Source organism: Homo sapiens, chromosome 11, assembly GCF_000001405.40.
Source record: "Homo sapiens chromosome 11, GRCh38.p14 Primary Assembly".
In the NCBI taxonomy this organism is placed as follows: domain Eukaryota; kingdom Metazoa; phylum Chordata; class Mammalia; order Primates; family Hominidae; genus Homo; species Homo sapiens.
Window position 1 is genome coordinate 128,404,142 of NC_000011.10, and position 272,808 is coordinate 128,676,949.

The following is a 272,808-nucleotide window of genomic DNA, read 5'->3' on the forward strand; positions in this document are numbered from 1 at the left end:
AATGGGTTAAATACAACCACAAAAATTCACTGTGAGAACCAACATTTCTTTCTACTTGAAAATTCCTTCAATTTAGGTGGTAAAAAATTATCTGGATATCTAGAAAGGTACAACTTTAAGTCACCTTTCAGAGTACTAATCCCAGAGTAGTATTTTATTTTAAGGGAAAGAACCTCACAGGGGACAAGAACGCCACAGGGAATTCACTGCAGACTCCAAAATCTGCCAGTTCCTGGAAGGATGGGTTAGTCCCAGCAGTACTGCAGATGATCTAAGAGCATCCCCGCCTTAGGGGAGCTGAGAGGGTGGCATTGACAGCTTCAGTGGAGTCAAGATGGTCCACAAAGGTACAGTCAATGGTGACAGCAGTGAAGAGTGGTTCAGTTGAGCCATTCACATGTAGCTTTTCAGTCTGAATGTAGACAGCTTTTGACTCTTAACCCATGGGATGCAAGTTCCCTGCAGGATGAGGATGAAAAGATACTGGGGAAATAAAAGGCCATGTGATAAGCATCATGAGAAAGGACAAAGCATGTGCTGAAAGGCTTTCAAAGCCACTTCTGATGAAAGTGATCGGGAAGAAGTAGCATTGGAAATGGATGTTGAAAGATAGGTTTGATTTCAACATAGGGTATGGGGGAGGGGGTCACTCTATACAGAAAGTGAGTAAAGTTGGGGAGTGCAAGAATGTTCACAGCACCTACAATTTGTCCAAATGGTTGAAAAACATGCAGAGAATGAGTTGATGTAAGAAAATGACCAGACCAAGGAAAGAATCACTTGGCATATAATGTTAATTTTTTGAAATTTTATTTAATATATAGGATTTGTAAAGATCTTTCTGTAGCAATTTTTTAAGGTCTTCCTTCCTTCCCCCTTTTATACCTCCCTTTAGGCTATAAGTTGCTGAAATAAAGGGAAATATGTTTTTATCTTTTATACCTTCCTAAGCCTCTAGAATAAAGTTTGGTTTGAAAAAGTCAGTAAAATCCAGCAAGCACAGGTACCAACATTATAAAGATGATTCATACATGGTTCCAGGCTTCCCAACTAGTGGAAGAGGCAGAGCTAGAAACAGATGAGTTCAATGTCATCTTTTAAAATGATGGTTATTCATAGGATGCTTGGAAATGCAGAGGGGCACTAAATATTTATGCTCAATAAATAGTTGTGGCCTCGCTGTGTGGGAGTGTTTGGAGATCTAAAGGTAGCATGAGATGTACAAATGTGGAGTTTAGTTTTAAAGAGACCACCAAGAATTGCTTCATTTATGAGTGGCCCTGGCCCTGCCACTGATTAGCTCCATGAACTTGAGCAAGTAATCCTTCTCAGAATGTTTCTTTTGTTGATAAAGTTAGGAGTTGCATGATAATGATGTCTAAGTTTAAATTTTGAAAAGCTTGAATTTTATGCCAGATGGCTTTATTATTTCCCTGGTTCCAGATCCCTTTCCCTCTTGCCTTTCACGCCCTGTGCCCTAGGGCTGTATGGTGTGTACCCCTATAATTCTCCCAGCCTGCAGGGCAAAATGTAAAAACTTCAAGCCTCTTTTTCAGCAGACAGAAGGGAGGGTCAGGGCAGGATCTCGGTAGGTTTTGTCCAAGCAGTCGGCTCACTCTTAAGCTGGCCTGAGGCAGCAGCACCTCCTTACGCTCATGTGCAGAGATCCAGCCCTCCCAGTGCCCCGCTTTGAGTCCCAGGGCTTTTCTCAGCCCTTGCAGCCAGCTGAGCCACTTCTACCACTCCCACCAGCTTATAAGAGAAAGAGACTTCTTCTGTGCTATGTCTAATATTATCAGGTCCATTTTGAAAATGAGACTAACATAGCCACAGCTCCTCCCTCCAAGGGAGACTCTCATAGCACTATTCAAATTGCATGATGAATCAAGCCCTGCTGAACTGCATTCGTAAATCAACCGGACAATGCTTAGAACTTCAGGAGGAAATATGGAATTAGATGTGGGAGCTCTAAAAATCACCTCACAAGACAGAAAGGGAAAGAGAAGAACCAGAAGGAAGACTCAGAAAAGAGTTAGACTTGAGCTGGCAAGAGAAGCACAGAAACGCTTCTTCTCAGAGCCTAGTTATTGTTGGCAAGCACCAGAGCTCTGCTGCAAGGACCTCCCATGGTGTCCAGCAGAAAGAAAAAATCAAAAAAGATGGGAGCACTCGGGTGTTTTCATTTTAATTAGGGTTATTTATAGGGTAAAGATTGCTGTGTTTACATGGGTGCATTTTCTTTCTCAATGGTCATAGTCAGCTTTTTTTTTTGTTTTCTCATTATAGAAACAGAGAAGCAACCTAGCTGCTTCTGGTTAGGACCCATCTGAGATTCCAGAAACCTCTGCTGAGTCAGGTGGAGATTGAGCTGAGTCTTAAGAAGCAAGAGTTCTGAGACTCTGCCACTTCTGCCCCAGGGAAGATGCAAACTGCTGACCTGCCCAGGATGGATGTCCCTGGGAAGGAAGTCTCTGGTGTCAGTCTGGAATGCCAGCCAGGAATTTGGGCAACAAGGAGAAGCAATTGCAAATAGTCTCTCAATGTGGAAGCTGAGAAGTCTGAGTCTGAAACAACACGAGGAGTAAAGCCCCCATGTCTCCCCCTCAGCTCCTCCAGGGTTTGGAAAGAGGAAGGAAGGACCCCTGAGTGTTTCGCTGTTTATTACGAAGAGGACTAAGTAAAGGATAAGGAGATGTAAATGCCAGTCCCAACTCTACTGTAAGCAGGAGCCCTGGGCAAGTCACTTTCCTTCTCATTCTATAAAAAAATGGGCTTCTATGGACCTCAGTTTCTCTTCTATAAAATGAAGAGGCTTGGACTCAGTGGTCTCTAGGAGTCTTTGCTGTTTGATTTTATGAATCAGGGAGTTCTATAAGAAGAGGTCAGAGCTGCCTCACTTACTATTTCTTCAAAGCATCTTTGGCCAAGGCATTGGATTTCTCAGCAGGCTTTTGCCCAACAGCCAGTGGACTGGTGCCTACTTCTGAGCAAAGGGCTAGGGAAAGCAATGGTAGCTGCTCAAATCTACAGGAGTATTTTCCATACATTAATATGGAAAAGCATGTGTCATGGACTGGGCCCTGAGGAACACCTCAGCCTGGTAATTGACAGGAATAATTATTTTTTTCCACTGCAGAGAGAAGTTCATGTGCCTTGAAAGTTAAGGAAGGTAAAAAACACACTTACCCAATAAGCAGACACTCAAATATATGAGCATAATCAGCAAGGTTTGATGTAGACGGGCAAAAAAACAAAAGAAAAGAATGAGCAGTTGGGGCCCTCCACTCCACAAAAGAAAGCCCCTGAGGGTCCCCCATTTTCTCACCAAGTCCCTTATCCTCTCCACACCCCAACTCTGACTGCCTTGTCCATTAAACAGCCTCGAAATACTCCTTGTGTTTGCCTTGGGTAGTGGCGGAAAAAATAAAGAAGAGAGATAAGGGATCAGAAGGAACAGATCTTGAGAAATTTATGAATAATTAATAAGAATTGAGAGAAGAAAGAGAGTGAAAAAAAATTTCCATGGGAAGAATTCCTCTACCTGGACAGGACAGGAAAGGTAATCTTGTGCCTTACCGAGAACCCCAAAGTAGACTGAGCTTGTCCGTAGCCCTTGCCCCCTCTCACCATGTCTTACCCCAGCCATTCTTCCTTCTCCCATAACCTTTCATTCACATCTCCCCATTCCATTTCTTAGCAACCATGTTAGCAAGTGACTAGTGTCCTCCCCATATCCTTACACAGATGTGAGCAGTTCATACTGTCACACTAACTGCAGACTTCATTCTGCCTGTCTCTTTCAATCTATTTAGAAGGGAAAGACAAAAAGAATGGTGAGAAACTACTATTCTGTGACCCAGCAACTGGCCAGAAGTTTCAGATTTGGAGCAAGGCTGAGAAGAGGTTGAAGAAAGATTAGCAACGCTATAATTAGCTGATGGGTACTGTTGTATACACCCTTACTTATAGCAAAGAGAGCTCTCCATGATTCATTGTGTTATTTCTAGGCATTTGGCTCATACCAGCCAGTTTGCTTCAAGATTTTCTCAAATCTTTTGTGGTTCCCATATGCTGAGAAAGCCATTCTTTAGGAGCAGAGATGTTATCTATTCCTCAAGTTGTGCAATCATCAGTTTGCAAAGCCAAAGCCCATTGCTGCCTTGCCAGATTTCATCTGACCCCAAACAATTAAGGGACTAGTATTGGTCATTTGCATGGCATTTTGAATCCCAAAAGAAATATGAAAAAAATCATTTATCCTTGAAAGGTTGACTGAAACAATCTTGCAGCAATTTTTCAGCTCAGCCCACAGAATGTTTACAAATCTCTTCTGACACTAGGCATAGTCCAGCAATGATATATCTGATAGAAATTGCCCAAAGGAGTTCAATACTAAAGCTCTGAAATTGAACCCAAATTTAAAAACACCACAGCCTGATTTCCTTTCAGTCCAGCCTAATATTTTTCTAGCTTTTCTTCTACTAACCAACTTTGAAACAGCTGGCCTGATGCTAGAATAGGTCCTGTATTTAGTTCACAAGTTGGAGGAGGGGTAGTGTTACCCCAAGAAGCAAAGAGACTCCTGTTTTTAAGGCAAGGCCCTCCTTGCACACAACACTAAATCTGGCCCACTGACCATCTAGATTTCCCTTTTAGAAATATTCTGAACTGGAGACCCTTGCAGACACAAGCCCAAGGACCAAGGGTCATCTTTACCTTTTTTTCTGTGTGGATCAGTACTAAGAAAGCTCTCAAGTGTGCCTTGCTACATTTTTGTTCTTAAGACTTCTACTTATATTTTATACACTTTTTATTGTCAGGAAGCTAGGGGCTTCATTCAACATCTCCCTATTCCTAAGATGGAGGTCTATCTATTAATATACATTCTTCCTCTTTTTTTCTTAGTCCAAGACTTTGTATATTTCTGAATCAGCAGTTGTACACATCTGGCACAAACAAGACAATTTTTTAATTTGTCACTTCCTAGTTTTCTGAAAGATGACAGATTCTGTCAATTTCAGCAATCCCCCTCCTAATTTTTTCTGCCATTGTTCCAGAAAAGAAAAGCTTAGAAAAATATTGTCAAATCACTTTTGCTAATCCTCCTGTAGTAAGAGGATTCACTCCATGATTTAATATCTTCTCAGCTTGGCTCTGTAACACTTCTTTCGGATTCTTCTGCTTCTGTTAGAAAGGAGGCTTTGATTTCATCTCAATGTTGCTAGGATGAAGACGTTTGCTAGCCATTAGCTTTCTCATTGCAGCATCAGTAGCACACATTCTTGATTTGTCCCCTGACGTCCATAGTAGCTTTTGATCTCTTAATAATCTAGAGAGTGGTGAAGTGAAGGTGGCAGCAATTGGAAGAGAACTTCCAGCTGATATTTCTGTTGCCCTTCTGCTCTTTCAGATTTTTCTGTCTTCTGGAATATCTTGATCTCCAGGAAGAATGGAGCCAAACACTCACCTTATGATTCAGCCCTCACGCCTCATGTTTTGTGAAATTATATCTGTGCTGAGACATTGCACACTCATTCCGTTTTCCTTAGCATTGATATTATAATACTATTGCTTCAATCTTGGCCTCCTTCCAACCACTGGGAGACAGAGAAGTTGCATGAAGGATATGTGAGGCTATGTTAAACCAGAATGATGATAACACTGCTTCTCCACACATAAGTCATACCCATTCCCACTACCACTAACTCAAATATCTCTGGTGAGCAGGATAATTTCTAATGCTCAGCTAAATGGCCCTTTATTTCAAGAAGTAGAGAGATCTACATTCAAGGACACTTTTTTAAATGGGCAGATCTTGAGATTGTAATGGAATATTTTCTGTGGATATTATTGTCACCCAGGTGAACTTCCTTCAATTTTTATTTTTACATAATCCCTTCTCTACCATCCCTTGATCCTTTTGGCTAGATTTAAATGAAGAATAAAGGCTGTACTAGAACCTACAAGTCCAGATATATAACCTGGCACCTGTCTATATCTCCAATCTCCTCTTCTATCCGTCTCCCTCTCTTAATCAGTTTTTGATAATGGTGGCCTGATGTTCTTTCCTACCACAGTCCCCAGCAATCTTCACACACACACTGTTTCTTCAGCCTGGGATTCTCTTCACCATCTCTAAAATGTAAGCAGCTCCTACACATCCTTCACTTACAGAGACACCGTATCTTCCACACAGACACTCCTCGGTCATCTCCAGACTAACTCGCTGCTAGTGAGCAACTGCAACTTATGTTCCCATGTATCCATTCAATCTTCTCTTAATAAGCATATTCCCTCATTTCTGGGGGACTCTCTGTCCCTCGCTCTTGAACCACATCTCATTTTGGTGAGGCTCCACATGGCACAGGCTTATGCCAAATGGTGGTTGGTATGAAGATGGGTTCATTACACAATCATACTTTTTCTGAGGATGTTGGAATCAACATCTCACTTTTTCCTACTGTCTTGGAGCTGGGATGTGAGCTGTAATGCCGCTGTAGCTGGAACCCTCTCAAAATGGCATTAACACAGTAGACGCAGAGCTTTGAAATGGAGAAAGAGAAACCAGATATAAATGGCTATGGAATTACTGTTGCCAGGGAAGCCTGAAGGCTTCAACTTATAAAATTCCTCTTCTTCTTCTTCTTCTTTGTTTTTATTTTCGATTAAAGCAGCTTGACTTGAGTTTTCTCTCATTTTTAAAAGAAAAATTCTCCGTTGCACACTTTGAGCACCCTGAGTCTTCTCACATTTTGGCATTCACGACAAGGGTAAGCATTTGTTCAATTTCTATCTCTTTCATACTAGATTGGAAATTCCATGGAAGTTGGAATCCTATGAGTCTTATATATCACTATTTCTCTCGTTTCTAGTACAATGTGGAGCACATAATGAAATATCAATAAAATATTTCTGAATTTAATGAATGAATGAATGGGAGATTCTGAGATCCCAACCCCTATCAGGCCTTTTGTTCCATGATCCTGATCTGAAAAAAGTGAATCTAGTTCCCAGTGCCTAGACTTGCTGTTCTGTTATGGAAAGATCTCTATTAGGGAGCATTCCCACAGTGTTTTCAGTCCCTCACTCCCTTGAAGAGTAACTTATCTTATGCCTTGGCTCTGTAGCTTGGCAAACTCTTCATGCACCCTAACTCCACCACTGCACAACTCCTATAAAGTCTGAACTTTGATTGGAGGTGATGAGGAGAGGAAGTGTTCATGCAATGTAGAGAATCTCTTGAAAGCCCACATGACCTTTGTAAAGCCTTATTTTTCAAGAGCTTCAGTGGCAATAAAGGCAATTGTTTAATCTTCAACCTGTGGAATCCATTGGCTATCCCTTAGCTGGTTATAAACAAAGGTAGGAAAAAAATGGGATACTACTTATTTTCCTTGTGAAGCCCAACATATGGTTGGAAACATTTAGAAATAGAAAAGGATTGGAATTTGGTAAATTAAATGGCATTTTTACCTCAAGGCTTCCTGTGGGGCCTTGATTATAGGCATGAGGCTATAGATTTTAGCAACTAGGTATTGTGGGATTTTGACCCTATGTCACGGGGTTGGTTCCTATATCTGTGTGGCTGGTTTTTAACTAGTGCACTTGTAAAGGCCTTAGCCTTTAGAAGTAAATCATATGGCATTTTGACTTTTATAAGTCACTAGAGTTAACGGCAACTTTGTTTGCAAATGATAACTTTTTGTAACATTCAGAAATCTAAGCAAATGCCAACTAAATGGGGTGAGGGGCTTAGTAAACCTGTGCAAGCCATGTTATTTCTGGCAAGGATCTGATCAAAGGAAAAGAGTCTTCCTGTTACACACATTTAGGCACTGTGGCAGAACAGGGAGGAGCCGAGGGATATCCAGGAAGGGGTGCCGCAGAAGAGTCGTTTGCTGTTTGAACTGTGTTTCTCAGTCAAGAAAGGAGTTCTCTATTTTAAACTTCAAAGGTAGCTACTTTGCGTTTGTGCTACAGAGCACTGTTATATGTGAGATGCTAGCTTTACACTTTTAAACCAAGAATAGTTAGTCCTTGATTAAGTACCCATAATTTTGTTCATTGTTGATATTATTTTGAACCTCTTTTAGAGCCTGGAGAGGAGGTAGGGAAGAAATAACTTTGAATTCAAGTGGTTTATCCACAGATCCAAGAGTCACCACAGAGTAAATTGCTTTAGTTAATTACGTAAGTTTAGAAAAGGGCCTTGGACTTTAGAGTTCCAAGCTACAGTTTTTCCCATGGAAAAGCAGGAGATTGTTTTAGTAAACGAAGAAGAAAAACTGAGGGTCCTTATTTTAAACATACCATTATCTTAGAATGTTACAGAGAAAAAAAATTGATGAAATTATTATTAACCTGAAGGCCAGAGGCAAAATTTAAATCCTAAAATACTTGCTGTCTAGGAATCAAGGCTGCTCAGAGAAATCTAAGAATGGAGTAGTTTGAGAACAAAGAAACAAACATGTTTCACTCACACAAACAGAACAAGAAGAGCAATAAAGTATTAAGAAAAATTATCCAAAAATAGGGGGAAAAAATCAAAGAAGGGTGGGTGGTGTTTCCTTTCGATATCATGCTGGAGCATTGCTTAATAGGCCCACCCAAGGATTCTTTCATTTTCCTGGGGAATTTGCTTATGTTTGTCATTCCTTTTATAATTTTATTAGAGTGCAGACATTGTAAAGTTTCAGGTTAACTTGCATATTTCAGTCCAGTAGAGAAGATAATCCAAAAGGTTATAGTTTTATTCCCCTGTAGAACATTAACCAATTTAATACCTATTTTACTTATTTTACTTAAATGCCTGTAAAATGTCCAGTTCCTCAAAACTTCCCCCTTTGAGTAGCTTTACCATCTTACTGATTCCCTTATTAACAAATGAATGTATATTTGAGAACTAGTCCATCCATATTTGCATGAGAGTACTGTTTTTAACTTTCTGAAAATTAATCTTTAACTGTTTTGAAGGTCCCACTGACCTACCCGTGGAACTCATCTTCCAGAGCCAGTTCAACTGTGTTGCCTAAAAGTACATCTCACAAATTGTTAAAGTCCTGAAATGTCTTTTTTGGGTTCCTGGAGTGATTCCCAAGTGGCACCTACAACTTCACCTGTCTTGACTTTTTCTGGTCTTTTTCTCCTGATTTTGTATTTTCACTTTTGTTTCTTTACTTGACCAAGTTTGGCTCTGGGTATGATTTATCTGTGGCTGATGTGGTATTCCCCATAGACGGCAACAATGATTGAGAATCTGGTTTTGTCATCTGTCCATTTGGTGATCTCTTGGATAACAAGAATCTAGTCTCTCTAAGGTGAGAAACAGTAGATAATGTGGTTAATTAATTTTTGTTTGTCTTTTTGTCTACCCATGAGCTCAAATAAATATTGTATGTCTTCCAAAAAGGATAACAAATCTTTGAGATCCAGCCCGGTGAGTGTGTTTTTGTGTTTACTTTGACTCATGTCTGAAGTTATAGAACTGAAGCCATGGGCTCTCTGTATATCTGTAAGTGAAGAAAGCCTTTACCTCTCAGTACATAAATGTGAAATATTCTTCTACCTCTGGAGTGTATTAAGAAATTATGTCACAAAGTATTTTAAATTATGTTCTATGTTGTAATTAGCTTAGAGAGAATACGTGCTTAAATGAATCTATTATTTTCCCAGAATTCAGAATATTTTCCTAGAAAATAAACTAAAATTTTAATATTTTAAATATATTTTAAAGACTATACTTTAAGTATTTTTTAAAAGTATAAAAAGCCCTTTTTATAAAAATAATTAGCCCAAAAGCATTTTTATGTAAAAATCCAAGTTTACTGAATCAAGGTGAAATTTTTGTTAGGTCAAACTGGTTTGTTTGGCCATTTTGTTTCAAAATAGCCATATATATAGTTCCCCTGATCTTATTAGTGTATTAAGCGTAAGTATATATTTTAGTTTTATAAGATTTGAGGTGTTTCCTGATAAAGTGACTAGTTATTCTGAACTTCCTAAATTTCTTATATTGACTTACTGATCAAATTAGCTAATATGACTTCTACATAATCATGATTGTGAAAATTGTAAAATTATGTTTTCAACCAAATTGAAATACAATTTTAACAAAGTTTTAACACATTCTATAATGTTTCTGCTTAAAAATAACTTCCAAGATCCTTAGTTAATTTTAAGATGGACTAACATTACACCTAGTTAATTAATGGCTAATTGTTGGATGCCTAGATAATTTCCAAGTAAGATAGAATACTCCAAAATTGATCACCATATACATAGTATATATATATATATATATAGAGAGAGAGAGAGAGAGAGAGAGAGAGAGAGAAAGAGAGAGAGAGAGAAAGAGAGAGAGAGAGAGAGAGAGATTGAGAGAGAGTAAGAAACTATATGTACATAGTTTTTTACTTTTATATGTCATGGAGTGGCTACACCTTTCAGTCATGTTAATGAATATGCTCTTTTTTGCCACTTTAGAAAGGATTTGTGTGGCTATAGGGGATTGTATTGTGTATGTCATATCCTTGCAAGTCTGCTAAAATGCTTGTGTATGAACAGACAATTATCAATCACCTACCTCCCAGGTTTTTCCCGTGAAAGTTGAAGATAGCCAATTTAGTTACAAGTTATAGTAATATGGGTGATTAATACTATGCTAGCAGAGATACTAGTGGGAAGATAAGATTATGTTTGCAAAGTGTACTTTAGTTTATCAAGGAAAACATGATAGTGGTTTTATTCTAAACTGAAGTATCTGATGTTTTCAGAATACAACAAAGGATAGTAAAAGAAAAACTTGGATGACCTGAATGTATTTTTAAAAATTGAATGCATTTATAAACTTGTAAAAGTTTTCCAGAAATTCAGTTTTGAGTCTTGTCTAAAATAATTGCAAAATTCCATCTAATAACTGCAATAAAATGTGTTAAATTTTTGACAAAGTTTGTTATTTGTTATTCATAAGGTAACTTTTAAAGAGAGCTTGTGCATCTTTATTGCTCACTATTGTATTAATGAAAAACTAGAATTAGGCTTTCATTCTGTTAAAATTATAATTGATCTTTGTACATTTAGTTTTCTCTCAACAAGAGGTAGAAAATAGTCTTCTTTACTACCTATGTACCCTGTCCAGATACCTATGTGGGAAGAGTTGTTAGATCAAAGAATAATTTTATGTTAGTAAAATGTCATTAATATAAATGTTCACAAATTGTTTGCTTTATGGATTGGAAGTACCTGGAGATTTATAATGTCTTCAGTCTTCATGGTATTTTCTTATCCTCAGGAGAAACATTGATCAAACCTTATGAAATAGTTATGTATTGCCCCCCAGTAGAGAATTTTACATTCCTCCGTTTCGATATTATTGATGACTACAATAAATTAACAACACAGCATGTGGTTAATTTAATCTCACCCACAAATATTTTCTACTTTCCTCTGATGCTGGCTACCTGTTCTGTCTTCAGCAAAGGACAATCTTACAGCCTCATACGAAGACCATGCCATGTACTTTTAATAATTGATATTTCAGGGTGAAGAAATTCCTAAGCATGGGCTTCAGAACTTCAGGTTTACAGAGCTTGGGCAATTGTCAGACTGTACCACTGGCCCGAGTGGGGATTTCCAGGAATGGTTTTAGTTCAAAAGCAGATGATGTCATCAACACAGACTGCTACCCCATATATAGCAGCACAAGAATTAATTACAGGGCAGGATGAATGGATAAAGAAGATTTAGTTACGGTGATTTGGCATATTATTTACTTTTCAATATTCAATACTCTGATAAAAATATGGAAAGACCTTTCTTTTCCCTTTAAAATGTATCTCAAACTTTCAATTTAACCAACTCTGGTTTTGCAAACTAAAATTAAACATTTGTGAATGGTAGCTGATTCTCAATGACCACTCAGAATTTAGAAATGATTTTGATGCTTCATAGGCCATATGGTCTCTGTTGCATCTAGTCAATTCTTATGAATATATCTAAATTTTCAACATACTGGAGAGTATATCTAAATACTAAAGTAGCCATAAATTATATGCAAACGAATGAGCATGATTATGTTTCAATAATACTTTATTTATGAAAACAGGTGATGGGCCTGATTTGACCCAGTGGGCCACAGTTTGTCAACATGTGATCTAAAGCATCCTAAAATTTTTCTATTTGCTACCCTGGGACCTTGATTATTTCAGGGCCAACCTAATTTCCAAGTCCAAGGTATATGAAGCATAAGCTTTCTTTGGAGGACTTTTTAATGGGCCTTTGGATTGGTGAAACCATTTTCTTTTACCTCTGTCTAATTGGATATTTTATCTTCTATGTGGTAGAGGCTAACAGGCACCAGTCATCTTCTACCCAAGTTGGAATTAAGAGAGAAACACCTAAGTTAGACAAGTAGGGATTAAAATGTCAGTTTTATTATAGATAAAATCCATTTCAGAGAATCCAGCTGAGGTTTACAGCTAGTGACTATGCAAGTAATTTATTCTGAATTAAACAGACCTGCTCACCCAATCACAAGCACATCTGGACACAGGCCTCTCCACATGGACCTATGTCGGTAAAAGCTAGAGTGCAAAGCAACAAGGATGTGTTCGCTCTGCAGCAATATCTCAGGAGATGAGGAAGGAAGGTGCTGAATTATGCATCCCCAAGTTTATCTCCCAAATTCTCAATTGGAAAATATTATTCCTTCTTCCCTGGAGAGGTTTGAGTTGGGAGACTAAAAAGCCAGGAGTATTTCTCTGCTACAGACTTATCCATAATGAAATACAAACACAGGGTGGAAAGAAAGGTTTCCCTCCAACACCTAAATAACTTCTTACTCTTTTACTCCCTTGATTAAAATGTTAAATGACCCCTCTTTCCTCAAAAGAAAAAAAAAATCAGTTCTGATATCTTATCCTGGTATTAAACATGCTTCACTCTCTGGCACTAGACTACTACTACCTAGTATGACTCTCCTCTCTGGCCAGGTAAGTCTGTTTATAACCTCTGTAAGATGACACTTAAATTTTGCCTCCTTGCCTTTGCCAAGGCCATTGCTTCCACCTGGAATGCACTCTTTAATTGTTTTACTTGATTCATATCTATCTTTCAGCGCCCAGCTCTAGCCTCTGTGAAGCCTTCCTGGATCACTCTAGTTCTCAAAGCCCTCTCTGCCCTTGAACTACTAAAGTCCTTACTGTCTGTATCTTAGGCATTTGCAGTTGGTGTTGTTAATTTTGCATAATTATATCCTATCTCCAAATTGAGATGTTCAGTTCTTTGAGGATCAGAAACATTTGTTAGGCATCTTTATACCCTCAAAGCAACTAGCACAGTGATTTCACATAATGTAAGGGTTCATATGTTTGCTCATGTGTTATATACCCTTTAAAATAATTTATTAAATAATTATTTAATTACTTATGTTATGTTATAAATATATAACAACAACGACTTCTCACTAATCCAGACTAGCTCCATTAGTAAAAGTTAATGAGGATGTGCTCTATTCAGAATACGTTTCATGTGTTTTTGTGCTGCTGTTGCCTAGAACCATGAAACAGATTTGTAGTTGGTTGTTTCCAGTCCTGAGGAAATGTGGGCTTGCTGAGCTTCTGAACTACATCCTTCTTGTGAGCAGCTTAGATTTCAAGGTTACGTGCTTCCAGAAATAGAAAGGGAGTATTTAGATTCTTTCCTTCCCTGTCAAGAAACTCTGTTGAATCATCTTTTGGCAATAATGCCAAAGTAATTTGTAAGCGTTAGAACATTTGTGCAGACAGCATAAGTTCCTTCAAATAATGCAGTTGCATAAAGCAGTAATGTTAATTAGTCAAAGCAACTTTTTTAAAATCAGTAGTTCTATGCACATGTGACACCACCTTGGTAAAAAGAGCTTTAGAAATTTGAAGAAAATTTTGAGTTGTCCCAATATCGAGAGGGGATGCCACTGTCACTTATTGTGAAATAGCTAGGGATGCTAGATGTCCTGCAACGTGTAAGGCATTCTCATGCAGTGAAAAATTGCCCCACATTCTAACTGGTCTTCAAATGTCCCTCCATACATTTATGTGGATGAAAACTATTTAAACTTATCTGAGCCTAACACTTAATGCCATTTACATATAAACACCTAGGATCTAGTTTTTGTACAGTTTAAATACATGATTTTGTACAGTTTGAATTTTTGCAACTGTTATGTAAATCAAAGAAAGATTACGTTTTGTCTCATATGGAAATTTAACAAGCTTCATTTATCATTGTGAAAAATCATGTTACCAGTGGAAGTACCACTTTTGGTATTTGAATACCCATTGCAATACACCCATCAGATGTGGGACTATCATCTCAAATATTTCCTCCGTAACGGATTTTCCAGAAAAACCTTTTCTCCAGATGTGTTCAAACCCTAGTCTATCCTGCTTCCATAAACACTAAATACAACCTCAATTACACTTATCAACTTGGTTTATAATTTTTGTTTATATATTCATGTCTCAGCTTTTAAACTGAGAACAACTTAAGAGCAAGGACTATGCCCTATTTATTCTTATATCTTTAGAATCTTAGACAGTACCCAATATATAGAAGGTATTTTATAAGTGTTTAGTGAATCCATTCATTCATTCTTGCTTTCATTTTATAAAAAATATTTATTTTGCACTTACTATGTACAAAACACAGTGCTAGATGATAAAAATATTGCAGTGAGCAAATCAGATATGGATATTAATCTTATGGAGCTTAAACTTTAATCAGGAAGAAAAAAAGCATCAGTTACCAATTTTTAGCTTCTATAGAATTATCCTAAATGCCACAATTAATAAGTACAAGATGTCCTTTTCGGGTATGAATGAAGAAATGAGGCCTAGGCTGGAAGAGAAATAGAAAGCGATATTTAAGTGTATCAGGTATCTATTGCTTCATAGTAAGTAGACCTCAAAGTGGCTTAAAATAACAACGATTTAATTATCATTTACAAGTCTGTGGATCAATTAAGAGGTTCTGCTGATCCAACCCCAGCTCTAATCTCAGCTGTGCTTCCTTATGAGTTTATGGTCAGCTGGGAGTTGGCTGGTCTGGGACAGCCTCAGTCAGGATCCTCCAGCAGACTAGCCTGGGCTTTCTGGGTAATGGTGGGGTTCAAAGAGAGTAAGCCCAGGCCTGCAAAGCCTTCTGAGACTCAGAATTGGCACAGTCACCACTCTGCAGCATTTCATTGACCAAGGCAAGTCACAAGGCCAGCCCAGATTCACAGGGTAGGAAAAGAGACTTCACCCCTCGGCCATGGAAGGAGCTGCAAAGTCACATTTTAAAGAGGGTAAGAGTGTAGACACAGGAAGGGGTGGCCATTGTTGTAATCAGCAGCACCAAGTTAAGGCGTAAAGAAGGGATAGGAGTCAACCAAACAGTTAGCTGAAGAGAACTGTGGTCAGCATGTCAAGGCCCTGAGGCAAGAAATAGCATGCAGTCGTCCAGAAGGCTAAGAAAGCCAGAGCGGCAGCATGCTGAGAGTGAGGGGTGAGTTGTACAAAATGAGGCTGGTAAGAAGGAAAGGGTCAGATGTTGCAGAGCCATGTAGTGTGGGCCTTGTTGCGATTTTCATCCTTTATCTGAAGAAATGTTTTAAGCAGGAGAGGGAGATGATTAGTTATTTAAATTTTCTCCAGTGATACCAATGTGCAACCAAGGTTGAAACTCTCTGTGTAAAAGAAAGGCACAACTTAGGAAGTTGTTATTACTTGTTATCCAGGTGAAAGACGACAGTAGCTTGAATGAGTGTAGTTACTTAGTGAATGAATGAATAAATAAAATTAAACTCCAAGGGAGAGATTTAGGATCCACAGGAAGACTGCCTTGTTTCAAATCACAGCTCCAGCACCCACTAGCTGTACTTGCTGGGGAAACCTCAGTACATTCTTTCATCCCTTTGTGCCACAGAGCCTTCTTTCCCAAAACGGAGATAGCAATAATACCTACCTTAGCAGTGCATTATAAAAACTAATGCATTAATGCTCATAGAGCAGTTATCATCATGCCAGGCAAATGATAGGCACTCCATAAACGTTAACTACTGTGATTGTTGTTAAAAGGATGATGTCTGAGGCAGTACAGTATCTCATGCAGAAAAGCTCTCATCCCAAAATGAATCTCTATTCTAATCCCAACTATACCCTGTAGCTCTGACTGTGCTCATGTGGTTGCAATTAAGCCAAAGCCCAAGGTGGGACCAGATACTGTCCATTTCATCTCGGCTTGTCATCCATCCTCCTCAGGTCTGCCTGGTGCTCTGACATCTGGCTTCCACTCATCTGGGGGAGGACAGGGAGAAGCCAGACAGCCATGAATCCTGCTGTCTGCTCACAAATTCGCAGTCTAGGGAGGGCTAGGGGGAGTTGCTGTCAGGGGATATGTGTAGCTCAGTAGCAGAGGCTGATGCCCTTGGGCTGTGCCAGGACTGGGGGTCAACTAAAATCCTTCCGGAGACTGCAGAACCCAGTCGTGGCCTGGCTTTCCCTAAAAACTCCCCAGCGACTAAAGGTGAAACACCTTAGAAGCAAGGAGGGCCATCGGAGCCTGAACCTGAGCTGTTTCCATGTGTGCGTACAGCCTTGTGGGAACAGAGGGAGAGCTCCGTTCTCAAGAAAGGCCATCATACGTAATGAACTGTTTTGACCAAATTACATACTTAAAATATGGCCTAGAACAAAGGCAGAACACTAATGAATCAGAGTGGTGAGGGTCTTTGAGTGGTAGAATTAGAAATGCTTTTACTTTTTTCTTTTTTGCCTTTTTGATAATAAGCATACCATTTTAACAATCAAAACAGTGGAAATTTACAAATGAAACTCTAAGTATGTCAGGGAGTTCCCCTCATTCTTAGCCCGTGAGTTGCTTCTTATAACCCTATAGTTTAATTCCAGAGAAAAAAGGTTTCAAGTAGAGCCAATCTCAGTTTACTTCACTTAGGGAGATTAGACACATACGTGACCCCAGCCAAGCCACCACAAAAACGCCCCCAGCTCTTGCCCCATATCTCCTACACGTCAGCTCTGGCCACTTAAAATTTCTCTTGCCTATTGCTTAGGACAATTGGCCAAGATCTCACTGGTGATGTAAAAGTTGAGTTGAATCTTAGATGAGACACAGAGTGCTACTTACTACATATAAAGTACTTAGCATAGTTCCTGACTAAAGAGAGATTTGAAGAAATGTTATTAGCAGGATTTCAGTCTTTCTCGCCAGAACACACTTGATGTTGACTGAGATCCCTGAGCTCTGGTCCTCTGCCTGATGTGAAACATAAACAAAATTAAAAGGAAGTCAGATAATAAAAACAGACCCTTGCTAGAATGTCCCTTGTTGAAGTCACCTAGGTGCTATTGGTAGATACAAAGTGTTTTATGAGCGATGCTGGTAAGAGCTCTTTTCCAAGTTATCTCCCCAGGCACCTCTGCCTGAAATTGGTGGTGGTTACAAGCAGAGTTTTGAAGAAAGACCTGGGTCTGGACCCTCTCTCCCCTGCTTACAGTTGTGGGATTCCAAAAAAGCTACTGTCTCTGTTTCTTATCTGGCGCTGGGGCAATGACTCCTGCCTTACACAGCCATTGTGTGAATACTAATCCATGATGTCATACCGCACATGCCCAAGAGCAGGCAGGAGGCCCTCTCCCTCACTTCTTCCAGGCTCTGATGGAATGGCAGCTTAGTAACAGCCTTGCTGTAGTCACCCCGTATTCAGCAGAGGCTCTCCTCCAGCCCAACACATATGCACAAAGGCTCTCCCCAGCCTCCTGCCCTGCTTCACCATTCCCCAGTGTCTTTATCTCCACCTGAAGTTTCACATGTACTTGTCTGTCTCTCCGAAGAATTTAAGTGCCACGAGGGCACGGTGGTTTATTCACCTCTTTAATAGTAGCTGGCATGCAGTAGGCACTCTGTAGGCATTTGGAATTAATGAATAAGTAAATACCTGGATTAATTAACTAGTATTTCAAGGGAGAGTGGGATCCTTGGGAAAGAAGGATAGATTACACCACAGTTTGCTATAGAAGGATGCCTAAGATTGGTCTTTGTCAGTTAATTACTCACTGATATAACATTGGCTAGTCAGTTGCTCTTGAGCCTCAGTTTTCCATATCTAAAAAAGAGACAATGTCACTTACCATACTTACCTCAAACAGCTAGATGGAGGATAAATCTCAAACATGGGAATAAGTCTGCTTTGAACACTGTAACTCACCATGTAAAAATGAGAATTTGGATTTTTTTAAGAAACTTAGCAGTTAATTTCCTGGGTAATATCCTAATAGAGAAATGTCCCACGTGGTATGGGACAAAGGAGAATGCCTCATTTGGATCCACATCTGATTTTAAACCTTGCTGCATCAACCTGACCCACCCAACACAACTTCACTCCCTTGGTCCCAGATTGGCAGGCACACAAGCCCTGAGGACAGTATGGCTTCAGGTCTCCCATCCGCCCTGTCAAGCAAGACGCGCAGCTTGGCACAGCCAGCCCTGTAGCCAGCCCAGGCCTCGTAATGGGATACAGAGCTCGTCGCTAGGTGCAGCAGAGTTTGCATCAGGCGTTGTCACTGTCTGGTGGTTGCCTGGTGACCCTAATGGAAAATGAGTGGAGGCAGCCCCTACCACAGAAACCACTCCCTCAGCTGGCAGGCTTGTCGGAAAGCCCAGTGCCATGGGAGGGGGAGGGGCTGCCACAGAGGAGCTGTCACCCAGGCGCCCTGTGTAGGTGGTGGCAGGGACGGGGAGAGAAGGGCGCAGAGCCACAGGAGGGCTCAGCAGTGGTGTCTGCTCTCCCTTCTGCATGAATTGTTGCTCATAAAAGATGGGTGAGCCCAGCACAGTAACTAATGCTTATCCCCAGGCCCAAATTTAGGTAAAAGCACACAAAAAGTCTCATCAGTGGTCAATGCTCCACAGCTCCAAACACAGGAAGGTGCATTCTCAAGCTGTTATGAGAAGCTCACTCAAGCTGATGGTATTGACAGCCACAGCCCCCATGCAGGGAAGGCTGGACCCGACACCTGCCCACGAGAAGCAGCATACCTGGGACTGGAGGGACTTCCTGGCCTATAAGAAGAACACTAAGAGGGGAGGAGGACTCGGGCTGATTGGGAAAACAGATGGTGAGCTCCATCCGTGGGAAAATAAATGACAGCGTGCATTTAAGAGGTTGAGCCCCAGAGCCAAGCCTGCTGAAATGCCAGCTTATCAAAAGCACAGGAGCACTGTGTGCTAGACGCTCTATCATACTCTCTTCCATCCTGGTTTCTCTTAATCCCAAGATAATGTCTGTAGGCATTGGAAAGTCTTGCTTGAGAGACGAAGAAATGTAGGCTCAGAGAGGTTGAACAGTTTGTCTGAGGTCACACAGCTACTCAATCACAGGATTTAACACAGGCTTTTCTGCTTTCAAGTCTAACATTCCTTCTCCTAACATCGTGGGAGAAAGTGATTTTCCACCAGCATACCAACTGTCTTTCTCTCCTCTATTCCCTTTCCCGAATATCTGGCAAGTAACATTCCCCAATTCAATATTATCTTTTTATGATCTTGAGAAATCAAGAATTAAGTTCATTGATTTATTTGTTTGTTTATTCATTTATCCATCCAAAAACCTATTTATTGAGTAGCTACCAATTCCAGGCACCAAGCTAGGTGCTAGGGAGTCCACAGTGAACAGATGTGGTCCCAGTCCTCAAGGAAATTGGAAGATATTTATTTAGCCCTCTAAAAGATAGTTTACAGAATTGTGAAGCAGCTTAGCACAAAAGATATACCAATTACCCACCTTTGTACTGTGTCTCCCCATCACTATTCCTCCTGTGTTTAGAAAGAAACACGATCTCCATTTTATTCCATTCTCCTCTATTCAAATCACTTCCTAAGCAGCATGTCAGTGACATTTCCAATCCTGCTAGTGATTAGTGTCTGTCCAATGAAATGGTGATGAGGTTATAAAAAGTAACAAATAACTAATATTGTGTAAATACTGTGTGTGTCTATATATATATAGACACACATATATATATACATATATATACATATATATATATAGACACACACACATATATATATATATGCCGAAGGTCATTCAATGAATTTGTTACCGTCACTACATAATGGGTTGAGTGCAACGAAGAATGGCTGAGGCTGCAGCTGAGCTCAGTCTCATTCATGAGAGCCTGAGTCCTGGAGGCCCTGCCAGGAGTTGGGCCCTCCCTGTCTGCCTCCAGGCCTCAGTTTGGAGCGGTCCTCAGGTTTCTGGGTGCTTCACTTCATTTGTACTTGGCCGAAGACAGTTTCCTGTTTCTAAGAAAAGACTGCTTGGATGTCTTTTGAGGGCCTTTGGACAGCAAATCCTGCTGGCCTGGGAGGGGCCGAGGGGCAGCACCAGGGGGAAGGGAAGCCACCAGGGAGGGCTTGTTCTCATTAACCCCTTCCAGCCCGAAGGTGTCCTGGAACTCACAGAGTGAGGCGATTGCAAACGTTTGTCAGATTGGATGAAAAATGAAGACAAGTTTATGCTTGGGCCAAATATGCCTGAATTATTTGAAGAACATCTGGATTTGCTTAGCCTAAATGAAAAGATCTTACATGACAAGGACTACAGAAAGGGACCTGTGCGTCCAGCACCTTGGAGCATCCGGAGAGACCCTGCCCTTTCTCTGTCTCCCGCTACAGCTCTCTCCAACTCTGCCTTTTCCTTCCAGCTTGGAGTCCCACAAATGGCTTTTCCAGTGATATCACACGCTGTTGCCATGGAGGCAGCTGTTATGGCCAAACAAAACTGTGTGACCTTCACCCTATGGCTTGCAACCTGTGGCAGAACATGGAAGGGAGTCACTCTGTGACCACAGGCCTCAGTGGAGCTCTCTGGGTACAAATACAAATGGAACTGCTGGGACACACTGTGGTGGGAACGGAGACCCTGTGACGGAGCTGGGAAACGCTTGGGAGGGTGGAGCAGCGCAGCCTCCTGCGGCGACAAGGCCATCCAGACCCTGATGTGAACAGCAGCTGCCTCTCCTCTGCCACTGCCAGTCCAGCCCCACCCACGCTGGACTCTGCTCCCCTCTCATCCAGCTCTCTCCAAGCCTTGGTGAGCCACAATTAACAGCAATGCTGGCAGTGGCTTACACAAGCTTTTGATGGGAGAAACGCTATGCTGAAGGTTATGAAAGCAGGTTCTGGAACCCTAGCCACCTGGGTTCTAATCTGGGTTCCACGACTCAACAGCAGTGTGGCTTTACAAAAGCCACTCGGGATCCCTAAAGCCTCAGTGTCCCAATGTAAGACACGTCAGCCCTTGCAGGGTTATGATCATCCATTGAGATCATGTAGGTGGAATCCTCCTAACAGATCTTTCTGTGTTCACTCTTGCCAAAAAATGAATCTGATCATGTTGCTGCCCCATTGAAACCCTCCAACAGTTTCCCACCACCAGGAATAAGATCCTAACCATGGTCCACAAGCCACACCCGCTGGCGGCCCATAAAACTCAACTCATGGCTGGGCGGGGTGGCTCATGCCTGTAATCCCAGCACTTTGAAAGGCCAGGGCGGGCAGATCACAAGGTCAGGAGATCAAGGCCATCCTAGCTAACATGGTGAAACTCTGTCTCTACTAAAAATACAAAAAATTAGCCAGGAGTGGTGGCGCACGCCTGTAGTCTCAGCTACTCAGGAGGCTGAGGCAGGAGAATCGCTTGAACTCAGGAGGCAGAGGTTGCAGTGAACTGAGATCACGCCATTGCACTCCAGCCTGGGCGACAGAGCAAGACTCCGTCTCAAAAACAAACAAACAAACAAACAAAAACAAAAACTCAACTCATGCCCTGGTCCACTGGTGGATCTGCTCTGACCACCCACCCTGCCAGGCCCTCTCTCTGCCTTCCAGTGTGCTCTGTGCAGGAGTGTCAGCCTGCTCTTCTCTTCTCAGGGAGACCCCCACCCCCTATTGTCAAGTCTTCTGTCTCAGCACAAGTCACCTCCTCAGCAGGGAACCATGAATCTAAAGCTGCTGTGTTCCCCACCCCGGGACTCTCTAGCCCATTTTCTGTGTAGTATTCTTTTTTCCTTTCTTTCTTTTTTATTATACTTTAAGTTCTAGGGTACATGTGCACAACATGCAGGTTTCTTACATATGTATACATGTGCCATATTGGTTTGCTGCACCCATGAACTCGTCATTTACATTAGGTATTTCTCCTAATGCTATCCCTCCCCCAGCTCACCACCCCACGACAGGCCCCAGTGTGTGATGTTCCCCACCCTGTGTCCAAGCGTTCTCATTGTTGAGTTCCTACCTGTGAGTGAGAACATGCGGTGTTTGGTTTTCTGTCCTTGTGATAGTTTGCTGAGATTGATGGTTTCCAGCTTCATCCATGTCCCTGCAAAGGACATGAACTCATCATTTTTTATGGCTGCATAGTATTCTATGGTGTATATGTGCCACATTTTCTTAATTCCGTCTATCATTGATGGACATTTGGGTTGGTTCCAAGTCTTTGCTATTGTGAACAGTGCTGCAATAAACATACATGTGCATGTGTCTTTATAGTAGCATGATTTATGATCTTTGGGATCACTGGGTCAAATGGTATTTCTAGTTCTAGATCCTTGAGGAATTGCCACACTGTCTTCCACAATGGTTGAAATAATTTACACTCCCACCAACAGCATAAAAGCGTTCCTATTTCTCTACATCCTCTCAAGCGTCTGTTGTTTCCTGACTTTTTAATGATCGCCATTCTAACTGGCATGAGATGGTATCTCATTGTGGTTTTGATTTGCATTTCTCTGATGACCAGTGATGGTGAGCATTTTTTCTTGTGTCTGTTGGCTGCATAAATGTCTTCTTTTGAGAAGCATCTGTTCATATCCTTCGCCCACTTTTTGATGGGGTTGTTCGTTTTTTTCTTGTAAATTTGTTTGAGTTCATTGTAGATTCTGGATATTAGCCCTTTGTCAGATGAGTAGACTGCAAAATTTTCTCCCATTCTGTAGATTGCCTGTTCACTCTGATGGTAGTTTCTTTTGCTGTGCAGAAGTGCTTTAGTTTAATTAGATCCCATTTGTCTATTTTGGCTTTTGTCATCATTGCTTTTTGTATTAGTCATGAAGTCCTTGCCCGTGCCTATGTCCTGAATGGTATTGCCTAGGTTTTCTTCTAGGGTTTTTATGGTTTTAGGTCTAACATTTAAGTCTTTAATCCATCTTGAATTAATGTTTGTATCAGGTGTAAGGAAGGGATCCAGTTTCATCTTTCTACATATGGCTAGCCAGTTTTCCCAGCACCATTTATTAAATAAGTGCTTATTATTTGAGACAGAGTCTCGCTCTCTTGTCCAGGTTGGCGTGCAGTGGCACGATCTCCATTTCCTCACTGCAAGCTCCACTTCCCCAGTTCAAGCAATTCTCCTGCCTCAGCCTCTCGAGTAGCTGGGATTACAGGCACCCACCATCACACCGAGATAATTTTTTGTATTTTTAGTAGAGCCAGGGTTTTACTATGTTGGCCAGGCTGGTCTCAAACTCCTGACCTCAAATGATCCACCTGCCTGGGCCTCCCAAAGTGCTGGGATTACAGGTGTGAGCCACCAAACCCAGCCAATTTGCTCTGCAATATTCATTAATGTCTAAAATTATCTTAATTATTTTTGTGATTTTTTTGTCTGTCTCTCCCAGGAGTAAGTAGGTCCCAGGAGAGCAAAAATCTTGTTTCTTTCAGTTTCTAGAACAGTGTCTTGCACACAGTAGGCACCATATGTATATATATGTTTTATTAAAGTATTTAATGTGGTATCTAGTAAATATTAGCTGCTTATGTTATTAAGTAATAACAATTAACGTATATTATTATTTAAAAACATACTACTATGGTTTTTTGTTTGTTTGCTTTTTTTTTTTTAAGTTCTGGGATACATGTGCCGTACGTGCAGGTTTGTTACACAGGTATACATGTATCATGGTGGTTTGCTGCACCTATTAACCCATCCTCTAGGTTTGAAGCCCCACGTGCATTAGATATTTGGCCTAATGCTCTTGCTCCCCTTTCCCCTCACCCCCCGACAGGCCTGGTGTGTGATGTTCCCCTCCCTGTGTCCATGTGTTCTCATCGTTCAACTCCCACTTATGAGTGATAATGTGCAGTGTTTGGTTTTCTGTTCCTATGTTAGTTTGCTGAGGATGATGGTTTCCAGCTTCATCCATGTCCCTGCAAATAATATGAACTCATTCTTTTTTATGGCTGCATAATATTCCACAGTGTGTATGTGCACATTTTCTTTATCCAGTCTATCATTGATGGGCATTTGGGTTGGTTCCAAGTCTTTACAACTTTGTTTTAGTAATAATAGTCACCTCTTACATGAGAATAATTCCTTACCATTTACAGGACATTTTGAATCAAGTGAGATCATGATTCATGATATTACACTAGCCTATGAAATGGCCAGCATTATGATTTTTGCTTGGTAGATGGAGCTAGGGGAGACATGGCAGTATGCTGGACTGGAAACCAGGCCTCCAAGTGACCAGACCAGACTGGAGCTCTTTGAACCATCCATATTCTCTGCCTTCAATTCACATCATGTTTCAAACCAGGAAAAAAATATGCCCACCTCTTTAGGAGCCCCCTGGAGAATGATGGGAAATGGGGATTCCAGCCCCGTAGCAGGCTGTGGTGGGAGAGCCTGGTCATCTTCAAGCTTGAGTTCCTGACTGGTGTCATCTTGGCTGACACAGATTCCCTCCACTTCAGCTGCTTCATCTTCTGAAGATTCCTCCTCCCCGGGCCTCATTCAGTTTAAGGAGGTGGAAAAGATATGCAAATCAGACATGCTCCCAGAGAGCCCACTGTGAGCTCTGAGCCCTGAGAAAGAAAAGCTTGCCTAAAGGTCACAGCTGCAGAAAGAGGCTTTGGAGCCTACTCACCCACTCGTTTCCTTCTCCTCCCTCCAAAATGTCAACAGAGCTTTCCCCATCCACTTGGACTTACACAGCATTGGGGACAAAGGAAGAGAGGAAACCACAGATCTAAAGCCCATGTGTGGGTTGAGGGAATGGGACATCCCTCCTCCAAAGCACAGGATTTGTTAATAAGCACAGTCCAAATAAGGAGAATGGCAGGCCCTGCACAGGGATAGCTGACTATGAGCGGCCCCACTGGGCTCTCAAGGTACCATGAAGGATCCAGTTCCCCTCTGGCTGAGCTGTTTGATCCTAAGACATCCCTGTTGGTTGGCAGGGACCATTTTGTCACTGTTTTCTGTCATGCCTTGTTTTCTCATTCTTTCTGTCACATATTTCTAAGTGAGAGGGAAAGTTAAAGCCACGGAATCGCTTATCATCTCCTCCCTCTGCCTTTGGGTTTACTCAGAGAAAGTCATATCTTGACATTCCCAGGAGTATTACTATGCCTTTACCCATTTTCAGTAGTAATAATAACCAAGTTCCCTTTCCCATTTCCACCTACATCCAGCCACTGAAATGGAATTAACAAGAGTACCAGAACTACATATATTGCCAGCAGTTATTCCTGGGAAGATGGAAGAAGAAAAGTCCTAAACATCCAACTCCTGGGTACCTGCTTGCTTGAAACTCTAAACATCAGTCTTATTCGCTAGTTATGGAAGTAAAGATATGTTAGGTGATACTCTGAGAAAGCTGTGAGCTAAAAGTTGCCTTACATTGCAGAACTCTCAGTTTCCAGAGAAGCAGCAGACAACACAGATTATAGACTCTGCAGTCAACCAACCAGTCCTGTTAAGAACAAACTCAGCCACTTAGTTACGTGAATTTGGACACGTTGTTTAATCACTCCCCATACTTGCCTCAGTTTTCTCATAAGCAAAATAGGCATATTGAGAGTACATTGCTCTTAACATTGTTGTGACAATGAAATGATATAATTTATGCAGAGTGAACAACACTATGCCTGACACATAGCAAGGGCTCTACAAATGTTAGATGTTGTTGTTGTTACTATTATTCGGTATACTGGATAATACTGCCAGATTCAACATGTTTGTGCATTTCTCTCAAATTCGCGGTTGAAAGTATACAAAAAACAAAATCAAAAAAATGTCTATTTCTCTTAGCCCTGTGGTGTCTCTGGCACAACTCGTTCTAAGAAAAGTTAGAGCTAGGTATGGTGAATTGTCCCAACAACAAAGCTTTCATCAAACAAAGCAGCAGGGAGATTCTCAAGTCTCCTTTTATTATTATTATTGTACTTTAAGTTTTAGGGTACATGTGCACAACGTGCAGGTTGGTTACATATGTATACATGTGCCATGTTGGTGTGCTGCACCCATTAACTCATCATTTACATTAGGTATATCTCCTAATGCTATCCCTCCCCCCGCCCCACACCCCACGACAGGCCCCGGTGTGTGATGTTCCCCACTCTGTACCCAAGCATTCTCATTGTTCAATTCTCATGTGAGTGAGAACATGCGGTGTTTTTTAATGGGCTTTCCACCTTTGTCTGTAGCGGGGGCAATGTTATCTATTCAGTTCAGTTCAGACACACAAGTGGGCTCCCAACTTCCCTCAGGCTCCAATATTAGCCATTTTCCTCTTAGTGTGAATTCCACCAGAATATTATCATTCCCCCACTGTAGTAGTGTGGAAACACTTATACTCAGTGTCAAATGGAAATTTGGGAGCAGATGTGCAAGCACGAAGTTCTTCCAGGGAATTCTAAAAGACAAACAGGGAAGGCACTTGTATATGGGAACCTCAAGTGCTCGGTTGTCAAGTAGAGCCTCAATTCAAATCATCTCATTTGTTATTTTCATAAACCCTCAATGTTTTCTGGAAACTATATTTTCCAGGATGTTTCTCACACTTGGATGTAGCAAGGAAATCATTTTTTATATCATGTGAGTCTCAAATTTAGTCCATGAAATTGAGCAAATTCATTAATGGAAAGACCCTTGGACTGAGAATTTATTCTACTGTCACTAGAGGACTTTAATGGGCTAAGAAAGAGAAGAAATTACAGATAATATCCAAAGCCCAGCACGATACCATAAAGGCCCCTCCCAGATGAGTCCAAGACCTCCAGAAAGAACTACCAATGCCTGAAGTTCCAGTAAAAACCTCCCTCAAGAATGATCACATTCATAACAGAAAGTTATTACTACCATCATCCCTGGAGAATCTCAAAGCAAAATCTATTATCCTAATACAGCATCACTTGAATTATAAAGTCTGATGAAACCAGACTTGGAGGCTAAATGATGTACACAGAGTTGCGGCATCTATCAGGGAGCTCATCCTAGAACTTGATTGTCATAACAGGTTCATTGCAATTTTCGCTGCCTGTGGAACTTTGTGCCATAACCTGACTCTCCAACCAAATGTGAATGTAGCTTAATTAAATAGAAAGCAGCTTAAACTTAAAAGGCAATATTGGTATACAGAAGTGAAGTTTTACCATCTGTGCTGCAGAAGCTGTCTAGTAGATGACATTTCCTATTACCTGGTTCTTAGGATCTCACAGCCTCCTCTGCCTGGTGCAGCTCCCACTACAGCCAAGTCATTTAGGCATCCTCTCCCAGCCCCTGTTTCCTTTCCTGTGAAGTCTGTGGGTGGCAAGCGCAGAGCCCCGAGGCAGATATGGCATTTACGGAGACTTTATCATGGAAGCACAACAGCTTGTCCTCAGTGGAATACAGCAGGAGATCCCTCGAAGATCTGTCAGGCTTGGCCATTTAGAGGCTTGGACCCCTGACTCCTGCCAAGAGCAGTAAGGAAGCGTGGGGGCCAACACCTGTGCACATACTCTCATGCCCTCACTCTCCACTCATTGTGCAGAGCAGAAACCAGACTCAGAAGTGCTCCAGGCCAGGCTTTCTTCACCAACCTTCACCAGCCTCTGCTGGATTTGGCCGTTTGCAGTGAAAAATGAGCCTGAAAGCCCTGGAGGCTTCCTGGTGATTTACCGAGAATTTTACTTCCACATGGGCTTTCCAGCTGCAGCCAACCCCAAGAGGCAGAGGTAGGAAGAGGAAGAAAATCATAAATGGATAGTAAGATGAGAAACAGATGTTTGGAGGCTTCACTGGAAGGGAATTCTCCACCTCTACTCCCTTTCTTCATGAGATGAGAAGGCTCGGGCCCTAATGAGCAGTTTCTCACTATACCTGCAATTCATCTCCTTCCCCCACCACCAGCTCTCTCAAGTGTCACTTTTCAAGGGTCTTCCTGGTCCTGCCACATGGGCATCAACTTTGTTGGGTGATTTGTTTCTGGTTTTAGCCAAAATAAATGAATGCTAGGTGCTCTGACCATAGACACATGTTAGACAATCTCCTGCCCTCAGGGTGCTCACCAGCCGGAATGAATAAGCAGGTGCAAGCGTCTGCCCCCTGACAGAGGCAAGGACTGGACCCTGAAAACCCACAGGAGGGGCAGCAAACCCAGCCTTGGCTCAAGGAGGCACTGGAGGGTCAAAGGAAAGCTCAGCTGAGTTGTAAAGATGTTAATCAATTGAAAATGGATAGAAGTCACTTTGGAGGTATTAACCTAGCAGGCTTCAAGAGAGTTGTATATTTATTCAGTGTAACACAAGGGTTGAGAGCAACATCCCCAAAGCTAGGCTGCATGAGCTTGACACCCAGCTCTGCCACTTATTTTGGTATCACCTCAAGCAAAGTACTTCAGCTCTGTGCCTCAGTTTCCTAATTTGCAAAGGGAGGATATGAATGCTTATCCCATAGGATTGTTACAAAGAGCATGTGAAATAATACTTGTAAAGAACTTAGAATAGTATCTGGCACATAGTAAGTACTATATGTGTTTTTCAGAAAACATGAAAAATGAAAGAAGTATTTTGAGCCCACAATATATCAGGCAATATGCTAGGCCATGTGGATACTCAATTGAAAGCCATCATTACTCTTTTTGAAGAGGTCATGACCAAGTGTGATTGAATTATCAATGAATTATGATGCAACATCTTAGATGGTAAGATTAAAGATTAGAGACACCCCCTCCTTTCCACTTGTAGATGCCCAATCCTAAAATCTAGGAGCAAGCATGGGCCTTCCCAGCTCCCCTATCTCCCACATTTAGTCACTGTATCCCAGCCTCTACCTCTCCAAGATCTCCTGAGCCCCTTCCTTTTGCTCCTCTCCTGTTGTCACTGCTTGCTCGGGTCCCTTGTCAGCTCCCACATGGACTGGTGCACAACCCATCTCTAGCCCCCAGCTCTCTCTCACCCCCGCTGAGTCAGGTTCTCACTGCTGTTCACATCATATTTTTGACGCCCAAATTTTCTCATAGCATTCCTCAATTTAAGATTCTTTTGTGGTCCCCCATTGGCTATTGAAAAGTAACGGAATTCCTTAATGTGACAGATCCCTTTGTGAATCGATTCTTATTTTCCTATCCAGTCCCAGCTCTGGACACCCTCAGTGCCTCCACCCAGTGGATGTATTCTTCCGTGAAACCACTGTGCTCCTGCTGTGGACACGTTGTCTCCCATAACAGGAACAGTGTCTCTGTCCTGTCCACCAAACACTCCGACTTTTTCCCTAAGAATTTTCACATTGCTTCGTCTGTGACAACGTCTGTGATTCCTTTGGGTCCCCCTTTCTCAAGTTCCTTGTGCTCTGCACCTGTCTACATGAATGATGGGGAGGGTTGGAAGGAGCAGAACATATTAATAGCACTCTCCTTTTCTACCCAAGCTCTGCAAAAATTAAGAAATAAAAATAAAAACAAAAAACAGCATATGAGACAGGATACCAAAATATGACCCTTATTACTGATGAAGCTGATGTAACAGCGATGAGTTTACACCTAAGGGCAATTGGACAAGGGAGCTTCCTAATGATATTTCCAGATTAGGCTAACTTACACTCCCAAATGCAGGCTCAGATGAACAGGTCACCTTTCCCCACTCGGGGGCCTATACCAGTATGAGAATTATGGCATGGCCTAACAAAAACAAATATAAATCCCTCACGGGCAGGACTAATTTCTTCTTTCAAAACCCACCCATTAAACATAGTATTCCTGGGAGGGGAGCAAGCAAGGAGCAGAGAAAAGCTGGGAGTGTCACACTAATGGAGCTCCTTCCACATTAAAGGAAACACCAGGAGTAAAGAAGAAAAGTGCCAACATGTTATATAGTATTTTCATTTTTGTGTCTCTTGATGAAACTAAAAGCTATTTGTAGGCGAGAATAATGCTTTTTCATCTAATATTTTCATCCTATACAAGTCAACTACTTATACTTGACACAAAGTACGTGTTCAACCTATTTGTTAAATACTAAAGAGTGAGGAGTCAAAGTGTGATGGGTTCACATAGAAAGGAACTGCTGTACCAGTAGAAGTGGAAGAGGAGGAAAGATTTGACGAAAGCCTGCGTAGAAGAAGAGGTATTTGATCCAGATGTTGGGGAAGCAGTAGACTCTTGCCACATGACCCTTAGTACACAGAAGAAATCGACTCTTGCTACACAGAAAAGACAAAGGCAACAATAGTTGCTTAAGCCCAGAGGCATGAAATTGTACAGCAAACCCTGGGTGAAAAAATTCTGCATGAAAAAAGTATAGAATATGAGAGATGAGGCAGGAAAAGCTTGATGTACTTCTTTACCTTGGAATACTTAATAGGGATGCCTGAAAATGTAAAAGTCAAAAGAGTGACTGTCTCCTTGAGTTTCATTGTTTTCTTTGAGCTTAATTTTGGTTGTTAATGTAGTAAGAGTAATATTTTAAACTGTGGGGAAGCCTCTTCTAGACCTGTCTGCTTACCATTCCTGATCCTAATTCAACTCATATTAAGATCCTTTCACAACTGGGAACACCCAGAGTGCTAATGTCCCTCCAGCAGCATGAAACAACAGGGAGGTGAAGGCCATAAACCTTTGCAGCAGACGAGTCACAAGCTACGTGTCCATGTGAAGAAAATGTGGGTCTGCAAAGGCTGCTGGTCGCTGGTGGTGTGATTTTCTGTCTAAACCAAAGACAGGAAGATAGAATGATGTATCCTTTTCCATTTGTATTATTTTCACTTTCAAAAAAAATTATCTTGTTATTTTTTAAAAATATTGTTATCATTTTTATTATTTTTTCATCAAATAATTATATAAAAATTTCCAGCATAAAATTAAGCTTTATTTACTCAGGAAATCTATATTTGAACTGAAAGCTCATCAAAAAGATACTGAATATTTCCCAAATTCTGGTAACTGATAACATTTGAATTTCTTTCTCTGATGTTTCAATGATTCAGCTAATGGCCTCCTATGGAGTTTTCCTCTCAGACCCTCTGTTTTGGAAACAACACATCCCACCTATAGGGACCAACAGCCATTCATATTTCTGCTATGTGACCCTCACCCTTGGCCATACCTAACTGATCTAGAAATAGGTACATGACCCACTCAGAGAATTTGGAATTGGGGCTAAAAGAGTCAGTTATCGAATATGACTCAAATGTAAAATCTAAACTTGGGATCTGAGGATCTAACATTTGTTGCTTGCCTGTAGACTGAATTACAGAGAGAGGTGGCAGGCAAAAAAGAAACAAAGACACCCGGCCGGGCACGGTGGCTCACGCCTGTAATCCCAGCACTTTGGGAGACCGAGGCGGGCAGATCACGAGGTCAGGAGATGGAGACCATCCTGGCTAACACGGTGAAACCCCATCTCTACTAAAAATACAAAAACTTAGCCGGGCGTGGTGGCGGGCACCTGTAGTCCCAGCTACTCGGGAGGCTGAGGCAGGAGAATGCTGTGAACCCGGGAGGCAGAGCTTGCAGTGAGCCAAGATCGCACCACTGCACTCCAGCCTGGGCGACAGAGCAAGACTCCATTTCAAAAAAATAAAAATAAAGAAAAAAAAAGAAACAAAGACACCTATGTATATGACCAAAAAATCTTGGTAAGAGATTGGATATAGCCAAGGAGGGAAAAGGAGAAGTCGAAGTCGATGTCTCAGTTTCTGACCATAAATATTAAAAGAATGTGTTATTAATGACATAAGAGAAGAGCAGTTAGATTTTGAAGATCATTATTACAAAAGTGCTAAATGAAATTATGAGAGCTGGTAAACCTCTTGGGAGAGTGGCTGGGGCTGAGGGATGAGCCTAGCTCCTTTGAGGCTGCCCAAAAGTAGGGGCAAAAGGGAAGGAGATGTTAAGAAAGGAGTTTAGGCAGGAGTTTAAGATGTAGAAGAGATGTTTTGCCTTAGGAAAAAGACATAACATTAGATTCTCCCTCTCTAATATATTATTTACCTTCATTGATGATTACAGTTGAAAGACTTGAATGTAATAGAGCAGACTGGAGAGATGTTATAGAACAGACTGGAGAGATGTTATAGAACAGACTGGAGAGATGTTATTTTTATTTAGAAACAGCTGCTCACATATACCATTAGTAGAAATATAAAGATAAATCATTTTGGAGAGAAATCTGGGAATATACATTAAAAGTGTGGCTCATGCCTGTAATCCCAGTACTTTGGGAGGCCGAGGTGAGTGGATCATAAAGTCAGGAGTTCAAGACCAGCTTGGCCAAGATGGTGAAACCCCGTCTCTACTAAAAATACAAAAAAAAAAATTAACTGGATGTGGTGGTGGGCGCCTGTAATCCCAGCTACTCCAGAGGCTGAAGCAGGAGAATCACTTGAACCCAGGAGGTGGAGGTTGCAGTGAGCCGAGATCATGCCACTGCACTCCAGCCTGGGCAACAGAGGGAGAGTCTGTCTCAAAAAAAAAAAAAAGAAGAAAGAAAGAAGAAAGAAAGAAAGAAAGAAAGAAAGAAAGAAAGAAAGAAAGAAAGAAAGAAAGAAAGAAAGAGAAAGAAAGAAGAAAGAAAGAAAGAAAGAAAGAAAGAAAGAAAGAAAGAAAGAAAGAAAAGAAAAAAGAAAAGAAAAGAAAAGAAAAAAAAAGTATTATGTGCATGGACTTTGACCCAGTAGAGTGGAAACAGAGTTGCTTGCCAGGCACTCTGTTCTGGACCCTGTCTGCCCACCCTCAAGAGAAGCCCCCAGTGATGGGTGTCTTTCCCCACAGCCACAGCTACATAGGCAGGAGTAAGCACTGAGCCCCGTCCTCTGGATTTTTAAATTGTAACAGAGAAAGAGAGAGATTTGGCCTCTTGTTATGTAGCTGGACCGATGATGCATAAATTCTGGAATTGCTGCAAGGTCATGCTTCCTATCATGTGGAACAAGAAAAACAGTGGAAACTTGCCTACCAAGAGAGAGAAGAATGCCACAGATGCACAGACAGGAGAAACAAGAGATGGAGAGGAAGTTCTGACAGTTTTTCAGTTCCTGGCTCTGGAACCTGCACAGTTCCAGCTGCCTTCCTGACAATCACAGAGGCCCATCACTCACCTCTGAATCTAGAAATTTTTTTTTTTTCCCAAGGAGAGCTCAAGATGCTTCCTATTACTTGCAACTAAATGAGTCTCAACAGTAATTCCATTCCTAAGAGTTTTAGCCTTAAGAAACAGTTTCAGACACACAGTTGCATATGTAAAGATAAATACCATAGTATTGCATGTAATTTTGATAAAATGATCGATTTGGATATTAATGTGACTCTTGTCAAACAAACCATCTTAATAGTAGAAACATATTAATATCATTAATTAATGCTTAAGCCTTACTTCATATTCATTTTGTCTCAGGGGTTGGATTTTGTGCTTCACATACATCTATTTTAATCCTCACAGCAGCCCTAGAAGATGGGTACTATTACCTTAAGATAAACATGTAAAGTGTTTAGCATATTGTTTTGCATATAGCAGGACTTGCAAAATAGCTAACTACTATTATTCCAATTTCTACAGATGAGAAAATTAGAACTTTTTTAGCTTTATAGCCAGAAATTCCAAAGGTGCTCAGATAAATGTAGTGGGAAAATGTAATGATGTGTGGGAAAGTGAGACAGGCAGAGCACCTAAAAGGTACCCCCTCCTACCTATTGATCTTGACAGCAAGTATCAGATGGCTGTACTTAGATTGAGTGTTAGAGGCTAATACAGTAATTCAAGATGTGTAAAAGTCAACAAAAAGAATTAGTTATCAAACAAGTTACATTCAAGGTATGGAATGAACTATACACAAACGGTCAACAGACATGCAAACACACATGCACTTTTCTACCAATAACAGCAGATATAGCCACACGTTGGGCAGTTAATACCAAGTTTTGCTTGTTGGCTAAGGGAACTTTCAGTATCCTAATTCTGATTCCATTTTTTTTTTCACTGCCACTAAGCTTCTTCTGTGTCTCATAATGATCATCACTAATGCTTGTCAAGATGGTCATTTCTTTGAATAAGGCCGTACTAACTGCAAAAACTTTTTGGCAAGTGCTCAAAACGAAGACTGATTTTTCTATTCTTATAAGCCACTACAGAAATATGAGCAAGTTCTAGAAAGGTAACTCTTCTCTGAGAACTCTTGAGTATGCCCACTGTGATTGCTTGTTTCTTTTATTAATGCTGCAACTCAGAGCTGGAGGTTTTTAGTTTTGGGTGAATATGTTATACTGAGTTAGACCGTAGGATCTTCCTTATTTCACCAAATATCATCACTTAATGGTTATTTCCCATGACTTGTTATGAAAAAAATCTACACTGCCACCAGAAGCTGGATTTTTAAAACATCAAACTGGCTACATCCCTGGAATTTTGTGTTTACTATTTTATGTACACTTATGTGTAAGATACAAAAGTATCTTCAAATTCATGAAATAACATGCAAATAGTAGGTATTAACATATCACATGCTACATACTCCATTATTGTATTCTTGGCACAACAAAAATATTTGTCCATCTTTGCACTAAATCTGTTCGTGTTCTTACATTTGTAAGTATAAGAGACTAATTTTTAATCAGTGCTTTTAATCTATTTGGTAGTATTTTGAGTAAAAGTCAGAGGATGAAGGGAGTTCAAAAGGCCACTGGGAGTGCACTTCATTTTTCATCATACAAATGATATCCAAAAATTATCAATGGCCCTAGACATTGCAATAAAGGCCAAAAAATGAAAAAGAAGATGTAATAATTGAAAAGGAAGAAGCAAACATGTTCCTGTTTGTGGATGATATGACTTTTTATGTCAGTAAAAGCGGAGGAATTTTAAAACTAATGAATAAATTTAGCATGATTGTAGGATATAGGGTTAACATACAAAAATCAATGTTATTCTTATACAATAACAGCAAACAATAGAAAGTATATATTTTTAAATTACATTTACAGTGTTGCCAGAAGATATGTCTAATAATAAATCTAACAAAAGATTCCCAGGAGCTCTACACTGAAAAGACTAAAATGTTCCTGAGAGAAATTAAAGACTAAAATACATAGTAAGGTGTACCACACTTATAGATAGGAAGACCAAATGTTGTTAAAATTGAAATTCTTTGCAAAGTGATCTATAGGTTAAATGTAATATCAATCAAAATTTTATCAGGCTCCTTTGTAGAAATGGACAAGTGGATTCTAAAGTTTGTATGGAAATGCAGAGGGTCAAATCAATTTTCATTAAAACAAAAGAAAATACATACACACAAAGTTGGAGGATTTACCCTACTGAATACAAAAGTTTACTATAAAATGACATTACCCAAGATAGTTTGGAATTGGTGAACAAAATAGACAGATCAGTCAGAGGACTATATAGACATATAGATCAGAAGAGCATAAAAGCTTCAGAAATAGACTAATGCATATTTATTCAATTGATTTTTGAAAAACATAATAAAATCTTTTCAACAAATGGTAGTAAACCAATTAAATATCTGCATGCAAAAAATTAAATTTGATCTGTACTCAACCATACACAAAAATTAATTCAAATGAATCATAGACCTAAATGTAAAACCTAACTCTTTTGTAAGTAAACATAGTAAAACTTTTATAAGTAAACATAGTAGAAAAAATTTGCATTAAGCAAGATATTTCTAGATATAATACCAAAAACCTGAACCACAGAAGAGAAAACTAATAAATTGAACTTCATTAAAATGAAAAGAAATTTGTTCTTCAAAAGATACCATTAAGAAAATTAAAAGGCAAGTCACAGACTGTGAGAACATATTTATGCACATATATTTGACAAAAATAAAATAAAAATATATTCAAAAATATATCAAGGAGAAGACAATGGCAAAAGGTTGGAACACTATACAGAAGATATAAGAATCTCCAATCAGCATATGAAAAAGTGCCAAACATCATTGTAATTAGGAAAATGCAACTTAAAACCACAATGATATCATATTCATTACAAGATCTAAATGTAAAAATGTTGACCATGTCAAGTGTTGACCAGGATGAAGAGCAACTGGAACTCTTGAACATTGCTAGTGAGAATGTAACATGGTACTACTACCATGGAAAATGGCATACAAGTTTCTAAAAATTTGAACGTATATTCTAAAAAACTGTATAACCACAATTTAATCATAAGAAAAATATCAGACAAATCTCAATTGAGAAACATTCTACAAAATATCTAATCAGTACCCCTCAAAATAGTCAAGGGGATCAAAAACAAGAAGAGTCTGAGAAATTATCACAGCCAAAAGGAGCTAGAGACACATGTAATGAAGAATCCTGGATTGGACTCTAGAACAGAAAGAAGATACTGAGTAAAAACTAAGGATATCAGTTGCGTATGGATTTCAGTGAATAATAATGTATCAAGATTGGTTCGTTACTTGTGAAAAACGTACCATTCTCATGTAATACCTTCACAGCAAGAAAAACTGGCTGTGGGAGTATATGTACTAACTTTCAATTTTTTTGTAAACTCAAATTTATTCTAAAATGAAAAATTAATGTCACAAGAAAAATTAAACACACATCATCAAGCAATTCCACTAAGTATTTATCCAAGAGAAACAAACACATGTCTGTGCTGAGACTTTTACGTGATTGTTCATAGCCAAAAATTGAAAACAATTCAAATATATATCAACAGATAAATGTGTTGGGAGGGGCGGGGGGTATCTATTCTTGGTAATAAAAAGGAACAAATCATTTATAAAGGCACTTAATGAATCTCTAAATTATTATGCTCAGGAAAAGAAGCCAGACAAAAAAGAATAAATCGTGTATTATTTCACTTATACAAAATTCTAGAAAATGAAAACTCATTGATATGGTTTGATTTTGTGTCCCTACTCAAGTCTCATGTTGAATTGTAATCCCCAATGTTAGGGGAGGAACCTGGTGGGACGACATGGATCATGAAGGTGGATTTCCCCCTTGCTTTTCTCATGATAGTGAGTGAGTTCTCACAAGATCTGATGGTTTAAAAATGTGTGGCACTTCCTCCTTTGCTGTCTCTCTCTCTTACTCTCTCTCTCTCTCTCTCTCTCTTCTGCTCCTGCCACCACGTGAAGAAGGTGCTTGCTTCCACTTCACCTTCTATTGTGATTGTAAGTTTCCTGAGGCCTCCCAGTCTGCTGTACAGGTTGTTTCCTGTACAGCCTGCGGAACTGTGAATCAATTAAACCTCTTTTCTTCATAAATTACCCAGTCTCAAGTAGTTCTTTATAGCAGTGCAAAAACAGACTAATACACCAATCTATGGTGACAGAATTCAGATCAGTTGTCTGAGGACAGGAGATGGAGATGGGGGGCTGTGTGGGAGGAAGGGATTACACAAGGCTAGAGGGAACTTTGGGTGATGTGTTCATTAGCGTTAATGCGGTAATAGTTTCACAGTGTACAATAAGTTAAACCCTATCAAATTATGCGTTTTAATTTGCACAGCTTATGATGTATCAATTATACCGCAGTGAAACTATTTAAATTTTATTTAAAAGAAGGAAAAGGAAGAACAGATATTTAGATGCCAAGAAATGACATGAAAATATTTATATGTACTTATGTAAGTAATAGTTACTCTTAATGTGTCGATTAATTTGGTCTTTAATGTTAAGAGATAAAGTGAAATACAGAATTAAGTGGGATTAGTTAGAAACCATTTTAGAGAAAACAAGAAACAGTGCTCACCATTGTAAACCAAGAATCTGGTAAGATCCATCATCTGTAAACAATTTACTCCGAGAAATTATTTTTTCCTTGTAGTGGTTATGGGTTTCCCTGAGCCATTCACACTCTAACCCAATGACCTTAAATTTTAGGAAAATAGAGGTGCATTTTGTTGCTACTGGGAATAGAAAAGCTAACTGGGCTATGAATGACTTGAGCTTGTGGTCTTGGCCTCATTAACACTGGACAACAACCAACTGAGCTAATCAGCCACTGCTGACATTACAGAGAAACTTTATTGAGGTATAATTAAAGTACATTAAACCATACATGTATAAAATGTACAATTTGATCAGCTTTTGAATACGTATATACTCATGAAACCATCACCACAATCAAAATAACAAACATTTAATCAACTCCAGAAGTTTCTTTGTGTCCCTTTATAATCCATTATTCCTGCACCTCCATCCTCAGCAACTGCTGATCTGTTTTCTCTCAGGACAGAATAATTTGCTTTTTTCTAGAATTTTATATAACTGCAATAATACAGTTTGTACTATTTGGCTTGTTATATTTTAATATCTTTAGAAACTAGATATGCCCCCTCTCTCATTTTTGATATTGGTAGTTTGTCTTTTCTCTTTTTGTGCTAATAAGTCTAGCTAGAAGATTATTGATCTTTATGAGTTTTGCAAGGAACCATCTCCTGATTTCATTGATTTTTTTTCAATTGTTTTTCTGTTTTCCAGTGCATTTATTTTGGCTCTGATCATTTCATGTCTTTTCCTTTCTTTGGGTTTTATTTGCTTTTATTCTTCTAGTTTCTTAAGGCAGAAGCTGAGTTCATTGATTTGAAGATGTTTTTCTTTTTTAATATGAAACCTTTTTGTTCTATAAATGTTCCCCTAAGTGCTGCCTGAGCTACATCTCACATATTTTTTGTATTTTGTTTTCATTTTCATCGAGTTCCAAATACTTTCCAGTTTCTCTTTTGATTTTGTCAATGATCCATGAGTTATTTTAAATATTATCTTGAGACTACTTGGGATATCCCAGATATCTTTCTGATACACTCATTTCTGATTTAATTCAATTGTGGTTACTGTAGGACAGATTTTCTATTACTTGACTCCTTTTAAATTTACTGGGATTTGTTTTCTCATTCAACATATGGTCTCTCTTGGGAAATGTTTCATTAATACTTAAATAAAAAGTATATTCGGTGGTTGTTGTTGTTGGGTGCAATGTTCCGTAATTGTCAGTTAGGTCAATTTAGTTAATAGTGTTATTCAAATCTTCTAAATACTTATGGACTTTCTGTCTATATGTTCTATCAATTACTGAAATCTCTGACTATAACTGTGAATATGTTTGTTTTTCCTTAAGTTTTGCTCCATGTATTTTGATGCTCAGTTATTATATGTGTAAATATTTAGGATTGTTATATCATCTTGATGAGGCGACTACTTTATCATTATTAAATGGCCCTCTTTATCCCTGGTAATCTTTGCTTTAAAACCTACTTTTTAATATGAATATAGCCTCATTAGCTTTATTTTGATGAGTATTAACATTGTATATAACTTTTCATCTTTTTATTTTAATATGTTTGTATATTTAAAGTGCATTCCTTATAGGTAACATATAGTTGAGTCTTTCTTTTTATCCAATATGACACCTCTGACTTGACTTTGAAGTGTTTAAACTTTTTGTATTTAATGTGAATATGTATATGATCGGTTTTAAATTTACCAGCTGGCTAGTTTTTTCTGTTTATTCCATCTATTATTCTTTGTTCCCTTTTTCCTCTATGCTTTCTTTTGGGTTAATTATACTTTTAAAAATATTTCGTATATCCTTTGTTGTATTATTTTAGTGGTTGATATAGTGTCATTGATTACGTCTTTAACTTATCACAGTTATCTTTCAAGTAACATTATACCACTTTGTACATGCGTATTAGAAAACCTTGCAACAATGTACTTCCATTCTCTGTCTCCTGAATTTTATACTACTGTTGTCGTCATACATATTATTTTTATTTCTACATATGTAATAAGACCTATATTACATTGTTTCTGTGTTTGCTTTAAAAAACCAAGTTTTCAATGAAATGTTTAAAATGAGAAAATATATTTGTCTACATAATTTTTTTTCAAGGCTCTTAATTCTATCCAGTATATCAGACTTCTATCTGGTATCATTTTTCTTCTGCTTGAAAGATGTCTTTTATCAGGGATGCCCTCTCTTACCACTCCTATTCAACATAGTGTTGGAAGTTCTGGCCAGGGCAATCAGGCAAGAGAAAGAAATAATGGGTATTCAATTAAGAAAAGAGGAAGTCAGATTGGCCCTGTTTGCAGATGGCATGATTGTATATTTAGAAAACCCCATCATCTCAGCCCAAAATCTCCATAAGCTAATCAGTAACTTCAGCAAAGTCTCAGGATACAAAATCAATGTGCAAAAATCACAAGCATTCCTATACACCAATAACAGAAAAACAGAGATCCAAATCATGAGTGAACTCCCATTTACAATTGCTACAAAGAGATTAAAATACCTAGGAATCCAACTTACAAGGGATGTGAAGGACATCTTCAAGGAGAACTACAAACCACTGCGCAACGAAATAAAAAAGGACATAAACAAATGGAAGAACAATCCATGCTCATGGATAGGAAGAATCAATATCGTGAAAATGGCCATACTGCCCAAGGTAAATTTATAGATTCAATGCCACCCCACCAAGCTACCAATGACTTTCTTCACAGAATTGGAAAAAACTACTTTAAATTTCATATGGAACAAAGAAAAACCTGCATTGCCAAGTCAATCCTAAGCAAAAAAAAAAAAAAAGCTGGAGGCATCACGCTACCTGACTTCAAACTATACTACAAGGCTACAGTAACCAGAACAGCATGGTACTGGTACAAAAACAGAGATATAGACCAATGGAACAGAACATAGGTCTCAGGTATAACACCACACATCTACAACCATCTGATCTTTGACAAACCTGACAAAAACAAGAAATGGGGAAAGGATTCCCTTTTTAATAAATAGTTCTGGGAAAACTGGCTAGCCATATGTAGAAAGATGAAACTGGATCCCTTCCTTACACCTTATACAAAAATTAATTCAAGATGGATTAAAGGCTTAAATGTTAGACCTAAAACCATAAAAACCCTAGAAGAAAACCTAGGCAATACCATTCAGGACATAGGCACGGGCAAGGACTTCATGACTAAAACACCAAAAGCAATGGCAACAAAAGCCAAAATAGACAAATGGGATCTAATTAAACTAAAGCACTTCTGCACAGCAAAAGAAACTACCATCAGAGTGAACAGGCAACCTACCGAATGGGAGGAAAATGTGGCAATCTACCCACCTGACAAAGGGCTAATATCCAGAATCTACAAAGAACTTAAACAAATTTACAAGAAAAAACAACCCCATCAAAAAGTGGGCAAAGGAAATGAACAAACACTTCTCAAAAGAAGACATTTATGCAGCCAACAGACACATGAAAAAATGCTCATCATCACCGGTCATCAGAGAAATGCAAATCAAAACCACAATGAGATACCATCTCACGCCAGTTAGAATGGTGATCATTAAAAAGTCAGGAAACAACAGATGCTGGAGAGGATGTAGAGAAATAGAAACACTTTTACACTGTTGGTGGGAGTTTAAACTAGTTCAACCATTGTGGAAGACAGTGTGGCAATTCCTCAAGGATCTAGAACTAGAAATACCATTTGACCCAGTGATCCCATTACTGGGTATATACCCAAAGATCATAAATCATGCTACTATAAAGACACATGCACACGTATGTTTATTGCAACACTGTTCACAATAGCAAAGACTTGCATCCAACCCAAATGTCCATCAATGATAGACTGAATTAAGAAAATGTGGCACATACACACCATGGAATACTATGCAGCCATAAAAAAGGATGAGTTCATGTCCTATGTAGGGACATGGATGAAGCTGGAAACCATCAATCTCAGCAAACTATCACAAGGACAGAAAACCAAACACTGCATGTTCTCATTCCTAGGTGGGAACTGAACAATGAGAACACTTGGACACAGGGCAGGGAACATCACACATGGGGGCCTGTCATGGGGTGGGGGCCAGGGGGAGGGATAGCATTAGGAGAAATACCTAATGTAAATGACGAGTTAATGGGTGCAGCAAACCAGCATGGCACATGTATACCTATGTAAGAAACCTGCATGTTGTGCACATGTACCCTAGAACTTAAAGTATAATAAAAATAAAAACAAATAAAAAAGTAAAAAAAAAAAAAAAAAAAGAAAAAGGTTCTCCAAAAAAACATGGGACCATGCAAAAAAAAAAAAAAAAAAAAAGAAAGAAAGAAAGAAAGAAAAAAAAAGATGTCTTTTATAATCTTTTTGTATATTTCTGCTGGTGATAAAAGCTTTTAATATTTTGTGTCAGAAAAAGTCTTTGTTTCAAAAGATTATTTTCCCTTGGTATAGAACTCTAGGTTGCCTGTTTTTTTACTTTCACTGCTTTAAAGATGTTATGCACTGTTTTCCTCCTTGAATTGTTTTTGACAAGGAATCTGTTATTTTTTCTTTTGATCTTCTGTATGTAAAATATCTTATCTTTCAAGACATTTAAGAGTTCTTTTAAGAGTTCTTTTTTATCACTGGCTTTAAGCAACTTGATGTACTTAGCATATTTTTTTTCATGTTTCTTGTGCTTGGGGTTTGTGGGGCTTCTTAGATCAGTGAGTTTATAGTTTCAATCAAATTCTGAATAGTTTCAGCCATTAATAATGCTTCCATTTTTTTTTTTTTCTATCACACACCCTGCCTCTCTGGGGACTCCAACTGGATGTTTATTCAGAGACTTAAAGCTGTCCCACAGCTCACTGGCACTCTGCTCATTTTTCTTTGCACCCTTTATTTTATATGTGCTTTATTATGGGTCGTTTCTATGCTGGGACTTCACAGTGTTGAATCTGCCATTAATCCCACCCAATGTATCTTTCATGTCATATGTTATATAGCTCTCAACTGCAGAATTTTGACTTAGGTCTTTTGTATCGCATTTGGCATGTTTGGTCTTTTCTCTAGCTTCTTCAACATGTGAAATTGTTACTCTCTTTTAATGTCCTTGGGTACTAATTCTATCGTCTGTGTCATTTCTTGGAAATTTTCAACTGGCTGATTTTTTTCTTCATTATGGGTCATATTTTCCTGCTTCTTAGTATGCCTGGTAATTCTTTATTGGATGCCAGACATTGTGGACTGGGTGGATATTTTTGTATTCCTAAAAATACTCTTGAGTTAAGTTACTTGGAAATAGTTTGACCCTTTCGAGTCTTGCCTTTAAGCTTTATTTGGCAGGAACAGAACAGCATTTACTCTCGGGCTAATTTTGCTTTACTATTGAGGCAAAACCTTTCAGTACTATACCCAATGCCCATAAATTATAAAGTTCAAGAACAGGCAAAACTATGCCAATAGAAATCAGAATAGTGATTGACGGTAGGGTGTGGATATTGGAATTTTCTGGGGTATTGCTTACACAAATGTACCTATTAAAATTCATCAAACTGCTCAAAATCTGTGCATATCACTGTATATCAATTTTACCTCTATAAAAATCATGTTTGGTATCAAATATATGTGTACATAATTAAATGCTGAAAAGATTTATACTAAAATTTCAATAGTGAAGAATATCAGGTAGTTTTCTAATTGGCTTCTGAATATTTTCATGTTATCTAAATTTTCAATATATATAACCTTTTAAAAATACATAAAACTAATATTTAATGAAACAATTTAAGGGGGACTCTCTACCTTGTAGAATGGATAAAGGAGAGGAAACAAATATTTATTGGGCATTTGCCATGTATCAGGTCCTTTAAAAGTCACTTTATTACATGATTCTATTTAAACAATATAACAACTCTATCAAGTAGGTATTATCCCATTTGCAAAAGAGAAAACAGTGATTCAGACTTATGGTTATGTGTCCAAGGACCCTCAACTTGATCTTAGGTCTGCCTGCTTCTGAAGTCGGTATTTTGATTCTAAGAGAATTAAGCCCTCAAGACGGATTTCTGAAATTCAGAGAGTAAAGAATGCTTGGTAGGATAGAAGAATCCCAGAAATACATTACTGTCTACGAGCATAGGAATTGGCACATTGGACTCTGGGAGTTAACTATTAAAATGGGAAAGTGAATTATCCAAATGTCAGAGTCACAAATCAAGCACAGTTAATCTGAAACCCAAGAAAGTCTGACCTGAGACAAGGAAAGAGGTGGGTGGCTCAGAGGAAAAAAAAAAAAAAAAAAAACAAACCTAAGACCAAGTATGGCAGCCGGTGGGAGAGGGAAGAAAAGTGTTCCTTCCTTATAACCTGTAGGCAAGTTATAAAAACAAGGGTTGTTTTGTCCCCTGTCGGAGTGAAACCTCAGAGACCAAAGTTCAACGCTTTCAGGTTACGGGAATGGAAATGGTGAATTCCCTGTATCAGCTGCCTCCAGCCCAGGCAAGCCTGACTCACAGGTTGGTCACCTGTTTGGAATGGGCTGTGGGAGAGCACACCCATGAGGTTGCTCAGGGAGCAATGGGCCACAGCAGTTTTCCCTGTGAATTGTGTTCAGGTAAGACCCTGCAGTCAGACCAGCTCACTCCTCCTTTGCTATTTCTTTATATATAGTCTCTTTCCATTCCGAAAATGTACTCTGAGCCCTGGCCTTTAACAGCTTCATTTGTTTTCCTTCATCTCCCAGTTTACAACTGTGAAGGAAACATTCATTGATCAAGTTCTTTCAGCTTGGAATGGAGTCTCTGACTCCCAAAAATCTCTCCCAGGACCAACTGCAAGGGGGTAGTGGATCTAGGATTAAGGCTGGAGCCTGAAGCACTGCTGAGAATGGGGAGTCTGACACGTAATGACCTCCATATATACAAGCTGGTCAGTGCTCTCTCAGAGCCTGCATGTGGCTTTGTCCAGAGAATATGAATCCCAGTTTGAGCAGCAATATGGATCAGAGTTGGTAGAGAGGAAGATTGAGGCTCTCACACTAGGATGTCTTCAGCATCCTTCTTGTATCCTTGTGTGCAAAATGGGAGCCTGGGAAAGGAACTAGAAGAACTGAACCCCATCCCTCTGATACATACACATTGCTTTTTTCCTTCTTTATAGCATAGCTTGGCTGTCCAAATGTTCTGGCAGAGACCAAGCTCCAGGCTCAGTGGGGGGTTCTAATTTTCCATGGCTCATTCACTTCTGAGAACTTTGGCTCAGTTGCATAATGGGGGGCTACTTCCTGCCAGTTGTGGCCCTGTTGTGTGATACCTTCTGACACATACGTTTTTTTGAAAAAAGATTGTCTGCTGGGAACTGGACTGAAACCAACATATAACCGTTTGTTTCATACTGGTTAGGAAGCCACCAGGAAGGCCTACCCAAAGTGGTTTTAAATACATACACACACAGTCCTCTCCTCTTAGAGCCAAGAACAGGCCATTAGTGATGTGTTAGAAAATCCAGGCTGACCTTCTCAGTCATGAGGGAAGCTCCCTGGGCCCACCAGCAGGCTTTTGCCAAGAATGGGCTCCATCTTGAGCCCACAGCTCTTCCCTAGCTTCCCAGCAGAAGCAAGGGGAGAGTGGAGAAGTCAAACACTTCTTGAGCATTGCTTACTATATGTCAAGTTCTACCCTGGACCCTCAATAGAAAGTATTTCACTGATCCTCACAATAGATCTGTGGGGTAAGTGTCACTATTGTTATTTTGAGGAAACTGAGGCTCAGAAAAGTTACATGTATTCCCAAAGTCACATAGTAAACTGAGTGTGTAAACTTGAGTGGTAGAGTCAGAATTTAAACACTGATTTTTATCTGTTGCAAATGTTGGGCTTTTCCCACCACCAGCAGAAATCTTGCTGGCCCTCAGCAAATATTCCTTTACAGCAGTCATTTCAAAACTTTTCTGACCCTATACTCCCATCAGTAAACATTTTTAAGAACCACCTTCAATACAGACATATTTATTTATTTATAAACTCCACGCACTAGCTAATATCTGTTAGCATTGCCTGGTAATATAATACCCCAGAGCACTAATCATCATTAATGACAATAAATATATATCCATGTTTAATGTAGTCTTCATGACTTGGAAAACTTTTTGGCCAGATCTTGTGAAATCTAATTAAATTGCTTTTGTTTTAGCTTCAATACATGGCTGGCAAATAATTTGTTCCAGGAGTAGAAGAAATGATATGGCATTCTTCTTACCTTCTTGGGCATGAGTTGCTCCTGCTGTCAACAATCTCCAGTTTCCTTACAGAAGAATTTTTAAGACACTTTTCCATTTTTTAAAAGTGATTCGGTTAAAATGGGATAATATGGTTTGTAAATCGACTCACTGTGTTTATGCAAGACCATGGAATACTATGCACCCATATAAAGGGATGAGTTCATGTCCTTTGCAGGGACATGGATGAAGCTGGAAACCATCATTCTCAGCAAACTAACACAAGAACAGAAAACCAAACACCACATGTTCTCACTCATAGGTGGGAGTTGAACAATGAGAACACATGGACACAGGAGGGGAACGTTACACACCGGGGCCTACCAGGGGGTGGTGGGCTAGGGGAGGGCTAGCATTAGGAGAAACATCTAATGTAGATGATGGGCTGATGGGTGCAGCAAACCACCATGGCACCTGTATACCTATGTAACAAACCTGCACGTTCTGCACATGTATCACAGAACTTGAAGTATATATATATATATATATATAAAACACCATAATATGCTAAAAGAGAAATCAGGGCACCAGTAGGACCTCCCCCACCCACCTTGCAGAATTTCACTTTCCTCACAGTGCTTCGCACGGATGCAAATGACTCGTGGGAGTCTGAGGGTACCGGGGTCCATATATACATTCAATATTAGTACATAGAAAAGTAGTTCCCATTTTTAGATTGAAAGTACCTATGAATAGAAGCTCTAATGGTTTCTTCCCTTATCTCGTGTTCTATTCTGCGCAATTCCTGGAGCGGGCAGTCCCCGCCTTGGAGACTCCTGCCTTACAGGAAGGGGTCACATATTCCTGAATTGGACCCCACTCAGATGCAGAAGGCTAAGAGTTTGGATGAGAAAAGCGGGCCAGTGAACAGGAGAGCCGGTGGGTGGGGTGGATGGAAGGAGGTGCCCACTCTGGAGGGCAAGAGAAAGGCACGAAAGCATGGGGCCACATGAGCGCGGCGTTCTGGGCCATCCCCGGTGGACTCCTGCCTAGGGGAGGGGTGCGTCGGCGGCGGCAGCCCAGTTTTCTGGATTTCTTTATTTCTGAGTCCAGGTCTTTCAGAAGCCTCTCTCCTAAATGCTCAAATACCAGAGTAAATGAAAACACTCTGCGGCACAATGATCCCTTAAGGTTTGTTTTCCAAGATGGAAAAGAAAGGCATTTCAGCCTTTTCACGGATAAAAATAACTTGCTGTTGATTTTGAAATCCCTTTCATTTGTCTCCCACAGACCAGCCCCATACAATGGTACTTTGTGCAAGAGCTCTCTGCATGGGCCGGCCGGGCCCCCTTCCCTCCGCCTGCCAACGGGAGGAGACGCGAGGCGCTGGGAGCTCCAGAGTGGGCGAGGACTTCGGGCAGACCCGGCGTTGCTGTTGGACATCATTCAGAAGTCCCCGCTCAGCGGGGGCAGCCCGAAGAGCAAAACAAACAGAGCGAGGAGTAGTGGAAAATGCTGAGTCCTGGAGCTGGCCGGAACGGCCTTCGCCTTTCCACGCCCAAAGCCAGCCGCTCTGCCCACCTGCAGCTGCAATAGCAAGCAGGGCCGCAGCAGGCAGGGAGGCCTTGGCACCAGAGCCCGTCCAGGGCTGGGAAGGCGGGGAACAGACACTCCTCTCTCTTCAGACAGGCCCTCCAGAGTCCTCACCCTGAAGGCTGAGGTCTTTTTCTTGTTCCAGGAGTCCAGTGAAAAAATAGTTCTCAAAAACGGAGAAAAAGACTTTCTTGAACTGCAGTTTCAGATTTACTAATAGAGTCCATTTACATAGCACTTACTAAATGTCAAGCACCAACACAGATGAATTGGCAATCACCATGTCAGTCCTGCAAGGTTGGTACTTTTATCCCCATTTCACAGATGAAAAAAGCCAGGCACAGAGAAGTCAAATAACTTAACCCAAGTTCACAATGCTCAACAATGGCAGGGCCAGGATTTACCACCTGGTTTAAAATTTAAAACGTAGGATTTAAAACCTACTTTACAGTCTTAAAGGTGACTGCCTTTTCTCTTCAGCTTATTAGATTTCCTCTCTAGGAATACAAGATGTGCAACACAAAGAGAGGAAACTCAAGATGGAGAGTAAAGGGAATGAATGAGAGACAGGAGAATCACCAAGGACTAGAATAATACAAAAGATTTATTTAAAAAGCAGGTGGCCATCGGCCCAGGAGAAGGAGTGTGAGACCAAGGTACAGAAGTGGCAAGAAATGCTGAGCTGGGGCTGGAAGGTATGACAGTACTAGTCAGACAGGCACCTGTTCTGTCCAAAACAGGATTCCAGAAGTAATGTGAAGAGGTCACTTGGCAAAGGGGGCTCACACAGCTCTAGGGGGAAACTGAGGATCAGCAGCTGGAGCAGAGAAATAGAGAAATGAACACCTTCTTTCTTTCCAATTACAGCCGCAGTGGAGGCAGATGCCCAGGGCTCCTAGGAGAGACAGATCGCGATTAGAAGAGAGGGCCTATGGCTGTCATGCAGGGAGGTCTGTCCATTCCTCTAAGCCAAGAGCTCTTGTCCCCAGAGGAAAGAGGAGAAGGAAGAAAGGAACAAACAAATGAACAGAGGAAGGAATGAAGAGAGAGAGAGAGAAGGAGGGAGGAAGGGCTGGAAGGAAGAAAGGAAGGGGCTGTTTTTTTTCTTGTGTTTGGAAGAACAAGCTGCCAACCCTCATTAAATGCATAGGATTGGCTTTAGAGTTACTACACCTAAATTCTAATTCTGTCTCTGTCACCGGTTAGTAATGTGATCTCATGGAAATCACTGAAACTCCCTTAACCTGAAACCCCATGTCTATACAATGAGGACACTGGAATTCACCTCTAAGGTTCTCTCTGGATCTAAAATCTACACTCTGATGATACTGAGACCAAGGACAGGGACTTTGATTGTTGCCTTTTCATGCCACCCAAGGTCTACATCCTAGCACAGTGCCCACCACCCATCCACACCGACCAGACACCCAGGGCTAGTGATTCTGTGTTCTCAACACCTCTCTGATGTGCCATAGCTGCTTCTCTTGCATGCAACTCTTCTGAGCATGAAACAGTTTTCCAACTGGTCTCCCTGCCTCCACCCTTGTCTGGCTCTGATTCATGTTCTGCTCCACAGTCAGAATGATTTTCCTAAGCACAGGTCGGATCATGTGACTTAGCCTGCTGGAAGAGCCTCAGGACTCCACGTCACTCTTCACACAGCCCACAGGGCCCTGGATCATCTCCACACATTCTTGCTGTCCTCTCCTCACACCCACACTCTTTTGCACTCTGTGCTCTAGATCCATAAAACTACTTCCAGTTTCTCCATCAGTGTACACACTTTCTCACCTCTCAGCCTCTGGACATGCATTCCCCACCACTGGAACCTCTTTCCCTCCCCACTTAACTAACTGCTACTCACCTGCAGGCCACACATTCCTTCAGGTTAGGTTCCTCCTATGTGTCAAATCATATTGTTACTTCACTGGATGGTGTTCCCCTTTATTTGTCTATAAATTGTAATTTACTGGAAGTAGACGGAAGGAAAAAAAAGTGTGTTTACCTTCTTCCTTATGGTTTCCCTTGTACTGAACCCAATGCCAACCACACGGCAGGTGCTCAAGGGATGTTTGTTATCTGAATAAATTTGCTTGGTGGCGTCACTATGTAGGGCACCTTCTAGATATAACATCCTATAGTTCTGTAAAGTGAGATGTCAGTGACTCTGCATTTTCAGTTTCTAAAAACTGAGAGAGATAAGGCCTTCCACCACCCAGTGATCCAACTTTCTTAGTCTCCTGTTCCCAGCCTAAGCACCATTATTTAGCAGATTCTTGTGTCCATCAGAACTAATAGAAATGATTATCATGATCAATACTGAATCAACTGAAATCGGCTTTAAATCAGGATGCATTCCCTAGAAATCGGATGAAATTTAGTACAGTGTGGGACTAGAGACAGGGCTAAGGGTATCTGGGAAGAGAGAGATCTGCATTCTAGTACCAGTTCTGTCATTAATGAGGTGACATTGGGCAAGTCCTCTGGCCTCTCTAAACCTTGAATTCATGAATGCCTAATTGAAGAGGTTGCACCAGATAATCTTTAAGGTCTCTTTTGACTCTAAAATGTAGAATTTTAGAATTCTGGCATTTGCTCTTCTTCTCATCATCCTCTAGGCCATTACTGGGTTTAATGAGGAGACTGTATAAAGTATCGTACGACCAACAGGAACTGCTCTGAGTAATTATGCCAGGACAAGGGATGGACTCTGAGACTATTCCAGGTACACCAGAATGTGTGCTCACTCTTATTTTAATTGTCTTTCTTGACTGGGCTTCAGGTTTGGGGCTGTTACTTGTAGTTGCAGAGAGAAGGCTATTTGGAATTTATGATCAGGGCTCTGATCTGAGATTTCACAGAGGCCACACTCATGGGTTCCTAGAGCAGCTAACACATGCCACCATCATGCACATGGCACACCTGGTCCCTTCCTGCTCTAAATGGGAAATCTGTGCCCAGAGTTAGCACCGCCTTCCATCCATACCCTGCTGAGTTCATACACTCACCTCAGCCCACCCGTGTTCCATGATTAGCCAGTGAAGCAAATAAATCCGCTTGGGCTCTCGTGCACAGCTCTGTGCTATCATGATGAAAACGTGGCCATGGAGAAAACAGATATTTGAATGAAATATCTGTTACCCCTAAACACTGGTCACACTAGTCATTGTTTTCACCGTCATTCTTACCTTGCCTCAAATATGGATAAGCCTCTCACATTACAGGTGCACTGGCTGCACTGTATTTGCAAACTTCCTTATTCCCATGGAAGGCAGAACAAATGGAACAAAGTTGGTCTACCTGAGAAGTAGATTGGCAGAGGGAGTCCCCCAGTTCAATCACACTTGGAGTTTTGAACTTGCCTTCCCCTGAGATCTGTAAGAACAATGACTATTTCTGATGAACACAACACAGTTCCAAAACCATCTGGAAGCTCCCAGTCCCATCTCTTCTTCTAAAGTTAGGAATATCCTTGTTTCACAGAGGCAATCCCAGACCAAACCCAGTACTCATCATTAGCTTTTCAGGTTTGCAAAGACAGTTGCCACTTCTTTGAGTATACCTGTACATGTGCTATTTCTAGGTACATTTGGGGGACAGCCTTTGACAAGGTACAAGGAGAGTCACAGCTTAAATTACAGGTTTGCCTATAAAAAGGTTAAAAAGAGCCTGTTACTGCCCAGGGCCAGTGGCTCAGGCTGACCATGTGGAGTGGAGAGAGAGAAGGTAGTGACTCTATCTTGACCCTCACTAATTCCCACAAGAGGCTGCTGAAAACATCCTTGTGCCGCTAAATTGTATCACATGGAATGACCAGGGCTGACCTGACATCAAAGCTCTGTAGAAATGCTGTCGTCCAGAGAGCACGAGAGTCTGAGTGGCAGGGCAGAGAGATTAGAGATAGGACTGTAAACTCAAACGGGCTTTGGGGATTTTGCAGCCTGCCACAAGCCTGGCCTTTGTTGATTCCCTAGGTTGCTGTGGGCAGATGATCATCGCCATCATTACTTTGGATGTCAGGACATTGAGATACACCAGGCAATCTGATGCAACTGGCTTTCCCAGGGCAGAAGCATTTGCCAGGAAAGTGGAAACAGGGAAAGGGACTGGAACATTGAGTAAATCAGGAAATAGCACTGACCAAGGGACAGAGAGGCCAGAGCCACTTTACCCCCTCATTTGGGGTTCTAAATTCTTATCAAATTTTTTTTCCTCAAGTTCAAACCTTGTGGCATTTTCACCAATTGATCAACAACTGCCTTTATCAGACTCCTTGAATCTCTGCCTCACTGCAAAAAGTGCCAGGGGAATGCTTTTCTCTTCTATTATTTAGGTGAGGATTCTCACGGCATGGAGGGATCTCACAGAGTAGTGAGATGCCAGCAGCATGCCGAGCCAATATGCCCATAAATGCAAGGGCCAGGTCCTTAATCCAGCCATGAGGATGGTCAAGGATCCCTGTATACAAGCCAGAGAAGGGACTTTGTACAACTAGAACTGAGTCGCAAACCATCTTCCAGAGCAGCCCCTGGGGAAAAGCAGAGGCCAAACAGCAGTATGGAAGTGAAAAGGCTCACGTACTGAAAGAAGACTTTGTCCTTGTCCCATATTTGATGTGTGAAACGTACCCCTTAGTAACCAGGCCTGTGGCTCCCAGAGCTGGTGAGCCATCAGCCAGCATCATCAAAAGAGACTTTTCAGCGTTCTATGCCAGCAATACGGCATCATGGAAAGAACAGGGCTTAGAAGTCAGATGGTTCTCTGATGAACCTGATGACCTCTTGTACTCTCTTCCACCGTAGGCTCTAGAATAAAATGAGCTTCATGCCAAGTAAACATGGAATGTGGATAGATATCTACACAGGGGTCACAAAATTAAATTCTACAGGGACAAGGCAGGAATGTCAATGTGTGGGCCTGACCTATGAGAGTTAAAATAGGGGACTGATATGCACCTAAAGGAGGCAGCTTCAGTTCAGTGCCCATGGTGGTTGCTATGAAGGAATATGCTAGAATCCAAAGACATCCCATTAACCTACTACGGTACATTCTTCTTTTGGGTTGCGTGGGGCAAGGGGTTCCTACACTGTGAAGGCAAAAGTGCACATCTCTATGGCATGGAACCAGCCTGAGTGTGACCTCTAGTTCACATTGTTTGCCTCATTGTACCCAAAGCACAAATCACAATCCTTTTCCTTTTTAGGTTTAAATAGTTACATTTCATTCATACACCTCTGCCGATCCATTTGTTTTTCTTTTCTTTTTGTCTTGGGTGCTGCAGCTTGCTCCAAAGTTATAGCAGTCGAGTCAGAGTAGACTTGGTTAATTTTCTTATCCCATCACCTTCTGAAAGCTGTTCAAATCTACAGAGTGTGACCATCACCTCCTCTTTCCCTTGTGTCTCCTTCTATCCTCACCTTACCCGATCCTCCCAAATTCTGCAACTGCTTTTGAAGATACTGTCTCCTCTACAGACCCCCATCACTGCAGCTTCAACTGTGGTCTCAGCAGTATTGTTAAGAGGAATCACCAAAGCCCGGTTGCCTGAGGGCTCCTCATCTGAACTCTGGCTCCTAGTGGGAGAAGCGTAAGCCTAAGCTGAATTATTCAAGTACGTCTTGTATCTTTGACCCTGGTGAGCACTGAGTCGGGTACTTGGAGGGATAACTGCAACTTGGCACTGAAGAAAAGCTCTCTGGTTGAATCCTTGACTGAAGCAGAAACCTATTCTCTGTGTGCTGTTTATTCGGGAGAAGAGTTCAAATGTGGCCTCAGGTTGGCTCAGGAGTTGTGGCTTTTCCCAGGTTTGCAGCTGAAAACTAAAAACAAAATATAAGGACCTGAAGCCATTTTTCCCAAAGTCTCCCAGTGAGTGGTGGTGGCTTGACCAGGATTGAGGGGCTGAAGCCTTCTTCGCGGCCAGTCCTGCTCCCTGACCACCAGACCACACAGTCCGTGCTTAACATGTACTCAGCAAACCTCAAGCTCCAGGCCTGAAGAAACAGATTTTCCAAAAACAGAGCTCTCTTTGTGAACAATTCAGCAAAAATTCTCTTTCCAGCTGTGAGCTGGGATTCATGTTGCAAATGTTGGTGTTAATTAAAAACATCCACCTTCTACAGTTTCAGCAACAAGGAAAAAGCACCATGCATGAGGTGTTCCTAAGCACTCCCCTCCAAAGCACTTATAAACATGATTTTATTTATGGCATGTGTTGCTAGGGGTTCTGACAGATATTATTATTCCCAATCTTCAGCCCCAGTGAAAGAGTTGGGGCCAAGGAGATGGATGTGAAGGGCCCAAATTGCCATAGAGCAAAATTAGTATCAGTGGTGGACACAAGAATACTGTTCATTTCCCACAGGATCCACTAAAGATGTTCAACTTTCTGTATTCATATCAGGAACGGTACGTAGCTGAAATCAAATGTTTATCTGTTGAGTCATTAAACGTTTCCTTCACATGGCTCTTAGTCCTTCGGACATGAAGAAGTGAGGTCTGACAAGGCCAGGGACATTCCACAAAGGATGACACAATATATTCAAAGATTGGGATGTTCGATGACTTCCCTATATTCCTGTTATATTTCTCACCTTATTAGGAAATCTTTATCTCCAATGGTCCTGAGCTAGTGAGATCAGAAAGACTAAACTGCATCCCTCTGTGCTTGCCTCTGGTTGGTTGATTTGTCCTGCTTTAATACATGATCCAGACAAGAAAGAATCAAGCCAAAGCCACAGCATTATGAATGAAATTCTTTGTTTTTAATTTCACACAGTTTAAAATACAATATGAAATCAGGCTACAGTATATAAAAAACTCTCCAGCAAAATGATGTGCCAGCATCAGCTACTAAAATAAACAAACAAAAAACTCCGCCATAAGAATTTTTTTGCATTTTTTTTTAAAAAAACATCGACACTTACATCGCTACATCTCTAAGCTACCTCAGTTCTGATTTTTAAAAAGCACCTGCTTTTCCTTTTTTTCATCTTGCTTCTAAATTTTCAGCTTTTAAAAAATATAAATTATATGAAAATACAAGTTGGAAAATAGTCAAACACAATATAACATCTTTTTCATCCCTATACTTCTCAGCTTAAAAAAAAAGTATTCTTAAAAAAAAAAGTTCAATAACTGAGGCAGTATTCCTGATAATTTTATTTTAATATATATATTTTATATATGTATATGTATACATATATTTATGGTTCCTTGAAACTTCTTTGGAATGTAGGTAAGAGTTCAACAAATTTATATAGACCCCAACAGAGTAAGCGGCATGCACAGCATGACTAGAAGAGAGATGGTGTATTTCTCACCATGAAGGTTAGGCAGGTTAATGCTGTAAAACCCAGAGTGTTCATCTCCAAAGTGAGGAAAAGCACATCTGATCTTTGAATGCTACCTCCAATCCCCACAGCCACAAAAATCAGGGCTCTATGTAGGGGAAGTCCCTCTCCAGAATGGAGAAGGGAACAAAAGTGACTCTGAACCCTAAAGCCAAAACCAACAAAGGTTAAGGCATCTCTGGGAAAATAAGGGTTTCACCCAGCTAGACCAGATTTGCCCATCCTTCCTCTGAAGTTAACGTGTGTTTTTAAAAAGCATAAACGCAACATTTCCAGTGTATAAACCACCCACCACTCTTCCTGGGATGGTCTCTGGCCTTTGGACAAAGGAGAAAAAACATCTGGCCAGATCGACAAAGCTGTCTTAACTAATACACTATCTACAAATCTTGAAAATGGTGGACTTAGAGAGAAAGGGAATTTTAGCAAACAAGCGGGCGGAGGAGCACTAGGAGGCACTTTCTTATATCTTATCTGCTATAGGAACTGCAGGAGTTATACTCACAGAAGGAGAGTTTCCGGCATAAATTTAATAGGAACGGTGGATGATTTGAGAAAGTGATTTTATGCCTGGTTGCAAACAGCAAGCAATAATTGATACCCGGCCCTGGTTCTACTCTTACCCATTATTGAAATGTGGAAAGACTTACCTAGAAATCTAAGGTATTATTTCAGCTGCAGTTTTGCATGTCTGCAAACACACACACACACACACACACACACACACACACACACACACACAACATTCACACACATGCACACATTCACACACACACCTTTTGCCAGTGCCCAACAAAAATCACATAATCTAAGAGAAAACAATGTAGTCCAAACAGTTCCACCCAACACTCCCTGAGCAGCTCCTAAAATATTTTGAGAGCTTCATTAAGGCACCTGCATCCAAAAGATCAAAATAATACAGCTGGGATAATTCTGCCTTTGCTTTCCATATGGATGCTCCAATTCATCAGTATGGGGACACTCATGAATCACAGAGCTATGTTCCTGATAATTCTGGGTCTGCAAGAGGATCTGGGAGTAAATAACAATCAATTTTCTTAAAGATATGCTAGAAAGTAGTTAGTACTTCCAATTTCTCATCCAAATCCCAAAAAGGGCCAGCCCTGAGAAGCTTACCTGAAATATTTCTTTCCTTCTCTCATGGAAGTCCATAAAAGCCACCCCTCCTCCTTATCCTTTCAACTGGGCAACTATAGAGTGAGGGAGATTCTAATTGTATTAGGCACTTTTCCTCACTAGTTAGATGTTGACTTTTCCTCTAAAACTCCATTTTCAGATTCCCCCTCACAACCAGCAGAAAGATGACTACCTTGCTTGACTATGTTTGTATTTAAACCTTGGGGGAACTAAAAATCTATTCAAATCTCATGGACAACCTTATTTTCCTCACTGAACCTCCTTCCTTAGTTTCCTTTGCCTTCAAGTCATTCCTCTCTTCTGGAATTAACCTTCACTTACCCTGTGCCAAGACATCAGACCCAAGCAAGAGGCCCTGGCATCACCTGTGCCATTCATTTTGCATACACAGTCTCACCTGACATCCTACCGGACTAATTTAAATTCTTCAAAGGAAAGCCTTGCACTTCTCTTCCAAAGACAGCCAAGTCACATTTTATTGAAATGCTCTCTTAATTTCCATCACTTCTAAAACTCAGCAAGTCTAAACTCTTCAACTTAGGTCGTGTCTCAAGTTACTTTTTCACTCACCAATCAGAAAGCCGTACACTTCTCTCTACTGAATAACAGAGTTGGCGGTGAGGGGGTGCAAAAAATGGAGGACTCTTGGAAAATAAGACATAAAAGAAAAATTACAGAGTGTTAGTTTGGAACGACATGCATTCAGGACTTATTTCTTAGGACCTGAGGGGTAATGCCCATGCATACAGCTTTTATTCCAAGTCATCTATGCTACAGATATAGGACTAAGAAAGAACCAAGTCAATCTTCCTCCTTCGATCTCCCTTCCAGGACTTCAACAGTGCTCCTACGTTTACTGTCGTCCAAAACCAGGGATGCAAAATACATTCAGTTCAAAGACTTAATGCTTCTTAGCTCAACATTAAGTCCAAACCCCGAGAATCCACTGATAACAAGTAAGTAAAGGGATGTGCTAATTTTTTTTAATTGTAGATGACATTCACACACATAATTCCCCTGTACCCAAATCAGCATTAATTGTCCTTCTTATATAAGTCCCATGAATTTGGGATCCCTGATCTCAGTGAGAGCGTTTTGCTTTTCCAATGGGGTCTATATAAACAGTTTTCTTTCATTGTGACAGAATCCTCAGCCGGCAAATAAAAACAAACTTACATGATATTGCAATACTGAGACCACCTTAGAGCTTAAGACGATTTTTAAGAAAAAAAATACTGGCACAAAATTTAATAAAATAAATTTTAACACAACAACGGTTTTGGCCCCTCCCCACTGAAGTCCATCTTTGCTTCAAAACTAGAGTGATAGGTAAATAGTTCTCAGATTTTCAGTGCATCCCCCCCCAAAACATGTTTCATCCCACCCACCTCTTTTTTGCCCTCCCAGACCTAAAAACAGAAGCAAATTAATTGCCTTACATCAGTTTCATGAGTTCTGATGTGACAATGTCACTTGCTAATGGGTCCACAACTCAAGACACTTTTTCATGGATGATTTTTAAAAATGATTGGACACATTAGTCTCTTTCTCTGTTAAGCCAGAGCCTTCAAGCTTCTGAGAAGGCCCTTCTCCCTCTCCTGAAAATTTGCTCAAGAATTTCTGGTCCCACCCACCCCACAAGTCCTGGCTTTCCTTTCCCAACTGCGCACAATTGATTACAGCTGCAACTGACTTAGCTCCCACCCCTGAAGGTAAAAAATGAGTTCTGGAAAATAAAAAATAGAATAACAATTCAAAATTCAGAGTCCAACCAACACGGCTGTCCTTGGAAGGTCTCAGCAGGGTTTCCCCAGCCCCTTCAGTGCCATCACTCGTCGGCATCTGGCTTGACGTCCAGCATGGCGTGCAGCTCCTCAGGGGTGTACCCCAGCAGGCTCTGCAGGTCACACACAAAGCGGTACACGTAGCGTTTCCCCGCTGTCTTGTGGATGATGTTTTTGTCGTAATAGTAGCGTAGGCCACGGCTCAGTTTCTCATAATTCATCTTAGGTTTGTTTTTCCTCTTTCCCCATCTCCTGGCCACCTGAAATTTAAAAAGAAAAATAAAGGAGGAGTAGGCAAAAATCTACAAGACAGGCCAAATATATATGTTTCTATGCCTATGCTATACCCATTCATGGTGACCCATGATGCTCAAGTAAGATGATTTGAGATTCATGTAGATATAGAAAATATTTTTCGGGCCTATCTCCTGAATTCCATTTTTCATGGGTTGGGCAAGGATGGGAGTCACAATGATTCTTTAAGTTGATGAAAACACAGTGACCCTGAACTAGGATTAAATATGTGACTTTAAAAAACAAACAAAAAGCCACACTATACATTCTCCTCTTTCCGCATATTATTAGTAAAATCTCCTTGCTTTGCAAGCATGAAATCTAACAGGGAAGTGTGAAGCGGAGGAGCTGAGCTGCAATCATACCTGCCTTTCATCAACAGGAAGTGTTTTTTTTCCATACCAGGGCACAAATATTTTCTCATGTCTGCCAGAACAAAGATGTTGTCTCTCCTGTTCATTGTTTTTTATCCTCAGAATTGGGCATGGCACGGAACCACTACTCCATAAACATGTGTGTAATGAAATAAGAAACTAATGAGCCAATCTCCCAAGGCCTCTTGAACTGTCTGGCCCCTTTCACACTCACAGAGCCACCGGGCTAGGAAGAGGCTAAGTCACAGGAGGCAGCTCTATGGGTGATAACTGACCTACTGCCAGGCACGTTAATGCCTTCTATCAGCTAATCCTGTAAGACAAATGGGGTAACATAGATCTTTTCTCTATTTTCCAAATAATGAACCTGGAGCTCAGACAGGCTACCTAGCTTGCTCCGGGTGGCAAGTGGCAGAGCTGGGAATCCCAATCCTGGAACACGTCATTCAGGCCCACGCCACCCCTTCCAGGAGTTTTCTCTCATCCTTCCTCAACACAGTACTCGCAAGCCCCTCCTTCCTTACCTCATCTGGGTCAGAAAGTTTGAATTCCCAGCCATCTCCTGTCCAGCTGATAAAAGACTGACAGGATTTATCAGTGAGTAATTCCAGAAGAAACTGCCATAGCTGGATTGGTCCACTGCCTAGAAACACAAGCCATTGTGAATCATTACACCAGATATTCAGCACTCTACGCAGCTAATCCCCACACACGGCACTCCCACATCCCTCTTCTCTCAGCCCATCCAGCCAGGAGAAAATGAAGGCAACAGACAGTGCACATGTCGGAGGAAGTGTTATGAGCTCGAACAGATAGAAAAGACAAAGGCCTCCCTATAAAACAAAAGCATGGAAGAAAATGTGTCAAGTGCTTTATTTTGATTAACTTAAGGATCGGTTCATTTTTATTGCTAAACAAATTCTAGAAAGAGAACACTGTGCCTATCCTCTGGGATATTCTAAGGCAGCATAATCTTTTACACCTGCAAAAACTAAGTCATTATTTTTGCCTTCAGAAGTAAGAAACATATTAACGAAGGAATGAATGTCTTTGCCAGTTCCAAACACAAGTTATGGCTCATAAGCACTGCTCTGTAGTAGGGAGCCTGTGGCCCCTGATTTGTGAGTAAGAAGGATCACTATCCTCCGGCCCTCTTACAAGGAAATAGATGTTAAATATCTGTTCAGTCATAATATTTCTCTCCACTGCCACCACCCTGCCCTTCCAGTCCACTTACAGGAAAGCACCCAAAGGAAAAAAAAAAAAAAGCATCATTACTATTTGAGGAATTAACGTGCCACCCAGAAAATCCTCAGGGGTCAGATGAGGACTGTCAGAAATTCTGCATAGGTTCAGTATATTCTAAATTAGACACACACACACACACACACACACACACACACACACACACACTTCTCTGTCTTAGCCATCAACACTCTGACAGTCAATTTATTCTATGCTAAAAGGTTTATATCACACCGATTTCCTTTGAGGATACTTTTCTCATCTGAAATGACAATGCCACCAGTGATTCTTAATTTATAGGTGTCGGTGGAGAGACAAATAGGGGTTCAAAAGTCCATGCTTCTTGTTACACTGCCCCTTATAACATAAACAAACTGGGCAGAGCGGGACTGGGAAAGACCCAGTCCATGTCTCTGGATACAGCCCAGGAAGCACCAGCTCCTACAGGAAAGCTTTGCTCACTAAGGCTCTAATTTTTCACCGGAGTTGCAAATTTGTCTGATCCAAAGTAAACTGAGATTTAACAGGAAACAAACTTTAAGTTCCCTCTCAATCTAAAAAAGAAATTGCCTTCATAATCCATAAGGGTAATGTCTTGTTGTATCTCATATTTCTACAAGACATTTTCACATGCATCGTTGTGCTTGCTCCTAAAATCCACACCCAACCCTCTGCTGTAAGGAGAGGCACAAGTGGTCTTACGGCTTCCTTTCTAATGGTGCAGAAAAAGTGCTCAGCAAAGTACTGTGACTTTGCTCTGAGCCACGGTTAGCGAAATGGTGGTTCTGGGTCTAGTACCCAGGCCTTTAGACTCAAAGGACCAGGGCAACCTCCAATGAAGTAAAGAAACAGCTACTGACACGAGCTATCATCCCACAGCCAAAGGAAGTCCTCCTCCAGTAACAACTTCCTAATGGTGGTTTCCAAGGCTCCTCTCAGCACTTGCCACGCTAAATATGAAAACATGAAATAGCTCTACCTCCTCTTTCTGAGAATGGACCATTAGCTCTTTAAAACTATCTTGCAAGAAATACCTTACATGTATTCCACAATAAAATGGCTCAGTGAATGCCTATAAAATAAAGTAACATTCGAACAACAGCCCAGAGGGCCGCACTGGTAAAGCCGTAGCTTCCTCTGTTTCTACTTTCATTCAATAAAAACCGTTTCGTATTCAACTCAGGGACATTTGCAGGTTTCTTGGGAGTTGCCTAAAGTCATGAGCTACTTGTTTTCTGCCTGGGCTCACAAAACTAACCGTGACATTCTCAGAGGAATCCACTGAGAAGCCATCCTAACAGGCACAAAGAAGTAAAACAGCAAATCGCTCTCAAGAAATGCAGCTGCCAGAGCCCTGGTCACAGAATAGGTTTCTTGGAGAAACTCACGATAACTATAGAGACTGAAGAGAGACATGAAGAAAACCATTCTATCCCAAAGCTATGTAAAAGAAGCCTCGGAGGAGAGGGGGTTGCCTTAGACCCTGACAGAGAAAAACTAATGAGTGCTATGCTTGACGGTGCACCTACTACGCCGCAGACACTGTGAGTGACGCTCTACACTCGTTTCCTTCATTCCTCCCAATAATTCTGTGGGGTGGATGCAACTGTTGTGCTATTTGTTTCTACCACTTCACAGCAGAGAAAACTGACACACTGCAAGGCCATTTAGATCAGCAGTGGAGTAGCCGGGACTGGAACCCATGCAGCCCATCCCCAGGTTCTTCATCTCAATGCTACGTTGCCCCTGGACAGGACCAGGCCAAAGGCCTGGCATCTAAACTGCCTGACTGAGTGCAATGTTCCAAGGGATAAGGGGACCTGACTTGAAAAACTCTCTCCCCTACTTCTCACAGCAGTTGCAGGACACGGGATAGCCAGTGGTTCTCCCAGTCATCCGACCACCAGTGGCCGTGCCAGGCCCCGCCATGGCATCCACCTCCACAGGAGATATTTCCAGCATCCTCTTGTGGTAGCCATTATGTTACATTACTTCATTGTTTCTCCTTCCCAATGTTCACCTTTGAACCTCTCTCCCACTATCTGAAAATCTCTTTGGGGCACGGGGTCTCATGACACCAAGCCGAGGAAAGGGATGGGAAGATCGAGATCCTTCCCCCGGATGAGTCTTTGGCAGGGAGCTGTCAGCACATCTGCTGGTGCTGGAGAACAGGGCCCAGGAGCACACTGCAGTCTCCTGCCCTTGGGACTTGGCAGCCACAATGCAGAGAAGGGACCTTCAATTCCCGTGGTTTGCACCAGCTCCCAGAGGACGAACCCTCTGACGGAATGGTTAGTTTTCCTTTTCTACCAGTGCATTTTCCAAACTGAAATGTCAAGCAGTCATAGGCTGTAGATGCCCTGCCCTGCCCTTTCTCTGTGATGTCAGCATACGGGACCCGGTGAGTCTGGGACAGGGTGAGTACTCGTCAGAGGACTTTTGTCCTCATTGTGACTTTTCCTTTGTTCAAAAGGAATGAAAGAAAAAAAAATTAAATTCAGGCCCTAGAAGCCCAAGTCCTAGGTGCAGAGCTCTCTAACTCTTTTTTTTTTCTGTTTACACCCAAGGAAAGAGGGAGGATAGATAGGAAAAGCAGATACCTAAAGAAATAATGGGAATATGAATGGGAAGAAATCTCTCCCGTTGGCTTCATAATAGGACAGTCAACATAACAGAGATGTCAGTTCCTGGCTCCCTCCCCCGATTCCTGTAGAGAAACCCCACAGGCGCACTCCAGCCTAACTGGTGCACACAGGGCTCACCCTTCAGAAAGCCCACATTTTTGTACCAAGTGAGAGGAGTTCATGATGGCCGCTGAAGCGTCCCCTCTAGCACCTTTTTGCTGACTCCTAAACTGCCTTTTTGTTGTGGGGAGCAAGAGAACTAGGAAAGACATGGAAATGTTCTTCCAGCCAGAAACACTGGGCCAGGGTGGGCGCAGTTCCTGGCTGGGCCCGTGGATGGTCTAATACAGGAGCCTGTCTCCACAGCAATGCATCACCCTCACTTCAGGTCTGGGAGGGGACTTCAGGGCCACTTGGAAACCCAAAGCTTAGAGGCAGCTCTGGGGTTGGAAGGCACACTGGCTACACAGATCCACCAGCGACACCCACATCCAGGCCCATCAGAAGTTCTCACACCCAAGATTGGTGCAGACAATGAATGAGTCCAGCACTCCCAGTTACGACTCTTCTAGAGGGTGTTTCTGTGTGCTTAGCGGAGGTCTGCCCAAATCCACAGGGCTCCAGGACCCCATCCCTTGCCCTTGCTCCAACATATCCTAAACTTGTAAAGCCTCTTCCTCCATTCCCCCTGCAACTCCCCCTTATCCCTGTGCCCAGCCTCTTCCACCTACCCAAATGGACTGTGGTCTCAGTGACCTTTGTCCCCTAGAGCAGAAAACGGTACTAATAATAGCGCCAGTCATGGGAAGGGGAGCTCACATGTTCAATGTGACTCATAATGGTGTCCCTGTCTGGGATCTCCAAGGCAGTCAACAGCACCCTTCACGATGCTGCCCGGGAGTGTCACACATCAGGAATCCAGTGGCATCACTGGGAAAGTATGCTTCTCAAGTCGAAGCTCTGAGCCACAACAACAGAGGGGTCCCTGTTAGAAGGAGGTCTCTTTCCAGAGCCATGCGGGCGGGAGAGCACCACACACACACTCCACACACCCATCTCCCATGGCACGGAGCCTCCACACCCCCTGCTGTCTGCTCCCTCTCCACCCTCCCTCTCAGGCGGCTGCAGGGGAATTTCCTTCTACTGCTTTGTTCTTCTCAGCCTCTGGAGAAGAGGACAGTTCTTACTACACACTGACAGGTCTGATTTGAAGAACGTGCTACAAGCTCTGAAGAAGAAATACCAGGTAGGAACTTGGAGAGCTCCCAAGCCTACAAAGCAAATCACACCAAGGATGTTCACCCCCTAAGGGGACCCCCAAGGCTCCTCAAATCTAAGGCAACAATCTCACTTTTTAAAAAAAGTAAAGCTTCAAGTAAATTACTGCTCATTTGGGTCATATTTCCTTGTCTGGGAGCTGCAAGGCCCACTATCTGTCTCAATGAGGAGCTGGTTATTAAAAATCCCCTGCTATTCTGGTCCCTTGCCCTGAGGCTGAGAACTGAGCAGCATAAATACATATATAGCAATGGGCTAGGACAAGGTGTTAGTAACATGCTCTTGATGGAAATCCCTTCCATTTCCCGATTTGTCAGTATCATTCTTCTCATTTTCCAGATCTGGGAGTTGCCTGCCTGTGACAAGGACATCCTCACAGCAAGTGAACAGGGTCAGGTTGAACTTCACTTTTTCCTTCTACTCCTTCCTCATTTCCATTTCAACCACAAGTTCTCACTCTTGTCACCTGTGCTCTGCTGAGAGGAGAACACAGGAGTTTTCTTCCAAACAGAAGGAGGTCAACGCTGGGCAGGCACCTTCCCAGGCAGTCTCCTCATATTTCCATAGTACATGGCTTACACCAAGACCACCCCATTGGTTTGGTCTCTGTCCATTTCTCCCATCACTAGAATATATGCTGTAAGGACAAGGACTTTGTTTTTTCACTGCTTCAACCCAAAGCCTAGCACAGTGCCTCACCAACAAACACCAACAAACAAAAAATTCTTTGCTGTTGAATGACTGTGTCATTTGACATGTTCTCCCTGAGAACACAGACTATATCTTACTGAGCCATATATCCTCAATGCCAGGTATGATAGCTTGTCTTCAGCAGGTACTCATTAAATATTTTCTAAATTACATTACTGAAACAAACCTCCTCTGAAGAAAGGCATATGGATTAGAAAGTCCGCTCAAATGGCTTCTCTCTATTAAACAATATTTGGGGCCAAACAATATGGGTGACCCTCAGGCTGCATTTCATCAACGTGTTCCCAAAAATGAAAATGACTACCTGTCCTTTGGGAGTTAATTTGCTACTTTAAGAAGCTAATCCCTTTAGCTCTATTCTAAAAGTCAAATCAAATACCTCGGTGTGGGCAGGACACCACATTTATTTTAACCTATGAAACTCTCATGGTTGGTCACCCTTGCAATAGGGCTGACTCTGCCCTGATAGCACACATCTGGCAGGTGGCCCTAAAACAGAGGAACAGGCCTGCTGGCCCCTCCCTTCCAGCCAGGTGTCTCTACCCACAGCCAAACGATGATGGCAAAAACAGAACATTCGAATCCAGAAATGACCCATCTGTTCACAAGTGTATCAATCTGCCTTTCATGCTACCACAGGAGGACGCACCTCTGAGGGTGGGGTGGGTGACTCCCCAGTCCAAGCATCACCCCTTTCTGTCAACCCTCTTCTAAATCACCATTCACAAAGGCCCCTAAATCTCCTGATTTCCATTAAGTTTAAGGACAAAACAGAAAACATCCTGACAGTTTCTTGGCCTCTGGACCAAGCTCAACCTGAAGCTGCACAAAGTCTTGTTGCCTGAGGATGAATAACTCAAGAAACTGTATTGCTGGACTGACTGGCAATCAAGACCCTGAGAAAATTATTTTAAGAAGATTAAGGGCCAGGAGTGCTTGATATTTTGGCTGAGTTCTATGTCTCTCATTTCTTCTGAGTTGTATATTTTCTTTGCCCCACCCTGACCCAATCTTATCTCATCTCTAACACACTCCATGTATAACATTCTATAACTGGCCAATACGGCCGTGGTTTAAAGACTCACTCTGTGTCAGTATATTCTATAAACGTGTTCCTGTATCAGTGGCTAATAACTCAAGGGCAGTGATTGGGAATATAACTTCCAATAATTCAACTCAAACAACAAAGAACATTCTGACAGGTGTTTGGAAAGCATACTTGCTGAACACGATGATGAACAAACAACAACTTTATAAACTTGTATTTGTTGCTGAGATAGCCAGTATCTAACCATGAAAAAGAGTGAGAAAACAGCTCTCAAATCAGTTAAAACCAGTCTTTGACTGCCGAGTTCATGTCTCTTGCATGTTAGATCAAAAACGAAAGGAGGAGGAGTGTCAAAAAATTTAAAAATAAAAGCCATTTTACATGTCAGGCAGTGGAGTACTGAGTGATGACGGCATCCTATAAAATTAAAATATATGATGCCTGTGGGAAAGCCCCGGGTAGGGAGTTGAGGGTACGAGGCTTTGATATCAGTTCTTACCTGAATCACCATATGCAATCTTATGCAACTCATTTAATCTCTCTGGGCTTTACTTTTTCCTTTCCTAAAATGGAAATAGTAATCTCTGCTTCTCTTTAGTTTATAAAAATGTAAATTAAGTCCTTATTACAAAAATCTGCATATATACATATATATAGACAGAGAGAGAGAAAGACACTTAAAGAGGTGAACAATTTAGGAGCAACTGAATATACAATAATGGAATTACAAAGAAGAATGAAACAACAGAAAATATATTTTTAAAAACAATTTTCAGTAAAAAACAAGAAAAAAGATGCATTTAAAAAAAATTGTAAAAGCACTAGAAAAAATCTAATTAGACTTCCAAGGATTAAATTGGCCTTCGTATGGCAACTTTGAAAAAGTAGAAAGTTGGAGGTTAAGGAAAAAAAAGTTACAGTATACGAATGTAAAAATTTTTAATATTTTCAATGAGAATAAGCATTTAGGACTTTTTTAAGTTAGGGAAGACTCTGAAATCCTTGTTCCCATGTTAAAAGTGCACACGCACCAAAAGAGACAGCAGATGCAAACTGCTTTGCAAGTGAAAGTATCACAGGCATATATGGTTTAGGGAAATCTTGGCCACAGATGGACTTAGATCCTCTTTTCCCGATGCACCTTTTTCCTTAGTTATTCATGTCCCTCACCAAGTATTCTTCACCTAAGTATTGTATAGAGCTCACCTAGAGCAAGTTCAACACCGTTCCCCACAAATGCCAATAGTTTGGGCCCAAAGAGACGGGTCCCACCAGCATTAACTGGGGTTCAAGCAGAACCTCTTGTCCAGCCATCAGGGCCCAAGACAGGCTTGACAGCAAGACCAGGTGGCTGGCAACTGGCCAGTGGAGTCCTCCCACCTGGAACAGGGTTAAGTGAGGCTTATTTGGCCAGTCTGACTTGGGTCTGAGAACAAGACAGTTACACATTTTTAGGGTATGAGGGAAAGACCTTTGTTTTTGCTCTGGCTCTGCACACCTGCAAGTGCTCAAGTACACATGTGTGGGGGCGGCAGCAGGAGAAAGGGGACTGTTCCTCTCTTAAAGGGGCAGTCTCTATTCAAATGCAACCACCTCTTTCTTCTAAACCCATCAGTAACTCTGTCTAACACATTCAAGCTAACACTCAGACACAAACTTGGACAGTGAGCCAGTGAAGCTCAAGTCAGGAAGTGGGTTTCTTTATAGCTCTTTCCTCCTGATGTCTTCTAGGTAACCGGTTCTTTTAAGAAGTCACCAGAGATGGGTTAGGTTTGGATTTGGGGGAAGGGGATAAGAATTTTGTTATAAACCAAAGAAAAGGTTTTTCCAGCCACTATAAATGTACAAAGAAAAATCTTCCTAAGTGTGTAGGTAATGAGAAGAAAGAAAGATATGTTCACTGATCAGGGTTAGAAAACAGGACTTTAGAAGTCTGAAGATTATAGTCTTTTCTCAGTAGGATTCTCAACTTGCTCTCTGGAATTTATTTTATCCTAGGGGTTAAGTTTTCCCTGCATGTCAACAATGAGAGAAATCACTAGTTAGGTATAATAGAATCCTTGGAAGGTAGTTGAACTAGATCCTAAGTGATCATTTGCACACCGAATTTTGTAAGCATTTATCCAGCATATAATCTCTGAACACTCCTCAAACGTAGCCAGAGTGTGTTGAATAGCAAAACACAATATTAACAACTGCATGGAGGTAGCGGAACAAGTACTTTTTGTTTCACCATAACGTGATAAGCTGAAAGTGTCCTACCTACGCCTTTAAAGAAAAAAAGAACAGAGAACCTAGCCTTGAGAGGCCTCCATAAGAAACTCCACCGCCTCAGCTCTGAATGTCAAACACCTCCACAGACCTGTGCCCTGTGAGCATCTCCAACAAAGCAAGTCCCATCCTTGTTTCAGAGTTTAAACTTTCACATTCAATCACTCTAGGAGAACTTTCACTCTCATTATCTCTCAGGGAGAGGTGAGTCATACAAAAGACAATAAAGTTTGGGGAGTTACAGTCAACAACATGCATTGAACTCAGAAGCCCATCACGGACTACTGAGAGTGTCGGGACACATGGTCTTGAGTCCTGCCACATGGAAAAGCTGTGCTGGTCTCAACAAGCCATGTTTACAGCTCAGGTCCCTGCAGCTGTCACACTACCTGTTCTACTCAGTTCTCCTGCTTCAGGGAACATAATTGACTGGCTCTACCATGTCCACACCAGCACCCCTCATCCTGGGGACTGCTCCAGCCAGGGACTGAGCACAGTGAGGGCATGCAGGTCCACCCCTGTGAGACACAGAGCTCCTCCAGCAGACGACCTTGACCCAAAGATCCCCTGGGCCCAGCCAAAGTTTTCTTAGAATGGAGCTGCAGTTGAGGGCTCTTTCTACCCAAATCTCCTCCTTCCAGACCTGCAGCATGGTCTGAAGGTTCCGCTGCCTTCTCTTCGCTGCCTTTTTTTCCTTCATAGATGCTCCTTCCGTAAACATCTTGCACATCTAATCATGTCTTGGCACCTGCTTTCCGGCACACTCAAACTAACACAGTATTTTGAATATTTTCTGACATGTGAAAACCCTGAAAGTCATCTTATTTGTTGTTTGCTGTGTAACATTGGGCTAGACCTCCTCCTCTAAAAAGAAAAAAAAAAGTCTCGATTCCCTCATTTATACAATGGGCATAACAGAAACTTCCTCATGTGATATTTGGTGAAGGATTTAAAAAGTCAGTGTATATGAAGGAGTCTAAGCACACAGTAGGAACTTAATACATCTGGGATTGAGCTAAATAATTGAAAAGACCTAATTATTATTAAATGCCTGCTACGCCCCATGACACTGCCAGCAATTACTGCAATTCTATAAGTAAAATGCGTTGTTCCCTGGCCTCAAGGAACTTAGAATTATACTGGAAAAATAAAAGGTTTGGAGAATACTATGGAATGTAGGTGACAGCTAGCACTTAGAGCCTAGCTTCCTGTATACCCAGCACTGCTCCAAGTGCTCTCCATAAACTAATTCATTAGTTCTCACAACAAGCCTATGGTATAGAAACTATTATTACTGCCATTTGCAGATGAGAAAACAGATACAGAGATGTTAGCTTGCCAAAGGTTACACAGCTGCTCACTGGCAGGGCCTGACTCCATGCTCTCAATTCTACAGGGATGGCCCCTGAATGTTGCCCTTGGTAAAACTGCATGGGATGACCACTCTTTCTTGTGTTTAACTTGGACTTCTCTACCTGCAGGCATCCCCAAGTGACTGATGGGGTGCTGATGAGTGCTCCAACCTGCAGGCATCACATGCAAGTCACCTTAGGGAGACAGGAAGGGCAGCGCTTCTCTTGAATGAGCCTCTACAAAGAGCAGCAGCTGCTCACTCTCTGCAGCAGGGGAGGCCGTCCAGAGAAAAGAAAGAAGTGCCAAGGGGGCAAAGGCAGGGTCATCTGGGACACCTGGCAGGGCCTTTCCCAACAGAGGTGATGGGGAGTTTCCGAGGCCTGTTGTTTAAAGGCAATAAAGACTGGTGTGGATGTCTCAGCAGCACGCTGGCTGCATTCTGCTCAGTGGAAACATTTTGCTTCCTCCAAAGGTGGAGCTTCAAACTGGAGACAGAGTGGAATTCCAGAACAGTCACCACCCAATTCCATTATTTGTAGTGAGACTTTATTAAAGAAACAGTGACCCCAAAAATCTAAGACTCAGAGACTCTTCCTCTAAAACAGGCAGTGGGCTATACCCAGAATAGAGGGGTCAACCCGTGAGTCTCCTGGTATCCAAAATCCAGGCACCCTCAAGACCTCAGAGAGTTGTAAACAGCACCAGGGTGCAGGATGTATTGTACAGTATGAATAGATCCCTTCTGTCCAAAGACTGCTTGCAAGGTATTACCGCAGCTGAATCAAGACACTAAGATGCTTCAGCCAGTTGTGGTCTTTGAAAGCCATGACAGAAATAGGCAATCACCACTTTCCACGTTTTTTAAAAGACATTTAGAAAAAAAAAAGTTCATAGTGAGGACGAATCTTTTTACCATGTGATCTTTTTCTACTGGTAGCAGATGATTAAGAAAAATTCATACAAAACTAATTAGATAGGAGGCAGAAACAGTGGAATTACTCACAGGCAATAGAAAAGAGCTTTGCCTCCCAACCAGTTCAAATCTTCCCGGGAATTTTCCTCCTCAGTGCTCCAAAGTATTTTCCCGTCAATCACATAACTGAGCAGCATGTGAGTCTATTACTCCACTGAGATCCCCAGGTCCACGCCAGGCACCCCTTTAGGATCCACTGCTAAACCCAGCACCGTGAATGGAATCCCTGCCAGCATCTCAGCTGCTGGCTGACAGGAAGGCTCTATTTAAGCTGAGGGGGCTGCCAGCTTCCTGCAACTAGTTAATCACAACAGCCTCTGAGCAAGAAAGGGAAGACACTCTGTTTCTGCCCTTCTCATTCCCAAGCTCTTTTCCTCTTATCCAATCAGGTACTGCCCAAGGATGGTCTACATTGAGACTGTGATGGCTTCAGCAAGCCTGGAAGCCAGCCCCAGCTTTGCCTGGCCTGCAGACCTCAGTGAAATGCCCTAACTTCTCTGGGCCTGACTTTAGCCAATTCACACTGTCTTACACAACAGCATTTACATGGAGAGACTTTAGATTCCAGAGCTTCGCTCCTGTTATCTCCCCAAATTAAAAGGCTCTACGCTGTTCCTAATCACATGCCCACAGCACAAATTCACACTGCACTAGTAACCTGCTTTTACTCTTTCCTTATCACTAACTTAGGCTCATACCAAAAGTTTCCTCAGTTGTTGTTTGTACCTGAATACATTGAGATTATTTTGCAATCGAGCCTTCCTTCAGAAAACTGTGATTTCAGCTAATGCTGCCAAATCTCAGGTTTCATTCTGAACTGAAGGGCTTTGAAGCACTTCCTTTTGCAGTAAAGTTGTTTATTTTCAAAAACATGTTTTAGCAGTAGTTTTGGGTTACTGATCCCTAAAACTCAACTACGAGCCAGAACTCTAAGGTTCTGGACTTGGCCCTGGGACTTTCTTATTGTGTGACTTTAGACTGGCTCTAGAGTCATCTATGAAATGACAAGAAGAGGATTTATTTCAGGGCAGAATCAACTTGAGAGGACCTAGAGGAGAATGCACAGGGCTTTTTTTTTTTTTTTTTTTGAGACGGAGTCTCGCTCTGTCACCCAGGCTGGAGTGTGCGATCTCGGCTCACTGCAAGCTCCGCCTCCTGGGTTCACAGCATTCTCCTGCCTCAGCCTACCAAGTGGCTGGGACTACAGGCGCCCACCACCACGCCCAGCTAGTTTTTTGTATTTTTAGTAGAGACGGGGTTTCACTGTGTTAGCCAGGATGGTCTCGATCTCCTGACCTCATGATCTGCCTGCCTCTGCCTCCCAAAGTGCTGGGATTACAGGCGTGAGCCACCGCACCCGGCCCGGGGCTTCTTTTCCTGCAAGACTAGTACCTTTGTGTGTGTGTGTGTGTGTGTGATGTCTCACACACACAAAAAAATTTGGAAGTTGAATTCCAGATAGTCCCAAATTTAGCCTTAAGGAAACTGAAGGACTGCCTACTTATAAATCTGCATAACACCATAAAACATAATTTCATTACAGTTAGTGAATGGCTTTGGGTTTAGCCTTTTTCAGGCTCCTAGAAAACAAGAAAATCACTTCATTCATAAATGCAAATCAAAGAGTGAGAACACACCTAGACATTGATAAGGGCATTACCACCAGACCTGCTCAACAACAGCTGCAGAAGTGATAGGACTCCTTATCTGTGGCTATGTCTGACAATCTGGAATGAAGTTCAATAAAGGTGATTTATAGGTCAATAATTCTGGACGGAAGCCAAGGCCAGCTCTCTTCCCTCCCACATACCCCTAACCCACATGCATATAGTGTTCATTAGTGACAAGAGGGAGATAAGGTCCTAATCAGTCTAGGCAGGCAACTGCAATAACCAAGGAGTACTCTCATTATCTAATATGAAGAAAAGATTTTCTATTCAGGTGAGACATTTGGTGCTTAAGATTCAATTCAGAAGCTACCTCTGTGCAGAATGCAATTACATACATGGCCTTGAATAAGTCATTTTTTTGTGCCTCAGTTTCATCATCTATGAAATGGGACTAGAGGGGTTGAGAGGAAGAGAGACTACTATGTGACAACCCATTATATTATTCTATACCTACTGAAATGGAGAAGCAAGAGGAAGAAGAGATGCCTATGTTTTTCAAGGACTTGGAAAGCGTTTTGCTTAGGTCTATAAAATGTATATAGAAAGCATTGGGCTACTTCTCTAGGACTGTGTTGTAATTAGAAGGGGTTCATAATGTATCTTCGAACAAAAGAAAATGGAGCTTTCTGATGGTATCAGTTTGATAACCGTAAACAGTTCACAGTAAGGTAAGAAGGTACATTTTGGCGGAAGCCAACATTGCATTTGATGTATTCTTAACTCAGCTAACAGGCAGGCTTTCAAGCCACGTTATCTGCCCCCGCATCTTGACCTCATTTAACAAGTTGCTATGGGAGCCCAGTGAAGGTTGATGCAATTTTCTTATCTTTGGAGGAAGAATGTAACTGTGCAGGAGAATGTGAAAATTCAGTTTCTAACTGGCTTCCGCACTTACAGTGCAGTAAGAAAGACATCCTATCAAGAAGTAAAATGTATTCCTTTGGACGTGATAGGGACAAAGACCCAGACTCCTGGTGAAATGGCAGGGAGATGGATTCTCTTCCCAGCTTGGAGAATCTAAGCATGCACCCTTTAGTTCAGGCCAAGTAATAGTGACATAGAGCTATGTGTACCCCTACTGTGTGGCCAAACATACTCTGGAGCAATCAAATTTTAAGGGAACAGACAGAAAAGTTGAGCAGAACCTGAGAAGGTGAGTGTGACTTTTACAAGCAATAAAATGTATTGCCAACAAGTCTATACAATGATTTCTGCTTTCCAAAGTACTTTTGCAAATTTCAGCTCATCTTAACATGTCTGCATAAAGCTAGACAGCCATTTATAGGCACTCTAGTGACTGCCTCAGGTGGTGGGTGAGGCTGTATGGGCACATTTCATCCGCTTCCCTATTCCCTAGGACGCATCTTAAATGAGGTTGGCGGGGGCACCATGAGGGTGTGAGATCACCCTCAGAGGGTGAGTCTGCAGTACAGGCAGGAGGTGTTCACCAGGTATCAATTACAGGGAAAAAATAAATACTAAAATGTGGGCTGCTCCTCACATACCTAACAAATCCCAACTTTCATTCAGACCACAACAATAGGAGAATCCAGTTCAAGTCTAAGGATATTTAAAATATCTTGAATCCAAGGAGACAGTGAGCCCACATACTCGCTTTTCTGCACTCAATATGCGCTCAAACATTTGCTGAAATAATTGAATTGTTATAATTGAGGGTTTTTTTCTCTATGTCTAGCACAATGTCTAGCATTCATTTATTTAATTAGTTGATTTAATTCAATTACACTTTCACAGATTTCCTGCCACCAAGATAAGAATGAACACTTCTACTTCACTAAAAGTAGAAAAGGGTACAAGGTAAATTTGCCTAAAACCACACAGTGTGTTAGAGTTGGGAGGAAACACAGAGGACTTCTGTTTTCTGGACTATTATTCTCGCCATCACATGAGATAGTATGAAAAGTGAAATTGCAATTGTCAAGGAGAAAGAATTAAATGGTAAGAGGCTTCAAAAATGTTTTTTCATTAAAATGATTACTTCAGACTTTGAGACTTTTAAGAGATAATCACCACCCCTTCTCTTCTACTCACTAAATGTTTTACTCCCTTATCCCATTTCTGAAGAAAGAGAGAGAGAAAAGAAGGAAAGGAGGGAGGAAGGGAGGAAGGAGGGAGGGAGAGAGGGAGGGAAGGAGGGAAGGAAAGAAGGAAGGAAGGAAGGAGGAAGGAAGGAGGAAGGAAGGAGGAAGGAAGGGAGGGAGGGAGGAAGGGAGGGAGGGAGGAAGGGAGGGAGGGGAAGGAAAGAAGGAAAGGAGGTAGGGAGGGAGAGAGGGAGGGAGGAAGGAAGGAAGGAAGGAAGGAAGGAAGGGCAGAAGAGAGGGTGGGCAGGCAACTATCAATCTATCCAAACATAACTCAGACCTAGAGCATAGTTTTCTCTGCACCACAAAAACAGAAGCAAGCACTGCCAATTAGAGATAATGTCTACCTCCCAAGGCCACAAAGTCATTTTAGAGCTACCTCTGCCTTTCCTTTCTCTTCCCAATTAAGCAGCACATCTCCCTTCCTTTATCACTATATTCAACTGCAGTCTAGTTCTTTAACCCCTAACAGGTATAACTGCATGAGCTGGCACTCTTGTACTTCCTGAGAGTGACTTAATACACTTTTCCTCATCCCAGACGTTTTTAATGGAAATGGATATACTTCCTAATAATCTCCTTTCAAAGATGGGAAAGGACTCCCTTGAAAAGTACTAAGTTCCTACATGCTAGCCATGTTCAAGCAAAGACCACCAGGGTATTGTAGAAAGAATAAAGTAAGGACCTTTAAGTTCCATTCCTGGCCTTGACCTTGTTGCTACTCCAACATGTAGACATAATTCCTGAGCACTACTCATGCAATGAACTGCACTAGGAGCTACATGGAATGCAATATAAGAGAGATACTCCTGATCTTTGAAGGAGGAGTAAGTTTTCAAGCATTTGAGTTGTTCTCAAAGGTCACTGGTTTTCTTCATAAAAGACCTAAGGCTTCCCTGAATGCAAAAATAAGGATTCAGCATACTCTAAGGATCAGAGAGACACCTCAATAGAAACACAGATCTTGCTGTTTGTCATCATCCACACAAAGGGTCCCTACATGAAAACATATCCAGGGTGGAGAGAATTATAAGAGAATAAAGGCCTAGACCACATCTGAGTAATCAAAGCTACTTTAAAATAAGCTCTACTCACAACACACTTTCTAATTTTTAGAAAACACTACAATCTTACAGAGAGATCTGATGATTAACACATTAATGCTCCTTGGCTATTTCTCAGATATACTCTCCACATGTTTTTCTGGTTAAGTAGCATGATATGCTACAACCCATTTGAAGAAAGCATTGTTTTGCTCTACTACCAGAGTCTCAATCAAAGTTCAAGCTCTCAACCTACATCTTCCTTTCTCTATGGCCTTTCTTCACCCATCACTATCATAACTATAGCTTTCGCTCCTGGAAGAAAACTGATAATAAAGCCGAGTAAGAGAAGGGGCATTCTCTATAGGCCAGGATGGATCTGGACAGGGCGTAGTGCCACTGAGGATACTGTTCCCACATTTGAACAGCTGGCCTAAGGAGAACCGTGCTGCAGAAGAGTCCAGTGCGGAGGCCATTCAGTTGTGCCTTTGAGAGATGCTGCTGCTGATTTTGTATTTAGAAAGACCTCCCAAGAGCAGACCAGGAAAAATCCCCTGATGCCAGGCCACTAGATAGAGTTTCCAGGAACACCAGATCATTATAGTTCCCTTCCCCCAGACATGGAAAAACACCCAAAATGTAAGTTTCCTACCATTCTTGGAAATGATCCCTTTGAAGAGAATGATACTATTTGCTTCCAAAAATCAATGGCTATTCACAAGCAGAGTGGCTGGAGAGAGACTAAAGAATTCTTAGAGAGACTTCTCCCCCGTGCCCTGCAAAAGGGAGTCTCTCGTCGTCTCTGGTCAGAGGTGCAGAGTGCCTTCCAGGACCCCACCCACAGAAACGTGCAGATGGAGTTGGCCTAAGCAGCGGGAGGGCGCCTACCTGTGTAGCCAGCTAGGGCAGCAGCAGGAATGACAGGCTTGTCCTTATTGAGGTCAGCACGGTCCCGCACATAGTCCTTGAAGGTGCCCTTGGGCTTGTGGTTGGGCAGGGCAGCCGGATAGTCCTCTGAGTCGAAGCTGTCATAGGAGGGAACACGCTGCAGGCTGTTGAAAGATGACTGGCTGCTCCAGGACTGGGTGAGGCGATCACAACTATCGTAGCTCTCTATGCTTTCAAAAGAGTCCTGGCCCCCGAGTTTACCTGGAGGTAAAGGAGGAGGTAGGAAGAGGACAGGGGGAGGAGGGAGTGGGAAAAAAAAAAAACTGTAAAAACCCTCTTATGGAGGACAGATTGCTAATCAGATCTGCAGGAAGGACGGAAGAAGGGAGAGGCGAGTGGGAACAGAAGCTTCAGGGGTCATGGGTTTACTCTGAGGAAAGGGGCTGCACTAGGCCACCATCCGAGGGTCCACGGCCACTCTGCTGCCTGGTTTGAGAACTCCAAGTACAGAGATTCAGAGTCAAACGTTGCTCACATCTGTCGGAGTAGCGTTTGGGTCCTCAAGAGTTCTAAAGCCAGAAATCTAGAAGCTGAGGATCACACATGTTATGATATGATTTCTGGCTGATGTCGTAGGCCCAATGAATAAATGAAGAAATCAGAGCAATGTCAGGCTGAATTCCCCACTCCAGCTCAAGCCAATGAGATGACTTCAAAAGGCCCAGTTTGGAAAACATTTTGGTCATAAGAAAAAAGAATCCCATTAGACTAAGAGCAGATTAGCCTGTTTTGACCTTGGAACTAAGTGCTATTTTTTAGCATTTTTCCCAAATACTATTTTAATATGAAATACATGTACTGACCCTATGCCTTTTCAAATAGAGTAAGATGGTGTAAGATGCTTTTCCCAAGAGATTTTTTAAAATCACACACACTATCACTCTTCTAAACAGAAAACCATATTCTTTATCCTCTCCAAGTAAAATTATGTACTTGAAATTTAAACTTCATTGGAAAAGTGTAGGCAATATTTAAAAGGTTTATTAAAGAGTTAAGGTCCACAGCAGTGTCAGAAATCCTTTACTGTGTGAGTTGCTTAAGGCATTCTTAACTGACCACAAGATCATGCAAGTTCATTAATTTCCCAAACCAGGTTATAAACAGCTGCTATGATTGCACAATAGCTCCTGGAGAAATTTCCATTGGCAAAAATGCCACTAAAAAGGAGGCTAGCAAAAAAAAAAAAAAAATAGTTTTGGAGGAAAACAAATGAATCTAAGAGCGAAAAAGGCTCGCAGGAATGGTTTTTATATGCAACTTTCAGATACTTTTCAAGTAACCTAAGTTAAATCATAGGAGACTAGATGGTCACCTCAATTCAGCACAGGCCAAAAGGCAAAGGGATGTGACAAATGTTTACGGAGAAATATCCGTAAGTCAACTCTTAATTGTTCAGGGGTGGTTGATCTATAAATTTCAAATCCCAGAATAAGGCTGACTTATACAACTTCATATTAGTGTGCCTCCAGTGTATTTTTCCCTCCATGACAGCGGAGATTGGTTAAAACAATAAACATCAAACATGAACAGATGCCCAAACCTAAATTAAATATATAGGAAAATATGTTGCTCCCAACATTGTTTAAAGATCCGGATAAAATGTATTCGGTTGAGTGTGTACTTTTTGTAAAATCCACTGCTGTGGGTTTTCTCTACATCCTGACCCCCTCTGGAACTGCTTTAAACAGAAAGGTGGTGTCATCCGTTTCATCTCATTCCTTCCTCCACTCATCCATTCAGAGGAGGGTAATCTCTGGAAAGCAAACTGAAGAGCTTCATGGAGTTATCAGCCCTGCCCACCCAGTCCACTAGCAAAAGGGCACCTCTTCATTCTTACTAAAAATGAATATATATTTCTTTATAATTCTTAAAAATTCTTTCCCATTTACCCACCAGAAAAGTCATCTTTTTCACCTTTTTAGAGATCATTTAATTTTCTTTCAAGAAATTCACACTAAATGATTTAAGAAAACAGCCTACAACCAGAATGTCAAAGCCTTGTTTTAGCAGAACAGGAAATTCTGTGGCGTCTCATAAAAAGGTATTTGTTCATACCAGCTACTGATCTTCATGGTCACTTATTTTCTCTTTGAGACAAACATACCAAAAGCCTAAGAAGGAGAATTTATATTTTCATCAACACCGCACCAAGTCGATAGTATTTATGCTAAAGTCTCTCTGAAATGATTCCATTTCTATCAGCCAATTTTATACTTGGAGAAAAAGGACATCAGAATTTTCACAAGCAAGATAGTAGAGTTTCCAAGGAGTCCCACTAAGCAAGGGGACTAAACCAAGCCAGAACCAGTCTCTGGCAACCCCCCAAACATGAGGCAAATGCAACCCTGTTGAGAGTTGTGGTTTACAGCGGTAGGCAGCTTTCATTTTAGCTCGATTTCACAACCCTGGTGCTGGGAACCTTCATTTACGGGTATTTTCTCCAAAAATGGGTAGAATCCAACTGGATTAGATACTCAGTTATGCTGCTGCGCTCATGTAGGGAAACCTGTGTTCTCTAAACTGTCCACTAGCCAGCCTTTCTGAGAAGGGCCTCGGCGAGCTCCTTCCAAAGCTATCTGAGTCCACCAAACAGACCTCAGAGCACTCAAAACAGAAGATGCGGCAGCACCCAGCCACCCACTGAGTAGACTCGTACAAAGACAGTCCTTAGGGCCCAAATAAGTGGGGCATAGAAGCACTCTGTACGCTGTAATGCAGCCCGTGAATACTGTACTATGGTTAGTATAAATAACAATCAGCTAACAGTAATGCTTTCGGTCTAGACCAATCACAGCATCTCAGAATCAATTGGCCCTTTGCATAGGCCCTGTTTGCAGCACTTCTAACATGCAGAAAACAGCCCTGCACAAAATGGTCTTCCCCTCAAGTTTCTGTGGCCTGAACTTGGAGGGAGGGAAGAAGAGTGGAGCCAGAAAGAAATACCTCATGTCTCCTTGTAAGGGTCACTTTTGGTCCACAGTCATTAGTTTGGGGTTGGAGGGGTGGTAGGGACCAAAACCAAGAATGAAGAAAAGGAGAGGGAAAGAGACAATTACACAAATGCAAAGCCAGATGCAATTTCAAAACAATGTGACAGGAGATCGACCCAAAGTTACAACATGGCTGAGCCCAAACCCACAGGCTTGGCCTCACTGTGTAGATGTACAGAAAGTCCCACAAGGAAGAAAGTCGTTTTAATGCTTTGACTCGCCTGATAAAAAAGAAACACATGTACACACACTTGTGTGTATGTATTTAAATAGACATGCACCCAAAAATAAAAAAGAGCCAGAAAGGGGAAGGCCGACTGGTCCCACCCATCCCCTTCGGTCTGAAACACTAACACCCTGGGGCCTTAAGAAGGAAGATTAGGGGTTCTGATTTTGCAGGGACTTTCCCTCTGCAGGGCTTGTTGGTGATCCCTAGGCCTGCTAGGAGGAAGTGTGAGTCTGAATACTCGAAGAAGACGACAATGGGCATGACCCATGATTCTTCAAAGTAAAGGTACCATTGGGCTCTCCTCCAAGAGCCTCACAATAGGCACCGCATATGGTCAGTCATTGAGCAGAAATCACTAATAGGCCAGCCCCAGCCTGACATCTGACCCAAGCCCCGCTTGATCAGCTTTCTCCTGTTCCTCTTCCCATTTATAATTCTTTCCCATTTACCCACCAGAAAAGTCAGGTTTTTCACCTTTTTAGAAATCATCTAGCTCTTGCTAAATAGACAAACCCTTTCTTACAATAGATTGCATTTTTCTCAGAAACAAAACAATCTGGACACTTTACTAGGTAGGCTGTACCTCTGAGTGTTTATGTCCTGTTCCTAAAAATTGGGTGCATTTTACCTTTTTTGCTTTATGTCACCCAGCTCTATTTTTAAACACTTTCTTCCCTGACAGTGAATATTTTATCACTATTATAATAGTCACGTTAACAAAACTACCTTCTTTTGGAAACCCCTGGCCACCTCCGTCCCTGGTCCTCTAGCTAAATACACACTTCACCACACTGCTGATGACTGGTTCCAAATAAACCGTTGGTTAACCATCTTGTATCTTCCCAAACCGAAAAAGTCACAGGAGGCTAAAGATCCCAGGCTGGCCAGCAGAGGTCATTCCAGGTACCCAGCTAGGATCTACAGTCAGACCCAGGAGTCCTCTGGGAGGAGCACCAGGACACATGCTAAGCTTAAGGGTTTTCCAGGGTGGCCACTTGAACCATTTTTACTTGATTATGTCCTCCTCAAGGAAAATAGAGCATACCTTTCAAAATGACCAAATTCAACTAGAGTTATTGAGTAAAACATTTTGCCCAAGTAAGATATTTAATTTCTTAGATTGCCTGATTTTGATTTCACTGTGGACCCCATGGCCTTTGTCATAATAATGGACTTGGCTAAAACACCACGATGGAAAGTTCTTAGTATCTGGACACTCTAAGATGGGAAGGCTGAAACTGAGGAATCTACAGGTCTAATAAATAAGAAAAAAAAAATGGAACCTGAAAAAAACTCACAAAGTCAGGTAATTCTTGTAAACCCAAGAGCTTTTAGAGAAGAAATATGACCTACCACGACTGGTCCTCCCCATGCACATGTTGTCTGGGGTGACGACTTCTTGTTTGATAGCAAAGTAGTCATTCTGCAAGGTGTCTGTCTGGAGAGGGTCTCGGAGAATGACCGAGGGGTAGTCATTCTCATACTTGAGGGAGAGGAGCTCTTCCGAGCTGATGGGATGGAGCGTCTGATAGGACTCTGTGATGAAGCTGGGCTCTGAGAACTCCGATGGTGGAACACACTGGGCATGCTCAATACCATAGCCTGGAAACAAAGGGTTTGCAAGTAAAGAGAGGAGAGATTTGTACCTAAAATAAGCAGTTTTCACCATCTACAGGGCCCTATGATGTGGGACAAGCTCCTTAGAGAATAAGGGAAAATACTTTAAATCAGAAAAGCTTGCATTTTTAACCTTGTCCACTACTAAACAGCTTTAGCCCTTGACAAGGTAATTGATTTCCTGACTTCATATCCTCATCTCTAAAATGGGGGTGATTGCGATTTTTCCCGGAGCACTGTGATGAAGATGAAATGAGGATAGAGGTCAAATGCCCACCAACATTCCCCACACAATAAGCTCTTGACACAGAGTAGTTAATATCATTGTGTCACTGGAATAAAAATTGTAATAACGTAAAAAGATAAAACGAAAAAAATAAAACCTGTTTCATATTCCCTGTAAAAGCACAGCCATCAGATAAGATGGTCCTATATCTCAGAGCTTACATTAGTGCAACAGGCCTACATTCATTGTTTCCCTCAGGCCATCTCTTCAGTATGGTTGGGTATCTTACACGAAAAAGGAGAAGACTGTATTTCCTATAATAGAATTTGAAGCTGCATAGCACACTCTTAAAGAAGGATTTTGGAGGAAATGCTGTTATCTCCACTAGTAAAAAGGAAAGAACAAAGACCAAGATCAAATCCCTAACCCAACCCTCTTTTGGCCATCGTAGTGCACAGTATCAAATAGGAACAAAAGTTTAGGGGTCTAGTTGCAGTCTCTCTGCATGACTTTCAGGTGAAGACATCAGAGAAGGATCCTAGTGTGTAGGAACTTGGTAGGTTAATGAAACATATATATAGGTTGAAACTTTGTGCTTTGTGGAAAATAATAAAATAAAGTAACAAAGAAGAGTCTACATCTAAGAAGATATTATTTTTGATAGAATTACCATGAAGGAGCCTGAGATTCACTGAGATAGGGGTCTTTTCCTAGTTTGCTATTATCATGAGAGAAGAGGGGTAGAAATGAACTTACTAATGAAGTAATCCGAGGTATAGCGGGATTCTGGATAGGCTGGGTTGACTCCATTAACTTGATATGGTTTCACATCCTCTGTAATGAACAGATAGGGAAGGAACAAAGAGGTCAATATTCAAGTCATGCTTGGCCTAAAAGGATCTTGGATGCAAAGACCACAATGATCTCAACCCCTTTTCTAAGAAATCTGCATACTCATTAACTGGGTTGGTATCTGAGTCTGTCCTGACTGTGGCCTTGTCTAAAGATGAGATCAAAAAAATATGACTAAGGTTATTATTTCAGTAGCTGCAAAATGGGATTTAGTATCTTGGAAAGAGAATCCATGAGTAATCTCTAAGGGCTCAGAAGGCATTCAGCATTCATTCTCAATGCATTCGTGCTGCGTGTATGTCGACCACACTATAGCCAAAGGCTTGAGTACATCCCAGGTTAGCAGGATCAATCCCCAACCCCCAAACTAATCAATTTCAAAATTTCTCAAAAATATATTGCAGTCTTTAGGCCATAGATTTTACGTTCTCCATTTCCTCTAACAGATGTCTGGTTTTTGTTTTGTATTTTTCCCATTGCCCTCAGGTTTCAAGTTCAGGCCCAGACAAGAAGCAGGACACTGGTAAGGTGACTCCATTTGGTGAAATGCGACTGCGCTTGTGTCAAGGGAGAGAAGAGCAACCCAGTCAAGCTCCTGCCCAGATGCCAACTCCCCTAGGAAAAGGAGAGGAAGGGAGACGAAGTGCACCTGCGGACAGAAAGCTCTGAACGACCCTGCAGTAAGCCTGGGATCCTCTAATTACCCTGGAACAAATGCCATGGCTCCGATTCTTGTATGGAGTAGTCTGATTATATTTCACCATAAGAATCTGACATAGAGTATGGGTTTGGGTTTTTCCTCAGGTATTTGATAGCTTGTTAGGAGCAAAGTCTGATGGGAAAACAAGTTTATGCCTGCACAGAAAAACAGTTCCCAGTTGAGATAAAATGATTAAACTTTGCTTTAGCAGTTTATCAGATTGAAACATCCCCGTACCTTTCACCTTCCACCCCACCCCAAACAGCTATGTTCTTTTGCTGCTGTGTTGCTTTAATTACAGAACAAAAGCTGTAGCCTCAGCACAAACATCATGCTCATCTCTTCAAGTAACTGAACCTGAAGAGGGAGAATTCTTTCTGCCTCTCTCAACAGAATATTGGGTGGGAAGATATGACTTTTGCTCTCAAACATACTGACTTATATCCTAATTCTCTTAAATTTTCTTACATTATTCCTTTACCCTAAGTGAGGCCAAACCAGTCTTAGCGGCCAGAAGGCCCCTGTGAATCCACATTATTATACAAAAAGCACAGGATGGGATGTTAAATTTTAAGTTAAATAAAAATATATTGAGGGCAGGCGCGGTGGCTCACGCCTGTAATCCCAGTGTTTTGGGAGGCCAAGGTGGGCAGATCACGAGGTCAAGGGATCAAGACCATCCTGGCCAACACGGTGAAGCCCTGACTCTACTAAAAATACAAAAATTAGCTAGGCATGGTGGCATGCGCCTGTAGTCCCAGCTACTCAGGAGGGTGAGGCAGGAGAATCGCTTGAACCTAGGAGGCGAAGGTTGCAGTGAGCCGACATCGCGCGACTGCACTCCAGCCTGGGTGACAGAGCAAGACTCTGTCTCAAAAAATAAATAAAATAAAATAAAATAAAAATATACTGAAAGTTGAAATAAAATGAAGAAAAGGAGATGAGTGATACTGAAGAAATCGCCTACCCTGAGCTTCATTTTACAGACAAGGACAATAATAGGACTTGTCCTTACTATCTCACAGTTATTTTGATAATCCAAAGAGAAAATGTATTTGAAAGCACTTTGGAAACAGGGAGACATGATAGAGATATTAATTGTAACTACAATCAGAGATGGGCTTAGATAGCCCAAAACACCTAGCAGCTCCATTTTGATAAATGGAGGAAAACAGCCTCTTAGTAGAATATACTGGGTTACACAGTCTGATTGAATCTGCTATTGTGTTTAGAAGTCAACAGTCAAATCAGATCTGTTAGGAGCCTGCCGTATCGTTTCCCTCTATAAACAGGTCGCTCATGTCAACACCTATGAGTGGGTGTCTGTGCATGGAGAACATGCCGGTGCTTTGCAACTGCCTGCCATCCTCGGTAAAAGCAGCCACAGAAAGACTCACCTAGTTCTTTCCTGTATTCCTTTATGTCTTATTTTTCAACAGAAAGTGAAAAGAAGGAATAAAGATAACATTTTTGAGCACAGAGAAATCTAGTTTGGGTCTCTCTTGAGCACTGCAGAATGGAATATATTCTTAACCAAAGGAAGGTATAATGCGGGGTAAAAGTGCTAATCCTGAGTTTTGCTCCCCTCCCCCAGCGTCTGTGCCAAGGGTTAGAGCTGATGACCACAGGGAAAGGATGGGCCTGGGTTAGAGAGGGCAATGGGCTTCTAGGCTTACAGTCAGCTGAAGGGCACTGCTGACTGCTGGTAACTGCAATTTATTTTAAGAAAAAATTCAAAAAAATAAGCACAAAAACACCCAAGTTTGCCGCCTGCTGCTGTTTCTATACTCAGCCAGGACTGTGGTACATGAGTCACTTGGTCCAAAAAGGTTGGAAGAGGCTGTTAGGGGAGGCCATGTCATTATAAGGTTGCAACATAGCGTCCTGATATAACCCCAGTTCCTGCTCCAGATGTAAAAGGTATGATGCACTACTGCAATTCCAATTCAGTTAGTGGGCAGAGAAATCTGTCTTATTAATACGGTCTCAGACGCTAAGCTTTCCCGGGATGTGATGAGGTATTATGGGGCATGCATCAAGGCAGTGTGTATTAAGATTGCAGAAAACAAAAACAAAAACAAAAACAAAAACTATTCTTGGGTTGGCTGTGGGCACTGCTTGTTCAACCAGGGCATGGGTTTGAGATAAGGACCTGGATTAGAATGTTGCAATCCAAGAAGCTTCAGTGGTACAATCTTGCTGAAGATTAATATCTGAACCCCCAATATGTAGAAGAAAAAGAAATTACACTCATCTAAGAGTACCTGCTGTATGCTGAGCAGTGTACTAGGCACATTCCCACATACGTCCTACAGTAGGACACCCACAGATAAAGGCATTGACGTCCCACCATTGGGTGAGCCCCCTACCTACTCTCACAGCAACCCCACATAACCTCCACCTCTCTCTGTTTCCACATATTTACCTTTCTGCAGGATCTCTAGATGTTCCCATAAGATGTCCCCAACAAAGTCTGGGGCCAGCTCGAGAAAGCAGTCTTTACCCAGGGCGCAGAGGGCTGCTCCATTCATACAGAACTTCTGGAAGTCTACACCTTTCAGGCTGAATTCATTCACAGCCCACATCACCCAGTCCCGAACATGGGTTTCTGTCCACTGCCGGGGGTCTGAGGAAAGAGATCAGATGAAGATCCAGCAGGTCGGGCTTTTAACTCCTATCCAAGCCTCAGAGAGGACACTGAAGGAGCTGAATTTAGCTGAGAATGCTATCTTTATTCATCGAATGAGGAAGCATCAGCCTAGCCTGCACATCATTGAGTGCCTTCCATAACCCTCCCCTCCATATTCAACATCTCCGCCTTCTCTATTTCACCAGCTAGGAGGTCACTACTGCCAGCCAAAAAGTACCACATGAGTATTCTCTGTCCTTGCAGGCAAAGATTTCCATGAATCTCCTCTCTCACTGCCTTATTCCCATTGGACTTTTTTAAAGCCCTGAACAGAACAAATGGCTTCTTTAATAGCAATAATAACAAGAGATTGCTCATGCCTCTCCCTGCTCTTAACTATAATATACTTGAGACTATTATTCTCGATTATTTTTTATCTTAGCCAATTATAGTGGTAACAATTGTAGCAATTAGTAGTAGTCATTCATTCAAATGGCACTTGGTAATAACATTATTAGGTGCCTGTATTATACCAGATACTCTGCAAAGTCTGTACTTATCATAAGCTATAGCTTGAGTAGCACTGTAGTATTGATAACATGCAATCTTCATACATGACCTGAGGTTTAACCTGGCTACACCCACCAATGACACTTAGAAGTTCAGATGACAGCAGGTGTAATGCCCAACATCAGAGCTGTTCCAAGAGATCCAGAAGTGATTCTAGTGTGCAGGCAAGTTTGAGGACCACTGTCTTCATACCAAGATGGCAAGAACAAGCCCAGGAGACGGGGCAGCCTCAGTATGTGTGTCATGATTGTCCTAACAGATGGCAGCCATGGCCCATAGCTGCTGACTCCAATGTGGTTAGTGTAACGTCTGCCTCACACACTCCAGGTGAGAAAATGTGTCTTCCCAAAGGGTCTGACCCCAACCACTCTTTTTCCAACTACAAAACCATACCTTTTGGGATCCCCAGTCGTTGCTGTTCTTTAGTGAAACCACTGAAAGTAGCTTTTAATGCTTGAGACATCATTTCTTTGCTGCTTGGAGTTAATAGTGGGACATCTGCACATTCCATATCTGCATGAAAAAATTGCATATGAATAACAAAAATTACATAGGTAATGAACCAATCATAAAACATTACAAATGGGCTGTAAGAAGGCAAGCTGAGAAACAACTGTGCTAGCATCCTCACCAGAGCACCAGAGCAGGCAATTTTTTTTTTTTTTTTTTTTTTGAGACGGAGTCTTGCTCTGTCACCCAGGCTGGAGTGCAGTGGCGTGATCTCAGCTCACTACAACCTCTGCCTCCTGGGTTCAAGCGATTCTCCTGCCTCAGCCTCCTGAGTAGCTAGGATTATAGGCATGTGCCACCATGCCCAGCTAGTTTTTTTTATTTTTAGGAGAGACAGGGTTTCACCATGTTGGCCAGGCTGGTCTCGAGCTCCTGACCTCAAGTGATCCACCTGCCTCGGCCTCCCAAAGTGCTGGGATCATAGGCATGAGCCACTGTGCCAGCATGAGCAGGCAACATTTAAGGGGCTTTCCACATTGTGCTAGGTCTAAAATGTCCTGCATCCCTGACAAACAAATATGTTTACTCTTCCTGAACACCTCTACTAGTTTATACACAGTCCCTGCTTATCTTTCACATTTACCGAGAATATTAATGTTACTACATACTTTCAGTTACCTATGAAAATGAAATAACAATATTCATTCATTCAACAAATGATTATCTAGCACTTGCTTTGTGCAAGGAATTAAAGAAACAACAGTGAGCAACACAGAAATAGTCTCCACAGGAGCTAGCTATCTGATTCTTGCAGTAGATTCAGCCACTAAAAATCTATCTACACAGTTAAATGTTCAAATGCAATGTCAATAAGGGCTTCAAAGGAGAAGTACATGATGCAACGTTAATGTGCAACAGGAATTCCTGGAAGTCTGAAGGAAACAGGAAAGGCCTCCCTTAGAAGATGAGAGATGTTTGACCTGAATTGTGAAGGATGCATGAGAATTTAGGAAGAAAAGAATACTCCAGATCAGTGGTTCTCAAAGTGTAGTCCTCAGAGCAGGGACATCAGCATCAACTACAAAAAGATCATTTTGTTTTAAGATCACCTTATCCGTTCTGTAAAGAGTGATTTAGGGGTGAGTATGAATGGATGAGCAAGACATTTTAGAAAGTTATTGCATCAGTCCTGGTGAGAGAGGATGGTGGCTTTGACTACAAAAGTGGCAAGGCAGATAACATAAGTGAACATGACTTCAAGTCAACTTGAAGTGCATACAGGACGAAAAATCTATAAAGCTTGGTTAGTGTCAGTAGTGAAGAAGAGTGAGGCATTACAGCCTGCAGATTTGCAAATGTATCATCATTTGCCACACCCACATGCACCTTAATCTCTGCTATGTCCATCCAGATCCTCCTGTATTTGCAGACCATGTTCACGATGTTGGTACATAAATACAGCTGAACGTAAACATCTTCTGAATTAACCTCAGGCACAGTTTCCCACAAAAAGTGAATAAGCAAAGAAATGAGCTGAGAATCCCTACTAGCTTTCCTGTTACCTTTTGACAGTGATACACTTTACCAAAGTGATTTCTAGAAACCTGAATCTTCAGTGTATCCCATGAAACTGACTTATAAAATGACTAAGTTCCAGGCAAGGCTACTACAGAAATTCTTCAACTGGCCATTTCTAAACTTTGCTTCGTTAAAAAATATTCCCCGGACACAAACAATGTGTTATGGGCTGAATGAAATTAAGCATAGGATAAACCTCTGAAGAAAGGAGCAAATATATTGCCTCTGAATGTCGAACTAAGTGGAGATTACACTGCATAAAAGAAGGACAGGTGGCACTTTCTCTCTTGTTTGCTTTTAGTGATGCTGTCAGGAAACTGCTAGAGTCCAGGCTGTGCCCTGGAAGAACAGAAGGGCTCCCTAGCTGCTCTTCCAGGCCTTGCCAATGACGAGGAATCTGAAGTTCCAGGGAGTGGTAAGTTTGGGTTGCCCTGGGACATGCCCAAAAAAATCTAGTGGAAAAAATCAACATGTCTCCAGGAAGGTTAACAAAATGATGGAAAATCCCAGATTGTTAGGGGGAAGTAATTGGGGGAGGGGATAGAATGTTGATTACATAACATCCAGCCCTTCAAACAATGGAGTAATCATCAAATGAGTCACTAAGAAACACATGGCTGCTCCCCATCCATCCCCACTCTACACCTCCAAGAACAGCTAAGCGGCAGGTCCAGAAATGTCTTCCCTTAGAGTAGAAATCAGTTTTACTTTAGAGAAAAGGGCTCTCTAGTTAACCAGAGAGTATTGCTTCTGAGAGAAGAAACAACTGTAGCAGCCCCAGCTCCCAGCACATGGCTAAACACACAAGTCAATCAACAAATGTTGAGTGAATTAAATTTTTCCAAATTTGAAGCAACTTTCCTCCCTTCACCCCCATCCAACACAAATTCATTAACTTGAACTGTGTGGGTTTTGTTGTGTGTGTTTGTTCCCTCCATTAGATTTATGACTTGATGAAAAGGACCTTACTGATGGCGGAAATTGGCCAGGACAACACATGTGGAAAACACAGGCCAGGCCAAATGGACAAGCAGTGGTTCTGCTGTAGCGGGAACTGAAGAATGAGACTGACTAGGAGGCCCCCAGAATCTTCTCAACATGAAAGCTGGGACAGTGGGATGCCAGTGTGAGGTGACAGCCAAGGACGACAGCAGAAAGCCTGAAAAAGAAGTTCCTTGAGTCTGCCTCCCATAACTACACAAGCCCTGGCAGTGTGGTCTGGACAGGACTGCTGAGCTGACAATTCTCCACGTAGGTTTCTGCTTCCTGTCAGGGGGCAGGCACTTCTGGGTTCTCACTTGTTCTCTCCCAGGAAAGCAGCTAGAATTACTTTTGCCTTTCCACCTCAATGCCATCTCCACAAGCCCAGTCCACGTGCTGTTGGGGCCCCATCAGAGGTGCCTGGCTCTGCCCCTCTGGCTGTGAGACTCAAGTGCTAGATCTCTTTAAAAAAAGGGTTCACATCCCAGCTGGGGGAAACCATCCCTGTCCACTTAGGACACTTGCATTTGGACTTGATCAGCTCCAGAGAAGGCACAGCATTGTCTTTGGAGCCAAAGGATTCAGATGTAAAAGTCAGAACTTTATCCTATAAAGTGTGGAATTGTAGTTTAAAAAGAAAAAAAAAGTCAAACTCCCTTCTATAACTAAGTGAACAGTTGGCAAAGATTGTCTTTTTCGGTTGTGTGAGCATTGCTCTTAAGTGATGACTAATCATGCTCAAAAATGTATATTAAATAGAAAATAAACTCACCATATAAAATACTAATTCAAAAATTCTCTTCATGTTGTTTGCAGATTGTAGCAGTTCTGTTCAATATACTCATCAAAAACAATGACAAAATCATTACACGGGTGAAAAATCTGACATGACTTAGCCTAAGCAGATATCGCTTTACTCTTAAAATACTTTACTTCATCACCTATTATAATATTTTTACATTAGGTACAAAATATTTCTAATTTTAGAATCAGTGTCTGAAAGTTAATCACTACCTCCATAGACATTAACTAATTATATTTTATGGAAAAATACTGAAATCTCCTTTGTGCTAATAATTACAATATCTTAAATTCAAATAACGTATTTGTTTCAAAATGCTGAGAATCCGGCCTGGAGAAACACTACGCCAACACAGTGGAGATTCTAAACACAACGCACTGGAAAATGAGGACATAAATATATTGCAATTATATTAGATTTCCTGCCCACTGATTATTCCTTGGGACCCCAAATTTCAGTTAATATTTATAGGAATTCCCCTAGACCTCTGAAAGGACAGTTGTGCAGAAGCTGGTGATTAAATAACCATTGCAGGAGATTGCACAGTATTTAGACAGAAGTGAGCAGGTAGCTTTCTCTGAATCTACAGAAGAATAAGCTAGTGGCATTTTGAATGCAGGGAAACATCTGCTCATTTTTCATTGTGGCCTAACCCTGAACCACCTCATAGATGTTTCAAGTGAAATGTAAAACAAGGGTTTCCATTCACTTACATGTAACTCAAAGTTAAGGGCTGTTCAGTTTCCAAGAACCTTCCAGGGTGTTTCATGTGTCTTTTCATACCACTCTTTTCAGTTCTTTGAAACCGAATGGCTCTTACCAACAATGGTACACAGAATCTAAACACTAGGTGGCTTTTGTTTGGCAAGAAGTTCAAGACATCTGGCCTTACTGACCTCACGAGTTTATGCTCTCACTATTCTCAATCAATGATCATGTGAAGACTGGAGCGTCTGGGATCCTAGGGTTAGGAGATGAGGGATACAGCCAAGGACAAGAAATCCAAGGTGCATGTCCCAGTTTTGCATGACCATTGAACTGGGCCCAACCCCATCAGATTATGATACCAGTCATGTGTGTTGGGTATGGTCACACTCAATAGCAGCATGAAAGAAATACTAAGAGTGAGTAATATGCCTTATACCTGAGAAATGCTTTACAGTTTGCCAAGACTCTTCACATACACTATTCCAAAATATCCTCTAAACATAAAACTGGAGGGGCCTGGAAAGGTATCACAAGGTCCCCATTTCACAGATGAGGAAATCAAGGCCCTGGGAGATCAAGAGCTTGACCTAAAGTCACAAGGCCAAGAGGGACCAGCTGGGGCTAGAAGCCAGTCTTCTAACTCTTAAAGTTCAGGGTCTTTCTCTCTATTCCACTGCAAACAGAAATGGATCAGATATCCAGGAAAACTAACATTTTTCAGAGCTGAGAAAAAAAAAATGGGACTTTTCCTTTCTTATTTTGAAAGATTTTAGGAGTGATTAAAAACTTAAAACTATTCCAAGAAACCCAGGGTTTCATACAGCTAGCCCCGTAAGAACATAATTAAGAGCCATTTACAGAATCAACTATAATCTTTTCTTTTCCTGGCACTCAGGCAACTGAGGCTTCCTTCCATATGAAGCAAATGAGTTAAGTGAAAACCTGGCTTCCTTCTCTGTCCAACCCTGACTCAACCTAATGGGTAACTTTGCATATAACAGAAGTTTAATTTGTTACATAAAGGCTTACTGAAATATATTTTTTAAAGTAAAAGTAAACCAAGAATAAACCTTCTGGTCCACATGGAGAGGATAAAAGAACAGTTCTCCAAACTGAAAGATAGGATTCTAAAGACAAAGAAAAAAGAGAGAGAGGGGCGTGCATTGTTGATAACTTGTTGATCAAAATCCATAGGTTCTGATTTCACATACGCCATTAGTGTAGACACACTGGATAAGTCACTTACTCAATTCACTTTGAAAAGAGGTCTGTTCATAGGTGGTGTCTATATCCCTCATAGAGTTTTACATTTTTTATTTGGCAATTTTCAAACATACATAAAAGTAGAGAGAAACTCTACTCAAAATTTATCAATACTACCCGTTTTTATTTCATCTTCCACACACATGCACACCCATACACACACGCAGAAGAATTATACACCTAATCCCAGAAAACAAGTCATTTCACCCACAAATATTTCATTGTCACAAGGATATTTTTTAGATAAAGGGAGATCATAGAGTTAAAGTTCAATAAGAGGCAAATAAACTCAAGGAAAAAGAAAAAAAGCCTTCAAGTTACTTTCTCTCATGCTTAAATCTAGGTCTATATTTCATGCATTGGCCCACTTGAACCACAGAACTTCTTTCAAAGCAACACTGTCATGATCTGGAAAGTGCCAATGTTGGATCACAGAGATGATTTCAAATCAAGATGGTAAGCCAGTTCCAGGGACTTCCATTTCCTACAAGCAGAAGGCTGCAGTGATATTTCCTCTTAATGGTCAACATCCTCATGAACTTACAACTGTAACTAAAGTGTACAAAACAAATAAAAAGGCTCGGAGTTCTGGCCAGCACAGAAGGGCAGTGTGAAAGGTAATATCATTGCCAAACTGCCGACAACAAGTCCCAGTTTAGGAGATAAGGTGCCTTTACCCCTTCAGACCAACACAAATAGAGAAATGGCTGCAGCCACACTGACGGCTCTGCTTCTGAAGTTGATGACCCCTGGAGGGTGGTCACTGGTCTACAAGAGGATTCTCCTGATAAAAAAGCTAATGATCTCAGAAGAATGTGCAAAGGAATCTCAAAGAAAGACAGTCTCTATTGCCCTCTCTCATTCATATAAAGGCAGGGTTGAAGTAGAGTAGAAGGGAGTGGTAAGTGATTCCTGTGATAGGCACTAGAAACCGGGCAGGCAGGACTTCCAGCTTAGGGAGGTACTATAATCCACAAAGCTTCTGGCTAAGGTTAATGCAAAGAAGGGAGGGAAGTGTCCCTCCTCAGCCCCTCGGCTGTATTTTCATAAACCCAATGATGTGACAACACAATGGGGGACACGCAGGACTCTTGGCTCCAGCAAGAGTGAAGCAATAAATGACTCAGTGCCCATGCTGAGGCCACCCATCCCAACCAAACCGTCTATTATTGTCCCAAACAACAGGACACTATGAGACCTGGAAGAGACTCATATGAGTTAGGAAACATACAACTGGGTTTCTGAACTTCTTTTAATACCTAACCCTTTCGAAGTCACCAGCCAGTAAAAACCACTGCAAAGAAGGGAGAAGAAGCTGCAGAGAAAATCCCCAATTCACCCTCCAGTGACCTGACTGACCAAAAATGCAAGCCAGTCTCAAGTTACAGTATCTCGGTTTGCTGCCAATGCACACAGTCACTAGGGAAAGCACGCTCTTTGGGTACAATGTGCCAACTCAGAGGAGATGCCTCTCCCCAGAGGGAAGCTGCCCTAAGACAAAAGAGATGGTCTCCTGCAAGGCAGCTCCAAATTGCATGGAGAAGCTGGTTTCAGGTCCTGCAGCCAGGCCTGAGAAAGAAGCCTGTAGAGAGGGCTCAGCACACTGAACATCTGTAGGAAGTGACCTCAGACTTCTCCCTCTTCCCTTCATCCACCTCCTGCCCCATCCCCCAAAAGGAGTTTTAACACATTATTACCACTGAAGTCCTGAGGATTTGGTGACTCACCAGGCTCACACATGGTTCCAATGAGCCCTTGACCATTACATGGTAGGGAAGCAGGAAAAACAAATGAAAGCAGTTGTAATTCGGCAGCGCCGGAGTTCAGACCTGCCAGACAAAAGGGATTGCAGGCATGTTCCCAAATTCGTTCAGGCACCTGACATGCACAAGCTATTTTTAATCACTGGATTTATTTCTTTCCTACCTCCTCCACCATCCTCCACCTCAGCAAATGTTTCGAAGTCAGAGCAAAACCCAAATCAATTCCAGGTGTTCAGGGAAACCCAGAGAGGCTCTTCCGTTCCAGGATCCCAGCCAGAAAGCAGAACTGCCCCCTTGGTCCTGTAGCTAAATTTTCTCGCTCATTCCTTAGACTAGTTCAAATCTCCCACCCTAAACATTGGGCAAATGGCCTAAAATAGGAAATACATGAATGAATGTGTCCTGCTGGAAAGGCTTTTAAATATGTGTTTTTCTCTAGCAGCCTGGCAAGTGAAGGTACATAAACCAGGTCTCAAAGCCCCTCAGATGAAGCTCGCTTTCATTCTCTAGGATGCTCTACCCACCATGCTGTGAGGATTAAGTGGACTATGTGTGACAATGCCAAAGCTTAAGACATAGTAGGTGCTCAACAAATCATTGGCTACTTGATTATACTGAAAAGCATCTTATAAAATATAAAGACTTAAAAAAAAAGATTTTATTTCCCAATGCTTACAGAAACATCAAGAAGGAATCTGGCAATTTCTCCAGGTACAAATAAGCGACTGAGAAAATAAGAAAAACAAACGCAAAAATCAGATTCTGAGATATAAATGGAAATTGACATCCCCTGAAACTGGCATTTTTTTCTAACAGAATAGACTAATTTCTTACCTATTCTGCATCCTCCAATCTGCTAACGGGAAATACTTTTTGCAGCAATAAGCATCTAAAATATGTTTGCCGTGACACTTCAGAACTACATGAATCCAATGCACCTAAGATGCCTTTTGGTTGCAAAAACGTCCTAAGAGTTCCACTTTAGAATCAATATGGCACAAAGCAAAAGTATAATTTTATGCTAAGAACTCTTTTCTATGTGTTTGGAATCTGCCAAAACCCAAGCTGCGTTTTAATTGTCATTTATGGGCCTCTAAATTAACGACACTCAAGCAATTTAAAAGGAAGTTTTAGCTATTGAGATTATGATTCCTGTGTGCAAGGACCACCTCCATAGGGTACATTAAAGAATCATTTAAGCTTCTTAAATGATCATTTCAAGCCATTTACAAAGTACTTCACATGTTTCAAAGCATTTCCTGCATAGATAATTACACCTGACTCCCACCACATGACATACTTTATAGTTCCTAAATGTCCCAGAACAGTGTGACTTCTTTATCTGAAAAACACAGAGCCATGGTCTCTACATTACTCAGGAGGAAAGAATGAGTTGGGCTCTTTCGTCTCCATGGCTTTGCAGAGAACCACATTGCATCCTATTGGTTCTTCCCACATCTTACACTTCTGAATGAGGAAAACTCCTGCCCTGCCTTCACTAAAATTCTCATGACAGGATCATACGGCTTTTGGTACCAACATGACATAGGATAACCCCATCCAGGAAGACAATGGAGAATATCTGACAACTACATCTTGCTATAATCCCAGCTTCCACTAATTCTGGTTTACATAATAGCCTTTGAGGCCTCATCCTCTGAGATCTTGCAGATGCTGATGAATTGGGCTAACCAATTTATTTTAATTTCACTTAACTCCCACCTATAATTATCATTCCTGCTATTTGACTAGAACTGTATCTTTTAGAAAGCATTTTCTTGAATATTCTCATATGATTTTTCAAAACAAGCACTTGTAGTTATTATCTTTATCATGTAGGTGAGGAAACTGAGGCTCACAAATGTTTCTTAAGTGACTTAACTAAGATTATCAAACCAGTAAAGTGATATAACAAGGATTCAATCCCACATCTTCAGACACGCAAGCCACGTGTTTTCTCCCTGCACCTATTCACAGAATTAAAAGCAAATGAGGCAAAAATGATGGGGCATGATAACATTTCTTTTTTCATTTTCTCCAACATTTTCATTCTAGAAAAAGCTCTTTCTGTAGCAGGGAAGAACCTCAATCCCCGAGACTCTCTACCGACAGCAGGCTCCATTGCACGTCCTACCCAGAACTGGCCTGGTCAAACCTCGGCTCGGGGCCCACTTGGCACTTGGTCGGGGGGTAAAACAGGCATCGGGAGAGTGGTGCTGAGAATCACCAAGAAGGCCAGGCTGGGCAAGGTGTACGATGAGGAGTTTTCTCCATGGGCAAATGAAAAATCTGGGCAAACAAATGGAGTAGAGCCCGTTTATTTAGGCTGGAAGAGGTAAAGTTTTTCTGCACTTTTGAACTGTTTTCTCAAGGCCTGCCTCTCCCTCCCACGCAGGAAACAAACACAGAGACAGGCCTCTTCCAGTGAGGGCTTCAGTTGTTCAAAGTTAGCCCGGGAAGGGCAGAAGGAAGAAAGGCTTAGAGAAAGGAAGGAGGAACGGGGGCTAGGAAGGTGGTGCAGTGGCCATGGGGGTAGCCGCCAAGGGAGAAGGCTGGAGCTGGGATCAGACAGAGGAGGAGAGCTGGCCAAGAAGGGAGGAGAGAGGGAAGAAAGCAGGAAGCAGAGAAAGGGAATATTGGAAAATTGTAAACCAGAACAAAGAAACAGAATGCAGAGTGGCAATGGCCTGGGAAGAGGCAACAACCGACTCCCAATTAATGATGTTCAGAAAGCAACATTTTTTCATCAATTTTGAAAGGAAATTCTCTCTCAACTTTCTTATTTATTTATACATTATATAAATACATTTTTAAACCAAAAAAGGACCGTTTTTCCAATGGGAAAAAGTCTTGTTTGAGATGAAAGCCAGTCTTCAAAAACTTCTTAGAGGAAGCTGAAACCCCACATGTCTCGGTGCTACAGAAAGAAAAACAAAGTGGACATTCTTCCTGCGTTCTAAGGCTTTTTTATGCAGATGTGTTTTTCTTTTAATAAATAAATCTGGACTGAGAAGGAAAAAGCATACTCATACACATTCACACAGTGCAACTGTCTGTTTTCAACCCAGGGAAACCACAATGAAAAATAAGAATACGCAAGTCCATTTTCCCAGTACATCAGACAAGGATTCTCAATATTGGCAGCCACAGGCACTGAAGCAACACAGTATGCGTGCACACCCTGCTCCAGCTTCCAGATCCACAGAGGAGTACTTGATGATGAGTGGTCATGAGGGGCAGGGCAGGACCTGAAGAACGACCACCATACTTCCCCAGAAGTCTTCTCACTTAAGACATTTGGTTGCCCCATCCTTTTTGAGCTACACAATTTCACTTATAAGCCAAAATGATTATTTAAAAATGATTAGACACAACGAGTTTAAATCTGCCTTCTTATGAATTCTATCAATAGGCCCTTGCTTTGCTTGTTGAGAGATCAGCAGCACAAAGCAAATTTGTCCTTATCTGGCAGCTTTTCCCCTGCTTTCTTCCTCCTATCATCACTTCCGTCCAGGTTTCCAAACTCCGTGGTTCCTTCAACCATTCATGTTGGCATGGTTTTTGGCCACTCCCCTCGCTCCACCTAGAAGCATTCCTCTAAGCCTATGTTCCTGAAGAGCATCACAAGCATTCATAGGTGAACATCGTGCTTCTCAGAAGTTAAATGGGAACAATGAGATGATCATCTTACTCCATAAGCTTTGACTGGTGCAGACTAAGACAACACTGATCTAACAGCCTAACTACAAAAGCCACTCAAAGGACATTGCCAGGACCTCTCCATAGAAAGTGATACTGAACCAGTTCTGTACCTATTGACTGAATTTTATTAACTTCACAACAGGGCTTCACATTTATCCATATTAACTTCACTTTGTTTCGATCCATGTTTCTAAGAACTTTTTTATACCTTGAATCTGTGCTCATCCTATTAGCCATCATTCTCAGCTTTGCACCATCTGCAATGCACTAAGTGTGCTTTCTGTGTCTTTCTCTATTCTAAGCCCCTAATAAAAATGTTGAAAAGGCAACCAGCAAGTACTGATCCCCATAACATAACATCAGAGACCATGCATTACTCTGACACTGACACATTAATCAAGACCCGTTGGGTATAGTTGCTCAACCAGTTACAAATCCTCCTGACTTTACTATCATTAGATCCACATATCTTTGTCTTGACCACAAATATATCATGGAAAGACTCAGACAAAAGCATTACTGGAATCAAAATATGAGGTTACAATATTCAGTTGGTCTCCCACTTGTGGAGCCAGTTCTCCCCTCGAGTTTCTAAGCATCTGGCAAGTGAAAGGTGGCTGATAGTACAAATGGTTGAGCTGGAATTCAGACCCCTGTACAGTGAAATAAAGAAAGACAGAGAAAGGGGGTGGGGTGGAGAGAGAGAGAGAGAGAGAAAGAGAGCTGCAGCCACAGCATTGCTTTGCTTCTAGAAACAATGGGCAGTTAGAGAACAATGGCTACAGACAAAGTCTTGGTCTATTTATATCTGCCACTGTTAGTCCCAGACAGGAGGAACTGGAAGTCTGCCCTGTATGCACAGCTCCAACTGGACCCAAGTTGGGAGGAAGATGAGGTCACCAAGAAGGCTGCCTGCTTAGAAATGGGCTTCTTTTTTCTTCGTATAGTTGCTTCTTAGCCTAGAGGTTCTCTTAAGCTTGCTTGCCTTCTGCTAAAATACAGCCACTGCTGAGAAGGGAGAGATGAGAAAAGTAACTGCTGCTCTGCCCAGCCCAAAGCAATTAAGGCCTCTCTGTACAGAGGTTGCAGGAAGGTGGGAACGCCAAGGAAAAAATAACCAATCGATGGAGGTCAACTCTATGGTTTCTGAAACAACAGTCTTATTAGGTCTGTTAATTATACATGTTTAGGAGCACTATAAAGGAGCTTTTCCCTGGGAAAGTTCCCTCCTCATTTCTTTGGAGACAAATAAAGAGGCCAAGAGCTGAAATTCACAGATATGTATGCATTACATCTCAGGGACAATCTCTTCTTCCCTTTATTTCAGCCCCTTTTTGATGGTATCTCTATTTTCTGGAATTTCATCTTTTGCTCTAACATGGCTTTGGAGAGATACTCAATTTTAATCCTTCCCAAACTGTGTTACTTGTATCCTTAATCCTCCTACAGCCTTACTAAAAAGAGCCACCAGTAGATTAGCCTGTGACAGACACCAAACTGAACATGAGGAGAGCCTGGGCTGGGGAGGAAGGAACAGGGAGGGAGGCACAGGCCGTGAGCCCCTGCAGGCATCTCCTCCTGCATGCCTTCATTGTGAGTTTCCACCGACAGCCCTTAGCATTAATGCGCAACCAACAGTAAGCAACTGCACCCTCTGGATCCAGTCCAACCTTATAGCCTTAAGAATCCCACGTGCAAAGCTGGAATCTCCCAGAGGCAAGAAATTCAGGGCTCAACAAAGAGATCCCCTGAGCAGTAACTTCAGATTTCCACTCATGCCTCAAGTTCCTGTCACTAACTTCCCACCTTGTTCCTGGAAAACCAACATGTAAGGAGATATACAAATCTAAATAAGATTTTTTTTCTCTTTTTCCTTTAAATAGCTTAAAATATTTTACAGACAACATCCCAGATAATGTCAACCCATTGGGAGGGAACTAGTAGCAAACAGTTAAATGTTTTATAACTTAAAATTTTAAGCACAGAGCAGGCACATGCTGGATACTGCTAGGGCCAACGAACCCTAGGAGCCAAGAAATGGTTAAAAGGGATGCATCACGTTCCTTCCCCAGCCCCACATGCTCTTCATCAACTTCATAAGTGTGTCAAGATGCTCAGGGTCCAGACCATCTGGAGGGTGCGCTCATAAACTTGAACTACCAGGACAACAGATAATGTGCACAAGCCCATAACAAGCAAACATACTAGTACATCTTTCATGCTATGCAAATGGTGGAGACTGAAATTCAGATGAAACATTGGACCACCTAAAATAGACCAAACTGTGAAGATCTAAGTGAGTGATCTATAGGTCACCTGACCTGGTACGGTACTTCATTCAAACACTGCTTCCTTGACTCCTCCCCTATCCCCTGCTCCCAACAGACTAATTATTCCCTTCTCTAAGGGCCCTGCTGAATCATCCCAGTGTAATTCACAAGAGCCACATGGGAACCACATGGTAGGAGTCAGGAGAAGGCAGAGAGACACACATTCTTACCCTAAAGCAAGGCTGACATCAGAGAAGATGCAGAAATCCCCACCCTGAGCATGTTGGTAAGCACATGAGATGGCCGTCCCTCTGCCTATCACAGGCTCCAAAAAATACCAGCACGCCAGCTAAACACACCAAAAACCGATGGTGCCGCCCCAACATGGCACATCTAATGGAATTCAGGCCCCACACAGTGCAGTAAATCTAAATATATGTCCCTAATGAGGAGTCAGAAATCCTGAGACTTCGGGGATTTAGGCAATAATTGTGGGGACCCAGCTCAAGTTTCCTGCACTAAAAAGGAGGGGCCTAGAGAGATAAGCTTTGAAGGGAGCATGCTTATGCTCCCTAAACCATTACGCTCACTGCTAAACCTATCATACGAGCCTACTCCAAGGTTTGTGTAGACCTACCTAATCTATAATTTTGGCCTCTATATCTCTTTGGCTTTGGCCTTTTTTATGGCCTGGAGCAATAACTATCAGCCCGAGTCCTCTCCTGGTGTGTTCACACATTTCCCTGCCTCTGTCCCTCTATCCCGCCCTCACTATAGCTATAGGATGCATAAAGCCTTATCCAGGACCAAAAAGCAGAAAAGAGGAATTTACAGAATTTGCTATAAAACTTTAACAACTCCTTGGAGGGATGTTCTCTTTCCTTGCAACCAGACATAGTTATAAAATGGATGAAAAGTGGAGAGAAGGAGGAGCCAAGCTCTGCCACTGGTCAGGGGTCTTACACTATTCCTGGAATACAGAATTAGAAGACGCTTTCGATGTCATCTAGTTCAAACCTTTTCTTTTACTGGTGGGTAAAATGAAGCTCAAGGTGACATCAACTTGCCTTAAGTCACTGGTTACTAATTCTAGAACTCTGGCTCCCTCTCAGGATTTTTTTTTCCTCTACATCATTGCTGTTTACTTACAACAGTGGACTGGGAGGGAGAGGCTTTCTCCTATATCTTCACTACTATCAAGTCCTGGTTCATCATTCTGGATAAACACTACTCCTCCCCAAGTTATTAAGAATCACAGAGGAATGAGCCATCCAAAGATCTAATAAATATGATGGGATTTTACAGATTCATGATGCTATCCACTCCTATTTCAGGTTATAAGTCTGGAATACCAATGGTCAGACTCTAAGGTGGAAAAGCTTCCTCCTAGCAAAGATCCTTGTTGCATACCAGGGATATTAAGCAACTTTCAACAGTCAACTCCGATAGCATGATACCATGGTGTCTGATGGCTCTGAAATTTGAGGGTGCTATTCCTGTCAATCCAGAAAGAGTGAAGACTGCAGTTAACTTCAGTGATCTATGAACCTTTATCTAAAAAGCACTGAAAGGCAGAGTGCCTCATATCATTTAAAGGTTTTACACCACTACCCTTCTAGTCCTGCTGGTATTCCAAATAGGGTCACTGAGCCATGGTGATAGGGTTGAGGGAATACAACAAACCCCACTGACAAAGCCAGAACTTAATATCAGGGGCACTGGCCAGTAAGTTGAATCTGATCTATCTAATTAATGAAGCTATCTGTTGACCCCCAGAAAGGCCATGGCCTGAAGTAACACAAGCAGCTCTAGTTGTGAAGGCAAATGCAGTCGGAATGCAGAGACCTAAGGGTTCCAGGAAAGATCCACCTCATTGTGATCTCTTCTAGACCCCACAGATTTTTTTCTTCTCCTTCCCAATGGGCTTCTCTTTAATGGCCCCAAACACCCAATCTTCAGCATTCTATTGTTCCTGCTGCTGCCCCAGAGTCTCGCCCACACGGACCCAGGGCAGACAGCCTCAGACGCCTCTCCCAGTAGCAAGCCCAAGAGGGTGGTAAGTCGCCAGGCAGACCCAATCTCCAGATCAATGGGCGAGACCAACCAATGGGTGGCGAGCAGACAAAAAGTGATCAATGCAAAAGGCGGAGGGAGCTTAAGCCACTCTCCATCTGCCTGGGTAGGTGAGAAAGGGAGAGACTGGGATGTGCAGCCCTCATCCGCTGCTAATAAATGGCTCTGCCTCATCAGGAAGCCATTAGGAAATTGCAGCCACCACAGCCCCAAGCTCCCCGGACTGAACTGTCTGCATGCAGCTGGTGAAAGCGCTCATTATCTCTGTCCAGACGACACTAGCTCACTACACAGTGGAGCCTAACCAATGAGCCCTCAGAATAAACCCTGGGCTTGAGTGGTGAGGAAGGAGGGACTGAAAAAGTCCCTTGAGATTGGGGAGATGCAGCGCTCCCCCAGGTGTGTGCTCCAAGCTCCAGATCAGGAATACGAGCCCTTCTCCTCACATCCCAGCTGGACAGCATTCTTTTTTTCAGAAAGAGCTACTGACTGCTCATGAGCATGGGGCTTCTTTTGGGAGTGATGAAAACATTCTGGAATTAGACGTTGATGATGATGGCACAACTCTGTGAATGTACTGGAATGCACTGACATGTACACTTTAAGATGGTAAATTTTATGTTATATCAATTATATCTCAATTTAAAAAAAAGTAAATGTTAGAGAGAGAAAGAGCTACTGGCCCACTGCTATGAGCCCAACAATGAATACCTTGGTGATAGATCCCTCAGGCAGAGTTTCCCTCTAGTGGGAGAAGCAAACACCGCCTAAGTACAGAAGCAATAGCTATATGCTCACAACAGACGATGAGTGCTGGGATCACGGCTGAAGCGGAAGGTTTTGCAATGCAGAGTGAGTGAACTAGCGGGGTCCAGAAGCACTAGGGGAGGGGGTAGGAAGGAGTGCACGTAAGATGTCCTGGGTGTAGGGCGTGAGGGACAGAAGGCGGGCAAGGTGTCCAGGATGGCGCCCCTGGCAGTTGGTGGCATTACTGAAAGGGAAGACGAGAGGATGAGATCTCCCACAGCCACCTCCGCCACCTGGAAATCCTTGTGAGATGGAAGCCCCGCGATGCTCACTGGGAGACCGACCGTGGGAGAGGCTGGGCACGGGCCATTTCCAGAGGCAGACACCTGGTAACTGCAATTTCTGGGACCACTTATGTGAGGACTAAAGAGGAAGGGCCACAGGTTCTAGGAGACGAACAAAATCCCTCAAGTTCCCTACCCTAAAGATGCTCCCAGAAAAGGCTGCCGAGTGCTCTTTTAAAGTGATATGTGCATCTTTATACTTACATACAAAAGATTCTCAAGGGGAAGAAGTCTCCATCAGACAGGGCTCTTTCGCCCTCCAGTCCCTGGTGGGGGAGACAGAGGAAAAGCTGATAGGGCGGTGGGGTGTGGGGGCGGTGAAGGCTCACTGCACAGGAACTGAGGAAGGTGCAGTCACAACACTGTGATGCCAGGGATCTTTTTGGGAAATTCTTTTCCAAAAGGGATCATGAATTTTGGCCCCTGGAATGCCCCAGAGCACCTCTGATTGGTTCCCTGGCCCTGACTCAGATCGAGCCGGGCTCCACCCTCCATGAGTAAATAAAGGCAGGGACGGAGGGAGGGAGAGGGAAGGAGAGGGAGCGGAGTGGGCAGACAGGAACCAGAAGGCCAGCGCTGGTTCAGGGAACACACCAGATGAGATTTCAGCGACGGGTGGTGTGGCAGAATTCAAGACATAATTCTCTGAGCCTTACACACCACTCCAGTTGGGATTCAGCCCTGCCTTGGCAGCCGGCTCAGTGCTGCTTTATAATATACTGAATTAGTCACTGGATTAGCAAGCACATTTACACACAGTGGCGCACAGCTGTTTAAAGACGCAGGATCCCCTTTTCTAGGTGCCAGATTCTGGCTATAAATCAACCATTGCAATCAGCAACCAGCAAACCCCAGAGGTGCATGGTTCCTGCAGACATCTTCCTTAGGGGAAGCCTGCTAGAACTGCGATGGCCATTTTCTGGGGACAGGAGGGACATCTGTGGCAAAGAAGGAAAGGTCGGTGGGCTTTTTCTGTCTTGAATCTTATTATCTTCAGGGGGCTGCCAGGTCTTCACTGACCTGGACCTTCCCGGCAGCAGCCTAGCTCAGGAAATGACGCCTGGGAGAACAGGAGTTCTAATCCTGCCTGGCTGTATTATCAAGTACAGAGTTTTTCTCCTAAACCTTGAATGGCTGGGTCACCTCCCAGAAAAGAAAAGACTCCAGGGCAAAGAGGACAGTACTTCAGCAATTAAAATAATTTTAAATCCTGATAACATCAATTCCAAAAAACTGCCTTGTTGAAGTGGCAAGGGCAATGTCTAAAAATAATGCTTTAGAGTTGGAATCATAACTCAAGCCCTAACTCACGTTCGGTAAGAATGCGTGAGAGGCATTTGAAAATAATTGAACTGGCCACAGGGACGGCTCTGGCCCACTTGGTTATGGAGGTGTCAAGTGGAAAATTTTCTGTAACCAGGTTAATAGTAACCACAGTTTTAACAACCGCTGAAGTAATAACAGCGACAGCAGCAATGAACTTTTGTACAGAATTTAGTGACCTACAAGATAATGGTTTATTGAGCTCCTGTGGCAATGAAAAAGTATAAAAGTTTTCACAGGAATTATCTCTAATCCTAACAGCCCTGAAAGCTCTTTATTATTACCTCCTTTGTAAGGATCAGAAAAGAAAGGTTTACAGAAGTTAAATAATTTGTCTAAGGAAAAATTAGTAAAGATCAAGCCTGAATTCAAACCCAGGGCTGTCTTACCTCAAAACTCTGCTCTTTCAAGACATGGTGCTGCCTCCAGTGAGGAATATCATTATAACCAACATAATGAAAGGGACGCTGTGTGATTCAGGGACTCAATTACTTACTATCAAGCACCCTAAATGTAAATCCCTCTCCTTTGTCTTAGAGGGCTTAGGTACCCAAAGAGAAATAGGGTTTATCTAAACTCTGTATCGTAAGATCATGGTAAAAAGCCTGTGGCATAAATAAATCCACCTGACAAATATAAGAACCAAGAACCAATTACTAAATAAGGCGAATTTCATTTAGGCTCCTCTAGAACAGGAATTTAGAGAAGATTCGTAAAGAGATTTGTGACTAGCTCGTGTAGGCAGAGCCTAGTGTGTATTCTGCACCAGCTTTTGGAAATTCAAGTATTACTTCCTTAGAACTTGTTTGCCCATAAAAACACTGAAAATATTTTCTTACGAACCAAGGCAGTCGGGGGCAACTGAAGACTTGCATCATCTTTGCTCATCACTCTCTGCCTGCACCATGCCACTAGGCAGATATTTTGATCAAAGCCAGGAGAAACCAGCGGCAAGTCACCCAGGGCCCAATCTCATTAAAAAAACTAAATCGCTGTTCGGTTCACCCAGCACCCCAGATCCTTTGGAGACTTTGCAGTCAGCCTGAAATTTCAAAGTTCTTTCATCAGATCATCCATTACAGAAGAGGATGGGTGGAAGGCATGGAAAAGCCACAAAGCTCCCTGCAAGAGAGACCTTCAGAAATCCAGAAATAGATTCTTTATTTTTAAAAATCTCCAATTGAATCAGAGGTTAACATTATGTCCACCGTGGAGATGCTGATTCATTCTGTGTGTGTGTTTACTTTTCTACAAATGTCCCTCTTGCATCAAGTAGCTTCAAGCCCTAGGCTTGTGCCTCTGAACATCCCCTCCCTGGAGAACTCTCAAGCTGGGGTGGAGCTCTCACTTCATTCCTCAATTGTCTAATCTGGAGAGTGGGGGCCAAAGCACCAATTCTGTACACAAGTTTAGTAAATTTGGCTAGCCACCTTTCATGTGTCTACTTTGGATTTGAAAATGCACCATGGAAATCAGGTGAAAATTTTTTTTTTTTTTTTTTTTTTTTTTACTTTCCCACTACTAACACATCCCAATGGTAGATATGTATAAGTGAAATGAGTGCGTTCTTCCTGCCCCTATAATGACAAGCCTGACAGAGAACACATCACACAGAAGAATGTGCCAAGAATCAAGACCTCTTAGAAGAATGTTAGAAAGTTTTCTCTCCAAATGGATTCTGTCTAAGTAGGAAGGCCTTGGCAACTAGAAAGGTCTAAGATCAAATTTATGACTTGAAAACTCTATGGCTTTGGGCAAATTATCTGAACTTAATTCTGGACTCAATTTCTTATCTACAAAATGGGAATTAAGGCATCAACCTCAAAGGGTTGTTTAAAGAATGTGATTATGTATTTCTGTAAAGCACATTGCAAAGTATCTGACACATAGTAGGTACTCTCTGTAAATATTAGCTTCACTTCTCTCACTCCTCCAACTGAACTGCAGTTATGTAAAGAAAAGCAAGCATCCAGCAGTTTTGAAGAATGTTTGGTTTCCATTAGGAGGCAAGGGAGGTGTAAGATTGAACTCTTGATCTTATATGAAATAAGGATGCATTTCCTGTACACATACACATGACTCACCCTTGGGGAGCTCATATGTATTTAGCATCCCCACTCCGTATCATATCTCCCACTAATTTAATAACACTCCTTGAATCACCAAAGACTCCAGAGTACTTTCTAAATGTGAACTCATTAACTTTCCCACTCTCTCTCAAAGAAAGGCAGCTCACTCACTAGGAGCATCCTTCTTGGAGAAGAATACAAAGATAATGCAGACATGTGTCCATATCTGGTGGCTTAAGGTAAAGCCAGACTTGGGTATCCTGATTCTCACATCAGGCAACAGAAGGTAATAAGATGACCACCTATGCCACCCTGCCCAGTTAACAGCAGAGAAAATATTCAAACCGGGCAAAGCTAAGACCAAGGACCCCTTAGGCCTGACCCAAAACTATTGGTACATGGAGGGCACCAAGCCATAGTGCTGAACCCCAATTGGAGGAGGAGACACACTTCGTGACCTCACTAGGATTTGCTTTACAAGATAAGATTTTCCTGGCAAGCATTGAAGTTAGTGCCCAGATTCAAAACAGCAAACTTAAAACTATTATCTTCATGCTTGCTATAATCAGGTGTACCGCCCAACTTCCCATCCCTACCTCCCCTTCCCTAGTAATCCAGAGGTACTCAAGGTCACTACTGGCTACTTAAGGTTTACATCCACTCCCAAGGAAACACCAGCAACCAAAAGAATACTTCCCAGATGGAAAACCCGTCATTTGACCTTGGAATGCTCTGCCTCCCATAATGACCAAAATAAGGTCCGGCCAGAGGGGCTTACGTTTTTTGGTAAGGAACAACACATTGTTTTAGAGAGATAATCTGACATAACTCTGCTAAGCTCTGAGTGTCTATGCATGGTACCACAGCAAACACCCTATGTCCCAAATGGAAACTAGCAGGGTGAAAAAATTGTTCATCTAAGATGACATTAATCTCTGTATGCCTCCTTGGTACAGTTCTTTTCCACAACATGCAGCTTAAGATTCAACAATTTTTTCATTGTGTTTTGTGTTTCCTGAAGCATTCCTCCAGCTACCTGAAGCTCTCACTGATTAAAATAGACCTCCTTTACTAAAAGGGGTAAACTGAGGCACAGAAGAACAAAGCAATGTGCCTTATAGTTCAGAATAGGTAAACAAAAATTGGACATCTATTATTTTCAAATCTCTTTAGATTAAAAGAAAAAAAAATGTATTTCTCAAAGTCCAAAGTCAACCTTCTCCAAAGGGAAACTGCATGTCTGTCTAGTAACCTATAGGATCATTCACACTTTTTTTTCCTTGAGAAGGAACTAACTTGCCAGCCTACCAACAATTTTGCCAGTGCCTTGGCATCAGGCATATCTGCACAACCTTTCCAGAGCCTATATCATAGTGATCTGTTCAAGCTGCTCAAAGCTCAGTAATCATACTAATCTGTGCATAGTGACCAGTGCTACCTGCTCAAAGCTCAGTAATCAGCCAGCTATGTGGGACTTGTTATAGATGCATAAAATATGTGGGTGAAATCTACCTCCACCAAAAGAGAAAAGAATGCCTTGTTGACACTTTGATCTCAAGCTAACGTTTATTAATAACATCATTATTATATTTAAGTGAATGTACTAGATACTCATCGAATCAAAGAAATGTTTAAAATCCATGTGGCTGAACTCAAATGTCAGGGGATTTGGAGAAACTGACTGGAGCTTCATGTTCTAACTCTCCGCTTATTTGCCCTGGAACCTTGGGAGGGTAACTTGGCATCGGTGCACTGCACTTTCCTTATTTGTAAAATATTGGTAACTCTAAGGATTACCATGAGCTCAAATGTGGTGAAGTCACATGGCAAACTGTAAAATGCTACCAGATATAGCCAAGTATTAAGATGAACTAGCAAACAATATGCACAAACGGACCTTAGTATTTCCCCCAAATTCCACAAACACCCAAATATTTCTGAGAATTCTGAAAACAACAGACATGGAATTTTCAAGTTAGCTACAGCTGGGTTTGAATCTGAACTCCTCCACTCAGCAGCTTTGCAACCTTGGGCAAGTCGTTTAATCTCAGTTTCTTCATCTATGAAATGGCAATAATAATGCTTCACTATTGGGGCGAAATAATGAGGATACTGGCACAAAGTTTGCGCCCAATAACTATCAGAAAATAAACAGAACATGAGGAAAAAAGAAAAGATGGATGGAGATGAGAAGTGCTTACACAAGCACCAGTAGATAAACTCTACACTGTCATCAATGATCGTTTTCCTTGTTTTTCCCCCAAAAACTGGCATGCTGAACTTAGGTCCCTGCTTTGGAAAGAGAAGGGTAACTGCGACAGACCTTTCTCAAAATGCAGAAATAACATCAATCAGATGAGACTTCAGATAACCCCCATGTGCGGGCACCGCTCTTCCACCGCCGCCACAGCCCAGTACATTTGTAGCTTCCGGGGTGGCTGGGGAAGCCAAGGCAGGTGGTTTCTTGTCCGGCTCCAACTCTGCTAAGCAGCGTGTGTCCAGTGAAGGATCAGCCGGTGGCCACCTAGACACCATTCTGTGGGCACCCAAAGCACGCAGGCCTGGCCTTTCCCTCTGTGCAAACAGCAGGCCAGGGCCCTGACTTACTGGGCCTGTCAGGAAGAGGCACTGCCGTGGCTAACAGCAGATTGCATTCTCAAGGCAGGAGGGACTGTTTCTGACCAGAGCAGCCTATCAAGAAGAGGCAGATTGGATGAAATAAGCTCATCACTCAGCCCACAGACTCGGCCTGCGGAAGCAGCTGGACTAGCTGCTTCACCTACTGAATGCTTGACTTACATCTCCCTCCTCCAGGTGAGAACCTGCACTGGAGCTGCCTTCCGCTGCAACTGCAGCAACGGCTCATGGAAAAGGGAAGCTGAAAGGAAGACCATGAGGAAGGTATGACTCTTGGTTCAGTGCTACCCAAGACAACATGCCTCCATTTCCCCAATGGTGAGCTAGGCTGGCAACAATTTCTAACATCTCTGTTTCTCTGTGGAAGTAGCCCTTTACCAAAGCACCCAAAATTCCTCAATGATTAAGTTGTTATTAACAGAATTTGGGGATTAGGATGCAAATCCCCATGTTGCCTACCTCTTGAATGGCAGTCTACACTCTCTCCAAGCCTTGGCTGTTTTAAATGTTACCTAAAGTCATAAGATGTCACTGTTAGGAGAAATCTGACAGGTCGTCATTCCAATGAATTTATTTGACTGATGAAGAAAATGAGGTGCATAAAAATGCAATGACTTGCCTAAGGTCACACAGACAGATACTGATGCAGAGCTGTGGCTGGAGACCAACACTCCCGACTCTCCAGCCCACATTCTCCTCACAGAGTGGATGCTGTTTATTTCATACACAATATTTATTCCTACTGGTAAGGAACAAATACGGTAAGGTCTTCCTTATCATCTGTGATTCTTCATTGCATTCTGTGCATTTATTTCGTGTCTTAATGATGTGAGACAACTGATGCATAAGGTATGGAATTAACTTAAATTTTTGGCAAAAGATATCAAATAGGAGAAATGTGTAGGTACTAGAAGTACAAAAGTCGGTTACATGGAAACTCTTTCACTGAAAATTTCCTGTGATAAATTTCTTAAAGGGTATTTCAAAATCAGACTTGGGCAGGGGCAGTGGCTCATGCCCGTAATCCCAACATTTTAGGAGGCCAAGGTGGAAAGATTGTTTGAAGCCAAGAGTTTAAGACCAGCCTGGGCAACATAGCGAGACCTCATTTCTACAAAAAAGAAAAAGAAAATCAGACTCAACAACACATTTTTATTCTGAACATGAATGATACTAATGCATCACACAACTCTAAACGCATCACACAACTCTAATTGCACACAAAAAAAGTAATTAATTGAGAACAGGTATAACACCTGGCACATAGTGGGAGACCCTAGATACTTCAAAAAACCCGTATCTACAAACACTCACCAGGCTTAGCAGATTCCTGTGCCTGACCGAGGTTATTTTCCATTTGTACCTTGAAAATATGTACCTGATTGATTTTGTCATCTTCTCTGAGGTTTAACGCTTATTCTGATAAACTGATACAGAGGTTTTAACAACAGTATGAGTAGGAGGAAAAGTAACCAAAAAAAAAAAGTTACCTATCTCATAAGCTTACTCAATAACTCTGCTCTACCCTTAAATATTCCTACTTTCAAAGGCAAAATTCATCCTGAGGTTCAAAACGCTCTTTGGGTCCTGGCCTCCTACTTCCTTCCTTCATCCCTTTCTACAAGTAAGTTTTTTTTCCTTCATGTTTATCTAAGCATCTCTTTCATTCCAAACTTGCAGCATTCTTCCCACGCTGCTCTCTATATGGAAAATAATCCTTTCCCTGTTCTTACACCTCCTTCAAATGCTTCAGAAGTGCCCCTGTTTCCCATGAAGCTGACCTATGAAACTAACTTAACACTGTTGCAAGAGAGAGCTTCACAGACACAGAAAATACCAACAGTCATTGATCCACACATATTTTCATAAATGTAAACACTGGTCCTCCTGCATTTTTTGCCATGGAAGCACCTGGAACCCAGGGAAGACTTCATCTGAGTTGTCCTGACCACCCATCTACCCATGAGGGATTTAAAGTATTCAGAAATGACCACAGGCAAGGAGTAGAAACAACAGACCCAAAACTGCCCATGGGGCCACCTGAGCCTGGAATTCCTAACCAGGTGTAATGCTTGGCCCAGATGAAAGCTTTTCCAAGAATCTATGTAATATCACTTAAATTCGTTCATCTTTAGTTTTACAATTTCCTTTCATTCATTCTTTCATACTTTCTTACTCTTCCTGTCCTCATTCTTATTCTTGTCTTTTTTTAATTCAAAAAGAATTTTGCAATTGAATCCACCATTCCTTTCCTCCCCTTCTAAAGAATTGAGGGCTTGTTTTTTATTTTTGCTTTTGTTTTTGCCCACTTTAATGGTACAAAAAGAAAACACAACATTTTTTTTGCCCCTTTTCAGCCCAAAGTAAAATTTCTTATCTTCGATAAACATTTAAACAAAACAAAACAAAAATTGCAATTGTCTTCACTTGTGTAATGAAGACACGTCCCTCTACTTCAAAGTTCATTTTATCTCTCTGTCACACACACACACACACACACGCGCGCGTGCACACTACATGCAGAGTTTACAGTTTCTCCACAGAACCTTGCAAAGCAAAAATAAATGGCTTATCACAGCTACCCAAAGCTACCAAGAGGTTTCAAATGCTTGAAGTGAACTTGTCTGAGGTTGATTTGGGTTTCTCAGACACTGAGAAACAAATTTAAAATATAATCCATGTTTGGGGGAAAACCATACTAAACTTAAAGGGCTTCAAACTCTTAATCGTGCCTTATTAGCTTACTTAGATGGTCTAAACCCTGAAATTGGCAATTGAGAGAAGATATTCTAGAAAGTACGATTGACCAAATTTAGTGTCTAACTCGGGTGGCCCTCATCTGTGGGGAGAGCCCCAGTTAATGTCTGTCATTCTGATGCAATTATTAATAGTGCCCCTTTACACTCTCAAAGGTATCCCAGTTTGGGTGGTAAATTATACGATTTTCTATCTCTACACCATTATGATCTGAAGTCCAACAGCCTTAAAATTTCTAATATTACTTTGGGTCTAAAAGCACTATCTGGGTCAATATTCCACAACTCTTAGAGACAGTACTAAATGCTACAAGAAAGAACAATTGAGAAAAGTGGAAGGGGCAGTAATAAGCCACATTTGAAGTGTCAAGTGACAGGCTTGCACCCAAGCAGTAGACACTGGAAAGCACCTGGGAAATATGACAGCGTTGGCCAAGTGATCAATAAAATATTTACGGCTTGAATAGCAATATTTTGAGCGTGTCTGTTAAGCATGGCTCTCTGCCAATGAAACCAGACCTACCACAATCCACCCTGCAGACCTATGTCTTTCTGTATCTGCATGGAGATTATACATTATACAATCAGAAGGAAAAGGGGGTGCAGATAGGCGAAGGCTTCAGAAAAGCAGCCAAGTAGAAATAGCCTGTTTATGCAATTTGGAAAACATCCACTGAAGTTTTGAAAAAGATATCATCAACCCGACAGAAAAAATAAAGCAGAAAGTAGCTAGAGACACATGACAAGTAAAAATGATAGATTTGGGAATAGCCTTGACATTCCTAACCCTGAGTTAAGAACAGCTTAACAGCTGTGAGCGAAGGGTAGACCTAGAATACTGCAAACATAGAGGCAAATGCTATCAGAGGTTCCTTGTGAGCAGGAAAATGGAGCCAAGGTTTTCATTAAGGAGCAGCTAAATAAAAACACGGAGATGATGTTGTTCATATACAAATTCCTCTCTGCGGTGACAGTGTGGGCCCAAGCATACTAACTCTTCGGGAAAATGCTCCCCATAATGCAGTAATAAAGAAACCAATGCCTTAACCTTAAACAAGTGGCAGGGGAGTGTGCCTGTGTGTGAGCCATGGGCTGGGACAGCTGGCAGGTCTGCAGGTAGACACCTGGGGCTGTCTTGTGCCAGGACAACTCCAGACCATGTGCCCTGACACATGGAATGGACTTTTTTAAAAAAAACTAAATTTTAGGGGAAAAAACGAAATTTATATGAGGCATAGGCAGCAAATGCAACTCAACTATCTATGGCCTCTCTGCAAGCAGGATAATTAAATTTTAACTGCCTTAAGAAAATGAACTAGTTTGCCAAGCTATGTCTCATCATCCTGATTATGAGAGATTCAATGCACAGCAACATCAGTGATGAAGGGGAAGAAATGGGCAGAATCTGGAGGCTCAGCGAAGGACTGACCTTGGAGGTGAACATAATCACCTTCCTACCTGTGAGAGAGCCAAGGCCATATGGAAGACGTTGCAAAAACAAGAATCCTGGTTCTCTGCCTTTCATTCTGAGGTAAGCATTGCTGGAACTTTCAAACATCTTTCTAAAGCAACACATCTGGACTGCCAGGCCTGGGGACAACCCACAGGATGGACCCTTTCCCCAAGCCGTATGAAGCACTGAGCTAACAATGAGGCCACCTGATTCAGCTCAGGGGGCTCTTGCAGAGATAGCAGGGAGCCACTGTACCTCCTGAACCCCCAAAGCACCGACCAGCATTGCCTTCTCACCTGCCTGTGTTCTAATTTCCAGAGTTTTTGAGAATAACTCAAAATTTTAGGTATAAAATGCCTACAACATCTCATCAGTTTCTAAATTTCTAGAGTGTGGCCTTAGGCCAAGTATGCATCTCTCAGAAACTCATTTTCCTCATCTGAAAAATGGAGAAAATAATACTTCCACCACACCTCAGAGTAAGTGTGAAGCATAAAAGTGCTCTTTTATCTGGCTGTGCCCAGCACACAATGCAGGCTCGATGTGTGCTTCAGAAATATCCCAACAACTTTTGAATGACAAGAACCTACCACCTTCAATGCAAGCTCATGGAATTCCACCACAGCCATGGATTATTCATTACACAAACCAGAGAGACATCTGTAATTACACTGTCACTGTAACCATTGCAGAGTTATCTGCTGTATTCTGAAACAGGGAGACTCTCCTGAAAAATCCTGACCTACACTAACCAGCTCTCAGTTTGCAGAGATTTGATGGAGCCCAGAGAGACCTGGGCTCCGGGAGGTTGACCACGAGCTGGTTTGTCTCCTGGAGGGAGGCGATGCTCCTACAGGGTGGTCTGGCCTCTTTAAGAGAAAAAAAAAGTTACACAGACAAAAAAACAGCAACACAAACCAACCAAAAATGCCAGGAATGCAAGCTCTGCCAACCAAATAAATAAATAAAATAGGAGATGCTTTATAATAACTGGACATGATGCATTTCTCAGCCCTGCATAATTGAAAACTTGACTTTTCCATCAACCCTGCAAATGTTCCCCTTGCCTCTAGACTTGGTAGCCTTCCTGCTCTGAGGTAACAATGACAATCTCCATCACCCAAAGTAACTGGCAACCCCCTCCCTGTGCCTCCAACAGTGAGAGCTGGACTTCAAGACACTCTCTGAAAGTTACCTCTCACTATTTGCTCCCTGGAGAACAGAATGAAGTTTCACGGGCATGGGATCTCAGCTAAGCAGGTGAAAAGGTCCTCCTTAACTTTACTCTTCTTTCCCTCTAAAATAATAGATTATCAGGAGGTACATAACACAGCCACCTTATCTTCTAACAAACATTCAAGGGCCTCTGAAAATTCTACACTGATCAGGATCATTTTTTGTTGACTTGCTCTGTAGTTAACTGCTAAATAGTATTTATTATGGATCAGGCACTGTTTTAAGATTTTGCACATATTCATAGATTTAATCCTGATATTCATCCTATGAAGTAGAATGATTGTACTCATTTTATAGATGCAGAAGCTGGAGCACAGAGAGATTAAGTCATTTGTCCAAAGTCACACAGCTGCTAAGTGGCCGAGCTGAGATTCAAATCCAGACAGGCTGGCTCCAGAGTCTCTGCTCTGAACCATAGAGCTCTTTAGTCTCTAATGGAGTATGGTCGGCGGGGATCTGGGAGCACAGTGAGCAAGTGATCTAATAGACTGGGCAGCTCTGCCCTTCTTTCTTGTCTACACTGATGAAGAAACAAAGACTGACCAAGCTGAGCAAGGACAAAGCTTCTTCCTATCTCTAAGTATAACGCATGTTCCCGATGGATGTACACCCTCTGCTGAGGGCGGGTGGGGTGAGAGGCTGATCCTTTTATTCTTATAGAACAGCAAGTATCCAGGATTAGAGCTCCTGCTCTTATCTGGACATTAAGCTCACCTCACCAAGAAGGTAGAGCAGAGTGTTGAAGGAAAGGAAAAATTAAGTGGCTTGGGAATGTGTTGGCTTTGGCACCTGGCCCCTTCACAGCAGGCTCCACCAGGAGAGAACCAGGAGTGAACCCAATGGCTATATTTGTTTTTAAGCTATTTAAGATCCTTGCAATCACACTGTTGCAATCAAATAGCATATCCCACCTTACTCTTACACTTGCAAGGAAAAGTCAATTCTACTGTTATTTCAGAGTATATGTTAATTTAGCACTTAACGCTGTCAAACTCCTGTGAAGTCTCAAAATAGAATAAAAGTGCATAAAGGTTCTTGGTCAGGTCCTAGCCAGGAAAACAAATAATCCAGGTCTTGCGGCTCCTGTTTGGACACCCCACTTTCTTACTGCCTCTCTTTGGCACTCATGAATTTGGGAGGGGGTGGGGAGAAAATTCTGGTTTAATCATTTAAGCCAGATAAGATCCCACACTAGCTGTCTCCACACATAAGAAACTAAGCAACCCAAAGAAATCATTCTGACAAATATTTAAGTCACAGCTGTGGATAAAAAGCTACGCTGTGAGAAGTTAAACTTTAAACACATGTCCTATATGGTCTGATGGGCAAGGCAAATCCGCACTTAGCCAATGTCTTGTCCTTCCACTAACAAAAGCAGACAGCCCTGGCCAGAAACACCGTTTCTCCCATCCTTGCTTTGCACCTGCAAGTTAAGTCTCAGCTGAGGTTTCTTTGCTGAGCTTTTGGAAGGTATCTTGCAACATTACTCAAAGCAATATACATTGCGAAGTTAGAAACAGGAATTGATTGTACTTCAGCCACTGGCTCACTACATATTTTTATGTCAATTATTTACCTTTCCTGTGACTCTATTTTCCTCTCTGAGGTATGGGCATAATGTTCGCATATAAGCAACTAAAGGTCCAGAAAAAAAAAAGTTGATTATAGTCTATATATTTTTTCAAGTTTTTGTCTTTATTTTTTCCAAGATAATAAATAATGGTGCTAGAAATCAAACCTCTTTACAATGAATGGCAGAAGACTGCCCAATTTCTTTGGCCAGTTGAAATTTTGTTGTATCGAAGTTCACATACAAAAGATGACCAATGGCTTGGAAATCTTTTTTGAAAAAGAAAGCCATTGCAAATATGCTTATTATAATGGACGCTGACTGTAGCGTTAGGCCTTATTGTTCCCATTTTACAGAATAGAAAGCTAAAGAAAGTTACTTGCCCAGAGCTTATTTTTAATCAGTAACTGAAATGACGGCACCATATACATTGTCTCTAATATTTAATATTAAATTACCAAAAAAATTGCCTCAGCTGTTCACTGTGATCTGAAACATGTGTTGCCAGGGCTCTTTTTCATTCCCAGGATGAAAGATCCCTTGTAGGTATGTGGACTGACATATCGACACGATATTTCCCAGATGACCAAATCTGTCTCTTCCCCCATAAACACCCATAACAACACATATAAACAAGCTGTTCTTAAGGAAAGGACCTATTAGTTGAGTTTATATCTTTGATGTGAACTATCTTTTCACTTCTATATATGGTTTCAATCAACTGACAAACAGAACTCATTCTAGCTTCCTCGAACCCCCAAACACAACCATCATAGAAACAGCATTTCTGAATTGTAGGCCTAAGTGCCTTAAATGTCTCCATGGTTCCAGCTGCGCTCTCAGCATTGCTCCCACCACCATCATCCTTGCGAGGAGACAAAATCTCAGCCTTCTGTGCACAGCAGCCCTGGAGCTGAATGTCAGGGGACCCAGAGGGAGGGGACGTGACCTACATGTCTTTATTAATATTTCTGAAGGACCTCAGAATGACAAAACATCAGTATGGTTGTGCTGAAAGTTTAAGCAGCGTAAGAAAGGGTTAAAGTAAGCAATAAATTATGGCAGAGGCAAAGAAGTGTTAACCACAGGGGGCAGCAACTAAACTTATTGATAATCAGATACAACAGAGGAGCCTGTTCTTGAAATTAATTATTTTCCAGGGTGCACTGCCTTCTCCCTAGATCTTTCTATATACTTTCACCTCCAAAATCACTCATCTCTAAGGATAGCTGGCAGTGCCTTATCCTAAAAGAAAGCATCTTTCCCTCTCAAACTACATTTGTTTCAGAAATTCTGTAAGGCCAGACTCTCTTAAGTTGCTTAGCACCAATATTTGTGTCAAAGACAAAAAAAAAAAAAATTACTTCCTATCCTTCTCTTCTTCAAATGCATATAAATGAAAGAGTTGGACAACACCATGTACCAAAGACACAAAGTCACATTTGGGTGTTTGATGCTTTCCTTCCAACGGACCTTTGGTACCAGAAGAAAAATTTATGGCAGATTAGAAACATGGGTAAAGTAAGTAACCTACATGAATAGGGTCGGACGTTTCTCAAAGTTAAGAGGATAATTTCAATTCTCCTCCGATCTCCTTACCCTCAACCCAGAAAAGAGGGGCAAGGCATGTGACAGGGACGCTTGGGGAGGCAAGACCTTATTTGAAAATCTGCCTGAAGGCCAACCCGTTAGACTGCCCGGGGCCCTCCACCCAGCCTCAGTTCTATGGGGGACGTGGAGTCAGGCGATGATGTCCTCTGAGGCAGCGTCCATCTCCCCTTAACATTAAGGAATAAGGCCAGAGGGTTCTCGCTCATTTGGGAAAATAAAAAAAGCAGGAATGGGGCGCTGGAAATTCTATAAGCTTTTCCCCACCACTCACAAAAACACAGCTGTGAAAATAAATACCACCCCCCAAACCAAGGGTCTAGGGCCACCAACAGTCCTCCTCCTCCTCCTCCTCCTCCTTCTCCTCCTCGTCCTCCAGATCCAGCTGCCAACAGCATCCCCCGCTCCTGAAGAAATGCACCGCCCAGAAGGGAACGGCGAAAGGGGGAAGAAGTCCAGGGGACCCCCGGCCTCTGGCCGAGAGCTTGGGTGGGGGCCTCGGCCGTCGCCACTCACCCGGGGAGGGGAAAAGCTCCAGATCGACTTTTTCCGTCTTGATGATGGTGAGAGTCGGCTTGAGATCGACGGCCGCCTTCATGGTGCCAGGAGTGGGGGACGTACGGGATGGTAGCAAGTTTGCAGTTACTGTTGTTTTTCTTTTTAATGAGGATTAGTAACAGGGGGAAGGGGACGGGGGAAATCCGACTTTCTTCCCAAAAATCTCAAATTCCCGCTGCCTTTCTTTCCCCCGCGCCCGGACGGTGCGCGCCCGGCACTCCAGGGGAAGTTGGCACTTTGCGGCGAAGTGAGCGCGCTCGGGTCCCAGCCTCGCCCGCGCCGCGCCCGCTCCTCCTGCCCGGCCCTCGCCCGCTCCCTCCTCTCCGCCGGCGGCTGCCTCGTTCGCTCTCGATCTCCCGGCCGCTCTCCCTCCCTCTCGCCCTCCCGCGCTCTCCCCTCCTCTTTAGGGCGTTTCTCGCGGCGCCGCGTCTCGGCCGCTGGGTCCGCGCGCCCTGGGCCGGGCGATGTCCGCTTGGGGGAGCGAGGGGCGGGGCGTCGGGGCAGGGCGGGGAGCCGGGGGCGGGGCCGAGCACCGCGGCCAATCTCCGCCCGCGGCCCAAAGCGAAAGGAAGGGCTGGCGAGCGCGGGGCCGGGCCGCGACCGCGGAGGAGCAGTGCGTGGAGCCCCGGGCCTCGGAGCCCAGGCAGGGGCGGGAAGGGCCGGGAGCGGGTGTGCAGGCTGGGTGCACAGGCCGCCTCCACCGTTTCGGGAAAGTCCGTCTGATTCTCCACGCATTCTTGAGGGCTTGGTCACCCGCTCTCGCCCCCTCCCAGTAGCAGCATAGTTTTCCAAGTGCGTGTACATCATTCATTCACAAAGACTGACACACAGGACGTGAGGCATGTGGATGAAGGCGAGCGTGCAGGCAGGCGCAGGGGATTCGTGAGCCCGTGTCCTCAAAGGGCTTTAGGAGTATTGGACTCCAGCCGGATCTTGAGTCAGGGCGTGTGTTTCTGAAGGAGGCTTCAGTTTTTCAGAGCCCACCCATGTAATGCTCCTGCGTTGGCAGGGGAGTCCAGAACGGGACCCCAAACTAGAACCCAGCCATGAGCTTCCGTAAGCTTCCAATTTACCTCCAGCAGTGGTTGGGTTGAAGGGGAAGTTATGATTTATTTCTAATTATTCTGTTCCTCTAATTATGTCACCATTGGCCAAAGCTTTGTCTTTCCTTTCACAGACTCTCCTCTTTTAGATAAAACTAACAACCCTCCCACGACCGCCACCAAAAAAGTGATGCAGAGGCTCTGTGGTTTTGAATTTCTGGAGTACATCATTGGCAGCCATGACAGAATCACAATGCACAGTTTCTGTTCCATTTGGGAACCCCCAACACTAGAGATAAAACAAAATGAACCCGAATAATTCATGGTTTGCCACTAATACATTGGTTGTAATAGAGATAGTTTGTCCTAATTAACAAATCAACCAGTACATGTATATATCTAAATACATAGCTAGAACCAGGCACTGAGCTCCATCTTTGATTAACAGAAAGATTAAACATAAATCTTCCTGAGCAATCTCAGAGAAAGCTATTTTTAATGTTTCCTGATTTCTAAGCACATTTGAACTCCCAGCATTTGACTGTAACTGTAACCTCTGCCTCTGGTAAGTTTTGACACACAGGCTTACCTTCATCTAATCCCAGTTTTGTGCCCTTGAAGCCTTAGTAATTTGCAGATTTCCCACAGCAAATCGGGGAGGAAGCCAGGAACAGAAAAATCTGTGGCTCCTGGTCTAAACTCCAGATTAAATCCCTCCTTAGTGACCAGAGGAAAATATTTGTATGTGATAGTCCTAATTTTTGAAAGAACAAAGACTGTTGCAATCCAGCTGTGTTTCCACAAGGTATGAGAAAACAATGCTGGCCTCCAGATGACAAGAACAGACCCTTCTGGTCCTGGGAAAAGCCTAGAGAAACAGCTGATGAATGAATTGTACATTTACACGTCCAAATGAACCACAAAAAAAAAAAGGTTCTTGAATCAATTCTGCCTTACTCACTATGAATTCATCAGGAGAAGAAGTGAACAAATCTAGAGTTGCTTTGGGGAATTTTGTTTTGTTGATGTTGTATTGAGAAAATGTTGGCATTTTTTAATCCAAGTGTGAGTACTTCTCTATTTTCAAATGCAGATTCCTCAGAGCAACTCCTTTCTCTCTTCCCCAGTTTGCTCCTCAACTTTCTTCCCCAGACTAGCCTAAACACTGCTGCTAACATCCACCCAAATTAGATACTAAAAAAGCCCACCATGATTAAACTGTAAACACTTTCCACTCTAGCAATGAGGAAAATTATTCTTTCTAATTCTTCCATAGTGACAACTCAGATAGTCAATCATCCGTTTCCTAATCCAGTCCTGAAGCACAGAAACAAAATGAGTGAATGTCCAAATCAAGGAATAGGGTTGCGTAAAGCAGCAGTTTGGAGAGATAGCCAGGCGCCACCACAGGCTGCCAGGAAAGTTACCTCCAGATGATATTAATTATGAATATTTATGCCATCAGAAGTTATGCATCGAACCCTGGATTTGGATGAAGAGCACTAATAAGGTCATGTTAAAATATTTTTTACATATTTAAGATATAATAATCTGATCAGGTCTGCCAGGGTCATGTTTCATTAATCTAATCAATGTTGATAAATGAAATTTTTATTCATTCTCTTTAGGACACAAGTAGATTTTTCTAAATGTTCATATGGACTTTAAATGATATTTCTATGTTATCATACGCTAAAACATTGATGCCTAGCCTAGTGCCTAAGACATTACAGAGCTCAATAAATATGTGTTGAATGATGAACTATCAACTTTTTGGTCACTATGGGCTTCCTAATTCAATGATTAAGTGAGTTTGATATGCTCTGGCTTGTGAAGATGAACTAAAAAGTGTCAGAGGCTGTGCCCTTTTCCCTTCATAGTAGAGCAGAACCTCTATCCCCAGCACTCACGTCCACTCGGTTACATGTATGCCTCAGTGTCCCCACCAGCCAAACAACAGCAGCCAAGCGTTGCCTTTCATCCACTTGGGCAAGATACTTCAATACCATATCTGGTTTTTAAGGCACTCAGGAAAAAAAAAAATCAATCAAATAAATACTTCTGTGCTTGTGCTTGTACTGCAGCAGTCTGTTCCTCCTGCATTTGGGAAAAAACAGAATTGTATTTTTAAGCATTCCTTAGACTTCGGCTAATTATATCCTACCAAGTGCTGAATTGCCTTACACTAGGAACGTGAAGTCAATAAGGGCCAAGAAAAGTCCGCAGGAGTTGGGGAACAGAAGAGTGGAGCTAGACAATAATATTAAGAAAATAGTCACCTTCATACAGGAATTCCTCAAGCACATGGAGTATGTAAAAAGCATACTTTCTTTTTTATTTATACTCCTCCCTCAACTCCACCCCAACTTCAATAAAAAAGAAATATAAATATACACTTAATGTTGAACAATCATGGAAGACAGACTTTCCCTCTCCAGAAGTGTCCTAGCATGTTATCTACTCCTGAGTCTTGAACTTCAACAAAACAAAGAATCTCTGAGTTTTGAGCTAAAATATGCTTTACTGAAGGTAGGTACAAAAACATTCAGACCACTAACGGCTGATCCAGAACCAGTTTATGACTCACAGATGTTGATTTACTGGTATAAATGTAAGATTTAGAAAAAAAAAAAAAAAAAAAAAAGCCCTCAATTAACAACAACCTGTCTGAGCTGCATTTGTGGTCTCATTTTTCTCTGAGAAAAGGCAACAGTCTCTGTCATACACAGAAACAAGCTTTGAAAGCTTACTTCTAAGGCAAGTGGTTTCTATGTGAGAAGTTTAGTCATTAAAAGTCACACTAGGGAAGAAAAATGCCTGGCACTTCAATATCTACATTATCAAGCAGCAATAAAATGGAAAATTAGAGATAGGAAGGAAAATTAAAATAACTCTCTTAATTAAACTTGGATGCCAAAAAGCCTTAGGGTCAGTTAAGGGACCCAAGCCAGGGGACTCAGATGGTACTGTTGCTGACTGCAGGCTGGCTCTGTGACCTCACCAAAGCCACTTAACCTTTTTGTGTCACAACCTCATCTCTGTTTCAGGGAATAAAATCAGCCCTAGCTCTCCCTAGAATGGAACACAGACTCATTGGCTATTGTTTAGAAGGCACAATAAACAATGAGGGTAGGAGGAGCTGCAGTCAGGAGGGAAGAAGGGAGGGTGGGGTGGGGTTGGGGGAGAGGGGAGGACTTGGGAGCCTGTTTGCCCTGGAAAGCTCAATATAAGAAAACAAAGAGGATAGTAGTGTGGGCTTTGGAATAAGACTCAGGTTCAAATTCTTACTCTACCAACTAGCCAGCTGAATTGCCACAGGTAAGTCATTTAAACAATCCCGAACCTCAGTTCCTCCATGTTTCAACTAGGGATAATAGCAGCACACACCTTTTAAGGCTATTTGAATGATTAAATGAGATAATGTATGCAAAGAATTTAGCACAGTGTCTAGGTGAGAATTAGTATTTGATTATTGTTATTAAGATCTAGTATACGGTAGAATATGTGGGAAATCACATTAAATGTCTGTCTACAGCCATCTCTTTGCAGAATAGCTTGGATGCTCAATTTTCCTGAACGATCTCCAGCGAGAGATAGAACAACTATCACCACATTTCATTTAAAAATCTCTTCAAGACCCTTCCTCAGTTCTTAAACTGGCAACCTGCCCAGCATCAGCCTCACTTGAGAAATTCGAGAACTACCTGATTGGAGAAGAGAACTAGATTTATATTTGTTTTGAGTCACAGAAAAGTGACAGTTTAAATTCTGAAAGAAGATCACATTTGTAGTGCCTCTTTGGAGACAAAACCTTAGGTCTTGGATTTGTCACATGTTAGAGCTCAATGGGAGTTTATCAGTGCTCTCCAAGTCCAGCACTCCTATTTACCAGAGGTGAAAAATGAGTGTGAGTGAGGAAATTATTATTTCCAGGGCCACACAATCTAAAAAAGTCAGTGTCAGTACTAGAACCAGATGCCCTGATAGCAGTTCTCTCCCTGGCATCTCCTTGCATTTACTTTGCATTTCACTTTGGCAGGAGAAGTACCAGACACCCTTGAGACACAAGACAGGATACAATGGACATGGGAGTAGATAGATGAGCAGACTCAATTTCTAGAAATCCAACTTCTCTACACTGGATGTATTGTCTTTGGGCAAATACATTGCAGGATAACCACACTATGGTTCCCTGTGGGAGACAGCTTGGCATGGGCTGTCAGGAGAGAAAGGGCCTGGGTTGGCTCTATTGCTGTCTGCAGTTTCTTTAGACTATAATTATGAACCATTCAACTGCATCTGCAGCCCCAACAATGTGGGGTGGATTGGCCTAATCCACAGACCAAGCGACATTTTAAAATCCAGCAGTTTAGACACGTATTCCTCTTGCAGCAAATCAAACATGGCTCAGACAGGAAGAGGTAAGGAGCTGCCCAAGGTTAGAGGGTTCTGAGGTCTCATCCACACTCAGTGTTGTGTGCTTCCCTGAAGCAGGCTGAGCATGTTGCCTGGAATTGCTGCAAATGCAGAATGCAGGCTACTCTGTGAGCCTTTGGGGATCATGTAATTGGGATTCCAATTTAAATTGTCCTGAATTGGACTCTTGAGGAGGTAGAGGGATAATGGCAATAGCACAGATGGCAAGAGAACCAACATCCTTTAATAATATGAGAGAAGAGGACAGCCAGTCTCCTAGAAGCTCTGCATCCCAGGGCTACAGGATTTCACCCACTGTCCAAGGCTGCAGGTGGTTTCATCCTGGTGGAAGGCTAAGGCCTTCCTCTGATCTTACTCTGCTTTTCTCTTGGGTTACAAAGACAACATCAAACTTCAAAACAGATGTTCTCTGCAGTTGTGGTTTGAATCTTACATTAAGACAATTTCACTGTGGAATCTTTTCCCCTCTCCCCACTACTTTCATTTAAAATGCCAAATCAATTGCCCCAAAAGACTAACATTTACCACCCCAGAGATCAAGAAGCAGAGATAAGTGGAGCACAAAAAGGAGAAATAGCCCTGAAAGGAAAAGGGACGGTGGTACAGGAGGAAGTAGTGGAAGGGAAGTCCTCTGAGAACAATGGAAGTGTAAGTCGAGGACAGAGAAGGGGAGGAGATGAGGAGGTAGAGTCACAGTGATTTTATGTTCTTGTCGTTCTGGGACTTCAGTCCCCAAGATTTCAAAATGCAGTTAAGACCTAGTAAAGTATCCCATACTTTAATTAATTGTCTTGCATGGCCAACAGTCATGGAACTACAGAAAACAGATCAATGGGAGGTCCTCATGCTGGAAGAGATGCAAAGGATCCAGGATAGAATGGAGGTGAAAGGATCTCAGGAGGTCACAGAAGACACAAGGGAAGGTCAAGCTGACAATCTAGGCAGAATATAGAGTGTGTTTCTCAGTCTTTTCCTCACATGGACATTTGCAGTACACAAAGAATTTCCCTCACAGAAGCTGTCACCCCACCCCTGCAAGTTGCCACTTTTCTGCTCAGCTCAAGAGCACACTCCTAGTACATATTTGAATATGCGTGTCAGTCTCCTACACTCTTTAAAGGCAGCAACTGAGGTTCAGTCATTATTACACTCCATGGTGTTTAGCTCAAGGTAGTAAGAGCCCCATAAATTATGTTCATTATTTAATTAATGAACAGTTAACTTCCTAACATCCCCGTAACATTTTTACAGAAAAATGAAGCTCAGATACCAGTTTTGTTTTGCCTAGTTCGGTCTGAAGTGAGACTCAAATTTGCCCAAAGTTTAAGATTAAAGATCCAACCAACTGACTCATTTCTAACTAAAAAGGTCTTCGTAAAGTTTTATTCTGTTCCTCCCATTCCTCCCATCCCCTTAAAGGAGAATGTTGCTAAGATCACAATATTCATTTTACTTTTTATCTAATTTTTTATTCTGAGACTTCATGTAAAAAATGACATTTGGCTCACCACGAAGTAAATCAGTTGTTTGATTGTCAGCCTGGACGTTTTATACATCACGCTATTCATATTCTCAGATGGCTGCTCAGAAGCAGTCTTCAGGAATTTCCGAACTTCGAGTTGAATCTTTTATTTCACTGGCTTCCACAAAGGTAAGATGTACAACTGCTATATACATTATTTGTAAGATAAGGGAAATACATGAAATGAACTCAATTTCCTCCATCTTTATGAGAAAGAATAGACTGTTACATGCTTTATGGTGAGCCAGGGTGCTTACTACAAATCCCTTTCACCTTCTCAAGTTTAATCTGTCAGGACTCCAGAAGCACTGTATTTTGAAATATATCTTCTGGCTATACAGGTGATTCTATATTGAGGAAGGGTATGGGTTGGAAGTAGAAATGGGGGGACATGGGGATGGGCTGAGAGTGAAGATGGGAATGAAAAGGACAGGGAGGATCAAATGGAGCTGCTACAATCTAGCAGGTGGCACAGAAATATAGAAAGCAGCCCTAACCACTTTTGTCGAAGTAGAGTATTGCTCTCTGCACTTTGTTGTTTGTATCTACTAATGGGTAATCAAGATGTTGGAACAGAAAAGGCAGCTGATCTTAAAGCCTAAAAACCAAGGAAATATTGGATTTGGTGAGGGCTCATGATTTCTCCTGAGTTCTGAGGGGGAATCATGAACACACATTATTTTACATCACTTCTTCCAGAACCAGTTCCGTATAAGAGCCCCAAGAAAACATTGATGTGTCACACTAAGAACAGCCTGCTTAGCCAGTAAATATAACATTCTTTGAGTATGTCACTGCAGTCATCCACAAACATTTTACTCAAGAATCTATGCCTATCTTACCTTAGGCATCCTTCAATGAGCAGCATTATAGTGTCATAATGAATTAATATGAATCCTAGCTTCACCAATGCTAACTCTACCAACAGAGGAAGTAAAATGCATAGCACTTTTTAAGTTCCCATGCTGCTTTAAACCTCTTTTCTGGTATGTACTCTCCTGAAAAGGGTGCACAGAATCTGAGTTTCATAAATATGCAGGAACATAAATTCATTAAAACAACTTTAGGGTGTCCAGTGTAATTATTCATATTTAGAATTTACTGAGCATCAAGCATGCCAATGATGTAAAGTTGACAGATTTGAATAAGAAGCTCAAAAAGGGACATGTCAATTTCTCCAGCGTTACAGCTCACATTTGATTCTCAGCTCTTAAGGACCAAAAAGAAATGAAGTCTTCTTTAATTTGCAAGCAGCCAGCTGTGCTCACTCCACATCTTGCATCAGCCCTGTGAAGGAGTCAGAATGTAGTGGATGGTCCTGCCCATGACTCATGAGGTGGAACAGACCCAGCTCACATCTCATCTATCTGGATTGGCTCCCATACAATAAAAATCTTTCTTCCGTTGAGTTGGTGAAAAGAAGAGAAGCAAAATGGGCATGTGTGACGTGTAAGAGGGCGCCATTTAATCAGACAGGCCTGTGAAACACTTTCAAGAGTCCAGGGCTGGCAGTGAGAGGTAATGACAGGTAACGTGCAGAATGAAGAAAGCAGAAAGCATATAGAAGTTGCTTCTTAATGGAAACGTGTTTCATCAGAATGATCAGAAACATGTGTTCTCCCCAGATTGGGAAACCATCTTGAAAGACTTCATCACAAAAAGGCCTTGGGTGGGAAGTACCACAAGGGACCCATCCAGGAGGGGTGGGAGGAGGTGCAGCTGGGTGGGAAGCTGGCAATGGACTGTGAGAGGAAAAAACAAAGGGCAGTCAGCGCTCTCATGGCAGATTCCCAAGAGAGAACCCTTTCCAGGAATTTAAAATTCTGAATAATTGTTGAGAATTTCTAAAAATCAAGAAGATTATAAACTTTTCTTTCAGGGGATTCCACAGCATTGAGAGAGACCAGATGGCTGGCAACAAAATTCCAGATCCAGGAAAGGTCCAGCATCTACATATCCATCCACTTTTAGTGAGCTAATGCTTTCTCCTACAGAGTGTATTTGTCTAATTGAATTGAATTGAATTGAACTGAGGTGTGGAGGTAAAAAGGCTATTGCAAATAAGTGTTCCTGTTTCCAAATAGTCCATACAAAAACCTGCAGTTTCTTGCCAAGCAGAAACTACCAGGCTTTGGTTTCCTCACTATAGAATAAATTTAAACTCTAAAATAACCAGGGAGGCAACATAGTAGAGTGGGTTAAGAGCACAAGCTTGGCAGTAAATAGACGAGAGTTTGAATTTTAGCTTGGCTGCTCTCCAGATGTCAGTCTTTGACCTCAGAAAGCCTCAGTTTCTTCATCTACAGAATGGAGATGCGGAAAGTGCCTAGTTCACAGAGTTGAACTGAGATGAGATGAGATGAATGGGTGCCAAGTGCTTTGCACTGTGCATGATGCAGAATGAAGACTCAGTAACCCTTCACTGCTATTATTGATTTTAAAAATCAGAATTGTGACTTCGGATTTAGTGAGCATAAAATTTTCATGAATGTTAATCCAAACTGTAGTATATAGTATTCTTATGAAGAAATGAGGACACAGTGTCCTATCTTCATGTGCGCTGTTAAAATCATGACATAGTGACAAAGATAAGTTTTGGTCTAGGTATGCAAATCATGCAAATCCTTGACACCATCCCTCTTGGATGAAAGGGGATTAATTCCCACTATATAGATGTGAGATACAATTATGAAAGTTCTAATCATATACTCACAGCTACATTACAAATTAGCAGCAAAGAGAATATGTACCCTCTTGAATTTCTTCCAGTATTGGGTTCTCCACTCTCTGGATTGCACGTTTGATAGCCAATGATTTTTGCAACCTAAACAAAATAAGACCTTCTTAAGCAACTGGCCTCAGCATTTGACTTTCAATCTGGGAAGAATCCCACATGCTATTCAATATGCCCCCATAGCACTCTGCCTAGGTACTTCCCAAACTAGCACCCATTAGGCAGCACCTTACTGCACTCACTTCACAGAAGTCTTTTTCTATGTTATTGCATCTTACATTTTCCTCGGCTGTCTCTTTTCCTGCCAGCCAACAGTTCTTGTTGTTTTTGTTATTTTGTTTTTTGAGACAGGGTCTCGCTCTATCACCCAGGCTGGAGTGTGGTGGCATGAACGGTTTAACTTGTGCTATAAACCTAAACCTCTATCTATCTCTAATTGTGCCATACACATACATTTTAGCTACAGAATTCTGGACCTAGATAGCACTCCCTGCAAGCTTGGACTTGCCACCTGGAATTCAGAAAAAGTATTCTGCTCCCTGGTGTTAACTACCTATGCTGACCAGTTGCCCAAAAGAACCTTAGGGAAAGGTTTCTCTTATTGCCCCTTGGGCCACCAGTCAAACCATCGGTGCTCTTAGGACTGCCCTCTAAAAACACAGAATTTGCCATTTACATCAGCTATGTAATCTGCATTCTGGCACTACCATTGCCTGGCACCCAGCCATTAAGCCTGGCAGCAGAGAACAGTCATAGTCTTCTCGCTAGTTGCCCGCTCCATTTTGGCAAGATGAATGCTGTATCATTGGGAAAGCAGACTTAATTGGTTTTCTGGGGGTGTTTAGTTAAGTCACCCCACCTCAGCTCCAAGTTGATGGAAGTGTCACTTTGCCCTTTCCAACAACCAGAGCAAATAAATGATGGGGACATACTCCAAAATGTACATGGCTGAGTCCTCTTGCTCTCCTTTTTTTTTTTCCCCAGTGACTTTGGGGAGGTTTGGGCAGTGATCCTGCATACACAATACTGTTCTTGTTCTTCTTTTCTCTTACAGAGCAGCCTTGAATAGCTCTGTCTAAAATTATTAGCAGGGGCAGCCCTAGGCTCCAAGAGATCACAGCCCTCATGCTGGGCCTGAACAAAGACCCTGCTTTTTCCCAACAATTAGCCCTGCAAAAAAGGACATCTATCTCCCTCTATTAAAACCACCACGTGCCTTCAAGTCAGCCCATTGTAAAGCTAATTAAATAACACGCCTCTCTCCCCATGCAGGTCTCCTGATTAGCTTTCCTCTGTCAGAAACCTCTGCAAAGAGCCTAGTGATAGACAAGCCAATGTTCCACTTCTCCTTAGCCCCGCTCCCATCGCCAATTAGCCGTCGCCTTTGAAAAGCCATCCTTATCAATGTTGGTGAGTTTGTTCACGCTCCATATCCATCCAAAGCCCAGACGCTAGTCACCTCCACCTTAAAGGAATGGATAAGGTTCATACTGCTTTTAAAATAAATTATTTGGAAAGGCAAAAGTTTTCATCACAGTGTAAAATCTTTGGCCAGCATTCCCCACATCGCAATACACAAGGGCTGCCGCCGCCATTGCAGGAGAGTGTCAGAGAAGGACTTTTCTGAAAGTCAGAGAGCCTGGGCAAGATGCAGCCAAGGTGGCCATTTCTACCAGATTTCTAAAAACAGGATGCAGAAGACCACCCTTTAGGTTAAACTCCCTTAGATACTCCTCACCGCCAAACAGATAAAATCCAAGCACAGTCCAAAAGGCCAAAATTGGTCCTCTTTACCTTTTGACCACACCTCACCTTCTCCCCCACATAGGGACCCTGCTCTCTGACAATCCTGGACTTGTGGCAATCCCTTGAACACACTCTAGTTCTTCACTCTTTTATGCATTTTTACAGGCTTTTTTCCCTTCTGGAAAGCCCTGTTCTACCTGCCCAGCACCTCTGTCAAGACTCAGCAGTAAATCACCTCCCCCATGGTTTCCAAGGCCTTGCTAGATAAAATCAGGCACTTCCTACTCTGTGCTCTCAGCAGCACATATAGGTTTCCAATGGGGCGCTTACGTTACCAAAAATAATCTGAGCCCCTCAAGAACAGCAATCATATTCTACTTAAATTTGAATTTCCAGTTTAAACACAAGGACTTAGTGAATGCTTAATAAGTGTTGGAAGAATAGATAACTGAGTAACTGAGTAAATGAAATGAGTAAGTAAAAGAATGACTAAATGAATGAATAAAATAACCACTTTATACCAAATGTGATCTAAGATGGTACATTCAGGCCTACTTCCAGCTTCGCTACAGATGGTCTTTGTGCATAGTAAAGGGCGTTATTATTTTATGACATGGTTTTCTTTGTTTGAAATTGTCAGATCTCCTACACATGCACACATGTTTACACATGCACTTTTTAAATACAATTTTTTAAATGATAAAAATGGAGGGAGAACAGGCCAGCTATTTTCTAACTCTGCTTAATAGTTCTAGAGCTTAACTTTTCAAACTAGTCTTTGAGGTTTCTAGCTGATTTAATCTTTAGACCATAAAAAATTTCCTTCCAAGTGTTTTTAGGAAGACTCACCAGTCTTCTTGGATGTCCCATACAGATGAGTAGATGACTAGACTATAAAGAAATCCCATATACAATTTAAGTTTTCCATGAAATGCTCATAGACCTCAAAATTAGCAATGAAAACAAGAAAATTTTTTCCTTTTTTAAGAATATTTTATTTTAAGGTTCAGATACACGTGCAAGACATGCAGGTTTGTTACACAGATAAACATATGCCATGGGTGGTTTGCTGCACCTGTCAGCCCATCACCTAGGTATTAAGCCCTGCACATATTAGCTATTTATCCTGATTTTCTCTTTCCCCGTACCCCTCCAACAGGCCCCAGTGTGTGTTGTTCCTCTCCCTGTGTCCACGTGTTCTCATTGTTCAACTCCCACTGATAAGTAAGAACAGACAGTGTTTGGTTTTCTGTTCCTGTGTTAGTTTGCTGAGGAGAATGGCTTCCAGGTCCATCCATGTCCCTACAAAGGACATGATCTTGTTCTTTTTTATAGCTGCATAGTATTCCATGGTGTGTGTGTACCATATTTTCTTTATCCAGTCTATCATTGATGGGCATTTGAGTTGATTTCCTGTCTTTGCTATTGTGAATATTGCTGCAATGAACATACGCGTGCATGTTATCTTTATAATAGAATGACTTATATTTCTTTGGGTATATACCCAGTAATGGGACTGCTGGGTCAAATGGTATTTCTGGTTCTTGATCTTTGAGGAATTGCCACATTGTCTTCCACAATGGTTGAACAAATTCACATTTCCACCAGTAGTGTGAAAGCATTCCTATTTCTCCACAGCCTTGCCAGTATCTGTTGTTTCTTGACTTTTTAATAATCGTCATTCTGACTGGCATGAGATGGTATCTCATTGTGGTTTTGATTTGCATTTATCTAATGATCAGTGATGTTGAGCTTTATGTCATATGTTTGTTGGACACATAAATGTCTTCTTTTGAGAAGTGTCTATTCATGTTCTTTGCCCACTTTTTAATGGGGTTGTTTTGTTTTTCTTGTAAATTCGTTTAAGTTCCTTGTAGATTCTGGATATTAGACCTTTGTCAAATGGATAGAGTGCAAAAATTTTCTCCCATTCTGTAGGTTGTCTGTTCACTCTGATGCTAGTTTCTTTTGCTGTCCAGAAGCTCTTTCATTTAATTAGATTCCATTTGTCAATTTCTGCTTTTGTTGAATTGCTTTTGATGTTTTTGTCATGAAATCTTTGCCCGTGCCTGAATGGTATTGCCTAGATTTTCTTCTAGGGTTTTTATTGGAAAACAAGAAAAATTAAAGGACTTGGCAAAATAGATTTTGAACTCTGCCAAATCCCAAACATTTAAAAACAACCAAAGTCAATGAGTGGGTCTCATCCCTGACACATCAAGTCTTATGGCAAAAATCACTCACTGCCTGATGAATCCTGTGTACCTTCATGTCTATGCATGATGACATTTAGGGCCAGCTCTTTCCTTGCTATTTTACCACCACAATCTCAACTTTTGAAAAGTTGTGTCTTTCTAATATTCATGGGCACCTTCCAGATAGAAAGAGAAATTAAGACACAAAGCAACAGGAAGATTCCATGATCTTGTAGTTAATCAGTAATTGTATCAGTAAGAGTTTGCAACCTCCAACCTGAGATGAAGCAAGCAAACATTGTCATTCATTTGGCAGTCACTTTGTTCTGGCAAGGTTCCTACTTGTTAAAGTGGAATGCTCACTTTATAATGATCATAATGGATTAAAAGCTGTAAAATTAGACTCTGGCTGGCAGTAAGTTCTTTATTACTCTCCCTTACCACAGTGTGCCTCCATTCTCAGATGTTTCCTTAAAGAAGAGTAATCTAAGACCTCTAAATACATAAAAAATAGGATAATAAGTAAAGACAAAGAGACCCTCATTTTTATATAGATTTGTCTCCTCCAGATGCAGCTTGGCATGTATACATGTATACAAAGCAGCCATTGAGAATTAAGCATGTGAAAATCACACCTGTTAATTTGTCAAGGACAGACCAAGTAAACTATAAGGCAGAAATAAAACTGTTTCAACAAAGATAAATGGAAAACATGGTTGAAAAAGAAGAATGATTTGGAATGAATGTCATAGTATTAATCAAATAAAAATATAAGATGCATATAGTCAATATAATTTATTCAAATAGTAAGAAGAGAAGAAATATGTATCATAAATGAACATTATCATGAGATATTGGGTACAAGAATTCAATACATTGGGTAAACAGACTGTAGAGATCTTAAGAGCTTAAGATTTCAGAGAATAGCATACATTCTGTGGTCTAGAAAAAGCTGTTTTCTGATCCAATTGAGACTGTGAGCAATGTTAAGAGGCATAACAGCCAAATCAAGACACACAAGAAGCCTCTCATTAGGAGGAGAAAGAGCTTGGAATTGGTTGAAGGGAGCAGCCGTGTTGACAGTTCATGTCAATACATTCCAGTTAGCAGGTTATTTAAGCAATGACTTCAGGCTAAGCTGGCCTTGTAATTCTGCAAATCAGATCCCATAGAAGAGCAATTAGCAGACATTCATTTCATACTCTCTTCATAAAGTTTGGGTCATTTTAAATTTTTTATGTGTCAAACTTCAGAAGTAAATATGAATACACATCACCTCTTTCCTTTGATTAAAACAATAGGGATGCTTTACCTTATTTAGCATGAAAGATCACAAAATAATTCCAACATCACCTCACAGCACCTCTGAGAAATGCCTAAGAGGTGGGAAAGGATCCCAGCCTCACTGTATGCAGTATCTGTCCAGGGTACAGAGACTCTCTCCAATGTTTTGCACAACTTTGATCCAAGTCAGCTGTGCAAAATACTGAAGATGCATATTAGCTCAACTCTTTCAAATCATTCATGTGTCCAAAATCACTTTCACCTACCAAAGTCCTTAAAATGTGATTTTCTCCTGCCAAGTCTTTAGTCGTCATTTGTTGGTTTTTTTAATTAGACCTTTTATCACTATGTACCATAATTTACCTGAGACATTATTTTCCCACTAACACAGAGTGTGTAGGGGGAGAGGGAGGGAAAGCATGGCATGGTGAATAAAGAGACTATTAATCCACTAATTCCTACTTGTCTCCACTCAGAGTCGGAATAAGCAAAGCTGTCATTGGGAGGTGGATACAGTAGGATCCCAAGTGATGTATCTGCCTGAGTTCAAGTATGAACTGGAGGAGGAATTAAATCGCAGTTGGGAATTAGGGGAAAGGAAAGGAAAGCAAGGGCTCAGCTCCCTACCCCTGGGAACTAAGGAGCAAGGGAAACTGACATGAAATAAACTCCTGCACCCAAAACATTCAAAGTCGGGTGCACACCTTCCTAGCAGCTGCAGCAGGAAAACACTGGGAAACCTACTAAATAAGAGCAGCTGGTCACGGAACATATATTTCTAATTGTGCTTTTTTTTTACCACTTATACGTGTATATTGGAATTCTGTAATAACATGTTCCAATAGAGACTTCAAGACAAATAGGACATAGCATTACAAACACAAAAACAATACATTCTGGGAAATATTCCATTGTTTTAAAGCTATATATCCCAAATTCTTCACCAAAGGCCAAATAAGCACCTACAAGAAGGGAGAAGAAGTAATGAGATGGGGAAGAGGACTTAGAAGATGACTTCAGGAATAATATGTATTGACACCTTCAATATAAGAGGTATTTCCACTTTCCTTGGATTCACAGTATTTATTCCCTCAAATTGAATATATTCATTTTCTTAAAAGTCTTGTATATGGTAAATTCAGTAGATTTGGGATGTTTGCCACACAACTATTAGTGACTTTCTTTGAAACTTACCGAAGAAAATACAAGAAAAGTGAAAAAAAAATTAATGTCTTAAGCAGAAACACTCGCATTAAATGAGATTTAAACAACTGATTAATAAAAGTATGATGAAATTATCCTAGAAAAGTCTACTGACTTATTTTTCCTTCTTAGAGTTCAAACACACAGAAGTAACTTGAAAATTAAATACTTTGATTGTAATTCAGGAGGTAAGGGGGGGCGTTAACCTTCCTATTTAGAGATGAGGAAATTGATAGCCATTTAGCATAACTAGATTTTCAGATCTGCATTCTTCACAAATTGCGCACATAGTGGCTGCTTTATGTTGCTTTTCCTGGTTACTATTATTTCACATAACATGCCCAAGGACCGGTACAGTGTTTCATACCAGGCTACAGAGTCAGGCTGACCTGAGCTCAAATCTGGGGTCTGTCACTCACAAAGAGTGTAACTTTTGGCAAGTTATTTCAACTACATAAATCTCCCTGCCTGAAAAATTTACTTGTCTGTAAAATGGAGTTAATAATTCACAGAATCTTTGGTAAGATTTAAACAGGGTAATGTATGTAAAATATATGGCAGTGCCTGGCTAAAAGTGAAGAATGAATACTGGTAGTTTTATTCAGGTGAAAACACACACACACACACATACACACATACACACACACACACACACACACACACACACACACACCAAACCAGGTTTGAACTCAGGTATCCTCAAAATACTCATGCACTGTAGTGAGCAGTATTGAGGAACCACTTAATACAAATAATTATTTTGCCATAGATTAAGGAGGTAGTTCGTAGGTGACATATGTATTTAAAAATCTCTATCCACGACAGTGGACAGACAATGGAGAAAGAATACTCTTTTAACAAATAATAGGGGAGAACCAGATACACATACGAAAAAGAAAGAAACTAGACCTTTGTGCATAAAAGTTAACTCTAAGTGGATCAGAGACATAAATGTAAGAGCTAAAGCTATAAAGCTCATATAAGAAAAAACAGGATTAAATCTTCATAACCTTGTGTTGGGCAATAATTTCTTAGGTACAATGCTAAAAGCACTAGAAAAACAAAGAAAAAATAGATAAATTGGGCTATATCAAATCTAAAACCTATGGTGCTGCAAATTCTAAACATCCAGAAAGTAAAAAGACAACTCACTTTATGGGAGAAATATTTGTAAATTATATGCCCGATAAGGGCTTGTATTCAGAATATGTAAAGAACTCTTACAACTCAACAATAAAAAGACAACCCAATTTAAAAACGGGCCAAGGATTTTAATAGACATTTCTCCAAAGAAGGTATAAGAATGACTGGTAAACACGTGAGAAAAGCTCAATATCATTAATTATTAAAGAAATGCAAATCAAAACGACAATGAAATACTACTGCTCATTCACCATGAGGATAAATTGGAACCCTCTTACATTGCTAGTAGGAATGTAAAATGAAGCAGCCACTTTCAAAAACAGTTGGGCAGTTCCACAAATAGAGTTACCATACGACCCAGAAATTCTACCCCTGGAGAAATGAAAACATATTCACACAAAAAACTTGTACATTAATGTTAATAGCAGCCTTATTTATAATAACCACAAAGTGAAAAGCACCTAAATGGCCATCAAATTATGGATAAATAAAATGTGCCATGGCCATATAATGGAATATTATTTTGATGATAAAAGGATATACTGATGCCTGCTACAACATGGGTGAAACTTGAAAACATTATGCTTAGTGGCCAGTCACAAAGGTCACATATTATATAACTCTACTTATGAGAATTCCAGAATAGGCAAATTTATAAAGATAGAAATTAGACCAGTAGCTGTTGAGGTGTGGAGACAGGAAGAATGAGAAAGAATGAAGATCGACTGCTAATGGATATAAGATTTCTGTTAAGAAGAATAAAAATGTTGCTGGGCGCAGTGGATCATGCCTGTAATCCCAGCACTTTGGGAGGCCAAGGCGGGCGGATCACCTGAGGTCAGGAGTTGGAGACCAGTCTGACCAACATGGTGAAACCTTGTCTCTATTAAAAACACAAAACATTAGCCAGGTGTGGTGGCAGGCGCCTGTTATCCCAGCTACTCAGGAGTCTGAGACTGGAGAATCACTTCAACCCAGGAGGCGGACGGAGGATGCAGTGAGCGGAGATTGTGCCATTGTACTACTCCAGCCTGGGCAACAAGAGAGAAATTCCATCTCAAAAAAAAAAAAAAAAAAGAAGAAGAAGAAAAATGTTCTAAAATTAAATTGCAATGATAGCTGCACAATACTGTAAATACACTAAACAGAACTGTACACTTTAAATAGGTGAATTGTATAGTATGTGAATTATATCTCAATAAAGCTCACCTCAATAAACCGTTTAAAAAAAAAAGTTGGTTTTCTGGAGGTGAAGGCAAGACAAAAAAAGAGGGAGAATTTCCTATCATCCAGGAAAGCCTGCCCAGTGGGGTCTATGAACATCATCTTAAGACCATATGCTTCACCAAAGTTCAGTGGAAAAATGTCTAACATTTCCATGACCTTCTTTTCTAAACTTCCTAAGTGGCTTAGAGAGAGGCTGCCCGGGAAACTCCAAATGGAATTTAAAAATATTATCTCCTGGCTTTATAAACAGCAAGGAGCACTAATGAAGTGAGGGAGCAGCGGTCCCAGGAATGGGATATTTCATTCAGATTGGGAGCCCCGTGTGGAGTCTAAGCTCATCTCTGAAAGCGGCAGGAAGGCCACGGAGAGGCCAGACCAGGGTGAGGGAGGTGAAAATCAACACAGGAGAGAGAAGAAAGAATAACAACGCTCAAGGATACATAAAGCAGAGCCGGAGTGGCCACTCTTCCAAACACCAGTAAAACAACCCCTTTCCAAATCGAGCTCTGTCCTCATTCTGCCAACTAAGTTTGGATGAATGAGTGCTCCTCAAGGCAAACCCCCTCACCCTCAGTTTCACGTGACTGGGAGGCCTCAGGAGGGTCTCTCCATAATTCTAGTCTCAACAGGACCATCCCTCTCATCATTCCCAGTCCCCTGGTGCTCACCAGCTCTGCAGCTTGGCTGTGTCCGTCTCAGCACGGCAGCCAGGTTGCGTGATGTTCCTTGAGGATGAGACTGAACCACACTTCATAGCCCCAACGCCTCATGAAGAACAAGGGCTTAATAAATATGTGTTGATTAATAGGGGACAAAGTAAAGATGCTCTAATGTCACTGACACCCTAAACCAGTCAGTAACTTGGAATTACCCATGATCTAACTGAGGACCAAGACACCAACCATCCCTCCACTAGCTAGGACAAGTTTGGACAACCAGGATACAAATATTTATCAAATCCTCTGCTCTGTGGCAAGTATTAGGCTAGGCATTGAGGATACAGAAATAAATGGTGAAGTCCTTTTGCCTTAGAATGAGAGGAACCATAACACAAAAAGTCTTCTGAGCTGATCTTTGGGTTTTATTCCAAATTACTGCAAAGTTTGTGTTGTTTTCTTTTGTTTTGTTTTAATTTTTGTTACTTCTTAACCAATCCTTATAATCTTGGGTAGTACCCACAATGATCCTGACAGATTAATTTAATAACCTGGTTTGATTCTCCACAGACCTTAACTGAGTGTCCGTGGCAATTTAGGCACTCTGCTAGGTACTAGAAACATGACAAGGACAAAGCCCCTGACCTCAAGCTGTATATAGTCTCAGAGGAAAGACAAAACAATGATTGCAATATGGTGCAATGATCTCTACAATACAGGTATTCACCAGTATCATGGGAACACAATTGGGGTCTCAACACAGGTATTGATTATAATAAGGGCTCCACACGAGAACAATGTGGAAGATAAAGTCAATGGGACTTGTGACTGAATATGAAAATAGAGTGGCCATCTGCTGCTTTTCTATCTGTAGTCTTTTCCTTCTTTTTCCAGTACAGGACCCCCCATTTTCCTTTAGGAAACTGTCTCTTTTTTACACAGTATAGTTCTGGTGGAACTGCTGATCACAGTACCCCCTACACCTTCTATTCACAGAGGTGGTACATGTCTCACATGGTGAATTAGAATGCCCCAGCCCCATTATTTCATTCATTGCCTTGGGGATGGGCACACAGACCAGGAATTTTATATATAACCATTATGAACAAGGCATTCTTTGATGAGGTCTATGACTATGGACTTCTCTTCTTCCACCAAAGCAGATGTGAGCTAGAATGACAGAAAAGGAAAAGGGGAAGAGGGAGGAGGAAGAGCAGGAAGAGAAGAGGGAGGAAGAGGAGGGTAAAAGAGAGACTTTAGAAGATTATTGGATTCCCTGGAATCACCAGGCTGACTCTTCTACTGGACTTCCCATCTGTTAAGTCAGGAATTTCTTTCTTACACTGAAGCTAGTTTGATTCAGGTTTCTGCCACTTAAAAACAAAAAGATCCTTCCTTAACCAACACAAGTGTTAAGGTATTAAAAAAAAAACAAAACAAAACGGGAGAGGGAGTCAATAACTACCAATTCCTTAGCCTGGTGATTGGTAGCTGATAGTGACCTTCATCAAAACAAGAGAGAAGATAAAGACAGCAACAACCCCTCCACTAGCTACAGAGTTACAGGTTACAGAGTCAAGAGAAAGCAGTGAGCTCAGTTTTAAGTCTGAGGTATCTGTGTGTGACTCAGGTGAACACTTGTCACAAAAAATACCCATGGAACACACCCTCCATGTATTAACCCTTAAGTGATGACACCAAAATGCCTTTCCTCCCTATTATTCTTTGATTTATAAATTTTCTTTAGGCCCAGCGTGGTGGCTCACACCTGTAATCCCAGCACTTTGGGAGGCCGAGATGGGTGGATTACCTGAGGTCAGGAGTTCAGGACCAGCCTGGCTAACATGGTGAAAACCCGTCTCTACTAAAAAAATACAAAAATTAGCCGGGCATGGTGGCAAGCGACTGTAATCCCAGCTACTCGGGTAATCCCAGCTACTCGGGAGGCTGAGACAGGAGAATTGCTTGAACCCTGGAGGCGGAAGTTGCAGTGAGCCCAGATCGTGCCATTGCACTCCAGTCCTGGCAACAAGAGCGAAACTCTGTCTCAAAAAAAAAAAAAAAAATTATTTAAAGAGGTATTTTTTTATAATAATTTATTTTTCAAAATAAACTGAATGTGATATATATGCACATAGAAAAGTACTAGTTCATAGCCAGGAAGAGCGAAAAGATTATGCATTTCAAAGCTACCAGAACAGCATAGATTCTCTCCCCCATCTTTGCAGCAGAACTTTCCCTTCTGTTAAACACAGGGAAAAATGATCACTCTCTACCTGCCCATTCTGACATAGACATTGGGAAGTTTGGAAAATGAGAAAAGTAAGTGACCAGTAACTATGGGGGAGGTGCAGAAGTACATTTCAGACCTTCCCTCCTTAGCCCCAAAAATCTACTGGTTGAGTTTTCATATCAGCATGCCCAGCTCATGCCTCCTTTTTGTCTCTCTCACTGCAGCAGAATTAAAAGATTACTCTCACACTCAACGTCTCTCCTTTCACATCTGGCCTGCTCTTTCCCACTCAATAATTTCCTAAAGCATTCCCTTAAGTTCCTTAAGTTCCCTTAAAAGGTTGTGAAAATTTTATCTTACGTGATCGAACCAGAAGGATAATAATAAAAAAATTACTCATACTCCTTCTGAAATATCCTGAAAGATATTTGAGAGGAGAGGTAATTTATAAACTCTAATAATGGATTTCAGAGTCATATTTTCCCCTCACTAATCTAAATCCCTGTTTTTCCATTTAATCTCATTGTGTTCTTAGTCTTCAGTGGATCTAAAAAACAGCTGTTGACTCCCTGATGACATTTTAGGAAGAGTTAAGTCTACACTTGTATTTAATCTTAATTAATTTTATACTTAATTCCAACTCACTGCTCACCTGAAGCTCAATGTCTATGAAAGATAAATGAAAACTCTGAAGAGGAAAAGTCAAGCAAGAGATGTGTGGATACATGTTCTAGCAATTAATGGTATGGTACTATTAAAGCTGAGTATGTCCAAATTATGGAAACTGCCCTAAATGTCATAAGAAAGTCAGTTCCTTGTATACTTTATAATTTAAATTATATTAAAAGCTCTTTGAGATAAAAATAGGCATAGAGCAAACTGTTTCTTCAACTGCTTTAAAAACCTGTGAGATCAGAAAGGAATTTTGAAAGGGCAGATGAAAAAGTGATTAATTGTTTACTAATATATATATATATATATATATATATATGGAATTTCCCTCTTCTGTAGCCCAGTTAGTAGGGCTGAGAGATGCAGGCAGCCCTAGGGAAATGTAGGGAAATGTGGATAAATGTACTGAAGCTACAAGCCTAATCCCTGAGCCCCTCACCCCTGCCTTCTCCCAGTTCTGCTCAAAGACATTGCAATTCCATTCTTTTCCAAGGCTCTCCCTCTCCCCGTCTCCAGAGCAGCAGCTCTGCATCACATTGAGTTTAAAATAAAGAAATGCTTTTCCTAAAGAATTCGCACACAAATAATCTCATTACCCCAGTGCTTAGGTTTATACAGCAGACGTCTTCTGCCAGGAAAAGGAAAAAAAAAATGCACTCTACACTCACTCACACGGAACAGCTGCGAGGAGAGAAATGGTATTTAATTCATTGTGAAATATTCAACAATGGCTACACTGCACTTTTAAAAGCCTTTTGATAGTAAAACCCACAGGGAACAGCCCATCCTGTGTGCTGAAAAGCAGCTTCCCCACAATTAGTCTCTCTATTCAGAGGTCTGGGAAGTCTGTGTAAACTTCAGCACGTGCTGTGTACACTGTGGGTAGCTTCAAGGGTATAACCTTTCAGAAACTTCTTAGGGTTTAGTCTTGCTCAGTGACTCTGTCTGCTCACGGAGCTGGCTGGTTGGGGGTGGGGGGGGCAGTGTAAGGGGACAAAGGGAGTATGATGCTTAGGTGAAGAGGTAAGCAAACCCTCTAGACCCTAACTGAATGCCCAACAAAGGAAAAACCATTCTCTGGAGGAGCTTTGCAAATTATCAGGCTTCCTTGTGCCCTTAAATGACCAATATGGGACTCCAAGAAACCACAGAGAAGATATAAAAGAAATCAGGTAACAGTGTCTTGTTTTCCCTTTTACATCCCTGTGGAATTTTCATGGGTCTCTGCTTTGTGGGAAAGCTGGGAAAGTTTATCGATTCTTATCCCGGAGGTGGGCAATTGTCACAGCAATGAAGATGTGAACAAATGTTTGGGCAGGCAAAATGTGTATGGTGGTTAAGAACATGCACTTTGGAGGAATATTTACATTTAATTACCAACCTGCCTCCCAGAATTAGTTAGGCTTCTTTGGGGAGGTAAGTTGACCTCTCTGAGTCTTATTTATCTCATCTGTAAAATGGGAATAGTATCACCCTCACAGGAATATTGTAAAAGCAAAAGACCACATATGTGCAATCCTCGGCATACAGAAGGCATTTAATGAATGGTAACCACTGTACCTCTCAAGCAGCTCTAGAAGAACAGGCCTTCTTTTGGACTTTCTGGAATAAGATTACTAGAATTAGAAAAGAATGGGCTATGAACTATTTTTCATCTCTATTTTAATTTACAATTGATCAGTTAAGAAGCAACATAGAAATATGCACAGATATCTAACAGGAAGTTCCGAGGGATCTAAACCATGTTAAAAACACAACAAAAGATTACAATTCAAGAAAATGTGGCATCATGGTGGTTGGTTTTATTGTTCAGAAACTTTAAATTCAGAGTTTTTAAAGCCCAAAGTATTGATGAGATGTCCAAATATTTCAGGTATGGTTGAAGTGAGCACAACAACTTTCTGTTATTTCTAATCTGTATTCAACTCTCCAGGAACAGCCCACAGGCATTTCTGTCTCAAGGAGCTAGCCACTTTCATTATAAAACCCAAAATTCAACCAGTGAACATTCACCAGGACGCAAGCTCTAAGCCCTGCTCAGCTAAGAATATCCACCTGATATATTGACCAAAGATGAAAATGCTAAGACATTGCTGGGAAGTTCAAAGTAGTTGACTTGGGTTGGGTAATCTGTCTAGACTGGAGAAGTCTGAAAATGGCCTCCTCTTGTCTAAGTGAGTTTGTAGCAGTAGATGTTAACAGTCAATGGTTCCAACAGAAGCTAATGATCAGAAATGAGGGCTAAGACTCCAAAAGAATGACCTTGGTTCAGAGGCAGTGCACTGAAAGAGTCTGTAGCATCCAGGAGTTTTTCTGCCATAGTCATTCCTGTATACAGTCTCTTGGCCATGAGGGATTGGTTCCAGGAAAACCCCTTGCCTAAGATACCAAAATTCATATACGCTCAAGTCCCTGATATAAAATGGTGTAGTATTTGCAAATAACCTATGCACGTCCTCCCATACACTTTAAGTCATCTCAAATTTACTTATAATACTTAATACAATGTGAATGATATGTAAATAGTTGTTATACTGTATTGTTTAGGGAATAATGACAAGAAAAAGTCAGTACATGTTCAGTACGGATGCAAATATTCTTTAAAAAAAATTTTTTTTTTGCTCTGAAGTTGGTTGAATCCATGAATGCAGAACCCATGGATACGAAGAGCCAAGTGTACATTGTTTGCAGGGGGGAAGGTGTTAGCTCTGAATTTCTGCACCCCTATCCCCTTTAGGGGCACTATTTCTACATCTTTTCTTCCCTATATGACATAAGGATGCTGGGGAAAATCTACTGTGCACTAGAAAGGCCATGAGACGCAGATCATAGTGTGACTTTTCTGTGGTGCTTTGACACAGACTGAAGCTCCCCATCCCTACCTCCAGCTCACTTTAGGGAGGTCCCAGGTCCACAGTTTTCCTGGGGTGTTTGCAGAGATCATCCTGAGGAGCATGAAATAAAGAAATATGTTAAAGAAAAAGGAGAGATCTGGCTAGACTTTGGGCAAGGCTGCAATGCTTCTGTCTCAGAGACAATGGAATGGAAACAACTTCCAGATTTAAATACACTCCCTTGGGACTGACCAGAGCAGGGAGAAGGGATTTATAGGAAGGAAGTTTATACCAGAGAATTCATCCCAGTTCAACAAAATGTGCACTGCGTACTCTAGAAGTACAATGTGCTAAGTGCCGCAGGAAGGTACAAATGTACCTTTCCCTTGGAACAGTAGTTTTTAACCTCTTTGGGAGTCTCAGACAACTTTGAGAATCAGAGGAAAGCTACAGATCCTTAGAAAAATTTCTGCACAAAATTTCAGCAGGATCACACTTTCCTGAAACTCTCCTGGGCAAGAACCCCTGCTCCATGAGAAACAGCAGGTCTAAGACATGGCAGAAAGTTGTCAAGATTGATGTTTTAAAAATGTATGAGGTATGTAAGATAGCCAGTAAAAATGGCAAAGGCAACTGGAACTCTGTAGCTACTTAAATCACTGGTATTTCTGCCTCTCAGGCACTACTTCAGCAAGTCTCAGGAGGTATGGAAAAGACTGATGACACAACTTTGAAAATTGGTGGCTTTGTTTTTTTGGTTTTTTTTTTTAATCCCACCTAACAGAGATCCCAAAGTCCTGTTTTCTTAAATAGCAAGAAAGTTTGAAAGAGGCAAACAATTCTTCAAAGGTCATGAGGAATCTAACTAGGATGTCCAGGAATGGAGTGGGAGAAGCGTATCCCTATTTTTAAAAAATAGGGATGATGGGGAGGGTGTGGCCAACTGACTAGATCAAGATGTGGGGCAGGGTCTGGACTGAAAGCTGAGGGGCCACTCACACTGGCAGCTTTGGGGACAGCCAAGGTTGCCCCATGCTTCAGTGGGAAGGTGATTTTTCTCAGAGTGCAACTACATTTCATGTTTGACTGATGACCTCTGTCCCATGAGCTATTTATGCTCTTCAGACAGCAGTCAGGGAACAAGACAGTGAAGATGGAACCTGGAGGCATTCAATAGGGAAAAAAAGAGAGAAAGAAAAAAAGAAAGAGCGAGGAAGGAAAGGAAAGGGAAGGAAAGGAAAGGAAAGGAAAGGGAAGGGAAGGGAAGGGAAGGAAAGGAAAAAGAAGAGAGAGAAAAAGAAGTGGGGGAGTGAGAGACGAAGGAAGAAAAGGAGGGAGGGGAACCCCGGGCAATTACAGTAATGTATGAAAAGGTAACCTACGAAATCAGAGTTAAGAGCCTTCTCCACGCCATGCCTGGTGCTTTGCCATTTCCACATTCAATACGTTTTTTTTTTTTTAATTTCTTCCTTCACAGTAATTCTGTGAGGTGGGCACTATTATATTACAAATGAGGAAACTGAGGCTCAGAGGGTTCAGTGATTCGTCCAGGGTTGCACAGCTGGTGGGTGGCAGAGCTGAAACCTGTGCCCCAAACAGCCCTACCCAGCTCTCTTGATCCTTTGTTAAACGGTAACGACACACACTCTTACCTATCTCTCTATGTCCCCAACCTATCTGGAACTCCCTGTAACCTCTTGCAAAACTAAATCTAAGCCCAGAATCTCTTCTGTTCCAACCGTCTATTTCTTAAGCCCCGCTTGGGGCCCAGGCGCTGCCACAGGCCGAAGGGCGAGGTTCGGGCCGAGGCAGCCCACGCCCGTCCTCTCCTCCCTCCTCTCCTGGGAGTGGAAAGCTCGTCCCGGGACGCCCCAGCTCCGGGCCGGCTTCGCCTGCGCCCGCGTTGCTGGCAGCGCCGGGGTTAACCCTCCCGCCCTGCGGAGCAATGATTTCTGTTTTATTTCAGCAGGGGAAGTGTGTGCTGCCTGATTAGCCTGATGGTTTCCTCTTTTCCCATAACCTCCAGACCCCCATGGCCCAAGTGTTTACTCTCTGAAATAAAAAATCTGCTGGTGTTTTTCTTTTTGTGTGCTCGTGTATTTTGGGAGGATTGCAGGGGAGGAAGGCGGGGTGGGGTTAGGGACCGGGAGGCTGGGGGAGGGGAGCGGGCCGCCTCCTCCAGCTGCAGGCTCCGGGCTGAGACCCCTGGCTGCAGTGCAAGAAAGCAACTTATTAATGAGGGAGCTGGGTCTCCTGCCTCGGCAGCTATAAACACAGTGAACATCTGGAGAGAGAGCCCGTGTCTCTAGGCGGCCAGACACAGCACTACAGGCTGTCCCTGCGGCGCAGCCCGCCCCCACCCTCCACTCTCACGCGCCCCTCGCCCCTCGCCCCTCGCCCCTCGCCCCTCTCCTGGGCTCCGGCTCCCACCTCATCGGCCCACCCGAAGATGTCCATTCACCCAGTGCCGCGGCCGGAGCCGAGCGGGGCCTGACGCCAGCCGGCGGCGTCCACCGTCCCACCCCCGTGCGAGGAGTTCCAGGAGAGGGGTCAAACTGCTTGAATCGCATAAGAACCCGGTGCCCCAGGGACCTTTTCCCAACTCGGACCAAATATTTGTGGTTTGAAAAAGTTGAGAGAACGTTTTTTCTCTCCGCAGCCCCCTGGGAGTCCCAGCGCAATGCTGTTACTTCCTAGGATGTTCGAGAAGCTGCGAGTTCGAGGGCGGGCCGGCGGAAGGCTTGCCTTTCCACTGTCACTCCACGAACCCAGCCCAGAGGCTTCGGTTTGTCTGTCTTGGTTTCCTTCCTTCCCGGGGACCTAAAGGGGTGATTTACATTTGTAAAGGCCTTTCCAAGCCCTCCTTCCTCGGGGCTGTTGGGGTCACTCCTGAGAGCATGGGGTCTCTGGTCTCTAACCTGGGTGTGCAGCTCTTTCTGGCCCTCACCAGGCTGGCCTCTCCTTTGGCTGGTGAAATGAGGCACAGTGGGCAGATGCTAGCACATTAGCCTTGAGCAAGATAAGAGTGGGCAGGACTCAGATGTGAGTGGGCATCTGGTTTCTTCGATTCACCTAAATCCACACTCACACCATGGCGAAAGGAAAAAGAAGAAAAGCAGCGTTTATTTATTGGTCCCCTGCGATAGGCCACGACCTTTTAACTATACTACCCTCATGCAGTGGACACAAGAACTCTTTGGAAAGAGTGTATTTCACCTGTGAAAGGTGAGGGTTGGGAAGCTCAGTGGACTTAGCCAAGGCCGAAGGCCTGTACCGGGATGTGCTGCTGGGGTCTTGAGGCATAGGCTGGCTCTTCCCACAACACCAGGCCAAACCCTCTGCTTAGACTTAACACTCTTCAATTATACTCAAAATGTATACCAAAAGACCTTGTAATCTGAATATGAAATAGTACCAGCTCAAAAGCTACCAAGGCAGCAGGAGGTGGGAGGAAAAAGAAAGAGGCCATGTAGGAAGCAGGAGCAACTTCAGTCCACAGCTGATCAGAGGCATGCCCTCCACTTATGGAGAATAGGGTCAGGCATTTGCAGAATCTCAGTATCAGATGAGCAAACTGACAGAGCGAGTGTGCGGGAGATATTAGGCATGTGGACTCTCCCTAGCGGACTGCTTGGGCTAGGCTGGCCTTGCTTTCCTTCCTCTTTCCCTGGCCCTCTCAGAGATGGGATGGGGATATATGGCAAGGCTGTTCCTGCATCAGGCTTCTCTCAGTACTCTCCCCTGGGAGTAGCTTGTCAGGGCAGCTAGGCCCCAACCTCGGCCTTCTGTGAAAGGCTGGAACCTCAGGTAGGGTTACAGCTTGCTCCTCCCAAACAGCACAGCCATCCAGGCAGAATCCAAAAAGGTCCATGTTTCCCCATCTCCCTTAATGTTTGGACTTTATTTAAAGACAGGAGTTTAATTCCCTAGTCTTGTCCTAGAAAATAGTTGGGCATTAGCATAGACAGTTCCTCACTGAGCTAGAAAATTGAAAGAATAAAATAAAATAAAGAGACTGGAGTGGCCCAGTTGTGTTTCTAATTCACTTTGCCTGGACTCCCTGTAAGTCTTCTCTAAGAAGAACCGTCCAGCCTTTTCTCAGGGACAGCATTAGTCCAATATTGTAATCGTCCAATGTTACAACATCCCTAAAGCACACACACTCTCAGGACCGTTCTGTTCTGAAGAACAAAGAACCTGACACACACCCTTTAGAAAAGAAAAGCACACCCTGAATGAGGAAAGAAGAGAGGGGTGCAGCAGATGATAGTCTGAAACACCATTCTGTAAAACCACAGACCTGCCATAAGAATAAACATTTCAGAGCAAGGTGAGTCTCCATTTAACAAGTCTCTCTGGCACTCCCTCAGCGCTCTCAACACTTAAAAGCCAAATTGGAGGCATCTGTGCTTCCTGCTGAGACATCCCACCTGGTTGTGGATAGCCCTTTCCAAACACTGGCCCAGGTTTGATCTCTCCCAGCCGCTAGGCCATATGAGAAAGCCCCAGGAGGGACTATGAACTCGGAATCTCAGCGTATCTCCCACTTGAACTTCCAAAGTTTATTTGGGAAAGACATTCTTTAGTTCCACCATTTTGTTAGTAAATTTGTTTTAGAGATTTTAGTGAGATCCAAAGCCACACATTAATACTGCCAAACTTTATGTCATAAATAAGTGTAATATTTCACATGGAAACCATTTGCTCTAGCATGTAAATGTACACCCACACACACACTTGCATAGAAGTTGTTTTAAAGGAGAACTGAGGCTTCCCCTTTTCCATGTATTTTCTCAGTATCCCGGGCATGGCACTGGTCACCAAACGTGTTCAACCAATCAGTGGGTCACTCTCTGACTCAATGAAACCCAGTTTGGACTCCCAAAATGCACTTTGGGTCAATGAGTCATAATAGCAAATATTCATATCAGGCTTGCTAAGTGACGGCACTGTTTTATGCTTTACACATACTAACTTAGTGGTTCTCAAAGTGTGATCTCTAGACCAGCAGCATCAGCAGCACCTGAGAACTTGTTAGAAATGCAAATTTTTGAGCCTTAGCCTAGAATCACTGAATCAGAAACCCTGGGGGTAGAACTCCATAACCAGTGTCTTAACAAACCCTAAAGTGATTCTCATGTACCCTGGGAGTTTCTGCTTCGATAAGTCTGGGGTACGGCTCGAGATTTTGCATTTCTAACAAGTTCTCAGATGATAGTGATGCTGCTGGTCTGGGGACCATGCTTGGAGAATCATTGGTATAGATCCGGAAACTGGGTTACAAGATTAAGTTGTCTAAGGTCACACAGTTATAACGGAAGAGCTGATGCAAACACAAGCAACCTGGGTCCAGCGTCTGGGTTCTTTCCTACTACACTAAATAGATGTCCTTTCTCATGAAGAATGGGAAGTGGCAGATAGGCTGTGAATGTGGTTGAGTGAAGGTTTTACTGTGTTCAGTGACCAAAGACATAGCAAACTGCATTCTACAAGAAAAAGTATTGTCTTGTTTCTCAAATCAATCAAAGACCATGGTAATAAGACTATAGGTTCCTCCTCATGAAGGTAAGTTGTGTTTCCTATGTTCTCTAGCTCCAGGCTGCTTCCCAGCTCTAAGCAAGTATTTTGCAAAAGTGTACTTTGCTCACAACATCACATCCATAAGTTTGGCTGATTTCAGACAAATCCATCCTTGAAATGAAAAATAATTTGATACTATAACACTTTGGAAGAGTGCTAAGTAAGCATCGTATTTTCTGATATGAACTATGACCATTCATGAGCATCATAAGGGTGAAGTTGAAATCAAATATGGACCGCTGGCATTGATGGGATGGACGAGGTCTTGTGTCCTGTGTGCTCAGCTGGGTCTCTGATGTCGGTTTTGGAAAACAGGCAGTGTCTGACTTCAGCTAGGTCTAGGCACCACTCTGAGGCTCGCTACCGTTACCCTGTGTATCCAACAGGACTGTGGGTAGGAACCAGTCATGACAGTTAATGACGGTAAAACGTCAGTGAGCTCTTAGAGACAGGAGCAAGAAACTGAAACGTAAAAATGATTCTTGTTATGGTGGTTGGAGAGAAAGGGCTGAGGTTGAGGGACAGAATAGAGGAAGGGAGCAGAGAGGAGGCAGGGTCAGTGGCTCCACTCCAGTCAGACTATAAACAGCAACAGACATTTCAGCCGTGTCTTGTGTAAGAGGCTCCATTGATTCACAAGGTTCCCTAACAGAAGGATGACGAGAAGCTGAGACAGAAAGGGCCCATTCATTCATGCAGAACACCAGCACTCAGCCCCATTGGCTCTCGCTAATGGCTCCAGGCTGATAGGGAGGAGGGGGAAGAGGCGGACGGTAGGAGGAGGTAGAAATGAAAGAAAATGATGACTACAAGATTGTTGTGAAGAAATGTACAGCTGCACAGGCAATTGCATGCAAATGTGGCTTCCCTTTTTAGCTGTATAGCTAATGTCCTCAGATTCATCTATTTTTCTCTTTCATGTTATCTTCCCCTCCTGTTCTTGCCTTGTCTTTTTCTGGGCTCCCCACTTTTTTTCCCTTTCCCATTCATCTTTCATCTTCCTTTCCCATTATTCCCTACCATGCTACTAATATCCACCTTTATTTTCTGTCCATTTTCACACATCTCTTCTTTCTTCCACCATACCCGCTTTATCATCTATTTTGTCCAATCGATTCCCGACAGACCTTGGCGCTTTAGTATTCTCTCCCACTCACCTGATAAGTCTTTCCCTCATTCATACTTTCTCTCTGCTTGATTCTCTCTTCCCCTTCCCTCCACACTCCCGCCACCCTCCTCCTCCTCCTCCTCAGCCTCTGCCCCTTCGTGAATAGGAACAACATTCTGAAAAGGCTTGCTCATTCCTTGATGGCCCCTCCTGTCAGTGTTCTCTGCACTGACAGATGTGTAGTCCTTGGAAAAGAAGTTCATTCATCCCTTCTGAGAGCATGAACGTGAAGGGGGAGCAGTGGTGGGCAGTAGCCATGAGACGGAGGACGGGAAGGAAACTGAAGTTATAAATAGGATAAAAGAAGATGAAAAAAATGTCGAGTATTTTTTCTCTTTCTTTATATTCAACACATCTCCAAGGAAATGTACCACAGCTGGAGAAATCACTGGTTGGTCTATGTCTTCATCTCCCTTCCCTATAACCCCACAATCCCCGTCCAAACAACACCCATCGCTGAGGAGAGCTGGACCACAGCCCAGAAATAATCCCTCCAACTCCTTCGTCTGGGAAGCTCAAAAGTTAAAGGAGGGGCTAGAAAGGCTCAGGGTTCTTGCCAAACATTTCCATCAGAGGGAGTATAGGACAGTGGGAACTACAACCATCACATTTGTGAAGAGATTGCCCCCAACTGGTAGAGGCCACACCCCGATGGAAGCTGTGTACCATCTCTGAGCTGCAGTTGATGGCAACCCAGGTCATTCTAGGAATGGTTATTATATGCCCCAATCTTCTCAACCTACCAAAAGCTGGGGTGACCCCAGCTTCCTTCTTGCAACTATAAACTATGAGAAGAAGATGATATTACCCTGCTATAAGTCCTTGCATTTTAAAGCTGTTCTTCATATGCTTCCCAGACACTGTCTCATAGGCCATGAAATAAAAACATCTTTACCTTTGAGAAACTTGACAAAGAGCAGCATGAAAAATCATCTCCACTTGGGAGTTTATGTACTTCAGTTTAAGGAAAAGGAAGGCCATGTCTCTTTGCTATGAAGAAGAGACATTCTGATCTTCAGGCTATGAGCAAATGGAGAAGGCCTCAGATGTTAATAAGATGTAACTTGTAGCAAGCAGAGACCATCGAGAGCTGCAAGTGTTAAAGCAAGGCAGCTTTAATCTCAGTTGCATTGGGAGATATAAGACTTAAGCCTTGTGGCATTAATAGGATTCAAGAATTATACAAATATAAATACAGCCATTTTGACCTTTTGCTTATACAAACAAAACCTATTTTGTTTAGAATTTTAAAGGATCACTTTTCTCATGTCCTCAAATTTTTAGTCCTTAAGTCTGACGTGTGAGCAGGTACAAAATCCTCCTGGCTCCCTTGTGAAATGGATAGGTAGCTGAGACATTTGTATTTATGCTTAGAAGAACTGAGATACCAAGCAGAAAGTGACAGCATAAATATTATTATGTCTACAATCCAGGACAGTGCCAAAGAATACCTCAAAGATCAATGGCTATTGAGTCAAGGGAACATGGGACACAGGAATCTATTTCATTCTGCCCTGGAGAGAAACCAGGCAAATGGAAAGCTACTCCCCATGCCTCCTCACCCACCATACACACAGCCCATGGAGTGCCACAGCATCTTGCCCTGCGTCTGTTTATTCCTGATGAGCAATAAAGCATGGGCAACAAAGCAAACATTTATTTTACTTCTCCACTGTTATTTAAGTAATTGACCAAAGAATGTTGTGGGGTAAAATAACACTGAACCAAAAAGTAGCCTTCAAGTTAGTGACTCCCCCTGCCATGCCCTGCCCAGGTCTTTCCCCAGAATTACATTTTCCCAACATGTAAGAGTAATGACATTTTTATGCTAAGAATTCATCCTGGGAGAAAACACAGATTTTGACTAGCTATTTGGTATTCAAATATGTTATCATAACATGGTCTCATGTGAAAGTGAACTTAATATCTGAATTGATCATTTCAAAATTCCCAAATTCAAATTTAATGGTTTTTGTTTAAAAACAAAACAAAACAAACAAAAAAAAAACACTAGCTGGTAAACCAAGAACTAGTGGAATTTGTGAGAAACAGAGTGTCTCCTGAAAACAGCATGGAGATGAGGACTTCAGATTCCTGAGGTCCCTGGGAATGCAGATCCATTGATTTGAGAGTTCTCTGGAGGAGACTCCCACTCACCAGAGGGCAGCACTGCCACCAGCAAGTGGAAGGAGAGAAGGGAGAGAGAGACAGAGGAAAAAGAATTGGGATCCAGGTGGGCATGGACAGAGAGGCCAGGAACAATGGAAACAGATGATCATCGAAAGAAAGCATGTTCTCTAAGAAGGCCGAGCAATTCACACACCTCTGTTTATCCAGCTCAGACTCTGTGACTGCAAAACTTCTAGGCTCTCTGACAACAGCCAAAACGGGTGTCAGGAAATGCAGGATAGGCAAAACTATTTGCAAGGTGAAGACCTAAAGCAACCTTTCTTGGGCCCATTCCTAGAGTTTAGACTTCCTGTCGGGGAATAAAGTAACCCAAAATTTATGGAGAAGGCCCGGGACTTTCCATTCAAGAACAATAGCATCTGTACCCGCATAAGCCATGGCAGCTGTTATTTGAAAGAATGCAGCCCTCATCACATTTCCATTGTCCTTCAACTCTATCCTCATTCCCAGCTTTTGTTTATGTTCCTACCTGAGACACAGTGTTCAAGACCAGTAGGAACTTCCTGAGTTGCCATCTCATCCCAAAAGGGGTAGCAAGGTCTTTGCTGGTGATAATTGGACTGGAAACCACAGTTCATTCGAGGATCTTCATAAGTGTTGCTAGGTCCTTGCCTCTGTGCAAGAAAAAATAGAAGAAAATATATTAGGAGGAAAATCTCTGTTGTTTAGCCCTAAAGAACTATGACTTCATATTATCCAATCACATGTAAGTAAGAATCATCTATAGATGATGACAGAACAGAGCCAACTCTTGTTTTCTTCCCTTATCCCCCCACATAAAGACGCAGGGAACGAGAAGAATTTCTGACTCAGACTATGTATGAATTTATCTTCCTCCATTTCTTCAAGTGTTTAAGGACTACCTTTTCTGGCCTTCAAATAAGAACCCATGGTTAACAGCAGGGCCGAATGCTGACCATCTTGAATTTATACACTCCTGGCTTATTTTTAATGGTACCTTACTCTGTAAAAACGTCATGAAAGGATATTCTTACAAGGCTTACTCCACAATCATACAACAAGTAAATGATACATGCCAAAGGAAAAAAAAATGGACCTATGTAATAAAATTCACCTCATTTTTTGGTTAATCAGTGTGTATAGGCTTTAAATACATTGGTTGCTAGGCAGAAATTGTCCATTTGCCCCAATTTTCGAAGACTTGTGCCACACTCTTAGTAATTTTATGAACTCCATAAAATATACAATCCCAATCTACATAGTACTCTCTAAGGAAGACAGATGTGCTGTGTGGAAGGTCATGTTTTGCTGTGTTTAAAACCCTAGGCTTTGAAGCCAGGTATACATAATTCAAATCCCAGCTCTATCACTTACCAACATGGAGCCTGGGCCTGTTCCTTAATCCAAACCTTAGTTCATGCAATTGTAAAATGAAAATAATAGAAACTGGAAACATGTACATATAGCTCTAGCTACTCGGGAGGCTAAGGCAAGAGGATCACTTGAGCCCAAGAGTTTGAGGCTCAGTCAGGGCAACATAGCAAGACCCAACCTCTAAAAATAAAGTGAAAGTAATAATACTTACTTCATGAAGTAGGACGATTGAATGAAATAATGTATGAGAAAATTGTATATAAAGCAAATTAAAATATAAAATTGCATTTAATAAAACTATATATTGTATGAAATGCATGTGATAAGTATGTGAGGCCTGGTCTTCAATATAAGTTAGGCATTATTTTAATTTAAGAGATCCTTAACATTCCTGGAAATGGCCACATAGGTTAAAAACTAAGACACAAAAGGAAAAGTAGCAAATTCACAGAAAGAAGATTTCCTGAGACCAGGATTCTAATCGACACTGGCCCATCCTCAACTTTCTTTTTTTCTTTTTTATTATTACTCTCTTGGGTCCCTGCACCTTCATAAAAACCCCAACTAAGGAAACCAAACTCTGCTAGAATTTAATATGGTTAAATCTATTGACATTAAGGTCTCAATAAAGGTAGCTCATAAGATGGTATTCTCACCCCTGAAGACTAGCTTGCAACTCCCAGAAAGATTCTCCAACTGGAGAACTTACGTCTTCTCTTCTTCTGAGCATACAAGAATTCAGTACTACTATGTTAGATTCAGTTGCCCACTATCTGCTCCCTTTCCCAATTTGCAATGGCCCATTCACTTAAGATCAGTAAAAATAACAGAAGAGAATATATTGACACAGAGAAAAATGACAATGAACCCAAAAGGCAGAAGAAGGTTCCATGCACATGATATTGGACCTGGTGTTCTATAATATTCATAAAATCATTCAAATTAGAGCTGGATGAAGTTTACTTTGGGGCTGTTTATCTTCCAACTGCATTAAAGGTACTGAGGATGTAAGTGGGACTCAGTGGAAATGTCACCAGTTGTGTTGCATCGAAGGCTAACATCCTTAGCCTGCTGTTGCCAGGGGCCTTGATGAGCACTGTGAAAATGTACAATGGCAGATTTGCCACCTATATGTGTGTGGGGCCAAGAGACAGGGGAACCATCAGCAAGAATACACTACTGAGCATCAGTCAGAAAATGTTTCCTGGCCGGGCGCGGTGGCTCACGCCTGTCATCCCAGCACTTCGGGAGGCCGAGGAGGGTGAATCACCTGAGGTCAGGAGTTCGAGACCAGCCTGGACAACATGGTGAAACCCTGTCTCTACTAAAAATACAAAAATTAGCCAGGCGTGGTGGTGGGCGCCTGTAATCCCAGCTACTAGGGAGACTGAGGCAGGAGAATCGCTTGAACCTGGGAGGTGGAGTTTGCAGTGAGCCGAGATCGAGACCGTGCCACTGCACTCCAGCCTGGGTGACAGAGCAATATCCATCCCAAAAAAAAAAAAAAAAAAAAAAAAAAAAAAAAAAAGAGAGAGAGAGAGAAAAGAAAAGAAAATGTTTCCTTACTTTTGGCTTCAAACCATTTTGCTGGAATGTTATTTAATGCTATATGCTCCTGAAGCAGCTACATTAAATACTTCTTTTGGATTCCCAACAATAAGCAGGTCTTTAACAAAACTTTGAAACTGAATCAGTTCAAAACACACTTCCTAGTCTTATAAATCAAGCCTTGTGCTCTCAATATCATCCTCATCTTTTTCATATTCCTTTAGAGCCTTTTTTCAAAATTTAATGTCAAGTATCAGAGTTGTAGGAATAGGGTCTTGAGTGAGAAAATTTTGATTCTAAATGCTGTGAAGAATTCTAAGTTACCCACATCTGTCTTCTTTTGGGACAGCATGCATGGTTTGCCAAAAACAAAAGATCCTCGTAAAGTGGTAGTAGGTAGTTGGTTCTTTTAAGTAGGTAGACAGGTAGTTTGTTACAGGCCCTGCTAGGGTGGTGGGAACCTAAGAACCTGAATTCGGATTTAAAAGTTTGGGTTTTGTCTGCTAAAGAAAAGCCACTTGAAGGCAAGGTGACATTGGCAAAGAGGGGATGAAGAAAAGTGACCTGGGAACAATGTGCAGAGGACAGAGAAGGTAGATAATCGGTAAGTAGGTAGGGCACAAAATAATGTGGGTCCACACCTGGGTGATAACAGGGTAGCCATATTGTAGGTCAACTCACAGGCTTTGAGTAACAACCATGCACAGAATCAGCTTGATTTTATGTGGTTGGTTTTTTTCCTGGAGTCTCTTCTGCCCACAGCTGGGCTCTTGGTCAACACGTTTTTTATTTTATAAATGAAACCCTCTGTATATTTTTAAGGCATAGTTCCTCTGTAACTGTCCTCCGTGGAGCCACTGGATCCTATTTTTAAGAATGAGAAGGCAATAATGTACAAAAACTACCATTAACCACGAGAATCTTTACCAGGGGATGCTCCTGAGAAGCCTTTCATGGTTTTGTTATCTAGACACCTGCCTGTTTATTAGACATTTCATGAACTGACTTAATAACTATTTCATAGAGTATGAAAATGATATTTTTACTCAAGAGAACAACATCACCAGTTCCAATTCATTATGAAACTGCCTCAGTTGAGGAGAAAAAAAGCAGGTTATTAACAGGTCAGAAATCTGGGCAGCCCAGCCCCCACCTCATTGCTTGAAAAGATCACCACACCAAACAGGTCCCTGCTTATTGGGCCTCTTCATTGGCATCTTCCTTTCTTGGCTGCAACTGGAGATGAGTCAACAAGATGCAAGCAACACTCCCCATCTCTGCCACATGTTTAAGAAAACCATCTGACAGGTTCTCACTCACCCATCCCACAGGTGATTGCCGAAAGGACCTAACAAACATCACACATCTGTTCAGTGCCCCCTGGCACTCTGCATCAGAGATGGTCTCCTTTTTTTTTTTTTCTTTTGAGATAGAGTCTCACTTTGTTGCCCAGGTTGAAGTGCAGTGGCGCAATCTCGGCTCACTGCAACCTCCGCCTCCTGGCATCAAGTGATTCTCCTGCCTCAGCCTCCCAAGAACCTGGGATTAAAGGCATGTGCCACCATGCCCAGCTAATTTTTGTATTTTTAGTAGAGTCGGGGTTTTATCCTGTTGGCCAGGCTGGTCTCGAATTCCTGCCCTCAGGTAATCAGCCTGCCTCGGCCTCCCAAAATGCTGGGATTACAGGCGTGAGCCACCGCGCCCGGCCGAGATGGTCACTTTTAATCCTCACAACAATCCTGCAAGATTAGTATTTTCATCTTCATTTTACAGAAGAGCAAACAGGTTTTAAGAGGTCAAGTAAATTTCCCAAGGCCATGCAGCTAATAAAACAATGGAGACAGAATTCTAACCCAAGTCTATTTGATTTCAGATTGTCTTTTCTGCTACGTGCACAACATGCAGCTTGCATGGCTTAAGTACAAATTGCTCAAGAATGGTGGTTACTGTTCCATAATAGGTACTTAATGAATTATGGCAATGTGCATTCATGGACTAATATATTTGGTGCACCTAGTCTATGACAAGTATTATGTTAGATGCTAAGAATGTAATATAAGCAACAAATAAACCATGGCCTTAGGAGCGTACAGACAAGTAAACAGGAAATTACAGTGAGGGATGGGACAGAATTAAGTACCAATGTGTAGGGGGAGGGGAATAGCAGCAGGGAAGGCTTCCTGCAGGAAGCAGACTAAGGTAATAACTGTTAAGATTGAGTAAGATTTGCCCTGAAACATTTGATGAAGGGCCACATGAGCAAAAGAAGAGGAAGATAATCCATCCAAAGGTAAAAAAGAACATATACAGCTATGTAAGGAGGAATAAGAAAGATTCAGGGAGGTGTTATAGAGAGAGAAAGACGGTGTTGTTTGGAGGTGACAAGCAGGAGGAAAAGGTATGCCCTTGGGCAATGAGGATGGTAGGAGTGGAGGGTAAGTAGTAAAACTTCAAGCCGGAGGGCAGGGTAAGACCACAGTGTAGAGAGCCATGCAGGCCAAGCAGGAATCTGGCCTCAGGAGAGAGCCACTAGAGGCCATGCTAGAGGCCTGGGACATGGTGAAGCAATGCCTTCAAGAAAGACTCATTTGATGGTGCTGAGTAGGACAGACAGGGCAGGGCAAGAAGGCGAGGAGGCTGACACAGGTCAGGAGGAGAGCTTTGCTGAGCCACATTGGGAAAAATCAGTAATACTGATCTTGACTTTATTTAAAATTTTGATTTTTTTCATAATAATGTTTGCATTAATTCTGATTTTTCAAAGATATTACATTAAGATATTATTCAACTTGATTACTGAGTTTGGGGGCACCCCATGTGGATGCCTCACTCACCTCACTGTAGTCCAGTTCTGAAGAAAGAGTTGGGCCATGGGTGTCGAGGGGAAGAGGAAATAAGAAATATTGGATGTGTTTTAAAGGAAAAATCGACATGATTTTATGACTGATTGGTCATAGGAGATGAAGAGAGGGAAATCCAAGATGCCACTTAGATTGCTTATGTTTATGCAGTGAAAATGGTGAATCTACGGGACGGACATAAATAAGGAGAGTGGAAGACAATGTTGCCTTTGGTTGAGTTCAGATGGAGTGAGGGCAACTTGGTGGAGGGTCTCTAAGGTGAATGCATGATGGGAGAAGGCAGGAAAGAGTCAAGCTAGACCTAGCAGCAAAAAGGATGGAGGTAGAGCACAACTCAAGGAAAATGGCAGTCAGGACAATAAGGGAAAGAATTGAAAGTGGATCTGTAAAGCTGCTGACAGTTAAGAGGAGAAACAAGGGAGAAAAAGCACAAAGAAGTACTGGTTGAAGACGTAGGAGGAAAAACAAGCAAGTATACAGGATCATGGAAGCCAAGAGCAGAGCTTTAAGCACCAGGGGTGGTGAACAAGAGGCCACTAAGAAAAGGGTGGTCTTGGCCGGACGCGGTGGCTCACGCCTATAATCCCAGCACTTTGGGAGGCCGGGAGGCCAAGGCGGGCAGATCACAAGGTCAGGAGTTCAAGACCAGCCTGGCCAACAAGTTGAAACCCCGGCTCTATTAAAAATATAAAAATTAGCCAGGCGTGGTGGTAGGCACCTGTAATCCCAGTTACTCTGGAGGCTGAGGCAGGAGAATCATTTGAACCCGGGAGACAGAGGTTGCAGTGAGCCGAGATCGTGCCATTGCACTCCAGCCTGGGTGACAGTGTGAGACTCCATCTCAAAAAAGAAAAAAGAAAATAAAAGAGTGGTCCCCAGGCAGCCATGGAGGAAGGGATTCCCCTGGGCATCTTAGGAAAACACACACCTCTTCTCTGCTCGTCATATGCAGTGGTGAGCCGTGGAGGAAACAGCATGGCTCTCCCTGTCCTCTTAGAAAGAGGCTACCAGAGGACATGAGCCCACAGCCTGAATGCTCCACCCATCTAATCCTGGGAATGAAATGAAGCCCCGGAAGCCTGGAAACTAGTTGGACAATGGACACACCTTGGTCCTGCTCTGCTCTGAGGTGAGCCAGCCCTAAAGCCACCACCTGGGCCGACCACCACCACCATTCCTGCAAGGAAGCACTCATTGGTTTGTGACCCTTCCCTAGCACCACTTCCCAGTGCTTCAAAGTCAGGAACTTGGATCTTGCTAGCCCATTCCCTCCTCCACTGCCCACAGTCATCTCCCTGGAACTGCCTATTCACCTGTCCCCTCCAGCCAGCCACATCTTAAAGCCATTCCTTTTGCTCATAGCTTTCCCTGTCTCCATGCCCCAAAGTCCCCAAAAATTGAAAAAAAAAAAAAAAGAATAGGAGAATATATTTTTACAACAGAAAATCATGAACATGAGGAGTCTGTGTCTGTGGAGTGGGTGATCTATTCTTTCGGTCTTCTGTCTTTAGCAGAACAGTCTTCAATGTCCACATGCGATGAGTAACTCCCTAGTTGCTCACCTTCTGTATGTGTTACTTGGAGCCTAAACTCCATAGGAGCAAATCTGTCTTGTCTTTGCTTGACTTCAGAATCCTAGGGTTTAGCCTTAGTACAGGGTCATAAACATGTAAGACACTATACATATTTCTAGATGCTAGTGCTTTCTAAAAATATTTTAAACCCAGAAGCAAGGCTGAGTCAACACTGGGTGGATGGGCACTATGATTTGCCACCATGGAAATAACTTTGTATTATTTTTCTAGGAATGTCATAGATGCTCATGCACTTTAGCAGAAAGACACAAGACTAGAAATCAAGCAGCCTGGGTTCAAGTCCTGCTGTACATCTAAGGAGCTGTGTAACCTCTGGGCTATTCCTTAACCTCTCTGAACCTTTGCTTCCTGAGGAGTTCGGCCTCCATGATCTCCAAGTTCCTTGCCAACTCTGTGTCATTTTTGCTGATCCATCCACATTCTTTCTCCTGACCTTACGACTGACAACCTTCATTGGATAAACAGCCACACCACGGTGGGCGAGCCTGCAGAGCCAAAAGTTATCGGAGGTATAATGTGGGTCTGTGACATACAATGTGCCCTTGAACTGCATGAAAGGTCTTACATTGTTTGTCTTCATTCTCTCCCGAAGCCCTGCTCCAACAGTTTTGTCACCATCTGCCCCACATTTCAGTAGAGAACAGTGAAGCTCAGTAAGAGTCTTGCTACTGAACAGTTATAGGGGCTCTCACCTGGCAGGTGCTCAATTAAAGTGTGTGCAATACCTAGGCCATTTCTCTGCTTAAACCCTTCCTCCTGGTTGCATGTAGTTGCCCTTGTGCGACTCCATGCACTTCTGATAAAGTCTGGACTTCCTCATCCTCAGAAGACGCTTTAGCACCTCCGTACCCTCCCAACCACCCTACGGATAGGCTGTTTGGCAATGGTGAGGAACAGTTTTGGTCAGAGGTATTTGGCCTCAGAAGGACATGGGCAAGGGCGTGGTTTCTGGGGCACATCTGTTCAGAGGGCACGTTTGTTCTGCTCCCTTGAGAGGTAAAAGGGAAGGAGGCAAACAGAACCACTCCCCAGCTCTCCGGAGTTTGCTGATCAAGCCTGAGGGTGGTGAGGGGGTGCAGCCACCAGGAGAAGCAGGAACAGGCAAAATAGGAAACTCTCAAAGGGCAATTTAATTTTAGACTCAAGGCCAGGAAATTCTTTTTAAAACAATAAGAGTAATGGGCTTGGGCCTTGGTGAAAGTGCAGGCCTGACACGCTGCAGGTTTCTGCAGAAAAAATTCTGAAGCACAGAGGGTTGTAGAGAAGGGGATGTCTAATTATGCTCTTAATGCAAAGCTGTGCTTAGCTTCCCTAGGGACCCCCTGGGGAAGCACACAAAGTCGGAGGTAGTGCAGCCAACACCAACACTACAACTCATACCAGCCTGAGACCAGGACAGCCTCCACTCACAGCCAACACTCGCTGAAACAGGCTGAAGGACGGGGAGGGGGTGGAACTTGAGACCACAGTCCTGGGGACCTGCAGTTGACACTCTCTTGCTGAGAGGTCTTAGGTGAGAGACATTTTATTTGTAAGCTTCTAGATCTGCAGGTTTCAAGTTGCCCCTCGCTTAGCATGAAGCCTTCAGAAGCCCAGTGGTACCATGGGTGACAGCTTTAGGCATCTTGTGGTATGGAGATGGAGACTGAGGCTGACTCAAAACCTGGTTATGGACACGGTTGGTGGAACTTGCCATGGCCAGAAGACTATCCAGTAATTTCAATTTGCTCAGCAATCTACACAATGGAGTTTGGGTTTTTTGTTTTTTTTTGTTTTTTCCAGAATCAGGAAAAACTAATTTTTCATAAACAAGGCATACAAATACATGAATGAAAATACATTATAAGTTCTTACATATCACCAAATATCAAATAAATAAATAAATAAATAAATAAATAAAATAAATGTGTTTGTAAGGAGTTGTTATGGATGTGTTCCCCCAAATTTAGAAGTTGAAATGTAAAACACCAATGTGATAATATTAACAGGCGGAGGCATTATGAGGTGAGTAAGTTGTCAGGGCAAAGCCCTCAAGGATGGGACTAGGACCCTTTAAAAGGACCTGAAGGAATGGGTTTGGCCTCTTCCCTCCCTTCCGCCACTGAGGACACAGCGTTCATCCCCTCTAGAGAATGCAGCAGGAAGGGTCCATCTTGGAAGCTGAGACGGGACTCTCACCAGACACAGAGACTGCCAATGCCTTGATCTTGAACATTCCAGCATCCAGAACGGTGAGCAATAAATTTCTATTCTTTTTGAATTACCCAGTCTCAGGTATTTTGTTATAGCAGCACTAATGGACCAAGACAGGAGTGCTATAACAAAATACCTGAGGAAACTCCAGTAATTCATTTAACCTCTTAGGATCTGAATTTCCTGATATTGCAAGATGGTCTTTACATTGTGGTCTGACTCTGAAATTCTCTAGCTTGTGATGATTGAACCTAGTAGCTTACAGAAGCCCCACAGTCCAAGATGCTGGAAAAATATAGGTTATTTTCTTCTTTCCTTCAATTTCTGTGACAACCACTAAGAGTTATGAGCATAAATAATTTCCCTAAACATTATGTTTCAGCAGTCTCATTCCCACTTTGGTTTTAAATTTCTTTTTGTGGATTCCCACTTCTCTAGTACCAAATAATTTGTCCATTGCTCTCCAGGATTCCCAGAGAGAAGGAAAGGGTGTCTTCACTAGGCTTCATGGTAGCAAGCACAATCACTGCATAAGAAGTGCAGGGACAGCAGAGTGACCCTTCTGTGAACACATCCAATGACTGGAGTCCGGAGGCCTATGGGCTGGAAGTGAGTGTGCCAACAACCAGAGCCCTGGGTAAGAAGGGAACTGCATCGCAAGGAGGCCCAATTAAACTGCAATTACTCAAGATAAGAAAACGAGGTCTGTTTACACAATGGGGTTGTAAACCACCGGCTGTGACAAGAGAACTTTGATCTGGTGGCAAGGGAGCTGTTTCTCATGCAGGGCAGTGATGAAACAAGGAGGTTTCCCAATGAGGATGTCTCCATCTTCACCCCAGTAGCCCCATCTTCTTCTGGTAGCACCCTTGCATGGACAAGCGGAAATCCTCACCCCTTCCCAGCCCCAGTATCCACCTAACACAATCAAAAAGTGAAGAATAGAAAGAGATGAGATAGTGACTAAAAGGAAAAGAGAATTGATGGAGGTCATCTTTGTGGAGGCGCTTGACAAGCATGTTCTCACTGAACCGTCACAGTGACCTTCCACGTACCTTATACCATGCCTATTTTACAGATGAAGACACTGAGGTTCAGAGGAGGTAAGTAATTTGCCCAAGATCAAATAGCTAAAGAGTACCAGACAGGGCCGGGCGCAGTGGCTCACACCTGTAATCCCAGCACTTTGGGAGGCTAAGGTGGGCAGATCACGAGGTCAGGAGATCGAGACCATCCTGGCTAACACAGTGAAACCCCGTCTCTACTAAAAATACAAAAAATTAGCTGGGCACGGTGGTGGGCGCCTGTAGTCCCAGCTACTCAGGAGGCTGAGGCAGGAGAATGGCGTGAATCTGGGGGGCAGAGCCTGCTGTGAGCCGAGAGGGCGCCACTGCACTCCAGCCTGGGCGACAGAGCAAGACACCGTCTCAAAAAAAAAAAAAAAAGAGTACCAGAGTACCAGACAGAATTTACTCCAGGTCTTTCTGATTCTAAAACCCAAGTGCTTTCCACTAGAATTTGGCTGGGACCCATTCCACAGCTGCCTGGACCAGGAGTAAAGGCTCTATCTCATGTCTGGTGTCAAGAAGACAGTGTAAGGTGCGTTGGCTTCTGCCTCACCAGAGGGCCTGAAGGTGGAAATAGAGTCCTGTGGATCAATCAACCAGTCGATCAATCAATTACGGAAGGAAGAAAGAAAATGTACAAAAGAGGAATTGCCCAAAAGGTTTTGTGACAGGGAGCTGCTCTGAGGGCCGTGGTTAATTTGGAGCTCTTTTTCTGCAATGCACTTAGCTAAGCCTCATGGCAGGACTACCCTCTATGCTGGTACCAACTAGAGATTCAGCTGACCCCCCAGGTACCCATGTCCCACTGGAACTGCACAGGAGGGACGGAGGCCAATGCCCAGAGCTGGCAATGACTGACAGCCTCCCTGGGGTCCCTCCCAAGGTGACATCCAGCATGAACTCAGGCTTATTTCCAGTGCCCTGTTCATTCAGTGCTCGTACGTCTGCAATACCCTTGATTTCACAATATTTTATTCTGTATAGTGAAAGAAATTAAGTGTCTAATAAATGGGATCCAATTTATACAACATTGAAGGCTTTCATGGCATAAATTCACAAGTCAAAAAACAGTCTTTTGTTGGACAGTTTCTGAACCCCTGTTTTCATTGAAACAACATAGGGACCATGTTTTAAGAGAATCACATTTGATTTAGGGAGAGTGAAAGAGTGGCAAGTTTTTTGTTTTTTGGGTTTTGTTTTTGTTTTTGTTTTTGTTTTTGTTTTTGTTTTGAGACAGAGTCTCACTCTGTTGCTCAGGCTGGAGTGCAGTGGCATGCTCTTGCCTCACTGCAACCTCTGCCTCCTGGGTTCAAGCGATTCTCCTGTCTCAGCCTCCTGCATAGCTGGAATTACAGGCGTCCAATACCACACCCGGCTAATTTTTTGTATTTTTAGTAGAGACGGGGTTTTATCATGTTGGCCAGGCTGGTCTCGAACTCCTGACCTCAGGTAATCCACCTGTCTCGGCCTCCTAAAGTGCTGGGATTACAGGTGTGAACCACCGCGGCCAGCCAAGAGTGAGGAGTTTTTAATACAGTTACTTCACCCTCAAATTACCAGGAATGTCCCTTAAGCCCAGAGTCTTATCATAGGAAATTCTGGCACTTGGGGATATGTAGTTAGCCTCTTGGGCATAGGTGCCTTCCCTGAGGTGGAGCACAGTGGGCCACTCCTGCCCGAGCATGTTGTTCTATCTCCCAAAGTCTGTGGCTCTGGGAGGAGGTGAGTGGGCAGTTCCTTTCCTCTGTACAGCCCAAGGTGTTTCCTAAAGCCCGCATGGCCAAAGGGGTCACTAGTCCCCCAGGAACTCCTCCGCACATCCTCCTTGCCGGTGAGACATCCCAGGCTGGGCCATGTTTAGTCAAAACTGAGAGCAGCCCAGCCCGCTCATTCCCGCCACTCTCAGCTGGGCCAGCACAGTGCTGTGAAGGGGAGAATGACGCATGAGAGGACAAAAGTACTGGGCTTGCAAGGGACTTCCAGGCTCACAGCGGGCTTGGGCTTGCAGAGGCAGCATAACAGGAAGGAGCACTTCCTCCCCATGGATGAAAGGGTCCCTGACACACAGCCCATAGAAGTACCTGGAAAGGTCATCCCTCCCACACAATGACCAGACAACTTCCCAAAGTGTTGCTTCTCCACCTCCCCACTGTGACACCACCTCATTCATTATGGCCTCCTGAAGGGCTGACCTTACGCATGGGGAAACCATGAGTCCTGCTTTTGAGAAACTGACGCTGAGGCAGAGAATGTGAATTCTGTGCAAAACCATGATTACCTGAGGCTGGCATGGATTTTAACCACTGTGGCTCCCATGGTTTCCAGGCATTCTTCCGCAGCAAATGACCAGATAACGTTAATGTGACCTCTAATTTACAAGCAAGGACTCCGAGACTTAGCTATCTTCAGGCGCAGAAAATACTGACATCCTATTTTCGAAGAGATTGTTTCTTGGCCAACTAATGCAGCATGCTAAGTAAGAGCCCCTCGGAGCAGGAACACAGTCTTACTTTCTTTTGTTAGATTTCCCTTTCTAAAGCAATAATTTACTAGTAACCAAGACCTGCTTAGAGCAGTCTGTACACACAGTCCCATTCTGCTTTCAAGTTTGATCTGTGGCTACTCTAGACCAGGTTTCTCAACGTCAGCACTATCAGAATTTGGGGATGGATAATTGTTTGTCATAGGAGGCTGTCTGGTGTACTAAAAGATGTTCAGTTACATCCCTGGCTTCTACTCTGATGCCAGGAGCACCTCCTAAATTTTAACAATGAGACACATCTCCAGGCATTGCCAAATATCCCTTTGGGGGACAAAAGCACCCCCTACTGAAAACCCCAATACTCTCATGGTTTTCTTTTCACTCTGAATTTACCATACATGGGACAGAGTTTCTTCTTTTTTTTTTTTTTTTTTTTTTTTGGTGTGTCAGACTAACTAAATCAGAGACTAGGGCACCAGGTAGGAGGACTTGGATTATTGGATTAAGCACCACGGGTTGAGCTCTGGACAGGGAGGCTCCAACAGAACCGAGAAGACTCTGGTTGCCTGGGGCTCTGACTTTCTTATCTAGGAAAGTTAATGAAGCTATGCTTACCCCTCCAGGGTATCTTAGATTGCAACTGAATGTGAGGTTTGTTTGCTGGTGTCTCTAGTGCCAATGTCCTAAGGTTATATTTTGTAGACAATTTACAGATTCTCTGTTTATCACAGCCCAGTCTAAAGTTAGAGGTTATGGTTTGAGTTGGTTTACTAAACTTGAGTTTATACCAATAAGTGTTATTTACTTCTTAATTTTTATTAGAGAAAGAGTATGTGAAAAAATTAAAGGGCTTCTTTGCTTGCTCTGGAAGGTTGCCTAAATCGTTTCAGGGACAGAGAAACTGAGGCCCAGAGAGAAGTTAGGAGTGAAAGTGCAAGAACAATAATTCAGCAGCTCTTTTGTACAACCTTCTGCTTTTACCCAAGCAACTTTGAACTTTTTAGTGAAAAGGATCTCACATGTTAATGTTTTTCAGATAAGGCTGTCATGGGTGGGAGTAAACGGATTATTTGGTTTGAAACCAATGGAAGCCATTCAAAATTTATTTAAAATATCCAGGGTGTTCAATTGCAGGGAGGTGTCTTTAGTTGAAATTATGCACTTAGAGTTATTTGGTTTGGGATTTTTTTATTCTCCCACAATTTTGAGATACCCTGCCTAGGATGACATTATATTATATCTGCAACTTTTATACTTATAATAGGCTTTTTATCTCAGTGTCTAAACTAAGTACATATTTGTGTGACATTTCTTTCTTTCTTTCTTTTTCTTTTCCTTTTTTTTTTTTTTTTAGATGGAGTCTTGCTCTGTCACCCAGGCTGGAGTGTGCAATGGCACAATTTCAGCTCACTGCAACCTCCACCTCCTGGGTTCAAGCGATTCTCATGCCACAGCCTCCTGAGTAGCTGGGATTACAAGGCATGTGCCACCACACCTGGCTAATTTTTTTTGTATTTTTAGCAGAGACTGGGTTTCATCATGTTGGCCAGGCTGGTCTCAAACTCCTGACCTCAACTGATCCGCCCGCCTCAGCCTCCCAAAGTGCCAGGATTACAGGTGTGAGCCACTGAGCCCAGCCATGGCATTTCATTCTTAGCCAAAATATTAATCTGTTTTAATTTGATTATAGTACCTGTAAATAGAATTAACATGGACTGGCTTTTAAATCTTATTTTTCAAGTCAATGACACATTTTGCTCTGAAATCACAATATCATTATTTATTTTAACAAATTTCTACAATATCGTCTTTAAGGAAATTTTAATGTCATTTGTGTTAACTTTAAATAATGACCTCTATGTGAGGAAAAGGAGGAGGAGCCCTTTTCTGGCAACTTCTTCAGCCCTCGATATGATCTTAAACTGCAAGTCCTTTGGCAATCGCTACTAAGCAAACTCGAGTGACTCCTTGCCTGGACTTGTCGTGTAGTGGAGTGTTGGGGAGTGGGCAGTTTAAACATATTTCTGATATATATTATCGTCTAAACCTTTTTCTGATTCTAATTTTTTGTAAAAGTAAACGGTGCTTACATGAACACAGAAGCCATTTTAAAAAGAAGAAAAATGTGGTAAAAACAGCTACTGAAGAGAGATGTCTCAATCATCCTTAAAATGTGTCTTTTCCCTTGAACAGAATAGCTACTGAGAGTTTTTGGTTTTTTTTAATGCTAAAAAAAGAACTTCAGGCTGGGCGCGGTGGCTCACGCTTGTAATCCCAGCACTTTGGGAGGCCGAGGCGGGCGGATCACGAGGTCAGGAGATCGAGACCACGGTGAAACCCTGTCTCTACTAAAAATATAAAAAATTAGCCAGGCGTGGTGGCGGGCGCCTGTAGTCCCAGCTACTCTGAGAGGCTGAGGCAGGAGAATGGCGTGAACCCGGGAGGCTGAGCTTGCAGGGAGCTAAGATCGCACCACAGCACTCCAGCCTGGGTGACAGAGCGAGACTCCGTCCAGCCTGGGCGACAGAGCGAGACTCCGTCCAGCCTGGGCGACAGAGCGAGACTCCGTCCAGCCTGGGCGACAGAGCAAGACTCCGTCAAAAAAAAAAAAAAAAAAAAAAAAAAAAAAAAAAAAAAAAAACTTCAAACAATTCAGGTCTTTTAATATACAATTACAGTGAGAGGTCACAGTTAACTGTGTCATACTTAACTTTAATCAGTGTTAAAAACTATACAGAATCTCTGGCAAGACAGTCAAAGACAAGTCAGAAATGCGTTCTTGTTTATTGGTGTTAATTCAGATCCATAAATGTACTGGGAAAAGTTAATAATAATAATAATATAATAAACTTATTTGCGACTGGGCTCAGTGCTTCACGCCTGTAATCCCAGCACTTTGGGAGGCAGAGGTGGATGGATCACCCGAGGTCAGGAGTTTGAGACCAGCCTGGCCAACATGGTGAAACTCTGTCTCTACTAAAAATACAAAAAATTAGTTGGGCGTGGTGGTGGGCACCTGTAATCCCAGCCACTCGGGAGGCTGAGGCAGGAGAATCGCTTGAACACGGGAGGCACAGGTTGCAGTGAGCAGAGATCAAACCACTGCACTCCAGCCTGGGCAACAGAGCGAGACCATCTCAAAGAAAGATCACTTGAGGTCATGAGTTCGAGACCAGCCTGGCCAACATGGTGAAACCCCTTCTCTACTAAAAATACAAAAATTAGCCAGGCGTGGTGGTGCAGGTCTGTAATCCCAGCTACTTGGGAGGCTAAGGCAGGAGAATTGCTTGAACCCAGAAGATAGAGGTTGGAGTGAGCCAAGATTGTGCCACTGCACTCCAGCCTGAGTGACAGAAAAAAAAAAAAGAAAAAGAAAAAAATAAATAAAATAAACTTATCTGTCCGTATTTCACTGTAAGAAAAAAAAAATTCAACATTTATGATGGCTATCTTTGAATAAAAACGTAACAGAATTTAGAAAGAATAATTAATGACACAGCTGCTGATATTAGTGTCTTTTAATACTGGAACTGATCAATATCAACATTATAAGATCCTCACGCAATACATTTTTGAGAAATTTGTCAAAGCATTTCTATTGATCAGCATATAGCTTGGGCAAGGATCTTCTCACCTATGGACAAAAAACTTCATCCAGTCCTATTTTAAAGTTTCTTTGTCCCCTCTTATTCTAGGATTTATGAAATTTTTCCATAAACTTATTGTCATATTCCATTTTCACTTTTAAAGTCTGTGATTAGAAAACTTGCATTATTGGCTTTTTATGTCTGAGGCCAAAAGTAAGTTCAATTATAATATGTATAGGAATAAGGTACCTCAATATGTAAAAAATCATCAAATGAACTGGGCAGTGAAAATCAACTGGCTTTAACTGTTCATCATATTTGAGTCATTTCTCTCAAACTCAAACATACTAAAACTTCTTCAGCAAATCCATCAGTATTTGGTTTTCTTTTATATGCTGATAAAATCATAGATAATCTTACAATTGACATCCTCCAAAAGATTCAAAGCTGATTCGAACCTTGGAGTTCAGGTTCCTGGCTTCTCTGTCTACTGGGGGTCAGGATACAGGAAGCACAAGGAGGAGGGGAGAAGATTGTGTGGGCAAAGGGGCAGGGAAGGGGCCACCACTCACCACCACTGCAGGACGAGGCGCTGAGTAAGGGACGGGGCTGCTCCCAGCAGAATCCACAAAGTAGCTCATTCTGCTCTCAGCACCTGTGTGAGAGAAGGCGTTGGCTGAGCCTCTGGATGCTCACAGGTTTGTGGATTAGAATACACAAGGAAGACACGAACCTTAGAACTAAAAGTCTCCTTAGGAGCCAACCAGTTCACTTCTTTGCATGGCAGGGAAAGCAATGGAAATTCAGAAAGATCAGTGACTAACCCCCAGCACCGGTAAGAGCAGACCTCAGACAGAACCAGTTCCCTGGTTGCAAGGTAACATGGATAACAGACCATGTCTACACACTGCAGACAGCAAGCAGTAAACCAGTGCACAAGAGGCACATTTTTGTAGGGTTTCTGAGCAGGAACCAGTTCTTGTGTGTCTCCCCCACCCACAACCAGGCCTGGCAGATAAGTAGGCATACAATACACAGTTGGGGTGTAAATTAATTGATAAAGGAATAAACATAGAAAGGATTGGAGAAAGGAAGGATGGAAAAAGCTCTCCTGAAGAGGTATGTCACCCAGTAACCCAAGAAACAGATAAACAGAGAGAAACCCTGCAAAAGGGATTGAGCATTATTGATCTTGAAAAAAGGAGAAGGGCTATTAAATAACTTGTTGAGAGCTATTTTCTACATTGGAAGTCTGAGTGTCTAGAATGCTTGAGCAATTTTCTGGCTGAAGGGATTTTCCAGTTAGCTACTGGTCATCATTACATATCGAACATCTCTGTTGACCTAAATACTTTCGAAAGTTCATTACACACTTTCATAAACTTAATACTATGCATTTAAAAAGTCGTTCTTGAATAATCTCGAAGATTAAATTCCTAGGCATACCAATCAGAGGCCAAATTCTTATTGTTAGGAAGTGACGCTTTAACTTCACTGCTTTCCAGTTTGTATTTGTCTGCCCTTTTCCTTAATTCTACATTTAAAGCAACTGATACATTTCAAGAAAAATCAAGTAATAAGAAATGTCTTATGTTCAATTTGCAGTTTGGTTCACCATCTTGATCCCTTTTTTCATATGAAATGTATTTAAATGTTTAAATGATATAGTTAAACAGGCTTGGCAATATAAAACTATACTGCCTAAGGGCTACAACAACAAAGCTACTAATATCATATGGTTAAGGGATGTAAGCTACAAACCTCCTGAAGTCATAACTTATCCTAGAACTATACTTTGTGTTTTTAACTAAAACTTTGCCTTTTTCTTATGTCTTTTCTTCCAGATGTAGAATGCAGTCAAAATAACATTAGTTTTAAAAAATTAACTAAGGGTCTGAATAGCTAGACTATGTTAATCAAGATTTTGTCCTTTAGTTTTTTAGGAAATTGATCTCCACTACAGCAAAACCACCCCAGGAAGAGCTCCTCATTGGTGAAGATGAATGGTAGGAAAAGCTCAAAGTACCCTAGGCCAGGGACATTGTTAACATCTGCGTCAGGGGTCACTACTCAGTGTTTGTTTCCAAGAACAGTGAGTACCTATGATGGGTCTGACTCTGTACCAGGCACTGAGCATGAAATAAGAGTAAGATGCATGTCACGTGGTTTAGATATGCCTGTCCTGACCATACACTGTGAGGATCATCTCACTGAGCTCCATGGCTCCTTTCCCACCAAAGTGTTCCTCGTTTTTACTCTTAGAATCAAGTTTTAAAGTCCTGATGAATCATCATCAAACCATATATCCCACTTCAAAGTTTTTGATCTACTTTGAGATCTTTGGTTGAGACATAAAAGTTAACAACATTGATTGTGTCATATGATAATGGCTTAACCACAATCAAATTCCCTAGGGAAATGTTGATCATCCCTCCAGGGTCCTGCAGGGCAACTAATACCTTCTAGAAATGAATACTTTTTGGAATTCCCCCCAGTGATGTGGGAATGCTGTTTCATGTAAACATTCAACCCTCTGATTTCCTCCAAAAAAAGCCCCAAGGATCTCCTGAGTCCTCACAGACCTCAGTTACAGTAGTCTCCCCTTACCCAAATAGGATTTGTTCCAAAACCCTCCAGTGGAGGCCTGAAACCTCAGATAGTACAGAACCCCATACATACTATGTGTTTTCCTATACATACACACCTATGATAAAGTTTAACTTATACATTAGACGCAGTAAGAGATTAACAACAATAACTAATACATGACTAGAACAATTATAACAATATACTGTGATAAAAGTTATTGAATGTGGTTTCTCTCTCTCTCTCTCTCTCAAAATATCTTACTGTACTGTACTCACCTATTTTCAGACCTTGGTTGACGGAGAGTAACTGAAACCTCGGAAGGCAAAACCACAGTTAAGGGAGTACGATTGTATTTATCCAACAATCATGTAATAGGCGTCCTTTGTTAGTGGCTTGTTTATTCATTTGGTAAATAATCACTATGCACCACTATGTGCCAGACACGGTCCTGGGCACTTGAAACACACCAGTAAACAAGGATTCCTGACCTCACGGCCCTTAGATTCTATCAGACTCAGGAAAAATCTGAGAAAGACAGGATCTCTATCTTCAGGCAGTGGAATCGACAGGCTCACACATAACTATAGCATAATGTGATAAGTAGTTGGCCAACAATATGGAAAAAGAAATAGGAAGCAGTCAGTTCTGCTGGGTGCAGGGAATAGGAAATTGTGAAAGATTGCATAGAGCAAGGTGTAACCACATGGCCCTATAAATCATCCCTAGAGTCCCACAAGTGGCAAAGGACCTTCACCTTTCAAATGCCTATTTTACTTACGTATTTCTAAGAGAAAGGACTTTTGGAATTGGCAGCCACATCCTGAAGCCCACCTCAAAGATACCAAGGGTTTCTGTCTGCTGGCCAGACAACACTCCCCCTCATAGCAACACTCCTGGAAAAGGGGTCAGTGGAAATATGTTTTCTCTTCTCATTGACAGAGTGAGAGAAGAAAGCTCTGGCCCAACATCTGGTGCACTCTGTGCTGGACTGTATTCTTGAAGCTATGACTGTATGAATGACACTTCCCTTGGGGAAAAGCCCTTTGCCCAGAGAGGAAACTGACAAGAGGGAGTTGCCAGGGCTCTCAAGGGCTCTCGTCTCAGGAAATAACTCTTGGACAGAAATGGATTGCTGCTTTATTATTTTTTTGGAGAAAGAAAAAAAGAACCCGCCCTTTTTCCACTTGTAGATTGTGACACAGAACAGCTGCTAGAGACGTAAACCTTCTCAGAAGAAGTAAATGAAGTGTTTAGGTAGTTTTTTTAGTAGCGTTTGTTTTTTCTTTTCTTTTTTGGCTTTTTGGCAAAAGAGAATTCCCTCCCACAAGACAACTGCTTGAACATCAGCTGCACCAACTTTTTTCTTAGCATTGCACACGTTTATTGCATAAATACAAGCAATTGTGGCATCTGAAGATTTACTCCCCAGCGAAGAAGCATCCATGAGACCTGTTTGGGTGCAAAAATGATTTGGACGCTGGGTAACAGAGGGTCTTGCAGAGCTGAGTTTATTTTTCTTGAAAAGGACCTGCGCCACCTGAGCCGCAGGATAAGTGGGTCAGAAAGGAGGCTGCCCTGCTCTGGACTGTGGCTTGCTGTGCCCCCCCATGCTCCCTCCCACCTCTCCAGCCCCCTCTCGCCGTGACCCCTGCACCCTCCACTGCAACATGGAACTCTGTTGTTTTCTTAGGCACGCGTTGCCAGGTCTCACTCCCCTGCCCTTCTCATGTTACCCCCTCTGCTAGGAATGCCCATCCACCCTCAAGATGAGTGAACCCTGCCTCCTCAGGGTTTTAGGCTCAGCTCAGAGGTTATTGCAGCCTGGAATCCTTCCTGAGCCACGCTTCACCCCAGCCAGGGTTAGCGGCTCCTTGTTTATGTTCCCAAAGTGTATTTCTATCACGGTGCTTATCACATTGTTTTATTACCATCTGCTTCTGTTTGTCTCTCCAGCTAAATTCTCATCTACTTGAAGGCAGGCACCATGCCTTTTTCATTTTTGTCTTCAGCACTTAAGACAGACCATGGGGCATAATGGAAACTCATTGTTTTTTTAAATCAGTGAATGAGTAAATGAATGAATTGGTCTCACAAGACTAAAAATGTAAGAGGTAGATCAGATGTGAATATATTTGTTCCTCAAAATAGAGAATCTGAATAGATTGCAGGTCTAGATAAAGAACCACTTGAAATAATCAGTTTGTTTCATGATCCATTTCTAAGGGAAAACCGTTTCCTTCTATTCACATAGCTATTTAATGCCCCCTCATCTAAGAAGGCTTTTCCCATCACCGCATATGAATAGCAGCGCCTTTCTCCGTACTCTGACACCTAGGTGTTTGTTCGTTGTCTTCTCCAAAGTCCACTCTGTTAGAATTTAAGCTCCCCAAGGGGGAGATTTAGTTCATTTATTCACTCCAGATCCCTGGATCCTAGGCCAGTATTGGAAAGTAGCTGGCACATAGATAACTGTTAAATACAATAGTGTAAGTTAGAAAACTTGTACACACTTTTTCAGTGTAAACCCCTCTTTTTACAAATGAGGAGAAAGACTAAGGCGATGCTGCTAATTGGCCAAGCTGAGACCAGACTCCTGGTCTTCAGCCTCCTCCTGTGCTTAGAGAAGATGCTTCTCTAGACCTTTGTTACCCAGCGTCCAAATCATTTTTGCACCCAAACAGGTCTCATGGATGCTGCTTAGCTGGGGAGTAAATCTTCAGATGCCACAGTTGCTTTGCATTTATGCAATAAACGTGTGCAATGCTAAGAAAAAAATTGGTGCAGCTGATGTTCAAGCAGTTGTCACGTGGGAGGGAATTCTCTTCTGCCAAAAAGCCAAAAAAAAAAAAAAGAGAGAGAGAGAGAAGATGCTTCTCTAAGCACCCTCATCACCCTGGATGGCGAGGACAGAAACAAGCATGAGATGGAGAAGACAAAAAAGTCAACACTTTGGCTTATGTGGGTGTCTCATGTCCAAAAAATCACTTTAAAACTATGGTTCTGCTTGATTCTAGAGAGTTCTATTCTTCATAGAGCGAGTGACCACTTCTCCAACTTCCCACCCTCCCCAAACTGGCAACCCGGCCAGGACCTGTAGGCTCTCACTTCCTTTCACCCAAAGCTTGCCAGGGCAGGGCAGGGCAGGTTGAGAGACACAGAATAAAGGAAAAATTAGGGAGGAGAGGGACTGTTCAGGCCAAGGCAGCAGAAGAACAAGAAATCCCAAAGAGACCAGGCTTGAATCAAGGCTGAATCCAGTTCACATCAACTCTGACCCTGCTTGGCTGTATTTCTAGATAACTTTGACATCAGTTAAGCCTTTTTCATTTGGGGTTATGTATTCCTAAAAGAAAAACTACGCTTTTAGGTAAATACCAAGTAAATTACACTTTAATTTTTTTCTTTTGAAAACAAAATTCTTTTGAAATCAGCAGTTTTTGCCAAACTAATACAATGTTACCGCAAAAATTAAAATACAAAAAAGTAACAGATGGATATTAGAATCACCTGAAACCTCACCATGTAGAGATAATTATACTAATAATTTGTTCAATATTCTTCTGGGTATTTTTTAATCTATCTAAACGAACATAGATGTCACACACACACACGTGATTACAATTTTACCTTCATGAGATTATTCTCCACATGTTCTTTTGTAACCTGCTTTGTTCACTGACATTTAACATAATGCTATGGACATTTTTCTCTGTTGATAAATGTGGCTGTCTATCCTAAAGATGATGACTGCCAAGTATTCTATTGTATGTATATATCATACTTTTAAAGAGCCTCTTATTATCGTATAATTAATTTGTCCCCAATTCTTTGTCATTATAAAAATTCCTAAAATATTTTACATTCCCACTAAATGCCGAAAAAGAGCATTTTGGGGACAAAGAAAATATGCATTCCATATTTGAATACATATTGACTAACTGCATTCTATAATAGACCAGCCAAAATTAGACTCCCACTGACAAAGGCATCATGTTTTAAATTTCAACTTGCCCTCTCGTCTTCATGTTAGCTTCATAGGCAATGAATTATGGTTAAAACATATCCTGGGTATGAAGATGGCACATGGGGAATTCAAAAGCACAATAAAGCTGTGGCAGAAAATGTAGATTTCTCCCCACCACCCCTCACCCCAGCCTTTCCTCTTTGAAAACAATGCAAAATTTGAATAGATTTCCAATGAGCATTTATCCTAATGTCAATAATTTAGGATTCCTATCAATTCAAACAAAAAGCATGTCCTTTTGGCTTGGAATACAGGAGACAAAGAATTTGGCTTCCAGGGCTGGGCTCGGTGGCTCACGCCTGTAATTCCAGCAATTTGAGAGGCCGAGGCAGGCGGACCACCCAAGGTCAGGAGTTCAAGAGCAGCCTGACAAACATAGTGAAATTCCATCTCTACTAAAAATACAAAATTAGCCAGGTGTGGTGGTACATGCCTGTAATCCCAGCTACTTGGGAGGCTGAGGCAGAAGAATCGCTTGAGCCTGGGAGGCAGAGGTTGCAGTGAGCCGAGATCTCGCCATTACACTCCCACCCGGCAACAAGAGCAAAACTCCATTGAAAAAAAAAAAAAAAAAAGAATTTGGTGTCCAAAACAACTAACCATGTAAAAAAAACTTGCTCCAAACAACAGCACTTTTGCCAAACTAAAGGCAACACCTGGGCTACCAAGGCAACATCTTTAATCTACAATGTATAGAGTTTTAATTTCTTTTTTCTGAATACTATAGAAATGTATTTTTGAAGACTCAGAGTATCTCCTCTTTCAGGAAGCTTTCCCCTCCCCCCTACCCTCTTTGGCAATTGCATGGACCTCCTTGATGCCCCTCCATGGGATTTACTGTAACGGTGTAACAAAGTTCATGACACTTCCTGTATCTATGCCTGTTTCTGCTCCTGAATGATGAGTAACTTGAGAGTAAGGATGGTGTCTTTTCAGATGACACATAGTAGCCATGCAACAAGTGTCTGTTTACTAAATGAGGGAAAGTACCTAAAGTACTTGAAACAGAGTTGGTGTGTACAATCCTTGTGCGTCCTGAGCTTATCCAAGAGAGTAAGTTATCGTTTGGACATTAAAAAAAAAAAAAAAAAAAAAAAAAATCCCTGTGATGAAGTGTGTCCTTGTGTGACCCTGAGGTTAGGCTTCTCAAGAGTTAACTACAAGCAAGATGGCACTTTTCTCTAAACTATAGGATGTACCAGATTGATGAGTTCATCTATACTCCTTCAGTGTGTTCTTTCTGATTCTCATGAGTAGCCCACGTGTATTTCCCAAATCATTTGAGTAGATGTCTTCCCTGACCTGTCACTGTAACAAAAGCTCCCAAATCCAATTCTCTAAGAACTCAGGTTTAAGATCCATCATATCTAGGAAAGCTGAACATTCCTTACTCCCCATGGAAACTTTGTGGTTACAACGCATAGAAAAGAAAAAGGATTAGAAGAACTGAAGATGGTTTTTCTGTCTCACTACTAAATCTACAAGAACCTCATTTGCTTGACTAAGTAATCCAACATTACAGTAGTAGTGAATATTCCTTCTTATTTTAAGTAGCCAGCACTGACAAATGAAGGCTGTGTTCCAAATTATGGGCTACTGTCTTCTGTGTCTTAAGCTAAGTGCATTTATTCTTTCACTAAGGTTACAGAGCAGCAACTCACAGTACAATTAACATCTCAGTCTTTGTTTCTTCACAACTTCACTATAATTATTCCGCCAACCCTTGCTTAAATGGAAATGAGTCATATCCATCTCCTATTTCTCTAAAAATAAACCCATCTCCTAATTAAGCATAACACTTTCAAGTCCTGTATGAATTGACATAGCTCAACGAATCCTTCTTAGAATATTAAAATGAACTCATGTCATTATAATTTTAAAGAGTATATTGTTTTACCCTTCCTTGAGGAGTAACTCGCTACTATCTCCTGAAAAAGAGAAAGACTAGAAGATGTTTTACTCTGGTATACCATAGCAGTTAAGAAATAAGGAATGCTTCATAGATTATTTTATGCATTTCCTTCTCAGTGGAAACAAATCCCTCACCATACAGTACTGAAATGGCATTGTCAACAATGGACAGAAAGGTCTTGCTTCTCCTAGGCATCAAGGAAATACATTAAAACCTGCCGACTCTTAGGTCTAGGAATCTAACTAAGAAAATGCCAATTCTAGTCTCTGAAACCTTTGAAATACTAACAATCTACACTTTCTAGTCAATCATACTTCTGTCAGAACATCTTCCTGAAGATCAAAGGTAATATTCAATACACTGCCTTACCATAAAAGTGGCCATAGCCTGTGTACAAATGCTATGCCTCAAATCCTGTATTTTACCATGAAATTCAACAAATGATCACACTTGGCCTTAGGATGTACTCCTGAGCCAGAAGCATGGTAAGTACTCATAAATAACTGAATAAATAAATAAGGATTGTGTTTTACTTCGAACCTCAAAACAAAAAAAGAATAAGCTGGAGGAATAATGTAGAGTACTCTTTGCTTTCCAAGAATGGTCGTAATAGAGGCCATGGAATAAGAGATTGTTTTCCAAGTCAAATGCAAAGAAGGGCCACGAGATTAAAAACGTCAACTCTAATCCAATGAATGCTGCCAATGAAACCTCTGAAGAGACTAGCATTTTAAAGAATTACATTACAGACTCTTAGCCTGTGAAGCATGTCAGACATAATCTAGAGTTTAGACTTGGCTCTGGCTCTAAAGGAATTCTCAACAAAACTGAGAGGCACCATAAATAGAAAGAGATATTACAAGAACAATGAGAGGGGACTGGATAGTTGCAATAATGCCCCTTTAAAATTGAACTAAAAGATACCAGCTGCCTTAGATCTCTCAAATCCAGCAAGCAACTTCTTGGACTATGTCTGATTGTGATTTTCATGGTGGAGTTTCATTTGTTTTATTACCCGAAATGTAAGGTTCCAATTTCTCAGTATAATGCTAAACAGCTTGCTAGCATTCTTATATAAAGAGGGATTGTGCAATTCCAGTGAATTTTGGAGTTGGAAAAAATTCATCAATCTTCTCATTTATTTCAATGAACTGAGTCCTAAGAGGTTACGTGTTTAGCAGTGATCAAGAACCCTGGAGTTACATACTATGGGTGAACGTAGAACTGCTTGCTGCGTGTATGGCCATGAGCAAATTTCTTAACCTCACAATCAGTTTCCTCAACTATAAAATGCAGGTAATAATATCAACACTTTCAGGATTATAGAGGAGGATCATACAAAACACAAATACTTAGCAGCATGCTGTATAAATAGTAAAAATGGTCAATAAATAATAATTGTTATTATTGCTATTTTATCAGTAGTGCCTGGCAATTAGTAAGCATTAGTAAATGCTTACTAATGTCACTAATTAGTAACACTACTGTTTTATATTAATTACTTTTTTCTACTGCCCAACATGGCAGAGGTTATTTAAGTGTTAGAGCTAGAACATGGATAGCTAAATCTCTCATCTCTTTTTCTAAAGACTTGTATTCAAGTCATGAAAACAGGATTCCCTTTCATAATCATAGGTTGAGTAGCATTAGTCAAGAATTTTGCAGGAGAAAAGAGCCACAATTTCTGTTTAATGGTAGTCTGTTTGTACCATTGTTATGCATAAAACCAAGAAGTAAGCATTTTTCTTACAGTGGAGAACTAACTCATTGAAAGATTGCATAGCACAAATGGTGAAATATTGCAGCTTCCTGAGTTAAACCAACATCTTTTTGATATAATGTCGATCTTTTGTGGACTTACGCTTTAGCAACTAGATACAAATATAAGGAAGTAGTAAAGCACTGCGGAAAATAGTGCAAGATTTCTTGTTTGTTCATTTTTTTCATTTTTGCTTTTTCATTTGTTTTTGCTTTTTCTTTAGAGCAGTGCCTCCCAAACTGTAATGTGCATATGAATCACCCGGGGATCCTGTTACAATGCAGTCTGCTGCAGTAGGTCTGAGGTCTGGCCAGACATTCCACATTTCTAACAAGCTCCCACGTGGTGCTGATGCCGCAGGTCAGAGGACTTCACTGTGAGTAGCAAGGCAGCGCTGGACTAACTTGGTTGAACTCATGAGTGATTATAACAAGGTAGGTGTTTAGGAGGCAGAGCCCAAGGAGGAACAGGCAAGACTTCTGTGCCAAGGCTGAGCAGATGCTGGTAACCTCAGGTGCAATACAAACCCGGCTGGGGAGAATTGAGTAGCTCAGGACCTGTCAGTGTCTCAGGAGCCATATGCCAGATGCACATCTGCCAAGACTTCTTGCTTTTCCTAAGAAGACATGGTTCTAGTTATTTGGTCCCTTTTATCAAGAAACTGGCAATGGTGCTTTCTCCCATCAACAGAAGTCATTTGGATTAAGGATTACAAGAGGTGCCAAGAGATAATTTAAAAGAGTTATTTGCATTATATGTTTTTTTTTACAATTGTAAAAGACTCACATGTTTTGGAAACTTTTTGTACATTGTTTTGCAAACTTTTATGCATCTGGAATTATTTCAAAGTGAAAAGTTTTTTTTAAGTCTCTAAAAAGACTAAATCTCTTTTAAATCTCTAAAAAGACCAAAATTCTGGAGTTTTCTACCTTTCCACATCTCTTGAAAATTTATATATTTTTTCCTCCCCATTGAGAATATTTTCCTGACATTTGCACTAAATGTTTGTTGCTTACTCTCATGCTAGTAAGTACTACCCAGCCTGTTCCCTCTAAGTTCTGAAGGCAGCTCCAACACTTGATTACTGGAATATGAAATCTATCCTCTTTTGAAAAAAAGGCAGATCAGAAACATCCTTCCCTCACTGCTCTAGATACCATTTTTTTCTACCTGAACTCCCAAAGCATGTATAGGTTATACTACACTACTTAATAATTATATTGTCTTTCATTTTTATCCTCTTTTCTAGTAAAGATTATTGTGTTAATTTTAAAAATGGAGTTTACATATTGTTTCTTCTGTGTTTGGTATGGTCTCCAGCACAAGGCTGGGCATGGAGTAGAAATAAAACTGATATTTGTCAGGGAAGGGACTGACTTACTTACCCAGGAAACTAGGCCTGGGTAGTCTTTCTTCAAAGTCAGTATCTTCATAACAATGAATAAGTAATCCACAGATACCACTTCAGAAAACAGGCTTAATCCAGTGTTCTCCTAGATAAGCAAATCAGTCTAAGCAGAAAAATCTATCCTAAATTTGTGTAAATGTCTTAGAGTTACTTAGATTCCTATGACATGCAGTTCCAATCACAAGCTCTGGGTTCACATTCCATTGGCTCTAATCAGGGTCCACCATGAGTTAACACGGTCATATGACTGAGCCTCAGAGTCCCCACCTGGTAAATGGGGATGACGAGAGTGGAGTGCCCACCTCAAAACTTCATTGTAGATTAAATGAAGCAGTCCCTGCAAAGCACCTAGCAAGGATGTTGGAACATACCAAGTGCTCAGTAAACGTTAGGGCTGAGTATTCCTCCTTAGGTGAAATGAAGAAGAATGGATATGATAACTAGAAAATCATCTACATTAAAAGGTGGAGTTCAATAAGCTATACTTTCAGTACAGCAGGGATAAAGGAGATGAGGAAGCAAAAAGTAAGTTATGTCTTCACATCTAATTTTTCCCAGGATTGAAGAAACTTAAAAGATTTGCCTGAAATGCCACTAAATTGCTGCATACCACATTAATTTTGCTCAAATGCTAAATACTTTATCATTTCCATAATGAAGAAAGAAAGGGAGGAAAGGGAAGGAGGAGGGAAGAGGGAGAGAGAGAAGAAGAAGAAAGGAGGGGAGAGAAAAGAAAGAAAGAGGAAGAAAAAAGAGAAAAGAAAGAAAGAAAGAAAGAAAGAAAGAAAGAAAGAAAGAAAGAAAGAAAGGAAGGAAGGAAGGAAAGAAAGGAAAGAAAGAAGAAAGAAAGAAAAGAAAGAAAGAAAGAAAGAAAGAAAGAAAGAAAGAAAGAAAGAGAAAGAAAGAAAGGAAAGAAAGAAAGGAAGGAAGGAAGGAAAGAAAGAAGAAAGAAAGAAAAGAAAGAAAGAAAGAAAGAAAGAAAGAAAGAGAAAGAAAGAAAGAAAGAAGGAAGGAAAGAAAGAAAGAAAGAAAGAAAGAAAGAAAGAAAGAAAGAAAGAAAGAAAAAGAAAGGAGGGAGGGAGGAAAGAAAGAAGGAAAAGAAAAGAAAGATAGAAAGGGAGGGAAGGGAGGGAAGAAGGAAGGAAGGAAGCAAGGAAGGAAGGAAGCAAGGAAGGAAGGAAGGGTCCCAGCTCGTGGGACGTAATCATTCCCTTCTGCTGTTTGATGTGAACAGTTGGGAATTTTGAACTGGTAATTAGAAAATGATAGTCACTATGGAAAACAGATCTATTCACCAATAATTAAAATCACAAGGTACATCAGAACCTCAGTTATCAGTAAGAAATTCACCAGTGCAATCAAAGAGAGAAATCTGTTGATTATTTGTTTGCAGTGTTTTGCCTTCTGCCTCACCCTCCCCTAGGTGAGAGGACCTGCACCCACACACCCAGTTTGTTGAAGTATTACTTCAGACAGTCCTTGACCTCACTGGCACTCTGATTTTTCATAGCCCTATGCTGTTTACTTCTATTCTCTCATATTTGTAAACCAGGCGGGGCGCAAATGATTGCTCACCTTTTAGAGATGAAGGGAAGAAGGCACAGACACGTTCAATCCCTGTTCTCTGTTACAAAGCTAATCACTGACATAATCCAAGTGCACAGCCACTTTCCCTTCTCCGACCCAGCGCTGGTTCAAGTTCTGACCCCACTTGCCTTTGAACTCCATTATCGTCCGGGACCGGCCACTGGCCCAAGTCGGTGCTCTGGCCACAGACTGCCAGATGCCAAAGGATCCCACCCCTCTACCAGCTTCCCCCAGGCTCTGCCTCAGGACATCCTTTCACAGCCAGCAACTAGCACCTCCGTGTAAGGAGCCTGCCGGGCAAAGATGCCCCCTCCATAATTAGGCTCTCGGCTTGGCTTCCCACATCCTCAGCAGCGGAACCAGGACGGAAGAGGCTGCATGGATGCCTGAACTGTTTGTTATTTCACTATTGAGTTGGCAAGGATGGAAGTAGTTGATTTACAATTAGAAGCAGCATGCTTCTTCAAATATTAATATTAATAACTGCACTACTGAACACATGAAAAGACCTTTTCATCTTCAAAGCACTTTGCAGACATTAACCCATTAGCTCTCCCTTCCCTCCATTCAGGAACAACAGGTGAGCAAGACTCTCAACAGCAGCAGTGGCCACCCTGCAGCCCTTGTGCACAGCCCACGGCCCCTGAAGAAAAAGCGTTTTCTCTTTGGATAAAAATAGGCCACCAAACCCAAAACCACAACTGATGAAAGAGTTATAGTATCAGTAATTTTACAAATCAAATGGAGCTGATGGAGTTATCATTTTAGAATTGGTATTTCCTGCTGTTTAACAAATACTTTTTTCTCAGTTGCATGGCAGTGGTCTAAAGTAAGAAGGAAAATGGACTTGAGATTAAAAACAAAAACTTACCCAAAAGGTGATAAAGAAATCCTGCAATAGAATGCATTGATTTCAGTGACCCAGCACCCTTTTAAGTTTGCCTGAAGAAAATACTACTTTAAAAGTTGGTAACAGAGACCTTTAACGGTGGGTGAGGAGTCACATACAAAGTGTCACGGCCAGATAAAATCACCGGATGCAGAGGAATTGCCATCGACATCTCCTGCCACTGAGTCCAGCTCTACCGTGGGGACAAGAAATACCTCCCTAACTCTGAGACAACCGCGGCCCACACCCACACCATGTCTCAACAACAGACTTAGGAACTTGTAGATCTTTGGACAACTGCAGGTCAGTCCCAAGACAGAGAAAAACACCAAACAGGCTAGTTTGGCTAGCAAGATTCAAACCTGTAGCAATTTCCTCTCTATTAAAAGCAATTCATTAAACTACTAGCAGGAGAAAAAAGTAAAACAATAGATTTACTAGGAGTGAAAGAGAATAAAAAGAAATTTATATATTTAACTACAGCTTTATTTCTTTGGAAGTGCTCCAATTTGCAAAAAAAAAAAAAAAAAATCAGGGTTTCTGACAAGTAATCTACGGGTATCTAAAACGTGCATGGTTTTACTTTTGTGAAGCAGGGAACATTTTTAAAAACATAGTCTTGCTTTCAGACTATTCTGACGAGGTTAGGAAGTATTTTTGAAAATTGTTAAACAATTAAATGGGAATATAGAAAGACGTGAAAAGAGAAAGAGAAAACTCACTTGTATCCTGAATCTCCCTACCGACTTACTCTTTAATTCCACAGAAATTTTTTTAAAGCAGGAAAAGGAAAATGGACTGAAAAGTTTTAGGCAGAAACTGACACACACCTCACTTACTACTTTGCCGGAGAGCAGATCCTGAGTGAGCTTCCCTCAAAGTCTGTGGTCTCTTTCCAACTACCTGCGGGAATCCTCTGCTCCGTAGCTTAAGAGGATGCAAAGACCATAATGTTTCTAATAGAGCTGCCTCCTTAAATTGGGGGGTGTGGTCAAGCCAGGGAAAGCTGGAAAAAAGGCAGTCTTCCTCTTGCCCCTGGCACCAGGACAGCAGCCACTGGCACAGGCACAGCAGTCTAGGTGGAAAGCACTGTTGATTGACAGTGGTGGCACCAAATCACACATTATTTCGTATTCTTCAAATTGTGCTTCAGCTGAATATAACTCAGCCTTGGAGAGTAACAGGGAGGGAGATGAGCAAAAGGGAACTAGTTCAGTGGGATAACACTGTATCTCACCTCATCATTTGCTGATGCATTTACTCTCTGCTGAATATGTAAATATTCATGCTTCATGTTCCTTGACTTTCTCAATGGAGCCCCCATTAACCTAGGCAAGGTCTCAGGTGAGGGAAAGGGATTGCTTTAGAAACACAGGACGTCCACCACCCAGTCACCTGCTCAGGCTTCCCGTTTCTCTCTAATAACTTGATATGAAATGTGATATTTTCTAAAGAAAAGAAAATAATTTTGTGGAAGAGAGCTGACTGGATATGGACTTGGGATTTCTGAAAAGTAAAGCTAAAAATCCCCTTTTCATATAAGTCTGGTTTTAGGCAATCTCTAAAATAAGGATACTTTTAGCAGCCCTGACTCATGGTCCGTGGTGCAGGAATAAAAGGGCAGAAGTGTTCATACATTTCTCATTTAGGGAAAATGTAAACAATATGAAAATCTTACATCTGTCCTAAGTGAAAATACACAGCATCTTTTATTCACATATTCAGGACTATGGTAAGAATGTTACAGCATAATCTCATTTCTATGAATGGAGTTATTACAATTTTTTTTGAGAAGTCAGTATTTGGCTGCTTAATCTAAGACTTTTATCCTAAAAGATTCCATCTTCTTTGAGTAGGAGGTGGGAGTTAAGATTTGTCATAGTTGGCTTCTTTCTCTTTTTAATAAAGATACAAACTTAGAAAATCCTTGAAAATCTAATAACTGTCATTTGGAGCCATATCATCATCAGCCTTCATTGTATAAAGCTGGCAATGCAGTTAAGATGACATTGTAAGTAAAGCAAGATTTTACTGCTCATCTTCTGCCTTTGCACATTAACTTGGAAGTAAGGAAGAGGTAATGCTATTGGTTCACTTTAGTTTAATAAATTGCCTGTGCCAGGCACTGTTCTAGGCACTAGAAAGATAGCAAGTTTGCATTGTAGTGAGGAGACAGACACATAAATCAACGATCTCCCCCCAAAAATGTAATACATGCTACAAAAGAAGTCTATGAAGAGAGCTAGGGAAGCTTCAGCCTGCCCCTGTAACCCAGTCAATTTCAGCACACTGCCCCATTTAAAGAGCCCACGGTCAATTATACCAATCATAACTAATTACAACTGTATTCACTATGTTTGCAGGATAATTGAAAAAAACAAAGTTGAGAAGACTTGGATTCTTGCTCTATAAGGGTGTACAGTGTGGCTGTCAAGGGGTTCTGAAGTCTGGAGTTGTCTATGCTGAGTTTATATAGAAAGCAACTCTTCAGGACCTTAGCTCCCTCCTCTGACACGGCCTTTTACGGTGTGGAAGAACATAAACTAGAAATCTTAATAGTGCAAAATAAGCCACCACTGTCATAAATTGCCTAGAGAATGCCCAGGAAAACAGTAAGTTTTGTTTTAAACAGTATTTTCAAAAATATAACATTAGATGGGTATCCACATATAAGAGCATGACATTGGACTCCTACCTTACACCATACTCAAAAATTAACAAAAATCTATCAAAGATCTGAACATAAGAATGAAAATTATAAAATTCTTAGAAAAAATCAAAGAAGAAAACTTCATGACATTGGATTTAGCAATGATTTCCTGGGATATGACAGCTTATCCCAGGAAAAAAAACTTGGGCAACAAAAGAAAAAATAGATAAGTTGGACTTTATCAAAGTTTTAAAATGTTGTACATCAAGGGGCACTATTAAGACAGTGAAAGGGAAGTCCACAGAATGAGAAAAAAAATTGCAAATCACATATCTAATAAGGACTTAATACTCAAAATATATAAAGAACTCCTACAACTCAACAGCAACAACAACAAATAACCTGATCTAAAAGTGGACAAAAGACATGAGTAGACATTTCTCCAAAGATGCAGAAATGGCCAATAAACACACGAAAAGAAGGGCAACATCATTAATCATCAGAGAAATGCACATTCGAACCACAGTGAGGTACCTCTTCACATCTATTGGGGTTCCTATTATCAAAGAAACAGAAAATAATGGCAAGAATAAGGAGAAATAGGAATAAGGGTGTGTTGCTGCTGAGAATGTCAAATGGTGCAGCCACTGTAGAAAACAGTGTGGTAGTTCCTCAAAACAATTAAATATAAAATTACCATTTGATCTAGCAATTCAACCTCTACATATATAGCCACAAGCATTGAAAGAAGAACTCAAAAAGATGTCTGCACAATATTGTTCATAACAGCGTTATTCACAATAGCCAAAAGGTAGAAACACCCCAACTATTTATCCACAGATAAATGGATAAGCAAAATGTGGTATGTACAGAAAATGGAACATTATTCAGCCTTGAAAAAGAATGAAATTCCAATACATGCTACAGTATGATGAACCTTGAGGACATTATGCTAAATGAAATAAACCAAATACAGAAAAGACAAATATTGTGTAATTCTACCTGTATGAAGTACCTAGAATAGTAAAATTTATAGAGACAGAAAAAGGGATAGAAGTTAACACAGGTTGGAGAAAGGAGAATGGGGAATTCGTGTTTAATGGGGACAGAGCTTCGGTTGGGGATGATAAAAAAGGAATGGAGATGGATGTGGGTGATGGTTGCACAACATGTGACTGTACTTAATGCCCCTGAATTGTACACTTAAAAATTGTTCAGATGGTAAATTTTACGTTACATGTATTCTACCACAATAAAAGAATATGTTGTCCCGAGGGAAAAAAAAAATATATATATAGCATTAGAAGTCAGTAGGCTTCCGCAGAAGGAATGCTTTCTGATCCACATGGATAATATAGGACAAAAGAAAATGATGCTCTAGAAGAAGAAGGTATGAAATCCCTGGAGGATCCCTCCACTGCACGGTGGTGGCTCCCCAGCCCCTCCCTTATGCCGGCTCTTGAAGAGGGTGTAGTAATACCAGCCCAACTTCACAGGGTTGCTGAAATCACCATGCGATTAGATGACTGTGTAAACAGTAGAAGCAATGCTTTTCTTTCCCATGTCCATAGATAGCTCTATGAGGAAAGACCTCAATTGATAGGGCAATATGACCATTATGATTCTCAAGGAAAAAATTAAAACTCAGTGATCCAGGGACATGGGTACCTTTTGATCCCATGTAAAAGGGATATGCAAAATGAGTTGTTTGCTTCTTTGAAGGAGTATCTCTGTAGCCTCACCTAAACAATCGTAGTCTCAATATAGTTTGGATACAAGTGAGACAGAGCATGAAGGAATTTCTAGAATAGCTTTTCTTACTGTAAGGAAACCTTTTTCCTTTTCTCAGTATAACAAGTTACCTTGTAAGTTAGTATGTCTTAAGAGGAAAAATGGAAGTAAATTCCCAGAATCTTAGCTCTGCAAAGGTCTTCAACGCTCCCACCAGCAACCTTCCCTCACTGCCACCCCAACTCCCTAAAGTGCAGAAGTCCCCTTCAAAGCAACTTATAATGATTCTGTAAAACCACCCGCTGCAGGAAAAGTGTGAAGTTTGAAATTAAAAATGGCATTAAATTTAAGGAAAAGCAAAGCAAAACATTACACACGTATTGCATTTTCCATATTAACTTTCCTTCCATCTCAGAAAAAAGCCTCGTGATAATTCAGAAGACTTCATATGTGCAGAGAACCAGTATCTAAACAAACTACCAAAACCAAGTAGAGTGAAACCCAGATACTATTACAAGCGTGGTTATCACCAAATATTGAAAAGAAAAAGAAAATATGCTGAAAATAAAGCAAAGAGCAGAGAACCATTGTGCATTGCCACTCCAGCTCTGGAACTTCTTAGCCTGTACTTTGCAATGACTCTCTCTCCTTCCCATGATCAAAAGCAAAGCCTTTGTCTTGAGCCACAGCTGAGACTGCAATGGCACACATACGTGTGCACACATCTGGCACACAGGTGCTCATCCTTCTGTGTGTGCCAGAGAGCCTATGGAGACCCGGATTTCTTGGCGTAGTCTTCCCACAACCCCTGATGTGCTGCTCCATTAGTCCTTGCACCAACTTTCTGGTTTTTTCTTCCTCTCTAGAATGTAGAATGAGCTGGGCACAGGCCCCCAGGTAGACTCCCTGCAAAGTAGCTTAGCTAATGTCGGTCAAAAATTCTTCTCCATCCTGGTTCCACTGGGCCTGCTAAACATCCTGTGGACTCCACAAACTCAGAGAGTTTCAGCAGAACGGACCCTTCTGGGATGTATGATAGCCCACTGAAAACCCCATATCTTGCCACCCCCTCCTTCCACCCCCATTCCTTTCTATGTACTTTTTGTCACTCTGTCTCCCTGGTCCCTTCTCCCTCAAAATACTTCTCACTTTTTCTCTCTGTCAGTCTAACTCCTACAAAGTTATTTTTCAATCTCAATTTAATTACAGGATGAATATGCGGTTGTAGCATATTCAAGTCATACAGAAGGGTATGAATTCAAAAATGAGAATCACCACTTCGGGTCCCCTTCCACCCAGTCTCACACCAAAAAGCTAACTACTATTTAGGGTTTGATATCCAGCCCTCCAGTCTTTCCTCTATTCTTATACCCATACTGGGCCTTTTTAATGGGATTGTGTTCGATGTATTGTTCTGGGACCTTCTACCATGCATCCGGCAGTATGTTCAGCAGCTATGTCTTTCCAGATTGGCCCCTTCGGAGCTGCCTCAATCATCTCAGCCAGCCCCCGTAATCCCCTGTGACATCCCTTAAGCTCCAGCTCCAGTCCTTTCTTTCTCTCCCTGTGCTTTTCCACGCAGCTATTGTCTTGCTCCTGCGTTGTCACAATGAGCTATTTAAGTTCCCGTATCTCCTGTCCACGTCTTTCCTGCCTTATCTTCCCCACTAGAATGTGATTCTGGGGGTGCAGGGTCTGTGCCCTTGACATTTCCTTATCACCAGTAGTCATATAAACTGCCTCCCCAGCACACTCCCTTGAACATACTATGGACTGGATAAATATAAAAAGTTAGAGCTTGACAGCTCAAAATACATTGTGTACAGCATAATGCCATTTTTACAATCTAAAACCATAAATCGACTAAGTATTGAGAGGTTATTTCTGGTGGTATGGAAGATTTTTTGTTGTATTTTTGTTATGTTTGTGTTTTCTGATTTTTATACAATGTTGTATTGCACCTGTAACAAGAATAAAAAACCAAATTTTACAGTTAAGTACATGACTTTATCGGTCCAATGAAGACGACAGGCTATCATAGTGTGATAGCACAGCCTCTGAGATCAAACTTCCCAATTTAAATCCCAGCCTTTGTTCTTTCTCAGTTACCATGGACATTTTAAGATTTCCGATTTTTGGTTTCCTCATATATAAAATGAAGATAATGGCACTGTACACCTCAGGGATTACTGTGAGGATTAAAGAGGTAGTGAGACCTAAGTATTTAATTTAGTGATTAGAACAGACTTTATACTCAATAACTATTGACTGCTATTATCAATGGCATGGCCGGGGTGGACCCAAGGCTCCCATTTCCCAATTCAGAGTCATTCTCACCACAATCCATAAATCTTCACAGGAGAAAACCCCAGGGGCTGATTGTCCCTTCTACTTGGAATGCTGGTTTGCTAATCCGGAGAGAAAAGACTGCTGCAGTCCCCAGTAATGTAATTAGCACACACTTGCTGGAGAAGGGTGTCCTGCTGAGTCTGTGGAAGGACAGACCACTGCAGCTATGTCTCAGTGACTCACACCAAGTCATGCCGACTGCATTAATTTTTCCTTATGCAGCAGTCCACTGATTACAGATGGAACCCAGTCTTCGAGTCAAGCCCTCCTCCCCAGCACAACTGCAATAGAGCCAACCTTTTGAGTTTCCCCAAGCATGTTTTCTAGTCCTAATTTTAGAAGGCGGCCCACTTTCATTGGAGGGACGCTAAAACCATTACTATATTTCCTGACCTATACCAGATAAACTGGTCTTAAACTTCCCCTCCTACATGTGTGGAAGGCTAGAAGGGCTTCTGGGAGGTGTCTGGGCTCCGCTTTCTCCAAGGTGCACAGGAAGCCACCACCCTAGTTCCAGTTTCACAGTATCTGTGCCTTGGACTTTTCCATGCTTGCCCTGCACCTGGACTAACTAACTCAGTAGCTTCTGCTCAGATAAGATACGTTTTCCAGGGCAGAACATCATGACCAAGAATTCTAGAAGCCATAGTTTGTGAGCTGGGAATAATCGTTAGGGATTCTGCAACATCATCACCTTTCAGATAAGCAAAGAGAATCAGGGAGATTAATCTCTTTTCCCTGAAGGGAAAGTGGATAAATCAATTTGCCAAATGTCATCAACACTAAGTGGTTAGCCTGTTGGTGGGACTGCATATTGAGCACCTTCCGTGAGTCTATTGGTCTATGTTTGGGACCAGGGTAACCATACTAAAGAAGCAACATTCAGATTAATTGACCTGTCAAAGGAATAATCCTCCCATTTTCACACTAAATGTCTGAGGCTCCAGGGGATAGCTCAGTCCCCGGTAGACCAGGAAGAGGAAAGAACAATACAATGTACCACAAAAAATCCTCATGGATTTTGCTGTTTCAAAACATGCCTAGGGCCAGAAGTCCAGTAACTACAGTCAGCTGCATCCATGAATGTGGTGAGGGATTTATAGAAAGCCACATTCATCAGTTGTTAATGTACTCATTATATTGGCCTGATGCTGATGAATGACTGGAAATAGAATGGTGTGTTTTTGAGCCTTTTTAGGACACCACTTCAACCAAATGCCAGGTTTGCTGCTGACATCTTTATCCTGGATACTTCCCTTACTCCCTCAACATAGCCAAGACTATCTGTGTACTCAGAGGCTCAGGGAGACAAACTAAGAAGATCCAGATGTATCAATCATACATCTGGTTTTGACCTGTATTCTACCTCTACAAGGAGGTTTTCACTGACTATCCCTATCTCCCTCTTCTCACTAGATTCTGTCTTTCTACCATATGTTTCAGTAGTGTACTACTGTCCCTTTTGTAGCAAGAATTACATTGTAATTATTTGTGCATTGTCCTTTCTCTTTATTTATTGTAAAACCATGGGGGTAAGGAATGGATCAGCTTTGTTTGCCATTGTTCCTGCAACACTTACCACAGTGCATGAAACATAAAGTAAAGGCTAAATAAATATTTGATGGATAGATATATGACTAGAATGATGGATGGATGGATGAGTGGATGAATAGATGAATGGATAAATAGATGGAATGATGAGTGAATGGGTAAAAATGGATGGATGAAGAGATGGATGGATGGATGGATGGATGGATGGATGGAGAGATGGAAAATAGATATTTGAATGTTGGATATATGTGATCTAATTAATCTAACAATTTCTTAACTTTTGGTTCTTCAAGCACTCATCCTTTCCCCATTGTTCCTGCTGGTGTTCCACAACATAATACCAAAATGCTGGCACCTAACTCTGTCTCTTTAGTACACATCACACAACTATTTTAGCGTGAACTTTTTTCCAGTCAATACAAAAATAAATCTGTCAGGGGAATAATTTATCTTTTACGTAGCACAAAGTGAAGTGAAGAGCTGACAATTAACCAGAAAATTCAGGCTGCATAAACAGACAGAATGAGTCACTACTTCACACCAGATTTCTTTTTGTCTGTTATCTGGGTAATTCAGTCTACATCTGGTGTCTTTTTCCTTGACTATTTGAGTAGTTGTCTCAATACATCCCTCATTTTATTTTTCCTCGAGGAGGAATAAAATAGAAAAAAATTAACTTGTGATTTCTGGACTGAACCTAGACTTCAGGGTTTTATTTCCCACCTAGTTTATTTTCCAAGAGTTTCAAGCCTGAAAAACACCTGAAATATGTTACTCATTCTTATAAGTGGCTGTCGGTTATGGGAAACTTTTCACATTGTACAGGTATGTAGAGATGGGATGCCAGTCCTGATTTGGAACAAGCGTAGAGTATGGCAAGAAACACTTTGGTTTCCAGTATTTTTAACTGGAAATGTCAAAAAAAAAATGCGCACATTTTTTTTAAACCAGCTGAGAAAATCACATAAACTTGAACTCAACCTTTGCACCAACCAGAAAGCATCCGGAATAGCCAGAGATGCTGACCTTGTTCCCAAGGAGCAGCTTGTGCCTGGAGAGAATCTGGCTCATTATCTAATGGAATTAAACTGCCAATTAAGACTGTTTTTTGCAACTTGCATCACAGCTCATCCCTGGCCAAAGCACAACATGATACAGTCCAGTACTTCTAATCATATTTGGTGACATTTCAAAAAATAGTTTTTAGAAATTCTGGGTGTTTGGATAATATATACTTTTAAAGAGGGCCACTGGGGGCTGTGGTTCACGCCTGTAATCCCAGCACTTTGGGAGGCCGAGGCAGGGGGATTGCTTGAGCCCAGGAATTTGAGACCAGCCTGGGCAACATGGTGAGACTCTGTCTACAAAAAATGCAAAAATTACCCAGGCACGGTGCCTCTCAACTGTAGTTCCAGCTACTCAGAAGGCTGAGGTGGGAGGATCCCTTGAGTCCAGGAGGTTGAGGCTTCAGTGAGCTGTGATGGCACCAGGGCAATGGAGTGAGACCCTGTCTAAAACAGAGAGAGAGAGAGAGAGAGAAAGAGAGCCAAAGGAACAGAAACAGAAAGAATAAAAGTGAAAAAGGTATTGTTGCTCCTTGCTTAGAGTAGAGCTAAATCTTCCAATGTGTAAGAGGTTCAGAAGGCTGATATTTGTCTAGATTGTGAAGAAAGTCAGCCCTAAAGGTGATCAAAATTCAAAGAAGCGTAGGATGAATAATTTATATTGAAATTACACACTTCCTTTAAAATCACTTTCCAAGACTGAAATTTAAGGACTTCAATCTTGAATCCAAAAGCAACTCTGCCTTCTATCTCTTTATCCAAATAGTCATTATTCTTCTTTAACTTAAAACTAATACACTTCAATTGTTTAAGATTTGGGAAATATGAAAAAGTCAAAACAAGAAGATTAAATTCACCCATAATTCCCCGCCCAGAGGTAGCCAATGATAACATTTTAATGGATAGTTTCTTTGCAGTCTTTTCTGTGCAGATAGGTATTTTTTACATTATACAAAATAAAATAGGTTATATCATACATGATATTTTAACCTATTTTTTTCTTATAAGGCCATTAAATGGGTCTTCTGCAGTGTATTTTTATATAGCTGCCTGGTATTCTCACATGTATTCCTACAATTCAGAAATTTAGCACAGGACGGAGGCTTCATTTCATATTAACTTTTCTAGTAACGAGAAGAATCATCAGCCCCAGATTTAATTTCTAGTTTTACTAACTAGTTGTGTGTTTGGGGACAAGGTTTCCTCATCTGAGAAGTAAAGGATTGCATGGTTAATTTCTTGAATGTCCAGGAGGAGTATCTGACACATAAATCATATAATGCACAGTTGCCTACCTGCTCAACTTTGCCTCCATGTCTGCTCCATATGAGAGGGATTTCCTCTTCCCCTTCATCCTTTGATTTGTTTTCTCTTTAATTTGTTCTACTTTCTTTCCCCTGAAACAATGAAATGTGATGCCTTTTATCTTTCATCAGAAGATGGGTGATTGGCTTCTTCTTCTACTGCTTCTGCAAACTCCGCCCCCATCTCCTACTGAAAGCGAGGAGCCTGTTTTGAGCCCCAGGGATAAGCAGGTACTTTTACATGTGCTCCTGCACCAGACTCATCTGACCTGTATGCTGCTGGTGTAGAAAATTGACTTTTGGAGGTTTAAGCAGGTCTCTACCTTCTTGAGGGCTCCAGCCAGAGGCAGACTAGGAGGAAATATAAAAGGCACACTCAAACAGAAATGTTGATTTTTCCTCTTTTAAAAAGAGCAGTAGGATTTTGTGTTCTACATCAAAGAGACAAGGTTTTTCCACTGTAGTCTCTAAAAATGGATAGAAGACTCAATTTGCTCACAATTTGGAATATAAAGAAATTCCTTAGGTCTGATACAGTAGTTCATAAAAACATTTATGGGGTTTTCTAAAACTTCCATATGCAATCCTGCACAACTGGATTATTTTTATTTTTATTTTTATTATTTTTGAGATGGAGTTTTGCTCTTGTTGCCCACGCTAGAGTGCAATGGTGCTATCTCGGCTCATCACAACCTCCGCCTCCCGGGTTGAAGCAATTCTCCTGCCTCAGCCTCCTGAGTAGCTGGGATTACGGGCATGCGCCACCAGGCCTGGCTAATTTTGTATTTTAGTAAAGACAGGGTTTCTCCATGTTGGTCAGGCTGGTCTTGAACTCCTGACCTCAGGTGATCAGCCCGCCTCAGCTTCCCAAAGTGCTGGGATTACAGGTGTGAGCCACCCCACCTGGCAACAACTGGATTCTTGAGAAAATTTTCAAGCCAGTTGCTTGAAAGAAAGGATTCTTCCCTGCCCCCAGGCTAACTAAGCTACTAATGCAACTGGTTTGAAACTAACAAAGGCCGGGAGATTAAGTACACGTTTGAATTTTATCTCTGCATATCTCTGGAGTCTGTCAATTTGGGTGTCTCAGAAAGACTCAACATCTCTCACCGGAGTCTTCTGAAGCACATCCACAGGGAAGATACAAGAAGCTTCTGATGTTTTATTTTATCATGAATTCCATTGGCCCCAGAAACCTGTGATTCTGGTGTAAAATAGGAGGGGAGTGGGAATAGTCCTGGCTATTTAATTATCTCAGTAGGTGCTGATATTCCCACATATCAGCAAGAAGTATTCCAAAGAACGATGACATCAGATCACTGAGTGTCTTCTGAGACATTTTGTTCTTCATTACTTCTCTCCCCTCCTTGTCACTGTTACCAAACACAGCAATGACACTCATTGAACTAGGCACCACTCCCTACTGTTGGCCTGTGCTCTTAGCATAAGATCTCTTCTCATTGAGATGGTGAAAAATAAAATGAGAAAATAGAGAGAGAAAATGCTTTGAAAGAAGAACACTTTGCATATGAAAGAAATTGGAGATTTTGTTTATGATAGCTCAGATGAATCCTGCCTTGTCTCATTGCAACAGCCTGTTATAATATTTCATTGTTGGAACTGAAATTGCCTCATAATAGACAAGTGTCATAGGACTTGGATCAGTAGATAAACACTACAGGGAAGCCTATTTCAGATCAAAATGGTGAAGTGCTTTTGAACATTTAGAGAGCTTTTGAATATTTGGAGCCATTCAAAAACAAAATGAGTGCCTGGAAAGCACTGAATAAGTTGAAACAGAGCTATAAGACCAGCTAGCAGAGATGCTGTAGAAAAGTTTCTTGCACTGGACCAGACAACAGCTAACATTCTATCCCAGTAAGAATCTGGGAATTCACTACAATGATTTTTAATGCTGCTTTTAAATAGGTGAAGGGCTGTAATGTAGAAGAGGAAGTGTTTTCTTTCAGATTATCAGACTAAGCCCAGTTGATGGAAAGTATAAGAAGACGAACTTTGGCACAATGCAGCCAATGCAACAATATTCACAATATTCATGGCATTTAGAAATGCCATATAATTAATTTTTTCAAAGTCGGGTAGATGTGAGAATAATCTGACCAAAGCTAATCCACCAGTGTTAGACCTCAAACTTTAGATTCTGCATCCAGTTCTGAGTTCCATGTCTCACATACCCCTTCCAATCTAAGGCCACACATACTTGGCAAATAGTCTTTTAAAAATTAGAGGAAAGCCATACGTTAGTGACCATTTGCTGACAGTCCTTATCCGATCCTACTCCCTTATAACTGCTTCCTTTCTCAGACTCTCTCTCAGGGGGAACACTAAGTTATATGCCTGAGCTCATCTCAGGCCTCCAGAAACTAGATTGAATGGAATAAAAACTCTTAATGAGGAATTTTTTCTTGTCATGGGGGTTTTACATGTCTACTACCATCTAGGAAGCCCTCTCCAACTTGATCCTATAGCAAAATCTTTTTTCAGCCTCTGTCTCTTCTGCACTTAGAAATTTTTCTGCCTAACTTCACCCTTCTGAGAACCACCAGCAGCTCCACTGTGGGATCAGATAGTCACATTCTTGATGACCCTATAGATAAATCCAATGAGCAATTGCTGCCGTGCACATTACTTAATTGTTTACATTCAGAGTGATGACTATGTTTTACTCATCTTCATATTCTTAGCATTTTGCTTGGTAACTAAGTTCTTAGGAACTTCTCAGTATAGGTTTATTTGGTTGAAAATATGGATATGTTTTGCTTTATTTTAGAGCTGAGGTTAGTTACAGATGGATTCTATGACATCCTCAAATGCAACAAAACGTGAGTATCTTTAAAACTGTAGATATCGTTAAGAATCTCCCAAGATGCCATTTTGGGATACTATGGAAAAGGAGCACAGCGTAAGGAAGCTCTTATCTCAAGGTCTTTATACTTCTTCTTCCAGCTGCAGTTCCACATAGTTCTCTCCCTCACTTCATGAAGGTCACATGAAAATGTTAACTTGTCAATGAGGTCTTGCCTAACTATCTTATATAAAATAAAGCCTCCATCCCCATCCATAGCACTCCCTACCCACCTTACTCTGCTTTATTTTTCTCCATAGGACTTATCGCCATTTGACATACCATGTGTCTGCTCACTTATTTGTTCACTGTGTGTCTTCCCCCTCATTGGGCAGAAAGAGACTTTGTGGGTTCACTCATTGCTTTTTCCCCAGGTCTAGAAGAGTGCCTGGCACATACCAAGAAGCAAGGAAGAGCTCAACAAACATTTACTAAACAATTGAATGATGAATAAGAGAATTATTGAAACTAAAAAACATAAAATTGCCCAATAAAAATTCAATAACACGACTGAAAAATATGTCAAAGAAGTCTCTTGGAACAAAGAACAAAAGTTTGCAATACAAAATGTGAAATAATGTAAGCTGAGACATAGAAGATTAATCCAGGATAGCCAACATTTACTTCATGAAGTTTCCAAAAAAGAGAGAAAATAAAAGGGAAAAATATTAGAAGAAAATTTATGAGAGCTGAAGAAAGTCACCAATCTTAAAACTGAAGTTTCAGGCCGGGCGCGGTGGCTCACGCCTGTAATCCCAGCACTTTGGGAGGCCGAGGCGGGCGGATCACGAGGTCAGGAGATCGAGACCATCCCGGCTAAAAAACGGTGAAACCCCGTCTCTACTAAAAATACAAAAAATTAGCCGGGCGTAGTGGCGGGCGCCTGTAGTCCCAGCTACTTGGGAGGCTGAGGCAGGAGAATGGCGTGAACCCGGGAGGCAGAGCTTGCAGTGAGCCGAGATCCCGCCACTGCACTCCAGCCTGGGCGACAGAGCGAGACTCCGTCTCAAAAAAAAAAAAAAACAAAAACAAACAAAAAAAAAAACTGAAGTTTCAGCCAAGGATAAGAGAAAATACAAAAAGCTTTTAGAGAAAAGTTAGAAAGTCACCTACAAAAGAATGAGAATAATTAGATTGGCATTAGCCTTTACATTAGCAGCACTGGACACTAAAGGGTAAGACAGTTATATCTTTAAATTTTTTAAGAAAAATCATTTTGAACCTAAAATTCTGTACTTAAACCATCAATCTAGTATAATAAAATGCAAACATTTTAAGACCCACAATGAATATGAAAGTTTACCTTCCATAAAGTCTTTCTAAAGAAATAAGATGATGTTATTTAACAAAATGAAAATAGAAACAAAGAAAGAAAAGAAAATGAAATCCAGATAACAATGAACCTTATCCAGGAGACAGATATACAAGAGGCATTAAAAGAAGTCATCCAAATTAGAATAGCAAATTGTCTATTATCTTTGAAAGAAGGTAGATTATCCCATAGCAAATAATTATTAAAACGTTAGATGAAAGGTGAGGTCATAAACTGCTTCAACTAACAGGAAGAAGAAAAGCTATTAGAAACACCAGGGAAAACAAAAAGCTATGAAAGAAAATGATATGAAAAAAACTAGAATGTGGTCTGATTTTAACCAATTCATAATGTATAAGAAAGAGAGTCCACTTGACCTTAAAACTTGGAGTATTTTTTATCAGTACACAAGTTTAGTGACACATATTTATACCTTATTCTGTAAAGTCTAGTTATACAAGTTGGTTCTGTGGTGAATTATCTTAATATGAATACATAATTATCTTAAATGAGATTTTAATCTTTAGAATCAACTTAAAGTCAAAGTATGAATGGCTTAACTTAGGTTACAAAATGAAATGTAAATCTAATGTTGATGATATTAGTAACTGGAGATGTATGTAAAAAAGTAGAAAGAAATATGGGGGTGCTAATTTCTACATTTTACATGACATGAAATCAGATATATTATCTAAAGATGATGGATCAAGAAATAAAAATTAAAGTATATTATTTAAAGTTATAACAATAGCTAAATGAAAACTAAAATTTTTAAAAATAACTTAAAGATTTGGAAATTGATGGGGGTGGGTGTAGAGTAATTGAGCTACATTTTATGTCTTGTACTGATGGTTCATTGATATGGTTTAAAGTAATTATATCAAAAAGTATATATAAGTATATATTTCAAGAGGTGGAAATACATAAAATATGGAATTAACTACTAAATAATAAAAACAGAAAAGGTTTAAGTGGTTACCTTTTGAGAGTGGTTTAAATGGTTTAAGTGGTTACCTTTTGACCAACTGTAGTATGGGAATGTTAACTTCCACATTTTCATAATATTCTGTTCTTTTTTTAATTAAATAAATTTTATATATTTTTTAATCTGCTTTTTAAAAGAAGAGATTATTTGTATTGGAAACTGCTGGCCCATAGCCACTTCTCCTATGACACTTGCTATGTTGGGATGAGACAAATCAGACCACAAAATTTTTTTCATGAAAATCTGGCTTTCTTTTTCTGAGATGGTTTACAAAGAGGCTATGAAGACCTTTGGAAATATTATAGAATTTGGAATCAAAAGAAACAGGATAATTGCATAAAAATCTTTTAATAAATTTTTATGCCTCAATTTTCCTACACTTCAATGGGCTTCTTGCCCATAATTTTGCTCCTTTGAGTCCCAAGGAGATGAGGTGTTCAAATCCTGAGCTATAGGAAACCCTGCCAGTGGTCGTTTTCTGTCGATAAGCCAGGAGTTACGGACAAGAGCCGGGCAGTTTTTACACATTTCTGGCATGCAAATAAATGTGCCAAATGTTTAAATTACTCTGTATGATTTCTAAGTCAGCAGCTTCAATGCTCCCTATGGTAGAATCAAATTTCTGCATGAAGATCTTCTGAGGAAACTGCTGACTTACTGAACACTCTGTAGCCAGACACCCACACAACTCACAGCACACCTTGAAAACACCAAGGTGGCAGGGTGGAGGATGGGGAGCCTTCTTTGCAGAGGCCTAAAGAGCCAGCCTCATCCTCCATACACATGGCTCTCCTTTCTTCTAGACAAGGGCCACCCCGGTTCCTCTACCCTTGCAGTGATGTTGTTTCCATGGGTTATATTGGGTTGGGGAAGTGGGTGGATAGGAAATATACAGAAAATGCAAAACAAAACTGATTTGTGCAAATCCTCATCTGGGAAGCCTGCATTCCTGGTTGCCTGCATTTATAATATTAAGGGGGTGGGGGAGGAAATTACAAATAAGGCAGTCAATGAGTTAGTATGAATCGGATCTTTGTTCTTTGGCAAACCCTGCCTGGAAAGCTGAGTGCAGGCTTCTCATTGACTTGCAGCATCAGTTTTACCGAAATGGCTTTAAAATCTGCCCAAGGTCCATTCTCCTCCTGCCAGGCCAGAAAGAAAAAGAAAGGTGACCACACAGCTGGACACCCTGTGGTCAGTTCTTATGAAAGGGGCAAACTCTGTGCAGTGCCTATACACTCCATCAAAATATGGGAAAGGAGCTGGGGAAATGGTCCCATGGAGAGACCTGGGAACAGAGAAAGGGAGCCGAAAAAGAAATAATTCTCCTGGCTCTGTTCTATGCCACCCACAGCAATGGGCTAGATACACTCTCTGAATGCCAAACTTGTGCTTCCCAGGCACCCTGCTGCCAAAATATAGCTGGAGAAAGCAGCCAGAGAACCCCATAGTCAAGGCAAGCACAAGAGCTTAACTGGAGACAAGACTGTGGGGTTGAAAGGGAGGGAGATGAATCCTCTTAGATGTGTGTTGACTCCTTCCTAAGTTCAAAGCATTTATGCTTTTAAATCATCTCTCCTCCAAGTAAATTTGTGGGACAAGCTGTATTTTCTCCACTTAATAGACGATGAAATTGAGGCTCAGATTTGATTTGGATCATAGCCAGTTTGCATAGATAGCACCAGATTCTATTCCTTGGCCTTCTCACTTCAGGGACTTTTTCCTAGACCACATTACCAGTAGATGTCATTCTTTGACCAGCAGACAAATGCCAGAGAGTAGAAATTCTAGCCACTTGGCTGAAAGTTCAGGTTCAGGGAGTATCTTCAAGAGAGGGAGGGACTCGAGACCAGTGTGCCCAGCTCCTTCGCCTCTGCCCCACCCAGAGCTGAGGGCCTGGACCTCATGTGCCCTCCCCACACGGTGCCTACTTTCTCTTTTACAGAGACTCTGTGACCCCTCAGGGCCCCCAGATCCTCAATCCCACTGAGGCTTTGCCTCAGGTTGGGGGGCTACATGTTTCCTCCAGACTAAAATATTATTCCAATAGCTTTATTTTTATATTATTATTATGGTTTGTCTTTTGTTTTTTGTTACTTATCTCCTCTGGTCATGAGTCGCTGCATACCCTAGACCAGGTGGGTTCAAATTTCCCCTATTCTAATTTTAATTTCCACATGATCAGAATAAACATGGCTGCCTTGAGATCTCATTTTCCAGTGCTGCCAGAAATGAAAATTCCACATAGCCTAGTGGACCTTCCCACCTCCTTTCACTGGACAGCTTGCTGTTTAGAGGCTCCTGCCATTCTTAACACGGCAGCTGTCACAGCAGTTAGCCATGGAAAGACCCATTCTCTCATTTGATCCCATCTCCCTGCCAGGACAGGATATAGGCCTTAAAAGTGCTTCCTGGTGTAAGGACTGAGTCGGGGTTTATTTATCCTAGGTTACAGCAAACATTACTTCAAAAAACAGGAAAGAGAGTCTCATCTTGTTGATTATGATACCAGTTATAGCAATGAGGTGGAGGCGTTGTGGAAGTGGAGCTTGCATTTCCATACAAGGCTACCTTGGAATCTCATCTATTGTTAGGGAGCCGAAGTGTGTCGCTGTGACAACCCTAATAGAACCTTAGGAGTACTGGCTACTCCTGCTCTCATGTTCCTTAGGGCCATCAGAAATAAAAACAATTATATCAGCTTGTGACTTTCTTAGATTGGTCCTAATTTACAAATCTCCTTATGGGCAAATTAACTGTCCCATTTGCCTTTCACTGGGATCAGCTCTAAGATACACTCAATAAAATGTTTAATTAAGACTGATGGAATACTAGAACTCATTCTTTCTAAATGCATTTTTGTAAGGAAATTATATCTAACGATAATTTGTTGTATAGTTCAAAACGCCTAGAAGAGAAGAATTATAATGTTCCCAACACAAAGAAAAGATAAATGCTTGAGGTGCTGGATATCTCGATTACCCTGATTTGATCATTGCACATTGTATACATGTATCAAATTATCACATGTACCCCAATATCTGAACAATTACATAGCAATAAAAAGCAAAAACAAATAAAAAAGACAGATTGAAAAAGAGCCAGTTGATCAGGAAGGGAGGGAAAGAGAATGTGCAAAGGATTCCTGGGCTCATTTGCATGGAGAAAGCAAAGTTGAATAATGTCTCACCTCAAATTCAAGAAGTATTTCCCTGCTAATAGCTGCATTGTTAATAATACTAAGAGCTAACACTTATTAGACGCTTACTGCTTGTCAGGCACTGAGCTAAATATTCAACAGGCATCATATCATTTAACAACACTAAGGGAAGTGGTGTTATTATTTCTATTTTGTTGAAAGAAAAAAATGACTGTACAAGCAGTTAAACAATTTGCCCAAGGTGACACACAGGTACGGATACAAGTAAAGGGCAACCTCAATTCAAATTGGAATTAATCTGACTCTTGAGCCTGTATTCTTGACCACATGCCATACTGCCTTTCTGCTCTTGGTTTATTTTTGGAGAACCAGTGCTGTCAGAGAAGAATAGTGAGAATATTGCTGTTATTCACCAGGTAATTTTAACTCTGCCTTTATTTGTGAGAGATAGTTGTTTTCCTTTTCCACCCTCCTTGGTCCTCAACCGACCCACACCTTGTCCTCCATGGCTCCCCTCTCCCACTTGATCTCTTTAGCCTCTTTCCCATCAGAACATTAACTGATGGTTGAACTAAGAAGCATCATGACCAATGACCTTGGATAACTCCACTTTCTTACAGCCCCTGCCTCAAACAGGGATTAAGGAAGAAAATAATCTCTGGGATGCTACCTTCCATGAATCAGGGTCTAGCACCAACAAATATTTGGGTATGATTCATCCAGCATCTTCACTCTCATTGTCATATTTGATGTGTGGGACAACTATATGAATTAGGCCAGTCAGATAATACTACTTTACAGATAATACAACTGAAGCTCAGAAAGCAGGTGCAGTTGAGAGTTGAGCCAGATCCGGTTTCAAATCCTATCTGTTTTCTATAAAATAATGGCAGCCTCTTCTGAGAATGAGAATCTGCCCCATTCATGCCACCCTAAAGAGATGGTTTGCTTTACCTGGGACTTCGAGCTCCACCCTTGTGGCACAGATGTCATTCGTGGAGGTTAAGTGTTCTTGGCGGGCAGAGGTTTCCATGAGAGCTCATTTATGTTGGCTACAAGACTGTTCTTCTCCTAGCATGTAAACCACATTATTTTGGTTTTCTTTAGTTGTTTGTCTTGCTTTAAACATTGTCTTGATAGAAAAGGAAATATAATGTCTTAGGTGTCAATGTAAAGTTTATCAACAAGTCTACATAGAAATATGCATCTATAAATCCAGACTATAAAGAGCAATGACAAATGAATCAAAACACCTGGACTCCAGCCCAGACCTCCCAGTGAATTTTATGAAGCTTTGAGAGAGCCACTTGCATTCTCCAAGCCTCAGTTTCCATAAAGGAAACAATGGTGGGCTAGAGGATCCCTACAGAGTAGCACTTTCCCGGTATTAAAAACCCATGGTTTTTAGGATCCTTAGCCCTGCCAATGGTTATCTGAGCAGGGGAAGCATATTTGTTTTAAGCAACTGGGAGTGTAGAAGACATGGGTGCTTCCTTCCTGGGATGGCCAGGCAACAAGAGGCATGTAAGAAGATTTCCAAGGAAGAGAAGGCAAGCCATGGGGCTGAGTGGGAGCAAGTTGGTCTGCTGGGAAGGAGCAGAAATACTGACCACCTCAAGTCCTGAACACCCAGTGGAGGTCATGCCTTTCCATGGGTGGTCTCCAAATTCTGGGCATGCTTTTTCTTCCTGTTTCCAAATAGCTTAGCAAGCTTAATCCATCCACACAACATGTAATAAGCTCTTCTGTGTTCCAGATATTTGATAAGAACTGAAAATAAATGATAAAGCAAGATTCTGTTCTTAAAGAGCTTATCAGAGGAGTAAGTAACAAGAAATGGTGTGAATTTTTAGCAGAAGCTTGTAAAACATCAGACGAGAAAAACACGATATGTGTGTTCTATATGGATTGGCAGGGTACATTATTTTATACCAACTCATGACGTTCCTTACCCATTTGATGTGTGTTAAATCCTAGTTCCCCAAGTCCATAAGGAGCTCCTTGAGGGCAGGATCAAGACTCATGTTTATTTGTTCAACGATACCTCACCCAGCATTAAGCACATCAAAAGTTGTTCACTAATCTGGACAAGTTCTTCCCCTATCTGGACATGTGGTAGAATCCCACTCCCTGCCCTGTTGAAATTGGGAGTGGTCCTAGGATGTGCTTTCACTGATGAAATTCGAACAGGGTCACTTGGCAGAAAATTAGAGGACCACTGAAGAGTTTCGGCCTTTCTGTTTGTCTCTCTGGCACGTGTCAGGTGACAGCTGCTTATCAGCTAGGGCCCGGAGTAACTCTGATACCATGGAACAAAACCCCCTGCCAGCCCAGTGTTCATGCAGCATGAGTAAGATGTGTTGCTTCAAGCCACTGAGGTTTGGCTCTTGTTACCACAGTGTAACCTAGTCCAGTCTGCCTGGTACAGAAGTGTTCCACAAATATTTGCTGATCTCTGTACTGATGCCTCGATTATAGCAGATAGGTAAGGAAGTAAATAAAGTAAGTTGGTAGCAGCCCTAGGAAAGTCTACCTCCACTGGAAAAATACTTTCCCAGCTCTTTCTAATATGCCGTTGTTCATATTTCTAGCAAAGCACCACAAGAGGCCATTGACATTCCATCTCTTTCAGCATTTCTTCCACTTTGAGGCTGCTTTGTGGCTGCTCAAACTCAGATTTAAGTTTGCTGTGAACCTTAGCAGTGAATGCCTCTATCTTTGCCTCAAGACTTTTGTAGTCAGAATAGGCAATGCAATAAGTAGTCCTAGATAGAGAATGGTAGACAATTTAGGGAAGAGTTAAATGAGAGATTGTCTGAAAAAGTGTGCGAAGATTGGAAAGGAAAAGTTCCACCGAGACAGAGCTTCCCAGGGATTGCAGTCAAAAACCACTAGGAAATTGAGATAGATGGTGATGCCTTTAGGAGCTTGGCCTCTGGCATCAGGCAAACCCGACCTTGAATCCCAGCTATTCACTCACCTACTGAGTGACTGAGCAATTTACTGAACCTTTCTAACCAATTCAGTTTCCTCATCTGTCAAACAAGAGTAAGGATTGAGCTCAGCTCTTAGGGCCATTGACCACATAGGAAAGTAATTTTCCTTAATAATAAGGACACATTTTTATATTATGTGCTTTTAAAAGGAGCCTTAAATAAAGAGAAGTGAGATCATTTTCCAGTGCACTTAGCATAGTAACGACAACATAGAAAGCGTTAAAAAAAATGACAGCTTAAGAAAGCAAAGGATGTGGAAACACTCACTGAAGGGCCATGGAACATGAAAGAGGGCTCTGCCTGGGCTCAGCTTCCAGGAAACTCTCAAACTCTTGCCCAGAGCATCGTGATGTAGCCATTGGAACCTCACGCAGGCGATGATGATCCTTTTACCAGATATCAGAACTTACCTAACCTTCAGCCACTTAAAAATGCTCTCTGGAAAGTATTCAACAAGGGCTTGAGAAACCAAGGAGACCCTGATGGAGGAGATGTCAAATAACGTGAGAGCCTTGTTCTGTCTAAGCTAATTTCCGGCACTTTCCAGAGAGTTAGAAGTGATTGGTCTTCGGTCTGCTCAGCTGACTTTGAAGCATTGGCCAAAGGGCTCGGGACAAGCAGGGAGAAGCTGGAAGTCGTCTATTGCCTCCACCTGGGACTGCCTCAATGTCCTTTTGTTCCAGCTGGATGTAGCCCCAGAAATAGCAGTAAAGGAAAAACATGTGATTTGAGTTTCCCCATCTCCCTTTTCTGTGCCCTCTCCCTTACCAGGGGATTTTTCCTGTGCCCAGGCACCCCATGTTTCTTGAAGTTCTGCCCCAGAGACAATTATTCCCTCCAGTGGAGTGGAGAAAACAAGAGACTTGGAATTAAAAGACACATACCCAAATCTGGATGCTTTCACATGCCAGTTCTTATCTGATTGCCCCTGAGCCTCAGTTTCCTGGAAATAGCAGTAACCACCCCACAGTAGGTAATTATTTTATTATATTATAGTACTTTAACAGATTTGGGTTTGATTTGAACAGCAGAGATAAGAAGAATTAATTTCTGCTCTTGTAGATGAAGCGAAATTTTTCAACCAGGTAAAATTCCCTAACTTGCTCACTCCATTAATTCCTCCAACCATCCATTCACTCAATAAACATGTATTCTGAGCCTACTATTGTGTTAAGTAGCACTAATTGACGAGAGCTGAAAGAGAATTCAGACCTTGGGAATGAGGCTGACAGAGAAACAGATGGTAAAGCAGGAGAGTGGCTGCGGTGTTTAAAGCAGCCCAGCAGATAAGGAAGGGAAGCATAGTGCACCCTAGAGAGCTCAGGAAGAGCATCCTGAGTGAGGAAATGCCTACCCTTAGTGTGAAGTGACGGCTTAGAGTGTAATAGGTAAAAAAAAGGCAGAGGGAAAAGAAGGCAAGGATGAGGCCGGGAGCGGTGGCTCATGCTTGTAATCCCAGCAGGTTGGGAGGCTGAGGCAGGCGGATGACTGAGGTCAAGAGTTAGAGACCAGCTTGGCCAAGGTGGTGAAACCCTGTCTCTACTAAAAATACAAAAATTAGCTGGGCGTGGTGGCATGTGCCTGTAATACCAGCTACTCAGGAGGCTGAGGCAGGAGAATCGCTTGAACCCGGGAGTCGGAGGTTGCAGTGAGCCAAGATTGCGCCACTGCACTCCAGCCAGGTGACAGAGTGAGGCTCTGTCTCAAAAAAAAAAAAAAAAAAAAAAAAAAAAAATTAAATAAATAAATAAATAATGAAGGTCAGGATGAGCTGAGAGGAAAAAAGTTAATTCAGGCAAAGAGAGGCAAGAAAGTAGAGTAAGAAAAAACAGCATTTCTGTGCTGCTAGAACATCAGAAGGTGGAAAATGATGAAAAACATAGATTTTCCTGGCACCCAAGAAACCCTCATTTTAGAAAGAGAACTCTAAAGTCAACCCCTCCTCCCAGAACTACCTCTGCAACTATCTGATCCTCCAAAGATTCCCAGGTATGTTTAATTCATGCTGAAAATGCAAGGAAAAATAAAATGTGATCGTCAAAATGTTCAAAGCTCCCTCCAAGTCTCTCTCCCATTTTCTGTCCCTTTTGTGAGCACCATCCCCCCAATGGTAGGAAGCATTTGTCTAAAAATAGCCCTTCTAAAAGACCCAATCTTTTCTGAGTTTCATAAAACATCTGCTGAACAGTTTCCTATAACTGTTTTTGGCCATTAAATCAAAGCTGGCAAAAACAATGTTCTGTTTCTGCCTTTAAAGCACAGAATCGCCATCAGGCCTTCCTCTCAGACCCAGACGACAATGGGGCCAGAAATAGCCACGGGAGGCTTTGAAACACCTAAAGGCCCGGGTCCAAGCACAGAGTTACTAGTGTCTTGTTTTTCTCTCTTTTAAAGTGGCTGTTCGTCTCCCAAGTACAGAAGAGAAACTTAGATAGGCCTAGCCTCCTGGGAGACGCTCTGCTCCCCCATGCAAATTACCACCTGCAGTGGTGGGGCGGTGTGGTTTGTGCAGCTCAGGGCTGGCAGAGAGCAGAGACCGGTAGAAGTCTCGTCCTACGTTGGCAGGGGCAGCCACACATGTGGAGTGGGCGTGGGGGTGGGCTGGCATCTGGCTGTATGGTTGCGCCTTCTCTATGTTGTGTCTATGCTGTTCACTGGGCTCCTATTTGCTCAGGTGGCACAGAACATGGGGGTTTGCAGCAACCTGTGCAAGTCCAGGGGAAAACTCACAGACACAAGGTCGAAAGATCTAGTAGGTTCTGTCCAGACTGTGCTTCCCACTAGCTGAGTGTCTTTGGCAAGACGTTTTATCTCTCTGACCCTGTCTGGGCTGCAGGCATCAGTGCAAAAACTGCTGGGCCTTGTATACCGCAGGAGGAAGCCAGGGCTTGGTATGATGCAGACAGAGGAACTGCTCAGGGCCAGGCAGTCAGGCACTAAGAGCAGCTCAGTGCTGGAGGTCGGCCGAGGGGCACGCAAGTCAATGACAGTGCTGGAACTGAGACCTCTGTCCGTGTGTACAAGACCCAGTCAGGGGCTGAAGACACATGAAACTGGATCCAGCCCCTGGAAGAAAAGAGGCTTTAGAATGCCTGCTTTCTCTAGGATAAGACTTCAGTCTGTACAGTGAACTTGAGGATTAGGTCAAAAACACCAAGGCAACCTCTTGATGCCAAGGAGTAAGAGGCCAGCACGACAGGTGAAGGGACACACGACTGAGAGATTCCAGAGCACAGGGAGTGTATCTGTGGTGCATATCTATAGGTCTCACATGGCACATGCTTTGGGTCCCAGGACTTCATACTGTCTTAAAATGGGTGACGGGGACAAAGTCATCAAACATTCAATGCCGTTGTCAGAGCTGGCTCAGAATGGAGATGAACCCACCTGTAAGCAAGGTGTGAGCAGACGGGGATGAGAGCAGCTAAGAGTGCAAGGGTGGAAGAGGGCTGGACGCAATGCACTGTGGCCCTCCTCCCCGGTCAGCTCTCCAGGCTTCTGTGCACTCTCTCCCAATTTGTACAGAATGGTCCTCACAGGCTTTGGTAGAAACTGGTTTCCATGTTCCATGTCCGTCATAATCTGTGATAGACTCATAAAACAATGGAGGATGGTCCCTGTAATCTGTGGATACAGTTAGGTGGATACCAGGTCTATAATTGCAAGAGCAAAATGAGGAGTGGGAGTGAACATGTCCTTCTCGTTGTGGATTTTCTCTGAACATAGCCAAGTAATGATCATGACAAGAGAGATGTTCACTCATTTTCTCTTTTTCTTTCCTACCTCCTTCTCTCCCTCTGTCTTTTCCTTTCATCCCTCCGTCCCCCCCCTCCCTTCCCTTCTTCCTTCCTTCCTTCCTTTCTCTATCTCATGCCAGTTTGTATTAGTAGCACTCTGAGAAGAGTTTAATTTAAAGAAAAAAAGATTAATATTTTACCCAAAACAGCAAAGCCAAAAAACTGTTAAGGTAAAGAAAAATATACTAACAGTGAAAAAAACCTTCACTTAACGCTACTGCTACCAGAAGACATGGTGCAAATTTGCTCAAAAAGGCATCATCTAGGAGATGCACGCAACATCTGAGCAAAGGATGCAAAGCCTGCCAACATTTTAGCTTGTTTGTGAAATTATTTCTGCACACTTGTCACTTTTTGAAGCAAAATGTGAGGTCTATTTATAGATCTATATTTATTTGATAGAATAGCATTGAATGGGCTGCTTTAGGGATTGCCTGTTGCAAATTAACTCCGTGTGTGTGTGTGTGTGTGTGTGTGTGTGTGTGTGTGCGTGTGTGTGAACTTGGGATGCAGTAATGAATAGCTTGGGCTGTGCTCATAGCTCCTGCGTTCCCACCCCATTCAAAACCTACCCCTCACTCTTTCCTGGCAGCCACGCACAGACTCCCAGACCAGAGCTTGGACCTGCATAGTGCCTCAGATGAGCACAGCATGTCAGCTACTAGTATAAGCAAAAGCTCAGCCAGGAAGAGGAAAGGAATGGGGCATCAGGTGGGCCAAAATGCTTGCATCCAATATTGTAACTGGGGGGAAAGTTTCACAGATGACCATTTTAAAATGAATTCAGTCAGTTTGCCATTTGGTTCTCATCCTGCCTATCCAGGGAGATGAAAGATCAGCCCCCAGTTTTCAAATATTATATTGGACCATGCAATAACAACAAAGTTGAGTAAGACTCTGGGTTTGCCCAACTTCTGGTCCCAGGCTCCTGTCCCAGCCAGCCCTCCTGCCCAGCCTCTCTATGCTGCTGTGCTCCAGCAAGCATAGCTGTGGCTGTGATGTGCACAAGACACACGTGGAGTGGTCCCTGAACCCCAGGAAGCAGACCAAGCTTCCCTGGCAAGGGCCTGCTGCTGCTCTTGCCGTGCTGTGGCTAGGCAGCTGGAACAGCAGGCACAGCTGGGTCTGGCAGTGGGCTCTGGGCATGGTGTTCATCTTCACCTGTCCTTCATCGGCAGGTTCAGGGCACTTTGCATTTGGCCTGGGAGTGCAGCCCGCTGGGTCCTCCCCAACTGCTTTTAGGGAGCCCTCTTTTTGCTTCTGCTTCACCCTTCCCTTCCTGTAGAAAAGACCAGTCCATTCCTTGGGGGAGGCAGACATGACCAAGACACCTGCTGTGGGTAGGAAGGAAAGGGGAGGACGGTTGGGCCGTCTCAGCTGTGCCCATGGTGGGCTTGCGTGACTGAGTGAGACCACGGCAGCTGTGAGTCCTGGATAGGGATGGGTTCTAGATTCAGAGGGGGCTCAGGTGGCTGTGGGTGCCATGCAATATTAAAATTCACCCAAGCCCTCATGCTGTGTGTGCAAAGGGGCAGGACTTTGGACCCCTCATTCTCTTGGAAGCAATGGAGCTTGTAGGGCTGAGAGGGCAGCAGGCAGCCTGAGACCTCACAGTAATGGGCATCGGGCCCTCCAGAGCAGGCTTCTGTCTGGGCTTAAATCTAGGGATAAGGAGAGAAGGCAGCCACGGACAGCACTCCATAGAGGGGAGGCAGCCTTCTGCACAGTGCAGTGCTGGAGCAAGAGCACAGAGCCTCATGCGTGCGTGCACACACACTCGCTTCCTCACTCACACCCCCCAGTCAGACAGCCCCAGCCTCCAGGCTGGCTCCTCCACCTCGCTTTGTGTCTAAGGGGAAATTGCTCAGCCTCTCTGAGCCTCAGATTCTTTCAACAACAACAATAGCTACAAAAATAGGCATTTAAATAATACTCATTTTACAGGATGGCTGTGATCATCAAATACAAGAGTATATATAAAGTGCTTCCCAGTTAGTGAACAAATATTTACTTAATTCATGTCTATTCCGTGCAGGTCTATGCCAAGCACTAGGAAGACCCTAGAGAATGAAGTAAACACTGTGACTGGGGGTGCGGGTGTAGGAGACGGACAATAAACACGTGAGCATGAGGCAAATGTGCATTCACAAGTGCTGATGACGACCTCTGAAAGATGGTGCTGGGACAGAGCAGTAGGGTGGCAGAGGGGGGGCCGGCTCTGCCCAGGACCGTCCTTGAGGAAGGGACATTTGGGTCACAACCTGAGGGTGACAAAGGGGACAGCTGTCAAAAGTGGCAGTGCTGTGTCCACTCCAGAGCACCTGCCATGTGTCACAAGGCTCTTGAGACTCAAAGTAGAGCTTGCGACCTGGTGAGGGAAGACAGACGACAAACCATGAGCAAAAGAAACTGCAATGGGCATTGAGTAGGGTCCTGGAGTTGGGCAGATGGGAGTTGGGAGGGGCGGAGGAGCATGCTGCCACCTCACAGAGTGGTCAAGGCAGGCATATTGAAGAGCTGGTATTTGAGAAAAGATTTGAAGACGGGGAGGAAAGAAGAGAATCATGGTCTCTCTGCTCTGGCTTCTTTGGAGGACACGCAGCTGACAGGAAAGCAGGAATAGCATCAAGAAGGTATTGAGAAGGGCGACAGAGCCACTGCAGAACTCCCAGGGAGGCAGAGCCGGGGCTCATCCTGGCAGGGGGGCCATGAGGAGCCAGAAGCCGCTGGCTGCCCCAGAGAGTTGTAAGCAGATCCAACAGGCTTCGCTGACGAATGTGAGTTGTGAGAAACAGAGAGGTGTGGAGCACCACCGCAGGGGCGTTGGCCTCAGAAACTGGGAGCCTGGAAGGGAAATTGCAGAGCAGGAGAGGACTGTAATGAGCCGCTGTGTGGCGGAGACCAGGCGTTCAGCTGTGGCCGTGTGAATTCCGAGATGACTGTCCTGTGAGTTCCCTGTGTGTGGAGTCAGAGGGAGTGGAGTTACAGGGGCTGGAGTTACAATGTGGAGTTACTGGCACATAGATGCCTTCTGAAGCCCACAGACTGGAGGAGAAGAGAATAAAGGACAGAGAACCAAGCACACCCCAAAGCTAAGAGATTGAGGAGAAGACCGAGAACCAGCAGAAGGGGCTGAGTAGGGACCAGAGAAGCAGGAGGGAGAGCCAGGGAGAGTGGCAGTCCAAAGGCCCACTGAGGAAGCACAGCAAGAGAGCGAGACTGATGGCATCACCTGCCACCAAGAATAGCAAAACAAGACGAGGACCAAGCATCAACATGCTAATTTCAGAGGGATCCGAGGGTTGCCCAAAGGCCTCTATCTCCAGAAGTTTCCTATTCAGGGGTAATTCCCTCCCTGCATCCCTGAAATTCCTGCCTAGAATTGCTGATTGGACAGAACTGCAAAGGCCGGGCATGGTTTCCAACACCAACCCGCCTCCACCCTCGGATTCACAAGCGCAAAGGGATGTCACCATGGGTCTAACCAAAGAAAAGTGGAATCAACCCTGGAGGGAAGGGGGTGATAACAGGAGTATTGTGGGGGAAAAATGGTCCAGGGAGTAGATACAAGTGACAGCCCTCAACAGTCACACTTTTCAAATAATTTTGAAATTCCCTTCTGATTCCTACACATCTCTCATCTGAAGATGCAGGTTGCTGAGGGCAGCTGGGCACAGGCTGGAGGTCCTGCTTTTGTACAGAGACAGCAGCAGCTGCCGTAGGGGGCCGAGGAGCACACAGGGAAGCCTCATCCACAGGTCCTGAAGCAACTCCCCCATCCCCTGCACTAGTGTTTACGGATAGGAAGGCCTGGGGCTGGGCCATGTGGGGAGGAAAGCCCAGGGTCTGGTCTGCCTGCTGCTGATAAGTAATTCCACAAGACAAGCAGAAGGAATCCAGACAGAGATCTAAGAACATCCAGATGCCCAGCGCAGCGGGCCCAGTTCCTGAGCCATGACAGGCTTTAATGTGCGCCCCAGCTCTTGGGGACAGAGGCCTGGCTGCCGGCCCTTCTGTTCTCTGGCGCAGACCCAGGCCCCCTGACCAGGGGAGGGGAATACTGGCTCCCTCTTCTCCACACTCCGAACACATGGCCCAGGCCCAGGACAGTTTTCAGAATTGAACATGAGCTGCTTAGTATGTACTTGATCATTTAAATGAGGTGTATGTGCAGGACCCTGTGCCAGGTACTTTAGATACTTCAATAGATTTGATCCTCACAGAGGAGCAAGCTGAAAAATAATCTCTATGGTGTCACTGAAAGGCAATCAGAACAGACAAATAAGAAAATGAGGCTCAGAACAATGAAGTACTTTTCCCAAGGCTGCACAGCTAATACACGGCCCTGCTGCATTCCCATCCAGTCCCTGCCACAGCGTCCCTGGGCCTGAGAACACAGCCCGCCACCGACACCAGCTTCCCGGACATCTGTGGAGAAAGAGAATACTCAAACATTAAATGCAATTTTCCTCCTTCTAAAGCATTTTGCATCAAGAAAGAAAGGGAGGGGGATCTAACAAAGCCGCAGACCATGTATCAAAAAGCACAGCCCAAACATCTCTGGGTCCTCACTTCCCTGCATTCTCCTTTCTCCAGAAAAACAGTAAATTGCCTACTTCCTTCTCCTGTGAGTTTGACAGAACAAAGAAGCACAGGACAAAAGCAGGGAAGGATGAAGTGACAACCACAGAACTATGGCTAATCAACTTGCCCCATATCAGAAAGGCAATGACCAAAGCAAGGTCTTTCCGTGTGCCTGGGAAGAGGAGCTGCCCAGGGGAGGGGCTCTCCTTCCTGACTTGAGACCACTCATCATCCTGCCCGGCAGATGGGATAGCAGCACCAGGAGGTGGAGAGAGGCAGAGGGAGGAGAGGAAAGAATGGAGTGATGGTGAATGAGGGAGAGAATTGGGGAAGAAGGGGTAGGTCCAGAAGGCCAGGAGACCAGGCATGTTTACTTTGAAGTTTTCTTCTAGCCCCCAAGTCTATGAGGTCTGGTGATTATGGGAGAAAGGGTGATTAGGGGAGAAAGGGTGATGATTAGGGGAGAAAGGGAGATTAGGGACTCCAGGGCTTTCACTGGGAAAAGCCAAGCATGAAAGAAAAGGAAGCCTCTAGGTCTCTAGGGTTAGGATAGACAAGGAGCAGCTGAGAGAATGTGGAAAGCAGAAAATGGGGATGTGAATACATGAGAGAGGCTCTGAGATGACTAAAAGAGAAAAGTCACCAAAGTCACCAAAGATGGAATAGTGAGCGGAATGGAGGTAGGCAGTGAGATGCATCTATAACTCACCTTATTCCTGTCCTCCACCTCCTGGGCCAAGGCAGGGGCACACGATTCTCCAGCCTGGGACCCCAGCTGCCCCTTTCATAGCCGCAAAATCTCTTTGCAAGCTGTGGTTTGTGGGCCTCTGTAGTGCCTGAGTTCCCCACTAGCCCGAGCTCTATGAGAAAGTAGGTTTGTCTCACGCCCCAGGTTGGCACTCAGGGGTCACTGGTTGGGTGGATGGACAAATGAATGCAGGGGGCTCTTTCATCCAACGTGACTGATCCTCCACAGGTCTCTTTCAGGGGTCCCAACCCTACTCCCCGCCAGGCTCTGTGCTGTGTGTGGGGGGCTGCTTCTCTTCCCTCCTGATTTCCAGCTTTGCCTCCAGATCTGTCTTAGAGATGAGAAGCACAAGGTCGGCAGAGGTGTGGTCTTTGCGTTTGTCTGCTGCCTCCAATCTGTGCCCCGGCTGGGGGAGGCGGGGAGAGGGATGGGAGGTAGGAGGTGGAGAAGGGGCTCTATGAATACTGGAGGAGTAGAGAATTTTAGCCAGAGATTTCTTTTTTATTGCAAGGAATGGGAGAGAAGGTAGTGGGACAGCAATGTCTTTTCCAAGCTGACCCTTGGCTCAACATGAAAAAAAAAAAGGCAGCAGTGGAAAGTGATGTCAGGATACCAGTAGTGTGTTTGAAAGGCAGGATCCCTGGGTCCAGTACCAACTGGCCCTGCACTCCCGAATCCAAGGCACTTCTACTGTAGTTTTTCAACAAATTTATATTCTGACCTGAGCTATACTAGATAGTACTCAGTGCTAGGATCAGGGCAGAGAGCAACATAGACCCCCTAGGCCCCCGTCCCAGTGGTGCATATGGCCTGCAGGGAGATGGGGGATTGAGCTTGCGAAAAGCTCTGTGGCAGAAAAGCACAGGAGGCTCTGAGAGCACAGAACAGGCCACCTGGCTCCACCTGGGAGGTCAGGGAAAGCATCTCCTATGAAGTGACTTTCAGGAAGAGGCTGAGGAGCAAGGAGGAGGAGCCCAGAGACGATGGAAAGGGATGGCACGGACCTGGTAGGCAGCCCTGGTTGGAGGAAGCCTGGCCTGCCTCAACCACAAAGAGGCTGCTATGGCTAAAGTGTAAAGATAAGAATGGGCCTAGGCAGCTCCACTGCCAATGAAAAAACAGAAAGGCTGGGGACACAAAGACCGCCCTGGAAGCTGAGAGTGACCGAAAGCAATAGGCCTGCATACATGTAAAGTTGAGGCCTGCGTACGTGAAACCACCTAAGACGTGCAGTGACTCAGGAACAAAATGAGTCGGGCAGAGGAGGCCCACTGTGCCTTAGGAAAGGTGGGGAGTGAAGGAAGGTGGGCACCATGGAAACAGAGCCGGAGGACCCAGCTGGGTGCTGGGAGCAGCATTTGTAGCATCAGGGGATGCAGAGAGCAAGTCCAGGCTCTGCACTCACCATTGAGTTAGGCTGCGTACAGCCAATTTTAGCTCTGCATCCCAGACTGCAAAGATGGCAAGTGTTCAGGAAAAGGAATGAGCTCAAATAAGTAGGGGAGTCTTGGAGAAGGAAGTAGAAAAGGCTGGAGTTGAAGACGACCAAAGGATGGGTAAATGAGGTGGAGGGTATTCCTGGGTGGGGAAAGAAAAGCAAACCTGAGGGAGGGTGCACCCGGATTGTATAGGGGGCAGCTGGTCAGGGAGATGGGTCGGACATGCAGGGCACCGGGCAAGGAGGGCCTTTGAGTTCTTGTCAGGGGACGTCCATGAGAGGCCAAAGAGCACCAGTGGAGGATTTTGAAAGGTGAGCGGCAAAACAGTGTAGGTGGGGGAGAGATTAATCCAACAGTGGTGGACAGCCCGGAAGGGAAAGAGGGGAGGGAGGCAAGTCAGGGGCCGCAGCAGCCTAGGCTGGGCAGGATGGGACTGAGGGGTGCACCGCAGGCAGGGGAGAAAATGCCAAGTCCGAGCATTTCTGAGCAGTAGCATGGACTGGGAGTGTCGGTGGAAAGCTGGCTCCTGGGTCTGAGTGACTGGGTGAAGGCAGGGGCAGTCTCTGCAGAAGGGCAGGCAGGGCTGGGGGAGGCCAGGAAAACAGATGGGGAAGGGGTCACTTTTGAGGAAACCCAATATACAAAATAAATTAAAGGGAGCTGCCCTGGTTTGAAAGTAGAGGCACTATGAGCCCTAGCCCTCAGCCCCCCACCCTCACACTCAGATCTCGAGGACTTCCCAGAACAAGGCTGGAAAGTCCCTGTTAGAGCAGCTGAAGATCATGGACCAACCCTGGGGCAGAGATCAGGGTCAGAGATGAAGATCTGGGGTCACCAGCATGGAGCTGATAACTAAAGACACATATGGCATCACCCAGAAGGACAGAGGCGGTGCAGGGCTGAGCGGTGGGGAGGCTCCCGCTAAGCACCCACCCTGTTTTGCCATTTCAAATGCCAGCTCCACGGTGCCACAGACACCATCTCCTGCTCAGGACTGTCCTTCCTGCACTGCCTCTCCTGTATCAGATTCTGTCTGACTCCATCTCTCCCTCCCTTTCTATGTGCCCCTGGTCCAGCACACAGCCAGCCTCCTTGTCTTCTTTGCTTCTTTCTCTCTTCCTTCTCCCACCTGCACAGGCACCCGTCCATCTGGGCTCCTTGCTTTAGACTCTCTGAAGCTTCCCACCGCCACTGCCCCCTCATCAGGTCTTTTTGGGTGGCATTTCTGATTTATTTTTAGCCCCTGTGCTATCCTGAGGATGTGAACAATATTCCTGAGTCATGATTTTGCACGGAAACAGAGGCAGACACTCCCTGCACATCTCTGAAGATGGCTTATCAACCTCTCGCCAGGCCTACAGGGGAGAGAGCTTTATCTGACAGTTCCTCTTCTGGATGGACGTTTTTCCTTCTTCTCCTCCACCTCCAGCTCAGCCTCCAGCTGCTCCAACCCAGCGGGCTTCAGTCAGAGAAGCCAGCTGTTCTGGGGCAGCAACTTGAGCTAACTTACCCGTATCCACATCACATCCTCAGCAGAGTTGGCTTCAGGAAAAAGGGATTGTGCGAAAGCCTCTGGTGTTTCTGTTATTGAAAACAGAGAGCAAACCAGTTCAGAGAATGAGCAAGGTGAAACTGTTTCTAAAGAGTCCTGTATTGGGGGCCAGAGACTTGGGTTCTAGGCTTGTCACCTTAAACAAATCACTGAATTCCACTCAAGGAGTATTTTCCAAATCCCTCCTCTCTGCGAGGCTCCAGCCTGGGTTCTGGTTTCACTTGAGTAAAACAAGCTGATCCTAGTAAATCATAATAATGGCTGTATTTATTGAACAATTACCACATGCAATGCAACATACTAGACACTCAGAAACACTGACATTTTTCACAGGAAGAAACTGGATCTCAAATTGTTAATGAAGTGGTATGGCCAAGAAATCCGGATTTAAAATCATTTTGGTGTCATCAAATCCCAGGTATATCCACTCCAACTCTCTCTTTCTTCCTGGGCCTCTTCTAGCCCCAATCGTTACCTGCCCCCATTGCAGAAGAAAGAATAACCAAATCTTAGACAATTACCCACTTGCCAGGTGCCCCGGCTGGCAGGGTAAAATTCAGTGTTTGGGGAGCTCAGAATGATGAGGGATTTGGAGATCCTTCACGCTACGGAAAACAGTCACCAAGCAGGACCCCATGCTTGGCTAAGCCTGTGAAATATCTAGACATAAAACATCTCTGCCAGCCAATGCTCCCAAATGGAGAAAAAAACATTTTGTGTCTGTGGCAAGATTTCACCCAATTCTATCATCCAAATTTTTAAAAGTAAATTCATTTGAATTTTGTCATGTAGTATCCAATGCGACAGGATCATCAAGTGTAAGATTACAGTGTCAAACCGGAAAGACCCAGCTTCCTGGCCCCTTCTCCCATGTCCTCTCTCTCTCTGTCAATCTCTCTCCCTCCCTCCCTTTTCTCAACAGCAATGCGCTTCCCCCTCCCCTGGCCCCACACACATACCTTTGGCTGCAGCTTGAGAACCACTGCTTGCCTTTTAGATGCTTTGTGATTTCCCAATAGAAAATATAAAACGATGTGCAAATTACATGGCTGGGGTAAGAGGTGGGAAAGAGAAAGAAGTCCTGAATCAAACTCAGAGACTAGTTTCTTCCAGATGGACGTGAATAATCCCAAGGGTGTTGCTCAGAGAGGGGCCGGTCTGCTGACCATGATGCAAGTCCTGGGACCCGGCTGTTCCCTGTAGGATATTAGTCACTTCATAAAACCTCTAGGCCAGTTTCCCAGGCTGTGGGGCCCTATAGGCAATTTCCCATAGGGTCTCAGAGCCTGAGAACCTGTGCATCTTACTGCCTGGTGGTCGGTTCATGTTGCAGCAGATGTGATTTGCCTCTTGAAACATGACTTCAGCAAATGTCTCAAGACAAAGCTGTAAACTTTCTTAACTTCTCTCGCAGAGGGAGCTCCAGGACCCAACCCAGCATCCCTCCTTCTGGCCATGACACGTGTCGGAGCCTGGGGAAATACAGAGCTTTTGCCTTGAGGAAATGCCACACGTGTGTTTCCAAGAAGCCACACGCTGGGAGTTCCAGGGATGTTCTTGGGGCAGATGAACGGACAGCAAAGAGCTTGGAGCAGGAAGTTCGGTCCCCAAGGCACTTCCGAGAGGAAGCTGAGGAGGGAGAAGCGTGGACTCGTAGGTGGCCAGATTCAGAGGTCACTCAGCACGAGTCCCTCCCACAACACTCCTGTCTTGCAAGCCTTGGGTCTTAGCTGAAACTCCACCTTCCCCTCCCCAGCAACTGATTTCACCCTTGGATTCCTTTCTAGGTTTTAACATTCTTCAGCAGCTGACAATCACATGGCAGGGCAGGGTGGTAGGGATATCTCATCAATGATGGAGTAAGGAAACACACTTATTCATTATTCACTAAGTCTATCAGCCCTAAAGGTTTCTTATTTCCAAACAGGAAGGAATTCAGATTTAAAAGAGGGAGAGATCAGAATGGATGACGATTAGAAGAAGAGAGGAAGAGGGAGGCAATGCAGCCAAGACACCAGACCAGGAGGGGAAGAGCTCCAGGCATCAGATATCTGTGCTGGGCGGCATCGCCCGACCCACAGGTGAGCACAGGTCCAGCTGGGGTCTTATGAAGAATGTTCTTGTGTGGACGTGAACACAGTCAGCGATGCTGTAGAGGTGACTCCCTGGACACACTCCCTTCGGGTGGCCCTGATCACCAGCCACTTGAGTTCTTGTGTCTGTGTCTTGATCTATCCCCAAATGATAATAGCAGCTTAGGATAAAGCTAAAAGCATGCCTCCTAAAAAGCAAAACTGGTATTTTCCTTCTTGATGATGAAATACATAAATGTGTCACTTTGTAGTGAAAAGGTGATGCCTCCGTAATCAGAGAGGTCACCTTGAGGCCTGAGTATGTAGTTTGAGGCTGAGGGCACAGCCGTTTGTTCCAAAAGCTCCTTGCAGTTTTGCTGTTGCTTAGGTTAGGTGGTTGTTTTTACTTTTTTTTTTTTAAACTTGTTTTTGTAGTGGCATCAATGTTCACATTCTATGAACTCTGTCCCCTAGAACCCAGACATCTTTTCTAGAAACCAAGATATTGTTTGCTTCCTTGAATTGTCTTTAGAAGTGCAGAATTTAGGAATTAGGAAAGTGATGGGTGGATGTCACCCTGCCCCTTGTGATTGACTCCTGAGAGTTCGGAGGGTACCACGCCCACCATTGACTTAAGCCGCTGTCTTTTCTTGTGTTTGTGGCCATCATTGCCCCAGCTGTGCTAAGGAGACCTGTGTCAAAACTTACATCCCACATTCCTGCTTTCCACAACCTATTACCTGCAGTGTTAACCCTAAAATGCCCACATGTATTGAGCTGGTCTTCTGCATTTAAGGATTTATCCCCCGTCCCCCAGCACCTCTGTGTGTAGGGGTAGCGTTCATAAACCTGAGTTTGCCTTTGTTTTCTGCCCTTGTTAGACCCTGGTACATGCAACAGACTCAGATTTATATTCGTTGTAAAGTTGTAAAAATATTATGAAGTCATCAATTTTCCTTCCGTCTCCACATCGCTTAACATCTGATTCACAACTTAATGTATGTCCCAAAAAAAGAAAAGAAAAAAAGGTTGGGGGGGAGCAAAGACAGGCTCTTTATCACTTAAAAGCAATAAAACTAGACTGTTCTACATTATATAATAATTAATAAATAAAATAAATAAATGTATCACTTTAGTTGTGAGGCAGTAGTGTCAGCTAACATAAAACTAACATAAAAACCAAATAAGATTTAAAAAAAAAGGAGTCCAGAATCTGGGGCCTTATCCTTTATTCCAACCCCCAAAGTCAACTGTCTACCTGCAGTATGGGCTCCTCAAATCCCTGGGAGGGGCTCTAAACCCACCATTGACCTTTCTTGAAGGTCTACCCAAGAAGCTTGACTCTGAATCAAAGAGTAAAGGTCAGGGCGAAGGAGAAATCAAGAAGCTTGGGAGAAAACAAAAAGAACATGCCCAGGCCATCCAGGGATCTAACTTGCCAAGTTTTAAACCAACCTTCTGAGCTCTAACAAAATGCACACCCCAGGGTATTAGGACTGATTTACTCTGGCCTGAGGTGACTTCCTGTTTTTGAAGAGAAGAGGTGGGTAGCAACTCAGAGATGGGTTCTGGGCACCGGTCGGCTTTGACAAAACAGTCCTCGCTTGACTTCAGCATAACTGGGGCAGATAGGGCGAGATAGGATTACTCCCCAAACAAGAAGTTTCACAACCAGGCAGGCCGCGTGCCTAGGAGAGCGGGCAGCGGGGTTGGGGGGTGGGGTGGGGGGATGCCAATGCAGGGGCGGGGCTCCCGGGCCTGAGAGAGAGGTGACAGGCACCGGTGAACTTGCAGGGTGACTGGCTTCAGTTGTCTTTTTTCAGCAGGAAACCAAAAAACAGTGCTAAAAGAAGGTGACTGAGAATCAGGAAGACATACTAGCTGCTACTGCCTGTTGCCGGCCTTCTTGCACTTACTCCCCCCATTTAATCACCAGAAGGGAACTCACAGAGGGCAGCAGCTCATTGCAGGGACCATAGAACTAAGGTGCACAATCAGCTCAGTAGGGCAACAACCCACACTGAATTTTTTAAGTAAGACCAAGTTTCAAATACCTCAGTCAATAAAAGCCAGCAATTAGACCACGTGTCCTGTTTCAATAACGAGAGTGAGGTTGCCACCACCATGGGCAGCAATAAAGTTGTGAGCTTGGCTCTGACTTTGCATCAGGGGTGCCCCCGGCTCGGCAACCACTCTACATCAAACAGCTCACAGATCCCCTCCTCCACTCACCCTTTTCCCCCCCGCAGGTGTTCTTTTTCTGAATAGCAACAACTACCACACCCCAGCGTGTTGTTTGTTCACTGGTGTTCCTCCATTTTACCTTGAAACACAAGAAAGCATCCAATAAATAATGGCTAAAAGAGTGAGTCAATGTAGGAATCTATTATCTACGTTTTTCCAGCCAAGCTTCTTATGAATAAGGCCCACGATCAGAGTTTTACAATTCTGTATCTTCTCGGTGTCCTGTACCCAGTAGATGCTTTAATAAACACGCACTGACAGATCAATTCCAGTGGATCCTAGGTCTGGATGAAAAGAAAGGAATAAAGGACAGGATCCCAGAGGGCAGGAGGGCCCACACTCGGTGATGCTGGGTGTTACAGAGAATGCGCCTGTCACCAGGATCCCGACACTTAGGGTGCTCACTCAACACCCCTGTGCCTGGACCTTGGCTTGCCTCAGCCCAGAGAATGCTGCCTGGCAGTCACGTTCCTCCCCCACCAACTTCTCTTTTCCTCGGACGCTCTGTTTACAAGCTTTCCCCAACCTACACTCAGTGTGACCTGGTCTCCACGCGGTTTCTGACATTCCCACACCTAAGTCCACCAGACCCACTTGCTCTTGCACCCCATTTAGAGATATGAAACCCTTGGTTTTTACCTAGCAATCAATCTAACTGCAGCTGACTTTCTCCAGGGGTGAATCTCTCTGACTAGGAAAGCACTATAAATTTGAGGGTGGGATAGGAATAAGACTGGAGAAGGGTGGAAAAGACCCAGTCATCTTACTTTTTTGTTCTGTCTAACAATTGCAGGTGCTTTCATACAAACCTGTTGCCCTTAGCAACCATCCCAAGGACTGTAAGTTAAGGTTTCCATTTCCATCCCACAAACAGAGCATGAAGGCACAGAAAGGTCAACCCTCACAGTATGCTGCTGGGGCACAGTCCTTCTGGCCCGGCTCCCACACACAGACTCCCTGTGCAGTTCTGTGGGGTAGTCCAACCCAGCACAGGATCTGGGATCAGAGAGACCTGAGTCTAAATTATGCCACTGCTAACCTTGAAAAATGTATTTAAACTCGCTAAGCCTTGGTTTTTCTCATGTGAAAATTAAAAAAACGAAACATCTAGCTCACAGAGTGTGTGTGTTATTTAAATGAGATAGCAGCAGACACAAAATGCCTGGTCTGCATCTAGGCATTGCAGATATTTGATAGGGCAAAAGTCAGCATGTAAAACTGTTTTTTTTTTTCTAGAATGCCAGGCACAATACCAGGTTCAGCAAAGCTTGCAAAAATAATACTAGCCACCAAAACGAATGAGAAAAGGGAGGACAAAAAAGGAGAAGAAAAAGAATTAAGGTAATTAGTCTATTTGCACTAAAATAATAATTGTAACAGTAAGTAAGCTAGCTGCTATTTGGATGGCTGGAAAGTTGTTAACCACAACATAATGCAGTGATTGCTAATATATATATTACACAGAGGAAGGATGGAGGGACGCTTTCTGTATAGGAAGGCCTCACACAGTACCATCTGAAATGGGTCTTTATGGATAAGTTGGACTCTGACAAGGAAGGAAGAGAAATGTTAGGCAGAAGGACTCACACATCATAAGCCAACACCCTGCGTTTGGAGGGGGGCTGAAGCAGGGGCCGCCTAGGGAAGTGTGCGGGAAAGAGACTGGGAAGGTAAGAGGGGCCATACCATGAAGGGCTCGGTTTGCCTGACTGAGAAATGAGACTTTATCTCTGAGGCCTCAGAGGTTCCCAGTAGCAGGAGGTGGGGAGACATGACCATATTTGCTTTGGAAAGAACTATGGTGGCTGGGTAGGGGACACAGAGGAGGGGAAGTTGGAGCAAGGAGACGATTAGCAGTCACTCCAAATAGGAAAGTCACACATGGATAAATGGCACCATATGGCAAAAACAGTGAAATCTTCAACGTCAAAGGTGAGCCCCAGAATCACTAAAAACTAAATCCTAGGTTGGGTTCCCTGGCCTAGGCGATTCCTCCGCCTCTGTGCAAGAGTCACCATGAACCCTATCTCTGCCTTCCAGCTGCCGTCCAATCCAAGATAAAGGTGAGTAATCCAAAGGAAAGAGCCCCGAAAACCAAAGGGAATATTTATTTTAAGTAGTTTGACGTCTGTAGGAAGGGGGAAAAAAATCTACCAAGGCCTGAATGGGGAGCCATGACATTCACAGAGCCTAGCCATTGTGTAAAGAGAAAAGTTCCTCAAGATTATGTTTGTCCAAGAAATCAGACAGTTTACGGTCCCCAAGTCAAAACACTCAAGGATTGGAAGCCAGAGTTTCCTGGGCTGAACCCAGTTACTAACTAAAGTGAAAAGGAAAGAGTAATGAGATGCCATGAATTGTTGTTAAGCGGGTGGAGTTGGTTGCCAAGGCTTGAATCCAGCAGATGCAACAGCAGAAACTGGGGCTTGCCAGGCCCCCCGCCCCCGCCCGCTGCCCCACCGCCCACCCTGACCTGGCGCTGCTGGGGTCACTGTGACTGGACCTACTCACAGCTGCAAACACCCTCCCGCCATGGGACACGGGGGAGCTTGAGCCTGGCTGAGTCATGTAAGCCAGCCAGATCAGTGCCAGGCTCGCCCCAGAAATCAAAAGAGACCCCTCTCTTCTTGCTACTTGGGTGACAGTCTATACTGGTGTCCTGCAACAAATGACCACCAGAAGGAGCATGCCAGCCCTCCTTTGTCCTTATTGGAGGTGTTGTGAGAGGTGGGGGAGATTTTATCACCTATAGGAGAAGAGGATAAACCCAGGAAAACCGTTCATGTAAGGACAGTAGGGAGGAAAAGGGGAGGAGAGAGAAAGAATGACAGGGAGGCTGCCACGCCCTTCCAGAGCCTGCTCTCCTCCTTCCTCACCTAGCTCCTTCCACATCTACCCTAAATGAGCTCAGGAGCTGAACTTGGTTGCCCACAGAGTTCTTATCAGGACCACCCTGGCTGAAACACTGAGGGAAGAAATAGGGACAGCGATGAAGAAAGAGTGCTGCTTGACATTGCCATGTCCCATCTGTGCGTCAAGTCACTGAATGTGACCTGTTTGCAGTAAGTTAGAATCCAGCTGCCGCCTGAGAAAGAAATACACCAGGCCCCTCTGGGCAGGTTGTGTGTGTCTGGGGTTGCCCAGTGACCCTGGAGATTGCTCAGATGTCTCCCACGTGATCACACCCCGGTGGCCTTCAGAGAGGTATACACTCTGAATTAGGGCCACTGATGGAGTGGCAAGGTGTTTGGGGCTTGAAGATTTGCCAAAGTGTAAGTCTTAAAGATTGTATTTGTGGAGAGATCCTGAAATGTCTCCACATTTGGGAGATATTTGTGTTTGAGGGTTACAGAGCAAAGATTCTCTTATCAGCACAGCACGGGGTACAAGAATGGCAAGTTTAGCTCAGCAGTCAAAGTCATGAGAAATTCAGAGGGAGGTGTGAAATTTCTTCTTAAAACTGAAAAGCAAAAACATTTCACAAACAAACGAAAAAGGAAAAACCACAGCTAAAATCCGTAAACTATTAACTATATCTGTTTATTAACAACAACAAAAAAAAAAGCAGATGGAGAGCTTTTTCGTTAATAAGCTAAAAAGTTCGTGTTTTTGTTTTCTGTAAGCCTGTTTTAAAGAAAGCTCCATTTCTCATGACTGACCTTCTGAGAATAGAATGAGGTGTTTTCTGCAGTGGAGTCTGATTCTTTCATCACTACCGAAGAGCACTGAGTGATCACCCACACTGCATGGCAGAAAACAGAATGTACTGTTATACCGCATTGATGCCATCAAAGTGTTTGTGGAGTGTAAAATTAATATTCGGCTTATGAGGGTAGGCCGGGGGAGAGGGTGGGTGTTGTTTTGCATCCCACATCAGGACACCCTGTATTTAAACACACTTTGTGTCATCGAGGGTGCTTTCAGAACCCATGCACCCAGAACCAAGTTCGGCCGTCAGCCACATGGAAAGGCAGCACCCCATCCCTTCCCCTTAGCACTTCCTGACCCTTCTCCTTTTGCTTCCTACTCCTAGTTTTCCCCCTTCCGCAAAGAAAAGAGTTCTAAACCAGATCACAGTAAGACCTTAGGGATGAAAGTAGCCATCCCCTTCTGAAGGTGTTTGCATTCTACAGAATGGAAGGATTCTGGCCAGGGCTGCAGCAGGTAGTGGTGAGCATGAAGCCAGGAAGGCTAAGATCAAAATCGGGGACCCTGCGGGAGATTGGAGGGGACTTCTGAGTGTACCTCACATTCCATCAGATAGGCCCTAATCATTTTGCCAAAGGGAGGGATTTGAGGGGATCATAGCAAAGGTTCTCTTATCAGGACAGCCCCAGGAAGCCCTGCAAAGGTGAGGAGAGACAGCCAATGAAGGATGAAGCTGTGTGAATTTTAGCTTCAGCCTCAGGTTCTGCTCAGCAAAAGTGGAAGATCTGGTCATTTATAGACTCCTGGACTTAAATCAAAAGAGCCAGAACCTCGACATAGCGACTCCAGGAGCTAGGTGACACTGAAGTCACCTTACCCCTCCATATCCTGTAAAACAGGGATGATCACAAGAGAAAGTTGTGGAGCTGAAATGGGCTGATGCACTCGAAGGCTTTTTCACTCAGAGACGGTCAGAAGACATTTGCCAGATGATTTCCAGATGTGTCAGAATGGGGAGCACTCTCTTTTGAGCAGGATAGCTCTCTCCCACACTTAATGTATGCCTGAGAGGAGAGAGAGAGACAAAGAATGATCAGACTGTACACCATTTGTGGACAAAGGGTCATCATAGGGCTTTGACAATTCTCCAAGAGCACTGGTTCCACATAGAAGCTGGCTTCACAGGCTGGCATTGGGATTAGGCCAGAGGTCAGATAGTAGGTGTGGCAAGGCCCCAGGTGGGCTAAGGCTGGCCATGGAGACAGGTGGGCTTTCCTGTTGAATGCTTCCAGGGAAGTCATGCCGTCTGGAACCTCAGATTTGGCAAATCAGCAAAGGAAAATTGGTCGCAATTATTTTCCAGGGCTTCCATGCTCTCTGATGTGTTAGATCCTTGTTAGCATTAACCAGAGTTAAACATTTGTTTTATTCTGTGGATGGAGAGACAGGTTTTAGAACACCTTCCCTGACAAGGTTAAGGTTGCAGGTTCTGAAAATTATCTCCGGTCTCCAAAGTTTTTGTATTTCAGTGTCTTTGGTGCTTTTTTGTTTTGTTCTATTTTGAAGTAACTTTATAGTTTTTGTTTGTTGTTTTTTTTTTTTAAGTACAGATATGTTGAGCACAGAAAAAAAAAAAAAAAAAAACATTGCAATAACCTTGACTTCTGAAAAGTCCTCTCATTCTTCCAGGGGAGGAATTTTGTTTTTCAGGAACTGTTTTTTCATAAAGACAAAAGTCTTAGCAGTTTGGATTTCGGCCTTTGAGTTTTTCTTTTCATCATGTGTAATTTCAAATTGTACTGAGGTCCTTCCTCCTGGAACCTAGCGAATACAGCTCAATGGCGCCCCCTGAAGGCCAACGTAGAGGGGTACAGTAAAAGAGGATAAAATGAGGAACCTCCAGCCCTCCGTATCCGACCAGCCAAGACAAACCACCATCTAGGCCCAAAGGCAGGTTAGCGTGTGGCAAAACCCAATAGCTGCATTCAAAACCCAGTTCTGACAACAACAAGCTATTTCTGCATGTTCCCACATAGTTGAGAAGAGATTGAGCTTTGGCATAAAACAGGTCAAAGGCCTTGGATTGAATTCCAGCACAGACAAGTTACTTAATCTCTCTAACTCACTTTCTCTTTCTGTATAATGTAGAATACAAAGTGATTTTTTTAATTGCTTACTATGTGCAGGCTTTGTCCTAAGTGTTTAGCATGTGTTAGCTCATTTAGTTCTTGCTAAAACCCTCTAGTTTGTGTGCTATTAGTACCCACTTTGTACAAATAAGAAAACTAGGGCCTGGAGTGAGTCAGAAGCCTTCACAGCTGCTAACTGAAAAAAACAGGGCTGAACGCATGTGGTGCAGTCCGGAGCCTGGACTCACCGCCACATGTCACACTGATGCCCATACTTACCAGGTGGGACCACCGTGAGGACTAGAAAGAGAAATGTCAACCACATAGCCCTGGACTGGCACAGAATAAATGCCCAACAAATAATAGCCATAATTATTCCCATTCTTGGTCGACCACCTTAATAAAAGCTACCATAGAGGCAGGGAATCAGTAAGAAGAGATGACTAAGAGGATGCTTACTGCATGTAGGAAAATCAGTTAATGCTCGTGTGACTGGCTTATTTCCCTTTGCATACTGTCCTTCAGGTCCATCCATGTTGTCACATATGGCACGATTTTCATTTTTTTTTAAGGCCGAGTAATATTCCACTGTCTGTATCTACCCATTTTCTTTATTCGCCCATTGATGAACATTTAGGTTGTTTCCACATCTTAGCTCATCTTGACAGTGCTACAATGAACATGAGCATGTTAATATTTCTCCAAGATCATGATTTCAATTCTTTTGGATAAATACCTAAAAGTGGAATGGCTGGATCCTATATTAGTTCTGTTTTCCTCTTTTTGAGGAACCTCCCTACTGTTTTCCATAGCGGCTATACCATTTTACATTCCCACCATCTGCGCCAGAGTTCGAATTTCTCCACATCCTCACCAACACTTTTTATCTTTTGTTCTTTTGATAACAGCCATCCTCACTATTGTAAGGTGATATCTCATTATGGGGAAAAATTATATGAAAAGGAAGCATCAAATTAATAGGCAAGAAAACCAGTACATAGTATTTGGACAGTTGGCATATTACTTAAAAATTATGTATGAATCCAAAAAATTAATTAACTCTTACTATATTAGTATTCTGATTGTTGACATTAACCTGTAACAATAGGAGAAAAAGTTAGTTCAGGAATCACTTCCCAATTACATCTGTTACAAATGCAAGGAGAAACAAATACAAGGAGAAACTCCTTTGCATACAATATTTTAAAGAAAAGGACAGGTGAGTTTTGGGATGCGAGGAGAGGGGCAAGAAACTGTCTTCTGTGTGGAGAGGGATCTTGAAACATATCTTCCAATGGGAGGCCAAATGCAGGGGGGCATTGCTTTCAAGAAACTAAAGGTCCTGAGTGCCTCCCAGGATAGCAGTTAATGAGCATGAGCTGGGTTTTCAAGAAGTCTGAATCTATTCAACTACAAAGTAGCTTCCTTCAACTGTAGCAGCCTTGAGAACTTGTGTTCTGCACCTACAGAGACCCCTTCTGCCCAAATACTGGTGGTGCAATGCAGCCAACCGCTGCATCTCCCAAAAGATGCCGGGAAAGAGGCAGACACCCAAACCCACCCTGGGCCTGGGCAGACCCCTCTAGCCTCTGACAAGTCCAGGCACTGCTCAGACCTTCACATGCACACCTAGGGCCCCTTCATTATTCAGCAAGCTCTTCCCAGGCTCCCATCTGGCATCAGGCATGGTGCTGGGAGCTGCTGGGCACACGGATGAGCAGGTGGTGACCCTTTTCCATCAGCTACCCAGAGCCAGCTGCAGAACAGCGCCGAGAGCACATGCCTATAATGTGGGGCAGAGGGTCACACCGAGGACTCTCCCAGAGGGGAGTTATTTGAGCTGCTCTGGAGCAATGCAGACAAGAGGGTACAGAGCACAGAGGCCTGGGGTGGGGACTCCCAGGGACCAGGAGAGGCATGAGGTGGGAAGTGGGGAGCCAGGCTAGAAAGGGCCTTGTGAGTCCTCTGGGGGAGTTGCAGCTTGTCCTATTAGCCATGTGCAGGCTCTTTGGTTTTCAGAGAATGAGGATCATTCACAAGGGTGACTGGAGCTCCTGCGGGATGTGCACACCTGGCCTGAGGTTGAGATGACACAGAAAGAGTCACAGGGCCGGGGTCTCCCGCAGAGCTAGTCTTCTGTTTGAGTGTCATTTATCACCTCTTTCCAGAGGACAAGATGATGGCTTTATGACCAAAGGGGCTGGCTATGGAGGCCTCTCTTAATTTCTAATTGAGAGCCCATAATCACCACAAAGAAAAGCCTCTACCACCCAGGACTTCCGGGGAGACTAGAATCCGACTCAGAGGTGTTTTGTAACAAAACAGGGGTGGAGAAGATTAAAAAAAATCAAAAAAACAAGAAGGTTAGGAAAAAAGGCATTACTAAATTCTCCTTCATAGTACATAAGGTTTTTAAGGTAGGTAAATCACATCAGCCCAGCCACACTCAGTGACCTTTGTGATGGAAGAGGTGACCACTGGGCCAGTAAAGAAGTCACAAGGGTCCCAGGCCTGACCTTTAGCATTTCTGTGATTTTTAAATATCCATAAAACAAAGGTCTGTATGAGACCCAATGGAATCAGAAGCCCAAGTCCCAGCTCAAGTGGGGCCTGGCCACAGCAGGCTCTGGCAAGTCTCTGGCCCTGCAATAAGCCCTGGGGGCTTCCCCGGGCTCTGGGCCTTGCCTCCTATGCTCTGGGCAGCCTGGGTCCACGGGAGAGGAGTGAAAGTCTATTTGGCAAAAAGAACCAAACAGAGGGTTGCTCTGCTTGTCGAGAAAGCAGCACCATTGTCCTGAAAACCTCTACCTCCAGATCCCCGGGGATAACCTGAAGCCTGGAACATCACTGATGTCAGCCTCGTGAACACCCTGTCTTCTCCCACAAGCTCAGTGAAGGAAAGTAGATGGCCTCAAAAGCTCCTGTTACCATGCAGGTGCTCCAAGTCAGGTCACAGGCCGCCTCCCCGGGTCCCCATCCCTGGCTTCGTCATAATCCTGGCTGCCCAGTGACAGCTCTCTTTCTGGGAAGGAGCAGAAAATGGGGCTCCCTGATGTCCTGAAGGGGTTTAGCCTCAAAGCTTCTTGCCAGGCTGGGAACAGATAGAGTGGCCACTTATTAGGAGTTAAGAGGTCAGTATAGGTGCAGAACAGTGTTTTTAAAAGTGTGTCAGGAGCCAAGTAGACACATGGAAAACACAATTCCTGATAGTCTCACTTTTTTTCATGAAATGGGAATTAAAAGATTGTTAGAACGGGGACTGAAATAGTAAAAGAAAGCTTGAAGTGAGGGGGTAGAGGTGTGAACTAGGTAGTAAGGGTCATGGAAGAAAAAGCTGACCTAGAACAAGTGAAAGAGTTGGTGAGAAGCTCTGAATTCTAGCTGAGTTAAAAGACGATGAATTTTAGTTGTAAAGTTGTAGTTTTTAAAAAACTACAGTTTTTTTTTTTTAAGTCAGCATGGTTGTGTGATTTGTTTTATCCCTATTCTGCTTCTCAAGGTGTAAGATCAAAAGCAATGACTTGTAGCATTGAGCCAGGCTTGGGAATTCATTGGATGTGTGTGAAATTTATTCAGTTGACAAATATTTATTGTTTTTGCAATGCACTACTCTGAATATGAAGGGTGGAAAAAAGCAATACAAACTCTGCCCTTATAATCCATAGAATCTAGTGAAGAATGGTCATGACCCAAGACAGCCAAGGGTAATGTTGATGGAGTGTGGTCCAGATGATCAGCCATAGGGGGGAAAAGAAGGAAGTGGGGAGACCAGGGGATCAGAGGTACCTGTGAGATCAAAGATCAGTCTTACTCATAAGAAAACTAACAGAGTAAGAGACCAGTCTAAGACTAGAACATCAACTTTGCTATGGAAAGCAGTGATGCCAAGATCTAGGTCAGGACTCTGGGGCTGGAAAGGAGAGGAGCGGAGATGCAGATCATTGGAGCGGGAGGTCAAGACTGGGAAGCCAGGCTGGTAGGACAGGCCATGTGCTGCGATCTAAAACAGGAGTTAAGGTAGAGAAGAAGTTTTAAGACAGGTCCAAACTCTCAACTAATGAGGAAACACAACCTGAAATTTGGTTCACTGGGGAATATGGGCCACAATGGAAGATGAACTTTTATTAAAAAAAAAAAAAAAAAGGTAGAACATCTGGTGGGAGTTCTGGGTACTGAGAAAATATTCCACTCCAGGATCCAGTGTATGTAGATCAGAAAATGAGTAGCCTCCAGCGAGAAAGTGCATTTCCATTAAAACATTTGAGTGGAGAGAGTGGTATATTACACAGGGCTTTCCAGAGAAACAGACCAATAGGACAGAGAGACAGAGAGAGAGAGAGCATTACTCTAGCCTCACACTGCTAATAAAGACATATCCGAGACTGGGTAATTTATAAAGAAAAAGAGGTTTAATGGACTCACAGATCCGCATGGCTGTTGGGGGCCTCAAAATCATGGTGGAAGGCGAAGGAGGAACAAAGGCATATCTTCCATGGTGGCAGGCAAGAGGATGTGTACGGGGAAACTGCCTTTTGTAAAACCATCAGATCTCATGATACTAATTCACTATCACGAGAACAGCACGGGAAAAGCCTGCCCCCATTATTCAATTGTCTCTGCTTGGTCCCTCCCATGACACGTGGGGATTATGGGAACTACAATTCAAGATGAGATTTGGATGGGGACACAGCCAAACTACATCACAGAGGGAGATTAATTTTAAGAAATTGTATCCTGTGATTGTGGGGGCTGGCCTGCCGGCTGGAGACCTAAGAGAGATATAGAGTTGTTGCAATTTGAGTCTGAAGGCAGTATGGAGACAGCAGTTCTTCTTACTCCGGGACTGCAGTCTTTTTTCTTGAGGCCAGGCTTTCTGCTGGTTGCACAAGGCCTCCCCAAACACATCATGAAGGGTTATCTGCTTTACTCAAACTCTACTGATTTAAATGTCAATCACATCTAAAAAATTCCTTCACAGCAACATCTGGACTACAGTTTGACCAACACCCATGCGTTACGGCCTGACTGAGTTAACAAACAAAATTCACCATCACAAGTGGTCTTCGTAATGGTGGAGGATGACGAAAAGCTTGACCGTAGATTCCTAAAACTGCAATGGCAACAGTTGGGGAAGAGCAAAAAGAGGGAGCGGAGCCACAGGTGAAGCAGGGAGAAGCAAGAGGTTAAGAGGACAATAGAGAAAGGGAAATCGGAGGTGGGTGGGGAGAAGGGGTTCCCTGTGTGCAGTGACCACATGTTGGTGGCATAAGCAGTATGGCTGAATATAGCCAACTGCAAATAACTGACCTTTGGTACAAGGTATTTTGGTGCCCAACCTGAGCCAGGATTTAAGACAGAATTTGGACTGGCCTTTAGGAAACAAAAGGGCTGCCATGGCTCCCCCTGTGATTCCCCGCCTTCTCCACATCCTCTGTCTCCTGGAGTCTATTCCAGATGCTCCATCTCCCTGTTGGGAGCAGTGGTGAGAGGCTAGGCTGGAGCTCAGCAAGTTAGGTGCTGAGGGCATGAAATACAGGAAAAACTCACTCTCAGTGCTGTGCAAGGTCAGGTCACACTACCTGCTGCCCTGAAAAATGGCCATGCTAGGTGTGTCAGGGCTCCCTGCTGCACAGAGAAGAAAACAAACATGCCACCCAATCTTGGAACTCACAGGCTAATGCTGACAATATTTTAGTAACAGGCATAAAAGACAACTGAACAGTTATAGGTTGGTTTGTTTGTTTTTATCCAAGATGGCAGATTAGAGGCTTTTAGCATACCTCAGCCACTTGGAAACAGAAAAATAGAACATAAAGATTAACTCTGTGAGCTTCAATTCAAAAAGGAAAATGAGAATCTACCAGAATCATGGACACCCCAGATCTCAAAGAGGAGAATGACAGCAAACAGCCCCTGTGACGGCATCCGGCTGATAAAAGTGAGTGAAGCCCCATAAGTGAGAGGCAGAAAGCCTTCGTCTGTGGCTCATCTTTCCCCTGGGGATCTGAACAACCCAGGCCAAGGGATTGCACTTTGCTTCTCCTAAGCCCTGGAGCTAATTTGGGGAGATACATGGAGGTCCAGCGAGGTAAAGACACCAAGAAAAGCTGTAGACATTTTCTTAGACCTGGGACTGAGAGCAGGACACCATTTTTAATCTGGGTGCATACTAAGTCAGCCATTTCTTGGCAACCCAGCAGTCTGGCTGTGCAGGCATTGTAGTCTCAGGCCAGAGACTGGAGCACCTGCTCTGGAGCAGAGTAGGAGCCTCCACAGCCAGAACTGTGGAAGGCACCTCAGCAGTAGGTGCTGGAATTGTGCTCTCCCTCTTCACAAGCCTGGGGTGGGAGGAGAGCTACAGCTGCAGTTTCTCCTGGATGGTGAGACTTGTAGTCACAGCCAGCTTGGAGACCTGAAACTGATCTGTGTGTGCCATTGCTGGGTCCCCTACCCTGCTCTCCTGAGATCATAGTGCAGTCGGGCCCTTTCTACTCCATGCCCAGACAGATCTCCAGGCATTAGGAGCACTCATTCTCTTGGTTCAGCAGCCTGAGCTGCTCCACCATTCCTGGACATAAGATCTTAGTGCTATGGGGCTCTTTGCTCCTTGCCCAGGCAGGTCTCCAGATTTTCAGAGTACCTGCTAGCTTGATTCGGCAGCCTAAGTTGCCCCGCCCTTACTAGACATAGATTGTGGTAAAGTAAGACTCTGCTCCATGCCCAGGCAGACCTCCAGGCATTCAGAGCAACTTTTCTCCTGGTTCAGCAGTCTGAGCTGCCCTACCCTTCCTATGCAGAGATCCAGGTGCAAGGGAACCCTCTCTGCTATATGCCCAGGAAAATCTCCAGGCATTCAGAGCACCTGCTTGCTTGGTCCAGCAGCCTGAGATGCCCCACCTCTCCTGTTCAGAGATTTTGTTTCAGGGGTACTCTCTCTGCTTCAGACCCAGGCAGTTTCAGGCATTTGGAGTAGTGCTCACCTGGATCAACACCCTAACTAGTCCTATCCTTCCTGTGCAGAGATCCTGGTGCAAGGAGGCCCTCTTTGCTTCGTGTCCAGGCAGATCTCCAGGCATCTGGAGCTCTCACTCTCCTGGATTAGGAGCTTAGGCTACCACACACCCCCATCCCTAAGCAGAGAACTTGGAGCCAAGGAGGTTTTCCAGCTCCATGACTAGACACACCTCTGGGTGCCTGGTGGCTACCCACTGGATTATCCCTTGGCACTGGTGCTTATGCCTGCCATTAGGGGAACTGCAGGAGGACCTGCCTGGTCCAGCCCTACACTTTGTGGCTCCCGCCCCTTCAAGGCTGAGCAGGGAGCTCAGACCACTGGACATTCCACAAATCAGCCCATTGCCTGAGGCAACAGAGAGCTTCTCCCAGTAAACAAGGATCAATATATACCCAACCACATTGCCCGCAGGTGGTTCATACCTATAAATGCCATCTATAGGCTTGTAGGATGAGCTGCACAGCCCAATATAAAACCTGCTGGAAGGAGTGCATATGACTATAGAAACAAAGTCAAAAGACTCTACCCAGAATTCTCTACAGTCATGCCTCCTAGGAATTGAGGGAAAGAGAAAGGGAAAGAAAAAAAAAGAAAAATTGTATCAGTATAGGGTGAGAAAGAAAAAGAAAAATCCTACCTGCACGAAAATAATTACAAAAATTAGAAGTGCCAGCATCTCCAAATGAGAGAAAACCAGTGCAAGAATTCTGGCCCCATGAAAAATCTGAATGTAGTGACCACATCAAAGGATTGCACTACCTCTCCAGCAATGGTCCCTAACCAAAATGGAAACTCAGAAATACCAGATAAAGAATTCAAAGCATAGATTGCAGGAAGCTCATTGATATCCAAGACAAGGTTGTAAATCAACACAAAGAAATTTCTAAAACAATTCAGGAAATAAGAGATAAAATCTTAAAAAGAAATCAATCAGAGCTTCTAAAACTAAAAACACTTGGATTTCAAAATACAACTGAAAGCTTTATCAATAGGCTGGACCAAGCAGAAGAAAATTTCAGAGCTTGAAGACTGGTCTTTTGAACTAACTGAATCTGACAAAAATAAAGAAAAAATATTTTTAGAAGGTGAGTAAAGCCTTTGAGAAGTATGGGATTATGTAAAGCAACCAAATATACAAATTATTGGCATTTCTGAGAGAGAAGGAGAAAAAGCAAACGACCTGAAAAATATATTTGAGGGAAAAATTCAAAAAATTTCCCTAATCTTGCTAGAGAGGTACACATCCAGATATAAGAACCCTAGGTACCTGTAAGATACTATATAAAATGAACATCACCAAGGCATGTAGAACAGAACATCACCAAGAACAGTCACCAGACTGTCCAAGATCAATACTAAAGAAAAAATCTTAAAGACAGTAGAGAAAAAGAGCAGATCATGTACAAAGGGAACCCCATCAGGCTAACAGTGGACTTCTCAGCAGAAATTTTACAAACCAGGAGAGATTGAGGGCCTATTTTCAGCATTCTTAAAGAAAAGAAATTCCAACCAAGAATTCATATCCCACCAAACTAAGCTTCATAAGTGAAGGAGAAATAAAATCTTTTCCAGAAAAGCAAATGCTGAGGGAATTTGATACCACTAGATCAGCGTTACAAGAGATCCTTAAGGGAGTTCTAAACACAGAAACAAAAGAATGATACCTGCTACCACAAAACACAATTAAGTACATAGCCTGCAGACCCTATAAAGCAAAACACAATAGAAACTACAAAGCAAACAGCTGACAACTTCACAATAGGATCAAAACAGCAAATATCAATATTAACCATGAATGTAAATGGTCTAAACTCCCCACTTAAAAGCCACAGATGTCTTCAAGAGACCAATCTTATACATAATGACACCCATAGGCTCAAAGTAAAGGGCTGGAGAAAGATCTACTATGCAAATGGAAAAAAAAAAAAGCAGAAGTCATCACTGTTATGTCAAATAAAATTCAACCAGAAGACTTAACTATTCCAAATATATATACAGCCAACATTGGCACCTCTAGTCCATAAAACAAATACTTCTAGACCTACAAAAAGACTTAGCCATGCAATAACAGTGGGGGACTGCGAGACCCCTACTGACAGTATCAGACAGATCATTGAGGCAAAAAACTCACAAACAAATTCTGGACTTAAACTCGACACTTGACCAGTTGGACCTAATAGACATCTATAGAATACTCCAGCTATCAACCACAGAACTAAGATTGACCACCACTGAAATAATACCAACCATGCTCTCATACCACAGTGGAATGAAAATAGAAATCAATACCAAGAAGATCTCTCAAAACCATATAATTACATGGAAATTAAACAAATTGTGCCTGAATGACTTTTGGGTAAACTATGAAATCAAGGCAGAAATCAAAAAAATCTTTGAAATAAATGAAAACGGAGACACAACATATTAAAATCTCTGAGATACAGCAAAAATAGTGTTGAAAGGAAAGTTTATAGTGCTAAATGCCTACTTCAAAAAGTCAAAAAGTTCTCAAATTAATGATCTAACATAACACCTAGAGGAACTAGAAGAACAAGAAAGACTAATCTCAAAGCTAGCAAAGGAGAAGAAAATAAATAAATCCAAGTAGAACTGAATGAAATTGAGACCGAAAAATCCGTACAAAGAATCAACAAAACCCAAAGTTGGTTTTTTGAAAGGATAAACAAAATCACTAGAATGGTGGCTAGAATAATAAGGAAAAAGAGAGAGAAGATCCAAATAAGAACAATCAGATATGACAAAAGTGACATTAAACCAATCCCACAGACATACAAAAGATCCTCAGAAACTATTATGAATGCCTCTATGCACACAAACTAGAAAATCCAGAGGAAAATGATACATTTCTGGGAGCACACAATCTCCCATGATTGATCAGGAACAAATTGAAGCACTGAACAGACTAATATTGAATTCCAAAATTAAATCAATAATTTTAAAAACTTACCAACCAAAAAAAGTGCCCCAGATCAGATGGATTCACAGCCAAATTCTACCAGACATACAAAGAAGAGCTGTTATCAATTCTACTGAAACTATTTCAAAAAATCAAGAAAGAGAGACTCCTCCGTAACTCATTTTATGAATCTCATAACCCCCTGAGACAAAAACCTGGCAAAGACAGAATGTGAAAAGAGAACTATAGGCCAATATCCCTCATGACCGTACAGGCAAGTATCCTCAACAAAATACTGGTGAACCAAATTCAACAGCACATCAAAAAGTTAATTCACCATGACCAAGTAGGCTTCATTTGCAGATGCAAGGTTGGTTCAACATATGCAAATCAATAAATGTGATCCACAACATAAATAGAATTAAAAACAAAAAACATATGGTCATCTCAATAGACAAAGAAAAAGCTTTCAATGAAATTAAACACTTCTTCATGATAAAAACCATCAAGAAATTAGGCATTGAAGGAACATAGCTCAAAATAATAAGAGCCATCTATGACAAACCCATACCCAACATTATACTGAATGGGCAAAATCTGGAAGCATTCCCCTTGAGAACTGGAATAAGACAAGGTTGCCCACTCTCACCACTTCTATTCAATAAAGTACTGGAAGTGCTAGCCAGAGCAATCAGAAAAGAGGAAGAAATAAAAAGCATCCACATAGGAAAAGAAGAAGTCAAACTCTCTCTTTTCATGAATAATCTGATTCTATACCTTGAAAAACCTAAAAACTCCACTTAAAGGGTCCTGGATCTCATAAATGGCTTCAGCAAAGTTTCAGGATACAAAGTCAATTCATAAAAATCGGTAGCATTTCTATACACCAAAAACATTCAATCTAGGAGCCAAATCTAGAATACAACCCCATTTACAATAGCCACAAAAAAGTACCTAAGATTATATCTAACCAAGGAAGTAAAAGATCTCTACAAGGAGAAACACAAAACACTGCTAAAAGAAATCACAGATAACACAAACAAATTGAAAAATATTTTATGTTCATTCACTGGAAGAATCAATATCATGAATATCATCATACTGCCCACCACCAATGTCATTCTTTACAGTATTGGAAATAACTATTCTAAAATTCATATGGAAACAAAAAAGAGCCTGAGTGGCCAAAGCAATCCTAAGCAAAAAGAACAAAGTTGGAGGCATCACATTACCCAACTTCAAACTATATTATAAGGCTACAGTAACCAAAACAGCCTGGTACTGGTACAAACATAGACATGTAGATCAATGGAACAGAGTAAAGAACCTAGAAATAAAGTCACACACCTACAGCCATCTAATCTTGGACAAAGTTGACAAAAATAAGCAATGGGGAAAGGATGCCCAATTCAATAAATGGTGCCAGGATAGCTGGCTAGTCATATACAAAGGAATGAAACTGTACCCCTACTTTTCACCATATACCAAAATTAACTCAAGATAGATTAAAGATTTAAATGTAAGATGTCAAACTATAAGAATCCTAGAAGAAAACCTAGGAAACATCATTCTGGACATGAGCCTTGGGAAATAATTTATGCCTGTCCTCAAAAGCAATTGCAACAAAAACAAAAATTGACAAGTGGTACCTAAATAAACTAAAGATCTTCTGCACAACAAAAGAAACTATCAACTTCTGCACAACAAAAGAAACTACAGACAACCTACAGATCAGCAGAAAATCTTGCAAACTATGCATCCAATAAAGGTCTAATATCCAGAATCTAGAAGGAACTTTTTAACAATCGAACAAGCAAACACCAAATAACCCCATTAAAAAATGGCCAAAAGACATGAACAGACACTTCTCAAAAGAAGATATGCAAGAGGACAGCAAATATACAAAAAAATACTCATCACGAATCATCAGAGAAATGCAAATTAAAACTACAATGAGATACCATCTCACACCAGTCACAATGACTATTAAAAAGTCAAAAGCAACAGATGTTGGTGGGGCTGTGGAGAAAAGGAACACTCATACACTGCTGGTGGGAATGTAAGTTACTTCAGCCACTTTGCAAAGCAGTTTAGATATTTCTCAAAGAACTTAAAACAGAACTACTATTTGACCCAGCAATCCCATTATTGGGTATATACCCCCACCAAAAAAAACAACAAATTATTCTACCAGAAAGACACATGCACTCATATGTTCATTACAGCGCTATTCACAATAGCAAAGTCATGGAATCAACCTAGGTGCCCATCAACAGTAGATTGGACAAAGAAAATGTATATATACACCATGGAATACTACATACCCATGAAAAAGAATAAAATCATGTCCTTTGCAGCAATGGGGATCCAGCTGAAGGCCATTATCCTAAGCAAATTATCACAGGAACAGAAAATCAAATACCACATGTTTTCACTTACAAGTGGGAGCTAAACTTTGGGTACTTATGGACATAAAGATGGCAACAATAGACACTGGGGGCTGCCAGAGAAGGGAAGGAGGGAGAGGTCAAGGGTTGAAAAACTCACTGTTGGGTAACATGCTTACTACCTGGGTGACAGAATCATTTGTACTCCAACCTCAGCATCACCCAATATGTCCAGGCAACAAACCTGCACGTGTACCCCCCGAATCTAAAAATAAAAGTTGAAAAAAAGACCGTTGTACAAATTTTAAAACAACAAATAGAATTAGCATCATACAAACATATTCTGCTTGTGCCAGGAGCCGAGTTCAGAATCCAGTACATTCCTGCTCAGTTTTCACTGTCCAAAAATGATCTGCATTGTGAGAGCCTGAACTCCCATCAGCTTGGGCTCTAGAATCTACACTGTCACCAAACTCAAGCATTTATTGACTGCCTACCATGTGCCAAACATCGTAATACATCTTGGGTCCATCGTTTCTGGGTTTTCTGTTTAGCAAATCGGCCCTGGGGCAGCCTACTGGCCCTCCTCTATAGGCCTAGACTACAGAAAAGCGACTGCTTACCTCCGACCACACCAGGAGGCACCGCCCAGTGGCCAGGCACTCTGACTGCAATGTCCAATCCCTCCACCACTCAACCACAGGGGAAAGTGTGTCATTCTCAGAGTCCTCTAGGCCACATCTAAGCTGCTGCGCTTTCCTTTCCCTCTCTCCCCACCTGTTTCCATGAATTAGAAGCCACTGAAATGTAAAAGCAAATAAATAACAAAGCTTAGCAGGGACTAAGAAGCTGAGAGGGCCACTGAATGTCCCAGCACTCCGCCTTCCTGCCCATCTGAGAGGCCGCAGGCAGCCAGGGAATCTCACTCCTGGGGCGCCAAAAGCAACAGGAGCCACTGACCAGAATTCCGTTTGCTTTTTCCCCTCCTCTTCTCTCTGGATGATTTTTCCATTCCCTCCTTGCCAGGGCTGCTCTGGAGGACCCAAGAGAAGCCAGGCCAGCTTGCTAACTCAGGAAAATGGCACATGTGGGCCATTTTCCACATGCTTCATGTGGGCTTAAGAAAGGCCAGCCGGGGTTCTCTTGTAAGAAGTCTGATTTTTTTAAGGGAAGTGATAAAAAGAGACACAGATTAGTCCCTGCACCCCCTCCCATGTTCCCTTCTTGGCCCCTAGCACTGACCACTGGACAGGGAGATTCTGTAAGCCTCCTTTTCTTCCCATTGTCTTACAAAGGATGAATCCCAAGGAGGCAAAGATGGGTCCCAGCAGTCCATGCAGAAGGGAGGCTTCTGCAGATCGCACTTAATTTAATTATTGTCAAAAGCCTAGCAGGAAAAACCAAGGAAATAAAACCTGAATTACTGGATTTTGGTTTTAATTACTGTGGTGAATATGTCTCTTCTATTTGTCATATTTTCACTTTGTTTGATCTCTGTGTTGACACAGTCACAGTCTGGAATGAGGGGATTCTCAACAAGCTTCCCATTCTCTCAAAATGCCCACTTAAAAGGAAGTCCAGAACTCCCTTAGGACTTGCTTACCTCCTCAGTACTCTTGGCTTTCACATCCTCCTTTTCATTTCTTCATCCTTCAATTTTATGACATGCATTTAGGAGAAAACTATGAGTACTTTTGATCTGATTTCCACACAATGGAGATGTTTTCTGAGTTTCATCCTGGGCTTTCTGCTTTAACCCCTTCAATGGCTCCCTGCCCTAGAGCAGTGGCTGGACCCCTAAGCGCTGCACACAGAGGCCTTATGCCATTTCTCTAGCACACGCAGGCGAGCTACTTTCCCTTCCTGGCCTATACCATGCTGTCATCCAGCTTTGGCTGGAATACCTGGCCCACCATGTTCACCTGAAAAATCTTGATTCGCCCTTTAAACTCTGCCCAAATGTCCTGTGAAACTGTCACCAGGAAGGGTTTGATGTGTCTCTAACTCTCATGACGCTTTTTACTGTACATTGTGATTCTGTTTGTTCAGTCCTTCCCACTGCATGGAGCTCTTTCTGGGCAAGATTCATACAAGTTCATCTGCGAATGCTCAGAATGTAGAAATAGCATTGCTTGGCTGTGATAGGCACTCACACTCCTTCTTGTTAAATAAATAGACGAATGGATGGAGAGAGAGAGAGAGAGGAGAGAGAGAAAGAGAAAAAAGGAAGGAGGGAGGGAAAGGAAGGGAGAGAACTGGAGTTCTGATGCACAACTTTCTTTATATAAGATTATAAAGGTCACCTTTCTGTACCTACCACCTCTTTGCTGATGTCTTTTGTTCCATTTCCAGATGTTCAAAGCTCACGTCAAAAGAAAACCTCCACTGTCAGTACTCCATCCGCCTCCATCCCTCAGATAATATTCCTCTTTTCTTCAAATCCCTTAGATCCTATAAAAATTACAGGTCCTAGGTCTCATGCCTTCATGACTCTTGAAGGGAGAGGGTGTGAGGGGGATGGCAGAGAAGCTAATTCACACTGTAGTACTGCTGAGTATTACTTATCCCCTCTCATTTAACATTTGAAATTTCAGCAAAGTTTTTATTGCCTTAACCCTAATGAGTGAGAGTTATAAGATGTGGATTCCTCTGCCAGGGGATATATTTTGCAGGGCGAAAGGGAGATTCTGGACCTCTTTAATTACCCATGGATTTTATACTGTTTGTATAATCACACCAAATAACTGCTTTATCCAAAGCTAAAGTAGACCCATGAGGGTCGCTGCCTAATACAGGCCCTTAAAGTCTCCGAAATCTTTATTTGGAATCTACAGAGGAAGTCTGGGGATATGGGGCAAGTGGGGAATGGAGCAGAGAGATAAGGAAAAAGAAGGAAGGAAGCAAGAAAAGAAAGGGGGGAAAAGAAATCCTTTGGGAGTGTTCAGTGCAATTTGTCTCCTCTCTCGCACATGCTTAATCCATGAGCCGAAAGTCTTTACAGGATCTGTCAGTGCTCATGGAAACAGGAAACTTGCAAGGAAGTCTCTAAAGAGGAAGATATGTTTCAGAAGATAAATTAACACTCTGTAAGCCCAGAGATGGTCCTTGGTTGGGCATGAGCTAAGACAAAAGGAACACTAAAGGATTCTCAGAACATAGAGCATGGCGGACCAACAGGAATGGGCACTCTGGAGGCTGTGGTTGCTCCTGCTGCCACAAAGAGGAACACCGAGACAATTGTCTAGATGAATAAGTCCCCCACCCCACCCTGACTGCTATTTCTTTAAATACCTCACATTTCAGGCAGACAATAGCTCATGTCATTATAACCTAAATGAATCTCAACTCCTCACTTCCCTCTATAAGCGTAGAGTCTCTATCACAGTTTTCACTCCACTCTGCTACGAAATAATCTCTGACTACCCAATACTGGGGCAGGGAGCCCTCCTATCTGCTCCCACAGCTCCCAGGATGATGTTACAAAATAAACTGCCCCATAATCACCTGATTACTTGTCTGAAATCCCATACTCTATATACTCAGTTAGAGCAGAGACTAGGCCCTCTTTACTCTGATATCCGTAGCTAAGTACAATGCATGACACATGATAGACATTGTCTTGCCGTCTATCAACCAGGCATAAGGCAGATATTCAATTAATATTTGTTGAATTGAATAAAATATTGGCCCCACTTAATAACAAGAGTAAATACGTATATAGTGCTTGCTGTGTGCCAGGCGCTGATCTCATTTAATCTTCACAATGACCCTCTGAGGTCTATACTAGCATTTTACAGATAAGAGAACTAAGACACAAAGAAATGGAGGTCTTGCCCAAGAACACCCAGGAAATAAGTGGCACACACAGACTGTGGACCCAGACAGTCTGGCTGCAGAGCCTGTGTTCTCAACCACTACACAACATTGTCTCTCTTAAACTTTGAGAAACTTCCAATTAACAAACAATTACTCCAGCTATTCCAGATCTGGAGACAGAGAAGGCTAAGCAAGCCATGACTCCTTTTAAAAATATCCAGGGACATCTTGTATTAACCTGGGTCAGGGTTACTCGAAGCATTCATACACCAAGTTATACGCTACCAATCTCCTCAAATGATGTAAAGAGCATGCTTTGCAATGCACTAGCAAAAAAGGCTCTGTGGATCTTAAGTGCTACAGAGACCCCTCTTTCATTCAAAATTCTCCCACTATTTAAAAAGTTCTTCTCTTTCTAACATTGTGCTGAAATCCCCTTTATTGTCATACATGAAAAAAAAAAGAATAGTATAAATATAATCCCCATGTTACAGGAACAAAATGGTTCTACCACTTCAGGAATGCAGGGGTATATTATAACCATCTGATATGGAAATTTCTAATAGATGTTCAGTCTATAAAATGGCCCTGAGACAGTCTCCTTCAGGCACTACACCAATAGCACCGTGATAGCGCAGCTCGGAGTGACAGACCTGCCCTTCACATTCGCAGCATCCAGTTCCAGAGCCTCAGTGGAGGCCAGCACAGCATATGTCTAAATATTTAGAAGTTTAAATAAATCAAGCTAGCAAACTGGTACATAAATATGTTCTGTCCTCCTTGATAAAGAAGCTTTTGCAATGACAATATCATATAAAGCATGTTTAATAGTGTTAAAAATGAGCAAAATATCAAAGACTAATAGAATATTAATTTATCTTGAAGGCTTGTTTGTTCTCTTAATGGACGAACAATGTTTGACTGAGAATAAAATAAAGACAAACATAAAGAATAAATTGTAATATATTTATCCCAAAAACTTTATTTCTCACACTTACATTTTGGCCAAATTATTAATTATATAGTTATAATCAGGATTTTCACATAATTTAGATTCTATCAAAAGTACTAACTTAAAGGTAAAATGTAATTTTACTCAAAATGTAAACATTTTGAATACATGTCACCAAAAACCTAAATTAAAGTGAATATTAAGGGGGGGAAATTAAAATTATTGTTCATATGTTTTCAGAAGTTTTTCTCCTTGAAAATTCTTTAAATTGGGAGAGGGGGGAGGGATAGCATTAGGAGATATACCTAATGTAAATGACAAGTTAATGGGTGCAGCACACCAACATGGCACATGTATACATATGTAACAAACCTGCACGTTGTGCACATGTGCCCTAGCACTTAAAGTGTAATAAAATAAATAAATAAATAAATAAATAATTCTTTTATGTGTAAATTATGTATTAAAATTAAAAGGTCAAGTACAAATTATGGATAATAGATATCAAATTTTAAATAAAAACTGATTATATTAATAAAGGCCGACATCTTAAAATAATTTTTGAACATTTAAGATTGTTAAATACTTTTATAAAAAGGAAGCTCTTTGGAATTCTAACATTTACTGTCTTTTTGACTGCAAGTATAAAGAATCATTATCACACTTGATTCTTGCTGCCTAGGCCTCCACGTGCACAAATGCAAGCGTAATATGAATTGTTCAGTATTGCAAAATGTTCCTGAGGCACCGTGCGCAACTATTGCAAACACCGTGAAAATGTGTGAGTCCCTCCAAAACCACACCTCACAAAGCCAAGACAGGCAAGAAAATGGATTTATACTTCTTGAGGCACGTCTCCCTTGCATTCATGCCATTGGAGACAAAAGACTTGAAACATGCTAAGTTTGTCTTTTCTCTTACCTAAGGTTAATACTTCCTCCGTGCGCATCTGCCCGGCCCTCCCCAGTGTTGGCAGCAGCCCTGACCCCATGCCTGTACAGTTGGTGGACTCAGGGCGGAGAACGGCTTCCCTGGGACCTGCCCGGCACTAGTCACACTAGCAGAAGCACATAGGTGTGGGGGCAGAAATATGTGCCTTTTCTTTTCTTTCCAGAGGACTTGCAACCTTACTTTTGATTTTCTCTTTTAATTAAGGGTTAATCTCAGAGCATTAATTTCCCAGGAGGTAAGTTTTCTGGATATATTTTATTATTTGTTTTTAATTATGGTAGATTATGATCTAATCTTCCAAACAAATTATCTTCTTAGTTTGTCAAGGTTTTCAAGTACGTGATGTATTTTTGTAACTGTTCCTTGAACATATGAAAAAGTATGTATTTTTAAGTTAAAATATGAAAGTATGTACACATAATTGAATATCAAATGTGTATATATGCATAATATATGCATATATGTATATGTAATTAAATTGCATTTATTGATTATATAATTCAATTTACCAATAACCCTACTTGTTTTTGTCTATGTGATATTGCAAGTTCTGAGAAACATACATTGCAGTTTTCTCCTGTAATGTTATTTTTATCAAGTTTTTTCTTTTTATTACTTTTTATGTATGGCTTAATGCAAACATTTATATCGTATATATCTTCATAAATTATGCTTTTTCAGCTTTTCATAACTAGGCTTCTTTTCTTCTTTTTAGTATCTCTAAATGTAAACTTTTATAAGATTAATTTTACCCCTTCTTTCTTTTTATTAGCATTTATTGGGTGTAATGCTTATTCATTTCTTGATTTTAAACTAGTCATTTTCACTTTAAGTGTTTTTCTAAGAGACAGTATATAACTGAATTATGTTCCTTAAATTCCAGTCTGATATCTCTGTTTTTAATAACACAATTCAGTTCATTCATATATATTGCAATAATAAGAATGAGAAAGAGGAGGAGAAGGGAGAGGAGGAGGAGAAGGGAGCAGAGGAGGCTCACTCATCTAATGTTGCCATGTTCTAAGTACTTTATGTGAGTGAACTGCTCAAGTCTCAAGCCCACTAAGGCTATTAATCACAATACCGTATGGCTGCTCAGTTTATGTTTGCTATTAATTTTACTTTGCTTGTTTCTTCTTCCTTTGTCCCTATTTTTTCTTATTTGATTAAGTGGCTATTCATTGCAGTTTCCCTCTTTGTTAGAGTTCTTCTGGAATTTCTTCTCCCTTGAGGGCTAACATTTTTCTCCAAGTGCCCTTAATCCAGCATGTAATTCTGTACTATTGCTTGAAAACAAAATATCAACTATTTCTCCCTCCAAGAGGTTTTTTCCCCATCTCTCTATATTCTAATACAAAGAGATATTTAAAACATTACCTCTTCCTAATCCTGTTTGCCCAAAAAGTAATCTTCACAAAATTGTTCCTTTTCCACTCCACCAGCTCATTTTATTATGATTGTTTAATTCCGGAACAGTATTAGGATCTCCCTTATAGTCTGTATGGTCTATACCTTTATTTTAAGAATTGTCATCTAGCACCCACAGTGCATTTCCAGAACAGCCTACCGTTAATCCATTAGATTTTAGTTTGGATTCACTGGTTGTTACATTATTTGACCATTTCATAATTTTCCCTGTTACAGACAAGAGGTCAGATGCCAGTCTGATTGCTTCTTATTTATCTATAATTTGTTCTTTCTGTCTGGAAAATTTAAGGATTTTTCACTCTAATTTTGAAACTTGGTAATTTTACAAGAATGTGCCTACTAGCATCCAATATTTATTATATGCTGGAAACTAAACAATTTTCATGTATCAATTCATTGAATCCTTACAAGAAAACATAACGAGACAAATACTGTTATTAGATCCATTTGACAGATGAGGAAACTAAGCTCAGAGATTAGGTGCATGGCCCAAGTTCAAACAGCTCATAAGTAGTAAAGCATTGGAGGCTTCAAGTCCAAATGATTTGTCTCCAGAAAATCTGCTGTTGACCACTTACCACAAGTACTTTTTTAAAAATTGAACTTGACTGGATCTTCATGCCCTCTTTGATTTTGTAGACTTAGGCTTTTTTTCAGCTGAGGAATATATCCTTCTATACTTGAGATTTTTTTTTAAATTGACTTCCGTTTGTGGGTTCTTTTGTATCTACTGCAATTGGTTTAATTGTCCCTATATTAGTCCATTTTCATGCTGCTGATAAAGACATACCTGAGACTGGGCAATTTACAAAAGAAAGAGGTTTAACGGACTTACAGTTCCACGTGGCTGGGGAAGCCTCACAATCATGGGGGAAGACAAAAGGCGTGTCTCATATGGTGGCAGACAAGAGAAGAGAATGAGAGCCAGATGAAAGGGGTTTCCCCTTATAAAACCATCAGATCTGGTGAGATTTATTCACTACCATGAGAACAGTATGAGAGAAACCACCTTATGACTCAATTATCTCCCACTGGGTCCCTCCCACAACACGAGGAAATTAGGGGAGCTACAATTCAAGATGAGATTTGGGTAGGGACACATCAAAGCCATATCAGTCCCCCTCTTTCACTCTTTCATAGTACCATGGAGGTACCCCAGTTTCATGTCTACTGAGCACATGTAATATTCTGGTTACTTATATATCTCCACTAATAAACTATCAGTTGCTCAAGGGCAGGTAATTTGTCATATTCACTGATGTATCCCCCTTATCTATTTTAATGCTTGACATATGGTAGGTGCTCAATAAATCTTGGCTATTATTAAATAAATGGAATAACCTCACTCCCAGATGTACTATGCAATGTTGACTAATACTGTAGCAAGTCCTCCAAACTCTTTCCTTCTATCAACCCATGGGTATTTATCTCACGGAGCCAGCTAAGTCTATGCAATGTCTGGTTTACACCTGTATTAGTCCCTTCTCACACTGCTAAAAAGAACTGCCCAAGACTGAGTGATTTATAAAGGAAAGAAGTTTAATTGACTCACAGTTCAGCATGGCTAGGGAGGCCTCAGGAAACTTACAATCATGGTGGAAGGTGAAGGGGAAGCAAGGCACCTTCTTCACCCTACAGGATGGAGAATGAACGAAGGAGGAACTATCAAACACTTATAAAGCCATCGGATCTCCTGAGAACTTACTCACTATCATGAGAACAGCATAGGAGAAACTGCCCTCCTGATTCAATTACCTCCACCTGGTCTCTCCTTTGACATGTGGGGATTATGGGGATTATAATTCAAGATGATATTTTGGGTGGGGACACAGACAAACCATATCAACACCCTATCTTTACAGGGTCACAATCGGCCAGCACACTCTTTTTCCCAGACAATCAGACTAAAAGCACAGTACTGTTTTTCTATACTCACGACACTTCTGACACCAAATTGTGGGTCTATTCCACCCCAAATTATTTCCCAGTTCTCCAAATACCCACTAGGTTTCCTATAATTCAATTCCATTTTCACGTTACCTACCTGGAGTTAGTTAATGTCAGATCCTGCAAGTTACAGACTCAGTCCTACACGGCTGCCCCCACTTTAGATGCCAATCACGGGTCCAGGCCTCCTGCACTTCTGACAGACTAGCTATAAATCAGGGCTTCCCAACAGCCTCTCCTTGAGTTCAGTAATGTGCTAGAATGGCTTAAAGAACTCAGTAAAAGTTTATCATTACCTATTATTATCAATTTATTACAAAGGAGATTTTAAAGGATACAAATGAATAATGGCCAGACTAAGAGATACGTTGAGTGAGGCCACAGAGGGTCCTGAGCCCAGGAGCTTCTGTCCTTGAGGAGTTAAGGTGCACCACTCTTCTGGAACATGGATGTGTTCTTGTTCACCAACCTGGAAGCTCTCCAGACCCTGGTGTTCAGTGTGTTCATGCAGGCTTCATTACTTAGGCACGATTGATTAAAGCATTGGCCATTGGTGATTGAACTCAGTCTCCAGTCTCTCTTCCTTCCCTAGATGTCAGAGGATGGGGCTGAAAGTTTCAACCTTCTAATCACATGGTTGGTTCCTCTGAGAACCAGCTCCCACCCTCCAAGAGTCACCTCCTTAGCATAAAATCTGATATGGCTGAGAAAGCTTTATTATAAATAACAAAAGAGGCTCTGCTCATACCCACCACTCAGGAGAGTCCAAGGGTTTTAGGAGTTCTGTGCCAGGAACTAGCGACAAAGCTCAAATATATATATATATATATATATACACACACACACACACACATATATATATATATATAATTTTTAATATTATCATTATTTGTCATTTCATTTTTGGCCCAGTCTGGTCGCAAACTCTCTGGCCTTAAGTAATCCTCCTGCCTCGGCCTCCCAAAGTGCTGGGATTACAGGCTATATTTCTTATTATGATGCAATATCCCATAGACTCTGCAGCACTAATTTTTAAGCACATTTTAAACACCCTGGTATTAATAGAAAATAAGGAACAGTTTTTAAGAGACATAGGAAATCCCAGAATCCCCAAAGGAAGGAGAGATCTATGCAGCTGGGGGTGGAAGGGGTCTGGAATTGTAAGAGTCTTTCTGACTGCAGCAAAAAGAAATGCTCATTCCACCCGGAGGGTTACACACCCACAAACCACCTGCTGCCTGTCATAAGGCTGGCTCTTGCCATTTCCTCATCTTTGCCAAAAGCTTTATGCTTTTATCTTAATTGATTAAGATTTATTTCTCTGGTACCACCACTCAAACCTTAAAATAAAGGCAAGAAATGGCATCCGGCCTCTGTTTAAGCCCTCCACTTAAGACCCTGCCTCCCTTCCATTAACATTCTTCTGAAGACAGAAAAAGACAAAAATTCCCAACACCAAAAATGAAGCATATTGACAGAATCTGAGAAGACTCCCCACAAACATGAGTCTGATGGAACTTGACTGACGAAAGCAGCCAAGAGCGTGGGGGATGAAGCAAATCTGCTGGTCACCTTCCCATGCCAGTCTGCTCTCCCTCTGCAGTGCAGGCACTTCAATCCAGAGGGTGCCCGTGCCCCAGCCGTCCCTCACACCCTCATCAGGACTTGCTTCCACAACTAATGAGAACCTGAAAAGCCAGGAATACAGTCGGGCGGAAGCAGCGCACTGCCTCCTGGGAGGTGTAGGCACCAGACTTCAGCATGAAAATGCCCTGTCATGCCAGGAGACTAAGCTGGAGGAAGAGCCGCCAGACGCTGGGAAGTTAACTCAGCCCTGAGTGTACCTGACATGTGCCTGTTAACACGAAAAGAGGATTCAACGTAGGCTCCAGGACCCAGAGGACACACAGGAATCCACATGCTGTGTATATTAGCAACCATTGTGTTTGGTTAGCAATGAGTCTTACGGGGAAAAATGCAATAAAAAAACAAGAGAGAGAGAGAAAGGGAAAAAGAAAGGGCACATCATCTTAAAGACTCTTGGAAATATCAGACCTCTAAAGAGGTAATTTCAATAGGATGTCAGGAGATATGGCATCTTTGAAATAGTAATAGGACACCTAAGCAGAAAACAGAATATGAGGTAGAAAGAAAGACAGACAGAGAGAGAGAGAGAGAGAGAGAGAGAGAAGGCGTGGTGGCTCCTCACGCCAGTAATCCCAGCACTTTGGGAGGCCGAGGCAGGCGGATCACCTGAAGTCAGGAGTTTGAGACCAGCCTGGCCATTATGGTGAAACGCCATCTCCACTAAAAATACAAAAATTAGCTGGGCTTAGCGGCAGGCACCTGTATCTCCAGCTACTTGGGAGGCTGAGGTCGGAGAATCACTTGAACCCATGAGGTGGAGGTTGCAGTGAGCTGAGATCGTGCCACTGCACTCCAGCCTGGGAGACAGAGTAAGACTCCATCTCAAAAAAAAAAAAAAAAAAAAGGAAAAGAAAGAAAAAGAAAAGATGAAAAGATATGAGCAAGATAATGGAAGATAACAAGCAAATAAAAAATATAATAGCAGAATTAAGATGTTGGAAGGAAAAAGTAGAATTGAAATTGCAGAAAAAACAATCAGCAATTGGAAAATAGACTTGAAAAGTTCTTCTAGAAAGCAAAGGAAAGGGCCAAAGTGAAAACAAACAGAGGAAAGATGCTAGACACAGAAGGCAAAGAATAAAGGTCTAGTGTGAGCATGATGGCGTCCAGAGAAATAAACCAAAACGATGGAAACCAGAGCAATGACTGTAGTCACAGCTGCACGCTTTTGAGGGGAAAGCAATGTTTTTGAGACCAAAAGTCATCACCATATCCTAGGCAAAATCAGCAACAAGTAGCCACATTCCAGAACTCTATTGTAAGCATGTGGATAACAGGAAAAATACCTTGGAAGTATGCAGGTAGGAAAACCACGTTACTTATAGTGCAACAGAAAATAAGAGGGAAATAATATGCTCACCAATGTTGTCTTCCACTTGTGAAGACAGTAAGAAAACATTCTCAACTATGCAAGACTTCAGAATAGAATGCTGTGTACCCCTTTGGCACACACACAGCAAATGAGTGAGGAGTTTCAGAACCAGATATGAGAGTGTCAAGGTGTCATCATCCTGGCAGGCAGCATTTAAACAAATTCCATGTAACGTTAAACCTAAGTAATTGTTTTAAACCATGGTTACAAAATTAAGTGCAAATGTCAGAAGTGATTTTAAGAGAGTAAATACCGAGCGTAAAAAATGAATATATTGGAACCATTATCTAGACTGAAAACTAAGGAAAAGGAAAAGGGTGTGTGGCAAAGTAAAAATGGTGTAAATGTATATCATCTGTCGGAAATGCTTTAAAAAGCAACTTTCTTCACTTTGGATAATTAACGAAATGTAGATTAAAATAATTTTTTAAAAAACCAACTATCACATCTAGATTTCTCCTGTTAACAATTAAGCATGTTCAGATCTCTACAATCCTTAAAACGTGTTTTCGTAAATTTTCTTTTTTTTTCTTTCTTTTATTTTTTTTTTCAGACCATGTCTCACTCTGTGGCCCAGACTCAAGTGCAGTGGCATGATCTCGGCTCACAGCAACTTCCGCCTCCCAGGCTCAAGTGATTATCCTGTCTCAGCCTTCCCAGTAGCTGGGATTACAGGCATGCGCCACTACCGCCTGGCTAATTTTTCTCTTTCTTTCTTCCTTTCTTTCTTTCTTTCTTTCTTTCTTTCTTTCTTTCTTTCTTTCTTTCCTTCCTTCCTTCCTTCTTTCTTTCTTTCTTTCTTTTTTTGTATTTTTAATAGAGATGGAGTTTCACCAGGTTGGCCAGGCTGGTCTCGAACTCCTGACCTTGAATGATCCACCTGCCTTGGCCTCCCAAAGTGCTGGAATTACAGATGTGAGCCACCACGTCCTGCGGTTTGTGTATATTTTCAACCCCACATCTCCTGCTAACTTGGTGATTGCCAGTCTTGGGTGCATGTCAGAATCACATGAGAGCTTTCTAAAATATCTCAGTGCTTGGGTCCAACTCCCAGAGATTCAGATTTAATTTGTCTGGAGAGAGGCCTCAGCATTGGGATTTTTTTTTTTTTTCTTAGATGGATTCTTGCTCTGTCACCAGGCTGGAGTACAGTGGTGCGATCTCGGCTCACTGCAACCCCCGCCTCCCAGGTTCAAGCAATTCTCCTGCCTCAGCCTCCTGAGTAGCTGGGACTATAGGCACACTCTGCCAGGCCTGGCTAATTTATTTTTTATTTTTTATTTATTTATTTATTTATTTATTTATTTGCATTTTAGTACAGACGAGGTTTCATCATGTTGCCCAGGCTGGTCTCTAACTCCTGAGCTCAGGCAATCTGCCCGCCTCGGCCTCCCAAAGTGCTAGGATTACAGGCGGAATTTTTTCAAAGCACTTCACGTAATTCTATTATAAAAAGTTGAGAACCATGGTTAGCCCTTTCTCAGCAAAATTCCTAGGTTTTCATAAAACCCGTCTCCATTCCCTTTTCTCCTAACCTGCCCTCAAACCACAACCACCAGGTTTCTGCCCCATCACATCTCTGAACTAGTTCTTGCTACACCGAAGGCCCAGCAACTCTAACAGAATTTCCCTGTCCTCATCTGAACTGAGCTCTCAGTGGCTGTAGGCGCGTGTTCTGACCCTCCTTTTCCTGACGCACTCTCTTCCTTTGGGTGCTGTGGCTGCACATTTAGCTTTTTCTCTTATTTCGCAGTGTCCTTAGGAGGGTCACCCTCCCTACCCAGTCAGTACAAGTTGATGCTCCTGAAGTCTGGGTTGCAGACCCTCTTGTAAGAGGGAATCTCACTCTTTTTTTATTTTTTATTTTTTTTTTTTTTGAGACGGAGTCTCGCTCTGTCGCCCAGGCTGGAGTGCAGTGGCACGATCTCGGCTCACTGCAAGCTCTGCCTCCCGGGTTCACGCCATTGTCCTGCCTCAGCCTCCCAAGTAGCTGGGACTACAGGTGCCCGCCACCACGCCCAGCTAATTTTCTATATTTTTAGTAGAGACACGGTTTCACCATGTTAGCAAGGATGGTCTCGATCTCCTGACCTCATGATCCGCCTGCCTCGGCCTACCAAAGTGCTGGGATTACAGGCATTAGCCACCGTGCCCGGCCGGGAATCTCACTCTTAATCTCCTTCATGAAAGACAATCTCCGGCAAGCCATGACCACAACTTCCATCTCGTCTCTGATTATTTCCAAGTGTGTTTCTCCAGCCTGGAAATGTCCTGCAAGCTCCAGGCCACACATCCCACATGCACGTGACGTCCCTTGCCACCTCAGGCTCTCCTGCACCTCTCTGCACTCACGACCCTCTCCCTCAATACACCACTGTCCATCCAGCCACCCAAAGCTAGCAGCCAAGATGTCTCTTAGAGCTCTCCCTCATTTTCACGCTCCACATCCAACCCGTCACTAACTCCTACCCATAGCCCCTCCTCAGCATCTCCTTTTTCAGGCACCTCTGCACCTCCATGCACTGCCACCAACCCAAGCCCCACTGCTACAGTCTCTCCAGCCTCCAGCCCATCCTTGCCTCAAGTAGGTGTTGAGAGTCACGGGTCTATGCTATCAGCCTCCTCTAGATTAAAACTCTCTGATGCCATCCCAGTTTTCTCAAGAGAAAGTACAAAGTCCTTAGCATGGCCCCTAAAGGCTTTCATGGTCTAGTTCTGCCTTCTCTCTAGCCGCACCCCACCATCTCCCCTCACTATGCATTCCAACAGCCACCTTGCAGATCCTCAGATGTGCCGAGCTGCCTCCTGACGTGGCCTTTGCCCATTCTTCTCCCTCTGCAGAAAAGGGTCTCCCCGACCCCACACACCCTCCCTCACTCCAGCTAACTTCTTTCCATTTTTGCCTAATCCACTCAAGCATCATTTCTGCATGGAACACTTCCCTGACTTCACAGCCCACCCTCCTGTTTACCCACAGGTCTAAATGAGTGACTACACCACCTAAACTCGTACACATGTCATTTCCTTTAAAATAATCACCATATTTATAATAATACGCTCATCTTTGTGTATTTCTGACTAAACGTCTGCCTTCTCCACCAGCCAGTATGCTCCACAAAGACAGGAACTCATTGTTCCCAGAAACTTTCAAGGGGCAAGTGCTCAGTAAATGTTTAAGGACAACTTCTTAAAGCAAACTAAATATGGCCTGAGGACCCTGCACCTCTGTATTTGAGTCCTTGTGGATGAACTGCAACTTAACTTCATAGGTAGACAAGATTGAAAACCTAACTTAGGAGTATGTGCCTGTAACAATAGCTGAGTCTTGGCCAATCCCAGCAGCCCTACTTCAACCATACACTGCTGAGTGTTCAAATAAGGCAAAGGACAAGCTGCAACCAATCCAGCTGCTCTGTACCTCACTTCCGATTTCTGTATGTCATTTCCCATTTTTTTTTTTTTTTTGGTCTATAAATCTTCCACCACGTCGCTGCACTGTATGTAGTCTCTTTGAATCTGTTGTGATTCTGGGGGCTGCCTGATTAGCGAATCGTTCCTTGCTTAAGTAAACTCCTTTAAATGTAATTCAGCTGACGTTTTTCTTTTAACAAACTAAATCTAAAAATTGTTTTATATAACACAAGTGATTTTAAAAATGAAATTGTAAGAAATGACAAATACACAAAATGTAAAACTAAATAATGTTAAGTTCAACCATAGCTATTTTGAAAATAAATATAAATGGTTTAAACATGTTGCCATATTCAATGATCACACAAGGACATGTAAATTTTCATGTAATATAATAGTTAAAAAAAATTGTACAAACAAAGCTTAATTTCTATCTCTTCTCCAAGAAACACTGGAAAGGAACCTTTAAAGTGTTAACAGCAGTTATTCTGGGTAGTAAAATTATAGATTATTTTCATCTCTTCTTTATATTTTTCAGAATTATCTATGTCATGTATAAAAAATCAATCTTTTAATCAGAAAAAAGTTATATCTGTCAGTTGTGTTTTCTGTTATAGGTTACAGAAAACTGAATTCAAAGTGAATTAAATAATAATAGGAATGTATGACTAACATAACTGAGGAGGTTGGGTTATGATTTAACCTGCTTTAATTTCCTGCAAATCTCTTGTTTTCAGTCCATTTCTGTGATTAGCTTTATCTCCAGGTTGACTTACCTCATACTGGTAAAATAGCTACAATGGTTCCAGGCTTCCCATCCTCACACCATACCATACAGAAGGAGAGGAGCCATCTACGTGCCACTCTGATTGGACCAGCTTAGGACATGGGCCCACTTCTGAACCAATCACTGTGGTTGGGAGATGCTGCTAGGTGATTTCTCCACAGCTAGAGCTGAGGGTACAGTCAACCTCCCCAGAGCCACATGTATCACCATGCAGAGATCCCGTTCTCTTGCAAATACCTGCAGGGAGCATGGAAGCTTGACAGACATGTCCACTGCAAACATTTTGAAATAAAATACTGCTTACCTAATTTTAAAAATTAAAAGGCACTATGATGCAGTGAGAACAGCATTGGGGCCATTGGGAGGCTTGAGTTCAAAGTCATCTGCCACTGACTTTGACTAGATACAAGATCGTGGACAGTTCTTTATCACTCTGCATGTTTCCTAGTCTGTGAAATGGTGACCCAAGAGACTGTCACAGGAAAGGAGCACTTTCTCCACTGTCATAGGAAAGGAGCAGGGTAATATGGAGGCCGATAGGAATTTGCAGATTTGGTTGCAGGAAGGTAAAGAAGTTGCCTCCTGAGCACTTCTCTTTTCTCAGTGCAGTAGGACGCAAGGTCCTCCTTTGGGCAGGAGGTGAAGTAGGGATGTGAGAGGCTTACAGGGAGTAGAGAAGGTTGAAAATGCAAACAAGTAAGAGAATATTTGAAAAAAATCGAAGCTACACCACAGAGTCTTATGATTTAGAACAAAAACAGCTATGGGTGGGAAATACACTCTACAAATGTGAAATAGAGAGAAGCCATGAGAGAAGCCAGTGGTTAAAAAAGGATTCACTGAGCAGACATTTGCTTTGGATTTTCTAAAATGCAGATACTCTCTTTCAGTAAGACAACTTTATAAAACTATCCACAAGGATTTTCACATGAGTCACAAGTATTCCTACAGAATTCCAACTAACGGCTGGGTGGCGTAAACATTTACCTAACTTTTGAGTGTCATCAAGACTAAGCCATTCATGTTAAATTCAACTCAGCCTGGAAAAGACAAGAGAACTTCAAAACAACAACAGCAACAACAGAGTAGCCTTTTTCCGGAGTCAGCAGGAGGAGCGAGTGATATAGCTTGGGAGTGCAGGATTAGGGATAACGTTCAACAGGTGGCCTACAGAAGGGAGTTCTCTGCAGAGGACGTGGAGACGATATTACTGAAGTCTTCTTTTTTCCCCATCTCAGGCAAGGTGGGGTTATAGGAAGTACCCTTGGACTTTTCTTCAAAGTATCTAAGAGCTTACCTCCCTGCCCCCACCCTTTCTGTTTCAGTGAAAACTTTGCCTGGCATCCCAGCCTTGAGGAAATTTACCTCCGTGGAAAAAATAAATTCTTATCTCTTGTCCCAGCTCTCAACAAGAATAGCATAGCTGTTTCTTGTGAGTCCCAGTCTTGTTTGACAATATAATGAGATCTGGTTAAACAGATGAAAAATGCCTCAACCTGAGTGTTTATCTCAACCCTGCCAAAGCGTTCAGCGCCCCCCGCCACTCCACCCCCAGGCATTCCCATCTCTGCAGAGAGAGTCAGGAACCTTTAATGGCAGCCCATAGTCCTAAACTGGCATCTTGCTACACCAAGCCACTTTTGCAATAGCAGAAGGCAGGAGTTTCTGTCAGTTTGAATTTCCTGGAGTGTACTGGGCTGTGTCACAATCTCAATGCTGTCTGGCGGCAGTTTGTTCTCTCCAATCCCTGGAATAGAATAGGAAAAGAAAGGCAAGACTGCAAGAAAGCAGTAGAAGAGCAGGTTGGCGGTGATACTCAACAGGGTATTTGTCTGGGGATGGGCTGGACCTGTGGGGGCTGGGATCCCACCAACACATTAACCCGATGAACCCTCAAGGTTCTGGGGAGCTAATCACAGGGTATGGCAGAGTCCTCAGTTCAGGCTGACGAGTGGCCATGCCTTTTAAGTGAAGTCTACAGAGCACACAGTGAGAGGGAATTGGGAAATAATCTGATTAATGTATACAAGGTATGTAGCCAATCAGGATGATTTTGGATGAAAAGTGCCATTTGTCTTTTAAATATTCAATGTGAGAATTACTCTGATCCATCAGATGCCAATCCACCCACCTCCCAGAGTTTAGTGTCCAGAGCTTTCTTTATCTTCCTCTGATCTTGAGCAAGGATCTCTAACGCTTATCACACTGTGTTTTAATTGTTTGTTTACATGGCTTTCTCCACCTGACTAAGCTCCTTGAAAACAAGGACTGTCATCTATCACAGACCTTGACACATAGAAGGAGCTCTTTAGATACATAGTAGTTGAATTAACCAGTTAGTTAATGAATAAAATAAGGTAATTAGAGAAAAAAAACCCCCACAAAACTGTATGTGTTAAGGGTAGCACTTTGGGGTTCCCAAGAACCCCTGCAAGAACCAGATTATCATGCATGCCTATGAACCACACTCCAAATCAAAGGATTTCTTTCAGCTCAATGCAGTTTTTCCCAGCTGCTTCAGAAAGAAATCAGCTTCACCTCCACTTCCCGCTCTAGCACTGAGCTACCTGTGCTTCCCATTCAGCTACTGAGCTACCTGTGTTTCTCCAGCTAGACTTGGTTTTATCTAAGGATCAAATGACTTCCAGAAATACTCCTGAAGATGTAGAAAGATGCAAGTGTAACTAGATATTCCAATGGATGGTAAAAGATATTTAAGCAAGTTATTTTTATCTGGTATTTACTTTCTTTCATTGGTTCACTTCATTTTAGAAACACTGTATTGCATTGCATTGCACTGTATTGCATTGTATCATATGGTAACTTTATTTCCATGTGTTGCCTCCTCCAGTAAACTGTGAGTTCCTTAAAGGCAAGGAGGGGCCTTGAGTTTTTACCTACCACAGTGCTTGGCACATAGTAGTTACTCAATATTTGCAGAATAAATAAGTGAGAATCATTTAAGGGTCTAAGATATACCTATCACTTATATTTCACTTTGTCTTCTTTTGACATGGATGATGTTGCTTTTTATTATTTTTAATGATGAACATGGTAATTTAAACATAGAGGAAAACCATAAACCTTAAATGCCTTGTGTGGGTTTTTTGTGTATATTTGTTTTGGAGTTTTGCTTTCTTTTTTAAGCTTGTACAAGTGAAATGAACACCAAATAGTCTAACTGCACAAACTGCCTTCCACAAATGGTGGCTTGCCCAGAGCCCAAGGAATTCTTAAAAATAAAAGGGAAGCCTACAGTGAAGAATGTGAGGCAGGGAAGAGAGGAAGGGCATCAAGGAATGGAACCAATCAGGCAAGCGACAAGATGAACAAGAACAAAGATGTGTATTACCATGTTCCCTTTAGATCACCTCCATAGTGTTAGGCCTGAAATAAAGCTGCAAGTCCTCCTGAAAATTGAGATGTCCCTTTTAAAAATGATCTCTCCAGTTATCATTGGGGCAGCTTGCTCCTTGAGGGGAGGGTCGTTAACCTTCTGCCCTCCCTCCCTAACCCTGGGGCCCTGAGGGGTATCTGTCTAAGAGACTTGTTTCCAGAGGGGGGGGTCAGTATTCCTCTCTTAAGAGCCCCCAGAGCAAATGACTGAACAGATTAGGACGGATTAGACAGATAACAACCCAGACCTTTTTACAAGCACATTTTTCATCCGACACTCAAATTCCCTTCTGTGCCCCACAGTCTCACACAACCCGATGACTGGATAGTATTACTGAAATATCTTTGCGCCAGCCGAGTGCGTGGAACTGTGCAAAGCCAGATGTTCTTGTAACCCTGTTTTACTGAGTTATTTATATCCATATAATATTTGACATTTCCTGTGTTGTTAAAGAGTTGGGGGCCTTGATGTATTTTTAAGAGAACAGTGCCGACTTTTCATTTTTTTTTCTTTGATGCCCAGGACCAGAAATAAGTATTATAAAGAAGGGCTGGTGTATTAAACACATGCCTAGATACCTAAAATCTACTTTATTTTAATGCCTTTCATCTTAAGTGACCTTCGTGAACAGAAAGATGCTAGAGCCATCTAGAAGGAGCATATGAATTAACCCCACCATGCAATAAAAACATGTACCCATGGGCCTAAAATAAATCAGCCAATAGACAAAAATATTTAATAAGTATTGGAAATATAATCCACATTTTTAGGACTAAACTTTATGGAGTCTTAATACATGAACTATATCATCTCTTTGAACTTGATAGATATAGAAACGGCTGGTTAAAGTATTCTCAGACTTAATAAAATATTAGCTGGCATATTTCTCTGGCTAAATGAAATAATGGAAACTTTATAGAGTTGAAAGTATTCGGTTGAACCCAAGTGGTAGTAATATTTAAACTGTAGGTGAAAGTTGATATCCTAAGGTAATCATTCTGTTTTCTTTGTTTATTGTAAGGATCCATTCACAAAATATTATTTTTGTTTTTGAGATTTCCACATTTTTAAAAAGGTTTCCCCTTCATAGGATGTGACAAAAGGGGTTGGGTCCTGATTTACAGCCAAGTCTTGGCGTTTCTGGTTGCTCAACACTGAACACAAGGGCCACAGAAAACAGAAGTAAGATGTGAATTATTAGGGTTCTCTTTAGTTTTCGGAGTTGCTTTATAAGCTTATTCAAAACTACCCATGTTAGAGGGGGAAAAAAAAATTAGCTTTCTTTCCTACAAGCCGAAGAGGTGTGCGTATGTTATTGTGCAGAGAAATTTCCAAAATAGATTCTTTCTTCCACTTTGTGTCTTATTCCTTTGCCCTGCTCCTCGGCCCCGACTCTCCCGCACCCTACGCAACACATGCACACACATTCTCTACCCCTCCTCACTCTCTGAAGCTGAGGGCCCTCCTGACAAATCAAATCCCCCTCTCCCAGTTTGAGAAAACAAGATGCCACAACCTGCAGGGGCCCATCTGAGCACAGCGAGCCTGCCCACTCCAAAGCAGCAATCAAATCCCTTGTAAATCCTCTAAGCTGTGATAAGTCTCTAGTGTTCACATAATAGGTCAGATCCTCTTGGGGCAGATAGGGCAGGACAGCCCTCCAGGGAGCTGGCTTGCTCATCTGCGTGGCCAAGTCCCCAGCTCTTACCACCGGCCATATCAGATTCTGCACTCAATGATTCCAGGGCTGCACCGCTGCAGTGCTTGAAGTGGGGGAGGCAATGGGGAAGGCCAGCACACTCTAACGACTGACAGGTTTTATTCTGGATCTGCGGCTCTCACATTCTTCTAGACCCTCACTAGGCTGCTAGTCTCTGGCTCTCAAGTCAAGGTCTTGCCCCATCTCCTGAATCTTTGATTACTTTTTCCTTCCACTCATGTTTACCTACCATTCTTTTCTTTGAAAGACTCTCACTTTTTTCCCCCACAATATATGTCTTCCGTCTTTGCTTCTTCTCTATTTACTTCAGAGTCTTTTCCTGACTGCCACTGACAACCTCTATGGAACTCCATTGGGGCCACCTGTGATTCATTGGGAGAACAGGCAAACATACCAGGAACCTGTTCCCAATAAGTGGATCCTGGGGTGCTGGTCACAGTGTTGGCGAAGAGGTAGAATTCTGTTTACAATCTTCTTCCATCAGCTTTCAAATCCACTCCTGCAGTATCTTCTCACAGCAGCATTTTATTTTCTGAAATATGAATTGTCAGTACCAAATGCAACCCTCTATTTCATCCAGCTGCCTTTGATGAAACAAAGACTCAAGTTCAAGAGCTATTTTCTCCAGAAAACCTAACACTTTTTTTTCAAAAACATCAATTGTCTCACCTAGTTGGAGCTTATGAAACAAAGGTCCCAAGATATGGCACTGGGGTGGGAAAGTTCATTTTACATGGAGGCTTTCACAGTCACAAGTAATACCATTAGCCTAGCAACTTCTCTGAGAAAAATGGACTAATGGATGTGGATGACTTAAGACAATTGATCAATACCATGCCTAAAACAAGCAATCAAAAATATATAACCCTGGGGCTGGTAACAGTAAAACTCCTGAATGTGAGAACAGAATGTTTAAGTCTAAAGCATGACACTCACAGTGATAATTTAAAAAAAAACAATGGCATTCATTTTAGAAGAGTTAGGGGATATCTCTTCAGAGCATCACAGATTCTCGCACTCGATGGCTGAATGTAAATAAGGAAACACGTGCCCAGAGCCTGCAGTGCCTGTTATCTAATAAGCACTTTATAACTTACAGCAAAATCATTAAGATTATTACATCAGGAATAAGTGGAGTCTCATCTTCAAATAAAGAAATGGAGGCACAGAAAGGAAAGAGTGCCTCCTGCCAGGGCAAAACCACCTCTCCATACTCCTACCCCTAATTCTTATTCTCAGAACCAATGCTGTCTCTTAGAGTGGCCGGCCAGAACAACCACCTTTCAACTCCCAGTTCCCATCTTATCAGCATAACAGTCAGGCATGGTTAAAAAACAAACATCTAGTCACCAGATGTCCCTAACATCTGGCTAAACACATAAAACTATCCTCTATCACCACCACCTCCTTTCTAACTCCAAAGTATATGGGGGGAGGAAACTTATGAAATCTCTGATGTCGTGAAATAAGATCTTGACATATCCATCTTTTTTCTTTCTTCTTTCTTTGTTTTATGACCTGATTCTTTCCTCAACATTCAGAGGCATTCACATGGCCATAAGGAGAATTTCGATTTCCATAATAAGAGGATAAAAATAACATATATTTTAACATTCCATTATTTTTAATATTTAATATTCCATTCATCTGAGCACCTGGGAATCAGAAAGGTCCAAAGTGTACAATGGCATAAAATGTGTGCCAGAACACAGAGGGAGAGAGAATTACAAGACAGGAAAGTGGTCATACCTCTTATCCTAAAGAGACGTGATGATGGCAACCTGGGTTGGTTAGAGGAACAAAAAAGCTGAGGCCAGGACCTTGGAATGTGTCAGTGCCCAACATAATAGAATTAAACCTTGGGGAATGGGACGAGATGGGGGAGCCCTCGTAGAAATAGTCAAGCCCCATCAGCAGCCACTGCACTAGGGACCTTGGTAGAAACAGAATGCAGAAGACCATGGCATTCTATTCAAGAGATGCAGATCAGCTGACCTCAGCTCTATCAGATAAGAGCCTTCTATCAACAGCTTCCTGGAAGAGGCCTCTGTCTCCTGCAATAGAAGCATGCCTTGCTGGGCTCCAAGGCTTTGCTGAGCCCCAGCATGGACACCAATTCGTGAACATCCCAGGACACGCATCTGACCGATAGATCAGGAAGTGTTGCCTTACTCTTAACCAAGCAGAGATGACTTAGAAAGAAAAGCTCAGTGCTGGTCCTTGGATGTGTCTAGACCAGGGTTTCTCAACCTCAGCACTATTGACACTTGGGGCTGGGTAATTCTTGTCCTGAGCATAGGGGGATGTTTAGTAGCATCCCTGGTCTTCACCCACTGGATGCCAACAGCATGCCACCACCTCCTAGTTGTGACCATCAAAACGTGGAGGGGCACAACTGTCCCAGTTGAGAACAATTATCTAGACAGTTAGGAGACCTTCCCATATTACACTGAATCTGTACCTACCTTCAGTACCCCAGGGCAAGTTGTTTGATCCCTTGGCAGCTGCCTTTATGACCAGCAAGACACTGTTTCAGACGTTATCTCAGTAAGTGCCTCTGTTTTAACAGTTTCAAAATATCTGAAACACTCACTACTTTCTTCAATGCTATGTCACACACACACACACACACATTTAGAGTTGTGTGTAAACCAACAGCAGCACAAGGTATTTCTTTTCCTAGTACGGTAATAAATATAGTAGTTAATTTTAAAGGGGAAATTTGTATTAGCTTAAGGAGTTAAGGAGCCATAAGAGGAAGCTAGATAATGAAGAAATGAGTAGTAAAAACCTAAAAATGGGAGAAAGCCTAAAACAGAATTAGAGACTGGCGGCAATTTTTGTGGAATTGACAATTTCTTGAGCATATGCTTAGGCAAGTATTAGGTTGGTGCAAAAGTAATTGCAGTTTCTGCCATTACTTTACTTTGAATGAAAAAAAACCGCAATTGCTTTTGCACCAAACTAATATCATCATCGTCAAATATTTATTAAATATTTATTAGTAAGCTCTACCCCTTACCAGCTGTATTACATTGAAAAAGTTTAATTTTTCTAATGCTTTTTCTTTATCTGCAAAATGGGGACGTAATAACCTACTTTACAGGATTGCAATGCAGGTGAAGTGAGCTAAGCCATTCAAGCACTTAGCTCAGGGTCTAACAAATCATAATCCCTTGATAAAGTTAGCCACTATTGCTATTTTCATTATGATGGATTCATGGATTGAAGCGAGATACGATGGTAATCATAATATTTTGCACAGCATGTTTTGAAGCTTTGACATATTCCATCTTCACTCAGCCTTGTGACATAACACAGTGATCAGTACACCCCTTTAACTGAGGGATCAACTGCCAAAGGTGGACCAGGCTTGCTCCAGACACATACTTAGTACCTATAACTCTAGGCCAGGTCCTCTGATTCCTACTGGAGTTCTCTTTCACTAGGTCACTTTACACCATGCTGGGTCTAAAACCCTAAATCAGTTGGGATGATTCAAGCTGACTCAGATGGCTTAAACAAAAAGTTGTATTTTCTCATATAACTGAGCATCCAGAGACTGGGCAGATTCTAATACCATGAAATCAGGACTCTCCCTACATTTTGCTGAGATTTTCTCCATCTGCTTTTCTCTGGGCATCAGCTTTGTTCTCAGAGTAGCTTCCCCCATGGTCATAAGGCAGCCACAGGTAGAAACTGAGGCAGAGAGGGAGAAAATGGCTACTTACGGTTCCTCGTAAAAGTGAGAAAGAACATTTGCAGAAGCCTCTGCAATCTTTACCTCAAATAGAATGAGGGCAAATGACCACTCCTGAACCAAATGTTTTCAAGGACAAATGTGTTCTGGTTTATTTAGCCAAACCTTACATGCTGGAGCTGAGGATGGCTCCTCCCTGCCTGAGAAACTCAGGCAGTATTGGGGAAAGATGTGCACCATGGTAGGGTTCCCTCAGGAAGAGAAGAAGAGGGACTGGAAGCCAGGTAGGCCTCCAAACCCTTTAGGTGTTCAAAACTAAATGTCTTCTTATCGGGGACATTGTCTAGCTTCTACATTCTTTGGGGCGATCATCCAAAAACGGGAGTTTGAGATGAATCTGATAAAGCCCTCAATAAAGAAGTGAGATTTGAAGGTAAAGGAGGTCCAAGAGAATTGAGGGAATTATATACCCCAGAAGAGATCCTGGAGAACTAGATCAAAAACAGGAGAAGTCACAGGTCTGAATGAAGAGAAGCTGAATGCACAAAATCCTCAGAAAGATGAAAATTCCTCATAGATGAATTCCAAAGTCTTGACCATCCCACCAACTGCTTCATGGTCTTTCCTGTCATTTAATTTGCTCCAAGTAACAAAAAGCAGCCCTGCACCCTCTGTTATTTAACACATTGCAGGGAACTTAGCTCTTCAGCTTTTTATGAACGGTTTCTTCTCTGAAACATCATATATCTGTAGGAGGTCTTTAAGTGTTAGATTTACTTTTTGTTTCCAAGGTTTAGCAGCAGCTCATCCACAGATACTACCTTGTAATGGCCTAAAGACATCCCCTGAGAACAGAGGTGAAGAGCTGAGAAAACCTTTCCTTACATGCCTAGGAAAAGTGACTACAAGGAAATGCTTTCCTCCTGGGTTCAATCCTGAAAGCCACTTCTCTGCAAGTCCTTGCAGAAGGTGGAGAGGGGAAATCCAGTGGAATCCAGAGGGGAAATAACATCCTTACAGGTCAAAGAACAAAAGAGAAGGAGAGAAAGGCATGGAATGAATGAATGGGATTTTGCTACTACACTATTTCCTGAGTGCACACAACTGCCTGCCCAGACCCAACACCAAAAGGCAGGAGGGGACAGCTGCAAGAGCCGTGTGCACCTTCCAGGTCCCCGTGGGACACCAGGACTGCAGTCTTGCGTGCACCCAGCTTCTGGGCTCCATCCATCCTCCCTGCATTCCAGCATAAGGTCCCAGGTTCTCACCCCACTGGTAGGTCAGTGCTAAAAAAGATTATCACCAACAGGAAGGGACAGAAGCCTGAGAAGCCGACCACGTAGTTCAAATGTGTCAGCTCCATGAAGTTCTACCCAAAGTCTCCCAGATGACTCACTGCCACTACCCCCTTGGACACACCCTCTGTTTCCATCACTGAGTGCAGAACAGTTCAACCAGCTTGTCTGTAGCCACAGCCCCTAGAAACTTGGGCACTGATTCAAATCCCCATGAACAAATTCCAAAGTTGGGAAATGGGGCAAAAAACAAACCAAACAAAAAGAAGAGGCCACTTGTTTGTGAGATTTTTCCCAGGCTCACTATTTCATGCATGTGAGGACCTGTGCTGGGGGTCTGGGGTCTTCGCCTAGTGAGAGGCCTTAGGTAGGTTGGCCAACAGGAGATGTTGTTGGACAGTCCGAGCAGAGGTTCCTCCCCTGTCAACACATGTGCTCACTGTTAAAGTGAGCCCCAGCTTTCTGTTTCTGTTTATTTGTCTGGAGTTGTGTTGTTTTATTAACCAGAAACTTGAAAAGGAGGCTGTCTTTGTTGTGTTGCCATTTGGCAGAAGACTAGAGGTTACAGTAGCAAGTGGAGCCTAAACATTTTTTTTAATCTCGATGAAAGTTGCTTCCAGATAAAAAAACTATATCCGATTCCCTGTCTCCCATTGAACCTCTGAAGGACTTCCCACACCTTACCTTCAAATAACAGAACCTCAGCCAACAAAAATGGAAAAACATAAATTTTTCCACGTAAAATGAAAAATCAGAGAGTGCAGACAGGCCTGTGTCAACAGGATATTTTTAGCCATCAGTGAATTTTTTAAATGAAGTTTTAAGACATTTAAAAATGTCCTCTGCACATGGGGCTGGGATGTGCTTTTTAGGATCTTTGCTACCCTTAGCTATCTGACCTCATTTTCAGCAGTGCATCAGATCCCCATTTAAAAGACTAGGACCTAGTGTGGTGGCCCACTCCTGTAATCCCAGCAATTCGAGAGGCTGAGGAGGGAGGATTGCTTGAGCCCAAGAGTTCGAGACCAGCCTGGGCAACATAGCAAGACCCATTCACTTAAAAAAAATTATAAATAAAAAAGACTAGGAAAATAGAGGCCAAGATGAGGGAGAATGATGTACATAAGCTCTTAGTAATTGGAAGGCAGAGGTGAATATCTAGATGCAACAACTCCCTGATAACCACACGTCTTAGGGCAAAGTCTTTATCATCATTCCTGATTTCATCTCTCAATATTCATTCATTGGCTTTCTTCCTAGAACTTAACCATCATCCCTTTATTGTGCATTTCTTTTGTCTTTCTCATCACAGCCTGAGTTCCTTATCTCTACGCTTAAAGAAAAAAAGAAATTAAGTGCAGAAAGAGTCCTCCTGCAAGGTTCTCAGAAACTGTGTCCTTGGATCCCAGCAGAATGGCTTTAAGATAGAGGGTGACCATGATTGATGGGCTCTGGTGCGGCTCACTTGTCTCCAGCCCTGGCCCTTGTGCCAGGAGAGGAGATGAGTGCAGCAGCTCATTCTTCCCTCTATTTCCCCCAACAGTCACGGGTGGCTAAGTCCCAACAATCAAGCTGTGGCAGTTAGAGGCAGGAAATGGAATCAGAGAAGAGAGACTCAAACTTACCCACCATGGAGAACCCAGTGTGCCTCCAGCTCTTCCAGGTCCCAAAGCCCCTGGCCAGATTTGCACCTGAACAAATCCTCTAGGGCTCAGATGGCCTGTTGCTTTTCCTGAACTCCTTTGAGCCTGTGTCTGGATCCCCACTAGCTGGAGCTGCTTAGATTTTTCCAAGGAGCTGTCCTGAGCTTCCTGCATGCAGAAGTGACACCATAGGATCAAGTTGTGCACAAAATTCTGGCCTGAGAGTCAGGCCATGTGGTCCCAGCCTTTCTCCTGACCACATGAAAAACTCAGAAGACAAATTGCTTCACTTTGGTTCTCAGTTTTCACCAACTCTGACATATGATGGATCTGAAAGTAGAAGGACAGAGTCCTATGGACCCAGTAAGAGATGCCTTTTGCCAGCACCTAATATTCAAGAGTTATTTTCTGTGGCTAGTGCTGCCTTTGATCAAATAGAACATGTGTATGGAAGCTGTAGAGATGACACTAACACTAATACCTACATGGTGAATATTGGGGGCTCAAGAGAGGCAACTTTTCCTACACTAATACAGGAGTAAGGAGGGAGTCGGAGACTTTTTTAAGTAGCTAAAGAGGATTGTTTATAAACTGGACTAGATTAACTCCTAAGGCCAAACACAATTCACTTTTCAACATGCCACAATGTGTGTGTGCATGCATACCTGTAAGCTGAAAGATTTCTTACATTAATAAATAGTTCAAGAATACTATTGGGTTACCATGTAGCCTAGCTTGGTTTAAAAGTGAGTCAGCAATCAGTCACTTATACTTTCTGTTTTTCTGATAAATGGTAATTTATGAATACTTCCCTATATGGAGACTGATTTCAATGCAAATAGTTTAGCAATTTTTTTATTAGACATTTTCCTGGTGATGTTACTACTTTTCAGAATAAGTAGACTTTGGCAACTATAGCTACTAAAAGCTGTAGAATTTAGTATAATCATATTTCATCAATTAAGTAAAAGAGGACATTTAAGGCAAAAATATACTTATTAATAGAGCTAATATTAAGGATTAATTTCCAGATACGTGCTAAGTGCTTTAATACAGAACATAATTTAACCTTTATTAGAAACCTTCAAGATGGTTGCTATTACCTATTCTTATTTCAATAGTGAGAAAAATACAGCTTGCAAATGTTAAGTAACTGTCCAGGGTCACAGAGCTCATAAGGAGCAGAACCCTTACAGAAGCCTAGGTCTGTTTGGCCCAAAGCTGGAATCTTCACCACCACACCATATTGCCTCACAAAACAGTTAGTAATGTTAGTTCAATGCTAATTACTGAATCATTCTTTACAGCACTATTAGCCAATCAAGTTTTTGACTCCTTAATATATGTTCAACTTCCTATAGATCTTTTTCAGGGAGTCTTCTAGTGAGAAAAAAGGAATGACTAACTTTTTAATTGCAAATGTAATCGAAATATGGGCACAAATAAGTCTCTGTATGTACAGCATTACATGATTTTTCACATCTCACTTTGGAGACATAGTACCCTTAATTTCTTAATAATCCAGAGGAAATTTATGTTACTTTGTACCTCAATACTGAACCATTTATGTGACATTAGATATTGATATTCGCAGCCCATCTTAGCCATTTGTAACAAAATTAAGCAAAATATCATGACATGATGCATTAATAAACAGCAATGTTGTGCATATAACTTCCTTAAAAGATGCACTCAAACGTTAACATTTTTAAATATTACTGAGGTGTCAACTTTTCTCAGTTTTGTCTACAGATTCAACACAATCCCAATCACAAGTCCAGTAGGTTTTTTGAGATATTGAAAAGGCAATTCTAAAATTTATATGGAAAGGCAAAAGTACTAGAGTATCAAACAATTTTGCAAAAGAACAAAATCAGAGAGCTCACGCTATCCATTCACACTATGGCTTTGAGGCATACTATGAAGTTACCATAATCAAGCACTGTGTTGCTCTTTGAAAAAGGATAAGCATATAGATCAATGGAATAGAGTAGACAATCTATAAGCGGACCCACACAAACGTGGTCAACTGATTTTTGACAAAGTACAAAATGCCACTCAATGGAAAAAAGTAGGCTTTTTAGCAAATCATACTAGAACACTTAGATGTCTGTATGCAAAATAAGCTAAGTAGTTAACTAATAAACCACTACATATGCCTCATACCTTATACAAAATTTAATTTAAAACAAATCAAAGGCTTAAATATAAAACTTAAAACTAGGCTGGGTGCAGTGGCTCACACCTGTAGTCCCAAAACTGAGGCAGGAGGATTTCTTGAGCCCAGGAGTTTAAGACCAGCCTGGGTATCAGGGTGAAACACTTTCTCTTAGAAAAAAAAATTAAAACTATCAAACTTCTAGAAGAAAACATAAGAGTATATCTGCATGGCCTTGAGTGTGGCAAGGCATTTTTAGATATGAGAGCAAAAGCAAGATTCATAAAATAAAGAAATAAAAATTGTACTTTATCAAAATTTAAAACCTTTGTTCTGAGAAAGACACTGTTAAGAAAAGCAGAAGACAAGCCATAAATGATGAAAATGTTAGCAAACATAAATCTGATAAAGTATTTGTTTTCAGAGCATATATTTTTATAGAACCCTCAAAACTCAACAATATGAAAAATAAAATACTGGACAAAAGATCTAAACAAGAGGGGATACATGAATGACAAGTATACCTATTAAAAGATGTTCAGCATCATTAATCATTTAAGGAAATTCTAATTAACACCAAGGGTTGGTAAATATTAAGATTAAGAGCAACTCTGAAATCTGCAGGTGGGAATGCCAAACAGTACAGCCACTTCAGAAAACAATATGGCATTTTTTTGTAAAGTTAAACATTCACTTGCCATAAAACTCAAAAATTCTACTCCTAGGTATTTACCTAAACAAATTGAAAACTTACATATTATCAAAAACCTGTACCTCCAATAGCTTTGTTCATGTTCACCGATTTGGTGAGAAATTGAACAAACAAAATTTGGATAAACAAAATATGATACATCTATGCAGTGGAATACTACTCAGCAATGAAAAGGAACAAGTTATTAATTCATTCACACAACACTAATGAATAATAAATGCATTTTTCTAAGTGAAAGAGCAAATCCAGATCCCAAAGGCTACGTATTGTGTGATTCCATTTACATGACTTTATGAAATAGATAAAACTACAGGGAAGGAAAACAAAACAGTAGTTACCAGGGGTTGTGGGTGGAGAAAGAGGCAGCACAAAAGAATCTGGGGGATGATGGAGCTGTTGTACAAGATGGTGACGCTACACATTTTTCAAAACCTGTAGAACTGTACACCACAAAAAGTAAATTTTATGATATATAAATATTAAATGTATGTAAATATTAAATATATGTAAATATTTGTAAATATTAAACATAACCTCAATTTCAAGAGAATACAAGATGAAATAAAGACTACAGCAACTGAATCTAACTGTATTGTAGATAGCAAACACTTTGAAGGGTTGATAAAGAAAAGAGATGATCTAAATAACTTTGGAAAACAGGTGTTTTGATCAGATGCTGTAAGGCTGAAAACAAAAAGAGCTATGCAAAAACATTTGCATTTCTTTCTCCCAGGAGTATAAATTAGCAATTTTGAAACTACAGGTATGAAATGGTTGAACAAATAAGTAAATATATTGTTGATAGGAAGTGCCAGATTTCTCACTCTTGGGGAAATAGATTACAAATAATCAAAGAGGAAATTCTAGAATGAACACTGTGTTATTGGGTTGGCTTTGGAGGCATCAGCATTAATCCATTTTTAACATATATACAAATTGGTATGTTCTCAATTGTGTCCTCCCAAAATTTATAGGTTGAAAGCCTAATCCCCCGTGTGACTGTGTATTTGGAGTTAGGGCCTATAAGGAGGTAATTCAAGTTAAATGAGATCTTCAGGGTGGACCTTAATCCAGTATGACTGGTCTCCTTATAAGGAGAGGAAGTAATCAAGAAGGCAAGTGCACAGAACAAAGGCCAAGTGAGGACCCAAGGGGAAGGCAGCCTTTTGAAAGCCAAGCAGAAGGCTTGAAGAGAAACCAAACCAACCGATGCCTTGATCTTGGACATCGGGCCTCCAGAACTGTGAGAAATAAATTTCTCTTGTTTAAGATGCCCAATCTGGCATTTTGTTATGGCAATCATAGCCAACCAAGATACAAACAAACACAAAGATATAGAAAAATCTATGTATATATTTAGGTTAGTATACACACATACATTTCCTTGTGGGTCTGCTGAGGGACCTTAGAAGCAGTGGCACCAATTCAGCAATGAGCACACCTAACTCCCAAGTCTTGGTTCCTAAGTACCATTCTCCAATGAAAGAAACCAGAGATTTTGGGGAAAGCAATTGATTCCAGGGCTGGGGCAGGGAAAATACAAGAGGATCCTAGAGTATCTTAAGGCACCAGAAAGTAAGGAAGTGCTAAAGAAAAAAATTGAAAAAGATAGGACACATCAAATGGAAGAAGAAGTCAACCTGGAAGAGCTCTCAAAGAGCAAAGTCAGAACATATGAGCAACAAAATATATTATGAGAGGAATGGATTTCAATCCAGAAAATAAAACAAATATCCATGAGTGAGTCCATACTGATGTTGATAGATTATTAAATAAATAAATAAATAGAGAGAAGGAACAACTCTTCCTTAGAAAGGAATTCCATTACTGAATGTAAAAGGAATTAGTGCAAGCACTCCTAGACCACCACAGTAATTATTGCTTAAGGTAAAATCCACCACTGAATGTTAAAACCAATGAGCAAAAGAGTAAGAAGAAAGAGGATATTTGTGTAGCTTCCAAGTATCTCCCCTCAAAATGCTTTTTAATTGCAAAATATCTTCTCCCAACTTCTTATTAACTGCAAAAGAAAAAATAGCAACTTTACAGTGGCCTCTGGCCAAAAGCAGTTTGATGAAGTGATCAAGGTTAACATCATAATACTAAGATCAATGTCATGTACCCTGATATGGTTTGGCTGTGTCCCCACCCAAATCTCATCTTGAATTGTAGCTCCCACAATTCCCGCGTGTCATGAGAGAGACCTGGTGGGAGATAATTGAATTTTGGGGGCAGGTCTTTCCTATGCTGTTCTCATGGTACTGAATAAGTCTCATAAGAAGTGATGGCTTTATAAAGGGATTTCCTTGCACAAATTCTCTGATCTGCCACCATGTAGGATGTGTCTTTTGCCTTCCACCATGGTTGTGAGGCCTCCCCAGCCATGTGGAACTGTGAAGCCATTAAACCTCTTTTTCTTTATAAATTCCCCAGTCTTGGGTATGCCTTTATCAGCAACATGAAAATGGGCTAATACATACCCCCCAGCATGAGTGCTGCACATCACCTCTGTGCTGTTCTGCAAAATATGTAACTTTAATCATGAGAAAACACCAAACAAACCCAAATACCCTATAAGGTATTATCTGGCCGATGCGTTTCAAAAATATCAAGGTCTTGAAAGAGAAGAAACGACTGAGGAACTAGCATAGACTAAGGAGACTAAGGACACCTGACAATTAAATGCAGGGATTGGACCTTGGACCAGAATGAAAACCAATGTAGAAAAACTAATGAAATCTGAGTACTATCCAGTTAAATGCATTGTATGAATACTAAATTTTGATCATGGCACCATGGTTATAAAATATGGTAACATTAGGGGAAGCTGGGTGAAGTGTATGCCTGAACTATCTG

At 42.2% G+C, this 272,808-nt stretch overlaps 1 protein-coding gene, 5 long non-coding RNA genes and 1 other non-coding gene across 19 annotated transcripts, besides 43 other annotated features; 5 read left to right on the forward strand and 2 right to left on the reverse strand.

Moving 5' to 3' along the window:
- The first annotated feature begins 9,006 nt into the window (after window positions 1-9,006).
- Window positions 9,007-49,989, forward strand: LOC124902789 (uncharacterized). The gene is made up of 2 exons (XR_007062948.1): window positions 9,007-9,317; window positions 47,579-49,989. It is a non-coding gene; the product is annotated as an uncharacterized LOC124902789 (long non-coding RNA).
- Window positions 18,186-18,686: an enhancer, noted in NCBI's record as "H3K4me1 hESC enhancer chr11:128292222-128292722 (GRCh37/hg19 assembly coordinates)". NCBI's record gives its function as "activates a minimal SCP1, AML or CMV promoter by ChIP-STARR-seq in naive H9 embryonic stem cells {active_cell/tissue: H9 hESC(naive)}" and the evidence as "EXISTENCE:reporter gene assay evidence [ECO:0000049][PMID:30033119]".
- Window positions 20,693-20,987: an enhancer, noted in NCBI's record as "tiled region #2302; HepG2 Activating DNase matched - State 5:Enh". NCBI's record gives its function as "activates a minimal TATA promoter and a strong SV40 promoter by Sharpr-MPRA in HepG2 cells {active_cell/tissue: HepG2}" and the evidence as "EXISTENCE:reporter gene assay evidence [ECO:0000049][PMID:27701403]".
- Window positions 44,125-45,324: an enhancer, noted in NCBI's record as "P300/CBP strongly-dependent group 1 enhancer chr11:128318161-128319360 (GRCh37/hg19 assembly coordinates)". NCBI's record gives its function as "activates an origin of replication core promoter dependent on BRD2, BRD4, P300/CBP, MED14 and CDK7 cofactors, with strong dependence on P300/CBP, by STARR-seq in HCT116 cells {active_cell/tissue: HCT116}" and the evidence as "EXISTENCE:reporter gene assay evidence [ECO:0000049][PMID:35650434]".
- Window positions 47,981-48,160: an enhancer, noted in NCBI's record as "active region_5715". NCBI's record gives its function as "activates an Ori minimal core promoter by ATAC-STARR-seq in GM12878 lymphoblastoid cells {active_cell/tissue: GM12878}" and the evidence as "EXISTENCE:reporter gene assay evidence [ECO:0000049][PMID:35858748]".
- ETS1 (ETS proto-oncogene 1, transcription factor) lies at window positions 54,624-183,417 on the reverse strand. Of its 10 annotated transcripts, none has more exons than XM_017017314.2 (10): window positions 183,356-183,417; window positions 168,921-169,003; window positions 152,150-152,294; window positions 86,316-86,435; window positions 85,149-85,349; window positions 81,928-82,005; window positions 80,682-80,930; window positions 76,050-76,310; window positions 59,368-59,486; window positions 54,624-58,435 (listed from the first exon to the last, which is right to left on the reverse strand). In XM_017017314.2, the coding sequence occupies exons 2-10, from the start codon at window positions 168,987-168,989 to the stop codon at window positions 58,220-58,222; spliced, it is 1,458 nt and encodes a 485-aa protein (XP_016872803.1). In that variant the 5' UTR covers window positions 168,990-169,003; window positions 183,356-183,417; the 3' UTR covers window positions 54,624-58,219. The 10 variants fall into 10 exon arrangements, with proteins under 10 accessions (XP_016872803.1, NP_001137292.1, XP_047282481.1 ...); NM_001143820.2 differs by having other exon boundaries at window positions 183,347-183,417; XM_047426525.1 differs by having other exon boundaries at window positions 182,499-183,417.
- Window positions 65,403-65,562: an enhancer, noted in NCBI's record as "active region_5716". NCBI's record gives its function as "activates an Ori minimal core promoter by ATAC-STARR-seq in GM12878 lymphoblastoid cells {active_cell/tissue: GM12878}" and the evidence as "EXISTENCE:reporter gene assay evidence [ECO:0000049][PMID:35858748]".
- Window positions 65,613-65,732: an enhancer, noted in NCBI's record as "active region_5717". NCBI's record gives its function as "activates an Ori minimal core promoter by ATAC-STARR-seq in GM12878 lymphoblastoid cells {active_cell/tissue: GM12878}" and the evidence as "EXISTENCE:reporter gene assay evidence [ECO:0000049][PMID:35858748]".
- Window positions 66,033-66,082: an enhancer, noted in NCBI's record as "active region_5718". NCBI's record gives its function as "activates an Ori minimal core promoter by ATAC-STARR-seq in GM12878 lymphoblastoid cells {active_cell/tissue: GM12878}" and the evidence as "EXISTENCE:reporter gene assay evidence [ECO:0000049][PMID:35858748]".
- Window positions 66,093-66,192: an enhancer, noted in NCBI's record as "active region_5719". NCBI's record gives its function as "activates an Ori minimal core promoter by ATAC-STARR-seq in GM12878 lymphoblastoid cells {active_cell/tissue: GM12878}" and the evidence as "EXISTENCE:reporter gene assay evidence [ECO:0000049][PMID:35858748]".
- Window positions 67,011-67,130: an enhancer, noted in NCBI's record as "active region_5720". NCBI's record gives its function as "activates an Ori minimal core promoter by ATAC-STARR-seq in GM12878 lymphoblastoid cells {active_cell/tissue: GM12878}" and the evidence as "EXISTENCE:reporter gene assay evidence [ECO:0000049][PMID:35858748]".
- Window positions 68,133-68,427: an enhancer, noted in NCBI's record as "tiled region #15716; K562 Activating non-DNase unmatched - State 23:Low". NCBI's record gives its function as "activates a minimal TATA promoter and a strong SV40 promoter by Sharpr-MPRA in K562 cells {active_cell/tissue: K562}" and the evidence as "EXISTENCE:reporter gene assay evidence [ECO:0000049][PMID:27701403]".
- Window positions 78,657-78,736: an enhancer, noted in NCBI's record as "active region_5721". NCBI's record gives its function as "activates an Ori minimal core promoter by ATAC-STARR-seq in GM12878 lymphoblastoid cells {active_cell/tissue: GM12878}" and the evidence as "EXISTENCE:reporter gene assay evidence [ECO:0000049][PMID:35858748]".
- Window positions 78,917-78,966: an enhancer, noted in NCBI's record as "active region_5722". NCBI's record gives its function as "activates an Ori minimal core promoter by ATAC-STARR-seq in GM12878 lymphoblastoid cells {active_cell/tissue: GM12878}" and the evidence as "EXISTENCE:reporter gene assay evidence [ECO:0000049][PMID:35858748]".
- Window positions 79,337-79,406: an enhancer, noted in NCBI's record as "active region_5723". NCBI's record gives its function as "activates an Ori minimal core promoter by ATAC-STARR-seq in GM12878 lymphoblastoid cells {active_cell/tissue: GM12878}" and the evidence as "EXISTENCE:reporter gene assay evidence [ECO:0000049][PMID:35858748]".
- Window positions 88,301-89,500: an enhancer, noted in NCBI's record as "CDK7 strongly-dependent group 2 enhancer chr11:128362337-128363536 (GRCh37/hg19 assembly coordinates)". NCBI's record gives its function as "activates an origin of replication core promoter dependent on BRD2, BRD4, P300/CBP, MED14 and CDK7 cofactors, with strong dependence on CDK7, by STARR-seq in HCT116 cells {active_cell/tissue: HCT116}" and the evidence as "EXISTENCE:reporter gene assay evidence [ECO:0000049][PMID:35650434]".
- Window positions 99,413-99,707: an enhancer, noted in NCBI's record as "tiled region #9161; K562 Activating non-DNase unmatched - State 24:Quies". NCBI's record gives its function as "activates a minimal TATA promoter and a strong SV40 promoter by Sharpr-MPRA in K562 cells {active_cell/tissue: K562}" and the evidence as "EXISTENCE:reporter gene assay evidence [ECO:0000049][PMID:27701403]".
- Window positions 99,413-99,707: a silencer, noted in NCBI's record as "tiled region #9161; HepG2 Repressive non-DNase unmatched - State 23:Low". NCBI's record gives its function as "represses a minimal TATA promoter and a strong SV40 promoter by Sharpr-MPRA in HepG2 cells {active_cell/tissue: HepG2}" and the evidence as "EXISTENCE:reporter gene assay evidence [ECO:0000049][PMID:27701403]".
- Window positions 117,919-118,579: a transcriptional cis regulatory region, noted in NCBI's record as "chr11:128391955-128392615 region (GRCh37/hg19 assembly coordinates) targeted for CRISPR interference". NCBI's record gives its function as "positively regulates ETS1 gene expression in Jurkat T cells {active_cell/tissue: Jurkat}" and the evidence as "EXISTENCE:mutant phenotype evidence [ECO:0000015][PMID:33828297]".
- Window positions 117,919-119,327: a transcriptional cis regulatory region, noted in NCBI's record as "chr11:128391955-128393363 region (GRCh37/hg19 assembly coordinates) targeted for CRISPR interference". NCBI's record gives its function as "positively regulates ETS1 gene expression in GM12878 lymphoblastoid cells {active_cell/tissue: GM12878}" and the evidence as "EXISTENCE:mutant phenotype evidence [ECO:0000015][PMID:33828297]".
- Window positions 117,974-118,663: a silencer, noted in NCBI's record as "silent region_4054". NCBI's record gives its function as "represses an Ori minimal core promoter by ATAC-STARR-seq in GM12878 lymphoblastoid cells {active_cell/tissue: GM12878}" and the evidence as "EXISTENCE:reporter gene assay evidence [ECO:0000049][PMID:35858748]".
- On the forward strand, window positions 118,249-118,308 carry MIR6090 (microRNA 6090). The gene has a single exon (NR_106738.1). It is a non-coding gene; the product is annotated as a microRNA 6090 (primary transcript).
- Window positions 122,001-126,242, forward strand: ETS1-AS1 (ETS1 antisense RNA 1). The gene is made up of 4 exons (NR_120581.1): window positions 122,001-122,174; window positions 122,392-123,277; window positions 124,870-124,944; window positions 125,997-126,242. It is a non-coding gene; the product is annotated as an ETS1 antisense RNA 1 (long non-coding RNA).
- LOC124902790 (uncharacterized) lies at window positions 126,248-128,909 on the forward strand. Its single transcript, XR_007062949.1, has 3 exons — window positions 126,248-126,333; window positions 126,695-126,785; window positions 128,822-128,909. It is a non-coding gene; the product is annotated as an uncharacterized LOC124902790 (long non-coding RNA).
- Window positions 127,701-128,398: an enhancer, noted in NCBI's record as "NANOG-H3K4me1 hESC enhancer chr11:128401737-128402434 (GRCh37/hg19 assembly coordinates)". NCBI's record gives its function as "activates a minimal SCP1, AML or CMV promoter by ChIP-STARR-seq in naive H9 embryonic stem cells {active_cell/tissue: H9 hESC(naive)}" and the evidence as "EXISTENCE:reporter gene assay evidence [ECO:0000049][PMID:30033119]".
- Window positions 128,399-129,096: an enhancer, noted in NCBI's record as "OCT4-NANOG-H3K4me1 hESC enhancer chr11:128402435-128403132 (GRCh37/hg19 assembly coordinates)". NCBI's record gives its function as "activates a minimal SCP1, AML or CMV promoter by ChIP-STARR-seq in naive and primed H9 embryonic stem cells {active_cell/tissue: H9 hESC(naive and primed)}" and the evidence as "EXISTENCE:reporter gene assay evidence [ECO:0000049][PMID:30033119]".
- Window positions 129,266-129,767: an enhancer, noted in NCBI's record as "NANOG hESC enhancer chr11:128403302-128403803 (GRCh37/hg19 assembly coordinates)". NCBI's record gives its function as "activates a minimal SCP1, AML or CMV promoter by ChIP-STARR-seq in naive H9 embryonic stem cells {active_cell/tissue: H9 hESC(naive)}" and the evidence as "EXISTENCE:reporter gene assay evidence [ECO:0000049][PMID:30033119]".
- Window positions 146,868-147,409: an enhancer, noted in NCBI's record as "NANOG hESC enhancer chr11:128420904-128421445 (GRCh37/hg19 assembly coordinates)". NCBI's record gives its function as "activates a minimal SCP1, AML or CMV promoter by ChIP-STARR-seq in naive H9 embryonic stem cells {active_cell/tissue: H9 hESC(naive)}" and the evidence as "EXISTENCE:reporter gene assay evidence [ECO:0000049][PMID:30033119]".
- Window positions 148,291-148,360: an enhancer, noted in NCBI's record as "active region_5724". NCBI's record gives its function as "activates an Ori minimal core promoter by ATAC-STARR-seq in GM12878 lymphoblastoid cells {active_cell/tissue: GM12878}" and the evidence as "EXISTENCE:reporter gene assay evidence [ECO:0000049][PMID:35858748]".
- Window positions 148,473-148,562: an enhancer, noted in NCBI's record as "active region_5725". NCBI's record gives its function as "activates an Ori minimal core promoter by ATAC-STARR-seq in GM12878 lymphoblastoid cells {active_cell/tissue: GM12878}" and the evidence as "EXISTENCE:reporter gene assay evidence [ECO:0000049][PMID:35858748]".
- Window positions 148,764-149,264: a transcriptional cis regulatory region, noted in NCBI's record as "chr11:128422800-128423300 region (GRCh37/hg19 assembly coordinates) targeted for CRISPR interference". NCBI's record gives its function as "positively regulates ETS1 gene expression in GM12878 lymphoblastoid cells {active_cell/tissue: GM12878}" and the evidence as "EXISTENCE:mutant phenotype evidence [ECO:0000015][PMID:33828297]".
- Window positions 148,773-149,032: an enhancer, noted in NCBI's record as "active region_5726". NCBI's record gives its function as "activates an Ori minimal core promoter by ATAC-STARR-seq in GM12878 lymphoblastoid cells {active_cell/tissue: GM12878}" and the evidence as "EXISTENCE:reporter gene assay evidence [ECO:0000049][PMID:35858748]".
- Window positions 149,043-149,152: an enhancer, noted in NCBI's record as "active region_5727". NCBI's record gives its function as "activates an Ori minimal core promoter by ATAC-STARR-seq in GM12878 lymphoblastoid cells {active_cell/tissue: GM12878}" and the evidence as "EXISTENCE:reporter gene assay evidence [ECO:0000049][PMID:35858748]".
- On the forward strand, window positions 161,170-185,518 carry LOC105369565 (uncharacterized). Of its 2 annotated transcripts, XR_948163.3 has the most exons (5): window positions 161,170-161,250; window positions 161,680-162,315; window positions 178,856-179,066; window positions 182,199-182,819; window positions 184,880-185,518. It is a non-coding gene; the product is annotated as an uncharacterized LOC105369565 (long non-coding RNA). The 2 variants fall into 2 exon arrangements; XR_948162.3 differs by lacking the exons at window positions 182,199-182,819; window positions 184,880-185,518 and having other exon boundaries at window positions 178,856-180,787.
- Window positions 172,052-172,552: an enhancer, noted in NCBI's record as "H3K4me1 hESC enhancer chr11:128446088-128446588 (GRCh37/hg19 assembly coordinates)". NCBI's record gives its function as "activates a minimal SCP1, AML or CMV promoter by ChIP-STARR-seq in primed H9 embryonic stem cells {active_cell/tissue: H9 hESC(primed)}" and the evidence as "EXISTENCE:reporter gene assay evidence [ECO:0000049][PMID:30033119]".
- Window positions 178,256-178,974: an enhancer, noted in NCBI's record as "OCT4-NANOG-H3K27ac hESC enhancer chr11:128452292-128453010 (GRCh37/hg19 assembly coordinates)". NCBI's record gives its function as "activates a minimal SCP1, AML or CMV promoter by ChIP-STARR-seq in naive H9 embryonic stem cells {active_cell/tissue: H9 hESC(naive)}" and the evidence as "EXISTENCE:reporter gene assay evidence [ECO:0000049][PMID:30033119]".
- Window positions 178,975-179,691: an enhancer, noted in NCBI's record as "OCT4-NANOG-H3K27ac hESC enhancer chr11:128453011-128453727 (GRCh37/hg19 assembly coordinates)". NCBI's record gives its function as "activates a minimal SCP1, AML or CMV promoter by ChIP-STARR-seq in naive H9 embryonic stem cells {active_cell/tissue: H9 hESC(naive)}" and the evidence as "EXISTENCE:reporter gene assay evidence [ECO:0000049][PMID:30033119]".
- Window positions 183,370-183,576: a silencer, noted in NCBI's record as "fragment chr11:128457406-128457612 (GRCh37/hg19 assembly coordinates)". NCBI's record gives its function as "represses an EF-1alpha promoter that drives an FKBP-Casp9 reporter gene in an ReSE screen in HepG2 liver carcinoma cells {active_cell/tissue: HepG2}" and the evidence as "EXISTENCE:reporter gene assay evidence [ECO:0000049][PMID:32094911]".
- LOC105369568 (uncharacterized) lies at window positions 193,158-218,105 on the reverse strand. Of its 3 annotated transcripts, XR_001748441.1 has the most exons (7): window positions 217,564-218,105; window positions 216,741-216,845; window positions 216,563-216,633; window positions 207,872-208,108; window positions 202,443-203,258; window positions 193,435-193,516; window positions 193,158-193,258 (listed from the first exon to the last, which is right to left on the reverse strand). It is a non-coding gene; the product is annotated as an uncharacterized LOC105369568 (long non-coding RNA). The 3 variants fall into 3 exon arrangements; XR_948168.2 differs by lacking the exons at window positions 193,158-193,258; window positions 193,435-193,516; window positions 202,443-203,258; window positions 216,741-216,845 and adding an exon at window positions 206,244-207,550; XR_948167.2 differs by lacking the exons at window positions 193,158-193,258; window positions 193,435-193,516; window positions 202,443-203,258; window positions 207,872-208,108; window positions 216,741-216,845 and adding an exon at window positions 210,199-212,709.
- Window positions 199,085-199,164: an enhancer, noted in NCBI's record as "active region_5728". NCBI's record gives its function as "activates an Ori minimal core promoter by ATAC-STARR-seq in GM12878 lymphoblastoid cells {active_cell/tissue: GM12878}" and the evidence as "EXISTENCE:reporter gene assay evidence [ECO:0000049][PMID:35858748]".
- Window positions 206,279-207,928: a transcriptional cis regulatory region, noted in NCBI's record as "chr11:128480315-128481964 region (GRCh37/hg19 assembly coordinates) targeted for CRISPR interference". NCBI's record gives its function as "positively regulates ETS1 gene expression in GM12878 lymphoblastoid cells {active_cell/tissue: GM12878}" and the evidence as "EXISTENCE:mutant phenotype evidence [ECO:0000015][PMID:33828297]".
- Window positions 206,542-207,085: an enhancer, noted in NCBI's record as "H3K4me1 hESC enhancer chr11:128480578-128481121 (GRCh37/hg19 assembly coordinates)". NCBI's record gives its function as "activates a minimal SCP1, AML or CMV promoter by ChIP-STARR-seq in naive H9 embryonic stem cells {active_cell/tissue: H9 hESC(naive)}" and the evidence as "EXISTENCE:reporter gene assay evidence [ECO:0000049][PMID:30033119]".
- Window positions 206,546-206,665: an enhancer, noted in NCBI's record as "active region_5729". NCBI's record gives its function as "activates an Ori minimal core promoter by ATAC-STARR-seq in GM12878 lymphoblastoid cells {active_cell/tissue: GM12878}" and the evidence as "EXISTENCE:reporter gene assay evidence [ECO:0000049][PMID:35858748]".
- Window positions 211,055-211,554: an enhancer, noted in NCBI's record as "H3K4me1 hESC enhancer chr11:128485091-128485590 (GRCh37/hg19 assembly coordinates)". NCBI's record gives its function as "activates a minimal SCP1, AML or CMV promoter by ChIP-STARR-seq in primed H9 embryonic stem cells {active_cell/tissue: H9 hESC(primed)}" and the evidence as "EXISTENCE:reporter gene assay evidence [ECO:0000049][PMID:30033119]".
- Window positions 211,688-212,188: an enhancer, noted in NCBI's record as "H3K4me1 hESC enhancer chr11:128485724-128486224 (GRCh37/hg19 assembly coordinates)". NCBI's record gives its function as "activates a minimal SCP1, AML or CMV promoter by ChIP-STARR-seq in primed H9 embryonic stem cells {active_cell/tissue: H9 hESC(primed)}" and the evidence as "EXISTENCE:reporter gene assay evidence [ECO:0000049][PMID:30033119]".
- Window positions 217,570-218,769: an enhancer, noted in NCBI's record as "CDK7 strongly-dependent group 2 enhancer chr11:128491606-128492805 (GRCh37/hg19 assembly coordinates)". NCBI's record gives its function as "activates an origin of replication core promoter dependent on BRD2, BRD4, P300/CBP, MED14 and CDK7 cofactors, with strong dependence on CDK7, by STARR-seq in HCT116 cells {active_cell/tissue: HCT116}" and the evidence as "EXISTENCE:reporter gene assay evidence [ECO:0000049][PMID:35650434]".
- Window positions 220,022-220,908: a transcriptional cis regulatory region, noted in NCBI's record as "chr11:128494058-128494944 region (GRCh37/hg19 assembly coordinates) targeted for CRISPR interference". NCBI's record gives its function as "positively regulates ETS1 gene expression in GM12878 lymphoblastoid cells {active_cell/tissue: GM12878}" and the evidence as "EXISTENCE:mutant phenotype evidence [ECO:0000015][PMID:33828297]".
- Window positions 220,250-220,299: a silencer, noted in NCBI's record as "silent region_4055". NCBI's record gives its function as "represses an Ori minimal core promoter by ATAC-STARR-seq in GM12878 lymphoblastoid cells {active_cell/tissue: GM12878}" and the evidence as "EXISTENCE:reporter gene assay evidence [ECO:0000049][PMID:35858748]".
- Window positions 224,133-224,342: an enhancer, noted in NCBI's record as "active region_5730". NCBI's record gives its function as "activates an Ori minimal core promoter by ATAC-STARR-seq in GM12878 lymphoblastoid cells {active_cell/tissue: GM12878}" and the evidence as "EXISTENCE:reporter gene assay evidence [ECO:0000049][PMID:35858748]".
- Window positions 249,781-250,281: an enhancer, noted in NCBI's record as "H3K4me1 hESC enhancer chr11:128523817-128524317 (GRCh37/hg19 assembly coordinates)". NCBI's record gives its function as "activates a minimal SCP1, AML or CMV promoter by ChIP-STARR-seq in primed H9 embryonic stem cells {active_cell/tissue: H9 hESC(primed)}" and the evidence as "EXISTENCE:reporter gene assay evidence [ECO:0000049][PMID:30033119]".

Excerpts from the sequence above, each read along its gene's own strand:
- ETS1 (XM_047426525.1), bottom strand. The coding sequence starts at position 182,535 with ATGCATTCTATTGCAGGATTTCTTTATCACCTTTTGG. Across the intron at positions 82,006-85,148 it reads TCTAGAGATCCTGCAGAAAG|AGGATGTGAAACCATATCAA; the intron begins GTAAATATGTGG and ends TGTTCATTACAG. Across the intron at positions 76,311-80,681 it reads CATGGGGAGGACCAGTCGTG|GTAAACTCGGGGGCCAGGAC; the intron begins GTAGGTCATATT and ends CTTTACCTCCAG.